Below are 288358 nucleotides of genomic sequence, written 5' to 3' on the forward strand. Positions count from 1 at the left end.
GTAGGGTACTAACTGCTGCCTGCCGCAGCTTGCTGTAAAAAATGGAAGTTGCTCTGAAATTGATGTCTTGTGCCTTAACAAGTTTATTTTTTATTTTTTTTTCATTTTAACTGCAGTGATAGAGATGGCTATGGTCGTGATCGGGACTATTCAGATCATCCAAGTGGAGGCTCCTACAGAGATTCATATGAGAGTTATGGTAAGATACTGGTTGAGGGTCTTTGAATATCACCAGCTTGAGTTTTTAGGTTCATGAGCCACTTTATTAGGCTGTGTGGTGCTTGCTTTTTAAAGGGATATTTGCTTGCTTTTAAGGGGTACCTTTATCAGCTGGGCTTTTCCTAGTTTTGTGAGGGGCTTTTGTTTTTTCTAAGTTTTTTTTTTCTTTTTGAGGCTGTTTGCTTGCTTTGGAGGGGATTTTGCTTGCTTAAATTGGCAGCCTTATGTGTTTTCCCCCAACAGTGAAAATACAGTTTAAAAATTTTATTAACAAGATCAAATGTTTACCATTGCAATATGAAGGAAAGTCTACAGTTCAAAATTGCAACTTATCACTGGAAAGTGTCTGAGTGCCTACTATAAAATAACAAGCTGTCTGGAATATCCTCTTGAAATACACACCGTCTTCAGTCTTTTCAAACAAACATTAAAACCCATCCATTTCCGTATCTCAGCAGATGAGCAAATCCCTGTTAATGGCCAGCAATGGCAGAGTTTAAAACCTCCCATTTAAGAAAGTAAACGTTTAATACAAGAATTCTGTAAATTCAGATTTAAATGTTGTATATATACAATTTATAGTGTTGCCATATTACCTGACCATTGACCCTGCAGGTAACTCACGTAGTGCTCCACCTACACGAGGGCCCCCGCCATCTTATGGTGGAAGCAGTCGCTATGATGATTACAGCAGCTCACGTGACGGATATGGTGGAAGTCGAGACAGTTACTCAAGCAGCCGAAGTGATCTCTACTCAAGTGGTCGTGATCGGGTTGGCAGACAAGAAAGAGGGCTTCCCCCTTCTATGGAAAGGGGGTACCCTCCTCCACGTGATTCCTACAGCAGTTCAAGCCGCGGAGCACCAAGAGGTGGTGGCCGTGGAGGAAGCCGATCTGATAGAGGGGGAGGCAGAAGCAGATACTAAAAACAAACAAAACTTTGGACCAAAATCCCTGTTCAAAGAAACAAACAAAAAAGTGGAACCTTTTCTGTCATAACTACCCAAGGACTACTAAAAGGAAAAATTGTGTTACCTTTTTTTAAATTTCCTGTTTAAGTTCCCCTTCCATAATTTTTATGTTCTTGTGAGGGAAAAAAAGTAAAACCTGTTTAATCTTATTTGACTTTATGACATTGCTTTCAATAAGCAAATGTTAAATGTGTTAAGACTTGACTTGTGTACTAGTGTTGTAATTTTTCAAGTTAAAAGTGTCCCTAAAGGCCACTTCCTATACCTGACTTTTCCCAGTAAGTGAGGCAAAGCAATTCTAAGACCTTCCACAAACATCTAGCCATCTAAAATGGAGAGGTGAATCCTTCTGCCTATACAAACAAGCTAGCTGTTAGAGGGTGGTCGGGGTATGCTACTCGTAGGATTTCAGAGGGTCTTCAAACTGAAATCTCAAATGTTCTCAGTATGAAAAACCTGAGATCAGATGCTTATGTAAGGAAAGTGCTATTCACCCAGTAAACCCAAAAAACCAAATGGATAATGCTGGCCATATTTTGCCTTTCTGACATTTCCTTGGGAATCTACAAGAACCTCCCCTTTCCCCTCCCCCCAATAAGACCATTTAAGTGTGTGTTAAGCAACTACAGAATACTAAATAAAAAGTTTGGCCAAAACCAACCATGAAGCTGCAAACGGTGCTTGCTCTTACTGTTTCAAATTTTTGCAACTCTGTAGTGTCTCACTTTTAAGGAACAGCTTGATTGCAAAGGAGAAAATAGATAAGCAATGAAGTTATCTCCAACTTCTCAAAGGCTTATGACTTCTAAAAAGTGAATCTATCAGCATTCCACATCAGATTTAAAGCATCAAATGCCTGTGAAACAGCAAAGATGGTAAGCAAAGCAAACTAGTTTTTCCGTCTAAGTCGAGATTGAACACTTACCTTCCTCATAGTACAGTGAGACATACTGTACCTCATGGCAATGGAAATGCTTTCTAGATTAAAAAAAAAAAACTTTTGGAAAAGCAAAGTGTTCGATAGCATATTAGAAGTCCTCCAAATTCAACACATGGATTTTTCTTTTTCTTTTTTTTTTTTTTAAAAGCATGTATGACAGTTAAAGGCCTTAATAATACAGCTGTTGTTTACCAATGGCAATCTGGGGCTCGGGAGGGGGTGTCTTTTTTTTCTTTTTTAAGTATTTTTTGATGAAGACCTTTAAACATGCTTCATACGTTTTAACATTTTTCAAAATAGCCTTTTAGTCAATATAGGAAATGGCTTAAGTTTGGGGTCCCGATCTCTGCCCCTGTAAGCCATTGCAAACTTGACATTTAGTTGGATGCCTGACTTGTTTTTAGTTCTATGGAACTACACTGTATGGAGAAAATCTATTGCAAGTGGTCTTTAAAAAGCAAAACCTGAGGCAGCATGACCCAGGTCCAGCCATGAAGTTGAAAAAGATGCTCTTGAATATAGTAAACTTGAAGACCTCCAACTAAAAATCCTTATACTGCACTTATTCCTTCAAATAAGTTTTGTCCGTTCAACTTATGGATTTAACATGGCAGTGCACCATTGGAACAGAATGAGAATCCATAAGCCATGCGACTTAACCATTTTAAGCCATTCCAGTCCATCCCAAGCCAGTGAACCTACCACCACTTTGAGAATTAGTAGAACATGAAATAAAGTTAAGCTGCAAGTCTGAACTTGCCTTTTCTTTCTGGAAAAGAGCAGTTGTAGGCAAGTTTTGAAGATTTTCCTTTAAGAGCGGTAACTAGTTACATATTTAATTTTTACAGGTTGAGGATTTTGGTCATTATGCTTGGAGTGCTGATTAATTCACACTAGATAAAGCTGGCAGCAAGAGAAATCAAATGCTAAGGTAAGTTTCAGAAGCTGTGGCCTTAGAGGTGTAAGTAATAATAGCTTTTCACTATGCATACCTGTGGTATTGTTTCTTCGTGAAGGGGCTTGTAACCCAACTTGTGGATTAGGGGGATAAAGTGCTGTAATGTGTAACCCCTTGTATGTTCATTTACCCATTAGAATGTAGGGCAAAGTTATTTTAAACAGGTGTGTTTCCGTTAGTGGCTCAGTCATGCCACTATTGATTTTTCCTATATTCTGTACTTTCCAATGGAGTTAACTTATCCTGTAACTGGAAGTTTGTACCTCTTAAGCTCCTTTATAATTAGCTTATTTTTGAATGTATAAAGCTTGCTAATGTAGTCCCCATAAGCAGTGGTTGATTGGAGCTGTACACTTTGTATGAACAAACTTGACATGCATCAGGTTTAGACTTGTTCCCGTGCATTTTTGTAAGAGGTTACCCCCTTTTTAAAGATTTTACTTATTTTATTGACAGGGAACACAAGTAGGGGGAGTGGGGGAGGGAGAAGCGGGCTTCCCGCAGAGCAGAGAGCCCAATGCGGGGCTCGATCCCAGTACCCTGGGATCATGACCCAGGCTGAAGGCAGACGCCCAATGGCTGAGCCACACAGGTGCCCAGAGGATCCCCTTTTTATTATTGGTGCGTCCTCAGCCATTGTATAACTTGACTTAAGGGGAGAACAGATGCCACTGCTTCTCAGTTCCCACTTGGAGAGTGGCGGTGTCACTGGTGTATTGATGACCTAGTAGCACTCAGTATTCCCAAACTGATAACAGGAATTATTAATGAATGTGTTTGGTTGCATTTTAGAACTTGCAGCTTAAAGCACATGTTTCGTTGCCAGTTAAAGTAGTAAAAAAGTGTATTTAGAGAATGGGTAAGAGGGGGGGAGTAATTTCCAGTGTAAAAGAGTGTCTTGTGATCTGATCACATGCTTTTCATTTTACAGAGTTGTTGAAGCAGAAGAATGCTGATTGTCGATAAGGCACAACAGTTGCATAAGCAGTACTCATCAGAATTGGTTTGGTGCAGGCAATAGATTTTTGCCTTCGAGGGTTCCTGTGGATCTAAGGAAGGAAGGAAGGCATCAGTGTTGGTTAGCACTTAACTAGGGAGTGGTAGTTACTTTAAAAAAGTAATTGGCCAGATAAAGGGGAGCAGCTAAGGAAATTGGTAAGTGGAGGTAGTAAGTTCTTGTGGTTCTTTATGTGGATTTTACAGCTTTGGTTTTCATTTTGCTAAAGTCCTGGGGACAGCTCTGCAATTTAGAACTTCTAATTATTGCTGTCAGAAAGCTGAAGTAGAAAAATGAAAGGCATGAGTGGTAACTCTTTATCCAGTAAACTGATTTTTTCAGCAAGTGGGGATATTTGATTTGGTGTAGTTCATCCAGAAGTGGGGTTCAGTCATAAAATGAAGGAAGTAGCATCTGGAAACTAACTGGAAACGTAGCTGAAATGATTGAAAGCACACTTGAAAAACTAGAAACAAATTGGGCCACTTGGCTTTTTTTAAGTGTACTATTTGTAAGTCTGCTTTACCCCACCACCTGTCTTGGAAACCAGTTGTGTTGGAGATTAAAGCCGATAGTATGTAAAGCTAATGTTCTTAAAGGGACTGGATTGGAGTTGTTGGGTTAGAAGAACTAAGTACAAAAACTTCTGATATTTTTTTTTCCATAGTAAAATCGGTGCTGTCATGTTTAGTCTTCGCAGTTGTGAGAAATAGTCCAAAAATTGTAACCCTCATTGGACAGGCTCTTCCAATCCTAGACCACAATGAGGGATTGACCAATTTTAAGTAGCTGTTGCACTTAACATAGCTGTCTTCCTTGGTCCTGTAATGTAAACTACCTGGGATTAGGTTTCTCATGACTTCTTGGCTCTGGAGATTTTATTTAGGTAAATTGAAAATAGGGTAGAACATAGAAATTAATCATAGTAAATGTGAATACTAAATTCAAATTAAGCATACCTAAATCACCATTCAGCTGTTTGGCAAATAGTTTACTGACCCAGCAGACTTATTCCCCCATTGGAAAACGAATCTGTCTTGATTCTTCCGGCTTTATACTGGTTGTAAAATGATAAAAGAATGTTTTGTTTAACAGTAGTTGAATATAGAACTTAGATATTATAGATCACTTTTCTCTTTTTGGAATGTTTTGTATTTGAAACTTAATAAAACTTAACATGCATTTTTTGTGGCCCCTGGGTTCTTTTTATTTTTTACAACAAGGACTACAGGCTTTTCAGTATTTTCTTCCTATATCTCTTCCCCCAAACTACTTCTCACATACTTCTGGCAATTCTGAGCAATTGCCACGGAACATTGTCACCAAGATGGCCTGTTCTGTGACTTGGGCTCCCTAATTAGGGGAATGAGCTTCAGGTGTAGGTATCAAGGTAATTGAGGTGTTTGCATTTCATCTTTACCCCTACATGGGTGAATGGGAGCAGTGACATCAAAGAACTAGAAGTTGAAATACCAAGGATGTACTCTTGGTTCTTCTGCTTAACTCTTGAGGGAAAACCGGTCCATTTTAGCTCAGTTCAGTAGCGAATCCCAGTTTGGGCCTTAAGCAATGCTGTTAACCCAGCGCCTGATTAACACACTTCTGTATGGGTCACGGTCTCTGCTTGTGTCCGCTGCTCTCTGTATCCCTGACTCCTGGGGGACTGTTGAAAAGTTCAGTGACCTTTGTCCTTTATCAAAGGGAGATAACCTGTGCGCTGGAGTGCAGGGCCTTGCGGAGCTTCTGCTTCCAGAGGACTTCGGGGCTTGAATGTGTTGCAGAGCTTTGGAAGAAGAGGGTGTGGAAAGGCGCGGTTTGGCTGGGCGGTCCTGTGTCCTGTGCACGGTGAAGCTGAGGTGGATTGGTTGGTGGGTGAGGTTTCCTCATCTGACCAGTCCAGATTTGTGACATGGGCCATACTACTGGGGCAGCCTCCATTTTCTGGGTCCCCATTATATGCATGAAATTCATCTGCAACTAACCCGTGTATTTGGGTTACGTAGGCAGTTGAGAAAAATCACATGGGAAAGTAATGCCTGCCAGGTTGGCAGAATAAAGCCCTAAGTATTGCCCTGTAAATAAGTTTCTTAGCTCCATGCCAGTTACTCTAGAAGAGCCAGTCCTTCCTATCAATGAAGTTGCACACATCTGTATGCTTCCCTAAAAGCGCCTCTATCCGTGAGCTGAGTTTTCAGATTTTGAAAATGAAAAACCTGTTCAAAACGCTTTTTAAGATTCTCCACGTGTGTATCCATAGTTACTTTTTGTGGTCAAGGATAAGCATATGGTACAGTTTACCTGTTGGTGGAGACCTGGGCCTTTTCTAGCTCTTGGCTGTTCTGAATAAAGTGCTGTGTGTATTCTAATACAGAAGTCTGAGTAATGAGATAAAAACACTGGAGTTGCTGGATCCTATGGTTAATACTTTCGTAGGAAGTCACAGTTTTTCCAAAGTTGTAATGTTTTACTTGCCACCCACTTGGAACAGAGGTTATTCTGTGCCCTTACCAGTATTTGGTTGTTTTATTTATTTATTTTTTATTTTAAAGATTTTTATTTATTTGATAGACAGATCACAAGTAGGCAGAGAGGCAGGCAGAGGGGGGAAGCAGGCTCCCTGCTGAGCAGAGAGCCTGATGTGGGGCTCAATCCCAGGACCCTGAGATCATGACCTGAGCTGAAGGCAGAGGCTTAAACCACTGAGCCACCCAGGCACCCCTATTTGGTGGTTTTTAAATGTAGCCATTCTGATGGGTACCTTGCATCTCATTTAATTGTATCTCTGATGAATGAGTGGCATTTCTATTTTTAAAAAAATTTTACTTGCACTGAAAAGACACAGATCGGTGTTCAGTTTGATCAGTCTTGGAAAAAGAGTTGATAACCCATTTATCAAGAGGCAGGCTATTTCTCTTTGAAAAGTTCCTTTGTGCCCCTTAACCAGTCAGTGTGTCTTCTCCCAGGCCCAGAGAAACACCACTGACCTGGTTTCTATTGTTGCAGGGTAGATGTGGCTATTTTAGGATTTCATGGGAGTTGAAGCTTACATCACTGTACTTTCTCTGTCTAGCTACGTTTGGCAGGTTTCTGAGATGCACCCATGTAGTGTTTTTGGTGTAGAGAATTCCAGTGTAGAGTTTACAGTGTAGATCGTCTGTCTCGATGGACATCTGGACTTCTAGCTTTGGGCTATTACAAACAACGTTGCTATGAATGTTGTCCAAATCTTGGGTGTACAGTTCCATTTCTTCTGGATAAAATTTGGGAGTGGAATTGAGGTAATAGGGTGGACTCTATGTGTTTAATTTTTACACATAGAAAAGTGTAAAAATGTGTCCCCAAGAGTACTGTTTTAGCAATTTGAGTGTTCTGGTTGCTTTCCAACATTGGCGGCGTTGGTCTGTTTCATTTTACCTATTTTAGTGGGGGGTGGGGTGGGGTGGTATCACACTGAGATTTTAATTTGCATTTCCCTGATGACTAATGCTGTGCACTTTAAAAAAGTGAACTTTATTTTGGGATGGTTTTAAATTTACAGAAATGTTGCAAAGATAGCATAAAGTTCCATATTTCCTACACCCAGTTTGCCCTAAGTTTAACCTCTTAACGTAGTTATGGTGTATTTGTCAAAATTAAGAGATGAACATTGGTATATGTACTGCAGGTCTGGTAGTTTTAACTTTGTTAGGTCTGTAATTCATTTTGAATTGGTTTTTTTTAAATAAGGATTTCCATTTTAGTATGTGTTGAAAACTCTGCTATTTGTTGAATTACTGCCTCGTGGAAACCGTTACTATACATTTTTATTAACATGTTTGATCTTCGTTATTGTAGCTCTGTACTGTAAGCTGTTTAAAGACTATTTTTTTATTCTTTTTTTAAAAGATTTTATTTATTTATTTATTTGACAGAGATCACAAGTAGGCAGGCAGAGAGAGAGGAGGAAGCAGGCTCCCTGCAGAGCAGAGAGCCCGATGTGGGGCTCGATCCCAGGACCCTGGGATCATGACCTGAGCCGAAGGCAGAGGCTTTAACCCACTGAGCCACTCAGGTGCCCCTATTATTTTTTCTTCTTTATAAAGATTTTATTTAAAAAAGAGTGAGCCAGGGACAGTGCACAAGCCTGAGGTAGGGGTCAGGGGGAAGCAGAGGGAGAAAGAAGCAAGAGCTCGGCAGGGAGCCTGGGATCCATGGGGTCATGACCTGAGTGGGAAATAGATGCTTAACCCAACTGACCCACCCGGGTGCCCCAGGAGATACTAATTTTTTTAAGGATATTTTTTCCCCCGTGGACTGTATTTTCCTCGGAATTATTGTTCCTGAGTTTTTATTTTACTTAAAATTACATCTTCCATATTTAGAGGCTTGCTTAAGTAGAGATTTTTGGTTTTGCGCTCATGGTTACAATAGATGAACTTGTAAGCGCTGAGGGCTCTTCACCTGAGCTCCGCTGCGGGGCTGTTTCCCTGATAACCAGTGACTTTAAGTTTCTCCTCTTGGGCTAATCAGATCCCTCAAGGGAATCTTGGCCACATTCCTGCCTTTGAGGGTCTGGGGTGTACTCACTGGTTTAAGATGTGAGGTTGGGATCTCAGGCTGTGTGAGGCGTGTGTGGTGGAGCCGATGGGCCTGGGCGCTCACACACGCACTGGGCTCCCCACTGCGGTGGCTTCCCTGCTGCCTTCATGGTACCCTTTCCTGCGGGCTTGGCACCACTGCTTTTTGTCCTAACGTGGTGATGAGGTGGAAAAGGCTTGTTCCAGAGTAATGTTGGGGGAGGCAAAAAAGGGGGTACAGTTGGACATTTCTCCGGCCTCTGTCCTGTCTGTGCTGTTTACCCCTCTTCCATTTTAGGCCGCTCTCTCCTGACCTCCATCCCTGTCCTGGACTCACCTTGTCGAGACTGTAGGTGTTGCTCAGTTTTATCTAGACGATCTTGAGTCAGATTCAACCTCTGGCATTACCAGTTGTGTGACCTGAGGTGATTGACTTAACCTCTCCTTGCTTCCTCCCGTATTAAATGGGGAGAAGGATATCTGTCTCCTAGCACTGGCTGTCTCAGAGCAGGAGGGTTAAATGAGTTAATAGTGCCTGGCGCGGTAAATGCTGCAGAAGTAGATTTCATCATCTGTCCGTTTTCCTCGTGTGTTATCTTCAGGGCTGGAATTGGGGGATGGAGCCCAGCACCTTATGTTAGAATCTTGTCAAGGACTGGAAGTCCCTATTACAAGCCAGGGTTCTTCCTTTTTTTTCCCCTGAGTCATAGTCCTCAGTTTTTTTGGAACATTATGGTGATTAATCCATACAGGGCCCCTCTTATTTCATTTTCACATTTTTAATTCTCTCTCACTCCCATTTACCATTTTCTTCTCTTCCAAAGAGCAGGAGGATGGGGGGAGAGGGAGAAGCAGGCTCCCTGCTGAGCAGAGAGCCTGACATGGGACTTCAATCCCAGGACCCTGACATCATGACCCGAGCAGAAGGCAGACGCTTAACCGAATGAGCCACCCAGGCCCCCCATCCCCTGCACGGTGGCAACCATTCGAACGCATTTAATGTATATTGTTTTACATGCACGTATTTTGAAGCTACTGAAATGCTGTATGTTGTTAACTATCTCGTCCTGTTTCTTGTAACTTCTCATCATCGTGTTTTGAGGGTTTAGCCATGTTGCCAATACATATCTAGTCCATTGTTTCTTGTTTTTTTCTTTCTTAAAGATTTTATGTATTTGACAGATCACAAGTAGGCAGGCAGCCAGAGAGAGAGGAAGGGAAGCAGGCTCCCCGCCGAGCAGAGAGAGCGCCCCATGTGGGCCCCGGGATCACAACCTGAGCCAAAGGCAGAGGCTTTAACCCACGGAGCCACTCAGGTGCTCCAAGTCTGTTGTTTCTAACTATAGTATTTAATGGGCTGCGTCCCCATACTTTGACTTTCTGCTCCGGTTTGGTGTGGAAGCTGGCTCTTCTGGGTTGTAGTGTACACCTGACTGCCTGGGGCTTGTCAAGATTTGACCCCAGTTATGGAACTCTCGTGGCAGATGGTGGGGTTTTGGTGGCCCTGAAGGAGAATAGCTCTCGCTTTCAAGGAGTGTGCCCCACGTGAGGTTATTCCAGAGTTTTTTTATTTTTATTTTTTTAAGATTTTATGTTTAAATAATTTCAGAGAGAGCAGGAGAGGGGAAAGGTCAGAGGGAGAAGCAGACCCGCAGTGAGCAGGGAGCCTGTTGTGGGACTCGATCCCAGGACTCCAGGATCATGACCTGAGGCAAGGCAGTCCAACCAACTGAACCACCCAGGTGCCCTATCTCAGGGTTTTTAAGCAGACGAAGGCTTATTTCTAGGCATTGCCAGGCAGTCTGCTTCAGCTGGTCAGGGAGATTCAGAATGACTTTTGGAGGTTAAAGTGCGTGCGTTTCATCTGGGTCCAAACAGAAGTGTCCAGCAGGGTCTAATTGCTTACCAATCCCTGCCCTTTCGTATGAGAATCTCCGTGAGCCTGTATTCAACTGGTGGTTATTCGGCACCCTGTACAGTTGATGTTCAGGACTATCAGCCCTGTGACTACAAGAGATAAGTCATGGAAGCTCTTTGAGTCTCGACTGTGGTTGGAGGAGCAGACAGTTAATGGACTTGACCCTCTGTTTTTCTTTGTAAGCATTCAAGTGAACTCAAACCACCTAACACTAGTCCTTATGGTCACCTTAACTGCTACAGGGTCAAGTACAGCAAGCTTTTGGGCTCTTAAAGCATGCACTTCTGTGAGCTCTTCCTAATTCATTTTGATGCTCCTACATGCCGTGGATTACGACCATCCTCGCTCCCATTCAGAAGAAGCACTGCACTCAAGCCCAAAGGCACGAACAAACCGATCCTTAGATGCTGCTTTTATGGGGTTCATCTCCAGTTGTCTCTCCAGGGTCTGTCTCTTGTTGGTCAATTCAGTAATTGTTTGGGTCCAGTTGGAAGAGAAACCAGTCATTTGAACAGTGAAGGTTTGATACAAAGACTTAACATACGTGGGGAAGGTAGGGATTACTAGGGAAAGAAAACTTTTAAAAGATTTTGACAGAGGACACAAGCAGGGGGAGCAGCTGGCAGAGGGAGAGAAGCGGGGCTCTCTGACACAGGGCTTGATCCCAGGACCCCAGGAGTCATGACCTGAGCCGAAGGCAGAGGCTTAACTGATTGAGCCACCCAGGCACCCCAGTAAAGAGAACTTGAATGACAGAAATAACATATAATGTATATAATAGACACTAAGAAGGCCAACATGTTGTACTCAGGAAGACACCCCTCACTCCTGCCAGGGCAGTGATAGATCCAAGGAAGGGCCCTGCCACCAGCCCAGGGCTGAAATCTAGGCATGGTTGGAGAGGTGTGGCTGTAGTTGTGGTCCCCTTCCCCTACTGGCAGAACTTAACAAGGGCTATTTTCTAGGATACTGGAGAAGGTTGTTCCTGGGGAGGGAGGTCTCACCAGAGGTATTGGGCTAATAAAGGGGACTGGGAGGCCTGGGGAGGTTGATGGCCTGGACAACCTTTAGAACGCCAGAAGTGCCTGAGGCTGGAGGAACGAGCCCTCTCTGCGGGAGGGAGGCCTGGGGGAGTTGCCCAAGCTAGAAAAGCGCATCCTGTTAGAGCCTGCCAAACAAGCGAAGCTGAACCCAGAAGCAAAACCCTTTTTCTCCCTGCAGTGTCTCTTTGATGCCCTTTATTGATAAAACCTACTGGGCTATTGTGGTAGATTAGGAAATACATCTTTCGGGTTTTCATCCCCAGCTCCTGAAACAGCTCTGGAGGAATAAGGGTTAAAGGTGCATCTTTTGTTCTGTTTGAGTTTTGTCCTCAGTTCCTGAAATAGCTCTAGAGTGATAAAGGTGAAAAGAATGTCTTTTGTTTGTTCCCAACTAGCCCCTTTCAGCCACACCCGGGTTTATGTTAATTAAATTTGCTTTGGGAAAGTCCCTAAGGATGGGGGCTGGTTGCCCTGGGAACTGACCACGTGACTGTAACTGTAGAGGATTAGAACATTCAGCCCCGCCCCCTCGACCTCTGGGAAGGGAATCACTCACCAGTGGCCAGTGATTCTATCAGTCGTGCCTACCTAATAAAACCTTCACAAAAGCACCTAACCTACGGGCTTTGGAGAGCCTCTCCTGGTGGGCGAACGCACTGCTGGGGCGGTGGTACCCCCATCCCTTCCCCAGACCTTGCCCTATGCGTCTCTTCAACTGGGCTGTTCCTGAGTTGTGTCCTGTATGATAAATGGTTAATCGTGAGTACAGCTTTTTTCCTGAGTTCTGTGACCTGTTCTCAAAAAGTATCAAGCCCAGGGAAGGGGTGGCTGGAATCTCTGGTTTATAGACAAGTAGAGGAGGCCCACCTAGTCATTGGCATCTTACATGAGGCGGTCTTGTGGGCCTGAGCCCTTGTAGATGTCAGCTCCAGGTGGGTGGAATTAAATTGCAGGCCACCCAGCTGTTGACAGAGGATACATCATTTGGGGAAAAGACCCACCTTTGGTGGCCAGAGGTATTGAAAGTAGTAGGAGATAGAAAACAAGTTTTCCTTTTATATACTGTTACACACCAGCTGGCAAAGGGAAAATGTTTTAAGGGTTTAGCTTTCTTTTCATTTTTTAAAGACTTCCTTGTTAGAGAGAGAGAGCAGGAAGAGGGACAATAGGAGAGGGAGAGAGAATCCTGAAGCCCTGGGGCTTGGTCTCAGACCTGAGCAGCAATCAGGAGTCAGACACTTACCTGACAGCCACCCAGGCGCCCCAGATTCATTTTCATAGAGAAGCAAGATGTGAATTTGGAGCTGGGAAGCAGTAAGTCGATAATTGGTATGAACAGTAATGCTGGTCTTATAAAATGAATTAAAAAATGTTTCCTTCTCTGTTTTCCAAAAAAGGGAAATGATTGGCATTGTCTTTAAATGTCTGATAGAATTCATTAATGAAATCTGGGCCTGGAATTCTGTCTATGGGAAGATTTTTTTTGTTGTTGCAAATTTTTTAAACTTATTTTAATTATGTTTGAGCATAGTTGACAGTTACTTTAGTTTCAGGGGTACGACTTAGTGATTGGACAAGTTTATACATTATGCGGTGTTTAAAGATTTTATTTATTTATTTGACAGAGATCGCAAGTAGGCAGGGGGCAGGCGGGGAAGCAGGCTCCCCACTGAGCAGAGAGCCTGATGTGGGTCTCAGTCCCAGAACTCTGGGATCCTGATTTGAGCTGAAGGCAGATGCTTAAGGACTGAGCCACCCAGGCGCCATGTTACAGTGTCACTGACTATATTCCTTAGGCTGTGTCTCTTATTCCTGTGACGTATTCATTCCAGACTGGATTCCTGTATCTCCCGCGCCTTCTCACCCATGTTACCCAGCCTCCCATCCTCCTCCCTCTCCTCTGGCAAGCATCAGTTTCTTCTCTGTGTTTATAGGTATCTTTGCTTTTTGTTTATTAACTTTTTTGTTTCAGGTTTAATTTCTTTTTTTTAAAGATTTTATTTATTCATTTGACAGAGAGCACAAGTAGGGAGAGAGGCAGGCAGAGAGAGGGGAAAGCAGGCTCCCTGCTGAGCAGAGAGCCCCATGCGGGGCTGGGTCCCAGGACTCTGGGATCATGACCTGAGCCGAATGCAGAGGCTTAACCCACTGAGCCACGCAGGCACCCCTCAGGTTTAATTTCTTGAGTAGATGTAGGTCCATTCAGGTTTCCTACTTCTTTTTGTGTCTCTGGTAAGCGGAATTCCAAAGTGGCTCCCCAGATTTCTTTCTCTAGTCCCCGGGGCTGCAAATATATGTCCTAGTCATGATTGTGTTATGTTACAAGGTAAAAGGGAGGGGTACTTGGCTGGCTCAGTCGGGAGAGCATGTGACTCTTGATCTTGGGGTTGTGAGTTCGAGTTGTGAAAAAAGTAAAAGGGGGCCGCCTGGGTGGCTCAGTGGGTTAAAGCCTCTGCCTCCAGCTCAGGTCATGATCCTGGTATCCTGGGATCAAGCCCTGGCATTGGGCTTTCTGCTCAGCGGGGAACCTGATCTCCCTGCCGCACCCCCCCCCACTTGTGATCTCTGTCAAATAAATAAATAAAATCTTAAAAAGTAAAGGGATTTTGCAGATATAATTAAGGTTACTAATCAGTTGACTTTGAGTTAATCAAAAAGGAGATTGGGTAGGTAGGCCCAGCATAATCACATGAGCTCTTTAAAAAGAAGTGATTGTGGGGGAAAGAAAAAAGGTACAGATTGGCTGACTGGTAGCAAAAGAGATGTCAGAGGTCAGAGCATGAGAAGGATTTTGTGTGCTCTTGCTTGCTTGCTTGTAGATGGAAGGGAGGCTTCTTGTCAAGGAATCAAGGTAGCGTCTAGACTCTGAGAGCAGCCCTAGGCTGATGGCCAGGGCCAGAGGGAACTAAATTCTGCCATCAGCCCCAAAGAGCTTTAAAAGCCGATTCTTCCCCAGAAGGTCCAGAGAATATCCCCAGTCCAGCCCAGCCAACAGCTTGAGTTTAGCCTGACATGTTCCGCAAAGCAGGGAACACTGGACTGGACCTACTACCTGCTGCAGATACTCGTTTGACTCACTCCCTCACCTCTTAAGTCTTGGCTCGCAGCTCGCCTGCCCCAGTGAGACCTATCCTGACTGTCCTGTTTTCATACTGCATCTGTCCGTGCCCTCTCCCCCCATTCCCAGCATGCCCGAGCCGCATTACCCTGCTCTCGCCCCCCACCCCCACAATGCTTATTATTTTTTTACATACCTTGTAATTTACCTTCTTACCATATCCATTGTTTATTTTTTGTCTTCTTCTGTTAGAGTATAATCTCCATGAGATCAGGGAACTTTGCCGGTTTTGTTTATTGTTTCCCAAAAGCCTAAGTGAGTGCCTAGCACAGTAGGAGTTCAACAGATATGTGTAGAATGAATGAATACACTTTTCTCATATTCTTTCAAAAAATGTGTCTGCCTAACACACTATTTCCCACATATACCCAAATGTATTGCTTCATGGCCTCCACAAAGAAAGCTACTCTAGAGTTTCATGAATAATTAATAAAGCTCCCAGTTGCAAAGTCTCTGAGAACTTATCTTCATATTCTCCAATATATGGGCTAAAAATGTTAAATTTATCTCCAAACGTTCTTTTTTTAAAATTACTTTTTGAAGAAGATTTTATTTATTTATTTGAGAGAGAGAGAGAGCATGAGCAGCAGAGAGGGGCAGAGGAAAGAGAAGCAGGCTTCCCTCTGAGCAAGGAGTCCAATTTGAGACTAGATCCCAGGACCCTGGGACCTTGACCTGAGCTGAAGGCAGATGTTTAATGGACTGAGCCACCCAGGTGTCTCCATTCTTTTTTTTTTTTTTTTTTTTAATTTTATTTTTAAGTAATCTCGACACCCAACATGGAGCTCGAACTCACAACCCCGAGATCTATGCTCTAGTGACTGCCCCAGCCAGGCGCCCGGTCTCCAGATACTCTATATTATTGGAAGGAAACAAGTATGATAGAGCAGGGGACATAAATCAAGTGGGATCCACAACACTTGCCCTGGTAACTGGTCACAAGATCATACTGGTATTTACAATGTTCTTCCTAAAAGATCCATTTTATATTCCCTTTTACCTCAGTTAATGATGGTAGTCACTTGGTGTTATGACCTGAACCTTTATTTTTGAGGGGTAAGCCCTTGGTGATGCTACCTGTGTGTGGTAGTAATCTTCCTTTAACTTTTTAAAAACATGAAAAATACCAAAGTATAGCGCACAGAAGAGTGAACCAAGCAACTTCCATGTCTGGTAGTGATGGAGTAATTGGTATGAAACCTGCTTTCCCACCATAAACAGTTGTAAAACTGGACAAACTAATGAAACAACTAGGAAGATCCATTTCCTTTCTCATTTGGGTTGTTGGTAGATTTCATTTCCTTGTAGGTTATGAATTTAATGTCCACGTCACCTGCATGCTGTAGACTGGGGGATATTCCCAGCTTCTAGAGGCTACCGAGTTTTTGTTTTATCCCCTTTCCTCCAACTTCAAAGTCAGAAATGGCAGGTTGAGTCTTCGTCATGTTTCATCTCTCTGACCTGTTCTGCTCCCACCTTCTATTTTTTTAAAAGATCTTATTTATTTATTTGACAGAGATCACAAGTACGCAGAGAGGCAGGTAGAGAGAGGGGGAAGCATGTTCCCTGCTGAGCAGAGAGCCCAATGCAGGGCTCGGTCCCAGGACCCTGAGATCATGACCTGAGCCAAAGGCAGAGGCTTAACCCACTGAGCCACCCGGGTGCTACCCCCCCATCTTCTATTTTTAAGAGTTCTTAAAAATGCGTGGTTTGACTGGGCCTATGTGGGTGATTCAGAATGATCTCCCTATCCTACGTAAACTGATTAGGAACTTTAATTCCCTCTTCAGCCTTAACGCTTCTCCATGTAACATAACATTCACAGGTTCTGAGGATCAAGAGTTGGACATCTTGGTGGGGAGCCATTATTCAGCCTACCACACCCAGATGTGCTCTCTAACTGGAACCAAACTAGGAATCGTTAATAAAAATGCAACAGGGAAATCAAAACATTTGGAAAGAAAACTTTAGCACTATTAAGTAATCCATGGATCAAAGAGAAAATTTCAAAGGAAATTTTTAAAATATATAGAATTGAATAACAGTACAACATACGTGGGACTCATTGAAGGCATTGCTGGAAGGGAAATTTTTTTTATATAGTAGCTTAGTTGATATGTAATTTACCCTTTTAAAGTATGCAACTCAGTGGTTTTTAGTACATTCACAGAGTTGTGCCTCCACCACCACGAATTTATTTTCATCACCCCAAAAAGAAACCCTGTAACTGTTTGCAGTTACTTCCCATTCCCCGTGTTCCTCTCTGCCTCACGGTCCTAGAAATAACTAATCTACTTTCTGTTTCTGTGGATTTGCGTATTCTTCTCACATGTAAATGTAATCTTACAATATGTGGCTTTTTGTGACCGGCTTGTTTCACTTAACATGTTTTCGAGGTTCATCCATGTTGTGGCATCTATCAGTACTTGATTCCTTTTAGTTTCCCCCAAAGATTTTATTTATTTATTTGTCAGAGAGCCAGAGCACACAAGTGGGGGAAGCTGTAGGCAGAGGGAGACGCGGGCTCCCCACTGAGCAAGGAGCCAGATGTGGGACTTGATCCCAGGGCCCTGGGATCATGATCTGAGCTGAGGGCAGCTGCTTAACTGTCTGAGCCACCCAGGCGTCCCAGTACTTCATTCCTTTTATTAATCAAGTAATACTGTGTTGTTTGTTCACCCATTCAACAACTGAGGGACAGTGGAGTAGTTCACAATTCTATTGGTTGTTGTGAATAAGGGTTCTGGGACTGGTCCTGTGCAGGTTCTTTTGTAACCATATGTGTCCAGTTCTCCTGGGTATATACACCCAGAGTCCTATAGTAACTCACTTTTGCCATTTTGAGTTAATAACAAAATTCTTTTCCAAAATGAAACCATTCTCCAATCCCATGAAAGAGAAATTTTTAAAACTAGAAAAGAGGAAAGTTCTCAAATCAGTAACTTAAGTTTCTCTCTTGAAGCAACTAGAAAACAAAAAGCAAAATGAAACCAAAGCAGAAGGAAGGAGATAATAAAAATGAGGGCAGAAATCCCCCAAATTGAGGGGTGCCTGGGTGGCTCAGTTGATGAAGCATCTGACTCTTGATTTTGGTGGTGAGATCAAGCCCTGCAGCGGGTTCCGTGCTGGGTATGGAGCCTGCTTAAGATTCTCTCTCCCCCCCTCCCCTCTCCCTGCTAGTTCTCTCTTAAAAAAAAAATCACTGAAATTGTAAACAGGAAAACAATAGAGAAAGTGAGACAATAAGTGATTGTTCTGGGCGCCTGGGTGGCTCAGTTGGTTAGATGACTGCCTTCGGCTCAGGTCATGATCCTGGAGTCCCAGGATCGAGTCCTGCATTGGGCTCCCAACTCCCTGGGGAGTCTGCTTCTCCCTCTGACCTTCTTCCCTCTCATGCTCTCTCTCTCTTTCTCTCAAATAAATAAATAAAATCTTTTTTAAAAAAGTGATTCTTCTAAAATAATAAAATTGATAAAGCTCTAGCAAGGTTGACAAAGATAAAAAGAGAAGACATAAAAAGCAATATCAGGAACCAGACTACAGATCCTGCAGATGCAGAAAGAATTAAAGAGGAGTATCAGGAACAACTTGGCACTCCTAAATTTGAAAACTTAGGAGAAAGGTGCCAATTCCTCCAAACCACAAAGTACCTGTGATGGTAAATTTTACGTGTCCTCTTGACTGGGCGAAGGGATGCCCAGATAAATAATCTAACATTATTTGTGGGAATGTCTGTGGGGGGTGTTTCATGGAGCTGCTTTGCTCGCACGTGTGGAGAGCTGGTGTTGCCTGAGTTGACGTTCCCCCTCACAAAAGCCTGTTCCTCCTCACCTGCAAGCCATGGGTGGTCTTTTCCCAATGATTGACTGATGTGGGAGCATGAAAGTTTGGTTCCTCTGGCTTAAGTAGAGACAAACTTTTGAGTCAAAATTTATGCTCAGAGTCCCCCGCGTGGATCATACTGAAGCAATCCTCCACAGGGATCTTGCCAGAAATTATGCACTTGGTTAGCTTTTTCCTGTTTCCTGTTCCGCTTCCTCCGTTCTCTTGTCGGGTTCTCCGGGGAACACTTCTTAAAGTTCGTTGCATGGATATGGGGGTGCCTGGGTGGCTCAGTTGTGTCAGTGTGTCACTTTGGCTCAGGTCATGATCTCAGGGTTGTGAAATTGAGCCCCATGTTGGGTTCTGCTCAGTGGGAAGTCTGCTGGAGATTCTCTCTGGCCCTCTCTTTCTGGCCCTCGCCCCTGTGCTCTTTCTCTCTAAAAGAAATAATCAATCAAGAAAATTTCATGTGCGTGAATTCTCATCTCAACATTTGCTTCTGGAGAACCCACCCCGAGACAAGGGGGGCTCCTTATTCTTTATTCCCCAGGTTTCGGGTAGGGGGACATTTATTAAAGTAACACTTCTTTATGTCCTTCACTCACTTTCCTCCCTGCGGGGGAGGAGTGACATGCTGAACTGTGAGTTTGGGACTAGGAATTTCATATCTGTTGATAATCAGATACTCTGTGAACCCGTAGGTAGTGGTGCCGGCTGCGGCCTTCCTTGTGGGCAGCTAAGGCAAGTCCATACTTGGCATGTGTGTCAGCCTCTGCCAGAATGAACCACTGACCTTTCCAAAGGGAAGAGGTCAAGATAAAATCATTTTGACGCCAAGTCCGTGGTTGCTGTCCTCAGGGGACGGTGTCATATTGGGGATTTATCTCTGGTCTGTGTTGCTGGAAGGTCAGATACCTGACCACAGCAATATGTCAATACATCTTGGGAAGAGGAAGGCCATGCCGCCAGACCTGTGCGTAGCCTCCGTCACATCAGCCGGCCAGTTCGTCCTGTCTTCTTGGTCATTTAGTGCTGCTGCTGCTCTCTGGTGGGTGTCGATGTGAAAAGACAAAACCCTTCGTGTTGTGCCATTCCCCTAAGTCCACCCGTGTGCCTCTTTCTCAGACGTCCTTGACCCCAGTCTTCTCATCTTTCCGTTCCAAACCCCTGACCAGCCAACCAGATCCGCTGTGGCCATGAACCAGTATGTGTCAGAACGCCAGGACACTTCTTCCACACAGAGAGGATGACCAAGTGTACCACCAAAAGCCCTCCCCGTGTCTTTTCTAGAAATCCCGGAGTGTGGCCAGAGGGAAGCAGCCGCACAGCCGACCCATCCCCGAGCCAGGTGGGAGCTCTTGCCTTTCATGGCAGCTTGTCACGAGTGGTGCACACAGTTGTCTTCCGTGTGCCCATAGCTGTGAGTAGGAGACGTAGCAGGGGTGGTAAGTCACCCACTCGTGTGTCTGGAACACCTGTTCCCGCAGCTTGCTTGTGCCCCTTGGGCCCGCCAGGGCCTCATCCTGCTGCAGGTACCACTTTTTATCTTACAATGGGTTGCTGCTGGGCCTGTGCAGCCTTATGACTGGGTAGCTCTGACAGAACCCAGCTCATGATGGCCAGTTCTGGGAATACGATGTCACTTGATGTCCCAAGGTCAATGCTCAAATCTCTTCCACAGCCCATAGCATGTCAGGAGCTCGTTTTCAAATGATAGTTCTCCGCTTCCAGAGAACTGGCATGGTCTTGCTCCAGAACCCTAAGGGTCTGCACTATACTGCTCCATTTTCAGCTTATCAGCACTTTTTTTTTTTTTTAAGATTTTATTTACTTATTTGACAGAGATCACAAGTAGGCAGAGAGGCAGGCAGAGAGAGAGGAGGAAGCAGGCTCCCTGCTCAGCAGAGAGCCTGATGCGGGGCTGGATCCCAGGACTCCAGGATCATGACCTGAGCCGAAGGCAGAGGCTTTAACCCACTGAGCCACCCAGGTGCCCCTTATCAGCACTTTTTTTTTTTCTTAGAGAGGGAGAGAGTGTGAACAAGCACATGCAAGCAGAGGGAGGGGCAGAGGGCGAGGAAGAAGGAATCCCAAGCAGATTCTGTGCTGAGCGTGGAGCCCAATCCGGGGCTGGATCCTATGACTCTGAGCTGAGATCATGACCCAAGCTGAAACCAAGAGTCAGTCGCCCAACTGACTGCTACCCAGGTGCCCCAGCACTTTTTTTTTTAATTTAACCACAGATACATTTTGGGGTGCCTGGCTGGCTCAGTTGAAAGAGCATGTGACTTTTGAGTTCAAGTCCCATGTTGGGTGTGGAGATTACAAAAAAAAAAAAAACAAAACAAAAATAAAAACCGAAAAATCCCAAACCAAACCAAAACTACATATATAAAAACAAACAAACCAACCCATAGATACCTCTAGTATTATGGAACTTTCTGGATCATCTGACCCAAGTGGCAGATTTGCATTTACTACAGCTTGAACTGGCCACAGAGCCCATTCTTGCACTGGGCCTAATTCAGAACTAGTAGCCTTCTAGTTCATCCAATAAACGGACCAGTGCGGTATTCCCAGTCTGGGAACATGTTGCTTCCAGACCTGAAGAGATCCACTTTTACACCCTTCCTTAGAGGGTGGAGGAGTTTCAAAGCTCGAAAATCACTTTGGAGCAAATGTCTTGGCCTTTCCCAGACCCCAGATTGCTAAAGCCCTCACTCGTGGGGCTCATCAGTGCGTGTTTGTAAGGTTTATCTTGGCCTCTCCAGAGCGCATATGTCCTGGACCACCCAGGGTACTTCTGCTTTTCACTCCTCAGATCTGATTAACATACCATCAATATTATGGACCCATATGATGATCTATGAAATAGCCAGATGGTTTAGGTCCCTAGGCGAGAGAACAGGAGAAAAAACATAGCCCTGGGGTGAGATTGTGAATCCGTATTGGTGTCTGTTCCATGAGAATGGAAAGTGTTTTTGATTTTTCTTCCAGATGGGCATGAAAAAATTTATTTTCCCAAATCTGTAGCCACCTGCCACCTGCCAGAGGCTGTGTTAATCTGCTCCGGTAAAGATACCACATCCAGCCCAGTAAATGTAATTGGGACTATTACTGGGCAGGAGCCAGACTAATTAAATGGGGATACGGTAGGGGACCGTGACTATTGCATCATCTAATTTTCTGAGGGTGACGCTAATTTTTGCCATCCCCGGCGCCCCTGTCGGGGGATGTGACGTTTTTTATTTACTATCTTGGTCACTAGAGGATTTTTTTGTCGAGGGGGTAGGGTTTCAGGGGCTTCCATAGTGCCTGCCTTTCCTATTACAGTAGGAAAAGGGTTGTGACTTTTCCATTGGGGCAGTTGACTGCTGTCTTCGTCTGTTTGGGCCGCTGGAGCAAGACATCGGAGACTGGGGGGCTTCTAACCTAAACATGTATCCCTCATGGTTCTGGAGGCCGGGAAATCTACGACCAAGGTGACGGCAGATTCCGGATCTGCTGGGAACCCGCTTCCTGGTTCATGGACAGCCAAGGCGTCTCTTCACTGTAACTTCACATGACAGGAGGGGTGAGGGAGCTCTCTGGGGCTTCTTCCATAAGGGCATTAACCCCAGTCATGAGGGCGCCTCCTTCATGACCTCATCACCTCCCTAAGGCCCCACCTCCAAATTCCCTCTCATTGGGGATTAAGTTTCAACATAGGAATTTTGAGGGGGATACAGCCAACTATAGCCACCTTAGACGTCTGCTTATCTAATCTTCATTGTATATAAAGCAATACCCTTGTTGTCTGTGCTATCTTGCCCCTAGGACGCCATGTTTTGTGAGTCATCTCCTTAGACACCTGTGGGTCAGGCTTGGTGACATCCGACCTTCCTGCGCTCTGTGGTAATTATGCCCACCTTGCTTCTGACGGTTACATGCTATGTCCTGGCCTCCCCACTCCAGAGTCCTAACACCCCACCTGCTCCTAGGGAGCCCAGTTTCATAAGAGCATCTCCTGTCGCCAGCCCTGCCTCATGTCCCTCATGTCCCTCCCTCCTCCTTCCTGTTCCAGCAGCATCAGAATCCAAAACCTTGTTTGCCATTGCTTAGGAAGGAGTCCGGTATTTAGGACAAAGAATTCCTCAGGGGTTTTTGACTCCCCTGTTGCTTTTTCTAATCATTTACAGGAAAACTTGGAGAAATTTGTTCCACTAGAGGGATCTGTAATTTTCAAAATGTAGATGGTTTGCTGGCAGCCCCAGAAACCGGAGAGCAATGTAATACTGATTGATGCTTTGGCTTGGTTATACTTTTTTGCTTTATAAGGGGCATAAGGCCTCACTAGACAAATTGAAGTATCACTAGCCCGAGGTAGAAGATTGAGGGCGTCTGTTGTCGCGACTACAGACAGTGACAAGCTAGGGAATCAACCCATTCTGCAGATCAAACCACTGACTAAAAAAAAACTTAAGACAGTTTTGTTTTGAGACCAGTGCGATATTGCAGACAGGGAGTGACAGTTTTCTCTGGCGAAGCAAATGCATGACAATCCTCCCGACCTTCTGGTTCGGTTTCTGGAATCTAAGGAGGGTTTGGACAACAGAAATTGATAATACCCTCTCTCCCAGTGTTGGGGATTCCAAATATTGAAAACTCTGACCTCATTTATATGATGTTCTTGTTCAGAATGCAGATGTCATAGTATTTACCCACAGCTAATGTGCTCTGCCCGGACGTGGCCAACGTCAGGCCTCCTGTGCTATGACGACTTACCGACCGACCTTGGAGGCTCACGTTTTGTCTGGAATTCAACCCGTGCATGCAGACGGTTCATACTTTTTTTTTTTTTAAAGATTTTATTCATTTATTTGACAGACAGAAATCACAAGTAGGCAGAGAGGCAGGCAGAGAGAGAGGAGGAAGCGGGCTCCCTGCTGAGCAGAGAGCCCGATGCGGGGCTTGATCCCAGAACCCTGGGATCATGACCTGAGCTGAAGGCAGAGGCTTTAACCCACTGAGCCACCCAGGCGCCCCACAGACGGTTCATACTTGTTCCTATAGCTGTAGTTCTTAGTTCTGGACTTCAAAGCAGCATATGAAATCAACTGCTAGTTAATATCTGTTTGGGTGCTGGTTGTGCAACAGCACAACTTACAAAACACTAGAGGATTTTTTCCTTTATTAAGCTAAAAAGAGGGGCACCTGGGTGGCTCAGTGGGTTGAAGCCTCTGCCTTCAACTTAGGTCATGATCCCAGGATCCTGGGATCGAGCCCCCATCAGGCTCTCTGCTTGGCGGGGAGCCTGCTTCACTTCCTCTCTCTCTCTCTGCCTGCCTCTCTGCCTACTTGTGATCTCTGTCTGTCAAATAAATAAAATCTTTTAAAAAAAAGGAAAAAAAAGCAAAAAGATTGCTCATGGACAGAATATCTCCTGGAAAACTGGTAGCTGATTCATTAGGGGCTTTACAGCAAAATGCTCAGCCCCTAGACTTTGTTCTGCCGACTACAGCTGCAGTGGGACTGTGGACACATGGTAACTCCAAGTTTAGACGCCCTCTTCTCCCCAGTAAGAAACTTTTGTTGTTAAAAAAAAAAAGTGGAAAATAAATAAATAAGGTGCTTCACCAAAGGAAATGGACCAAGGGACTGAAACAGAAGCCAAATTTGACCGGGCTATGGGAATTATCTGACACTATTTTTTTTTTTAAGATTTTATTTATTTATTTGACAGAGAGAGATCACAAGTAGGCAGAGAGGCAGGCAGAGAGAGAGGAGGAAGCAGGCTACCTGCCGAGCAGAGAGCCCAATGCGGGACTCGATCCCAGGATCCTGAGATCATGACCTGAGCCGAAGGCAGCGGCTTAACCCACTTAGCTACCCAGGCGCCCCTATCTGACACTATTTTTTATGCCCCAGTTAGTGTTGTTTCATCAACAAAACCATCTGAATAGGAGGACATTTTAAAGGTATTTTACTCTTTTTTTAAAAAAAATATTTTATTTATTTATTTATTTGAGAGAGACAGAGCCAGCGAGAGAGAGCACAAGCAGGGGGAGGGACAGAGGGAGAAGCAGACTCCCCACTGAGCAGGGAGCCCGATGCGGGACTTGATCCTAGCAGGGGAGGGGCGTACTCCCCACCCCAAGGATCATGACCTGAGCTGAAGGCGGATGCCTAACCAACTGAGCCGCCAAGGCGCCCCAACACTTGACTTTTACTATGCCTACCAAAAAATGGAATTATTCAAAATATATTAAAGAGATGCACTATTTATCAGTAGAATTCTGTACAGGCCACTCCCAAGGTGTGCCCCAGAGCATCTCCCTAACCAGTTTTACCCGGGTCCTGGAGGAAGTTGGATTTCATAAAACTAGCTAATGCTTGCAGAAGGTAAGAGATTTGTCTCGTTACGATATATATGACATTTAGAGGGCCTGAAAATTTTCCCACTTCAAAAGCTGGTGTTCAGACAGTGCTGTAAGGCTTGTTTGATGCACACAGTGTCCACTTTTGGTATACTGGAGCATACTGACTAGGACAAAGGAAGTCATTTTATTTCTTCTGTTGTCTAGGAATTATGCCAATGTTGGCAGGTTCCTGTAAGCCTCAGTCCTCTGGATATGCAGAGCAAATGAATCAAACTCCTTGGCTAAGATTCAGCAGTCTACCAGGCTAAAGTGACCTAGAGGCTTATTAAAATTTAAAGTGACCCCTGTAAGCAAGCACAGACTCTCCCTTTGAACTTAGTTTGGCAGTTCTATGAATTTGGGTCTGAGGTCAGCTCCTGTGCCTTATTTAACTGAAGTTTCTCATAGTCGTTTTCAGTATTTTATTTATTTTTAAATTTTTTTTCAGTGTTCCAAGATTCATTGTTTATGTACCACACCCAGCACTCCATGCAATACAGGCCCTCCTTAGTACCCACCACCAAGCTCACCCCACCTCCCACCCTCCTCCCCTCCAAAACCCTCAGTTTGTTTCTCAGAGTGCACAGTCTCTCATGGTTTGTCTCCCCCACTGATATCCCCCCACTCCCTTCTCCTCTCCATCTCCCCATGTCCTCCATGTTATTCCTCATGCTCCACAAATAAGCAAAACCATAATTGATTCTCTCTGCTTGACTTATTTCACTCAGCATAATCCCCTCCAGTCCCGTCCATGTTGATACAAAAGTTGGGTATTCATCCTTTCTGAAGGAGGCATAATACTCCATTGTATATATGGACCACATCTTCCTTATCCATTTGCCCATCGAAGGGCATCTTGGTTCTTTCCACAGCTTGGTGACTATGGCCATTGCTGCTATGTACATTGGGGTACAGATGGCCCTTCTTTTCATTACATCTGTATCTTTGAGGTGAATACCCAGTAGTGCAATGGAAGGGTCATAGGGAAGCTCTATTTTTAATTTCTTGAGGAATCTCCACACTGTTTTCCAAAGTGGCTGCACCAACTTGCATTCCCACCAACAGTGGAAGAGGGTTCCCCTTTCTCCACATCCTCTCCAACACACGTTGTTTCCTGTCTTGCTAATTCTGGCCATTCCGACTGGTGTAAGGTGGTATCTCAGTGTGGTTTTGATTTGACTCTCCCTCATGTTCAGTATTTTAAAGGGCTTCTTTCTTTCTTAGAAACCTGGAGACTTAAGGTCATAGGACCTGGAAGGACCTGCCTCAAGAAGTCTAACCCCTCTAACAGTTGGGAAGCTTCGTCTATGTAACTGTATTCCGGAAGAAAGATAGGCTGTCACCTAGCTGAAAGGTACACTGTCAAGTGCTGCTGATCACCCACATGGTCAGCAAAGTAAAGGAGAAACTTAGCTTTCACCACAGGAAGTCAGCACCCAAGGAAGACTGCACTGTGGTTCCTACAAAGGACCTTTCTAGAATAATGGATATTGATAGTGAACTTTAATGAAAAGAGATAGTCTAGAAAATTGATTAATGTTCTCATAGGTTACATTGGTGTCCCACTCCTGGAAGTGGTTATTACCATTACTTGAAAGAATCACAATTACTTAAAAAAAAAAAAAAGAATCACAATTACTAAGAAAACAAGTGTTGGTACACTACTCTTTCTTTCTGCACTCCAAGTAATGGTTCCCACAACCACGTATTCCGGATAGCTCTACATCAGGCTCTTGGTATGGGCATGATCTGGGTTTCCAAATCCAACATTCTGATTATTGGCACAGTGCAGGAGGGACCATCTTTATTAGTAATTTTTGACTATAACAAACTCGAAGTCGTTACTGTGCCTCTGTGTCCTCAGTCTCTCAATTTAACACAGGTATCTTTTGTTGACTGGTTTGATTGGAAGGTTGATGTAGAAAATAAAAAAGCAAAAACAATGAATTAACAAACACTAGAAATAGAAACTGCGGAAGTCAGATCTGATATCACGAGATTAACGTTGGGAGGTAAGTTCTCTCTGGTCCCAGTATAGATGGATAAACAAAATGAATGCCTGCTATGTCTGGTCAGTTGACTGTTCAAGAATATAAGCACTGATTTAGACTAATGTGAAAAATGACCCCATAGGAGCGGTGTATTCTCAAGACTTAAGACATTACACACATACAGTAAACACCAGAGGTTCTGTCCATATCTTGAACTGCTGCCTCATCATAGGACTCAAGGGGTCCCTCAGTCAGTTAAGCATCTGACTCTTGGTTTCTGCTCAGGTCATGGTCTTATGGGATGTAGGATCCAGCCCCACATCAGACTCCACGCCCAGTAGGGGATCTGCTTGAAGATTCTCTCCCTCTGCCCCTCCCCACCTCTCTCCCTCTCTCTTTCTCTCTCTGTGTCTCTCTAAAATAAACCTTTTAAAAAGTAATAAGACTTTGATACTAGATGATGGGCATGGGAATCTTTGTATTTCAAATCTGAAAAAAATTATTTGGAAAGATCGAACATTTACTGAAAGGCCTAAATTATGTGAAAATGATGTTGCTTATGTCATTGATGGACCTCGGTGAAAATTTATTGGCCTTAAAAGGAAAAAAAAATTTTAAAAGAGTGTATTTATTTCTTTGAGAGAGCGAGGGAGCAGGAGCACAAGCAGGGGGAGGGGCAGAGGGAGAGGGAAAAGCAAACTCCTCACTAAGCAGGGAGCCTGATGCAGACTCCATCCCAGGCCTCTGGCAGCTTGACCTGAGCCAAAGGTAGACGCTTAACCGACTGAGCCACCCAGGCGTCCTTCTGTCACACTTTTGAGGATTGCTTTGCTTTGTGTTTTTCTATGCATTTGCTTGATTTAGATGGTTTCATCTTCTCCAGAGAAAGGAAAAAAATGGTGATGATTAAAACATTTTCACCGTGATTATTTTATATTAATACAGGGAGGAGATTATAAGGACAAATAAACAGTTAAAATAAGGGGTTTAGGGGCATCTGAGTGGCTCAGTGGGTTAAGCGTCTGCCTTCAGCTTAGGTCATGATCTCAGGGTCCTAGGATCGAGTCCCGCGTTGGGCTCTCTGCTCAGCGGGGAGCCTGGTTCCCATTCTGTCTCTGCCTGCCTCTCTGCCTACTTGTGATCTGTGTGTCAAATAAATAAATAAAATCTTTAAAAAAATAAAGTAAGGGGTTTAATTTTCCCGTTAAAAATAAGTCATGATAGAGATGCCGGGGTGGCTCAGTTGGTTAAGCAGCTGCCTTCGGCTCAGGTCATGATCCCAGCGTCCTGGGATCAAGTCCCACATCGGGCTCCTTGCTCGGCAGGGAGCCTGCTTCTCCCTCTGCCGCTGCCTGCCATTCTGTCTGCCTGTGCTCGCTCTCTCCTCATCTCTCTCTCTGATAAATAAATAAAATCTTTAAAAAAAAATAAGTCACGATATCTCTCTCCCTTTTCTTTTCTCAAAGCATTTACCTTAGAAACTTGTAATTTTAAGCACTTCCTCATCTCTTTGAAATGTATGTAAATCTTTTTGAAGACTCCATAGACCTTTTGTCAGCTTTGGAACTCAGGAGTGTCTTTCTCAAGGACCTGGGAATATCTCTTTGATGTGAACTTCTAGAGAGATGGCATCCCTGGGGCGCCTGGGGGGCTCAGTCAGTTAAGCGTCTGACTCTTGGTTTCTGTTCAGGGTCATGAGATTAAACCCCAAGATGGGCTCTGTGCTCAGCGGGGAGTTGGCTTCTCTCCCTCTCCCTCTGCCCCTCCTGCCCCTGCTCTTGTGTGTGCAAGCGCACTTTCTCTTCCCCTCTCTCTCAAATAAATAAATGTATCTTTAAAAAAATATTTAGAGGGGCGCCTGTGTGGCTCAGTGGGTTAAGCCTCTGCCTTCTGCTCAGGTCATGATCTCAGGGTCCTGGGATCAAGCCCCACATCGGGCTCTCTGCTCAGCAGGGAGCCTGCCTCTATGCCTACTTGTGGTCTCTGTCAAATAAAAAAATAAAAAATCTTTAAAAAAAGTATTTAGAGATAGCTATGTCCCAGCTTCTGTGGGAAGGTAGGAGCCTAACTTTGGTTGGCACCTTGCTCCGAGTTGCAAAACTACTTCCTGTCATAAAGGTATGAGAATTTGGTTTTTGTTTATTGGTTTTTACGTTTTTCTTTGTGGTTTTTTTGGGGGGTGGAGGGAGAGGGGGAGAGAGAATCTTAAGTAGTTTCCATGCCCAGCATGGAGCCCATCACAAGCCTTGCCCCACAACCCTGAGATCATGACCTGAGCCGAAATTAAAAGAGTCGAATGCTTATCTGACTGAGCCACTTAGGCATCCCTGTTTTTTTTTTTTTAAGATTTTATTTTATAAATAATCTCTATACCCAGTGTGGGCTTGAACTCAACCCCAACATAAAGAGTCACATGCTCACCCAATAAGCTAGCCAGGCACCCCTGGAAAGTTGGATTTCTTAGCTCCATAAAGCCAATTAGCTAACAGATATTTACGCAGATTACAAAGTAAAGTTAGGGTTATCTATGTGTGACAAATGGCACTGTCAGGCCCTCTTCCTTAATATATATGTATCTTCAGAACGTGCATGTAGTAGGTTGTATCTGCCTGGCTGTTTCTTTTTTCTTCTTTTAAGATTTTTATTTATTTATTTATTTGACAGAGATCACAAGCAGGCAGAGAGGCAGGCAGAGAGAGAAAAGGGAAAGCAGGCTCCCTGCTGAGCAGAGAGCCCGATGCGGGGCTCGATCCCAGGATTCTGGGATCATGACCTGAGCTGAAGGCAGGGGCCTTAACCCACTGAGCTACCCAGGCGCCCCTGTCTGGATGTTTCAAAGGGTGAGATTTCTTTCTGTCTTTGCAGTCTCTTAGTAGCTCACCTGTGATGCACATCACTTTCTGGTTTAATGCTTATTCAATAATAAAAGTCTTCTCTTTCTCTACTATCATTATGGGGATGATTTCTGGGTTTGGAGACTATTTCATTTTTTTTTAAATTGTATTTCTCCAGCTTAAGCAAAATAATGAGCCCTCCCCAAGATGTCCATGTCCTAATCTTTGGGACCTGTGAATTTTTACCTGACGTTGGCAAAAGGGATTTTGCAGATGGGATTAAGGGAGATGGGGAGATGATCCCTGATTGTCCAGGTGGTTCCAGTCTAACCACATGAGCTCTTAAAAATGGAAGGGGGGGCAGAAGAGTGGGGCAGAGCTGTGATATGAGGATGCAACCTGCTGTTGCTAGTTTTGAAGATGGAGAAAGGGAGTGGAAAGCTGGGACGAGTCTATTCAGGCTGCTGTAATAAATACCCCAGATTGGGTAGTTTCTAAACTACTTCTTACACTTCTGGATGCTGGAAGGTTCAAGATCAAGATGCCAGCATGGTTGGGTGAGGTCCTTCCTCCTGGTTCAGAGCCAGTGCTTACTTTTTTTTTTTTTTAGATTTTATTTATTTATAGAGAGAGTACACAAGCAGGAGAAATGGGAGGTAGAGGGAGAAGCAGACTCCCTGCCAAGCACAGAGCCCAATGTGGGGCTCAATCCCAGGACCCCGGCATCATGACTTGACCCCAAGGCAGATGCTTAACCCACTGAGTCACCCAGGTTTCTGCCCACTGCCTTTTTTTTTTTTTTTAAGATCTTAAGTGCTTTCACACTATGTCCTCACTTGGTGAAAAGGATTGGAGAGCTCTCTGAGGCCTATTTTCTTTTTTAAGATTTTATTTATTTATTTGACAGAGATCACAAGTAGGCAGAGAGGCAGACAGAGAGAGAGGGGGAAGCAGGCTCCCTGCTGAGCAGAGAGCCCGACTCGGGGCTCAGTCCCAGGACCCTGAGATCATGACCTGAGCCGAGGGCAGAGGCTTAACCCACTGAGCCACCCAGGTGCCCCTATTTTTATATTTCTAAATAATCTCTGTACCCAACATGGGGCTTGAATTTACAAGCCCAAGATAAGATTCGCATGCTCCACCTCCTGAGCCAGCCAGGTGCTCCTCCCTGGTGGGGGGTGTCTCTTTTATAAGACACTTACTCCATTTATGAGGGCTCCACCCTCGTGACCTCCTCACTATCCCAAGGCCCCGCCTCCTACAACCATCCTATCTGAGAGTGAGGATTTCAGTAGGCAAACTTTGGGGAGGGGCCAGGCACAGACACTCAGACTGTAGCAGCAGATGGCCTCCAATGGCTAAAAAAGACAAATGGATTCTCCCCAGACTTGTCTCTAGAAAGGAGCATAGCTCTTCTGACACCTTGATTTTAGCCCTGTGAGATCTATGTTGGACTTCTGACCTGTAGAACTAGAAGTTAGCAAGTCTGTACAATTGTAGCTGTTTTGGTCCCACCCATGCCTGGGTGGCTCAGTTGTTAAGCATCCGCCTTTGGCTCAGGTCATGATCCTGGGGTCCTGGGATCAAGTCCCGCATTGGGCTCCTTGCTCAGTGGGGAGCCTGCTTCTCTCTCTCCCACTCTCCCTGCTTGTGTTCCCTCTCTTGCTGTGCCTCCTCTCTCTGGCAAATAAATAAATAAAATCTTTAAAAAAATAGATTTTAGTTAAAGAGAGAACATGAGAGAGAGCATGAATGGGGGGAGGGATAGAGAGAAAGGAGAAGCAGACTCCCCGCTGAGCAGGGAGCCTGATGCAGGACTTCATCCCAGGTCCCTGGGACCATGACGTAAGCCAAAGGCAGATGCTTAACTGACTGAGCCACCTAGGCTCCCCTATTTATTTAAAGAGTTTATTTATTTATTTATTTGTTTATTTGAGAGAGAGAGAGAGAGAGCATGAGCAGGGGGATCTGCAGAAGGAAAGGGACAAGCAGACATCCCCCTGAGCAGGGAACCTTATGTGGGGACCTCAGGATCATGACCTGAGCAGAAGGCAGACGCTTTACCAACTGAGCCACCCAGGTGCCCCCGATTGTGATTTTGTTGTCATCAACATGTATCTTCTGAACTTGTCAATATTTCCCTAAGATATATTTCTTTGAGGAAAAACTTTAAACATATAAAAGGGAAAGATTGGTATATTTAATTATCTACAAAATTTTAAACTTCTGTATAGTAGCTATTGAGAAATATACAAAAGACAAACACTAGCTAGGAAAGAATTTAAAACATATATACCAAAAGGTTAATATCCTGAAAATCTAAGGAGCCCTTATCACAACAATGAACTATATTAGGTCTCATTTGTTGCACGATATGGAACAATAATTAAAAGTAAACTAAGCCGGGGCACCTGGGTGGCTCAGTGGGTTAAGCCGCTGCCTTCGGCTCAGGTCATGATCTCAGGGTCCTGGGATCGAGTCCCACGTCGGGCTCTCTGCTCAGCAGGGAGCCTGCTTCCCTTCCTCTCTCTCTGCCTGCCTCTCCGTCTACTTGTGATTTCTCTCTGTCAAATAAATAAATAAAATCTTAAAAAAAAAAAAAAAGTAAACTAAGCCAACTTCTGCTTCTACCCATGAAAGATTATGTGGTTCGGACTTTTTCTCCTAATAGAAACAACTAGAAAACTGGACAAAGTATATGAACCCACTCTTTTTCCAGACACTGAGACAACAAGCAGTGCAGGACATTGAGCCCCAAGAGAAGGGAGACATGATGAAGAACCTTACAGTCACTCAGATTTTTTTTGCCTCAAAACAAAGTACTATGACTGTAAGGAAGGGCAACTTGATTGGATGCTGCTTTGAAAAAAAGTCTCTAAAAGACATTTTTAGGGTCAATTAGATAAATCTTACTATAGACTGAAAATTAGATGGCATTAGTGAATTATTGTTAATCTTCTTAGTTGTGATATAAATCTTTGGTTATGTTGAAAAGGTCCTTAATTTTAGGAGAGGCATATTGAAGTATTTAGAGTTAAGTAATAAGAATAGTTTATTCATAATTTTTTAAAGTAATCTCTATACCCAACATGGGGCTTGAACTCAATGACTGAGATTGAGAGTCAGATGTTCTACTGACTGAACCAACCGGGTGCCCCATTTAATTTTTAAAAATATAGCCACTGGGGGCACCTGGGTGGCTCAGTGGGTTAAAGCCTCTGCCTTCAACTCAGGTCATGATCCTGGGGTCCTGGGATTGAGCCCCACATCAGGCTTTCTGCTCAGCAGGGAGCCTGCTTTCCCCCCTCTCTCTGCCTGCCTCTCTGGCTACTTGTGATCTCTCTCTCTGTCAAACCTGGGTGGCTCGGGGGGGTTGGGACCTCTGCCTTCTGCTCAGGTCATGGTCCCTGTGTTCTGGGATCGAGCCCTGCATCGGGCTCTGGCTCGGCTGGGAGCCTGCTTCCCCACCTCTCTCTCCCTGCCTGCCTCTCTGCCTACTTGTGATCTCTGTCTGTCAAATAAATAAAATAAAATCTTTAAAAAAAATAATTGGTAACATTCTGCTATATTTCACTTGCCTACATAGGTACAGTGGCTATATATTTTTTAAAGATTTTATTTTATTTATTTGACAGACAGAGATCACAAGTAGGCAGAGAGGCAGGCAGAGAGAGAGAGGGAAGCAGGCTCCCTGCTGAGCAGAGAGCCCGATGTGGGACCTGAGCCGAAGGCAGCGGCTTAACCCACTGAGCCACCCAGGCGCCCCAAATGTTACCAATTATTAAATCTGGATGATGGGTATGAAGGAGACATCATACTATTCTTTCAATTTTTCAATATGTTATAAATTTTTCTTAGTAAACTGTGTGTGTTTGGAGGACTGTTGTTTTATTCCCCCCCTTCCTTTTTCCTGATGGCTTGGAATGAAGACTTGATGGCTGGAGCTCAAGCAGCCTTTTTCTTTTCAACTCACAACTGCCTTTTAAAAAATAACAGCTTTACAGAGACATAATTCAGGTAGTATAGATTCACCTACTTAAAGTGTATCATTCAATGGCTTCCAGTATATTCAGAATTGTGCAACCATCACCAAATCATTTTTAGGACATTTTCTTCACCTCCCCCCAAAAGAAATCCCCATGGCCATTAGCAGTCACTTCCAGTTTCCCTTCAACCTCCCCCCCCCCCCCCGTCCTAGGCAACTGCTGTTCTACTTTCTGTTTGTATGGATTTGCCTATTCTGAACATTTCATGTAAGTGGAATCATATAATGTACAATCTTTTTTTTGAAAGATTTTATTTATTTATTTGACAGAGAGAGATCACAAGTAGACAGAGAGGCAGGCAGAGAGAGAGCTAGGGAAGCAGGCTCCCTGCTGAGCAGAGAGCCCGATGCGGGACTCGATCCCAGGACCCTGAGATCATGACCTGAGCTGAAGGCAGCGGCTCAACCCACTGAGCCACCCAGGCGCCCCAATGTACAATCTTTTGTGTCTCGTTTCTTCTGGTCAGTATGTTTTCAGTGTTTATCCATGATGTGGCCTCTATCAGCACTTCATTCATTTTTATGACCAAGTAATATTTGATTGTACCACTTTATTTATCCATTCATCAGATGATGAACATTGGATTGTTTGAACTCTTTGGAGGTTATGACTAATACTGCTATGAATATTTGTGTACAAGTTTTTATGTGGACATGTATTTTTATTTCTCTTGGAGAGGAATTGCTGGACCATACTGTGACTATGTTAACATTCTGAGGCACTGCAAAACTTTTTTTATAGCAGCTGCACTATTTGACATTCCCACCAACAATGTAGGAGAGTTCCAATTTCTCCACGTAACAGCACTAGTTCTTATCTTTTTTATTTTTTTTTTAGTTAAAAAAATTTTTTTTAGTAATTTTTAAACCCAATATGGGACTCAAACTTCTGACCCTGAGATCAAAAATCACATGTTCTTGGTGCACCTGGGTCGGGCATCTGACTCTCGGTTTCAGCTCAGGTGGAGGTCTTGTAGTGAGATGGAGGCCCCTGTTGGGCTCCATGCTCAGTGCGGAATCTGCTTCAGATTCTCCGACCCTCCCTCTCTGCTTCAGCCCCCACTATGCTCTCTCTCTCTTAAAAAAAAAAAATGGCATGCTCTTCTGACTCGGTCTCTTTGATTATGGCCATCCTAATGGGTGTAAAGTGGAATCTCATTGTGGTTTTGATTTGCATTTCCCTGACCACTAATGATGCTGAGGATCTTTCCCCGAGTTTATTAGCTATTTGTATATCTTCTTTGGAGAAATGTCTATTCAGATAATTTGCCCATTTTTAGTTATTTTTACTTTTATTATTGAATTATAAGAGTTCTTTATATATTCTGGATACTAGTCCCTAATTAGAGATATGACTTGCAAATACTCTCTCTCATTTTGGGGTCATCTTTTCACTGTCTTGATGGTGTCCTTTGAAGCACAAAATTTTTAATTTTGATGAAGACCAATTTATCTGTTCTTTTGTTGTTGTTGCTTGCGGCTGTGGACTGATATCTAAGAATAATAAGAAACCATTATTGGCTAGTCCAAGTTCACATTAGTCATTTTGAAACATGAGGTGGGAAGCGAAAGATGGTTAAGTAGCAGGAGAGTAGAGTCCTGGGTTTGTTTCTTTCTTTTTTTTTTTTTTTTTAAGATTTTATTATTGGGGCGCCTGGGTGGCTCAGTGGGTTAAGCCGCTGCCTTCGGCTCAGGTCATGATCTCAGGGTCCTGGGATCGAGTCCCGCATCAGGCTCTCTGCTCAGCAGGGAGCCTGCTTCCTTCTCTCTCTCTCTCTCTGCCTGCCTCTCAGTGTACTTGTAATTTCTCTCTGTCAAATAAATAAATAAAATCTTAAAAAAAAATAAAAATAAAAGATTTTATTATTTATTTGACAGACAGAGATCACAGGTAGGCAGAGAGGCAGGCAGAGAGAGAGGAGGAAGCAGGCTCCCCGCTGAGCAGAGAGCCTGATGTGGGGCTCGATCCCAGGACCCTGGGATCATGACCTGAGCCAAAGGCAGAGGCTTTAACCCACTGAGCCACCCAGGCGCCCCTCTTTTTTTTTTTTATTTATTTATTTGAGAGAGAGAGCTCAAGTGAGTCCACAAGTAGGCAGAATGGCAGGCAGAGGGAGAGGGAGAAGCAGGCTCTCGCTGAGCCGGGAGCCTGATGTGGGGCTCGATCCCAAGGACCCTGGGATCATGACCTGAGCCGAAGGCAGATGCTTAGGACTGAGCCCCCCAGGCGCCCCAAGTCCTGGGTTTCTAATGACTATGAAGCTGCATGCTAGTCTTGGACTGCCCGATTCTGGATTTATTTTTACATGAGAGTGAAATAAAATATCTTATTTTTGAAAATCAAGAACTTCTATTTCCTGAAACACACCACATTTTACACCATGATGAAAAACAAGAGTACAAGAGGATAGTCACAAACACATTGGTTTAGTTTCCCTAATGTATTACAGACTTCTACAGATCAATAACAAAAAGACAAACAACCAGTGGAAAAGTGGGCAATGAAAATGAGCAAGTATTTCCCAGAAGAGAAAATATGTATGGCCAATTGACATATGAAAAAATGCTTTAGGGGCAGCTGGGTGGCTCAGTCGATTAAGCATCAGGCTCTTGATTTCTGCTCAGGTCATGATCTCAGGGTTGTGTGACTGAGCCCTGGTTGGGATCTGTGCTGTACGTGGAGCCTGCTGAAGATTCTTTCCGGGGTGTCTGGGTGGCTCAGTGGGTCAAAGCCTCTGTCTTCGGCTCAGGTCATGATCCCGGGGTCCTGGGATCAATCCCTGCATCGGGCTCTCTGCTCAGCAGGGAGCCTGCTTCCTCCTCTCTCTCTCTCTGCCTGCCTCTCTGCCTACTTGTGATATCTGTCTGTCAAATAAATAAAATCTTAAAAAAAAAAAAGATTCTCTCTTTCCCTCTTCTCCTCCCCCTGCCCTCTCTCTTTCCCCCTCTAAAAAAGAATTTTTTAAAAAATGCTTTAACCTTATTAGTAAGCATAGAAAAGTAAATTCTACACCTATGAAAATTAAAAAAAAATTAGAAGTCTGAAAGGTGTATTAGCTATGATGTGAAACAATGGGAGATTAGAGCCTGATTGTAGGAAAGTAAAATTCTATAATCAGTTTAGAAAACAGTACTTTGAAGATCCCTACAAGGTTAAGGGCTACTTGTCATGGGAGAAACTGAACAAGCCAGCTAGAAAGATGGTAGGTTGTGGTTAGAAAATGTAATGTTTGAATTCATGATTGAGGAAGCAGAGAGATTTGTGTGATGACAAAAAGTACAAGCTGTGACCTGGCAAGTGGTTGGCTAAAGCGGAGGAGTGTTCACTGAAGATAACAAGGCGTGTCAGTCTGGGTCCAATCAAGACAGAGAAACCACAGAGGGATTTGAGCAGGAAAAGTTTAACATAATTGTCAGCAGTGACATGGGACTGCAGTAATGAGGGATTGTCTAGTGAGAAGTAAAGAGAACTTTAAAAAGAGTATAAAAGCAGATACAGTGTGAAATAATACATACTAGTCACTCCCCTAGAGCTGTGAGAGCCTCCCCTCTCCACCGGTAGCCGAGATCCACGCCTAATTATAGAAGTTGTCATTGGGCTGAGTCAGTGGAACTTGCTGGACATCCGCCCTCTAGGACTTGCTGAAAATGTGCCCTAGGAGGGTGCTTGTTTCCCATTCACAGGGGAGGTGTCTCACCAGAGATACTTTGGTACAGAACGCCCCCCCCCCAAAGGTGGTGGCAGGGGAAGCTAGCTGCTACCCGCTATGCCCTGGTGGAAGCCAGTGCCGCGGAAGGGGAGCACCAAGAAAGCCCGGAGCTTGGCGGGAGCCTGTGGAGTGAGCACACAGGAAGCAGGAAGTAAAACCCCTTCTTCCTGCAATGTCTCTACCACCTGCTACCGATAAAACTTCATATCGTGCCAGCTGGCAAAGTAAAAATGATTTAAAGTCCCACGTCCATGTTCACAGAGCGGGCCAAAAGAGGGGCCGGAGGTAATCCATCAGTCACAAATAGGGAAGTCAAGGAACTGAGTGGTCATGACCCAGATGGTGGCAGAAATTGGGGCACGTGGGGGGCTCAGTCAGTTAAGCCTTCGGCTCAGGTCAAGATCCCAGAGTCCTGGATGGAGCCCCACATCGTGCTCGCTGCTCAGTGGGGAGTCTGCTTCTCCCTCTGCCCCTCCCGCTGTTCATGCTCTCCCTCTCAAATAAAATCTTAATAAAAAAAAGAAATTGGGGTAGAGTGGAAGATTATAAACCAAATTGTTTCTCCAAGTGTGACCTTGGTCTGTGTCAGGTTCCTTTGCCCCATAGTGAGGCAGGGGACAGGGGACTAGTACTCCCAACTCTTCATTCTTTTCTCCGCCTGCCCTCACAAGAGGTGACTATTTTGGGGCACTGTTGTTTGTAAATCATGGGTTTAGGTGATGGAGAGCCTTTGAGGGTTTTTGAGCACGAGTATTACGTGATCCAAGAGTTGTTTCTGGAAAATGAACCGGAGTGTGTTCTGCCAGAGAGTCCATTAGGATGAGAGGATGCAGGTTGGAAAGCCAGGGAGCGCAGAGGCTGGCTCAGTGGCCCAGGGTGCACACTCCTGAGGCTTGGGGGTCTGAGTGAGAAACCTTTGCTCTTTTTACTCGCGCTGTCCTGTGAAGCCTGTTGCTTCCTGTGACTAGCCTGTGACCACCAGTCTTCCAGCGGCTGCCCCTGTGCCCCCAGTTCATCAGCTCCTCTGTGTCAGCACTTGCTTCCCTAACCAGCCTCGGTTCCAGCCTCGGTTCCAGCCTCGGTTCCAGCGCTAGTCATTCAGCCCCGTGTTTGCTACAGTCCTGGGATCCCTTGCTCTCCTGACATTTACTCTCCATACCGACCCGTAGCTTCAGGTCCTCATACTAATAGAACTGCCTTGAGGAGGTGGCCTTGCTTTCTTGGTTTTTCTTTAGTACTTAATTTGCTGTAGCCATTGTCTAAAATGAGGCAAATTTTCACCCGGGCGACCTCCGCGGGCTCAAGCCTGTTTTGGGCTAGGCCGGATTCCCAAAATCACTTAGGCTTTATTCTTGATCAGAAGATATAAGCGATACCTCAATAATTCTCTCAGATTTGTTTGTCTGTGCAGTTTTTTTTTAAAGATTTTATTTATTTATTTGACAGACGGAGATCACAAATAGGCAGAGAGGCAGGCAGACAGAGAGGAGGAGAAAGCAGGCTCCCTGCTGAGCAGAGAACCCGAAGCGCAGCTCGATCCCAGGACCCTGGGATCATGACCTGAGCCGAAGGCAGAAGCTTTAACCCACCAAGCCACCCAGGCGCCCCTGTCTATGCAGTTTTGATGAGCAGTTGGGAAAATGTGTCCAAAGGACGTAGAAAAATGTGTTCAAGTAGGTCTGACTTGGGAATTTAATTGACCCACGAATGGAATTTGTATTTCTTTCTATGACATAGCTTTGACTATGGTCAAAAGTCAAGTAAAACTTTTGATTGTCTATACTTATTTTGCTTCTGAGTATAATTACATCAAACCAAACATTGGAGGTTAAATCCTTGTTAGAGCACTACTGATCGACCAGACAATGTGAATGAATGTCAAATGGTGATGTTGGTGATACAGAAGAAACCGGAGAAAGGGAAGTACCATACTGTATGTATTCAATTATATAGGATTCTAGAAAATGCAGACTAATCTACAGGGAGTAAAAGCGGATTGGAAGGGAAGGGAGGTGAAAAAGAGTTTGAAAGGGCACAAGGACATTTTTGGGGGACGATGGAAAGTTTTACCTGGATTGTGTGTGAGATTGTTTCACAGCTGTATACATATGTCAAAATTCATTAAGTTGGGCATCTTAAATATGTGCACTTTATTATATGTCAATTATCTCTCAATAAAAGTAAAAATCATGGGGTGCCTGGGTGGCTCAGTGGGTTAAAGCCTCTGCCTTCGGCTCAGGTCATGATTTCAGGGTCCTGGGATCGAGTCCCGCATTGGGCTCTCTGCTCAGCAGGGAGCCTGCTTCCCTTCCTCTCTCTCTGCCTGCCTCTCTGTCTACTTGTGAGCTCTGTCTGTCAAATAAGTAAGTAAAATCTTTTTAAAAAAAGTAAAAATCATTACTAAGGAAAGAAGTTTTGTTTTAAGTCCTAGGAGTTCATTCATTCATTCATTCATGCGTTTGTTCAGTGTTTTTTTTTTTTTAAGATTTTATTTATTTATTTAACAGAGATCACAAATAGAGAAGCAGGCAGAGAGAGAGAGGGAAGCAGGCTTCCTGCTGAGCAGGGGGCCTGGTGCGGGGCTCGATCCCAGGACCTGGGCTGAAGGCAGAGGCTTTAACCTACTGAGCCACCCAGGTGCCTTATTCAGTGTTTTTTTTTTTTTTTTTAAAGATTTTATTTATTTATTTGACAGAAAGAAATCACAAGTAGATGGAGAGGCAGGCAGAGAGAGAGAGAGGAGGAAGCAGGCTCCCTGCTGAGCAGAGAGCCCGATGCAGGACTCGATTCCAGGATCCTGAGATCATGACCTGAGCCGAAGGCAGCGGCTTAACCCACTGAGCCACCCAGGCGCCCCTTGTTCAGTGTTTTTAAAAAAGATTTTATTTATTTATTTGAGAGAGCAAGAGAGAGACCACGGACTGGGGGAGGGGAGGGGACGGGGAGAGGGGAGGGGCAGAAGGAGAGGGAGAAGCAGACTCCTCGCTGAGCAGGGACCCTGACCCTGGGCTCCATTACCAGGACCCCAGAAAGATGACCCAAGCCAAAGGCAAACACTCAACTGACTGAGCCACCCGGGTGTCCTTCATTCAGCATTTTAAAACATCTACTGTGTACTTGGAGCTGCTGGGAACAGTGTTAATTAAACAAGACGGACAAGTCCTCTGCTCTAGGGAGGTTACATTCTGGTAGAGGAGACATACCAACAAGTAATAGTAGTGAAGTGTGATAAATGTTAGGCACAGGGCAAGAAGGGGAAGCTTTGAAAACATTTAGCAGGATCATCTAAGCTGATTATTTGGTAGTAGATGTTTAAAGCTGTGTTGAGAAGGCTTCGGAAGCTTAGCCGGATCCCCCGCGTGAGGAGAGGCAGCGACCGGTGGGGAGGACCATGCCTTTGCCAGTTTAAGGCCATGCCATTCCCCATGGTCTTCTCATACCTTTCCCAACAGTATGTCTCTTTAACTGGTTGTGAAAATGTTTGAGGATAATAAGATCTCTTGTTTTAGACGAGGATTGGTTTCTTTCAGAGCAGCATTTTCAATGCAAAGTGTTTCTTGTCGGGGAAGCATCAACTTTCCAGACTGTAGTATAGACAGAGGACAAGCACTCTTTTGTTCTCAAAAGTTCTGTTTTTAAGTGTTTTGTACCCGCTCATGGGACTGTGTCTGCCCCTTTGCTAGGGGTACCACAGCTGGAGTGTGTAGTGGAACCAGGTCCAGAAAAAGGATTGCTAAAGAATGCAAGTAAACAGGATGTCAGATGTTATCCTTAGCCTGTTTCCCTAAACATAGCTTTTTTGGCTGCAAAGTAAAATACCATTCTTCTAGCTTCTGCTTCCACGCTGGGATGGCTGACGGCAGGCACGGTCTTCATTCGCTGGTTACGTTATCACCATGCAATTCAAGGTGTTCTACAAGGAATGATCCCGAGACACCATCTCTGTGAGACAGGATGTGGACATCCGGCCACTTCTTGGAAGAATTTTCTCGGCCTACCTTCCCCATGAGGCTCAGATCTGTCTGACCTAAGAGCCAGTTGGCATCTTCCTCCTGACAGAAGCCAGATTTTCACTGGGGCTAGACTATTTATTGACAGTGTTTTCCCAGACCGGCCCGTGAGTGTCTCATTTCCAAGGTTCCCTCTGTTTTCCAAGAGCACTTGCTTCCTTCTCTCTCCTCCCTCCCCAGCCTCCTCCTCATTTCCTTCCTTTACAGCTTCTTGCACGGTTGGGTTTTTTTGGGGGGGGGATGGTGTTTGTGTGTGTTTCTTCTTCTTCTTCTTTTTAAAAAAAAAAAAAACCCTAATGAATTTGTTTTGCAGGTTTGGACAAAGAAACCCAGCATTATCCAAGGATTTTTCTTCCTTCTATGTCTGCATCTTTTAAGCGCTATCTCTGTGGCTTTAAGATCCCGGCATTCGAGTGGGTTCCACGGTTATCTAAGAAAAGTTGTCAAGAGGCTTTGCTCTGCAAGCCCCAGAAGAGAACTTATAAAAACGGAAGGCAGTAGCAGATGCAAGTACGGATGTGGCTTAGTCGTTGCAGCTGCCCCACGGAGCTGTGCAGAGCATACCGTCCTCAGCGATGAACCCAGAAGAGCGAATCGTGACATGGCTTATCTCCTTGGGAGTTTTAGATTCCCCCAAAAAGACCATCTGTGATCCGGAGGAGTTCTTGAAGTCCTCGCTGAAGAATGGGGTAGTGCTGTGCAAATTGATCAACAGACTTAGGCCTGGCTCTCTAGAAAAGGTAAGGGAGATGGGCAGTCTCTTTGCCATTGCTTACCACCAGAGAGCAGTAATAATGTAACGCTTGAGACGTTCTGTTGCCTGGGGCCTCCGGACTCTCCCACTTGAATCTCTTCCTGGGAATTTGGCATTCTCTCTTGTTTCTGTAGTTCAGAAAACACAGAAAATGAAAGGTTATCCTCTAGCAGTTGGCCCCCAAATATAGCAAAACCGTGATGCACTGTTGGTGCCAGGGGACAAGGAGAAAATACCCATATCATTTGCTCTGTCATAGAGAGACATGTTCTACCTCCCAGTGTTCCAAGGGCATATTTTGAACTTGAGGTATAAATGAGTCTTTGTAATAATGGGATGATTTATGACAGATATTGATGGTGTTTATTGACAGTTTGGCTCAAATCAATGTCGATTTTCTTCTCAAAGAAAGAAAATAGCCTTTGAAACAGAGGCAACCAGGAGAAATAGTCCCAAGTGTCAGAAAGGTTTGTTTAAACAACAGAAAGCAGATACATGTGTTGAATGCAACGTGTGTTCAAAGTGAAATTAACCTCAGTCTCTTTTCAAAAGCCTAAAGTTTTATTGTTGGAAAGCTACTAGGTCGTGAGGATGGGCAATTTCTAATGTAGGCACTTTAAGTTTAAAAGTCAGATCCCACAGCTAATGTCTGCAGGTTAACAGGGGATGTGACTGTGAGCATACCATGAGTTCTTTTGCCTTCTTGAACCAGTTTGTGTTTTTATTGAGCAAATTGATTTCCTTGTAAGTTTCCTTAAACTTGAAAAAAAACAGCATACAGAACTGAAACCAAATGTAGCAAACAGGAGAACAGGATTTTAATGTCCCTCATGGGGAGGAGGGAGCCAGGTAATAGATTAAAAGCAAGAACCAAACTCAGAAAACAGTCTGGATCCAATTCGCTACCCCCACACCTCAGCAGAAGGCAAAGAAAAGGTTTGTCAGTAGAGATAGAGGGTTTGGGACTGGAAGTTTGGTGACATTTGAAACAGACCGACCGTTTAGACTTACATCACTTCCTCCAGTGGTTGTTTCTCTTCCTGGATTGATAGCAATGTGGCCCTCTGTCTTAAAAAGCCTACTTATCTAGTTATCAGAACCTGAGGGCTAGGGTGTGCTTGGCATGGGACCACAGTGTCTGAGTGACATGTGACTCTGTTTCTCTAGTACTGCTTGGAGCCCCAGACCGAAGCTGACTGCCTCAACAACATTGGTGACTTCCTGAAAGGATGTGCGACCCTTCAGGTGGAGGTAAGCCCTGGGTTGATTTTGACCATCAAACATGGGTAGCATATTGTGGAAACCATGGTTAAGACTGGTGGTCTCCAGGGGTGGCATGCTAGTTTGTCTAGCACTGAAAACCAGTGCCAAACCCAAACCAAACCAAACCAAATCAAAACTCAGAATAGGATATCTTTGAATACAGCATCCGAGCCCTGAAAGCAGGCTTCCGGTGACAGAAGTTATGTGTGGAGCTTCTCCGCTGGGGGAACTGGCTGCTCTGCAAGGGAGCGGGGTGGGGGGCGTGTGACTGTAATGCCTCTGTACTGGGGAAAGAGGAAAGTATATTGTCCCTTTTCCCCATTAACCCTTTAGAATAGAAGCCTTGAAAAGCCCAGAGAACCTGGCCCTGTGGTAGAAATTGTGTATTAAATTACATTGCCTTGTTTTATAGTATATGGATCTGTACAGTACATATGGGGGTCTTGCTGGAAAGGAGGTGATACTTTTGTCTGAGTGTCAAAGTACTTCTCTGCTCCTCTGTGTGTGTATCACATCTTTATTTGCAGAAGCAAAAACCATGGAAACAATATCAGTATCTAGCAATAGGGGAATAGTCAAATAAATTCTAGTACATTCAAATAATGCTGAAGTCTTACACATTCATTTAGAAAAGATGGTAGGTTTTTTAACTTGAAGTCTAGTTGACATATATTATGTTAGTTTCATATGTATGACATAGTGATTGGACAATTGTACACATCACACAATGCTCACCACGCTAAATGTAGCTACCATATGTCACCACATAATATTATTTTTTAAAAGATTTATTTATTTAGCGGGGGATGGACAAAGGGAGAGACAGAATCTTGAAGTAGACTCCCTGCTGAGCACAGAGCCTGGTGGGCAGGTGGGGTGGGGGGAACTTGGCTTTGGGCTTGACATGGGGCTCGATGCCAGGATCCTGAGATAATGACCTGAGCTGGAATCAAGAATTGGCCGCCTAACTGACTGAGCCCCCTCAGGTGCCCCTACAAGTTATTGACTATGTTCCCTATGCTCTGCTTGTCATCCCTGGGCCTGTCTTACTTTATAACTGGAAATCGGTGCCTCTTTGTCCCCTTCATCTCTTCTCTCTGTCCCCTCCCCTCTGGTAACCACCAGCTTATTCTCTGTATTTATGAGTCAGTTTCTGCTTTGTTTGGTTTTTGGTTTTTAGATTCCACGCATGACGGAAATCATATGATATCGGTCTCTCTTTGTCTGACTTATTTCACTTCGCATGATACCCTCTGGGTCCATCCATGGTGTCACCAATGGCAAGATTTCCTTCTTTCTGTTGAGTTGGTCAAGTGCATATATTCTACATCTGTGTCCATTCATCTCTTGATGGACCCTTGGCTGGTTTCCGTATCTTAGCTGTTGCAAATAATGCTTTGATAAGTGTGTGGTTGTGTATCTTTTTAAATTCGTGTTTTTGTTTTCTTCAGGTATTTGCCTCAGTGTTTAGATCTGTAAGATGGACACAGTAATTGCTACCTCATGGGGTTGTTTTACGGATCAAATGAGATGCTACATAATAATTTTGAGCTAAGAGCTTGGACCCAAAAAAGATCTATGAGATGATAATGTATGTACAGAGCTCATCAGGGAAACAGGGGCATTAAGAAGTGGAGACACGTTGTGACAGTAGTATTTGTGGAGAAGTATTCGTAGTGGGTTGATCATGGACTATAACCTAAATTGTTTGGGTTCAGAATATCAGTTCTCTCTCAGCTTTGTGACCTTGGGCATGTTCCTTGACTGTGCCTCGGTCTACCCATCTATAAAATGGGAATAATAACAGCACTTATCTCGTAGGATCAGTATAAGATGTCAATGCATTCATGTCCCCAGAAGAGTGCATGGCACATAGTAAGCATTTCTCCAAGTGTTAGCTATTATTAGTAGTAGTAATATAAGTCGCTTTGCCCCAGATAAACTTGGCTGGCTTCAGAATTTTTCCTAAAGTTAGCTACAGCATCAGGCTGTAGTTGTCCCAGAATATTTTATCCAGGTGTCCCTGTTGCCCACTGGGAGCTGCGTGTGTCTGCATTGGCTCGTGTATGTGTGTGTGTGTATGTGTCTTTTGAGATAGGTGTAGCCTGAGACTTTTCTATATATCTTCTAGAATAACATCTACTATTGAACAGATCATGGTATTTTCCATTTTATTTGACAAATAAAAACATGGTGAGGCTGCCAATGATTTCCGTGCTGTGAAGCTGCCAGAAGGTATCCTGAGCTTCTTTGCAGTTCTCTGAGAATACTAGATGATACGGAAACACCTCCTGGGTCTAGCACTGTGGGAGAACGAGTCGTTTCACAGAAGTAGATTTTTCTGATAGCTCATGCTTACTCGTTTAAGTACCAGTGCTTAAAATATTTTCACCCACTTTGGAGATGAATCTTTTTGAAAAATGCATATTAATTTTCATTTCTTGAATGGAAGGCACTAGGTGTATTTTTATCTCTCTTTGATCATTGAGGCTGGCCTGAACATCGCAGGGGTATTGGAATAGGGCGGTATCTGGCACGCAGGAGAAGCACGTAACTTTCTCTCTAGTTTGGCAGACTGGGGTTGGAGTCTTGGCTCGGTCAGTTACTGACTGTGGACTCCAGGCAAAGCTACTTGTCCTCTTTCTGTTTCAGGTTCCTCATCTCTATAATGGAGGCATTAACAACATGTACTGCATAGGATCGTTTTAAGGATCAAATGAGAGAATATACCCAAGGCATGAGATTGAAAGTGAAGCTGGGGGGGGGTGTCCCACAGCCAGGAATATGCACCACCCAGTCTCAAGCTTCCAGGGAGCTAGGAGACAGACCGAGACACACATAACTACAAAGTTTTGTTTGTTTTTAAAGATTTTATTTATCAATTTGACAGACAGAGACCACAAGTAGGCAGAGAGGCAGCCAGAGAGAGAGGGGCAAGCAGGCTCCCTGCTGAGCAGAGGGCCTGATGTGGGGCTCGATCCCAGGACCCGATGCTGACCCGAGCCAAAGACAGAGGCTTAACCCACTGAGCCACCCAGGTGCCCCCCTATTGCAAAGTGTTTTTCTTTTTGTTGTTGTTGTTGTGTTTTTTTAAAAAGATTTTATTTATTTATTTGACAGAGAGAGAGAGATCACGAGTAGGCAGAGAGGCAGGCAGAGAGAGAAGGGGGAAGCAGGCTCCAGCTGAGCAGAGAGGCCGATGCGGGGCTCGATCCCAGGACCCTGAGATCATGACCCGAGCCGAAGGCAGAGGCTTTAACCCACTGAGCCACCCAGGCGCCCCTATTACAAAGTTTTTTCAATTATTTTTTTCAGTTGACTATATTTGACATGTGACCTGTAACCTTAAGGTGTACAGCATGTTACATTGCTGTATCTATATATTGTAATATGATTGCCGTCATAGATTTACTTATCATATCACATAGTACTAGTATGATATTGTTGTCTATATTCAATATTACGCCAGGCATTAGACCACTGTGGCTCACTTAGTCCTTAAGCAATATCAGTGTTTATCTCCCCATCTCCCCATCCTGTGGTAACTACCATTTTACTGTCTTTTTTTCTGAGTTTAACTATTAAAAAAATTTTTTTAAAGATTTTATTTATTTATTTGACAGAGAGAAAGACACAGAGAAAGAGCGAAAGCAGAGGGAGTGGGAGAGGGAGAAGCAGTCTTCCTGTTGAGGAGAGATCCCGATGTGGGGCTCCATCCCAGGACCCGGGGATCATGACATGAGCCGAAGGCAGAGGCTTAACAACCGAGCCACCCAGGTGCCCCATAAGTTTGACTTTTTTAAGGTTTTGTTTACTTAGACTTGAGAGAGAAAGGGTGAGAGAGCGCAAGTGGGGGGAGGGGCAGTGGGAGAGGGAGAGAGAGAGAATCTCAAGCAGACTCCCTGCTGGGCATGGATTCCCTAGTTGGGGGTTTGATCTCAAGACCCTGAGGTCATGACGTGAGCTGAAATCAAGAGTCAGGGGCTTAACTGACTGAGCAACTCAGGGACCCTGAGAACACACTATTACTTAGCTAAAGAAAGAGTTCTGGCTTGAAAGGGTTAGTTGGGAAATGTAGACAAATGTAGAAACCAGAGCTGGGGCAGCACAGTGATATCTTGAGTACTGGCTGTGGGGCACAGCGGCCCCATTAAAGAGCTGCTGGCTTCTGAACCTCTGGGTGGCCGGTGGGTCTCTCCAGGGGACCTCCATCCTTGTGCTCGCAGATGGCTATAGTGTCCTAGGGCCTCTAGAAGATCACACAGCTAGTAACTGAGATCTCGGTCTGCTGAGACAGCTAAGAAACAAAGCCCTCTCTAAAGCACTTTTCCAACGTTGATATTTTGAAACATAGAAGTTTTTAAATTTTTATTATTTTTATTTATTTTTAAAGATTTTATTTATTTATTTGACATACAGAGATCACAAGTAGGCAGAGAGGCGGGCAGAGAGAGGAGGAAGCAGGCTCCCCGCTGAGCAGAGGAGCCCGATGCAGGGCTTGATCCCAGGACCCTGGGATCATGACCTGAGCCAAAGGCAGAGGCTTTAACCCACTGAGCCACCCAGGCGCCCCCCTATAGAAGTTTTTTTAAATGTGATAAAGTCAAATTGATCTGTTTTTGCTGTTGTTTGTGTTTGGGGTATCATGTATAAAAATCCCCATTGTCTAATGCTAGGTCATGAAGAGTTATACATAATGTTTTCCTGTAAGAGTATTAGAGTTTCAGCTCTTACATTTGGGTCTTTGAATCATTTTGTGTTAATTTTTGTATATGGTGTGAGGTAGGAGTCCAAATTCATTCTCTCTTTTTTAACGATTTTTTTTATTTGAGAGAGAGAGAGAGCACAAGTGGGAGGAGGGGCAGAGGGGGGAGCAGACTCCCTGCTGAGCTCAGAGCCTGATGTGGGGGTGCATCCTAGGACCCTGAGATCACGACCTGAGCCGAAGTCAGATGCTTCACCAGCTGAGCCACCCAGGCACCCCCCAAATTCATTCTTTTAAACACTATTTTTGAAAAGACTGTTCTTTTCTCCACTCAATCAATTAATGTAGCAGTGTAATACGTTTTCAAATCAGAAAGCATGAGTCTTCCAAATTTGTTCTTCATTTTCAAAATCATTTTGGCTATTCTGGATCCCTTGTATGCCCATATGGATTTTAGGATCAGCCTGTCCATTTCCACAAAAACAATAAAACAAACAAACAAACAAAAAACCCACAAAAAACTCAGCTGGCATTTTGATAGGGATTGTGTTCAACCTGTAGATGGCTTTGGGGAATATTGCCATCCTAACAATACTGAGTCTTCTGATCCGTGAACACAGGATGTCTTTCTACTTATTTGCGTCTTTTAAAATTTCATTCAACAGTGTTTTGTAGTTTCTAGTGTGTGTATCTTATACCTCCTTGGTTCCTTTTGATGCTATTGTAAATGGAATTATTTTCTTAATTTCATATTTGGATTGTTCAGTGCAAGTGTATAAAGATACAACCAATGTTTGCTTATTGCTCTTGTATCCTTCAACTTTGCTGAACTTAACTCATCAGTTTGAATGTTTTTTTGGATTCCTTGTGGATTTCTTATACAAGATCATGTCATCTGTGCATAGAGATAGTTTTACTTCTTCCTTCCAATCTAGATGCCTTTTATTTCATTTTCTTGCCTAATTTGCCTGGCTAGAACCTTCAGGTCAGTGTTGCATAGAAGTGATTAAAGTAGACATCCTAGTGTTGCTCTTAATCTTACGGGAAAGCCTTCAGTCTTTCACCATTAAGTAGGATGTTAGCTGTGGGTTTTTCATAGGTGTCCTTTATCGGACTGAAGGATTCCCTTCTATAATTGTTTTTTTTTTAAATTCTTTTCTTGTCCTAAAGGGTGCTGGATTTTGTCAAATGCTTTCTCTGTATCTGTTAAGATGACTGTTGGTTTTCATCCTTTATGATCTTGATAAGTTGTATTACTTTGATTAGTTGTCATATGTTAGATCAATCTTGTAATGCTGGGATAAATCCCAGCGGGTCATGAGGTTGTATGTGCACATAGAGATGGATTTGTATACATCTGTGATTATTCTTGAAGCTTTTTTTTTCATAGAAATGGAATTACTGTGTCAAAATTTGATAGATATTCTCAAATCCCCTTCAAAAATGCTATATGAAGCTCTACTCCCACCAGGTGAGTAGGAAGTGCCTTCTTCCTGATGTCCCTGGCAGGACTGGATATTATTTATCTTTCATATTTGCTAAAATGTTGGGTGAAAATAGTATTTTGTTTACTGCTGTAATTTGAGGTTCATGATCCTAGTGAGTTTGGGTATCTTCTGACCCCTTTATAGTTCACTTACATTTCCTTTTCTGTGAACCAGCTCTATCTTTTTTATGTGTTTCCAGAATGGAGAAGGCAGGAAGGACACTCAGGCCTCAAGAGAAAATCTTCTAGAACATATGGAAAAACCATTCTAGCAGTGTTTTGTTTTCTTCTTCTTTTTTTTTTTTGAGATTTTATTTATTTATGTGACAGACAGAGATCACAAGTAGGCAAAGAGGCAGGCAGAGAGAGAGGAGGAAGCAGGCTCCCCAGAGCGGAGAGCCCGATGCGGGGCTCGATCCCAGGACCCTGGGACCATGACTTGAGCCGAAGGCAGGGGCCCTAACCCACTGAGCCACCCAGGTGCCCTGGTAGTTTTGTTTTCATTCTGCCTTTGAACTTGGGAGGAGGAGGGACAGATACAGTTCTTCTGATCAGTGGAGAGTGGCCTGGGTGCTACCTCTTTGACTACACTGGTCTGGCTACAGCCCCCATGCTCTGCTCCCGGCTTCACCTCCAGCTGATACTCCTGCTCTGTCCCCTGCTACCTCTGCTGCCAGCCCACTACTATCTCCTGTTTTGCTCCTGGGCCAAGCCTACTTTTATAAAAAGAGTGTCTATGAATGTCTATGAGGCTCCATGAATGCTTCTCTCTATCTCTTTCTCCCTCCCTCCCTTCTTTTCTTTTCTCTCTCCTTCTCTTTTCAGTACCAGCTGGTATCAGTAGGGCTTTTCTTTGTCCCCGCCCCCTCATTGCCTCCTGTCTCCCTGAGTCACTCCATCTGCCTTGTCACTGGAACAGCATGGGTGCCATCCCCAAAGTGGGGCCTGTGGGATGGACGATCTGCTATTCCCCAGGGGCTGCTTTGCATGAAGGCCTTTCTGGAAGGGAGGCAGATCTACTAATGACCAAGAGTCACAGCTAAATCTCCTATAAGAGAGCTCCAGCTCTAGGAGAGCAGAACCATCTTGGAGGAGTGAGGCCTGAGGCCAGGTAACTAACCAGTAGCTGTAATGGGTATCAGTCAGACCCTCCTTCAAGGCCAAGTCTGCCACCTGTGTGAAGTCAGAGACCCCCCCCCCCACCCCTTCCCTAGGCCTCGGTTGATTCATCTGTGAAAGAGGAGACTAGAGTAGGGATTGGTAATGTCTAACTGTTGGGCACTTTTAACTGGCTCAATTCCAAAAGTTTCTGCTGGGCAGAGCTTTGTATATTTAGCCGCTCAGTTTGTGCTAGTGGGAAGAGTAAAGAGGCTATCGGAAGTTTTTTGTTTTTCCGGTTGAGCAAATCTGACACTCCTAATGGAATTTCCCTGAGTTCCAGGGCTCTGGCCGTCCTAATCTTTTACCGACTGCATCATATTTCTGTAAAAACTGGACTTCAAGTAAGGCAGTAAATATTCCACATCTGTCGTGAACCTTATTATGCTCCTAACAGGCCCCTTTGACCTGGGTCCTGTTACCAGAGAGCCCAGGAAGGGCATCCAGGGTAGTTGGGGAAGGGATGGGTGTTGAGGGCCGCCCGAGAGCGCTTCCTTTCTCGCCCTCCGGCTGGGCACGGGGGGGGGGGGGGGGGGGTTCCAGCTGGCGTCGGGGATCAGGAAGCGGGCCGCCAGGAAGGGCTCCTCCGCCAGGCCGGGATTCCCTCCCGAGGCCCCGGCAGTGGCCGGCGGCAGGCCAGGCGCCCGCGGCCCAGGGCTCGGTGGAGCCGGCGGCGGCAGCATGCGCAGTGTGGCCGTCGCCGTTCCACCGCGGCTTCTGCTGCTGCCACGGCTACCCGGGCGGCGGCGGCGGCTGCTCTGCCGCTGTCACTTCCAGTTCCTACTTCGGGGATCCAGGTCCGGGTCACCGCTTCCCCGCCGCTGGCCCGGTCCCTCCAGGCCGCCCTCCCTGCCGGGCTCTGGCTCCGGGCCCGGAGGGGCCAGCGCGCGCAGCCTGGCGGGGTCCCCGGGCCGCCGCTCCCGCCCTCCCGCCGCCGCCGCCGCCGCCCCGCGCGCCCTGGCCCGGCTCGCCGCCAGCGCACCCCGCGGGCGCGTCTCCCGCAGCCCGCTCGGCGCCGCGCTCCTCCGCCTGCCGAGCCGCACGGCTCTGGAAGCAAGAACTTGAGGGCAAGAATCTGGCATCCCTTTAGATTTAAAAAAAAAAAAAAAGGCATAAAGCAAATCCTTAGGCTTGAGAGGTGGCGGGCGCGGCACGGAGTTTGGAGACGGGCGCCCCCTCCTCGCCCGCGTTCGGGAGCAAAGTTGCAGCCGCCCCTCCCCGCCCGGGCGAGCCGAGCCCAGCTCTCCAGTTTCGCTCGGGTGGCGGCCGCGCTCAGGGCAGGGTCCCCTCTCCGGCTCGGTGCACGGTTCCCGCAGCCTTGGCACGGGCTCGCCCGCCCGCTCGCCGGCCCCGTGACTCGCGAGGGCGAGCCGCTTCCAGGAGTCAGCGGCGGCGGGTGCGCGGCGCGGCCGGAGCGAGCGAGCGAGCAGCGGGAGGAGCAGCGGGCAGCGGCCGAGCCAGGTGACCTGTCTGGGGGCGACGGGGTCAAGGGAAGGGGAGGACGCGAGGGCCGGGGTGGGGCCGAAGGACCCTCGTGCAAAGGAGCCGCCCTTCCTCCCCCTGCCGTGGCTCGCAGCCCCAGCCGCGAGGTCGGCTCTCGCCCGGGCCTGGCAGTGCCCTGGGATCCCGGGGGCCCGGAGGGGGAGGGGGGCGGGGGCCGAGGGCGCGGAGCGAGGACGCGCCAAACTTAGGGGCGAGTTGTCCGGCTCCGGCCTCCGGCTTTGCAGAGGACAGGGTTCCTTCTTTCCCGGGGAACCAGGGCAGTAGTCGATAGTACTGTTTTGGATACTAATTTGATGCCTGCCCTCACCGCCCCCCCCACCCCTCAGTCCCCGGCATCGCACGTTTGGGGAGATTTTCAGCATTGAGCACACAGGTCGGTCGCAGGAATGGTTTGTGGATGGGGTAGGACCTGTACTCTGCAAGGTGTACCAATGTGACTGTAGTTAATTTCGAGTTTTCATTTTCCAGTCATTTAGGAACCCAACAGGTATTTGAGCTATTTCGTTTCTTAGCTCTAGAGTGGAGAGCCCTTAAGTTTATCTCTGTCTCTTCAAAAATCTTATTTTTATTTTTGGTTTGTTATTGTTTGGGGCTGTATGGGTGACTCACATGATTTTTTTCTTCCCTTTTCTTAATGTGTAGTGGGAATACAAATGGAATAAGGGAATATATTAGCCTATGCAACTACTTATGGTTTTATGAATAAAAACGTCACGTAACCCCCGAAAAAAAAAATCACACAATAGGATAAATTTCAGTTGATGTTCTGTAAAGTATTAACAATTTTAACAGCAAGATTCTAAGGTCCAACTGCTTTTCTAACTTCTATTTGCCTGGAAAGCCCACAATTTGTCCTTGAACTTCCTATCTTAATTTTGACATTGACCATGGTAAGAGGAGCTTGGATGACATCATTTGCTCCAGCCACAGTTCTGGTGTTTTGTGACTGAGAGCACCTCTCTCCAAAATGTTAAGGCCTGGGCCTGCCCTTGGACTTCAGCTGAGGCATTTCCAAGGATTTCTCTTAAGCAGAGTATTACGCTACATGCCAGGCAGTGCTGCAGTCCCTTCTTACATAAGTGAGCTTCAGGCTGGGTGTGCTTGGAGCGGTTAATATCAGAGAGTTCTCAGTCTCCCGGGGGTGGTGGTGGTTGGAGATTGGAGTTTGGAACAGAGTAAATTTGCAGCTTCCATCGTCGTCTTGCATTTCTTTGCTGCTCATTTTTTTTTTTTCAAATGCCTTCTACGTACCTTATCTGAAACTCGCAGGGCCCTTGCAAAGCATGTAGGAAACCAAAAAGTTAGTTAACCAGTCATATACAGCTTACCAGTCACAGCATCAAAACTCCAACCTAGGTCTTCTGCTCTCAGCTCAGCACTTTTTTGTTTGGTTTGTTTTTACTGAACTATGACATTTTATACAACAGCGTTTCATTTGGCACATTTTACGGATGGTGTGTCTTCCAAGCTACTCGTTTTTCTGTTCTTTTTGCCAACTCACATCTTGGCCTTGTCTTTGCTCGCACAGGGCTGGCGCTGTTCTTAAGGATGAGGGGAGGAGAAAAGCCTTCCAAAGGAGGGTCTGTGGTTTGTATTTACGGACAGTCTGTGTCCTCTCCATTCATCTTCAGGAATAGCAGGTTTGACATCATTAGTCCAGGTATAATATTACTCCAGTCTTTACAAAGAAACTCATTCAGGAGGAGAAATTGGAGAGTGTGGGTTTTGTGCATTTGCAGCGATCTGCTCATCCCTGTGCTTAGATGCAAAGGAGGAAAAGGAATGGAATAGCTACCACTTAGCCACCACTTCTTAAGAACCTGCTGCTATATTCTAGGTACTGTGCTTGGTGCTTTACCTATATTACCTTGTTTCATCCTGCCAGCAATCCTGGGAGGGAGGTGGTGGTGTGCCCATCACACAGTGGAGGAAACTGGGGATCATCCAGACAAATGTCAGTGCAGATCAGAACATCACTGCTGATGGGTCTGGCTCCAGAACTCGTTCCCTTTGCCATGTACCAGACTGTCCCCCAAAGGAGCTATTGATAAATACAGGAACACTAAGCCCCTTGGTTTTCAGATATGGCTGTACATCAGAGCCATCTTGGGAGTTTCTATAAAATACAAATGTGAGGTTTCCCCCCCCAACTGAGCACTGAGCCTAATTGGTCTGTAAGTGGAGCCCAGGCCTGGGTATTTCCTTTCTTTTCTTTATTCTTCCTCCTTCTTCTTCTTCTTCTTCTTCTTCTTCTTTTTTTAGAGAGGGAAAGGTGTAGAAAGAGGGAGAGGGAAAGAGAGAATCCTTTTTTTTTTAAAAGATTTTATTTATTTACTTGACAGAAATCACAAGTAGGCAGAGAGAGAGGGGGAAGCAGGCTCCCTGACGAGCAGAGAGCCCAATGCGGGGCTCAATCCCAGGACCCTGGGATCATGACCGGAGCCCAAGGCAGAGGCTTTAACCCACTGAGTCACCCAGGTGCTACAAGAATCTTTTTTTTTTAAGATTTATTTTTATTTATTTGACAGAGATCACAGAGAAGCAGGCAGAGAGAGAGGAGGAAGCAGGCTCCCTGCCGAGCAGAGAGCCCAATGCGGGACTCAATCCTAGGACCCTGGGATCATGACCTGAGCCCAAGGCAGAGGCTTTAACCCACTGAGCCACCCAGGCTCCCCCACCTTTTTTAAAGATTTATTTATATATTTGAGAGAGAGAGAGAGTGCATGGGAGGGCAGAATAAGAGGGGGAGAGAATATGAAGCAGACTCCCCGCTGAGCATGGAGGCTGACATGGGACTCGATCTCCCAACCCCAAGATCATGACCTGAGCCAAAATCAAGAGTCAGGACCACCTGGGTGGCTCAGTCAGTTAATCGTCTGCCTTTGGCTTAGGTCATGATTCTAAGGTCCTGGGATCGAGGCCCATGTCAGGCTCTCTGCTCAGTGGGAAGCCTGCTTCTCCCTCTCTCTCTGCAGCTTCCCCTGCTTGTGCTCTCTCTCTCTCTGTGTCAAATAAATAAATAAAATCTTTAAAAAAAACAAAAACAAAAATCAAGAGTCAGCTACTTAACCAACTGAGCCATCCAGGGGCCCTGGTATTCCTTTTTTTTTAATGTTTGAATAAACTTCATATTGAAATATAATGTGAATTCAGAAGTCGCACAAATTCTAAGTATATGGTTTGATTGAACCTTTACAAATTGAACACATCCATATAATCAGCACACCAATTAAGAAACACAACATTCTCATCCCCTGGAAGCCACCTTCCTGCCCCTTCCCAGTCACACCCCTCACCAGTGGACCCCACTGCCCTGACTTCTAAGACAATAGAGTCACTTTTTTCTGTTTTGACATATATGAGTGGAATCATATAGTAGGTACTCATTTGTATACAGTTTCTTTTACTCAGGGTAACATTTTTACAAGTCATCCATGTCGTGGGGCCAAACGGTTCATTCTCTTTATCGCTGGTCATATCCTATCCTGTGGCTGTACCATCTTTTGTTTATCCATCCACCTGCTGGTGGCCGTCTGGGTTGTTGCCAGCTTTGGGCTGCTGTGAACAGTGCCGCTGTGCGCCGTGCGTGTCTCATGCCTGGCTTCTGGTGCTGGGTTTGTACATGGGAATGGAACTGCTGGGTCACAGGCTATGTCTGTGTTCGGCTTCGTAGGTTCTGCCCAGCAGTTTCCCAGAGTCACCATGTCCTGTAATTAGTTTGTTTCTTGGAAGGTCCCTAAGCGATCCTAATGTGCAGCCAGATGTGAGAACTACGTCCGTGGTTTATTTCGAATTCAGCCATCTAGCAACCTCCAGTGTCTGCCACCTAATTGAGAACCGTAAAGAAAGAGATACCAAGCTTCCTCCAGAATCTCGGATCTTCTAGAAAATCTTCTCTGCTGGATCCGGCAGTTATCGTCTTCATTCCCATAATCCTTTGCGCCAGGCTCTCTTAATGCTGGCGGGCCACTCCTGATAGGGATCTGTGGACACATTTATCTCTCTCCTAGTCTTGGCACTTCTCAAAGGCAGGAAGCTGAGTTTTTGATCATTCTTAAAATGCCAGCATTCAATATAATGAAGGTACTCAGTAGGTACTCAGTAAATGTTTAGTGGCTAAATGACCAATAGCAGGAGTGAGTGGTGAGGGAAGGTCTGGATTGTAGAAAAGAGCCCCCCCCCCCAATCTTTGCACCAAGGCTTTGGCACTTCATTCCCGGGAGATTGCCTCAGGATCTCACTTGAAGCCTAATGACTTTTACTTCTCTAAGCATGTTGGAATTATGGGTAATCTGGTTGCTCATCCCCAAATGGATTAGAAACAGAAAATTAGATTAGATAAGGTATGTGGAAGCACTTTGCAAATTGGAGAACAGCATGGAGATAGAAGGTTGTGATAAAAGGAGAAAGGGGGCTGCGAGGGCCTGGATGTGCCGGCAGTGGCAGAAAGAGTACATATCTATGTACAACATGGAAGAAATGAAATCAACAGCACGCTCGGAAAGGAGACAGGGAGACTCTGACAAGCAGACTCCTGAATACATAACCATCTGGGGCTTTCTGGTTCGAGGTCAGGCAGCTCAGCACATGCTCTGTGGTTGAGTGGCTCGAATTTGTGATTTTCCCTACCTTGGTCTGGGTTTGAATCCTGGTCAGGGAAACTGTGTTCTTGAGCAGTCGCATAGCAGGGCACGGCCTAAGAACCCCAGCTTTGGACTTGAACTGACCTGGGTTGGCCACTTCTTATGTGTGTGTTGACTTTGGTGGCAGTAGCGGTAGGTAATACTAGGAATGTGCTACTTCTCTGTATCAGGTATACACTACCCCTTAGCTGTAAATGAGAGAAAGCAGAGAAAGCACTTGGCACAGTGCCTGGCACTGAGCAGACTCAATGAAAGCTAGATTGTAACTGGAATTTTAATATATCCCAGTGTTCACACATGATAACATTGAGTGATCAAAAAAAAAGTTCACTTAAGTCTTTAGTTATATTAAGCAAACTCTAAGAAGTGACTCATGCTTTAGAGAGAGAGAGAGAGAGAGAGAGAGATCTTCTTTTGAAATCCTAACACTTTAAGATGTAAAGAGAGCTGGTGTATTCTGGATTTTTCAATTTATTTGAGGGAGGCTTGGATGGCTATGTATTTCCCCCTTGGGACTGCCTTTGCAGTATCCCATAGGTTTTGGACCAAAGTGTCTTCATTCTCATTGGTTTCCATGAGTTGTTTACATTCTTCTTTGATCTCCTGGTTGATCCAAGCATTCTTAAGCAAGGTGGTCTTTAGCTTCCAGGTGTTTGAGTTCCTTCCGAACTTTTTCTTGTGGTTGAGTTCTAGTTTCAAAGCACTGTGATCTGAGAATATGCAGGGGATAATCTAAGTGTTTTGGTATCAGTTGAGCCCTAATTTGTGACCTAGTATGTGGTCTCTTCTGGAGAAAGTTCCATGTGCACTCGAGAAGAATGAGTGTTCTGTTGTTTTAGGGTGGAATGTTCTGTATATATCTATGAGACCCATCTGGTCCAACGTGTCATTCAGTGCTCTTGTTTCTTTATTGATTTTCTGCTTGGATGATCTGTCTATTACTGAGAGTGGCGTGTTAAGATCCCCTACTATTAATGTATTCATAACAATATGACTCTTTATCTTGATTAAGAGTTGTTTATATAGTTGGCTGTTCCCATATTGGGAGCATAAGTATTTACAATTGTTAGATCATCTTTGTGGATAGTCCCTTTAAGAATGATGTAGTGTCCTTCTGTATCTCTGACTACAGTCTTTGGTTCAACCAACTGAGCCACCCAGGCGCAATAGTCTTTAGTTTAAAATCTAATTTATCTGATATGAAAATTGCTATCCCAGCTTTCTTTTGAGGCTTATTGGCATGAAAGATGCTTCTCCATCCCTTCATTTTCAATCTGGATGTATCCTTAGGTTCAAAATGGGTCTCTTGTAGACAGCATATGGACAGGCTCTGTTGTTTTCTCCAATCTGTAACCCTGTGTGGTTTTATGGAAACATTTAGGCTGTTCATGTTGAGAGTGATTATTGAAAGATATCTTTTTATTGACACCATGTTGACTGTGAAGTCCTTGTTTCTATTGATTGTCTCTGTAAATTTCTGTTCTGTGTCACTCTTGGGTTTTTTCTTCTTTTATAGAACCCCCCCCCCTTTATATTTCTTGTAGTGCCGGCTTAGTGGTCTTATGTCTCCATCAGAAAGGATGAATACCCAACTTTTGTATCAACATGGACGGGACTGGAGGAGATTATGCTGAGTGAAATAAGTCAAGCAGAGAGAGTCAGTTGTCATATGGTTTCACTTATTTGAGGAGCATAAGAAATAACGTGGAGGACATGGGGATATGGGGAGAAGGGAGTTGGAGGAAGTTGGAGGGGGAGATGAACCATGAGAGACTGTGGACTCTGGGAAACCAACTGAGGGTTTTGGAGGAGAAGGGGATGGAGGAATGGGTGAGCCTAGTGGTGGGTATTAAGGAGGGTGTGTATTGCATGGAGCACTGGGTGTGGTGCATAAACAATGAATCTTGGAACACTGAAAAGAAATTAAAAAAAAAAAAAAAGAAATCCTAACACTGAAAACAACTTGCCAGATGCCTCAATTGGTTAAGTGTCTGACTCTTGATCTCAGCTTAGGTCTTGATCTCAGGGTTGTGAGTTCAAGTCCCACCTTGGGCTTCATGCTGGGTGTGGAGCCTACTGAAACAAACCAACAAAAAACTTGGATACAGGGCGGAGTAAACTGTGGCCTCTGTGGGATGATGGCTTCTTCCAGGTTTCTGGGCTTTTATACCAGTTACTTGGAGAATTTAAACAGGGAGGAACCTTAAAACAGGAAAACAAAATCCGGCCATCTTGTTTCTTAGTTCCATGCTTTATTGGACAGAGACTTCTTGTTTGTGGGGGAAAAAAATCCATTTTTTTAAAAAAGTAAAGTTGAAGGTAAAATGCCCACATATTTTCTAATACTTGACACCCCTCTTCTGAAGGCAAAACCAAGCTGAGTGTTTTCTGGGAACTTTGGATGAATCGTGGTGGCGGCCTTGGCCTCTGTTCTCGTATTGACCAGCACGCATCAGGCCTTTCAACATTATTACCATCTTTCGCTCACTAATTGAAGCTCTTTTCTTTTTTTGTACTTGAAATTCTCAGTGCCTCACATCATAGAAAATAATTTGAATTTAGATTAGAGTGTACTGAAATGTGTTTAAAATTATTTATATGTCCTATTTAATTTGTTTATGTATTTTATTTGGAGGGCTCCCTAAAGACTGTTTAAATTTCAGTGGTATCATGGCTCAGTGATATCCACAGAACAGAGACTAGAACCTTTAATTATAATTTCTGTCAATTTACGTATAATCTCAAGAGTTTTATGAACCAGATATGAAAGTTCATGTTAAGGTCTCCAGCTGGTTGTCTTGCTGTTGTTCTCAATGTTTTGCGTGGCCAATTTTTAACTGCTGAAAGCAATTTGTATATGGTTTCCTTTATAAGAACTCAAGACTAGAGATGTGTGGGGCTCCAGTTCTGGAGAAGACAAAGCAACCGAATTCTTCAGAGACGATGAATTATTCAGTTGTTAGCCACAGTAACTTCTTTAGCTACCATTTTGTGTGCTAATAATAGAAACAGTTTGGATGGGTTCCTCTTGGAATTGAAAAAATCAGGAATGCTTTTTGCTCTTTTCTAGTCTATGCAGAAACTAGAAGGTGATAAAAGAATATTTTCAGTTTCTCACGTTTACTACCTGGGTGAGGTAGTTTTAATTTTTGTGTCTTCTGTTTGTTTTATTTTTAATTTTTGTGTCTTTTAAAGCAAACACGTTTGTTTTATAATTACAATAGCTTGAAACTTAAAAATATACCCCAGAGCAAGATGCTTGTTGTTTTAGTTAAATTACACAATTCAACAAATGGTTTTCTATTTTGGTGACGACTGACAAAAAACGTCTCCCCTTGCCCCCTGGGAAATAAGTAGTAAGTCTGTCAAATTGGGCATAGTGGAGGGAGAAAATCAAAGTCAGTTGCTTCTATACAAAAAAACATGTTATATAATACTTAAAAAGGAAACATGTCATTTCTGGGTTGGGTTGAATGTATATTAATAATAACAAAAGGCATGCATTTTGTTAGAAAATTGGATCAGCTGAGTCTCCCTTATCTTGTTTTAAATCTCATTCCCTCTAATTGGGTTTTCATGTTGATTCTAATCCGGACTGTTGCTGGGAGCCCCAGAGCACACAGTCTTGGCCAGCTCTCCCCTACTCCAGCCCCATTCTAATCCGGTCATATGTTACCGTTCGAGGCAGCCCCCAAGGACCAGTTGTTGCTGGCACAGCAGAAGCTGTGCCCTACCATTGGCAATGACTTTGGGGTTAGTACCAAAAGGAAGTGCAAGGTCTGGCCTTGGAACTGCAAGTAAAGAAGGGGGAGGGCACCTGTCAGTTTCATAGGGCCTTTGCTGGCCAATGTTTTAGAGGGGATGTATGCCCCCCCATTCCGAAGGTGTTCCACCTCTGTATTTCAGTAGTGAATTGCCACTTCCTCTGCTGTCATCTGGAAGAATGACTTAGGATCCCAGACATCTGTCTGATTAGCTCCAGGCTTTGTTGTTGTACCTTGGCCGACTTAGACTCTACCGCATGGAGGGGAGTCTGGGTTCAGAGAGGTGGCTCATTCGGAGGAACATAGAGCTATCCATCAGTTCTGCTTGACTTCTGGCAGAAGATTTACCTTCCTAATTAAGTTCTGCTTAAACAAATAGAGTAAAATCCCAGCTTTATACTTTCTTGGGGACCTGAATATTATTACAGAGATCAGGTGTATCAGCTAAGGGATTGAAACGGGCAACAGGGAAAAGAAAGGATTAAATTAAGGTTAGATGGAAGGCGGTGGTTTCCAGAGCGGTGAGTGACACCGTTAAATTAAGGGCTTGTCTCGCTCTAGACAATAGCAGGCAGGTTTCTCTACCTTGGGAAGCATGGACATTATTTTAAGAGGCATCTTTAAGGTATCAGGGTCTTCACATCATTTTTATGAAGAGCCTAGCCTGTGAAGCAGGCCTGAACACTTAAGGAACATTCTGTCTTACAAGTTTGTCTCTTCTTCATGGCAAGGTCTCTAGCCGACTGGGGCTGTTTACCAGTAATTTGTGAGAAACGTGTGCAAACCGAGAATGCAATATATTTTTTAAAATTTTATTTATTTGAGAGAAAGAGAGATCGCGAGCATGAGAGAGAGAGAGCATGAGAGGAGAGAGGTCAGCAGGAGAAGCAGACTCCCTGCTGAGCAGGGAGCCCGACGTGGGACTCGATCTGGCGACTCCAGGATCATGACCTGAGCCGAAGGCAGTCAGTCACCCAACCAACTGAGCCACCCAGGCGCCCAAGAATGCAGTATTTTAACACCAAGAAATGTAACTACTTCTTTGGGGGCTTACGCGTTGTGATAGCGTGACTGGACATCTTTGCTGGAGCGTGACCACGTTGCGTTCTTTGAAGACATGCTGGTGTTTGGGAGTGGGTTATGGACTGGGGAACATCTTGATTTGGGATTGCAAAAGTACCTTCCAGGACAGACAGCAGAGTGGAAAAGAGTGGTTTTGGTAAGCCCATGGGTGACTCCTTTAGTTGCCAGATTTTACACACTTTCCATTTTATTTCTCATCTTCCAACAGATTTACCTCTTGGTGCCTGGCGTATGCCAGGTCTTCAGTCAATATTTGTTAAATGAAGAATTACTGGATGACTTCTTATCTTTTTGTTCTTGTTGTTGTTTTTGAGAGCGTGTTTGGGAGCTGGAGGGGAGAGAGAATCTCAAGCGGGCTGCACGCTCAGTGGAGAGCCTTGACATGGGCCTCGATCCCACGACTGCGAGATCATGACCTGAGCTGAAACCGAGAGTTGGATGCTTAGTGCCTGAGCCACTCAGAGGCCCCAGGATGAATTTTTAAGAATGTATTTTAGATAGCTTGTATATCTAAGAGTCTACATAGATTATCAAGAGTTGACTTTCATTCATAGAAATGACTCTTCAGTGAATGAAAATAAGGATAAAAAGAAAGCTAAATACTAAATTCTACAGTATTTACTGTTTCTTTACGCCAAGCTAGAGTACCTGTTTCATTAAAAGAAAGAAAGGAAGATTAATGGTGTGTGAATTAGGTCCCATGTCATATGGAAGACCTTCTCTGCCTTTCTAGCCCTCAGCTCACTTCTTTTTTTTTTTCTTTAAGGTTTAATTTACATATTTGTCAGAGAGAGAGATTGAGAGGGGCCGGCAGGCAGAGGGAGAAACAGGCTTCCTGCTGAGCAGGGAGCCGGATGCCGGACTGGATCCCAAGACCCCGGGGATCATGACCTGAGCGGACGGCAGATGCTTAACGGACTGAGCCACACAGGCGCCCCACACTTCTTATTTCTTATGTTACCCAAACTCTCTTGATTTCATTGGATTTTCAAGGTGCGACACTTGAGCATTAGGACTCTGATACTGGGATTCTCCCAAGTGATCCCAGGCAGTACCTTCACTCCTTTTAGTGAGATAAGTGCTTCATCTGCATTCTTCGTGACTCTCAATCACAGTCTTCCAAAGAAGAATTTTACCAAGTGATGGAAAAATAGATGAGCCCTGACTGATCAAGTTTTACCAGAAAACAAACAAACAAAAAATGACCTTTCCTCTGTCTTTGCTTCCAGGGAAGGCATGCCAGAAGGACAGGTGTTTCTAGGGGAAGAAATACCTGTTTAACTTTTTAAAAAGATTTTATTTATTTATTTGAGAGAGAGAGAAAGCATGAGACGGGGGGAGGGTCAGAGGGAGAAGGGGACTCCCTGCCGAGCGGGGAGTCTGATGCAAGACTGCATCTGGGGCTCCATCCGGGGCTTGATCCGGGACTCCAGGATCAGGACCTGAGCTGAAGGGAATCGCTCAACCAACTGAGCCACCCAGGTGCCCTACCTGTTTAACTTTTAGGTGAAAAGGAAAGCACCATAGTCAGCAGGTACTCGTTCGCCATCTGGGTGCTGTGCCTGTGGCATTGTGGGAAGAGCCAGCAGGTTTATGGGAAATCGTGGAGTTTAACAGTGTGGATGGCAGCGTATGGTGAGGTATCCAAGTTAGTGGGTTAGTCTAGAGCTTAACACAGAGTTCAGAAGAAGCCTGTTGCGTACCAAGGTGTAGTGTCTGGTGCAGACCCCGTGGAGGGGGTGGTGATGTCATCTGGGCCCCAAAGGACAGCTGGGATTCAGATGGTTGAGGGCACTCTTACGTAAGGACAAGTGTGCATATTGGAGAGAGGCACAGTGAAGAAAGTGGCTTCTGGGGCATACAAGTTGACAGTGGTGAGAAATGATGGGCTTGAGAAGAAATCCGAATTCCAGCCTGAAGACTGGGGATTGGATTTCATAGGCACTTAAAGACTGTGTTCCATTAGGCCGAGCGGCGTGGAGGTTCATGGAAATTCCTCCCTTCCTGACCTGTCTGATTGGTGAGCTCCCGAATACCCACCTCGCCAGGTTTGGATTGCATCCTACGTGTAAATCTTATTTGAGATCAGATGGAGGAACCTTCATTCATTGATTGATCGATGTCTGTTGGGCATTGATGGGCATCTCTGAAAATGACATACTTTTGAAAAGGTGACTCACCCATACACATAAGCAAGGAATGCCCACGTTTGCCAGATACACTGTTGAGGGTGATCTCTAAAGAGAGAAAATGGTTGTAACTTTGGCAAAACAGCCCTCCTCCCCAGCTAAGCTGGTGTACGAGGGACTCGTGGCGTGCGGGCTATAGGCTTTCAATTTGCCTCTCACCCCCTCTTGCTTCTTCGTGAGTTCCTTCGGCGTATTTTGCCACATCCCGCTGTGCTCTGGCTGTGACTCAGAGCCTGTTTTGGTGAGTTTGGCTTTACAGTGTTTGTCCTTTAAGTGATGTGTCATGGAACAGTTCCAAAAATACGGCCAACTCCAGCAAAGCGGTAAAATCCCACAGTTCTTTTCCCACTTCCTTTCTCTGTAGTGCGGAGGTCATGGCGCCTTGTGAGGAGAATGAAAGGCCCCAGTATGACCCAGGACAGGCCAGCAACTGCAGACTTGGCCCAAATTGGGCACATAACTCCATGAAATAAATGCACAGCCTTGGAGTTGGAAGCACCTTTGGTCATCTCACAGTCGCGCAGCTTAATTTTGCTGATGAGTCTGGGCGTATTGTTAGGTGAGCTAATTGGTGTTTCCTGCAAAGTCATGTGGAAATTTGATGGTTTCTTCCTTAGTCTGATTCTTTTGAACTCTGCTGTCCTTTTGGCGATACTTTTTCTTCAGTTGTGATTAATCATCTGCTGGCAAGAGCTTCTAAACTTTCCTCATGTCATCAAATATTTATTAAGCACCTGCTTCTAGACACTCAGGATCCAGAAATGAGAAAGTTTTCAAAGAACTGGCTTCACAGGCCTTGCGTTTGAGGCCTGATTTGTGTTTAAGTTCCTCCGGCTGATCAGCCAATGAATGACTGTTTCTCGAGTCTCTCATACATCGGACATTGGTCTTGCTCTGTGGGGTGCAATTTGGGCTTCCGAGGGTCCGCCTTCTTGTTGGAAATCCAGAGCTAATCTTAACATCCACAGAATGAATAGAGAATGTGACCTTGGTAGGTGGCTGAAGGCTTGAGTGTCTGGCGTCTCTACAGACTAAGAGGCTGGGGCAGTTCCAAAGAAAGAAGCCGGAGGGTAAGGCAAGGTGGAACCTTCTGGAAGGCAGCAGATTAAGGGACAAGAGGAGCTGCTGCAGAAAGCAGCCTGCAGTGGTTCCTCTTTTCATGGTCCTCCTCCCTCGCTGATCTTTGTGGGGGGTTCATGTAACACCAGTCTCCCCCATGCGTGGACTCTGTAGTAAAGCTGTTGGTTCTGCTAGGCCTCCTGGCCTCCAGCCCTGGCTGACTCCCCGGGAAAGCCAGAGCTGCAGGAGCCCTGTCTGCCCGTGGGAGTCTCCTCCTAACTGGCCCCATGAAACAGGCGGGACTTGTCAACTGTTAAAATTTCTGAGGCTCTTCTCACCGTCTTCCTGTGTATCACTTGATTCTCTAATCCTGCGCAGTTCTAGAATAAATAGTGCTTGTAGTGGCTAGGGTAATTGTTCATCCTTCAACTTGAAAGGAGAAGGAGAAAGTATAATGGATGTGGACATGAATCTGGGACCAGGCATTCTTCAGTGTAAAACGGAGTCTTCTCCGAAATTGGATTTGTAAGTTATTGTTCGCAACACAGAAAACCTTTTCCCCCTAGAAGCCAAGTTCTACGTGCTGATTAAGATTTCCGACTGGCCCACAGCCGTCTGGTTAGTAAGTGTGGCTGAGCTATAGAATTCACACACTAAGTGGCAGACATGACTGTGTCTCTGGGAAAATGGGTTCTGCATTCCAGTTTGGAATGTCAGGAAAGAAGTCCCCTTCCTCTGGTGCCCAGATGCTGTGGCAGCTGAAGAATGACCCGTTCACCGCACCCGTCAAAACAGGCAGCCAGTGTGGCTCCCTGGAAGGTTCTAGTGACTGGCATGTGGGGACGGGGGGCAGGCCGCAATGGCGTCCGGCTGAGCAGCAGCTGTTTCTAGGCGCCCTGCTTCCAGTCCGGGGCTTGGCAAGCCCTTTTAACAAGGGAGATTTCATCTTTTCCTTCCCTTCATGCCTGCTCTCTTCTTGGTGAAGTTATCGAAACCCAGTTATTCTGTCTCTTTCTCTTTTTAAATCTGCAACGGTCCTGGCCAAGATACCTGTGTCATTCCTTGTTCATCGCTCTTTCTGGAACACATAATACTCCATTGAAGAGGGGCGTCTGGGTGGCTTGGTCAGTTAAGCATCACCCTTCTGCTCAGGTGGTGATCCCAGGGTCGGGGCACCCTGCTCAGTGGGGAGCCTGCTTCTCCCTCTCCCTCTGCCCCTCCCCACTGCTTGTGATCTCTCTCTCTCTCTCAAATAAATAAATAAAATCCTAAAAAAAAAAATCAGTTGAGGAGAACTCCCTGTTGTGGAAAAAGTGTTTTTCTCCTAAAGGAGTGCTAACAAGGAAGAACGGAAGCCATAAGGCATTGCTGATGTTGCAGTGGCCCTCAGGGACAGGGTTTGGTGATGTCGTGAGGAGGTGTGAGATGAGGCGTTACTCTCAGATCTTCACTCCTGTCGCAGAAGCTCTATGGAGCTGAACTTCCTGGCTCTGGATTCTGTAATGTCCAGGCAGTCTAGAAACCCCTATTACTTACGTAAAATGACACCATATAAACCCAGGGACAAAAGAACATCGATTGGTTAAAGCTGTCCACAGTTACAGGCCAAGTGCCACTAGATGGTGACAGCAAGATAAAGCCAGAGTTTATAAATAGGTCATTAATTAATCAATTATTTTTAATTGTTTTTATAGAGGGAAGGGGGGAGGGAATGAAGAGAGAGAGAGAGAGAATGTTTTTTTTAAAAAAAAGATTTTATTTATTTATTTGGCAGACAGAGATCACAAGTAGGCAGAGAGGCAGGCAGAGAGAGAGAGGAGGAAGCAGGCTACCCGCTGAGCAGAGAGCCCGACGTGGGGCTCAATCCCAGGACCCTTGGACTATGACCTGAGCCGAAGGCAGAGGCTTCAACCCACTGAGCCACCCAGGCGCCCTGAGAGAGAGAGAATCTTAAGCAGGCTCCATGCCTAGCACAGAGCCCGAGGGGCTCGATCTCACAACCCTGAGATCATGATCTGGGCTGAAATCAAGAGTCAGACGCTTAACGACTGAGCCACCCAGGTGCCCCAGTAGGTCATTTTCAAAAAGTCTGCTTATAAACAGGTAGTAATTACATTAGCTTGTGATACCCCAGACTCACTTTGTTTTGACTGTATACTATCCAACAAATTTCTAGTTCTGATTTGGCTTATCATGCAGATTTCTCTCTTGGGAGAGAGTAATGTTGGCTAGAAGATGGGACTATCCAATCTTATTAATGGTCTGTTTCTTGGAGCAGAAATTAGCAAATTGGCCATTTACTTGATGTGTTGGCCTTTTTTGAACTTGGTTAGAATGAGCCCATTCTCAAGAGCCATGACAATGGAAGACCAGATTCTGGACCTTGGGGACACAACCAACGTGCCTGGTCTGGCCAAAGCCATCTGTCACCTCTCCCTTTCCAGATGGGAAACACAGCTGCAAAAAAAGTGGTGTGACTTTCCCAAGGTGCTCACAACTGCTCAGCAGTGACGAATCTGGGCTTGGAATCACAGTCTCCGGACCCTCATGCTGGAGCTCTTTTCAGAGACCGATCTCATCACAGCCCCACACCCAGGTCTGATCTTGTCCCCTGAATGGCCAAAATGGGCAGATAGGAAGGAAACAAGAGAGGACCGGAGGGCAGGATTTGCTGTCTTTTAAGTGTGCTCCCTATCAAATAGGAAGTTATCATTTAAAACCAGGCACAGTACAAGTGCCATCCACCGCATTCTAGGAGGGGGAGTGAGTGCCAGTGGCTCATGGAGTGCCATGCCATGGAGTGTCACGCCTGAGCTACGGGCATGATTTGGTGCTGACGTCATGACCACTATTGGTGGGAGCTGTGTGGAAGCATCCCTGGTGTGTTCACAGAGCCACCTGGTGACGTATGACTAAGCAGCTCCGATTGGCTTGCTCTGGTGCCCCCTGTAATGACATTTCCTCCAAAGTTCAGGGGTTAACAGTGGCAGCGTGCTCAGCTGGGGGAATTGGAGAATGTGACTCAAGACGGGCTAAGTGAATTCGAGATTTTATTTAGCAGGAACAAGGGAGACATGGAATCTTCTTAAAACATTTAGAATCTGGGTTTTTTTTTTTTTTAAAGGGCCTGAAGCAGAAGCCAGGTCCATGGGGTTCCATTGCTAACAGTTGAGTGATGGAGCCTATTGTGATCACCCCAAACCCTAAATTAATTTGAACTGGAAGTCAACTGAACGGTCCCGAAGCCCTGTGAGGTTAGAGATGTTCCCCCTGTTCTGAATGAGTATGCGGTGTGGCTTCTTCCCTGAACAAGGATGTGGCCAGGGCCACCACCGGTTATCTCAAGTGGTGAGAGCAGGGTGCCAGGGAGCAGTTTAGCATGGCCCTGGAAGCATGGGCCGGACCCCCACGTGGGCGACCCCTCGCAAGGTGGAACTGGCAGCTCAGCGCAGCCCTGCCCTGCTTCTGGCATGGTGGAGATCAGAAATGTTAACATGTACGGAAACATTTAGAGATTAAATGTCTTGTGGGGGGCCTGGGTAGTGGAGTCAGTTAGGTGCCTGACTTTCGGTTGAGGCTTGGGTTGTGATCTCAGGGTTGTACGATTGAGCCCTGCGTTGGGCTCTGCACTGAGCAGAGAGTCCGCTGGAGATTCTCTCTCCCTCTTCCTTTGCCCGCCCCCCCTCCAAGGGACACACTTTCTCTGTCTCTCTCAAATAAATAAAATCTCTTTTAAAATTTTATTTTTTAAAATATTTTATTTATTGGGGGAGGAGAGAAAGAGTGAGAAAAAGAGAGAGGGACGGCATGAGCAGAGAGAGGGAGAAGCAGAGTCCCTGCTGAGCAGGGAGCCCAATGTGGGGCTCGGTCCCAGGACCCCAGGATCATGACCTGAGCCGAAGGCAGAGGCTTTAACCCACTGAGCCACCCAGGCACCCTAAATAAAATCTTTAACCAAAATAAAATGTCTTGTCTGAGTTCAGCTGCTGATGTAGAATTGGACCTTAGGTAATCTTATGTAAATTGGCCAGAAGTCTCTTGGATAACATCAACAGTTAACTCATATTTTGCACATTATATGTATTATATACTGCATTCTTAAAATGAAGTAAGCTAGAGAAGAAAATGTTAATAAGAACTCATAAGGAAGAGAAAAATACATTTATAGTACTGTGTTGTGTTTATTGAAAAAAAAACCCACGTGTCAGTGGACCTGCGCAGTTCAAACCCATATTGTTCAAGGGTCAACAGTACTTAAAGAGAAGAAAAAACAAAACCCATCTTTCATGAAGTTTCAGCTCTGTCTTTAAGATTTTATTCACTCATTTGACAGACAGATCACAAGTAGGCAGAGAGGCAGGCAGAGTGAGAGGGGGAAAGCAGGTTCCCTGCTGAGCAGAGAGCCAGATGCGGAACTCGATTCCAGGACCCTGAGATCATGACCTGAGCTGAAGGCAGAGAGGCTTAACCCACTGAGCCACCCAGGTGCCCTGTTGTTGATATCCTTGAACTCCGCCTCATCCCACTGTGGGAGCGGGACCTTAAAAGCATCTAGCAGTATAGCCTGAGAAGCAACCCTTTCTTTCTTGTCTGCATCACATTTGTGGTCAATGGAGGGAGGGAATCCTGTGGTTCATACGACCTTGGCAGATCCAACTGGAAACTAACCAGCTAATTTCTGGACCCAAATGGTAGAGAGAAAGTTCAGCTCATCTGGGACTCCGCTTCATGCCATACTAAGCAGGCTAGTGAGGCTTGCACAGAGTGGCAGAAGATGAAAAAGGACAGGCGGGGCAAATATGCAAATTTGCATTTCCTTTAACAAGCCCCAGTGCTTTGCAGATAGGAAAGGGGAATTGCTTCTCCATTTTGTATGTATAAATGGTAGGAATTCGCCCAAGGCAAATGGCCTGTCCCACAGCCTACTTCTCCTTGTTCTCCCCATGCCCACTCCACGTTGGACAATTCTGCTCCTTCCCAGCTGGGATACGATGTTCACTACCATGCAGTTTGAGGTTTGGAAGGGTGTGGTACTGTGGACAGGATTGCTGGTTATATTTGCTTTTTCCACTGCTCGCAAATCATAGCTCTTAGGCTTTGCTTTCTGTACTCCGCCCTAGAGGCCTCTTCCAGCTCCTTCTGGTGTAGCTCCTTGTGCTACAGAGCAGGCTTTTAGAGAGAACAGTGTCCCTGGGTAAACTCAAGTGTATCGGGCTTTTCCAAAAAGGAAACTCTGTATTGTTGCGGCAGCGCCCCTCCAGCAGATGCAGTGACTGACTCTTGCTGATGATGTACGTTTCATTTTCTGATCAGGTGATTTGTCCTAATTCCAGCCAAGTGCCCGAGTGAGTGAATAACGCCAGTGTTGGCACATACGGGCAGTCAGTCAGCCTGGAGAGGGAGCAACAGAAAAAGAAAGGGACAGGTTTTTTATCACTGCTTTTGCTCTCCTGCCTTATTCTGCTGATATTTATTTCTGCTTCTTATTTCGGACTCTCCCCATCTTCACGTGCACACACATATTCATGCTCCCATTAAGAATTATGGGCTAAAAATGAGTGAATATTTTGCTTTGTTAGCATTTCGGTGTGCATGGCATTAACACTTCCCCACCGATGGGCCCTAAGGGACGTTCAGTGAATCTGGAATCCTCTGGGATACTAGGTTCTTTCTCCAGGGTCTGTCATATCTTGTTCACCCAGACTTTGGCATCCTGAAACAGAATGCCTAATTATTCCTGGACAACTTTGAGGTTTATATTGGACTGCAGTGTCATTTGACTCCTGACTCTTGAGTAAAGGGCTCATCAGAGCCCTTTACTAAAAGTAGATTAGTGTGTCATTTGGTTTTTTTTTTTTTTTGAAGATTGATCGATCGATTGGTTTGAGAGAGGGAGAGCACGCGTGCGTGCATGTGAGTTGAGGGAGGGGCAGAGGAAGAGAAACTCACACGATCCTGAGATCACGACCTGAGCCCAAATCAAGAGGCGGCTGCTTAACCAACTGAGCCACCCAGGCGCCCCTAGTGTGTCATTTTTAGATGTGATTGGGCTCCTCGGTCGTATTGTTTTGACTGCAGAACATTCGTTGATTAAATGAATAGCACAGTCATGAATCCCGGAATAGGCAGACTTCTCTAGGCTCGTATTTGCATACAGTATCTAGGTTGATACTGTTTCCCAATTTGAAAAAAAATGGCTACTATATATTTTTGTTCTAGAGACAGAGTTTAAGTCTTGAAGAATATGTACACAAAGAAGAGAAAATTTTGCCTTGACGTTGTCCCAGAAAACACACAGATTAGGAATTAATTGGGCCCATTACCAATCTTGTCCCACACAAAGAGGTACATTTTATTCCCATCACTGCATCTGGGAAAAGAAGATTCAGACTTCTAGACTTCCTGGAATGAAATGTTTTTAGAAGGTGCATTTCTATCCAGGATGTGGGTTTCCCATAGATAAGTATATCTACATTATTGGTTCGCAAATTCGTGGATTGTGCCTATGTTCGAGGATGCTTCTAGTTTCAAATACATGTATATGAGACTAGAAGAATTGTCCATACATTTTAATACATTGAATACATTTATAAATCAACAATTCATTTGTATTTAAAACAACAGCTGACTGGTGTCTTCACTCGGGACAGTGGCCTATCAGAATGAAGGCAAAGTGAAATGTTGTATTTATTTCCTGTTTTGTTGCTGACAGTAGAGTACTGTTAGGCCAGAGGTCCCATCTGAAAAAGTCCCCTGAGGCCAGGAAGAGCTGGCACAGGTTCAAATCCATGAAGATAGGCTGAGAGGGGCAAGGTCAAACAGCAGAAACCAGGCACTGAGGCTGGGAACCAAAGGCAGGCCTTGGAAAAGTTTGGGTGGCATGGAGTTGGGATCCCAGGCCATTGGGACCCAGTGGGTGGCAGCGGGGAGGACGGGGAGCAGAGGAACAGGCAGTGTGGACAGTGGTCCTACTGAATCCAGTGATTAAAACGTGCACTTGGAAACGTGTCAGAAAGGTTCCGCCCCCTTCTTCGCAGACCATCAGTACGTTGTGTAGGTGACAGTTATGAACTGTAACCCATGCATTCGGGTTTTCTGGAACTGGCCTGAGGGTTGACATGCTCAGGTCGGATGAGCGCATTTGCTTGTGGGTTGTGCTTCTTAGCTTGGCTCTCGTTTCCCATCACCGCTGCGCTCTGACTCACCGATGGCCTCCCACATGTCATTAGGTGGCTCAGCTGCTGCTTTCACTTCTCCCAAAGGTGCACAGAGGTTTGGGTCTCAGCTTGTACATTTTTGTCTCCCAAGAGCCAGAGGAAGTGGCCGTTTGCTAGTTTGGTTTGCTGAGTTGAATACTTACGGTGTCTGACAGTTTCAATTTCCTTTCTCATAGGTATTCGATCCTGATGACCTTTATTCGGGGGTCAACTTCTCCAAGGTTCTGAGCACACTTTTAGCTGTCAACAAGGCAACAGAAGGTAAGCAGGCTTTGTGATTTATGAGTGGCGCGTGACATGTTTGGATCCACGGGCTTCTCATTCCCCTAGGAGCCAACTGTGGCCAGGACGGTTCGATTGGGGTACATTTCTCCTCTCCTGGCAAATAAATCCCAGTGGGGGTCACATGCTTTACTTGTCCATGGAGTAGGATTTTGACACGCCTCTCACAGATGTTACTGCGACGCCCTTCATACAAGGATAAGAACCAAGAAGCTATTTTGTTCAAAGCTGTGGAATAAGCCCCTGAGTGTTACAGGACAGAAAGGAAAAGGAAAAGACAAGTTCTCTTTTTCATAAACTTCACAGAAGATAGTTGTTACTTCCCTGTCTCCCCTACTGACATGTTTTTCTCAGATTTTTGTATGTGTTTCTCCATGTAAAGGAAGCCATCAGTAACCTTGCACTGGAAATGAAACCTCAGGCTCCTAGTGAATGAAAAAAATCCTTTTTTTAAATTATTATTTAAACCTTTAATAACCACCACATCGGAGGTACTGGATATAAATCTTAAAGAATGTAAAGAAAATGTGGATATCTTGGAGTATAACTTCACTCCTTCTGCAAGACAGCATCTTCTTACCTACAGCTGGATGGAAATCACCAGAATTAAAATGCGTTGAGAAAAAAAAAATGCATTGAGCCCTTACCATGGGTCTAAAACAATTCTAAGAGCCATCGGTGGGTTCATCTTTTTTTTTTTTTTTTTAAGATTTTATTTATTTGACAGAGAGAAATCACAAGTAGATGGAGAGGCAGGCAGAGAGAGAGAGGGAAGCAGGCTCTCCGCCGAGCAGAGAGCCCGATGCGGGACTGGATCCCAGGACTCTGAGATCATGACCTGAGCCGAAGGCAGCGGCCCAACCCACTGAGCCACCCAGGCGCCCCAGTGGGCTCATCTTTGAAACAGTTCTAGGGGTAGGTATTATTAATAGGTCCATATGACAGATAAGGGAAATCAGGCCCGCAGTTGCCCAGTTAGCAAGTGGCAGAGCCGGGATTCAGACCTGCATCAGATGGAGCCCCGACCCTTAATGCTGGAGCATGGCTCTTGGGGTTCAGACTGTTGGAAAGTCAACAGGCTGTGTGCCCAGCACTGCCAAGCGCCACAAAGGAAGTGTAAGATACAGTCCCGCCCTTGAGAAAATGTCTATTTAGGAAGGCTCCACTTCCCCACGTGAGACGATTGGCGAACAAGAGCAGACAATGTAGTCAATGCCAAAGCTATCAAGTAATTACCATTTTAGTGAAAAGAGCTGTATATAATAGCAATAAGTGTAAAAATACTTCTCTGGAGTTGTTCTTTTGCTATTTGGGAAAAAAAATGCTTTTGAGCCATTGCAAGGCGCGTAGCAGAAAGTACAGCTAATTCAAGGAACTATATTTAACACACACGACAAGCACCCAGGGCTGGGCAGGGAGGATCGTGTAATTCTAACATTATGCCATACAAATTATACGTTCTTTTGCCAAACTCTGCTAGCAGGTTTTACAGTCTCTTCCCTTGCCACAGATATTTATAAAATATAAGGAGGTGAAAGTTAAAACATCAAGGAAATTACTTGGATACTGAGCTTGTCGCCTAGGGAATGTTTGGGCTCTAGACTTTTGCAGTTTATGTCTTTTAAAAATAAATGGAGAGGAAAAGAACCCTCATTTGAATTGTCAAGAAGCTAGCTACTCTCTTTTGCACGCTGTCAGCATACGGAAAACATCCAGCTAGGGCTGGTCTGATCGGATTTCACGAGGTTTCAAGGAAGGGAAGATTCTTGAATTTGAGTTTTTCAAAGAAGGATCCTCCGTGTCAAGATTGCATCTCTCCCCGACACACGTTCTCTCTCCGATTCTCCTTCTCTGGGGCTCCCACCCCACTGACCCCACCCCCAGCCCCAGGCTGGTCACAGACGCCACACATACTGCTGCCTACGAGGACGAGAACCACCCAGTTAAGGGCCAAAACACAAAGAGAGAAGTTTGAAATATTTCAAAGTAATAAGAGCCACAAACAGCTGTTTGGTACCCAATATAGTTCTGCCTTGGATAACAGGGCGTACTGTTGCCGCTGGTTCAAGAGGGGCCAGTGGTAGGGAAATGGGTTAAGCGAAAATGTGGCTTTGTCGCTGTTTTTCATTCTACTGGACAGCGATGGCCAGTAAGGTTACGCAGGAGGAAGCTGGCCGCCGGCATGGAGGGGGAGGGTGGTACGGAATGAAATGCACTTGGCACGTCCCTAGCCGCAACCGTGCAGCCCCGGGAGCCTTTGATGATGTCCCAGGAAAGACGGCGTGCTCTGTAGCTGTGTTTCGGACAGGAGCAGTTCGCTTTATCTTGCCTTTTCTTCTTTTCACAGATCAGCTCTCAGAAAGACCATGTGGACGTTCCTCTTCTCTTAGTGCTGCTAATAGTTCTCAGACGAACCCACAGGGAGCAGTGGTTAGCGCACCTCCAGGCCCGCAAAGGCAGTCCAAGGCAGTGGTAAGTGCAGAACCCGATTCCCCTTGCCCGTTCTAAGATCCGTCAAATGAGATCCCCTGACCCGGTTTCAGCTGCCTCGGTGGTGAAACAGCTGGCCTCTGTGGTGAAACAGCTGGCCTCTGTGTTGGGGGCCTTGCCCCCAGAATGACTCTGGAACCCGGCTGCCAGTTCAGGCCTGTGGGGGTTGAAGCCCTGGAGTTCTTCCCTTTCCTCGAGCCGAGTGAATCCCTTCCTGCAGAAGGCTCTGCAAATGGAAGTCACTAGAACAACCTCCTGATGGTGGTTTCAGTCCTTGTCTCTTTCTTGCTCTCATTATCCTGATCGTCATTTTAGTTTTTCTCTTTGCATTCCTGGGGGGCCTGTGAAGATCTCCCACATTGGCTGTACCCGTTGTCTTTGCATTTGGTCTTAATGGGAGCGTTTATCGGGGAGGAACCGCCTATCTTCTGCTCGTTAGAGACTTTGTTCCCTGTCAGAAGCCACCCACTTGCTCTAAGCCATCAAGAGCTCTTGCTTCCAAAGCACTTTAACTACTTCCAAAGCGCTTAACCTTTTGAGATCACGATCCCTTTGAGGAGCTGATGAACACGACAGTTCCACAGCTCTGGGACCGTCTCAGATTGTGTGCAGAATCTCTTGCCTGTGAACTTCAGGGGGGTGTGTTTTGGGTAAAGGTCCGTTGTGCTCATCAGCTTCTCGAAGGCACCCATGACAGCTTAACGACTCCCCACTCAGGTAACGAGGGGGTATTTGGTGTTTGCCAATGACTAAATCTTAGCCACTTTAAGATATTCTTAGCCATGGGGAGGTGGGTGGCAGATTTTATGGGTAGATTAGTACCTAATCTTGGCTGTGTAATTGTGTAAGACCGTGTCTGTGTGTTGGGTAGAGGCGGCTCATTTAAATAAGTACCTTCAGATAATACAAAATACACATGCTCTTCCGAAGGGCTTATTAACCAAGCCCCCCCCCCAGCCACCTCCCACCGCATCCCACTCCTTAGCTAAAAACTCAAAACTGAGGGAGAACCTGGGGTTTCACTTTACTGGCCTCCATTCATTTAATTTCTGCCCCTGCCCCATTTAGGGGGCTGCTTAATCTGGTGTGGCTTTTGTTTCTCTAGGAGATGACGGAAAATGGAAGCCATCAGTTGATAGTAAAGGCAAGATTCAACTTTAAGCAGACAAATGAAGACGAGCTGTCGGTTTGTAAAGGGGACATCATTTATGTCACCAGAGTTGAAGAAGGAGGCTGGTGGGAAGGCACATTAAATGGCCGAACAGGCTGGTTCCCTAGTAATTATGTCCGAGAAATTAAATCCAGTGGTAAGTAGATCTTTTAAAAGCCTGTTTCAGTGTGACTCTTGTACTTTCTTATGTTCCTGCTGCGATGCTGGTCGTTTTACTGGGTTCCCAGAAACTATTTGTACTTGCACGTGCGTGCCAACAATAAGGGTGGAAGAGAACTGGGGGAGAAAAATCTGTGATTAGATATTTTGAAACAGTGTTGTATTTAGATTACATCAAGACAGCAAAAACCTAAAAAAGCCAAAGAACTCGAAGCTCAGACAACTGTTCTACCTTAACTATGTCCCCTTCTGTTTACTAATTCTAGCCGGTGGAAGACAGTGCACAGTCCTTCCTGCCGCTCCAAGACTCACCATGGTAGAACACAATAATAAGAGAGGCCATGTGCTAACTTCCTTTTTTTAGCCCTAAGCTCTTTAAGCAGACCTAAGTCTAAATGCCTCCGGGATGTGTTCGAGAAATAACAATAGTAGGACTGCAAGCTGTCTGGCTGCTTTTATTCTGAAGAAGATTTTCCTTAACTCCTTGCGTACTGTTAACTGCTTATCCTCTTTCATAATAATATCCAGAGAATGCAATCTAATAATTCTTCAGTAGTCCTTCTAGAACTTTCTTAGGTAACCTCCTTGCTTTTTTATTATTTAAGAAAGTAGGCCCTGCCTATATTACCAAAGACCCCTGATGTATAAAGATATACACAATGCAGATAACATAGTGTTCACTTATTCACGTTATTATATCTCTTTACTTCCCCAAAATATTCACCCAAGGGCTCCTTTGAGTGGTTAGCTCTTCAGTGCATTTTTTCTTTCCTAGATGTCTTGTTTTCTTAATGCCTCAAAATTAATGACTGTATTAAATGACTGTAATTATAGGCTCATTGTAAATGAATTAAGACATTACAGAGATATATAATGTAGATAATATGAATCTTCTTTGCACCCTCCCCCAGATAACCACTGCTTGGAGTTTTTTTTTTTTTTTTAAGAATTTATTATTTGACAGAGAGAGACACAGCAAGAGAGGCAACACAAGCAGGGGAAGCAGGAGAGGGAGAAGCAGGCTTCCTGCTGAGCAGGGAGCCTGAGCCCGAGGCAGGGCTGCATCCCAGGATCCTGGGATCATGACCGGAGCCAAAGGCAGCTGCCTAACTACTGAGACACCCAGGCGCCCTTGTTTGTAGTTTTTTTTTTCCCCTAAAGCATTTAAGAGAAAGTTTAGTTTTCTGTATTGTGTGTTCATTTAAGGGTGGCAGGGGTCTGGGAGAGGGCATCTCCTTTAATGGAATAAATGTCTACTAACAGATTTATAATTACATGTGTATGTGTAGACTTTTTAGCACTTATTTATTTGCTTATTTATTTATTTGACAGACAGAGATTACAAGCAGGCAGAGAGGCAGGCAGAGAGAGAGAGAGGGAGAGGCAGACTCCCCGCTGAGCAGAGAGCCCAATGCGGGGCTCCATCCCAGGACCCTAGGATCATGACCTGAGCTGAAGGCAGAGGCTTTAACACACTGAGCCACCCAGGCTCCCATTCTTAGCACATTTTAAAGATTTTGTTTTTAAGTAATGTCTGCACCCAACATGGGGCTTGAACTCAAAACCCCGAGATCAAGAGTCACAGGCTCTACTGACTCAGCCTGCTGGGCGCCCCTTATCACTTTTCATTACTCGGAATCACGACGTTTCTCCTGAGCCCTGAAATATTTTTCCGCGCCTTGCTTGGAATTTCCTTGGTTTTGATGATCCTTGCAGCTGATACTTACCTCTTGCTACAGCTTTCAGTAACTGAGCTGGTGGTCAGGGTCTCTAACTTTCCAGATTCACACTAGCTTTGTTCCTTGATTCCGTGGCTTCATCTGCAAAATTAAAAGCCACAGCACTTGCTGCCTTGCCTGGGAATCCCAAGCATTGTTGGGAGGACACAGGAAGTGGACAGACAGCATGCCTTCACCGTCACGTCCCTCACCGACACGCCTCGTAGCACAGTCTGGCTGTTGGTTCCAGGCTTTAGACCCTTCCCTTCAAGTTTCTCGTAGATTCTCTTTGGTTTGGAGCTCAGTTAAGGACTCTCACGACAAGCTCTGGCTGATCTGAGCACCTAGGTAACCCTCAGAAGCATCTTACCCACCCGTCAAGGATAGGTCTGGACAGCGGGGGCCAGCAAGCCTGCTAGTTAAATGAGACCTCACTTAAACTCAGTAACCAGAGTGATTCTTTCTAAACAGAACTTGGGTGATGGCTCCCCATCTGAAACAGAGTAGAAGCCAAGGTCATCTCACTGCTCTCCGAGGTCCTCCAGGATTTGGCTTGCTGGTGCCCCTCTGCCGTCCTCTCTGACCCTTCTCCCCCTCACTCTACTTCAGCCACACGGACACCTGCGTCCCTGGCTGTGCCTCTGCCTGGGACTCTCTCCCCAGATCTGCATGACGGGTTCCCACATCTCCTTTAGGTCTTTGCTTCCTTGTCTGCTTCACAGAAGGGCTTTCCCTGGTCATTCGAGGAAATGGAACCTTATCCCCACGGCCCCGCTCCCCTCCCCTGCTCTGCTTTTTGGTTTACTGTTTCTGCCTAATGTGGTATACATGTGCTGATTGATCTCATTCTCGGTCTATATCTTACCATTACAATGTACACGCCATGAGGACAGAGGTGTTCTGTTTTGTTTAGGCTCAGGAAATCTCCGGGAAATGAATGATTACGTGGGGCAGGCCATCACGTTGTGTTTGGCTTGGTCACTGAGGGTCAGATACTGGGTAGCCACGATGCTGTAATAGTCTGTCCTCATGGACCCTGCCTCCAAGGACCTGACAGTCTAGCGGTCAAGCTAAGTGTGGATGTAACCAACTGGAACAGGATGGCACAAGATAGGTAACACAGGCAAAGCTCTGAGTCTAGGTAAGGTGCTGTTAGAGCAGTAAAGAATTGACTCTGTTAACAATAACCTGGGGGCGGGGGAGGGGGTAGCCCTTAAACTGGGTCTTGAAGGATGCTGAGAAGCTTCTGCAGTAGAAGGCTGGAGGGCGGTTGTAAGTTAAGGAATGGAAGTCAGAGGGCACGGGGTGGGTGGTGCGGTGACTGGGGTCGAGGGGAAGGCAAGTCGAGAGAGTGGGGCCCTGGCCGGAGCCACATGAAGAAGGGTGTCAGCGAAAAGCAGGGGATCGCCTGTGGTTCCAGGGCCTGGATGGCGGAGAAGAGGTGGGGGTACTCAATGAGGGTGTGGGGGAGCCAGCCCAGGCTCTCGCTGAGAGCGAGGCAGTCCAGGTCGTGGTATGGGCCACTTTCGCGATAGTGGAGCGGAAGAAGTGGGTGGCTGCAGTAGACACTGTTAAAATCCAATCGAGAAAACTTGCTGATGACTTGTTATGAGCGAAAGGGAAGAGGTGAGTATAACTCCAAGTCTAGGGGTCCAGCTTGAGGGTGAGCTCTTTAAGGGCATGTGGCGTTCCTTGCCACGACGGGCTGTCAGGCAGAGAAATGAGACGAGTTTTGCTCTCGCGTTCCTAGTCTAGTACGGGGCAGGTGAGACCTCCTCGAATGTAGTAGGATAAGCTCGGTGATAGCGTGAAGTGCAGGGCGCTGGGGAGAGCGGTGAGCTGAAGAGGGGAGCCTGACTCACAGGACGTGCCGGGCGATGGGGTCTTACTCCTCTTTGTCAGGAGATGGTTGACTCGTGCTGAACTCCATTAATAGAGAGGAGAGGGTGAGGAGGGTGTGTGTGTGTGTGTATGTGTGTGTGTGTTTCTGTTGGGTGGGTGGTCAGCACCGAAGTAGAGGTGCCAGAGAATCCTAGTTTGGATGATTTCCAGCAGGTAGTTGTCCTTACGGATGAAGGGTCCGGGGGAGAGCGAAAGGCTAGAGTTGAAACCGACAAAAAGTGATGATGAGGTGGAAACTCCGGAGCAGATCGTCAGTGGACGGGGAGTGCGCTGTGCGTGGGGAGATCCGAAGAGGCTTCATGGAGGAGGCGGGCTTTGAGCTGAGCGCGCAAAGGCATGGAGGCTATGGGTAGGCGCAGATGAGGGGAGAGGACAAGCCAAGCCACAGTGATTGGTGGGGACAGGACAAAGGCCACACAAGTTCGATGCTGTGCTGTTTCGTGCTTGGTCTAGAAAATACCTGTCAATTTTTCATTTCTTTCCACGAAGCTCTTACTGATGTATAAGCTGAGGAAAGAAGATTTGTCTTTAAGGAGTTTTTAAAAAACGATTCAGAGGTGAAATACATCTCTCCTAGAAATGAAACTGTCCATTTCGAGTATTAAACCTGGCGGCCACACAACCTTGTGGGTCACTGATGAAGTTCAATCAGGCATGGAACTAAAGGACTCTCATGATCTCTGTCTACTTATGATTGGGTCAGACCTGTAACACTGAGGTCACTCCAATCTTCCGTAATTGTGACCAACTTATTCATGGTACCTTTGGGTACCTCCTGCTCCTTTAGACGGACTTTGTCTATTCCTTTGTGTTCTCTTAAAAACAAAAGCAACCAACCCTAGCCCCGGGCAAACCCTGGCCCTGCAGATTGCTGGGCTGTGGGAGTTCTGTGCACAGTTTCCTTCCCTTGAGCCTTTCGCCAGACAAGAGCACTTTGTGCTCTGGTAACTGCCCTCGGGGAGTGGTATTTTAAGTTTTAGAATCTGCTGTAGCTTTTGTCTAGGAGATAATTATGGTCAAAGCCCTGGGGGCAGCTTCTTCCCTCTGTTCAGGTCGAGGCTGGTTTCAGAGGTCTCGTGGAGCCACCAATCTCCCACTGTAGAAACTTTAGAAATAGCATATTTGAGTATGTCGCTCACACACACGTGTAACTCCTTTCAACGTGAGCTTGAGGCTGAAAGATAGAGTAGGTTTTTGTGACCGTGAGGTAAAAGCCTCTCACCAAGGATGATGGAACCTGGACAGTGGTGACATTATGAAGCTGTTGTTCCCAGTCCTGCTTGTGTACCTCTCAATTTCTTGTTACATGAGAAAAATAAACCCTAATGTGAACAAAAGTATTTTTTCCAAAAGATTTTGTTTCATGAAAAATACATGTATGAATAACTTAGTCATGATATAAACTACAGAAGCTTTCTTAAGGGCCTTTGCTCCTCTGTGTGGGTCAAATACATTATAAATAAGAAAATTAGCCACTGATACAATTTTCAGTCCTTTACTTAAAAATCAGCGGTGACCTATAAAGTAACACGTTATTTATACCTTAGAGAAATTTCTGCCAATGCATCAGGAACATGGTGACTTTTCTCTCTTTTTCATTTTTGTTTTTGTTACTTAGGGAAGAGCTCAGGGTTCTGTTAACTTGGTGTTAAAATTTTCCTGGCAGAGTTTCCATGCCAAGGAAGTATTGAGGCAAGTATGATCAGAACAGATATTTTAGGCAAATTCTGTCTTCTGCCACTGGTTTAGCAAAAGGGTCATTAAATCCTTCTTCTAAAACTTCTTATTAGCAGGTAAATATAGATATCAAATGCGGAGATTAGGTAGCATTCTAATTAAATTTGTATTAAGGCAGATTACGAAATGGCTCTTCCTACTGATTATAAACCAAAACTAGGATTGAGCTTTATATTTAGATTTCCTGTTGTAGTCCCCTGGGTATGTCCCATGGATGTTTTGTATCCAGAGAAACTAGTTGTCACTAGATGTCTTTTTGTTCAGTATCCACCACAGACAGTAGGATTGGGCGCCCCAGCAAGGGAGGGGAAGGAACCCGAGGTTAGTTGGAAAGGAATCTTTACATCAGAATTAGGAGGGTTTCTTAGGGCTCTGTCTGTGTGATTTGCTGCTGTTCGAGTTCTCATATGCCGGATAACCCAATTGAATTCTTCTCTATGCTCAGTGATGTCAGTGATGGGATTGGATTGAGAGAGACCACCTTGCCTCTTTCCTGACCTTAGCGGTGCATGCTCGGCCTTCTGTCTTGCGCCATTCCTCTTAAACCCTAGCTGTGGGTTTGGGGTAGATGTTCTTTATTGACTTGAAGGCGTTCCACTTCATTCCTGTTTTGGGGGACTTGGGTGGGAGGTGGGAGTTTTGTTCCCCTTGAATGAGTGTTGAGTTTTGTCAAGTGCTTTTTCCACATTGATTGATATTATTACCATGGGATGTTTCTTGTTAGAGTATTGATATTGTGGGTCACGTTGATTGATTTTTTTACTATATAGCCAACCTTGCATCCCTGGGATGAGTTCCGTGGTCTACAGTGCTTTAAAAATATTGCTGAATTTTATTTGCTAACATTTTGCTAAGGGTTTCTACATCTATATTCATGAGGGCCATTGGTCTGCAGTTTTCTATTTTTTGACTCTCTGTCTGGCTTCAGGATCAGTGTGAGAGTGACTTCATAAAATGAGTTGGAAGGTTATTGGTATTGCCTCTTCCTGAAACATTTGGTAGCATTCTCCAGTGAAACCATACAGGCCTGGAGAGTTCTTTTTCATGAGTTTTAAATTTAGAAATTCAATTTCCCTAATAGTTATAAGGTTCCTCAAATGGTCCATTTCCTATTGGGTAAGTCATGATAGTTCAATTATCTAATGTCTATGTGTAGAGTTGCTCAGAGTATGGCTTTATCATCTTTTTGATATCTCCGGGGGCTGTAGTGATCCTGTTTGATGTTGGTAATTCGTGTCTTCTCTCTCTTTTTTTTTCCCCTCTGCCAGTCTTGCTAGAGGTTAGACAATTTACTGATCTTAACCAAAGCACCAGCTCTGTCTTTGCATCATGTTCGGCCACCCAGGAATCTCCAGACCGGCCACTTCCTTTCAATTCATGTCTCTCCATTCTACTTGACATAGTTAACATTTTGTTTCAACTGCCATCACCCATTCCCATGGCCCTTCCTTCCCTCTTCTGTTTCTTGGCAGGCTCTCCATTACTGTTTACCTTCCTTTTCAGCCTGGCTTTTGGAAGGTGACCATATCTTGCTGGTATCTCCAGAAGGTCTCATTTTTATCAAGACTGGCTTACATCATCGCACAAAGTTTCTGTGCATTCTAAGTAGAATGATTATCGCTGTACTAGAGAAAACTTGCTTGATAAAAACCCCAAAAGAACCCGGTAGCAGTCACTTTTGAGTATGTCTAAGAGTACAGCACCATGGCGGACTGGAAGTGCAGTGTCTGGTTCAAGTCCTGGCTCAGCCCCCGACAGTCTCAGATAGAGGCAAGGTGCCTCCGCGTTGCTCTGCTTTGCCCAGTTAGGCCCTGTGTAGCCACCAGGTAGATCTGAGACCTTGAAATAGTGTAAAGCTCCCAGAAACTGGCTATGCCCCACTTGTCATCACTTGGCAGTGACAGAATTGGCCCAGATTGCTTCCTTTTGGTCTTATTTTCACTCTACCCAGCATGGCCCAGCTGGACGATTCACTGTCACAGGAACAGTCCTTCCTTGAGCATTGCTGTTTCTACAGCTGTGCTTCTGGAATCTTCCCTGCCTGGAGAACTCTTCTACTATTTTCTCTCCCAGTTTGAATTCTCACCACCCTCCAGGACTAGATTAAGTGCCCCCATAAGGCGCCTGGGTGGCTCAGTCAGTGAAGCCTCTGCCTTTGGCTCAGGTCATGATCCCAGGGTCCTGGAATCAATCCCTGCATCAGGCTCCCTACTCAGCGGGGAGTCTGCTTCTTACTTTCTTTTTCTCCCTCCCCCCACATGTGTTCTTTCTCTCACTTGCTCTGTCTCTCTCAGATAAATAAATAAAATCTTAAAAAAAAAAGTGCCCCCTGTCTAGCAAAGTCTTCCCTGACCATCCCAGCTCAAACTGATGGTCGCTCTGAAGTCCCATAGGAATCACTGCCAGTGCCATCAACCAAAGCCTTCAGTAGCTTTCTGTCTGGACATCATATGGGTTAGGAGTGCAGGCTGTTCTTCAAGCACATACCTGGGCTTCAGTCTTGGCTCTGCCATTCCAAGATATGTGCCCTTAGGCAACTGACTTCATCTCGCTGACCTCAGTGACCTCTTCTGCAAAATGAGAACCTCTCTGCCTGACAGGGCTGTTGTGAGAATCAAATAAAATGTCTTAAAATCTACTAAGTACCAAATAAATATAAAGGATTTAAAAAAATATTTTATTTATTTATTTGGCACAGAGAGACACAGAGAGAGAGGGAACACAAGCAGGGAGAGTGGGAGAGGGAGAAGCAGGCTTCCTGCTGAGCAGGGAGCCCGATGTGGGCCTTGATCCTAGGACCCTGGGACCATGACCTGAGCTGAAGGCAGAGGCTTAACGACTGAGCCACCTAGGTGGCCAAGGATATTTTTTAAAAAATGAGTATTCAGTTAATTAACATAGAACATATCATTTGGTTTCAAGAGGTAGAGGTCATCTTCTATAATACCCAGTATTCATTATATCACATAAAAGATATTTTTAATATAATAATAATTAAAAGCCAAGGATAGATGAAAAAATATTCATGAAATAACATTGTGCTAGATGAATTACAGAGGAGCACTTGGCTGGCTCATTTGGTAGAACGTGCAACTCTTAATCTTGGGATCTTGACTTCAAGACCCACCTTGGGAACAGAGATCGCATAAAAAAAAAAAATTAAAAAAAAAGGTTGTTAGGAGAATTACAAAACTGTAAGTAAAATAAGAAAGATCCCTGGGTGTGTGTCTGTTTATGTGTTCACAAATACATATATAAAAAGAGTAGGAGGCATATTTTATAATGTTACTCTAATGATGGTTAGCTCTGAGTGACGGGCTAATCATTGGTTTTTATTTTCTTTTCTAAAATTTGCATTTTTAGGGCGGGACTGTAATAGATTTGAAACTAGAAAGTATTTTTCAAAAAGGAATATCAAGCATGATGATATCTTATCGTTTGGTTATTTATATATACTCTGCCATGCTTCAGAAAGAGTTTAAGGCGTCATATAATACAGGAAGATAGAAATGGAACACACAGCAAAGTGAGCAAAGGAGAAAATGAGAATAGGATAGGAATGATCACCATCTTGTATTTATCTTAAGTGTTTTTTTTAATGGAAGAATGTATTAGGATGTCTCTTAGTCATGAGTTTGAAAGGTAAGAGTAACTTTGTAAAAGAAAGCATTTTATCGCTGAGTGTCATGATATTAAAATGATAAATCAAAGAATCAAGAATTTCCTGCTAGTTTTCAGTGTGTTAGAGATTCTGATTATTTTATTTTTGGCACAGTAGAGAGCCCCAACAAAGGATGGTTGCTATTCTCTATATTATATTATACTCATATAATAACTTACAAGTTGTAGGGGCACCTGGGTGGCTCAGTGGGTTAAAGCCTCTGTCTTCGGTTCGGGTCATGGTCTCGGGGTTCTGGGATCGAGTCCCACATGGGGCTCTCTGCTTAGCAGGGAGCCTGCTTCCCCCTCTCCCTCTGCCTCTCTGCCTACTTGTGATCTCTCTCTCTCTCAAATAAATAAAAATCTTTTAAAAAAAACTTACAAGTTATAAATATGTAGATTTGGTTAGCATTGGCTTTGCTTATCTGTTTTGAGTAAGTTGAGTGGAGAGACAGACTCCAGTAAATAAACATGGCCAAGTGGAGAGAAAGTCTTGCCCTGGCCCTGCCACTCATTAACTAGGCTTTTTTTTTTAATATAAATTCCATTAGCTGTCGTTAGTATTTGATATAATCGATGATTCATCAGTTGCATATACCACTCAGTGTTCATCACACCATGTGCCCTCCCCAGTGTCCATCACCCATTACCCGCCTCCCCTCCAGCAGCTCTCAGTTTGTTTCCTGGAGTCAACTCAGGGATTGAGGGGGCCTGGACAAGGTCTAACTTGGACCATCTAGAGTTTAGTAAAGTTAGAGTTTTACTTGTCGAGGAACGTACAATTCCACTCATCCTTCCATTCGACACTGTTTATAGTAGGTTAGCTGACTGACATTATAAAAGTGTTCCTCTTAGCCTTCTATGTTATTAACATCTTTAAATGTCTTTTTTACAGAGAGACCTCTGTCCCCCAAGGCTGTCAAAGGATTTGAAACGACTCCGCTTACCAAGAACTATTATACTGTGGTGAGTGTTCAGATCATAACCAAAGAGTTTCTTGGGAAACTCTTTGGAATTCTCATTGGAATTCTCTGTGGAGATTCTCTATGGAATCTTTTCACTGGCTGAGCCACTGAGGTGTTGAGGTGACATGGGAGACTGGGTAAGCTATTGCAAGGGTCTGATATCTGCTTATAGGCCTCAGACAGATGGCTAGAAGTTTTGCCTTCACTGGACGGTAAGATTCAAAGGTAGTGCAGAGATGGAGAGCAAGGTCCATTAAATAGTGCCAAAAGAGAACTTGGTTCACATGGAGGCGTTACGGGGAAGTCTGGAAGGTAGATGTAGCCTTACCAGATACTTAGAAGGTGAATTCCCAAGTTCCTCTAAGCAGTAAGCTTTAAGTGATTACATACTGTGGTTTTATTTTAGAATCAATCAATGTGTTATGATGTCCTTGGAGATATTATCAACCTTGTTTTCGAGGACAGCCTGAAGGGAAGACTGCCCTTTGGCACAGAGGGAGGAATGGAATGGCTCTGGCTTGAACACAGATATGTCAGAATCTATTAGCTATAAATAGGGCCTGTGCAGGATTCAAAATAAGTTCCCATTTGAAAAAAAATCATGTTATTCTCCTTAATCTTCTCTCTGCTTTCCTTCATGTCTACTTTCCAGACTCGGCCCAGTCACTAATGAAAAGGTCGAGCCATCCTAACCTCTAAGTTTTCCTGTCTGGTAGCTTTGTCGTCGTCTGCCAGCTCAGCTGAAATAGTGTCACTTTTCACCCAATGTTGGATGTACCTTGGGACGGCATCTTCCTTTCCTTTTGCGCGTGGATAGTTTTTAAACATCTCTGTACGTTGCTTTTCAAGACAGAATAGCGCTCTTTAGTGAGTTTGCTCCACAATGATGACATGAGCAGTAGTTGGTGTGAAAACCCAGGAAGGAGCTTGCTTCATGGGTGACATGGACAGTAATCGTAGGGGACAGTTTTATCACTATTTTTCTTCTTACATTTCTGAGGTTAAAATATGTTACCCAGCAGAGCCGGGCTCCCTTCTCCCTTCCTCTGCGACCATTTCTTTTAGCTTCCAGGTGACCTCAGTGATTTATTTTTTTTTAAAGATTTTATTTATTTATTTGAGAGAGAGAAAAAGAGAGAGAGAGTGTGTGTGAGCCAGAGGGGAGGGGCAGAGGGTGTGGGACAGGGAGAGAATCACAAGCAGACTCCCCATTGAGCACAGAGCCCAGTGGCGGGCTCTGTCCCATGACCCTGCGGTCATGACCTGAGCTGAAATCAAGAATCAGAAGCTTAACCACCTGAGCCACCCAGGCGCCCTGCCAGCCCCACCCCCCACCGCCCCAGTGATTTAATTTTTAAAGAAAGGATGCTGTCAAATATGGTGGATGAAAATATTACCATAACAGCTCCCTGCTTTGGAGCTGTCTCTGCCTCTGCTGATTCTACCAATTTAGTATTTCAAGTTTTTTATTTAAATTCCAGTTAGTGAACATACAGTGTATTATTAGTTTCAGATGTAAAATTTAGTGAAATCATACGGTATCTGCCTTTCTCTATGTCACCTAACGTAATACTGTCTAGCGCCATCCATGTTGTGAATGACAAGATTCATTCTTTTTTGTGGCTGATTAATATTCCTCTTGTGTGTGTGCATGCACCTATGCGTGTGTGTGTCTCAAAAAGTTAAAAATAGAACTACCTTATGCCTTATGACCCAACAGCCACACTACTAGGTATTTACCCAAAGAATATGGGAACACGAATTCAGCTTAACTGACTGAGCCACCCAGGTGCCCCTTACCTCTCTGATTCGTATGGACCTTCTGCAAACCTTACGTACAAATTCTGGATGCCCTGCAGTCTGTATCTCTCGCCTCCTGTTGGAGTTCATGTGCATTGCTTCTAGGTCCTTGCTGCTATAGAAACAATTCTGAAGTGAGCATTGTAGACATAAGACTTTGACAAACTATATCAAGATGTGTAGAGTGGATTCCTAGAAGTTAAATTGTCCAAAGGCCTGAGGACCAGGAGAGCCAATAATGGTGTAAGTTCTAGTCCAAGGGTAGGAGAAGACTGATGTTTCAGCTCAAGAAGTCAGGCGGAGAGAACGATTCTCCCCTTCTCTACCTTTCGGGTCTATTCCTGCGCTCAGCAGATTGGATGATGCCCAGCCGCACTGTTTTACTCCCTCTCCCAGTTGGAAGGCTCATCTTTTCTGCTTATAGGCCTCAGACAGATGGCTAGAAGTTTTGCCTTCACTGTACGGTAAGATTCAAAGGTAGTGCAAAGATGGAGAGCAAGATCCATTAAACAGTGCCAAAAGAGAACTTGGTTCACCTGGAGGCGTTACGGGGAAATCTGGAAGGTAGATGTAGCCTTACCAGATACTTAGAAGGTGAATTCCCAAGTTCCTCTAAGCACTCATAGACACATCCAGAAATAATGTTTAAGTTGGGTACCTTGTGATCCAGTGAAGTGACATGTAAAATTAACTATCACGGGGCACCTGGGTAGCTCCTGTGGTTAAGCATCTGCCTTTGGCTCAGGTTGTGACCTGTGACCTCTGGGTCCTGGGATCAAGTTGGATGTCTGGTTCATCGAGGAGTCTGCTTCTCCCTCTGCCTCTTCCCCCTGCTCGTGCACTCACTCTCTCTCTCTCTCTCTCAAATGGATAAATTAAAAAATCTCAAAAAAAATAGGGCACCTGGGTGGCTCAGTGGGTTAAGCCATTGCCTTCGGCTCAGGTCATGATCTCAGGGTCCTGGGATCGAGCCCTGCATCGGGCTCTCTGCTCAGCAGGGATCCTGCTTCCCTCTCTCTCTCTCTCTCTGCCTGCCTCTCTGCCTACTTGTGATCTCTTTCTGTCAAATAAATAAAAAATAAAAATCTTTTTAAAAAAATCTCAAAAAAAAATAAAATTAAATTAACCATACATCCTATAAACTTGGGCAGGATAGAGACTTCTTGAATTGGCAAGTCTGTGGATGTTATCTCCCCCTTTTCAAGTTTTCACAGGATCATCTGCTGATTTCTGCCCCATTCAGTCCTTGATGCAGTCTGGTGGCACCTCAGTGTGTCCGACTGTGGCTGGGCCACTCCTGGCCTGCTGTTCTGAATGGGTATTGAACTCGTGCTGCCCCTGACCTTGGTTCCTTCCATGTGCTCAAGATACACTGCCATTTGTTGAACTTTTTTCACCATTGCAAAACAGTGTATCATTTTTCTATTCATTGTGTTTCTGATAATCTTATCATGCTCCTTGGCTTTCCTTGCCCATCATAACTAAGGTTATGTGCCAGGAAGTATTTAAAAATAAAGCAACGAGAGGGGCGCCTGGGTGGCTCAGTGGTTTAAAGTCTCTGCCTTCAGCTCATGTCATGATCTCAGGGTCCTGGGATCGAGCCCCACATCGGACTCTCTGCTCAGCGGGGAGCCTGCTTTCCCGTCTCTCTCTGCCTGCCTCTCTGCCTACTTGTGATCTCTGTCTGTCAAATAAATAAATAAAATCTTTAAAAAAAAATAAAGCAATGAGAAAGGAAAATGGGAACAGTGTGTGGGGAGGGATGCTCATTTTTTAAAAAGATTTTATTTATTTATTTGACAGAGATCACAAGTAGGCAGAGAGGCAGGCAGAGAGAGAGGAGGAAGCAGGCTCCCTGCTGAGCAGAGAGCGAGATGCAGGGCTCGATCCCAGGATCTCTGGATCATGACCCCAGCCAAAGGCAGAGGCTTCAACCCACTGAGCCACCCATGTGCCCCTTGAATATTATTATATCATTAGCTCGGTTTTGGTGATCACTTTGCCGTGTGCACCTGTTATCAACCTCCAATATATATACCTTTTATTCGTCAGTTGTACCTCAGTACAACTGAAAAAATAGAGACCAGAAAAAAGGAGTCTAAGTGGCTTCACTATCAGGCTTAATTTTACACACAACCCCTAGGTCTTGGCACCCACGGCCCCGCTGGGAAGGCAGGACAGACGTGATGGTGAAAACCACATGGCAGAGAACAATGGAAATTGTCCTAAGATGGGTTTCTCAAAATGTGGTTGAGGGATCGTGCCTCCAAAGCCCCCCGGGAAGCCTGTGCAGCTGTCTGGGCCCCACACCTGACTTGCTATACCTCAGAATTTCTGGCCCCAGATCACAGGAAACCGCATTTAAACAACACCTTCAGCCCCTTCCTCGCCCCTCCCACCGCCCCACTCCCCGCCAAGTGAGTCTGAAGCTCACTAGGCTGCCGTTTAGAGAACCAGTAAAGGGAAAGGGTTCAGTGGAAGATGGGAGTCCAGCATGCCAAGACTTAGAGAAGCAGAAAGGAGCTGGAAGGGGGTTCAGGCAGGGTGGCGGGGGCACTGTCTGGGCACAGCGCCCCCCGGGCAAGAAGTGTGCACGCCTGCAGTCCTCCAGCATTTTTTTTCTCCCTGACTTTCTCCCACTGCATTATAACTTGTGGCAGATGCCTGAAGGGTGTGTCTTAAAGAACCCGCATCCGGTAGGAAAGATGGGAAGTGGGTGGCATGTTAGAGCGCAGAAAAATCCCACGAAACCTCCTGCAGTTTCTGCTCTCCCCACGCACCTGTTGCTTACTCCATTCTCTCTCTTACTCATCTGTCTGCCCACTTGTCCCCACCCTGAATTTTCTCTCCCTTTCTCTAGTGCTTACCCGCCTGCCCCCACCTTTTTAAGGCTTTATTTTATAGAGAAGTTTGGGGTTCACAGCAAAATCGAGCGGAAGGTACAGGGATTTCTCATGTACTGTCCCCCCCAGCCCCTGCCCCAGCCACACTCATGCAGTCTCGCCCTCTATTGGCATCTCCCACCAGAGGAGGGATTGGCGACAACTGAAGAATCGTTATCCTTTAATGTCCATAGTTCACATTAGGGTTCACTGGTGGTGTGGAGTGTCCCCCATATCCTGTGTACTTTTTCACCTACCCCCTTTCCTGCCTTACTCATCTGTACATAGTTGAGCCTTGAACAACTCCGGGCTTAGGGGCGCTGACCCCCTTTTGATGGTGCACCATCGAAAACCCATGTATAGCTTTTGACTCCCCAAGAACGTAATTGATAGCCTGCTGTTCACCAGAAGCCTCGCTGAGAACACGAACAGCTGATGACCACCTATTTTGTATGTCACGTGTGTTATATGCAATGCTCTCACAGTACAGTAAGCTAGAGAAAAGGAAGGTTTTTTTTTTTTAAGATTTTATTTATTTGTTTCACAGACAAAGACAGCGAGAGAGGGAACACAAGCAGGGAGAGTGGGAGAGGGAGAAGCAGACTCCCAGCCGAGCAGAGAGCCTGATGCAGGGCTCGATCCCAGGACCCTGGGATCATGACCTGAGCCAATGGTAGATGCTTAACAACTGAGCCACCCAGGCGCCCTTCGGGAAAAGGAAATATTATTAAGAAAATCATAATAAGGGAGAAAAAATACCTTTAGAGTACCTTACTGTATTCATTGAAAAGAATTCGTTTCTAAGTGGACCTGCGCGCTTCCAGCCTGTGTGGCTCGAGGGTCAGCTGTTCATCGTCCGTCTGAAGGCTGGAGGTAGAGGTGGTGACAGGATTTGCTGAGTCTGCTGAGAGGGAGCTTGTGCTGCTTGCTTCCGGGAAGCCCAGGGCCTGGAGGTGTGAAACCAGCCACGGCACTCCAGGGTGAGCAAGGAGGCGCTACTAGCATGTAAGATGGCGCCTTCTCCCTTCCCATAGGGCTTTGTCAACGTGACCTCATTTTCACAGACATCGTAATTATCTGGGAATTCCTGTAATATGATGCCTCGGCTTCGATTTAAGGTTTCCTGAGGCCACTAGAGTCCTCCTTGATCATGGGACACGTCTCTGTTTCCAGCCTTTCTTTGTGGATTTTTGCCTCTTAAAAGAATTCCTTCACACTCAATGACTCTTTCCTTTTGGAAGAAGGAGTTATAAAATGAACTCACTCTCAAGCCTTTCCAGGAAGCATGGGAAATACATTTTACTGGAAAATCAATAGCCCGGGATAGAGGTACAAAAGGCCTCCACTTCTCACCATCTGTCTTACTCCAAATTTGGTCAGAGGTTCATGGAGCAAAAGGATACTCAGTTGTCCTCGGGAAGACAGAGTCGGAGGCACAGGCAGTGTCTGGGTGTAGCCTATTTTAGTAAGTTCGAATGGATTTCATCTCAATCAAACCGTACTGCTTGGAAGCTGGTCGGCTTGCCAAACCCCTTGCCTTCTGACTCACCACTGAGGCCTTCTGTTTGGGAACACACAGCCTCCTCTGTCTGCTTCCCTTTTTATCCTTCTACAGGAGATGCCCTGTGGCCTGCAAAATAAAGAACCAGTGTCAGAAGTTCATCAGTTGGTCTTTTGAGATTGAGGAGAGCAATAAAGGCCTAAATGAATTTGGGAAAGAATCCCAGGCATCCACCCAGATGAGCATTTCTACTAATCAAATCATAGCAAGGGCAGTGCTGTTTAGTATGTTATCATTCAAAAAAAAATTTTTTTTTTGCGTTACTTAATGAAGGATTCATTGACCACCTTTGTCAGTTTAGCTCTAAAGATTTTATTTATTTATTTGACAGACAGAGATCACAAGTAGGCAGAGAGGCAGGCAGAGAGAGGAGGAAGCAGAGAGCCCGATGTGGGGCTCGATCCCAGGACCCCGGGATCATGACCTGAGCCGAAGGCAGAGGCTCAACCCACTGAGCCACCCAGGCGCCCTTTAGCGATTACTTTTAAAGGAGCCCCGGATCACAGCATTTTAAAGGAAATGGACATGAGAATGCTGTTTCGGTGGTGAGAGGGAGGTCAGATTAAAGCAGTGTTGTTTGTTTTAAAAATCACATTGTATGATGTAAATAATGTCTGACTTTCCTAATTTAAAAACTCCCTTGAGGCAGTGAATGACTGGATCGAGTTTGATTTTTTTTTTTATTTTGTTTTCCTTGTTTCCAGCAGACATTATAATTTGGGTAGGGTGACAGTTAGAGACAACAGCGCTCAGAAGGAGGGTGAGTTTGTGGGATGGCTGGTTTCCAGACATAGTCTTTTCAGAAAAATGTGAACAAAGGGAGATGATTAGATGACTTCATTCCTTCCTGAACACGAGCAGGAAGGTAGGCCACCATCCTTTTCCCCCTCCTCAATATAGATCCTATAGGCAAATAATGCTGTTAATAAAGCAGTCTGCATATGTTTTAGCACCTCCTTAATAATAGAAGGCGATACTGCTGCATTCTGGTACGGTTCTCCCATTTTCTTAGAATACAGACGAAGATCAGTGCTGAGCATGAATGTACACCTGCATGAGCTGAGGCATGGCAGTGAGCCGCGGCCCAGCTGGGCAGGGAGCCCTGTGATGGACAGATTCAAGGTTGGAAGGTTTCTCTCCTGGATGAGGACTTGGAGGCCAAGACAAAAACAGAGTTATGTGACAAACACCACAGTCTGGTTTTACAATATATTTTTAAAAGATTTTATTTATTTATTTAGCAGACAGAGGTCACAAGTAGGCAGGGAGGCAGGCAGAGAGAGGAGGAAGCAGGCTCCCCGCCGAGCAGAGACCCCGATGCGGGGCTCAATCCCAGGACCTGGAGACCATGACCTAAGCCGAAGGCAGAGGCTTTAAACCCATTGAGCCACCCAGGAGCCCCCCACCCTTTTAAAAAAGATTTTATTTATCTATTTGACAGATGGAGATCACAAGTAGGCATTTAAAATATTTTGATCACCTGATCACCTCAGTAAGAAACCCTGTACCCAGAGCAGCAATGTTCATAATAGCCAACCTATGGAAAGAGCTCAGATGTCCATCAACAGATGGATGGACAAAGAAAAGGGGATATTATATGTATTATATATACATAATATTATATATATTATGTATAATATTATATATATTCCCATATATAGAATATATTTAATCATACTTCCAATGGAATACTACTCAGCCATCAAAAAGAATTGAAATCTTGCCATTTGCAATGGCTGATGGAACTAGAGTGTATTACGCTAAGCAAAATAAGTCAGCAAGAGAAAGACAAATACCATATGATTTCACTCATATGTGGAACTTAAGAAACAAAACAGGTGAACATAGGGTAAGGGAAGGAAAAATAAAATAAGACAAAATTAGAGAGGGAGACAAACCAAAAGAGACTCTTAACTCTAGGAAAAAATTAGGGTTGCTGGAAGGGAGGTGGGTTGGGGGATGGGGTAACTGGGCGATGGGTGTTAAGGAGGACACTTGAGGGGCGCCTGGGTGGCTCAGTGGGTTAAAGCCTCTGCCTTAGGCTCAGGTCATGATCCCGGGGTTTGGGGATCGAGCCCCGCGTCGGGCTCTCTGCTCCGCGGGGAGCCTGCTTCCTCCTTTCTGCCTGCTTCTTTGCCTGCTTGTGGTCTCTGTTTGTCAAATGAATGAATGAAATCTTAAAAAAAAAAAAAAAGGACACTTGATGGAATGAGCACTGGGTGTTATAGGCAACTGATGAATCACTAAAGTCTGTCTCTAAAGCTAATAGTACAATATATGTTAACTAAATTGAATTTAAATAAATTTTTTTTTAAATTTTATTTATCAGAGAGAGAGCACAGGCAGACAGAATGGCAGGCAGAGGCAGAGGGAGAAGCAGGCTCCCTGCTGAGCAAAGAGCCCGATGTGGGACTCGATCCCAGGACGCTGGGATCATGACCTGAGCCGAAGGCAGCTGCTTAACCAACTGAGCCACCTAGGCGTCCCTAAATAAAATTTTTAAAAAAGAAGAAACCCTGTACCCATTAGCAATCACTTCCTCCAGGCCTTGATAGCCACGAATCTACTTTCTGTTTCTATGGATTTTGCCAATTGTGGACATGTCATGTAAACTGAATCATACATAATTTTTCCTCTGTGTCTGGTTTCTTTCAGTTAGCATTTTATTTTCATCGTTTGTTCATGTTATAGAATGTACCAGTACTTTCCTTTTTATGGCTAAGATTCTCTTGTGTAGATGTACTAGGTTATGTCTATCCATTCATCAGTTGGTGGACCTTTGGACTGTATCCGCTTTTTGGTGGTTATTAATAATGCTCTGTGAAGGTTCATGTGCAGGTTTTTGTGTGGACGTATGTTTTCATTTCTCTAGGAATTGAACTGCTGGGTCACATGGTGAAACTCTATGGCTGTTCAAATTCTTAGCCAACTTTCAAGTAATTATTTTTACTGTTGAGATTTTAGAGTTCTTTATATATTCTGGATACTAGGCCTTTGCCAGATATATGACTTGTAAGTATTTCTCCCAATCTGTGGCTTGTCTTTTCACTTTCTTGATAATCTCCTTTGACACACAAAGTTTTAAATTTTTATAAATTCTAGTTTACTTATTTTTTTTTTTTCTTGTTGCTTGTGCTTGGTTTTTCTTTTATTGCTTGGTGTCAGATCCATCGTCGTGAGGATTTCCTCTTTGATTCTCTTCTAAGGGTTCGGTTATTTTAACTCTTGAGCCATGTTGAATTAATTTTTGTGTATGTTATAGAGTTGGAGTACACCCAGTCGTCCTCGCCATTTGTTGAAAAGATAGTTCTTTCCCTATTGAAATGTCTTGGTACACTTGTCAAAAATCAGTTGACGGTGGGTTCATTTCTAGACTCTGAATTCTCCTCTACTGATACATCTATCCTATACCTGTACTAAACTGTCTGGTTACTGTAGCTTTGTGATACATTTTGGAATTGGGAGGTGTACCCTCTACTCTGTTCTTTTCCAGGATTTTAAGAGTTTGTGAAGGGGACGCCTGGGTGGCTCAGTTGGTTGGACAACTGCCTTCGGCTCAGGTCATGATCTCGGAATCCCAGGATCGAGTCCCGCATTGGGCGCCCAGCTCCATGGGGAGTCTGCTTCTCCCTCTGACTTTCTCCTCACTCATGCTCTTTCTCACTGTCTCTCTCTCAAATAAATTAAAAAAAAAAGAGTTTGTTAAGGACTGATATAAATTCCTTCAACTTGTAGAATCAACCAGTAAGGTCTTCTCATCCTGGGCTTTAACTTAGGGGAATTGTTTTGAATGCTTATTCAATGTCTTGTTATATTGTTGAGACTTTCTGTTTCTTTTGTGAGTCAGTTTTGGTAGTTTTGTATCTTTCTATAATTTTCTTTTTACTTTGAGAAGTTGACCTAGAGTTTGCAATGTATATTTAGAACTAGTGCAAAAGGAGCACTCTACTGCTTTACAGGTAGCATGAGTACCTTATAATAACAGAGGACTCGTAATTCCTCCCTCCCATCCCTCATATCCTTGCTGTCATTCATTTCATTTATACATGAGCATTATATATATGCCTATCTATGAGCATATCTATCTATCTATATGCTTTTTAAGATTTATTTATTTGAGAGAGAGAATGAGAGAGACAGAGCACGAGGTGGGGAAGGTCAGAGGGAGAAGCAGAGTCTCCGCCCAGCAGGGAGCCCGATGCTGGACTTGATCCTGGGACTCTAGGATCATGACCTGAGCGAAAGCAGTCTCCCAACCAACTGAGCCACCCAGGCGTCCCTATATGTGCTTTTTTATAAGCATATATATATACATACTTATCTTAATTATATATATATATAAATATATATATAATTGAATACATTGTGGTTTTTTAAAAAAGATTTTATTTATTTATTTGACAGACAGAGATCACAAGCAGGCAGAGAGGCAGGCAGAGAGAGAGGGGGGGAAGCAGACTCCCTGCCAAGCAGAGAGCCCAATGTGGGGCTCAATCCTAGGACCCTGGGATCATGACCTGAGCAGAAGGCAGAGGCTTAACCCACTGAGCCACCCAGGCGCTCCAACCTTCTTCTCCTTCTGATATTCTCTTTAAACATGTGTTATCCCACAGTTCGTAGGTATTCTGTAAACTCTTTTCTTTATGCTTGCTTTTTAGTTTCAAAATCTTCTATCGATATACCCACAAGTTCATTTCTGTTACAGTGTTTTAGATTACTACCATTTCATTTTCATTCTAAGTATTTCTGTCTTTCTGCTTACAATACCCATCCGTTCTTGTATGTTGTCTACTTTCATCAGAGCTCTTAGCATATCACTCACAGTCCTATTAAAATCCTGGTCTGATAATTCCAGTATTCATGCCATACTTGACTGTGGTTCCAGTGTTTTCTCTGTCTCTTCAGACTGTGTTTTTTGCCTTTTAGTATGCCAACTTTTTGTTGGAGGCCATACATGACATACTAAGTAAAAGGAGCTGCAGTAAGGAGGCCTTTAGTAATACGGTGGTGAGGTGTGGGGGCAGGGGAGGGATTCTGAAGCCCAACGATTAGGTCTCCGTCTTTTGGTGAGTTTATGTCTCTCGCTTGTGAACTTCACCATTGCTTCTCAGGTTGTTTTCCTCCTTCACGCGGGATAGGAAGGCTCGAGGGAGCTGAGGTAGGGTATTTCCCTTCCCCTAGCTAGGTTAGGCCCTGGTAAAAACCTGATAGGTTAGGCTCTGGTAAAATAATTTCTCTCTTGAGGGCAGACCTTGTTAGGATGGACAGAATGCCCTGGTGTATTTCAAAATGGCTTCCTTTCCTTTCCTGCTTCTGAAGCAGGAGAGAAATTTCCCTCCTCTCTTCTTTGTGACAGCCTGGGAGAGCTGCCAGAGGTACCACAAAAGGTGGGTGTGCTGCCCTGTGACTGGGCCCCCTGGGAGTTTGAACTCTCAGACTCGTCCACACTGTGCCCCCAGTAATCCAGTTACAGCTCAGGTTTTCCTGCCCTGCACCTGATCTCCATGGAGGCCTCTGCTCGTGGGTTTCTGCTCCAGCAAGGTTTGATTTTCTGTATCTGCCTGACTGTCTCTCCACTCGTGGGGGTAGCACCCCCCGCCCCCGCCCCGTGGCCTCAATTCCCTGACAGATATAAGGAAAGTCAGGCAGGTGTTTTTTTCCAGTTAGTTCAGCTATCGACTTACTGTTAGGATGGAGTAATGACCGCCACGCTGCTTAAAGGCTGGACCAGAGACCGGAAGTCCTCTTTCTTCTTTTTTGATATGGACATTTACAGCTGTATGTTCGTCTGCTTTAACAGCATCCCAGTTTTTAAATTTTTTTAATTTAAAAAAATTTTAAAGACTTTATTTATTTGTCAGAGAGAAAGAGAGAGTGCACAGAAGCAGGGGAAATGGGAGAGGGAGAAGCAGGCTTCCCTGTTGAGCAGGGAGCCGGATGCGGGACTCGATCCCAGGACCCTGGGATTATGACCTGAGCTGAAGGCAGACGCTTAACAACTGAGCCACCCAGGCGTCCCCCATGAGTTTTTCATGTTGTGTTTTCTTTTTTGTTCATCTCAAGACAGTGACCCATTTCCTTTGTGGTGCTTCAGCTTTCTGTGGGGGTGGGGATCATTTCTGTTCTGTCACTGGATTAGTTTCAGAGAGCATTAGTGCCTGCAGGTCCCAGGATTTATTGATATTTTCACCTTTTGAGAGTAGTTTCTGAGGAATAGAGGAACTGAAAGGAGACATGAGTGGCTGGGGAGGAGGGGATATGACTTAAGCCTTTGCTTTTGAAGCCACGCTGTGGCCTGTGGCCCCTAAACCAGGGATTCTCAGCTGGGGTGCTACCGTCCTTCAGGTGGCGTTCGGCAGTGTCTGGACGCGTGTTCGGTTGCCCTATGGCTGGGGGGGGGGTGCAGCGGGCATGTAGTGGGCCACGGACACTACTCAATATCCCATAATGCACAGGGCGGCCCTCACAGCCAAGAGTTGTCTGGTCGGAAGTGTCAGCGCTGCCCTGGAGAAACCTTTTTTAGCCCCTTCCACTGGTGGGCCTGTTTCCCACTCACTCAACACCTACCTGTCCAGTATCTCAGTCCCTCTTCACAATGGTCCCTGAGGTAGGTGAAATGTCACAATCTGGGGTGAGGCGAGTGAAGCCTTAAAACTGTGGCCACCTGTCCATCAGTAGCAGAGCCTGGACGACCCCTCCCCAAGTCTGGTGGTTCCCCCCAAAGCCCACAGTGACCGAGGCCTCCGCTCGCTTTGTCCACTCCACCTTTCCAAAAGCGGACCATCATGCATTGTCCTGTGAGTCTCTTTTTGGAACTCTGGTTGCCTGAGGGACTCCTCGCAGCCGAGAATGCTTCGCACTGTCCTGTGGTTCCCTATTTAACGCCCCCCTCTGCAAACAGAGTGGAAACTCCCCACAGGCCGCGTGCCATTGGGCATGGAGAGAAAATACACCGAAATGTTAGCTTGGCGAGCTCTAGGAGCTTGAAATGTAGGTTGTAGCTACTTCCAGAAGAGTTTGGGGAATGGGGCAGGCCCCCAAGACTGGTTGGGCAAGAGACATTATGTTCTGTACGTTGGTGGTTTTGCCTAGAGGGATTTAATTTGGTTATTTTTCAGAATATCAGTAGTCATTATTCCACTATTAAATTTCTCCCACTGGGGCGGGGCACCTGTGTGGCTCAGTGGGTTAAAGCCTCTGCCTTTGGCTCGGGTCATGATCTCAGGGTCCTGGGATCGAGCCCCCGCATCGGGCTCTCTGCTCAGCGGGGACCCTGCTTCCCCCGTCCCCCCCGCCTGCCTCTCTGCCTACTTGTGATCTCTGTCAAATAAATAAATAAAATCTTAAACAAAATTAAATTCCTCCCACTTCAGCTTCCTCTTCTCTTTGAATTGTTCATACTGGCACTTTTTACTTTTCCTAAAAGACTGGTTCTAACTCTATGTAATGATTCACTGTGGCCTCGGGTTCTGTCCCCTAAAGCTCTTATCGAAACATAACTTAAACAAAAATCTTTTGTGGTATTGGACCTGTTATTACCCTGATATCGAATCTGTATGTCTTAAGGTAGCTGGTCTCAATGTCTCATCCGTAAAATGGGAAAATATGATCCTTTGTTAGCTGAGACCTTTCCCTGAGGATAAATGATTTAAAGCCCATGAAAGCATTCCCAGCAGTGCTGTGTAAATGGCCAGGTCCTTCCGGTTATGAGTAACTGTGAGAAACTATATTCATAGGAATTATGCAATATCACCAGGAGTCGTGCAATTATTCATTTGCTGGAATGAATTTCGTTGTTAGTTTGCATTCAGATTTTGTGCTTCTTTTACCTACTGGGGTGCTAGCCTAGTAATTTGGTTGAAACATCTAAAGCTCTATCTTCCCTCTGGTTCTCCTGATGAATACAAGATCTTGACCTTGACCTTTGTTTCTCTACAGGTGTTACAGAACATTTTGGACACTGAAAAGGATTATGCTAAAGAACTTCAGTCTCTGCTTGTCACTTACTTAAGACCCCTGCAGTCCAATAACAAGTAAGATTTGCATTTTCAGCCCCTTGCTAAATAAAGCCAGATAACGTCAGCAGCTGGAGTCATTGCTCTCATGTCACTGAATAATTGATTTTGCCCTTTAGAAGAATTTCCACAGATCACAGGTTGCCAAGAACATGGTCAAGGCAACGGAAATTACACAGGAGGTTGCTGCTGGAGAGCTTGGCTTTCTGTCTTCTCTGGCCGTGGAAGGAATGAGCACGTTTGCATGTCTGTCTGTCTGGCATTTTGTGAATGTTTGCAGGGGCACTTAGAACTCGAACTCGCGTTTCCCCCAGGCCGAAGAGAATGTTAAGAGCTGTTCACGTGTTTTGTCTTGTCTTAAATAAAATACTCAAACTTTATTCAGGTCTTAGAAGTGACTGAGGTTTGAGTTGAAAACTTTGTTTTCATGCAAGCAAAATATGGACCGTGGTGTGTGTGTTTGTAGGCGTGGCCTGTTTAATAACTATTGGCTAATGGCATTTGTTTGCGTTTTTATTTTAATTGATTACACTTAACTAGGGATTATAATCTAGAAGGCGAATAGAAAATTGAGCTGCGGGTACACATACTAGAGGACAAAAGCCTCCCGTTTTCCCTCAGGAAGAGCTTACTTTTGCTGAACAGCTGCCTCAACTCTTGGACTTCAGGCTTAAATACGTTTAACAGATTTTGCGATCCCTCCCCCTGCTTTTTTGCCAAATCGTGGTTGCTAAGGCAGAAGGTCTTGCTCAATTTCCCATGGCGCTGTGGGAATCTCACTTCGGTATGAAAGGATTTTGTATTCCCAAGTTTTCTAAGAGTCGAAATGCGATCAACAACAAAGTGTCTTTTGTTGTTATTATGTAAAACGCAAAGTGAACCCTGTGAATCATACTTCTAGAGCTGAGTGGAAGGAACCTCAGTGAATCACTGGGTCTAGTCCCCACTGAACAAATGAGAAAAGTGAAGTCCAGAGAGGTTTACCGCCGGCCATGCCCGCCACACAGCCAGTCCGTGGCCAGACTCGACCCAGACGCCACCTGCTGCATCTCCTGCCTCCCACTGAAACGCGCCTTCCATTTTGTGAAGGTGACAGGCAGAGACAGGAAACCGGGGTGGTGGCCCTGCGAGGAGCGAGGAGCGATGATAAGATTTCAAATGCAAGAGGCGAGGAGCCTGACTCAGAACTCCCCTGATGCCGCATAAATTCAGAAGGCGGTCAGGGTCACTTTCCGCCAGGCTGTCTGGAGCCAACCAGACTGTTCACCGTCTGATCCTGGGCAGGCCGAGAAAGCCCCATCCCCGATCAGGTTCACGCCGGCCTGCCCGTCAGCTTCTGGGGGCCATGAGAGAGGGAAGTCAGGGAAGCCGGCCGGCTGAAACTTTCGCTTTTGTCCCCCACGCTGGGGGGGTTTCCCAGCTTGTGGTTCAGAAGGGCACGATGCAGAGGAACTGGGCGCTTCTGGTGCTCGAGGGGTTACTGGAAATGTTCGTGTGGGGCTTCCTTTGCTTTGTCAGCAAAAATTACTCTCTTGGAAACACTCCTCTTGTATTATTACATGAAGAAGCAAGAAGACGTGGCCACCCCTGGCCTTTTAAATCTTCAGGAAAGGTGTGTGAGAGCATGGACTCTGGAGCTAGAATGTTGTGGTTTAAATCCTGGCTTCACCCTTCCCAGGCTTTGTGATGTTGGGTGATTTGCTTAACCCCTCTGTGCCCAGGTCTCCTTATGGGTAAGATGGGACACAACAGCACCTACCTCATGACCTTGTCGTCAGGCTCAACTGAGTTATTTGGGAAATGCCTGCAGAGGTGTTGAGTGCTGGGTGAGTGGTGTTGGCGGTTTGTTATCTCCTACCATTTGGGAGGGGAAGAATGGAGGAAATTCATCGTACAGGGGCTCTCCATAAAACCATGGTTTTGTTTGTTTGTTTGTTTTTTTAAAGATTTTATTTATTTATTTGACAGAGAGAAATCACAAGTAGATGGAGAGGCAGGCAGAGAGAGAGAGAGGGAAGCAGGCTCTCTGCTGAGCAGAGAGCCCGATGCGGGACTCGATCCCAGGACGCTGGAATCATGACCCGAGCCGAAGGCAGCGGCTTAACCCACTGAGCCACCCAGGCGCCCATAAAACCATGGTTTTATCAGCTGGCCTTTATTTACTCCATTCCTTTCCACAAACAAACAAATCAGTACTATTTTCTTCTCCTCTTCTTCTTCTGTTAAAGATTTCCTTTTGTTGATTTATGAGCATTTTAAATCGGGAGAAACTGGATTTTGTGGTTTTCCCCTGTGCCGTCTATGAGCCTATATAATACCTTTCAATTATTCTCCCGGTTCCTCTAGAAGAGAATACTCCAAATTGTTTACATTTATCCCCTGCTGTGATGGATTTTGCCTGTTGAGGTACTTAGATATTACACACTTGTTACTTGTCCACTCGCCGCTTGTAAAACACCTAAATGTCTTTAATAAACACTTATTTGCTCTAGATCATTATTCTTATTGTAGAAAAAGGAAATCAAGGAAAGACACTTTGTTTTTTAAAGATTTTATTTATTTGTTTGTCAGAGAGAAATCACAAGTAGGCCGAGAGGCAGGCAGAGAGAGGAGGAAGCAGGCTCCTCGCTGAGCAGAGAGCCCGATGTGGGGCTCGATCCCAGGACCTCGAGATCACAACCGGAGCCGAAGGCAGCAGCTTAACCCACTGAGCCACCCAGGCGCCCCTAGGAAAGACACTTTTAAATGTTGTTTAAAACCACAGAGCTGGTGTAAATTAAAAAGCAAAAGTTAAAATGTAGGGATTGCTTCCCTCGTGCCATTGGTCAATTTTTTAGCAGGTTATCAGCTCACCAGACTAGCGATGATGGGTAACAGGAATCCTCCTGAAGTTCTATCCACTGACACTGTGTATTTTTTTTTTTTTTCAGTCTGAGTACTGTGGAGTTTACATCTTTATTGGGGAACTTTGAGGAAATATGCTTGTTTCAGCAGACGCTCTGTCAAGCCTTGGAAGAATGTTCCAAGTAAGTATTGCCCATTGCCCTTAGGCTGGCTAGCCACACCATTTCTTTGGCGTGTTTTCTTTTCCTGCTGGCTGCTGTCTTAGATAGGGATACTTTTTATCTACTCACTTGTTACAGCGTTGATAAACTGTCCCAGTACAGAGAAAGGGCACCAGGGAGAGCCAAACCCCTCGTTGTATATCAGGGCTCTACAAGCAGTAAACCATTTCTGACTTTATTTAAAAATCATTATCGATTTACTGCTCCTGGTCAGTATGAGAGACAAATCAGGTCTCCATCCACCGGGGATGATGCCTGTGACCTTGATTCGATATCTCCTTTTGTACATTGCTAATTACTTGGGAAAGTTAGTCAGGTGATTCATTCAGTTGCATAAGCTGCTTTTTCTCTTTCAATCACACCTGGTAGCTTGTTAACACCTGAAATACACAAAAAGTTGAGGAAGGGAAGTATATCTTGATGAGAACCACAGTACATGTCGGGTGGTCAGCTTGGTGGTTGAGGTGTTCAGCCCCATACTGCAGAATGGACTGCAGTGATCATCAGGCCATATAGTTCTGTAGCAAGATGAGTTTTCCAAGCACTGTATCTCAGAGAAGTTGGCAACTTTCATCATCTCCAGGGAAATGTGGGTGACTGCCTGTTTCTCGAGCTTTCTGGGACACAGGCGGTCATCCAGGAAGAAAGATGGTTAAGGCCTGAGGAACCATCCTAAATGCTGTTAGGGATCCAGCTTATTGACGTGGAAAGATAAGTGACTATGTGAGAAGAACCGATTACAAGCTAGGTTTGTAATCTTTGTTTTCCATTTCATCAAGAAACATGTAGAAGGAAGACCAAGGAATATGCCAGAATTATCCTAATAGCTATCTCTGAATGGTGGAATGCTGAGTAATTTTTCTTTCTTGCACGTCTCTGATTTGCCTACAAATGAAAACAGGTGGCTTTTAACTCAAAAAGATTAAAGTCATGAAGCCATCCTGCCTGGCAACCCCCAAACCACCGAGACTACATAATACTCCTTTGTGGTGTGTCAGTTTGGGGTTTGATTACTTTTGTCTGTACTTGAACTTCATATAAATTGCCAAGAGTATTTTGTGTGTGTGTGCCTGGCTAAAATTTTGAATATTGTAGTTTGAACAAATGTCTTTAAAAAACACTATCTGGTCCTTTCAAGTAAGTATCCGGCCTTTGTGTATGGGCATCACGTTTGGTGGCTTGAGTTTGGCGTGGTGGTCCAGTACCCCATCAAAAAAAATAATAATAAAGTAGCGGTCAAGAACTTGCATTCCATGGCAGAAGTGTTATAGTTTCTCTCTTCACTTTGGCAAAAGAATTCAAAAGGTTTGCGTGTTGCCAGGTTTGACTGGAAACCTCTTCCTTTATCCCCTGCTTCTTATTTTACATTCTGGGTTTCAATCTGTTTTACCTGCAGGTTTCCAGAAAACCAACACAGAGTCGGAGGTTGTCTGTTGAACCTCATGCCTCATTTTAAATCTATGTACCTGGCTTACTGTGCAAATCATCCATCAGCTGTCAGTGTGCTTACACAGCACAGGTAAGTTGTTAGCATTTCCCCAAAGAAGCGGTTCCACAGTGCGATCCTTTCCTAGGACCGCTTTGTTTGGCAATCCAAGGTCTCCAGTGGAACTTCTGATCATCCCCCTTCACCACTGCAGGAATTAATCCGTCGTTACACGGATTGCATATCTGCTCAATGGGGAGTTTACTAAGCATCTGCTATGTGCACGGTCATGTACTAGCTGATGGGGCTACAGTAGTCCATAAAGAAGAGGCAGTCCCTCCCCTCCTGGAGCACAGAAGCTTGAGAGAGATACGGACATGAAATTAAAAGTCATAAACATGTGGTTTTACAAAAGGGTAGTTAAGAAGATGCTGTGAGACTTTGCAATATGGTAGCAGCTTTGTGTGGGGCGAGGGAAGGATCAAGGAAGGCTTTCCTGAAGCCTAATTCTGTTTACATTCAGTGTTTTAGCCTTCCCCTGCCCCAGCGAATGGTTTGTCTGAGTTGCTGGCAGATAGCTAGAGTGCCTGGGTTCATCTCTTCGTCACTTTCCCTGTGGCTGGTGGGGGAAGTTTCCAAGCAGTGCTGTGGCTCAAAGGCAGATACTCGGGAACTTGGAAAGGTGGAGGGAAACTAGCAGTGTGGACTGTCTGGCAAGCAGTTTAAGCAATGGGCTGTGATAATTGTGCATGGAAATGGTTTCTGATTCATGGGGAACAACAAAACGGTATCTCCTTTAAGAGTCCTTGCAGGGGCCCAAGACAGGTTCGTATCTCTCCCACCCTTCGTTACTGCCTGGTTGCCCATCCCTGACGCGTTCACTGATGCATTCATCTGTGCCAGAACCCCAGGTGATAGGCTTCAAGATGCAGGGTTTTTTTTTTAAATAATTTTGGTGGTTTTTTTTTTTAAAGATTTTATTTATTTATTTGACAGACAGAGTCACAAGTAGGCAGAGAGGCAGGCAGAGAGGAAGAAGCAGCCTCCCTGCCGAGCAGAGAGCCCGATGCAGGACTCGATCCTGGGACCTTGGGATCATGACCTGAGCCGAGACTCAGAGCTTTATTGACTTAGGCCCGTGGGTGGCTCAGTTGTTGGAGCATCTGCCTTCAGCTCAGGTCATGATTCCAGGGTCCTGGGATGGAGCCCCGCATCGGACTCCCTGCTCAACGGGGAGCCTGCTTCTCCCTCTCCCCCTCCCCTTTGCCCATGTACTTTCTGTCTCCCTCAAATAAATAAACAAATCTTTTAAAAAGGAGCTTTATTGACTTTATAGAACCATTAAGTAAGGACATTTTAAAGGTAGAATTCAGTGAGTCCTGCTTGAAGGTCCATTTTACCCTGATCGAAGTCATGAATTTTTGTGGAATAGCAGATACGGAAATTGGAGTTTAAGGAAAGAGAGGCCATGGTTCTGAGTTACTTAGGCAAGTGGCTCAACTCCTTAGAGCTACTATTGGCTAATAATAGCGCTGACAGCATTCCAGGCACATGACCTAAAAGCCTATGAGGGAATTACTATGACCACTGTCCCTGCTTTACAGATAAGACATTGGAAGGTCCACTAGTCTGCCAGAGAGCTCATAGCTCTTAAGTGGTTGAGCCACAATTAGCATCCGGGTCTGTCAGCCTTCTAAAAACAGTATTTTTATTAAGATCTCTGTTTTACCTGCAGAGCATAATTTAAATGCGAATTTAAAGAATTAATAAAATGAACACCCATGAACACACACCACCCAGCTTAGGAAGGAAAACATTACCAAAAAGGCGAAAGAAAGACTCACCATTTCCTTTTTTATCTACTAGCCTTATTGAATTCTACTCCGCATACCGCACGATTCACCTATTTGAGGTGCACAGTTGAATTATTTTGAGAATATTCAGAGCTATGCGTGCATCACCACAGTCAGTTGGAGAGCATTTTCCTCACTCCCCAAACAAGCCCATGCTCATTAGCAAGCACCCTCCATTGCCAGGCCAAGGCAGCCACGGAAGACTTTTACATCGCTCTGGCTTTGCTCCTTCTGGACATTTCATTTAAGGGGAGTCACACAGCATTAGGGCCTTTTGTGTTTGGCTCTCTTTACCTGTCATGTTTCCAAGCTGCATCCATGCTGTAGCACTTACTAGTACTTTGTTTTTTATTTTTCAAAAATTTTTATTTATATGAGAGAGTGAGAGAGAGAGAGAGAGCACACGGGTGAACACACGTGTGTGGCGGGCGTGCAGAGGAAGAAGCCACACGGAGCAGGGAGCCCGATGTGGGGCTCGATCCCAGCATTGTGGGATCATGACCTGAGGGAAAGGCAGATCCTTAACCAACTGAGCCACCCAGGCGCTCCTAGTACCTCACTTAAAAAAAAAAATCACCACAGAAGATTCCATTATTTAAATACTGCATATCGTTCTTCCATTCACTAGTTTGCAGACATACAGACTGTAAATAATCCGCTGCTCTGTGTGGACATATGTTTTCATTTCACTTGGGTAGATTCCTAGGAGTGACATGGCAAGGTCATAGGATAACTCTTCCGTTTTTGCCTTCAGAGCGACTGTCAAGACTGTTTTCCAAAATGGCTGCACCAGGTGGTGTTCCTGCCATCAGTGTACGAGGGCCCCATTTCCCCCACCATTTGTTATTATGAGTCCGTTTGATTATAGCCATCCTTATGGGTGTAAAGTGATCTCTCACTGTGATTTGATTTGCAATTCCCTAATGAATAGTGATGGTAAATGTTTTTCATGGACTTATTGGCCATTTGTACATCTTCATTGGGGGAAACGTCTGTTTGGCTCCTTCCCCTATTTTAAAATTGGATTATTTGTTTTATTGTTGAGAAATTATCTACATACCATAAATTCACCATTTTTAAAGATTTATTTATCTCCGTTAAAGAGAGGGTGAGAGCACATGGGCGCACGCACGAGCTGGGGAGGGGGCAGAGGAAAAGGGAGAGAAATCCTAAAGCAGACTCCCCGCTGAGTGTAGAGCCCCACCTGGGACTCAGTCCCAGGACCCTGAGATCATGACCTCAGCCAAAATAAGAGCTGACTCAGCCACCCAGGCAGCCCATAAAGTCACCCATTTTAAAGTGTATAATATTGGCCACGTTGGGCAACCATCACCACCATCCAGTTTCAAAACATTTTCATCTCCCCCAAGCAACCTTATAGGCAGTAACAGTCACTCCCCTTCTTTCCAGTGGCTAATGATGTTGAACACAGTTGCATGTGCTTGTTGGCTCTTACAATAATCTTCTTTGAAAATATGTGTTTAAATCTTGCCCATTGTCTAGTTGGGATTTTCATCTTTTCATTGTTGAGTTACAACACGTCTTTATATAATCTTTTTTACATTCCTCTTATACATGATTTGCAAAAACTTCCTCTCACTTTGTGAGTTGTCTTTTCACTTTGTTGATGGTGTCCTTTGAAGCACAGAAGTCTTAATTCACGTTTAATTTTGATGATATCCAATATATCTGTTTTCCTGCTGTTGCTTGTGCTTTTGATGTTATAGCTAAAACACTGTTACTAATCCAGGTCATGAGGATTTGTGCCTATTTAAACATTTTATACTGTTATCTCTTACTTACATTTAGCTCTTTAACCTATTTTTGAGTTAATTTTTGCATACGGTATGAGGTAGGGGTCCAACTTCATTCATTTGCGTATGTCTAATGTCCCAGCACCCTTTGTTGATTTCTAGCCTTACAAATTTGTTAAATTGTTTTATGTCTCAGAATTGGGTCTATCTTGGTGAATGTTCCATGTGAGCTTGAGAAGAATATATATTTTGCTGTAATTAGATGAAGTATTCTGTAAATGTAAATTAGATTACGAGATTGACAGTGCTGTCTGGTTCAGCTGTATCTTTACTAATTTTCCATCTGCTGGATCTGTTGATTACTGATAGGGGGATGTTGAGGTCTCTAACCACAATAGTGGATTTATCTACTTCTCCTTTCACTTCTATTAATGTTTGCCTCATGTATTTTGATGTTCCGTTGTTAGGTGTATTCATGTTAAGGATTGTTTTGTCGGAGAATTGGCCCTTTTATCTTTACGTAATGCTCCCTCGTTTTTAATTATTTTTTTAAGATTTTATTTATTTATTTGACAGAGATCACAAGTAGGCAGAGAGGCAGGCAGAGAGTGAGAGGGGGAAGCAGGCTCACCACTGAGCAGGGAGCCTGATGTGGGGCTCAATCCCAGGACCCCAGGACCATGACCTGAGCCGAAGGCAGAGGCTTCAACCCTCTGAGCCACCCAGGTGCCCCTGCTCCCTCTTTTTAAAAATTTTTTTATTTTTTATTAACATATAATGTATTATTAGCCCCAGGGGTACAGGTCTGTGAATCGCCAGGTTTACACATTTCACAGCACTCACCATAGCACATACCCTCCCCAATGTCCATAATCCCACCACCCTCTCCCTATGCCCCTCCCCCTGGCAACCCTCAGTTTGTTTTGTGAGGTTTAGAGTCTCTTATAGTTTGTCTCCCTCCCAATCCCATCGTGTTTCATTTATTCCTTTCCTACCCCCCAAACCCCTCACATTGGCTCTCAACTTCCTCAAATCAGGGAGATCATATGATAGTTGTCTTTCTCTGACTGACTTAAGAGAAATTAACTTTTAAAAATACAATTAGCTTTATAACAAAATCCCCCTTAGGCATTAAACTTCCATAAAACACATCCTTTGCCCCTCATGAGTTATGCTCTTGCTTCAAAAAAGTGAAAAAAAAAACTTAAAAATTTGTTGAAAATTTGTTGAAGATTAGTTGACCGTGGAGTTAAGGGTCCATTTCTGAGCTCTCTATTCTGTTGCATTGATTTATGTGTCTGTTTTTGTGCCAGTACCATACTGTATTGATGATTATAGCTTTGTAATAGAGCTTGAAGTCTGGAATTGTGATGACACCAACTTTGGCTCTCTTTTTCAACATTCCTTTGGCTATTCCGGCAGGTCTTTTCTGGTTCCATATAAATTTTAGGATTATTTGTTCCATTTCTTTGAAAAAAAAAAAAAAAAGATGGGATTTTGATAGGGATTGCATTAAAAGTGTAGATTGATTTAGGTAGTATAGACATTTTCACAATATTTGCTCTTCCAATCCAAGAGCCTGGAACATAATGCTCCCTCTTTATCCCTGATAATTTTCCTTATTCTGATGTCAGGTTTTTCTGAAATTAATATAGCTAATCCAGCTATTTTTAAATGTATCTTTTGTATCCTTTTCCTTTTACTCATTCTATCAATATCTTACATACAATCTACAGTTGAGTCTTGTTTTTTAATCCACTCTGACGGTCTCTGTCTTTTAATTGGCATATCGAGACCATTTATGTTTAAAGTGGTTATTGATATAGTTGCATTCATGTTTACCATGTTTATAACTGTTTTTTGTTTTCATTGTACTTGTTCTTTGTTTCTTTACTACGCCCCTTTCACTGACTTCTCTGGTTTTAGTTAAATATTTTATATGATTTCATTTTATCTTCTCTCTTAGCATATTATACTTCTGGAAAAACTTTAGTGGGTTCCCTAGAGTTTATAATAACCATTTATAACTAATCTAACAGCACTTTTACATTAACACTTTCATTCCATAGGTAGCCTAGGTACCTTAGAACAGTATTCTCAATTCCCCCTTACCTCTTAAAACATTTTTCTCATTCATTTAATTTATCCATAAGGTAAACTAACCCAATATATTGTCTATTACTTTGAACAGTTATCTCTTAGATCCATTAAGACTCAGAAAAAAGAAAGGTTTTCTTTCACTTGTATGTAGTATTCTCTGACACTCTTCCTTTTTTATGTAGATCTAAGTTTCCTTTTCTCTGAAGAACTTCTTTTAACAATTTTTGCAGAGGTGGTCTACTAGTGAAAATTTCCCTCAGTTTTTGTTTGCCTGAGGAAGTATTATTTCTCCCTCCACTTTTTTCTTTCTTTTAAGTCGGCTGCAGTCTGGGCATGAAGCCCAGTGTGGGGCTTCAACTCATGACCCTGAGATCAAGACCCAAGCTGAGATCAAGAGTCAGACTCAATAACCCACTGAGCCACCCAGGTGTCCCTCTCCTCCACTTTAGAAGAATTTTCCCTTTTATTTTTATTGTGGCAAAAAATATAAATAGCTTGAGATCTACCCTCCTAAACAAATTTTAAGTATAAGAAAAGTACGCAAGGGGATTTTTCTCGATTTTCACCAGGAGAACTTGAGTGGGCTTGTGGATGCAAAACCCACAAAAGTATTGAGATCCCAAGACTGGGTCACTGGGAGTTTTTAACTGTCTAGCTAGTCCACACTTAGACTCTTAAAATTCATCAAAATTAGCATTTGAGTGTTGCTACTAGTTACTGGCTCCAGTGGCTTCTCTTTCAAGAAAGCGGATCTCTGTTTTTTTTTTTTAAAGATTTTATTTATTTATTTGACAGAGAGAAATCACAAGTAGATGGAGAGGCAGGCAGAGAGAGAGAGAGGGAAGCAGGCTCTCCGCCGAGCAGAGAGCCCGATGCAGGACTCGATCCCAGGACTCTGAGATCATGACCTGAGCTGAAGGCAGCGGCTCAACCCACTGAGCCACCCAGGCGCCCCCGGATCTCTGTTTTAATTCTCAATATTTACTGGTTCTTCCAGATTTGGGGGGGGGGCATTGTTTTCCCTGTGATCTCAGTTCCCAGTGGATCTAAGGAAAGTCATTGATTTTCAGATAGTTCAGTGTTTTTTCTTGTGAGAATAGTAATGATGCCCTCCAAACTCTTTACATGTTAGAGCTGAAACCAGAAGTCTTTCAGTGATTTTTTTTAAATTCGTTTTTTGGCAATTGCAATGAGACTTTCCATATATGTATGTGTGTGTGTGTGTGTGTGTGTATCTATATCTATATACATACATACACATATATATAAAATATATGGAAGATATATAAGATATATATATCTTATCAGCATCTCCTTTATATTCACACTAACTTAATTCTAGTGAGATATACTAATGTTACTGCTAGTGTAGCTTTGTATCCTCTTCCCTTTTTGGGGCTACTATTATATGTATTACATCTCTATGCTACAAACCCAGTAATGTTGCTATAAATATTATTTTACATAATTTTATGTGTATTAATGAAACTGAGAAAGGTGAACAAGGATCTGTTCCATTAACATTCTTACTTACTATGTGTTTATCTTTCTTTTTTAAAAAAAGATTTTATTTATTTATTTCACAGATAGAGATCACAAGTAGGCAGAGAGGCAGGCAGAGACAGAGGAGGAAGCAGGCTCCCCACTGAGCAGAGAGCCGATGCGGGGCTCGGTCCCAGGTCCCTGGGATCATGACCTGAGCTGAAGGCAGAAGCTTAAGCCACTGAGCCACCCAGGTGCCCCTATCTTTATTTCTTCCCGAGGATTTGAGTTACTCTCTGATAACATATCTTTCCTCCAATAGAGCTTTCCACCCACCTCCACTGTGCTATGGTTGTGAAATATATCACATTTCTCTATGTTACAGGCTCCATAATATGGGTATATAATATTGCTTTATATGTTTGTTTTTTATATTAGGTAAGACAAAAAAGAGAAACAGGTATTTGTACTGTCTTTCATAATTGCATGATTACCTTTGCTGGTTCTCTGTTTTCTGTGTGGTTTTGAATTTACATCTGCATTAACTTGATTTTATCATCTAATTTTCATATTTCTTGTAAGGTGGGTCTTCCAGCAAAGAATTCTCTGTTTTTGTTTATTGGGGAATGTTTTTTTCCCACCTACATTTTTGAAAGATAGTTTGGATGAATATAGAATTCTTGGTGGGCAGTTTTGTTTCTTTACCTTGAATATGTCATTTCACTACCTCTGCACCCTTATTAACTCTGAGGAGATATTAGTGGTTATAATCTTCTTCAGGTTCCCTAGCCCACGATGAGCTGTTTTTCTCATTCTCATTTTCAGATTTTCTTTTTGTTTTTGTCTCTCAGCATCTTTACTATAATTTGTACATGAATCTTCTTGTATCTCTCCTACCTGGCATTCATTGAGCTTTTTGGTTATGTACATTAGCATTTTCCTCAAGTTTAGGAAGTTTTCAGTCTGAAATGGATTCATTTTTCTTTATTCATCTCCCCCCCCCTCTGTTTTCTCAGATTACATTAGCTCTATGACTCTATCATTAAAGTCACTGATTCTTTTGCCAGTTCACACCTACTCTACCAGCAAATTTTAAAATTTCAGTTATTGTACTTTTTATCCCTGGAATTTCCATTTGGTTCTTTTTTTTTTTTTTTTCTCCTGTAATTTCTCTACTAATACTCTCTGGTGAGACTATCATTGTAGCTTCCATTAATTCTTTAGGCATAGTTTTCTTTTGTTATTTTTTAAAAAGATTTTATTTATTTATTTGACAGAGAAGGATCACAAGTAGGCAGAGAGAGAGGAGGAAGCAGGCTCCCTGCTGAGCAGAGAGCCTGATGCAGGGATTGATCCCAGGACGCCGAGATCATGACCTGAGCTGAAGGCAGAGGCTTAACCCACTGAGCCACTCAGGCGCCCCAAACAATCCCTTTTACATCTCTTGGCCCATGTTTCCCCGAGTTTCCTGCTGAGCTGTCTGCGCCAATTCCGCGTATCCTCCCACTGCCGGCTCTGCTAATTTCCAGCTGATTGCGCTCATGTTTCTGACCATTCCCTAGGGGCATAAATGATCTGTCATCTGACCCAATGACGTTCAGGCAGGTGTAGTTTTTTTTTTTTTAAGATTTTATTTATTTATTTGACAGAGAGAGACACGGTGAGAGAGGGAACACAAGCAGGGGGAGTGGGAGAGGGAGAAGCAGGCTCCCCCATGAGCAGGGAGCCCGATGCGGGGCTTGATCCCAGGACCCGCCGAAGGCAGACGCTTAATGACTGCGCCACCAAGGCGTCCCTGGGCAGGGGTAGTTTTTGAGACCGGTCTTCGATGCTTGTTTTGACCCTTCTTGGCTGTCTCTTTGGGTCTCTCTCACCACCTAACTGGCCCAGGATTTAGATTCCTGCTCTTAATTAAGAGGAACTGCCAGCAACCTCTCATTTACTCACCACCAAAATCTTCCTTGTTCTTGCAAGAGCCTTTAGGTTTGGGTTTCCCCCACATTTTTTTTCTTTTTTCCTTTTTTTTTTTTTTTAAATAGGCTCTACCCCCAATGTGGGGCTCAAGCTCCTGACCCGCCCCCCTCCCCTCCCATCAAGAGTCACATGATCTACCCATGGAGCCAGCCAGGTATCCCTCCCCACACTCTTTCTCAACTAAAACCAGTTCCTCTGGGGGAGAGCTTCAGAACTCTCTGGTCCTATAGGCTGCCTTCCTCCCTGGGCAAAATCTTTGTGCCGGCTGGCCTCTAGTCTTCTCTGCTTGCCTCTCCCAGCACAGAAGCTCTGCCCAACAAGTGAGTGGGGTGAGAGTATTGGGCCCCAGTGTTTCCAGCCTGCCTGGGGTTGAGCCTCCTCCCTATGTGTGTGTAGGGGGTTGGGGTGCTGAGTAGAGAAGGGAGCCTCCGACCTCTCAGCCACACTGGCCAGGAATTGGCTTCTTCAGGTGTAGGAATTAAATGAGATAATGTGTACAGAGGAACCAGCAGCTAGCACAAGGTAGTTGTTAACACTCCTTATTTCTACCTTTATTCATGGGCTTCCAGCTCCTAGTTGCTCTTTAGGAGAAAGGTATGCGGTATTTCCAGCAGACAAAAAACAGATAAAATCAGGTCCCCCCAGGTGGCCACCAATCAGCGTAAGAAACAAAGTCGGCTGCAGTTGGAGACCCGTGTGTGCTCTCCTAGTTCCTGCTCCTCCCTCCCATGCCACAGGGAACCGCAGTCCTGAATTTGGTTTTATCATTTCTAGGAATCTTTTCATCCTTTACTACTTACTTCAGTAAAGAAGCAGAAAAGATCCAGAAGCATTCTTCTGTGGCGGATACGTAAACATCCTGTGTGTATGAAAGCAAATTTCTTAGTAACAATATAAAGAGATTTCCCCCTCTTATCCTTTTAATCTGAGAACAATTCCAGAAAGAAATGGTGTGCCTCCAGGAGCAGACTTGTGTAGTGTTCAGAGAAGTTTCTGTTTTAACTCTGCGCGTCCAAACGTCACTGATTATATTTTCCCACGTTAGGAATTTAATTTTATAAGTAACAGTTCAGATTCCTTCAAACGTTATGATTTCAAGTTAATCTAGAGGTTCTCGACTTTGGGGGAGATTATCATATCATTTATCATATCATTATCATATCATTTTGGTTAGTGATGTTTTTTGAGAGTCTTACAGTATCCCTTGAGATGATAGAACTGAATTTTGGTCTCACCTTTAATTTGCCTGTAAGGGGTAAAAATTAAATTGAAGTGCTTGGGGGTTTCCCCCAGATGTGCTTCTAATATAATCTCAACTCTGTTACAGCCGTCTTGTGATTCATGCCGCCTAGTAGAGACAAGGCATAGTCGAATGAAATTTACAGAAATTTCAGTCTAAAGTCCTGTTTTATTATCTTTTTTAAAAAATATTGATTTACTTGGAGAGAGAGAAGGTGAGTGGGGGATGAAGGGCAGAGGGAGTGAGAAAGAGAGAGAGAAACAAACTTTAGCACTCACGGCTGAGCGTGAAGCCCAATGTGGGCCTCCATCTCATGACCTGAGCCGAAATCAAGTCGTACACTTAACCGACTGAGCCCCCAGGCACCCTTAGATTCCCGTTTTTGATCAAGGTGTCAGCTGAAACAAGGACACGAGTGGATTTCTGTTCTTTCCCGGCCACATCCGTTGGTGATTAGACACTGGAAAATCACTCCCGGCAGAGCAGGCCAGTCAGTTGAACTTCTCCCCTGCAGCCTGCAGGTGGCAGTATCATACCAGTGATGCGCCTGCCATTCGGCCAAGAGCTACAGCTTTAAAATTCATGGCGTGTGTTGGCACCTTGTTAAAAATGCAGTAACATATTATCTGAATATGGGTATAGAAGCAGACCCCAACTTTGATGTGTCCCCATATTTACATATATTTGAATGACGGCCCCAGTCTTTTGTTAACCCCTGGCTGAGGTCTTTTGGGATTTCCCCTCTCTCTCCCCTTCAGGCTTCTTACTTTAGCTCTTGTTTCTTCCTGGGAATAAGCTCTCCCTTACAAAAATACCCACTTCTCTCCTGTGCTTTGGTGTGGCTCCTCTCCTTTTCATGAGGGAAAGGGACCCGGATTGAAAGAGAGAGCGAGAGAGGGGAGAGTGAGCCCTCAGACAGGTCTGAACTGTACTTCTGTCTCCATTGCAATGACAGACACCACTGTGTCACCACTGTGCCCTTTTCCTCTTGTTAGCTGTCACTCTGTTTACCCTGTTGTCAGCAATGAAGACTTCGAGAAAAACCCAGAGTTGTGTTATGTACTTGCTTCGGGGACTAGGAGCCTAGGGAACATTCTGAGACTGGGTTCGGTTCTGTCTGTGCCTTTGAGGAACCAGGGAAGGGAGTGAGTGAAACCGATCACAAATAAAAAGTGATGGCAATGAAAGAGTCTCTTCCCAGGGAGCAGGGACTAGGTGAGTGAAAAAGCTCCTTGGGCCTCACTTCCCCCTTTCCAGTGATTTCCATGAAAGGGGGGTGAGCAGGAGGGTGTGGGTGTGTTGTGGGGGAATATCTGATCCTTTTCCAGCTGTTCTCATCATTCAGAGTAGAAATCTAGGCAGAGGTTCCACAGAAACACTCTTATATGATATGGTTATGAGCTCTGTAGAGATATCAGAAGGTAAGATAGTTTTCTGGGGCCTTCCAGCCTAAGCCAGAGCATCCCAGAGCCCCATTCACTCTGCGTTCTGTGAGATCAAGGTTTTGTTGAGTCTAAGACAACACTGATACATTGACAACTGCTTCTCTTGTGTCACATCACTCGTACAGAACATGTGAAGCTTGAAAAACAAGCCTCAACCCATTGACATTTCCAACAGGCTGTGTAGAACTAAAAACCACGTTTAGCTTGTTCTTCGGTACAATATAAATTTGAGTCTTTTTTTTTAAGATTTTATTTATTTATTTGACAGAGAGAGACTACAAGTAGACAGAGAGGCAGGCAGAGAGAGAGAAAGAGAGGGAAGCAGGCTCCCTGCTGAGCAGAGAGCCCCATGCGGGACTCGATCCCAGGACCCTGAGATCATGACCTGAGCCGAAGGCAGCGGCTTAACCCACTGAGCTACCCAGGCGCCCATAAATTTGAGTCTTAACATTTTTGTATAATGACATTAATTTGTGGACTAAGTTTATTTGGCTTAGTAAAATGAGTCTTGCAGGATCTAGTTATTGTAATGGGCAGCAGCTTTTTAAAGACAGTTTTATTCTTCTGTTGCACAGTAAAATGTTCATTTCCTCCCAGTAGCCGATGAACTCATATTAAATTGAAAAATTAAAAGAAAAGCCTCTTTCATAATATTCAGCAAGCCTAAAAGTTAAAATGCTGCATGGAAAGTAATAACAGAGTACATGTTAGTATTTGCTTTTAATTGTCACAAGCCTTTTATCAATTAGAGGAGAACATTGAGGACAGGGGACTTATTTAGTCATGAAAAGAAAAAATAAGACTTGTTTACCAAATTGAAAAGAAATTAGGAAAGTGATTTTCTCTAAATTACATTTCTACTCAAATGCACTCTCCAAATTCAAGTTATTTTCCTAATTATATTTTATATGCAATGAATTTTTAAACCTCTTTGTGCACTTTATGCTCCTGGTTGGAAATTTAACATCAATTGAGTTTCCATTAAGCTGGAAATCACAGCTTAATGGTAGTTTCTAAAGATGTGATTTTAGCAAGGTATTTGCCTTGGCACAGTAATATAGTAATACAAATGCATTTACAAACTACTTTAAAGTTTACAAAATACTTTTCTAACACAGGGGCATGTGGTGTCATGGAAAGACCGGAGGGTTTGACTTCAGACCGGGGCTTGAACCCCAACTCAGCCATTTACTTCCGATTACTCACTCTTCCTGAGTCTCAGCTTTTTCATCTGTAAAATGAGGATAACACCTGGGTTGAAGGGCTGTTGCGCATATTAAAGAGGATTAAATGCATGTGAAAACCTCACGCTCACCGTGAAACAGACCCCAATGGTGAATCTTCAGAATCTTAGTGGGAAGTAGGTTTAATTTCTGTTTTACAGATGAGTCAGCTGACGCCAGGTAACGAACATGATCCAGGGTCCCCAGCCCTGTTTTATGACTCCAGGTCCAGGGCACTCCATCCTCCCAGGAGCTTCTGGGGCAAGTTGGCAAAAATGGATACAACCCCCCGCGTGGCTTTTCAGGCTTGACCATTCAGAGGTGACCCTGCTTCCGTGAAGGCAGTGATTCCCAGCCCGTTTTCCCTCTGACATACATGACCCTGCGTGGCTCCGGGTCCCCGGGGCATTAGCTGAAACCCATCCCTTCTTCTCCCACTCTCAAAAGCCCAAGGAGGTCGTGTGTCCACGAAGAGGGGTAACGCAATCCACCCCATCCCCACGCCCACCCCACCCCCCAGTGTTTTACTGCGACCCGTGGGAGGCTAGAAAGCACAGGCTCGAGTTTGCGGGAAGTCGGGGGTTCCTGAGCAGAAAGTGACAGGGTCAGAGCAGCGGTCTGCAGGACGGCTGGGAAGCCAGAAGAAGCCGGGGATCTGGATCAGTCTCAAGTTTATCCCTTTCCATTCGCTGATGGGACGTGCACGCGCAAGCAAGGAGGCAGAAGGGGCCAAGTCAGAAGCCAAAGTTTCAGAACATGCTGTCCCGTAGGCGGGGGTCCTTATTTAGTTTTATTTTGCACAAATGAATATTAAAATGATCTTACAGCCCCAGGACTCAGTATCACGTCGCTGTAAAGGAGACCATCCAGATGGTGCAAAAAGGCAGAAAGAAAAAGCTCACGCTTACAGGGCAGAGTTCGTAACATACAAATAGTCTTTTTCTTTTAACCAAGTTGCCGCCTTCTGGGACTGTCTGTATAGCCTGCTGCACTGGTTTCAGATCCCAGGCTAAGTGACTTGGTGATTAGTCACACACACGTGCAGCTATCTGAGTTTTGAACTTGATTCTGAACATTACAAGTGGGTGCCCGGTGATAGGGGGTGTGCAGTGAGTTCTGGCCTTGGCAACTGACCAGCCAATAAGTAGAATGTTTGAAGTGACTAAAACCATACGTTGACACCATCTGATAGACTGTATGTCCCATGTCCGTGGGGGCAGACTCCTTAGGGGCAGGGGTTTTGTTTTGTTCATGGCTGTATCCCCAGCTGTACCCCTGTTACTTAGTAGCTGTCAGTAAGTGATTGTTGGGTGAGCAGAGTGGCTCACGGCAGGAGCCCCAGTGCTAGGCTGAGTAAAGGTTTACTGAATGGAGTTGAGGTGAATCAGACACTATTTGGATTAATGAAACTTGATTTCTCTTTGGATTCATATTGTGCGAAACACAGGAAAACAGTGTTTGGTTGCTAGTTCTGTACTTGGAACACGAAGCAGTTAACGAGACCATGGTCATTCTTTTGCTAGTGATGATCTGGAACAGTTCATGGAAAGCCAAGGTGCATCCAGCCCAGGGATCCTCATTTTAACAACCAGCCTCAGCAAACCGTTCATGCGACTGGAAAAGTACGTTACTCTCTTACAGGAGTTGGAACGGCACATGGAGGTAAGGCAAGGCAAGGTATGGGCCTCTGCTCCGAAGGAAGCAGCCAGTCTTCCTCCAGACTAACCTCACTTAGGAATTCAGGAAAAGCCTTGGTTTCCCATTTTCCTCCTGCTGGGCATCTAGCTTCCTCCTTAATGCAGGGAAGTAAAAAGGGGACCTTCTTTCCCTGCCCCCCCCCGAAGGTTTTCTTATTTTTACTTCTTTTTTTTTTAATTTTTAAAGAAAATTTTATTTCTTTTCATTATTATTTTTACTTCTTTATTTTTTCCACTTTTATTCGGGTATAAATAAAAACTGCATATGTGTAGGTTGTACAATGTGGTTTTTTTAAGTGTACAGTGGGGTGGCTTAATATACGTAGAGATTATGAGATCATTATCACGAGCAAGTTAATTTGCACCTCCATCACCTTACGGAGTCATTAATTTTTTTTTATGATGAGATCACTTCAGATATACTGTCAGTGAATTTCAAGTACAATACGGCACTATAGACTAGAACCACCGTGCTGCATGTTAGAGCCCCAGAATTTATTCATCTTGCAACCGAAAGGTCCTCGTCCTTCACTACTAAATGTTCATGATCATTCTCCCTCCCAGCCTCGGTGCTACTGCTTCTCTCAAGTTGACTTGGGTTTTCCTCCTCTGTAGATGGTGGTTCAGTCAAAATTGACCAAGATAGTCTGCTGTTCTGGTATATGAACCACCTGATCTGGGGAGATAAACAAAGCAAAACACCAGAAAATATAAATACCACTTTCACTATAGACAGGGATAAATATCTCAATCATTGAGCTTTCTGACTCTGGATTATGCTGGAACATTCTGGAATTTCCTTAAAGATTCGAAAATGGGTCCAGGATTAGTTTATCTGTCTGTGTATCCTTAGACCAGCATCAACGTTCCCTCACATTTGTGTTTATCAACTTAAGAGTTGATTGGCAACAGCTGTGGCATAGCTGTAATCTTTTCTGAATACTAAGATTTGCAGTGAGGCCTGATCATGGAATACTGTTTCAGCAAGAGGCCAGATCCTTTCATTAAAAACCAAGCAACAAGGATAGGTTCTAGAATCATCCTCACGCCATCGAGCATGGGTGTTTGAGGTGTGGGTAGGAGAGGAGGGCTCTCTGAGGGAGGCTGCATTTACCCTAGTTGCTCTTCCTGTGTCTGGGGAAAGGTTTTGAGGTTTTAAAGGGTTTGATTATCTTTAAAGAGAAAGGTTGCACGCTGCCGGTCTTGTCAGCATTTGGAAGGATTGAAAGCAAAACCACATTCTCAGGTTATTTGACCTGCCGGAAAGCTAGAGGCAGTGGGGAGCTAGTGAGTAAAGCCTGCCGGCATGAAATTTCAGTTAGGGCTTGGGAAGGTGTTGACCTCTGGATGCCTTTCCAAAAGCTAAAGCAGTTTGCCGGACCGTTTGAGGTTTGCCCCTCCTTGCTTATCGCAAAAATCCAGAAACCAGTGGCCTCCGTTTCTGTTACTGCTCAATGCTGGAGTACTAATGCACCCTCAGTTTGAGGCGAAGAATCCCCAGCACCCCCCCCCTGCCGGCCCACTGCCTGGGTCCTCTGTCTTGGGCTTCCTTGAGTTGCTGCTGCTCACCTGCCTTTGGCTGCCTTCTGCTTCCCACCATCAGCTAACTCTCAGTCTCCGCGCCGGCTCGCCACCCGGTGAGATGCTCTCTCCGGACCTGGGGCTGTTGGCTCTGTGTTTTCTTACTGAAGGCCAGTGGAGCAGCAGATTTTGTCCTTCCATTATCCCAGCTGAATCCCAGAGGTGAGGTGGACATCTGGCCCCACGTCAGGTCTGTAGCCTCCCCAGAAATCTCCCCTTTCCCTTCAGGAGCAGTCCTCAAAGCCGCTCTTGAACCTGCCCACTTGCCAGGGTCGTTAGCACCACGGGACCGCGGACCGTAGATAGCACAGTGGTACGAGACCTGCCATTTCGATCCCGTCTGCCGTGCTGAGCCTGCTGAGGGAGAGTGCCGGCATTTTAGGAAACGAGATGGGATTGATTTTTCTCTACGCACCACTCGGTTCCCACCTCTTACCATGTATTAACAACATGGCCTGATGATGCCTCCCCTGCGCCCGGCTGCTGATTAGTTATTATCTAAAGTCTCCGGAACCACATGAACGATGTCGTTGCCAAGTCCTTGATGTGCCATCAGCTGTCTTTGTTTCTTGGTCACCTGGTCATTGGAGGCGCTGAGATGCCAAGTGCTCAAGTGATATTTAAATTAGCCTCCAGTAAAATGGGCTTCCTTCCTTTGGCTTTTATCACGCGTGTAGATTCCTGTTACCATTTGCTGTCTCCCGGCGGCCACACCCTCCTGCCACCCCTGACCCCTGACCACGGCTGATCTGTTCTCCTTTAATACTGATTTTACAATGTATTCCTTTACTAGGACACACATCCGGATCACCAGGATATTCTGAAAGCAATCATAGCCTTCAAAACGCTCATGGTAGGCGATGCTCTCACATTCTCATTCTCCATTTTGTATGCTTTGTTCCTAAAAAAGTGACTTGGGTGGAACGTTTATTTCCTCATGCAAAGGTCTGTAGAGTGGAAACAATAAGCTTCAGTGACAGTATCGCAGTGATTGCTTCATTTAATTTTGTCTTCCAAAAAATCAGGCTCACCTATGAAAGGTTGCCAGGCTGAGGGCATAAAGAGCTCACATTTGAAGTCTCTGCCACATTAAGCATTGCTGTGTAGGTGGGGGGTTTCCTTTTGTCTCTTTGTCTTTACCCCCATGTCGTTCACCTTATGTCTGTGTAGCTTGTCATTCGCTGATCGGCGTCAGTACTGGATTCATCTATCTAAGCCGAAAGGTGTGAGTTTATTCTTTGCATATGAAAAAGAAATCCTGCATCAAATATAAAAGGAGAAAACCTACTAAGATCCAGTTGCTTTATAGAGATTGCTATCAGAGCTCCCTGTAATCTTACATCTTGAGCCTGATGGTTAATGTCTCCTTGAACCCACTGATGTAAAACCACTTGGTGGCATTTTAGGAGAAGAGATGGAGTTTACTGGGCGATTGATTGATAGGGTTTAGCTTCATTTTTTTAAAGATCTTTTTATTTGTTTGAGAGTGAGCAAGCACAGGCGGGAGGGGCAGAGGGAAGATGAGAGAGAACCTCAAGCAGACCGCACTGAGCATGAAGCCAGATGCGGGACTCGATCTCACGACCCTGAGATCATGACCTGAGCCAAAACCCAGAGCTGGATGCTTAACCAACTGTGCCACCCAGGCATCCCAAGTTGAGCTTTATTGTAGACATTTCCATGGCATTCCAAGTGGTTGGGATCCGTGGTTAGTTAGGATTCTTGCTATAAGCTTGTGATGCGACATTCACCGTCGCCTCATTTTTATTGCTGTCGCAAGATCAGTGCCTGGCGTGACCACAGGTAAACAGCAAGTCGAAAACCAGAATAAGGTATTAGGTTAAAATTGCTATGGTCAGGGCACCTACGGAACTTAGTTCAGTCTTAAGCGTCTGCCTTGGGGGCTCAGGTCACAATGCTGGGGTCCTGGGATCGAGCCCCACATCGGGCTCCCTGCTCAGCAGGAAGCCTGCTTCTCCCTCTCCCACTCCCCCTGCTTGTGTTCTCTTTCTTGATGTCTCTCTCTCTGTGTCAAATAAACAAAAAGTCTTTGAAAATATTTTTTAAAAAATTGCTGTTGCCACAGGTCGGAAACAGTTACATGACTCGACTGAAACGAACAGCCCACTGAAACCTTTGGCATTTACCACTCTTTGTGTCCCCTTTATTTTGTCCTATAGCGAATGTAACATTCCTTTTTGAACGAATACTCTTTCTTTCTGACCAGTTCCCCAGTACAGATGCTTCAGAAATGTGTGCAGAGTGAACCGATGTCTTCCAGTTTCCACGTAGCTGAAAGGGACAGCAGAGATTTTATAGAAAACACACCCCCCAAAACGATGACATTTATTTGGAAACAGTAACATAACTAACCATATGCTCATTTTCATATTCAACTTGGAATGATACCCTAAGAAATAACTTCACATGTATTCATATCCCACATATTGTTTCCGGGCTTGTATTTCCAGTTTGTATGTGTAAAATTCAGTTGTATCTCTTTTTCACAGTTCTCTTAGGAATGAAAATTAACTTAGTATGTTACCCCCACCCCAGTCTCCTGCTAGTCCCTAAAGTATAGGGCTGTGCCACAGTAAATGAAATCGCTCGTACATGAGATAAATGCATGGCCCCTGCTACCACACTATCTTCATCTTTTGGCAAAAGTAGCTCTTTCTCACAAAACATTTGGTTAGAGAGTTAGGATAGTGGATCTTTCTGTCCAGCTGAGGAATAGGGACTCGGTGGAAATCTGGAAGTCCAAAGCTTCATCTCACTTTGGTCTGGATTTTGGTCTGTTTTGTGGGAGTTCCTGTTCCATTGTGTTCTCCTTTGGTTCCGTAGGGGCAGTGCCAAGATCTAAGAAAGAGAAAACAGCTGGAGTTGCAAATACTTTCTGAGCCTATCCAGGCCTGGGAAGGAGAGAGTATTAAAACCTTGGGAAATGTGCTGTTTATGTCCCAAGTAATGGTGCAGTATGGAACATGCGAGGTAAGACATCTCAAACCCCAATGCCCTTGCTTCCACCTTTCTTTTTTTTTCCCCCTTTGATTTGGCCTTCCATCAAGGTCAAGTGCTTGAACGTTCCAAGAAACTGAGCAGTCCTTCCTTGCCCGGCACTCTGGTAGGTAGAGAAGGTGCGATGATCCTTGCCTTTAAGGAATGTCTTGGAAACAGGTGGACGGGCGCTGCGGCTAGCGACCAGACCCAGGGCGTCAGCGTAGGGTGTGCGGTCTTCACGGTGCATTGCACAGACGTTCAGAGGGGGGGAGAGCGAGCAGACCTTCCGGAGCTAGCACCGGAGGAGGGGGGCCATGAAGGCAAAAGGCGGGGATCCCATGAAGGAGAGGCCGTTCTTAGCTCAGGAGAGAACAGGAGCGTGGCCTTGTGCCGAGGTAGGTAAGCAGCAGAGGAGGCATGCTGGGAGAAGGAAGGAGTTGGGGTGAGACGAGAGGCGGCTTTTGAGAGCCCCAGGCGGCGGGGAGTAGCCATTCAGGTCCACCCAGTGGGCCGTGGAGGGGGCGGGGCCTGCTAGAGGGTCAAGTTGTATAGAAATGCCACGAAGGGGGTGTCGATGATACATAATCCAGAGGGGAGGGGGCTGGCCACAGAAGGACCAGCTGGGCTGCGAAGTGAGAAGGACCCCCGTCCACCCCGCGAAGGGCAGAGAGGGAGCAGGGACCCGTGGGCTGGAGATGACAGAGGTCCTCTTAGACGCGTTCACCTGCAGGTAACCAGCTGTAGGTCCCCGGGCGGGGGTGGTCTTGTAGGCGGCTGTTACAGCAGCAGAGGAAGGTGGGTGGGTGGGCAGAGCTGGAGGCAGAGGCTTGGATGTCCCTGACAGATGTGCCTTCCTGGGAAGCAAGCACCCAGAGAGAAGCACGGGAGGCTGAAGATGGATTACGTCTTTTAGGAAGGGGGCAGAGTAGGGGAGGAAGGTTGCTTGTGTCACCTGGTATGATTTATCGGGTGTTAGAATTGCTGTTCTTGTCCCAAAACATGTCCCTATAGCCCCTGACAGGTCTCTGTCAGAGATTCATGACTGGGGGTTAACAAGCAATCTCATTCAAGACGCACATACCCTGGGGAGGGCTGATGGGACCCGGAGTCCAACTGTTAGTCTTTCACACCTTGGGGATGAGCCTCTAGGTTGAAGGGAGGAGGAAGGGCCGGCCGGAGGGGACTGGGGGACTGTGTTGTCATGGAAACCCCGGGAGGGAAGGGCGGTGGAAGGCGGTCAGCCCGCTGAGTGTGGCCGAAGGTTCAGAGGTCAAGGAGTGTGGAGACCAAGAAGAAGCCAATGGATTTCACCAGAAGGCAGTTATTGATGACTTCGAGAGGGCAGTGGGGCCCCAGTCAGGGAGGAATCAATGGGGAGAAAAATAAGGCAGCAAGTAATTTGGCAAGAGAATGTCGAGGCACAGGGCCCTGGCGTACTTGGGAGGTGCTGGAGGTCCGCTTCCAGAGCCCCGCCACGAAGCCGGCAGTTCAGCGAAGTGAGTCCCATCAAGGTGTCAGTCCCTCGGTGCGTATGAAAGTTGCTTTTATGCCGTCCTGTAGTTTATTAAGTGTGCAACGGGGTCATGTCTAAACACAGCCTGTAGCTTCATCAGAAACACTCTGTGGCTACAAAAGGGCTCATCATCCTCGGAGCCTTCCGTGAGTCCTGATCATTGATCACCAGAATAGGCTCGAAATGTGACAAGAATTACCGGAACGTGACAGAGACACGAAGTGAGCATACGCTGTGGGGGAAAATGGTGCTCGTAGACTTGGTCCACGCGGGGTTGGCCCAGACCCTCAGTCGTAAAAACCACAGCGTCTGTGAATAGCACGAGGCGGGCCTGTGTGATGAAGAAGGAGCCTCGGGGGCCCGTGGAGGCCCGTCAGGTCAGGAGGTGGGCGGATGGTAAAGGCAAAAGGGAAGAAACAGATAAGCAGGAGAGGCTGCGAGAAGGAGAAGGAAGAAATGAAGTGTCTATAGAAGGAAACCAGGCAATAGAAAGATGTGAGAGGCTGCAGAGAACTTACTAGAAGAGTGAGCCCCGAAGGACTGCCCTTCTCAAGTGCAAGGAAGGAGATGGAGAGAGGCATAAGGATCATTAGAGCAAACCGGCTGGTGTTTTTGCACCTGCTAATCGCCTCTCTGTTTAAGGGGTTCGGAGAAGCCCTCCTGTGTGAAATTTCGTTTTGTGCTGTTTTCAGAAAGTATTTACTTTTTCACGTTACATGGGTATGATAGTTCTCTTGTTCTTACCGGTTAAAAGTAATTTTATGAATAAGAATTTGAGACACATGCTAGAGCATAGGAAACTTCCTGTCACCTGGAAACCCCTTCTGTTTTGCTCCTTTTCAAAGTAAAATCGTTTTCATTTTGTGACCCCAGAGCCTCGTGCCTTGGCATGAACCACGTGACAACTTGGGTGCGTATACTCGGGAAACCAGCATGGTTTTTCGTATCTCACTGTTACGTAGAGGCAGAAGAGAGATACACCACGGGCTTGTATTCCTTTCAAAGCAAAATCCAACCAGTTTGGTGCCTTGAGGTTGGGTATCTTTTTTAAAAGGTCACCGTTCATGTTTCATTGCCTCCCACAAGCTCTGTGTTACACATTAGGGACGCCTGAAATTCTTAACAAATAAAATGCCCAACTTCTGTTCTCCGCTTAGCGTGTTTCATTTCACTTTAGGAAAAAGAGGAGCGGTACCTTCTGTTATTCTCCAGTGTCCTGATAATGTTATCGGCAAGTCCTCGGATGAGTGGCTTTATCTACCAGGTTAGTAGATTTCATATAAAGCACATAGCAGGATCCAGAATGAAAACAGGTTTCCATCCAGATGCAGTATTTCCACTGTGACGTAAAAAGGTCCAGCCAGAGAACACAGAATGTTCTGACCCTTTGTTGTAATTAAACAGCTTATAAGATCAGATGTTCTTTAGATCAGAAACCTTTATATTGCTGTAATGAGTTTATCTTCAATGTCCACTGCTCTGGTTATGAGCATGACCTATGCATGTTCAAAAAGAACTCTTAAGTGTGCAACCGGATAAATTCGCAGCCAAGTTTCATGGGCTCGTCTCACATCATTACTGCTGAGAAACTATAAAGCGGATTCGGGGTTCTGAAGTACAAGTCGTGAAGAAACTCCTTAGGAAGTTAAACTTCCTTCAACCTGCTCCCCAAATATGGAGGGGGCCGTGAGTTACGGTTGCCTGTTTTTAATCTGTCGTAGCAATTACTAATTTTCATAGAAAAATTTTTTTATTTTTATTTATTTATTTTTTGGGAATCTTTACTTTGTTGACAGATTCTCCTGCAAATGTGTCAGAAAAAAGTGAGCTGTTTCTAAATCCCCACCATATGGTTTAGGGCGTTTTAGCAAAACACAACCCATTCAGCAGTGATTCTTGAGAGGGTCACAAAAATCTAATAGACATAAGCAGAGATGCATATAACCACAGACTTAATGGGAATGTTCTTTTCTTGATAGGGAAAAATACCAGTAGCGGGAATGGCGGTGACTAGATTAGATGAAGTCGAAGGAAATGACAACACATTGGAAATCACAGGTAATTTTCTCTTTTTTCAAGTAGCTACTTGAAATCCTTTTTGGGACGAAATGGAATTTGAGTAAATTAATGTCATTATTTTCTGTGATAAGCCTCTGAGTGAGTTTTACCTGGGCAAGGCAGAGTGTAATTAGGGCCCAGCGATGGAACACAGTCTCCTGGTCATTTGGAAACCTCGGCTTTGCCATTAGTTTCAATCTCTTCTTTCATAAGAGCTGCTTGTTAGAACTCAGAAATAACAAAATGGACTGACATAAAAGCACAAACTGAAGAAAATGCCAAGCCTGACCTTTTGGCCTGTGGTGCCTTTTTGCCAGGACTGTGTGATTTCCATGTGACAGTGGTATTTTTTTTTTGTATGGACTTGGCACGGTGGCTGACACTGGGATAATGGCCCCAGGCCTTACCTACTTCTTTCCCAGGAGGGAGCCTGAGATTAGATGTTGGTCCGTTTCAACTTTGAATAGTTCGGTGAGGCAGTCCAGAATTCTCCCGGCGGGCTGAGATGGGCCCTGGCCTTCAATTTTTGCCCTGTGAGTTTGTTTGAAGTTTTACACTCCTTTCCTCTGATTCTGTAAGCAGTAGAAGTCAGGGACAGTGTTAGAAATCAGATACAGATACTTAATTTCCTGACCTCATGAGCTGTTCCTCCTGACATAGAAGCTTCCACAGGGTTATTCTCTAGGTGCGAGTCTTAGTTGCGTTGAGTCTGTGTATGGAGGAGGTGAGCTCAGGCTTCTCGTCTCTCATTACCAAATGCTCCCCGTCGGACGATGCAGGTAACATAGAGAGAATCGTCATCCACTGCAACAGCAGTCAGGACTTCCAGGAGTGGCTGGAGCAGCTGTGCCGACTCATCCGGGGACCCGCCTCCTGCAGCTCGTTATCCAAAACGTCATCGTCATCTTGCAGCGCCCATTCCGTAAGTGGCCCACTCGTGCTGTATGGGGGTTGTTGAGGCTCTCGTCAGACCTGCCTGCAGAGGACTTACGAGAAGTAGCGAGCATGCCCTAAGACTTCGGCTTGTCTATGTCTGTAGGTTTCGAAGTACAGTAAAACCTCATGAATTCCGATGGCTGGTTTTGGACAAGGGTCCACCCAAGTTAAGACAGAGGTGTGCACTTCTTTTGATGGTCCTAAGGGTCTCCCCACCCCTCCAAATCTCATTTATGCCACCACATTCATTAGGTCACCTTCAAGGGTAAACTTCCAGCGTTGCCTTCTTCCAAGTTAGCATGAATTTGGACTTCCTGGAATTGGAATCGATGAGATTTTACCGTACTTGTTAAGTGAGAGCGAAGATTGCCGTGTTCTCTGTTAACACTCATACCAGCCATGCCAAAACTCCAGTCTCGAGCAGGGCGTGTTGCAGTGCGAAGAACGAGGGCTTTGGCATTGGACCTGAGTTCAAATCTTGGCTTTGTCAGTCGCCAGCTAGTTTCTTTGCTTTGCTGATGTTCGTCTTCAGTTGTTCTGGTGAAATAACCTCTTTTGGCACCTAGTTGAGCGCCCAACACGTGACTGAACCCATTCGAGGTTAACTCTGCTTTCCTCTCTTCTAAAGGAAAGCCACCCCTGGCTTGAGTGAAATTCCAGCAGAGAGAGGGAAGACAGGATCATAGGATGTTGAGTCAGTGGGGTGCTGTTGCTCAGAGACCCCTGTAAGCTGGACTGAAAAGTGCTAGTTCTCAAACGGGATGCTTTTGTGTTCCCACCTTTTCCTTCCTGTGGCTGGCTTTGCTGATCCAATGACACTGCGCTGTTCTCTCGCCGTGTTGGCCCAAGGTCGGGTTCAGATGGCAGATTGCCAACATCTCATCAGACATTTTCCCAGTCTTTTAGCTCTACTGGACAGCCCCGAGGACCCCTGGAGCCTCCTCAGATTATAAAGCCGTGGAGTTTAAGTTGTCTGCGACCTGCACCTCCACTTAGACCGTCAGCAGCACTAGGTTATAAAGAGGTAATTTTTGCTACCTATGGTATAAAATGCTTCTGACAAGCTCATTCCCTAGCTCATTACAAAGAGTCCTGTGGGAATGTGCTAGAATTATGCTATGGCATACACATCAATCACTTGGGAATTGTCAGACTCGGGGATTTCTTATTTATCAACTATCCGCAGGGTTTGTGTGCACTGCCTGAGCTCCCGGGTGCCCTCCCAGAGTGCCTCTGGTTCACCTTTCTCGTGGTCCGGCGTGTATACCCAAGGGCCACTTCACTGGACTTGAATTTCCACCCAAGCAGACCCAGTTGTGCATTTGGGATCATTCTGGTCTGTTAAGCCAAACTGGGAAAGTCTTACAGGACCAGGCCCTGGGTCTGAACTATGAGGGGCTGGACTTTTTGCTACAGTTGGGAGGGGAAAAGAATTCAATGAAAAGAATGTCCTTTAAGCAGAAGCTTCTAGGCAATAACCTTAGAGGGCATTGGATATTTGGGTACTGTGGGGACTTCAAGGTTCTATGTTTTCCTGAAAGTTGCAGTCAGGAAGTATCAGTCACTGGCCTCTGTGGACATGTGGACTATTACTTTTCCCCCCAAGCTGTTTCTCATCATTCCAGCTTTCAGTGAAGAGCCTCGTTTATTAGGAACTGTTCTTTACCCAGGTCTTACCGAGTGAAGGTGTAAGTCTGTGAGGGTTATGAGGTGCGTCTTGGAATTAGGGGGCAACGCGACACAGATTCAGCTCAATTTTAAGTTTGTCTCCATCTCAAACACCGTGCTGCTATTTCGATGAATTGTTGCCTCCAACCCTGAGTGCAGTAAAAATAAAACGATCTTTGGACACTGGAGGATTTTTTGATCATTTCAGTTGGGCACGACAGGAGAAAGCTAAATCCTTATTACCTACCTCTGTTCAGAATTGGGTGAGGAAACAGTCCCACAGGTTTGCTTTGGAATTTGGCCCGTGATACCCGCAAGCATCCAGTTTTCTTCTCCGATTACATGAGCCAGGAGGGCCACTTCATAGTTACGTGGGTCCCCTTTTTAACGATGGCTATTTTGTAATTGTCAGTCACTAAGTTCAAGTGCCGGTGAGCCTTGAAGGGTTAAGTTGACTTAATCCTTCCCAGAACTAATCCTAAGGCATGATCATGTCGTTTCCACTGGGCGAAGAGAGTTATTAATATGTCCTTACTATGTAGTGTGTATTTCGGTTACTTTCAGTATTTGTTACTCTGCACGGAACTGTATTCCTTGGGCTTTTTGCATGGTGATATTTGCATTTGAGACTAATGTGGGAAACGTAATGATATTCACTCTGTGTAACTGATGATGACACTAACATTTCAAATGTTGTTTTAGAATTGTTGATAAATGGATTTGGTCATTATAACCATCGACCTCTCACGCTCATCTTCTCTTTCTTTACATATTCACTTTAGAGGATGTCTTATATCTTAAAGGTAAGGGTAGAACTATATCTTTGGCTTACAGTGACGTTATAATGCTGTGCCATAACCTTTGATGAATGAAGCTTTCCTTTATGCTTGTTTTGTCCCTTGTTCTGATTGGTGGCTAAAATATGAAGATGCAAATCTGACATGTAAGTACTTTCTTCAAAAAAGCAGGCTCTTGGGAAATACGTTTGAAAACGACGTCTTAGACGCCCTAAAAAGGCCTGTTTTCCTTGTGTGGCTGTATGTGTTTTAATGCTCTTTTTCCTGTTATTTTTGTCATATGTGAGTTTTCCATGGCTGTCTGTTTTTAAGCCTAAGTGGGTCATTGTGGCTGAGTGGAAAAAATTAGATTCTTTGTTCCATATATTTTAAGGTACCAATGATTATCCACACATCACGTAGATGCATCGCATGGGAGATTGGGAGAATGGTCGCCATTCTAATCCATTTACTTGGTTACGGGCACTGGTTATTCAGACGGCAAAGGCAAACTCAATAATTCGTGGCTCTGTCATCTCCTAATTAAAAATATGGCTTTAGGGGTGCCTGGGTGGCTCAGTGGGTTAAAGCCTCTGCCTTTGGCTCAGGTCATGATCTCAGGGTCCCGGGATCGAGCCCCACATCGGGCTCTCTGCTCAGCGGGGAGCCTGCTTCCTCCTCTCTCTCTGCCTGCCTCTCTGCCTACTTGTGATCTCTGTCTGTCAAATAAATAAATAAAAATCTTAAAAAAAAAAATAAACTACGGCTTCAGATATGTATGTCTAAGCTTGGGTCTGCACCTGTGACTGCCGACCCGGAGTTATTTATGCAGAGAGCACTCATTTGGCTTTTCTCTCCAACTTCAGGGAAAGGATTCAGTCCCTCTGCCTTGATTTTCCCATCTGACAAATGGAAATTAATATTCTTCTTTGGGGGACTGTTGCTAGGGAAAATGTATTTATACCACTTTGAAGCTCTTTGAAAAGCAGTGTGTACTATAGTTGTTATTTAATTCCCTTAAAACTGTAGCAGTGAGGACCCTAAACCAAATTAGGAATACGGTTATTTCCCTAGGATTGACACCCACTACTTTCTCTACAGATGGGCACATGTCCCTCTGGCAATTGAGAGGAGAGTGTCATTGCCTCTGTTTTATGTTACCTTTTAGAGCTTATTGGAGCCATTTATTGTGTGCATTATTAAATTTAGATGCACTCTGGAGACCGTCAAAATAAGAGAGAGCCATTTGGTTTAATTTCATTTGCTCTTTTTCATTTGTTTTCGGGGGGAGAATTCTAATTCATAAAGAAACCTCCGTCCTTACAGGAGTCTAGTAAAAGCCCCAAAACGATGAAGAAGTTTCTTCACAAAAGAAAGACGGAAAGAAAGCCGTCGGAGGAGGAATACGTGATTCGGAAAAGTACGTGTTTTATACCTTTTGACAGTCGGTTACAGATGAGCTAGTAGAAGAATTTTGTTGAAGGCAGATGATCAGAGCAGTTTGTCCTCTGGTATCACCTGTTACAGAAAACTGTGCACGCTCTCAGGTTCTGTCACCTCTAAGCTTTCTGAACGAGCTGCCTCCCGTTGCATTTCATTGATCTGAGCCAGACGGCTGCCCTATGACCTTCACCTTGGACATTTCATCCCGCCTGGTTGGGAACCACTAAAGGGCCCCATATGCTATGGATACATTGCCCCCCGCCTTATTTTCTGATGCCCAAGATGTTTTCCCCTGCCGAGACACACTAAATAGACCTGAAGGCCGAAACCCTTCTGGAAGTTAAATGCTCAGTGACGTTCCCAGTTCGCCAAGGAATCAGCCTGCTGCCGTGTAGAAGCAGCTTGATTCTGAGGCAGACTGCACTGTCGGTCGACCGGTCCCTATGTGCGCCTTTGCCTCGATCGCGGGGACCGAGGTACTCTGGGGCACGGGTAAAGGAGTAAGTGATGCATTGCAAAGGGTGTCTCAGCCAAAAATACACTCTGGAGAACTCTTTGCCACACTCCAGCTTCTGCATGGCCCAGCCTGCCCCCCGCGGAGTACGCATCAGTCCTCTGGCAGGGTTCTGTGCCACCCCCCCACCCCCCCCCAAGTCCCTTCAAGAAGATTTTGGCAAGGGGAGGGAGAATCAATGACTCTGCTGGCTGGTTGGAAAAAGTGGGCGAGTTCTGTGCGGGAAAGCTTCCTAGAGAAGGGAAGCCTGGCAGTGTGGAGGAGGGGCAGTTTGTGGTGTGTGTCAGGGGAGAACCGAGGCTGGGGCCATGCCCAGTGCTGCCATCGTGGCTCCTAGGAGTCTAGTAAAAGCCCCCAATGATGAAGAAGTCTCCTCAGAAGAGAAAAATGGAAAGAGAGCCACCAGAGGAGGCTTTCCGGGCAGGGGGAGGGGGGAGCCGGTCCCCAGCAGCCGAGCGCGTGGCATCCTTTTGAGGTTCTAGAGACGGATCTCTCTCTGCCAAGTCTTTACCCCTTAAATCCCCCAGGTACCGCCGCTCTGGAAGAAGATGCGCAGATCCTGAGGGTGATCGAAGCCTATTGCGCCAGTGCGAACTTGCAGCCAGGCCACGGCTCAAGTAGGTCCCCCCACCCCCCGCAACCACTTTCTCGTCTGACTGTTCAGCGCCTCTTTGCAAAAAAAAAAAAAAAAAGTGAAAAGCAGGTGACCTGGTGCAGAATTGCATCTTTCCGATAAGGTGCTTTGAGCTGCCAGGCGGTTTGTTTACCCGCTGCTTCTTTTCACCCAGAGAGAAAGACAGATGCAAGAGTAAAAAAGTTGGAGGTGATAGAAATGAAAAAAAAAATTTTTTTTTTCAAAAAGTCCTTCTCCTTTGAAGTACACAGATACCTTCAGCAGCACTAGTTAGGAATTAAAGAGCCCAGAGAGTTCCTGTGTCTGTGAACTGATGCTAATCTCTTCTCATAGGCAGATTTGGAAAGGAAGTCAGAATACTATCTTTGATCAGTTGCATATTTAAGCGAACTGAACAGCACTTCACCCAGCTCGGGTTTCACAGTTGCTCTGAAAATCTGGAAATGTAGCTGCGTGGAGCAGGGGGGCTGTTGGGAATGTCCACAGTTTACAGGGAGCTGTCAGGGAAGCGTACAAGGGTACCGCCCCCCAGCCTCCCAGCACCTTTCAGGCTACATGCTGAGAGCGAGATGAGGTTTCCTGATTGATCCTTGAACTTGATCCTTGAACCGCTTCGGGTCTGTCTTGTCTTCCGTGATTATAGACATTCAGGAGACCTGGTGTGAGGTGTTTTGATCTGCAGAAGTGAGTTCTCTCCCTGTTGGACAGCTACTGACCAATCACTTGAGTGGGGGTGGGGATGGCTTGGGTGATGGACTTGACCCATGCCTTTGAAGTAATGTGTCCCCCAGGGCTGGCGGGAGAACATTTGATGTCACACTTTGACATGTTTGACCATGAGGAGAGGAGTGCCCTATGTTCCCCTTCACAGACAGATCCTGGCTGTGGCTTTAGGCACACCCAGCTCTGAGAACAAGTTTCGAGGAGGCAGGAAGGGACAGAGAGCAGTTTGGGCTGTGAAAACTAGGAGGGAGCGGGTGCCAGGGAGACAGCAGAAGAAGCATCCCTCATATAAAACATGACCTCATCTGCTCCCCGAACCTGCACTCTTCACGTTGACAGCGTCCGCCAATCTGTAGGAGGCACAGGCAGGTGTTCTGGTCTCAAGAGTCCCATTTCCGCCCCTCCTGCCCAGCCTTCCCCTGAGACTTGGCCATGTCTAGCATCATGGCGGCCTCCCATCCCCCTCCCTCTCCAGCTGGAAGTCCTGTTTCCCAGGAACTCACTGCTGTTACTTCCCACCACGTTTAACCAGTCAGTCAGTCAGCCAGTCTGCTGCCTACTTGGTAAGCACCTGTGGAGTGCCAGACCCTGTGGAAAGCAGAGACACCACCACCTCAGCGAGGGGGAGGCAATGAGCACACACAACGCAAAGGCTGAAGGTTAAGGGCTCGAGCTCCAAAAGGAAGGCTCCAGAAGCGAGGGGGAGGTTGGAGGTGCAGGAGAGCTCTTTGGTCCGGTCCCTTGTCTGTTCTGTCACCTCTTCCATCTCTAGACCCATAAAGATGCCCACATCTTTGTGCGATGTGGTAACGCGCACCCCCGCACTGCCCTTCACCAAAATGGACTTCACTCACAAAATAGCCCCCACCCTGGCCAAAATCAAGTCATTTATTTGTCTGTTTTCTCATGTCAGGAAGATTTTAGTCAGCAAGTGTTGGATGACTGCTCTGTGGGTACAAGGCAGCAACGTGCCATCGACAAAGACCCCTCAGCGACAATAGCAGAAGGGCCAACACCTAGAGTAGTCTCTTTTTCCCTCTCGCAACCCTTGTCTTCGTAGGTGCTCGCAAAGATTCACTCCCACAAGTCTTACTCCCTGAGGAGGAGAAACTCATCATTGAAGAAACCAGGAGCAATGGCCAGACTATCATTGAAGAAAAGTGAGTAGAGCAGGCTACATTTTCTGATTTGTCTGGGGGCTGGAAAGAAGGTTCTGGCAGGGTAGTGCGTCTGTTGCAAAGCCCGCACTGAAGGACAGTGCCTCCTTGTCCAGGCGTATAGCCCTTTTTGCTCTCACGCCGCTGGGAACTATGGGAGGGCAGCCCCCCAACAAGGGGAAGGAGGAATGGGAAGCAGAGTGGGTGGAACTTTCTGGGGCCAGCTCCCCCGTACAGTAAAGTGCTTCAGAGTATTCAAGAATAGCACTCCAGGGTCCAGATGGTTCTGGGGAAGGCTACAGCACTACTTCTCCTGGCCAGAGGGTTGCTTCTCCCATTTACTGAGTCAAACCCTGGACATTCACATACTTGAATATTTAGAATCCTCCAGAAACCCAGTGAGACAAGCATTACTTTCACCACTTCTATTGAGGTTGAGGCACAGGGAAATGATGTTCCCAGTCTACCTTTGCACATTAGTGAGGGTGACCTAATGGGGGAAAATCAGGTTAAGTACCTTTGGGCTCATAAAATAAACAAAGTAGCCAAATAATTCATTTCTTTAAACTTGAGTCATTTCTGAAGTCAGGCCTAAATTTGCATAGGACAGCATATTTCAAAGTGCTTGACATCGTCAATGTGTTTTTCCATCTGGTATATGAAGTGATGTGGCAAAATGGTAAAGCACTTGGGCTCAAGAGAACAGCCCTGGTTCAAGTCCAAATTCTGCATCACATTAGCTGTGTGACCTGGGGCCAGCCTCTTTAACTGCTTCATGCCTCGGTTTCTGCATCCATGAATGGGTATGATGGTAATACTTGAATTTAAGGTTTGTTGTGGGGCTAAATGGAAGAAGAAGTATAAAGGCTGGCCCATGGTCATCACTCAATAAATGATAACGGTTGTAATAACATTGTTATGAGAGCTATATTAATCCCCACAGCAACTTTGTGTGGCTTGCGGGAAATGTGGTATTATCCTCATTTTGTATGCAAAGAAAGTAAGACAAGGAGAGGAGGAGAAAGAAACTGGTTACCCAGGGCTGGAGGACTGGTAAGTGGTAGGATCAGAACTGGAACCCAGATCTCCAGAGTTCTTGTCCAGGGAGAGACTTGACTCAGCCAGGGCAGTTCATCCTCTTTTAAGACAGGTGGGATCTTCCAGAAATAATGCCCCCGACTTTGTGTCATGCAGGGTCATGTAGAGTCGGAGAGGTGAGAACAGCAGTGCCATCACACAGATATCGTAAGATAGGCAGGGTCTCAACACCCCTAATATGTTAGGTGATGTTCATTCCTGCCCCAAAGAAAGAATCAGAACCTTATGACGAGCCCTGGTCTCTCTTTCTTTGTACTCCCTCAAGCTGGGAAGCAAGCGGCCAAGGAAGAGAGCAAAATAGGAAAGGTGCCAAGACATGGCATTCGAATGACCATGCATGCTGGCAGTTGTTTGCCCATAAAAATGGCGACCATGAGGATGGTTCGTAGCAGTCTCTCTCTCTCCTGACCAGCTAGAAAGTCCACTGCTTTTCAGGATCTGTAGTTCTCGAAAGCTGCTTTTATGGTTGAGTTTTCCTTAACAGCATTTCAGTGCCAGCTCTTAATCTCTGAACTTTATGTTGTAGGAGTCTGGTTGACACTGTGTATGCCTTGAAGGATGAGGTCAAAGAACTGAAACAGGTAATGAAATAGAGTAGTCATTTTCTCGGGTCATATAACAGGAACAAGGTGGTGAGGTGGGGATTTTTCTTGTGTCTTCAAGGTAGGTTTTGTTGATTTTACTGCATGGTCTTGGCTTCAGATTTCTCAGGATTGCTCATATACCTACTTAGCGGTTTGCAATAGGGTCCCATACTTAGTGATGGCTTTCCTGTGCTCTGACATCTGTAAGCAGAACGTTAACAAAGATAAGACACTTGTGAGTGCGTGAGTATAAGGAGAACCGAGTATAAGGATTGAAGATGAAGCTTCTTACATGGGTCTCTGGTTTGATGGGGTGGTTCCCTTCATGGAGATCCGGAGCCACAGGAGGAAGAGAAGGTTGGGGTGACTGTAGAGATAGAGTTCACTTTAGGACATAATGAGTTTGAGGTACTTGTATATACCAAGTTGATACTGGGGGACTGTGGACCTAGTGCTTGTGAGATGAGATGAGGTCAAGTGTGTAAGAGACGTGCACGGCCTCTGAGTTGAGCTGCAGGAGATGAGACACTAAGTGAAAAGAGAGCTAAGCCGGAAGAGGGCCTGGGCCAGAGCCACCGTGGATGCTTACGCCACAGGCCCAAAGAATGCGAAAGCTCTGCCCGAGAGGGGTCAGAGAAGCAGGGGCCTGTCCTGCCTTAGAAGCTGAGAGAAAGGAGCCCGAGGAAGGCATGTACAGTCAGTGGTGAAGGCTGCTAAGAAGATGAGCAGGAGGAGCCCTGGGAAGGGCGCCCTTGGTTGGGGAATTAACCAGTCTTTTGCCATCATAGGAAAATAAAAGAATGAAGCAGTGCCTGGAAGAAGAATTGAAATCAAGAAGGGACCTAGAAAAGCTGGTGCGGAGGCTGTTGAAGCAGACTGATGAGTGTATTCGGGCCGAGTCCAGTAGCAAGACCTCCGTTCTTCCGTAACCGTCACTGTGCAACTGGGCACACGTGCCTCCGGGGCATCTAGAAATGTCCAGCTGAATGATTTGTTTGCTCACTTCCTTGGTTTTTATTTTGTATCTGAGTCAGTCTCTCTCTCTCTCTCTCTCTCTCTCTCGCTCTCTCTGTTTGCTTGAGTGTTCGTTGTCGTTTGGTTATTGGTTGGTTATTTTCTTTTTGACCGGGGTAAAAGCGAGACATGGTGGTGGAACTCTCCCCCGAGTCTTTTCCACTCAATAAGAAAAGGAAAACGAGGATTTAAAATGGATTTTAGATGATTTAAATGGTCTTCATATGGCCTTCAATTTATAGTGCCTCTTCACCAGCCATTACTCGCCCCCACACCCCGCTCTGTCACTCTTTTGGGGCTGCCGTATCAAAGTGGCCGGCCGTGGCTTAGTAAATGTGAACTTGACTTTTTCTTTCATGCTTTCTTGTATCTGGAAGCCCCTCAGTACCCAATTTAAGGAGGGCAAAGCTCCTTGAGCTATGACAAGGGTAGGGTCATTTGCCCAGTGACCCAGCCATCCTGCCCCGACTATCATGTGCCACCCTCAATGCACACTTTTTTTTTTTTTAAATTACTGCCCTGTGTTGTCTATAAGGCCAAGAAAACAGTAGCATCCTTATTCCTTTTGTGTGGGTTTACATTTTAACTCTATGGGGCAGAAGCCCCGGTCACCCTTGCCAACACCAGACCCATTAGCAAGTTGCAGTAGACAATCTTGCCCATCTGCCGCAGAGTTGACCATGCCCGCCCAGTGCATGATAGTTTTTGCCCGTCACTGTCTGCCTCGTGTGTAAGTTTTCTACTTCCCCAGTGCTTTTCAGCCAACCGTGTAAAGCGGTATGTAAACTCGTACGTGTGCACTTTGCCTACTTTTGGAAATATAGACCGTGAGCAGTCACTTCATCTACATGGCATATTTCAACTTGTGAACCTCTCCTTCAAAACAATCCGCATTGAGGAGATAGCGTGCCCTAGTAGACTGCTTTAATTCACTTTATCACTCTTCCAGGTATGCAGTGCGAAGCTGTAATATTCATCAACCTCTTTGAGTAGGACTTGAAGCATTATTTGCAGAAATGTGCTGTTGGTCGAGTTTGCATATCCAGAAAGAAAGGACCCCCCCCCCCGCCCATCCCCCTACTCCTGGCAGTGGTCGTGTGCTGGTTCCTGGTGAAGCTCCGTGTTTGGAACTTGTCTACTAACATTGCTCGTTGACTCCAACAGTCCCCTTTGTGAGTGTCTCCAAGTTTAAAACAGTGGTAAACCAGGTTTAGAAGAGGGTCCCAGAAGAGCAGAACACATCCAAACAGGCACAAATGGAAGTCGGCACGAGGCTGCAGGACAGAGCAGTGCAACCCACTGCCCCCTCTCCCCAAGACAGGTGCAGTCAGGCAGGTGGGGCTGATCACTGGAAAGAGCGGCAAAGGGCCAATGGACTGGTCAAGGTCGCCTTCCAGATATATTTGATGGGTCCCTCTAAATGTGGGTTTTGCCAATGGCGTTTAGAAACCACACTTGAAGTTTGAATCCCCCAGCTCGCTAAGCTCTTTTTTTTTGTAGTACTCGGGGGGCCTCAAGTTCCCGTAGCTCCACGGTACAGGGCTATTGACTGCTTGCCACACGGCAGAAATGACACCATCCGCAGGAAGGGGACGGTTCTGGAAGACCGCCATCAGCCAACCGCATGCAGCCATCTTTGGAATGAAGAGTGAAGATTTCTAGAAGTGGCTCCTGTTCTGTTTTTAAGCCCAGCAGCTTAGATACACCATCCTCCACCTAAAAATGAACAACCACCACACAGACCTGAGCATCTGCCCCACCTGTGGTTAATGAATGGCTTGCAGTAAATGCGCCAGCTATATCCGTAGGGAACATTTTTGTGATTATAAAATACTTTAGCTGATAAGGCATAGGATTGCTTACAATATTGAAAGGTCTTTATTTTAAAGTGATGTGTACATATGCATGTTTCTGGAACTGGGCCTTTTGGAAGAGAGGCCCTTGGTACTGTGGGTAGTGAAGCAGTCCTACACAGGAAACGAAGCCATGTTCACCCGAGACCAGTGTCTCCATAGGTGTGTTGTTTACAATCCTCTGTAAGTGGGTTCCTGTCACCCTGTAATTAAACCGCTGCCCTTAGAGGCTTTTTAGTTCCTCTTCCGTCATGTCCCTTCTTACACAAGCTCAGATTTTCTAACTTGTTTTTATTTTGAAGACTTTTAAAATGGACATTTTCAATAAATAAGAATAACAGTGCTTTATAAACCAAGTCCTGTGTTTTTCTTCTCTTCTTTTTCTCTTCTCTTCTCCTCACAGGGTGGCAGCTTCCTCCCCCATGTACTCCTGAGCTGTCCGCTGTCACCGGGTCCCCTGGCAGGTGCACTTGCTCCCCACTTCACAGAGATAACTCATGTCATAAGACAGAACCTTCCTTAACTTCGCCACCCCTCTCCTTCTGGTCCCAACCTACGAACTGTTCGCACACCATTTTCCGTCCACAATCAGGATTTTATCAGCCAGTGATAGCCTACATTCTGACCACAGTTGGAATGCTGGTGTCAGCCGTCAAGATGAAAATATTTGCTCCGGGGCGCCTGGGTGGCTCAGTGGGTTAAGCCGCTGCCTTCGGCTCAGGTCATGATCACAGGGTCCTGGGATCGAGTCCCACATCGGGCTCTCTGCTCAGCAGGGAGACTGCTTCCCTCTCTCTTCTCTCTGCCTGCCTCTCCATCTACTTGTGATTTCTCTCTGTCAAATAAATAAATAAAATCTTTAAAAAAAAATATTTGCTCCACCTCGAGACAGATGTGCTGGATATTATCTGTTTCGCTGCTCAGCACCCTTCCTACCCCTTTTGTGTCTCTCCCTGGAAGACTTAAACAAAACAAAACAAAACAAAACCCTCAGACTCCCTTGCAGCTAGGGTATGGAGATACAATGTGCATCTCTGATACATTTTCAGTTCTGTCAATGAAACACCTTTGCACGATGTTTGGAAGGCTTACATTAGCTAGAGGCCATCGTCCTGGGGCTTCGCGGCTGGAGGGCCATCCCGGAGATGTGTTTGTGGCTTCTATACTCTAGCTTCCAGTGTGTCCACTCACAGCTTGTGCGTGGGAGACGGTCATGGCAGTGATCATGACGGAGCGAGAGCAGAAGCTTCCTGAACTAGATTTGGATCATAATTACAATACAATGACCTTGAAACCATGAGTCCAGTGTTAGTCCCCTGACTTCAGCTTCTGTCACCAATGATTTTGTAGGCACCAAATATTACCTCTCTGCTTGGGTTGCCTTTCGTGGTTGATGTTTCTTGCTCTGAAGCAGTCGATGTAATATCACACCTCTGTGGGCTGGGCTCTCCCAAGTGTTTTTATACGGTTGGGCTTAGGAAACCCTCGCAACCACTCTGTGAGCTATTGGCCATCCCCATCTGACGAAGGAACAGAAGCACAGATGTTGAACAAGATGCTAGTAGCTGTGGAGCTGGGATTCGAAACCCTGGTCTGTCCGCTTCCGGGATCCGTACTCTTTCTCCTTTGTGCTTGGCACCTGCTAAGTAGGCTACTACCTCAGCCACCTACTCTTGGGAAGTCACTCATAAGCTCTCAATCGAACAATCCAGGGAACACTTTTCAGTTGCTAGCTTGTTATTTGACCCTTGCCTCCTTGATAAATCTCTCCTTCCTTGGCTTTCCTGATCCCAAGGTTTCTGGCATTCATTCAGCCTTTCTGACCACCCCTGTCGTCTCTGCTGGCTCTGTCTCCTTTGCCTGTCCCTTGGACATTTGCTGATCCTCGTCACTTTTCTTCTTGCCTTCCTTTCTATGACCTCTTCCTGGACAACCTTGTCTACTCCAATAACTTCATTGATTAAAATGCAGGTGACTCCCATATCCATATTTTTCCATCCCAATGTTTCTCCTGAGCTCCAGAACAATGGGTGCAGCTACTTCCTGAACAGTCCAGCTTAGATGTCCTACACAGCTCAAACTCAACATGTCCAAAGCTGGACTCCTCCTTTCTATTCCCAGATCTGCTCCTCCGGTGTTTCCCATTCCACTGAACAGCCCTTCTGGCCACTTAGTTGCCCCAGTCAGGACAATGGGCATTATCCTCTGCTCCATCCTCTCCCTCAACCCTGTATCAATTTATACATTAACGCTTTATAAGTCTAGTCATCCAATCTTACCATTATTAACTCTGTTGTATCTCCTGAACTCGTCTCCATCCTCCTGACCATCACTTGTTTTTGGCACTTGTCATCTCTCCCTCGGACTGATGCATCTCCTTGCCTCTTGTTGCCTTCTCTAGTCTGTCCTCTTTGGTGCCAGTAGTCAATGTCATTCATCTGTTTAAAAATACAATCTCTTGCTACTCCCCACCACACAGTAAAATATAATCTCCATGAATTCCTCTGAAGTTTTGTAATATGCCTTTTGCCCTGCCTAAAATCACTTTCCCATCCCTGTCCATTGAGCAAATTCTTTCCTTTCCATTTAGAGTCAGCTCAAGTATCAATGTGAACTCGTGATTTCTAAAATGCATGTATATATGTGTGTCTCTGCATGTTTATGTGTACATTTATATTTATGTACTATGTATGTTTCTATGTGTTAGGATTGCCAGATAAAATACCACGATGCTTAGTTAAATTTGAATTTCAGCTGGGGTGCCTGAATGGCTCCATCAGTAGAACATGCAACTCTTGCTTTTGGGGTCTCCAGTTCAAACCCTACGTTGGGTATAGAGCTTACCTAAAACAGCTGAATTTCAGCGATGCAACAAATACTGTTTTGATACAGATCATGTCCCAAATATTGCATGGGATATATTTATACTGTGTTTTTCACTCTTTACCTGAAATTCAAATATAAATGGGTATCCAGAATTTTTATTTGCTAACTCTGACAGCTTTTGTGTGTCTGTGTATAAATATATGTATTTATAGTTATTAGTATATGTTTATATATGTTATATTCCATATATATATATATCCATATATACATACACATACATATCTCACATACACACACACACACACACACACACACACACACACACACACACACTCTCTCTCTCTCTCTCTATCTCTCTCATACATATTTCCTAGGAGCAGGAACTGTGTTCTCAGGAACACAGTTAGTACCCAGAACTTGGTTTCTAAACACAGTCTGTACTGAAAGGAACTAGAGCTCCTTAGAGAAATGGCTGATCCTATGGCTGAAACAGGGAAGGTATAAGATGAGCCTAGAACATCTTGTTGTGCCAGAAAGTAACGGAATGCTAAGAAAAGAAGCTGACAGGCTCACATCTCAAGGACAAGGGCCAACTTGAAGAGGTTCCACTGGCCATATAAAGGTAAATTTGAGCACCAAAATAAGGATAGTAATGATTTAGAAAACATTGAAAAAAGTAGACATCTATGAGTCCATGCTGAGAAAGAAATAAGAGGGGAGAAAGGGTAAGTTTGTGTCTGCATGACCGTGCTGAGTGTTGAGTGGTAAATGTGGAAGGAACCACATTTGTGTGATTTCCCAGAGTTGGGAAATCCTTGTTTTGCAGCCGCCATACTAAAGACTGATGCAGGCAAAAATGACTCTCAGATGCTAAATAAAGGGGAAAATGTTGATGATGAGAAAGATATTTGCATGCTCTCGAAGTGTTTCCCCCAAGACTGCTTACTTGTTAGAAAGGGGAGACTGGTGATTAGAGATGCAAAAACCAGACAGCACCTTCCTTCACTGGGTGATCGGAACCCACATCAGCGAGGAGAGGCAAATGGCCATCATACGCCTCCAGATGTAAGATGCTGAAAGGAACACAACGTCATGTATGTGGTTTGCCATCCAGGGAAAGCATCACTTGGACTTGACCATGAGGAAGCATCAGACAAACCCAAAATAAGGAACATTCTTATTTATTTATTTATTTATTTTTAAGGAGGGGAGATGATTATTTGAGGCAAAAATGTCCATGTGTTAAATACAAAGAAAGGCTGAAGAGACGTTCTAGATGAAAAGGGACTAAAGAGATCTAACAACTACATTCAGTACCTGCTCCCCAGACTGGATCCTATAATGGAAGGGCAAAGTGATAAAAAAAAGATATTAACAGTTAACATATAGTTTGTACATTCTCTGTGTCCTATGCTGCATTCTTACAATAAAGTAAGCCAAAGGAAAGAAAATGTTATTAAGAAAATCTTAAGGAAGAGCAAATATATTTATAGTACTTTATTCTATTTATTGGAAAAAATCCAAACCCTGTGTTACTGGGGAATCATCTGTGCTGTGGTTATAAAGAAGAATATCTTTATTCTTAGGAAATGCACCCTGAGGTCATTAAGTCCACGACCTTAAATGGTTCAGGAAAAAAAAAAGGTACACTGTTATTTTTATGATTTTTTTTGAACTTCTCTAACTTTGAAATAATTTCTAAAATTAAAAAAAAAAAAAAGTGAGCTCTAGTCTTGCCTCCTCCGGGAATCCAGACTCCAACAGCCCTTATCCTGTCATCGCACTGTGCTTCCCCTGCCTGGGTCACCTCCTACACGAGGAGATCGTACCTACTCAATGAATATTTGTTGAACGAGCAAATGTTCCAAATAATGTGAATGGGAAACCTGTGAAAACTTGCCTCAGTGTCTACAGCAGAAGCCAACTGGAGGCCCACGCTGTCCGCGGCCTCCAAGCCTGCAGGGTCTGGCCTGTGGCCCAGCCTCCCGGCCACCTTCTCACAACTTGCCCCGTGGGCCATGTGGAGCCAGCCCCTCTGGGAAAGCAGGCCCGAGGGTAGTTTCTCGCTGCCAAATGAGCTCGGGGCCTCTTCCTAGACTGGGCTTCCTCAGGAGCTGTGTGGCCGGCCATACACCAAGACCGGTTCCCACGCAAGGCCCTCCGCGGGGCCTCCCTGAACCCTATGCTTTTGTGTGTTCTGCGCTCGCCCTCGGGGGCTCCTTTCCTCCCCGCAGCATCCTCAGTCTGGGCCACCACTCCCAGAAAGCCTTTCCTGACACCTGCCTTCCCCTGCTCGTCGGAGTTTGTGTCCTTGGCATGTAACACGTGCAACACGGGTCCCTAACCCCTGGGGCAGCATGGACCCCAGGCTTTAAACGTTCGCAGCCCTGTTATGCAGAAGACTGTAAGCTCCTTGAGGGGAGGGACTGGATCGCATTTGTCTCGTGTTTAGCACAGAGCACATAACGTCCATCAGTGTTGGATGGCTGTGTGGATGGATTTTAAAAAAAACAAACACCTAGTAATGAGAAATGTGAATCAAATCTGAGTTAAAGGGGCACCTGGGTGGCTCAGTTGTGGAAGCATCTGCCTTCGGTCCAGATCACAGTCACAGGGTCCTGGGATCGAGCCCTGAGTCGGGCTGCCTGCTCAGCCAGGAGCCTGCTTCTCCCTTTCCTCCCAGCTTGTGCTCGCTCGCTCGCTCTCTCTTTCTCTCTGCCACTATCTCCGTCTCTCTCTCTCACAAATAAACAAAAATCAAATCTCGGAAAAAAAAATCTGAGTTAAAGGTTGCACGTTGGCCTTCAAAGAGGTTTATAGCAGAGAAGTACAGAAGATAGGAATAGAGTTTGTGACAGAAAAATTATTGGACTTTAAGTGCGGTTACATTAGCAGAAAAGTGGGAAGGATAATTCAATGTAACTCCAGGAGTGGGGCACCCACTGGTGTTCATGAGAGTTGCCGAGTCGCGTGCGGCGTTACTCAGAGGAGTGTAACATGGAAGAAGTACATTTGTGTGCGGGTGTCCTTCAGATCGGGAAGCAATGATCACAGTCCTTTTTAAAAGAAACCTTCTATATATATATCCTTATATATATACATATATGGATAAAGAAGATATATATACATACATATATGTATGTATATATATATATACACCTCACATCTTCTTTATCCATATATGTGTGTGTGTATATATATAGAAGGTTTCTATATATATATATATAAGATGTGAAGTGTATATATATACATATATGTATGTACGTATATATACATATATATGTATATACGTATGTACATATATATACATATATGTATATATACATAGGTATATATGTATATACGTATACACACATGCATATATGTATATGCACACACATATATATGTACACACATCTATACATACATGTGTGTATATGTATGCGTATATACATACGTATATGTATATATATGTGTGTATGTATATATATATACACACCTCACATCTTTATCCATTCATCTGTTGATGAACATCTGGGCTCGTTCCATAGCTTGGCTATTGTGGACACTGCTGCTATAAACATTCGGGTGCATGTGCCCCTTCCGATCACCATGTTTGTATCCTTTGAATAAATACCTAGTAGGGGAATTGCTGGGTCATAGAGTAGCTCTGTTTTTAACTTTTTGAGGAAACTCCATGCTGTTTTCCAGAGTGGCTCCACCAGTTTGCATTCCCACCAATAATAAGGAATTTAAGAAACAAAACAACAGGGAAAGGGAAGGAAAAATGAAATAAGATGAAAACTGAGAGGGAAGCAAACCAGAAGAGATGCTGAACTCCAGAAAACTGAGGGTTGCTGCAGGGGAGGGGGTGGGGGGGAGGAGTCATTGGGGGATGGGCACTAAGGAGGGCACGTGATGGAATGAGCACTGGGGGTTATAGGCAGCTGATGAATCACTGACCTCTACCCCTGAAATGAAAAAAAAAAGGAGAAGAAGAAGAAGAAGAAAGAAACCTTCCTAAATATGCTAAATGTGGAACTGCTCAAGACAACCAAAATACTCGGCAACCCCAAGCCTTCAATGTGTTCAATGTTTTTGACAATGAAACTGTAAGAAAGAGTCTTTGCTCCACACAAATCTACTGTAATGTTAGGTATGTGATCTTACCCTGGCTTTTTTTTTCTTTTACTTTTCTTCAAATTGAGTGTGGTCTTTGGTCTGCTACAGTGGGCAAGTCCTATTTTCCTCGGTCGCAGGTGTCCCAACCATTTTAAGATGGCTTCCTGTTCCAGAGAGCAGGCTCTGCTGCGGACTTCCTGTGAATGATCTCGTTAAACCCTCACAAACCTGGCCAAACAGGCATTCTTATCATCCCTGCTTTCCAGACGAGGACACTGAAGCTCAGAGGAGGAGAAATTATTTGCCATGGTTTTAAAGTTCGTAAAATGGCAGAGGCTATGTCAGGAAGGTGTCTGTCTGACTCCAGATGCGACCACTACACTACAATGACTACTTCTGGGGGTTTTGTTTATTTTTAAAGATTTTATGTATTTATTTGACAAAGAGAGAGACAGGCAGAAGGAGAGGGAGAAGCAAGCTTCCCTCAGGACAGGGAGCCCCATGTGGGGCTCTATCCGAGGACCCTGGGATCATGACCTGAGCCACCCAGGCTCCCTTTTCTGGGTTTAAAAAAATTTTTTTTAATCTATCTGTCTGTCTATTTATCTATCTAAAAAGTCAGCTCTGTGTCTGGCATGGAGCCCAATATGGGGCCTGAACTCACGACCCTGAGATTAAGACCCGAGCTGAGATCAAGAGTCAGATGCTTAATTGACTGAGCCACCCAGGTGCCCCTGGTTTTGTTTTTTTTAACTGGAGATGTGTTTCACAGAGAAAAATAAATTCTACTTAGCTTCAAGTCCCGGGTTTCTGCGTCTGTTACTTCAGACAGCAGTGTAGCCTGCAACACGGTAGTATCAGGAGATGTGGAAATAGTCAAATTCAGTGCCAGATAGGTTCCCTCCTGGAGCCCGGGGTGGGGGTGTCTATATGCTGTTTTCCTTTAACTGGCGTGCCCCGTACTGACAACTTTGCCTTTTTTAGACATTTGCTCCCTACCAAGTAACAGTGGCGGTAATATTTCATACTTCATTCATTTTCTCTGTCTGGAAATAAAAATCATTGGTCATTTCAAGCTTCCCCTCCCCCCAACCCTTAGATGGAAGGTAAAAGTACTATGTCTATAAAAATGGGATGAAATTAGATAACTTACGATTAAAATATTATAGGTACTCAAGTCCCCATTACTTACTAGAACAACTTTAAAAACGTTCAAGTGAAGTTTGGACCAACTTCATGTACTGTTTTACAAACTATCACGAACCATATAATGAAAATAGATGATTTATTTTTTAAAGATTTTATTTTTAATACAGTTTTTTAAAAGATTTTATTTATTTATTTGACAGAAAGAGATCACAAGTAGGCAGAGAGGCAGGCAGAGAGAGAGGAGGAAACAGGCTCTCCACGGAACAGAGAGCCGGATATGGGGCTCAATCCCAGGACCCTGGGATCATGACCCGAGCCGAAGGCAGAGGCTTTAACCCACTGAGCCACCCAGGCGCCCCTTAAAGATTTTATTTTTAAGTTACTTCCACACCCATCATAGGGCTCGAACTCATGACCCCGAGCTCAAGCATCACACGCTCCACTGACCAAGCCGGCCAGGTGCTCCAGGAAAACAACTCATTTATTTTTATCTACAGTATAATTTATACATTCTCTATTCCTTGAGTACAGTTTTATCATATACATGTTGTTGACATAAAATATTTTTCCAGTATTGCAAACTTATGCTTTAACCAATGCACAGAATTATTTTATGAACTACTTAAACGAGTTGCAAGCAGAGACATTTATTCATTCATTTTTTTCTTCATACAATGAATCAAGGACCAATTGATTCATACAATGAATCAAGGCTCTGTGGCAGGCACTGGAGTCACCACAAACAGGTGAACAGGACAAGGTCTTCTTGCTCTAAAAGCTCACAGCATAGTCGGAAAAACCTCAACTTTGGCGAGTGCTGTGACACTCAGTGCAGGGTACAGTGGGGGAAGGGGACGGGGGTTCCAAGCAAAGAGAGAGAGCATGCTCGCCTGGGGCCCACGGCAGGAGAGCATGAGTAGCCTTGCTCAGCGGAACTGAGGGTTGGAACTTAAGACATTGAGAGAGGTATTAGCAGGAGATGATGAAGCAGGGCAGTGGAAAAATCAGACTTGTATTTACTTTTTTAAAAGATTTTATTTATTTGAGATAGAGCAAGAACAAGTGAGAGAGAGAAAGAGAGAGAGTGTGCATGTGTGTGTGTGTGTTTGTGTGTGTGTGTGTGTGTGTGTGTGTGTGTGTGTACAGCAGGGCGGGGGGAGAGAGATAGGGAGGGGGAGGAGTAGGCTCCCCACTGAGCAAGAAACCTGACTCAAGCCTTGATCCTAGGACCCCGGGATGATGACCTCAGCCGAAGACAGATGCCCAACTAACTGAGCCACCCAGGCACCCCAAATCAGACATTTATTTAAGATTTCATTTGGTGAATGAGAGGGAGCAGGAGTAGAGGCAGGCGGGCTAGGAGGCTGCCGGAAGAAAGATGATGGTAGTGTGGATTAGGAGAGTGGCAGCAGAGATAGAAAGAAGTAGATTAATTCAAGGACTATTTAAGAAATAGGGGTGATGTATTTACGCTGGTAGGATTGGACACGAGAGTGAGGGCAGCGAGAAGTCAGGCCAGATTTCTGTTTTGGGAAGTAGGGCAGAAGAGGCTGGAACTCTCTGGAATGGGAAACACTGAAAGCGGACCTCGTTGTGTTGGGGGGAAAGATTAGGAGTTCCATTTGAATGTTTCAGGTTTGAGGGGACGAGCTCCAGGAGGCAGGTCAGGACTAAAGGCAGGAAGGTGGTCGTTGAACCCATGAGCGGGCAGGGTCGGGGCGACAGCACGCTGTAAGCATGTAGATCAGGAAGAGAAGAGGGTGAAGGATGGGACTGAAGTTCTTAGAAAGGGCAAGGTGACCTCATGAGGAAGTAATCTGAGAGGTTGAAGGCAGTTGGCTAGGTGAGGCTGACATGCAGGGAAAGTTCTGGACGGGAGCTACGGGAGAGGTGTCTTAGCGAGCAGTAGGAAGCATGAGCGCAGAAGCAATAGACTGGAAAAGGCAGTTTTTGTATCTGTAGCATTCATTGTGATAACGGACATCGTTAGCAACTTGGTTGCCAGAGGCAGAGATAATTGGGCGATGCAGTGTCCGAAGAAGGAGGAGGGCGAAGTACAAGGGCAATGTTTAAATCAGAGCGTGGGGGTATACGAAGGCTGTACAAGTTTTGTGCAGGCTCGACACGGATTCCCTTCTCAGGAACCCTAAAAGGGGTAATGCCTCTTGCCTACCCCCACCCCCGTGTCTCACCAGGGCGAGCTGGGCAAGTCCAGCTGTCCCCCCAAAGTGGGCACTCATCTACCGTGAGGGAGGGGCTTCTCAGCCAGACCTGGGGTCCTGACCTTCCTAAGGGAGCCCCAATACCTATGGGAATCTCATGACCCATGTCTCCTGGCTGCCATGGCCGCTGTCCCACTTCCTTCAAGCATCCCGTGCAGAGGACAAGGCTGTAGAAGAATCTTCGCTCCGGAGGACAAGACAGCACTGAGGACAACATATCCATGGGTCCCTGAATCACCCAGTGTCACCTCTACTCGTACCAAAATCCTCCCACTGAAGATGGTATGCAGCCGAGTGAGTTCAACTAGCATGATTTCAGCCTTGTGTTAGAAATTCATGCTGGAACGTGCTCAAAGGAACTCAGCCCAGAAGGGACTGTGTGGTCCTCCCACAGCGGACCACTCCATTCCCCTTCCTTATTTCTACAGTGATATTTTTCTGCTTGAACCTGTGGGGTTTGCTTTAAGCAACGCACCCTACCGATAGGATGAACAAATTACTCTGGGTTTCTTGGAGGTGACCAAGAATAGCTCTGTTGGCTTCCGTGGAAGAACGTGGGAACCAGTTTGTCCCAGCTCCACTTCCTCTTGCCCGAGGTAGAACCACCTAGACAGCTCTGAAAAAGATAAGCAACTGCTTCTCACTGAAGCCCTCCCTCCCGCCTGGCTCAGCAGCGATGAATCAAGAACAAAAAGTCTCTTTTGCTCCCCTGCAGCCTTTCCAGAACACGCTGGAAAGAAGGACCCACGTTGATTTTCACCGAGCAAACTTCACGTCATCCACCGAAGCCTATGGCAAACTGCCAGGGAGGGGACTGTCGCCAAAATATTTTGTGGTCCAAGAAGTTTGAGAACCACGTTTGGAACCCATCACAAAGGTGAGATCCCTCTGAACGATTCCTCCCCCCTCCCCCGCCCCCACCTGGCCCAGGGCTTTCGGTGCTAGATGACAACAATAACGTTAAGGGCACTTTATTATTCAAAAAATAAATAACAAGATCATCCCAAGTTCACGCTGGAAACAATGGAGACTGCAGGTAGAGACGAGAGATTTCCTTTAAATACAGTCATTTCAGGAGGAGTGGGCAGCCTCGGAGCCTCCGCCTCTGCTCCCTCCTCCCGCCTACAGTGGTGGAGACCGGACAGGGTTGAAATAAGATAACGGATTAGCAACAGCCTGAGTGTCGGGGTGGCTGGTGGGGGCAGGGTTTTCCAGTTCTCTGCTGCACCAGACTTTCTAGAGCCTGCCCCCTCCATCGGGGCCACGGGGACCCGGGCTCAACCAGGACTGACCGCGAGCTGAGGCTCCCCGTGGCCCTTCTGCATCTTCACTGGAAAATCAAATGCATTATCCGCTGAAAGACACTGCATGCAAAGAAACGAAATGAAACTTGACTCATGATCTGCCATTTACTCAGAATTCAGTCTGCGCGGAATGGTCTCGTCTTTTCACGGGACTCTCTGGGTGTCTGCATGCGTGGAGCCGCTGTTTCCAGAACAGAAACCTTAGGGAACGGGGCCTGCTGGGGCTTCACCGGCCCCGGCGTTCCCTCACCGCAGCCCTACCTGCCTGGGGGTGTATAATAAATAGCTCTCCACGAGGAGGATCCTAGGGTTATAAATAGGCAGTTCAACAGGGGGGTGGTCTTAACTGCTTTGCTGTTTGGCAGCCCGCGAGGGGCCACCGCTCAGAGTTTGAGTAAGCCAAAAGACGTGAAGCCCGTCCCGTGGCTCACTTGGCTTGGATCAGTCACGTTGACGAACACCGAAGCACCGGGATGTAATTCAAATACGCCCCCCAAGTGGACGGACTGCTGCCCACAAGGCTTGGAGGAGCTGCGGGCGTTTGCAGCCCTGAGCAAGACCCGCTCCGATCCGCTTGGGGAATTCAGGCAGAGGCTGGCTACAAACGGAGCTTGACTCGAAGTGTCCCGATTGGAGCAGAAGGTGACTTGGGCGTAGATGTAATAGAGTCCTTGTCTTTTCACGGCCAGCTGTTTCCCGTTTTCGAGGGTTACCAGGTTGCTGCTTAGGGTGTAGTATCCTTTCGGGGCCCACTGCAGAACTGCAACAGACAGGGGGCGCGCATGGTGAGGCGAAGCGTGCATGGTTCCCACTCCACCAGAACAGAGTTCAATGTTCCATCCTGGCTTCCCATACACGCGGAAGCCGGGGCTGCCAGGGATGCTTACGGAGCCCTCCCGCCCTCAGTCTCTGACCGATCGGCGGGGGCTTCACAGTCGGATGGAGCTGAGTTCCCACCCAGACTTTAGTCACGCTCACGCCCTGACACTTAATCTCCCTGAGCTTTTATTTCCTCATCTGTAACACGGGGCTAGTATTACAGTGTCTCTCAGAGACTTGTTCTGAAGATTAAAGAGAGCAACCGGGCGCAGTGAGTTTCCTTCTTCCTTTTAAAGCATTTAAAGCCAATTTACCCTTGAACTTCAGATGCGCGTTTTAAAATTGCACGTCCTAAACTACACACACCTACAAGACATTCGGACAAAATCCTTGCTAATATGAACACTGTTATCTCACCAGCCTTGGATTTTACAAAGTCAAAGACTTGCCCGGCTGTGTAGCTCAGCCTCAGCTGACAAAAGGAAAGACCCCATTTCTTCCTACCTGCTCATGCTGTCGCAAACCCAACCTGCCTCCCACAGCAAGGACTAAAATTAGGCAAGGAAGTATGAAAATGAACCTGTCATTTCACTGTGTGTTTTGATCTTCCATTGTAGTGGGCGCTACCAACTTGAAAGTACCTGTGTTCTTGTGGCTAAACTTGAGTACCCACCAACGGTCTGCCATTTTCTCGGCGGAGATGTTGAGTGGGTTCAAAGGTAGTGTGTGCACCCGATTTCAAATCTCAGCTCCCACAGCGAGCTAGACTGCTGGGTGTGGGGGTTGGGGAGAAGTGAAAGTATCGATCATTTGCTTCCTAGAGCCCTTTTCTAAAATTCCTACTTGGCCATCGGGCACGGTGTGAGAGTCAAGCTGTTGAGACTCATCCTTTAGCAACAGGAAAGGCATCCTGAAACCTCTAACATTTCTTGGCCCTCCAGACCACTCCAGAAAAGACACTTCCTTATGATGATTTCACTTGCAGACCATTTGAGAAGCCAAGGGGAGGTTCTCTGTCTTTTAGTCCACTAGGGTTGTCTTCGTAAGTCCTTACCTAATCTTTGTCCTTGCTGTGGGATGCAGGTCAAGCTTGTGGCAGCGTGACCAGCCAGGAGTGGGGCGTTTGCGACTGGGTCGTCTGTGAGGCAGACCGAAATACGCTGGGATCATATCGATCTTGGGCACTTTGGCAGAATCTGAGCGCCATGAAATCTACCCAAGGGCAAGGGTTTCCTTGCTGGTGGCTAAACCCCGGCAGAAAGCTACTCTTCTAAGTGGTGTCTCTGTTGCTGTCATGCAATCTGCGTATGCAAGTGTCATGCGGACTGCCACCCTGGCCACACCACCCCAGCTGGAACGTTCTCCCATAACTGTATTTTCTGAGAACGGCTACCTGGCAGGATTATTAAATATGGTATTAACTAAGGGCTTTCTGTGACTCTTCTGACATCCAAACTACCATAAAGGAAGCAAAGTAATAGTACCTTACATTTGTCTGACCCGTGATAACATAACCTTCTTCCACATTAGCTGACTGGACGATGAGAGCCACCCTCGGAAGTAAGTCAAGCGTGACACGGCAGCAAAGGGACTTGCCCACGGTCACCTAGCAAGTGGTAATTCATGGTTCCAGAATCTCAGTTCAAAGACTTCCTATCCAGTGCTCTTCCTTCCGTATCACCATCCGTGACAACCACGTATGTGTTACACCCCGTGAGAAGCCCAAGCTGCCTCAGAGATGAGGGGGTATGTCTCTCCTCTTCTCTCTGTCTCTGTCTCTGTCTATCTCTCTCGTTGTGTGTGTGTTTCACTCTCTTACACACACACACACACACACACACACACACACACAGTTTAGAACTCCTTTCTGGAGCACTGTGCTAAGTTTTTCTAAGACTGCTCTGATGCCCTCAGACTGCATTTATCTAACAAGGGGGGTTTTGTGCTTGCGGGCGTGTTTCCATCCATTTATCAGATGCGACGCATTCTCGGGCACCAACTCTCTCAAGGTACAGGTTTGGGAAAAAAGATCTAAGAGCTAGAATGATGGCAGAACGTATATGGAAATAAACTCGTTCAGAGTTGAAAAGATGACAGTATGTTGTCTGTTGTTACTTCATTGGAAAATCTAACGTCCTGGAGCCTATTGATCTTTGCAGAATGATTTTACCTTTAATTTCCCTGAGGTTGGCCCCCGCGAGGCTGGGGTTAATCATACAGGGATTGACAGATGGCAGGAAGTACCCCCTGAGGCCCATTTACACACAGCGAAGAGGGGTTAGCATGAGGAATGCTCCCAGCCAGGAGGTCACTACCTGCCATCTCTTCTGTGTTCTCAGAATAATGGTCCCTCCACCCAGCAATTCATCATTTAGAATCGGCCATTGGGCAAGAACGTAATGAGAACATCGGGATTGCTTCCCATCTCCTTTTGTCCCTTCAAGTCCCTTCTGTGCCTCTGAGCTCGCTTTGAAGACAAAGCTCAGCCTATGAGAGGTGTAGGGGTGGGTTGGTAAATTGGGCCCCAGAGGAAGAGAGGAGCCTGATCATTAGGCCGCCCTGCTTCTGCATCTCAGCCTTCCTGCCGGGGTGACCAGCTCAGATGCTTTCGACTTACCAGACGCTGTGTTACTACTGGCCTCACTTATGACATGGGCTGCAATTTGAGGATCCTGATCACCTGGAATTAAACCAAAAGCCAACTGTCAGGCCAAAGCAACACAACACTGCCCACAGAACGATCTGGTCTAGTTCTACAGCTCTGTCACAGAGACCCGGCTTAAGTAGGTTACACAACAGGAAAAGTGCAACGGTCCGAAATCTCTGTCCCCGGGGAAAGCTGGTTTCTAGAATCTGAACAACCGAATTGGCTATTTGCACTGACCCCATTCTTCTAATGGGCGTTCAGTACCCAACTCCACTTTACCTAGATTGACACAGGCTAACACTCTGGGTCTTCGTGAAACACACTTTGAATCTTGCCATCAGAAACAGCTCCCATCCACTGAGCCCCCAAGGTGATGTCAGCACACTTCCCTATATGATGCCAACAGCATCTGATGTGGTCAAGCAACTGGCTAAACTACTGTGCCTAGCTTGGGTTGTTTCTCATGTAAAAGCCTTGCTCTTTAATTAGATGTGCTGATACTCTGTGTTCAGAGACTGTGTGGAAGGTCCCCCCCACCCCAGGAATGAGCTTGCTGTCAGACACTTGGCAGGTGCCCTATAAATATTGAATCAAATTGCATGACCTAGATAACCAGTTGTGTTGAGTTGGTCCTTTTCCTGAAGATGGCTAGGCAACACCCACTTGCACCCATTTCCTCATATTTCACTGTAAGTCACACACAACATGGCACCATTCAGCATATTTTACAATCTGAAGATGAAAATGTCCTGGAGATAGGATGACCTTTGTATCCAGAGCAACAGTTAAAGCGAGCTCTGAGTATGCTCCTGGCCTCCAAAAATGATATCTGTATCTCTGTATGTATATATTTCTTTGTGTGTATTAGTTTGCACAAGCCATACATCATTTTCATGGACATTGTGAATAACACTCATCTGCTACTCCAGGCATTGTTATTGTGTTTGGGGTGCTGAATTCTAAGAGGAATAGGGAGACGAAAAACCCCAGAAAGCGTCATAGGATGCACAGTGGAAGACACTGGGGAGGTTTAGCCTGGAGAAGAAAAGGCTCAGCGGCCATGATGGCTATTTTCAACATCTGGACAGCTGCTATCTAGAAGAATTCTACTTTACTTAGTATGGCCCCGAAGAGCAGGACTGGGTCCAGTGAGTGGAGATTTTAGGAATAAACTTCAACTCCAGAGGAGGGAAGACTTCTCTCTGAGTAGTGTAGCAATCTTACTATAATTACTAGAATCGTTCAAAGTTGGACCAGGATGACTAATGGGCTAGGAGGTGCCCAGGCATGTTGGATTGGAAACCGGATGGTTGTGAAGATTTGTGCTCTGTGGGTGGCACTGCGTTTGAGAACCTTGCCTTCCAGTCAAGATCCCATCCAACCCTGAGATGTTTGACATGTTCTGACATCAAGAACGGGGCAAAGAATGGAACATTGTCACATAGAACCATTCCTTGATCTCAGATCCTCCGCTGGCATGGTTCTCTGCCAAAAACTATTATCATTGAGCAATGAATGCCAGCGATGACTTTCTTGTCATCTTATCCTCTGTGGGGGGCACCAGGACATATGGTGCTTTGAAGAAGATATTGAAAAGGGTGACATTTCTTCATACTTGGTACTGTCAGCCTCAAAGGAACACAGCCTTCCCCATACATGGGTCCATACTAAGCCTTTCCAAATCACAGGTTCTAGAGAAGGTGTCAATCTGGCCATTGTAGTCCTGTTTTATTCCCAGGACTCCAAGTTCCCTAATTCTAACAACAGGGTTGTTCAGCATGATCAGCCCAAAGCTTCCTTTTAGGTGTTAAGTGCTCACAAAAATGGATAAATAGCAACCTACCTTTTTGCATCGCAACGCTTTTTTCTTGCTTCGCTTCTTTGTTTAGCATTATGTCCTAAAATGAGAATCAGTGCTAAAGGTCATTTTGACAGGAAACCTGGTGTGGGGTTTTGGAGGTATCATTCATTTGGCATCTGTCATGACTCTAGTGCCTGTTCCTGGTGAGGATTATCATATGGACTTAGATCCTGTCATTAATTCCATCATAGCGATTGGGAACCCATGGCACTGACAGATGAGCTGACAGCCCAGAAAGCCCAAGGGGTGAGCCTGGAGGCAAGATCAGGGCCCTATTATCTGCACTGCAGGGCTCTCCCCAGACTGGAGGCTGTGATGCTGACCCTTCCTATGACCCCAGCCTCCCTGCCTTTGATGGGTATTGACAGATAATGCTGAATGGGGAGATGTTTCTACCTTGGGAACCAGTATATGGAATATTATTAAACATAAAGCAGGGGATGTATCTATTAGAATAAAATTGGTCTGAAATCTCTTAGGAAAGGGTAATAGTACGTTTGATCTTGGGAAGAAATTCCAGACTACAAACAGACCTTCAGGCATTTTTTATTGTCTTGTCCCTGTCCACGGGATGAGGGAGATTCTCTTGCAGTTGGCTGCCTTGTGTGGCCTGTATATATTTAGAATAATCAGCATATAGGAAACCCAGGTAGTCTCCCGATGATGCTGGTGTTCAAAGGCAAATGCAACACTCCCTAAGTGGTTTCTTTACACTTAGCAACCAGGGAAGTTCACAGGCACGGCCATCGGCACAAGCAGGAAGGGAGTCAGGGATTCGGCTGCCATTTTGAAGATCACGCAAGGTCACACAAGGAGTCTGAGGCTGAAGCCAAGAGCAGGAACTCTGAGATCACGTTCAGAGGTCGACCTAACTCACGCCATCACTTTGGACTCTAAATACAAGGGCCAAGCACAGTAGTATTTTCCCTTCTGATAATCAAAGTCTTACCCGCTTTCCCATTCCTGGACTCCAAGTTTTCTACAATGCCCCCCCCCTTTCCGTCCTTCCCCAGATGGAATTAGTGTCGGGACTGTTGAGCGCCCCGGGGGAGGCTCAGCTTGGTTGCCAAATGTGAGGGTGTAAGTCTCGGAGCCCCACCAGGGAGCCTCGAAATGCCACAGGGGCCACAGGCCTTCAAGTTTCCACTTGAGCTGAGAAAGTGCGGCGACAGGAAGATGTTTGTGAGACACCCAGTAAACAAATGAGTATTTAGTGTCTCCTCAAAAATGGAGTGTGATGATCGAGGTTGAGATACTTTTCGACTATGTGGTTGTGCTGGTGTCAGGGTTTGGCCAAAATGAAAACATGAAGTCAGCAAAGTTTGTCTTTTATGTGCCCAGCCCTGTCTTCCTGAAAGCTTGCCCTCAGCCACACTTCCCCAGAGCCTTTTTTTCCCTCCCTTCCTCACTCCCCGCCTCGACTGAAAGACTTTTCAAAGTTGACGTTCAGAAAATCTCAGATTAGTGATTTCTTTCTTACTGGGGAGTCTATGTGGGCAGGTATGGATGGGTTGGCCTCTACCTTCAAAAGGAAATGCGTCGACCCCCATCAAAGGCATCTCAGTCCTTGAGGGGGCAGACAAGCCTGAAACTGACTAGTCTAGTGGGATGGCGTCACTAGAGCTGTGCAAACAGACCTTGATGACCACTTGATAGGGACCGTAGAGAGAAGACTGAGGCCCTGGGTTGATCATTGGATCTGGTGACTTCTAAGACCCCTTCAAGACCTATGATTTGGAACCCCCAAATTCAAACCTTTTGGTTGTTCTGGCCCAGTCAGACAGTGAAGCCCAGAAAGAAAGCCTGTTAACACTCACTGAGAATACTAAAATCCACTTTGGGGTTATTCTACAGGGGACCAGTTGGATTTTTTAAAAAAGCCCAAAATATGGTTTAGAATGAGAAATTTGGGAGAACGGATATTGGAAAGGGGGTCAGTCAGTCTTCACGGGAGGACTCTGTGACACGTGGCACTCATTAGGATCCCGCCCTGGGGAGCAGTAGAGGTGAGGGGCTTCCTCTGCCTTACGTCAGGAGCCCTGGTTGACATGTCTAAGAAGGTATGCCTTTCTAGAATATGAAACTTGGGAGCTGTCACTTTGCTCATTCAAGCATAAAGCAGAGAGGCAAGCCCAAGGAGCCCTTGCTGCTATCCTGGGTAGCTGATTTGGGAAGTTTTATATGTCTGACCTGAAATAGAACCATTGGAAACTGGCCATTGAATGATAAGACTGTCAGTAAGACAGAGTTCTCTCATTTATAGATGAGAAAACGGGCCCGGAGAGGGGAAGCCATTTGCCTGAGGTCGCAAGGCTGAGCACATTAAATATCTAATAAATATTTGAATTATTAACTGCTATTCTGAATGTAGCTTTCTTCATATTTAAATTTGTAACCCCTCCAAGTACCCTATGGTACTGGCCAGAGTCCTCGGACAACCAGAGAAGCTCAACTCATTTCCAGTGAGTTGGCCAATGAAGAGGAGTCTTCATCTAAAACCTAGATTAGTGTAAAGAATGTGAAAGCCCACAGCAGATTTGGGCTGCCTTCTGATTCCCGTTAGGGGACCCAGGAAGAGGTTATTAGCGTCTTTACCGTTGGAGGACAAGAATAAACTCAGAAATAAGATCTTAAGTCCTTTACTCCTGGGTTAAATGATAGATTATTTATATGGGAGAAATAACTGCTGTTGGTTTATCCAGATTACCCCCGACACCCCATAGCTTGGCACAGAGCTGCTGCCTTCAATGTGGAGAGCTGCCTCTTACTGATGACCCCAAAGTGAGCTGAGGGCCCGGGGGATTCTACTCAGTGTTCTGAGAGGGGAAACAAGCAGAAAGGCTGTTTGATATTCTGCTTCAGGAGAAAGAACATTCTAGACTCCTTGTACATGATGATGGAATTCATGTCGTAAGTGCATCCTCAGTTAATCCTCTAAGGCTTGTTTGCTCTACCTATTACCGGCCCCGGTGACTACAGGGACTCCTTGCTGGGGCCTCTGTCTGCCTCAGGGCTTGGCCAGCAGTCCTACACTAGACTGACTTCATGAGCAAGTGGTGTTCCGTGGAGTCTGGTTTGAGCAGCACAGAGAAAGTCCATCCTCCTTTCCCCATAGCTCTCCTCACAAGAAAAGGGAAAGATCTCACTTTCATGGCACTTGAAATTCTGTCATGAGAGAAGTGTTTGTTCCCCAGCCTTCAGGAATCCTTACTGCCCTCAGTAAAGGCAGGTCTTGACCCTGGGGCCATCCGGTGATCCTCGCTCCCCTGGGAAATGGGGACCAACCACGGGTCCGTAGGGACAAGGCAGCAAGGTTTGGATGGAAAGGTAAGAAAATACCAAGAGCCAAACTCGGTGTGCTTCATAAATGTTCACAGGGTAGTATCCCCAAGAGAGACTCCTTTTGTTCCTCTCGAGAACATTCTTATGAATGTGCACACTTCCAGTTTTCCTTTCCCTTTCACGTAGGATTTTGGCTTCATTTTTCCTTTTTTTTAATTGGATACATATACCCATGTGTGTATATACGCACATATGTACGTATGTCTACAAAATGTCTATGTTGTCAGCGTTTATTTCCCGACCAGCAAAAGCAATAAACAGTTTCAACAGCCCTTTAATCAACAGCTGAGCTCCTTACCTTGAGAAAGGCTTCAAACCGGCTTTTAATTTCCTCACAGTTCAGTAAGGACAAGGACCCCTCTCCTTTGTTGCATTTCTGTAACGTTTTCATGAATACAAAATCTTCGTAAAGATTCCTTTCATCTTCTATCTATTTGTGAAATAACAGGGACGTGAGAAACATAACTCTGGAGAAGGTGGCTGATAATGTCTCCCTCCACAATCACGTCCATGGCATCAATAACAGAAGGAGGATTTTGCAGATATAAATGCGGAATAAAAGTTATTATACTGGATTATTGTTATTTGGTATCAGCCATTAAAAAAATCAACAAAAGCCAGCAATTAAAATGTCCTACTACCCAAAACTCTAGGTAGAAATCACAGCTATTCTAACAAAATTTTATTACGAAATGTACATTTCGTCCACGTACTATAGCGGCAATGTTCGAGAATGATCGACATTGCTCTGTAAGGATCGGTCATTGTGAACCCAGTGTATAAACTCGTTTTCCACTGAGCTCATTTGCCTAGTTCACTTTAGCTGGTGCTGCAGTGTTTTATAAAAAGCAGTTAATTTGCAGTGTGTGTCAATTAAGTTGAGTTCTAATTACATCTCTCTCTTTTTAGCTTTAGTATTTGTGGAAAACATTTACATTTTTAAGGAAACCATCTTTCATTCCCAAAGTTAACGAGTTAAATGTATGGAATTCACTTGTGTAATAAACTGATTTGGGGCCATTTTCTTGTTTTAAAATGAAATTTTTAGATTCAAAACAAAAGCTACTTAGCCAGCGGCTTCCACTGTCCCTAAGAACACACCTCAAGGCTTTGGGAGACGTGGTCGCTGCTTCTCCCCATAGAGGCTTGGGTCCAGGCATTTGATTAACAGAGCCTACCAGGCCAAACACAAGCCAACAACCAGACCCCGAATCCTGCTCTTTACTCAACTACAAATCTGAGTAGCCCAGTGCATTGCCTCAACCTTCACTGCCCCTCCTTATCCTGATGAAAATAATGGTGCTAATTCTAGCATGGGATCCCAACAGACGGCATCGAAACATCCCTGGGAAAATGCAGTCTCCAGATGCTGTGCATCGACAACCCCTTTACCCAGATGTATAGCAACAGCCAGATAATTCGTCAAATCTCTCCTTTTCATGTACGAATGATGTTCTTTTGGTACAGCCAATAATGCCGCTCAGTGGAAGTGGGTAAACACACTGAAATGGGATGAATCCTAACAGTTATTTTCTCCTGACAACACCCAGCTACCTCCTAAGTTACTCTACTGTTTTGTTCCTGTATAAGTCCAGCCACTTAAGCGTGTAAACATCTCAGAGGGAAATGGAGCAGCTTGCAACAGTCAGTGTTTGAAGAGGTATAGAGACAATGCGACTTGTACTCTAAGCCTGTAAATTCCAGACTTACCCGTGTCTGTGCTAATCTGAAACACTAGGAAGTTTCAGATCAAATTCCTACTCTCCTTCTTTAGTTAACAATTTAAAGAAAAAAAAAAAGGTGTCTCCATCAGAAAAACAAGTTTACTTTTTAAGCAAGACTTTAGCAAATAATTATAGCTAATGCCCACCTAGTGCTCCCTCTCCACTGGTTATGGTCTAAGCTGGCTACAAGGCTAAATTCATTTAATCTACGAGGTGGGTACTATTATCTTCCCCGTTTCTAAGATGTGGAAACTGAGGCACGCAAAGATAAAATAACTTGCCCAGGATTGCAGAGCTAAGAGGGGGCAGAGTCAAGATTTGAACCCACCCAGTCTGATTCCAGAACCCAAGCTCTCAACCAGAGACAAGAAGAGAAGACCTTACGAACTAGATGACAAACATAATGCCGCGAGACCATTTCAGCTATATGGGTTCCCACCACGGTCCATCATCTGGGCAGACCTAAAACCATTCAACCCACAAATCAGTAAGGACCCCCCGCTTGAGTTAACCAGGGCACCTGGTTCAGCTTACCTTGTCCAGTCTTCTGTGAAGATACACAGCAAAAAGTGCTGACCCAATCATCTGGGTGATGAGAAAACCAGTAAGTAAATACATAAAAATTTTCATACTGACGGGTGGTCCGGTGGCCACAGATCGGGGAGCAGTTTGGCTATATGTTTCGATCATGCTGTGTTAGAGTTGAAATGATATCTTCAGACCGAGAAGGTGGCAGGGGCAGCATGAGAACACTGTCAAAGTGGCCACCTTACTCAGGATTAGTTAAGAGCGCACAATCGTTACAGCCCACACTTCCTGGAAAATGTGCTTCGTAGTCTTCTCTCCCAGCTAAAAAGTTACGTAAAGGTTTTTTTTTTTTTTTTTTAATTATACCCATATCATTCACTTCCAGGCTTTCCCTTTTGTTAGTAAAGAAGAAACAAGCCTCTTCTTCCATACATTCATTCTTGCCTTGAAATGTCATAGACTTCTTAACAGACAATGGCAGTATTTTCCTATCGCTAACTTTCTGGGTTCACCAGTTTCAAGGAAAGTGACAAATGTGTCCACCAGCAACAGACTTATTTCAATTTCAGTCTTACTAATACAAACTGGGAACCTGGCATATGGGGAAAGAAACAAATGTCAACAAAAGTTTGGATTGATTTTATGACTGGTATACCCCTGGCTTATTGCTTCTCGAGACTTCTTTCATCTTCAAACCCAGTGAAATCCCAGCAGCTTTTCAAGTCTACGTGGCACGAAGCAAAAAGGAGTGCTGACAGTTATTTTTTTAAATTTTAGCTGGACTGGTAATTCAAGAAAAAATAAATTCCTCAAGGGCCAGGAGGAGTAGGGTCTTGAAGGAAATGGTTCCCAAACTCCGGGATCAAGGTTAAAGTCGGAATCTTCGATTGATTTGGCCAAATTGCTTGTCTATACTGTTCCCATCTGTCAGATAATTGCTGATGCTGATGAATGGCTTGGAATAGAGAAAACGGGCTCCAGTTAAGAGAGCTCAATTCTAGTCCTTCCTCTACTAACAAATGGCTATGGACCTCCAGCAAATTACTTTACCTCTCCAGGGCTCTGTTTCCCCAAATCCGAAGGGGGTAGTAGCACCCGCCTTGCCTATCCCACAGGCTTTGGCCAAGATCAGATAAAAATGTGCATGGAAGATCTTTGACACATGTTAAGCAATAGACCAACAACTTATCCTGAATTGGGGGGGGGGTCTGTTTAGCCAAAGATAATGAGTTTTCCAAATAATGGCCACCTCCTGACATACTCGTAAAAAAAAACAAAAAACAACAGCAACATCAAAAACACCCCAAGTTTTGGCAATGAACTGAATCATTGAGGCATGTAGGATTATGCATTTCTCAATGGCTTTTGTGTCCTCTTATCAGATCGCCTTTGAAACAAAAGCAGCCATGGAAATCCCTACCCCACTGTCCAACCTGGTCTAGAAACCATGATAAGATCACTTTGGTGATTCCTATAAAATTGTTTTGAGAGACAAATAGGAAATGTAACAAAATGCTCGGTATTGTTAGCACCTGCTCTCTTCCCTCCCACGCGCCTGCATCCTGTCCTGGGCCCAGAGCTGGGGAGCTTTTCACTACATCTGCCAAGTAGGTGGCTTCAATGCACGTGATAAACTTTCATCAGTCAGGTCAGAAGCTTCAGTTCTTAGACAAGTAACCTGAGTACCACTGAAGGAAAATGATCACGAGAGCTAAAATGGGCTGGAGGACTTCCCTAAAGCCTGTTTCCTACAATTACAGAGGACGCTGAAGGGACCACCACAGAGAAGCAGACAATGTCAGTACTTGTTCACGTGACCACCTTCCAGAAAGAGTTCTCGTCCATTCTCCCTGCCTCCCAGCCTCCTGCAGGCTAACTTCCGCCCCCCACATTCCCCAAAATGGTTTCCATCATGATTAGCTCAATAGATTGGGCTGAATACTTTTTAGGGTTCATTTCTAGTGACCTTTCTATTTGTCTGTTACCCTATGATTCTGTTGTCCCCCTTCTGAAAGCTTTCTCCCCTCGCCTCTTAGAATACTTCTTTGTGTGATTCCTCTTTTCCTTTGTTCCCCTTAAAACTTTGGTATTCCTGGAGCACCCGGGTGGCCCAATGGATTAAGCCTCTGCCTTCGGCTCAGGTCATGATCTCAGGGACTCTGGATCGAGCCCTGCATCAGGCTCTCTGCTCAGCAGGGAGCGTGCTTCTCCCTCTCCCTCTGCCTGCCTCTCTGCCCACTTGTGATCTCTCTCTCGCTGTCAAATAAATAAATAAATCTTTAAAAAAAAACAACAAACTTTGGTGTTCCTTCTCCTCATCCTCACTTCCCCTCCCCCACCCCTTCTCCGCTCCTCATTCTACATGTTTTCCTCAGGAGAGTCCCATCGCTCTCATGGTTTTCACTATCGTCTTTGTTGTGATAAATCCCAGATCTGTAACTACAACATTGAACTTCAGATTTGTAAGTACAGCCACCTCTGAACATCTCCACTTGGATAGCCCAAAGCCGCCTCACATTTGCTTGCCCTACACTTAATTCAGCTTCCATCCCAGACCTGTTGTCCCTCGAGCTTCTTCCTATCTCGGAGTACGATGTTCCTATACCTAACTAATCATCCTGGAAGCCATCCATGACTCCTCCCTCTCTCTTGCCCAGATTCCTCCCCAATCCCAATGGCTTCTTCTTCCCCAAAGCTTCTTGACGCCACCACTTTTTTCGTGCCGACATCAGAGTCCAGGCCCACATCCCCTCTCTGCTAGATTGCTGACTTGTATTCTCCTAATTTCTCTCTTTAATTCCCTTCCTGCCCTACCCCATCTAACCTTCATACCACCAGAAGAATGTTAACTCTTATAATTAAGAATTATTATAACATATAATTCTTATGGTAAATCTTATAAGTGACCTTATCTAATCTGCCTTGATCCCCTAAGACTCTGCCCCAGACGCAGGGAAACAGAACAACAGAGTGCCCTGGCATGTTCAACAGGAATGGGATTAGCTCCAGAATAGTCAGCTTGAACTTCAGTCTTTGAAACCTTATCTTTCTTCTGTCCTTCTTCTGCCTCGTCTTCTACAACTATTGGCTATCTTTCCAGCTTCAAACTTGGGCTCTATTTTCTGATTTCTGATTCTCAAACAAACAAGCTTTGGGTCAGGATGACCCATACCTGTCTCTCCTCCAAGAAGGAGTGTCCTTGCCCCTGGTGTTGGGCTCCCTTTGAAAATCTTCAGCTGCTTAAGGCATCTGGAAGTCATTCTTGACCTTAGTTGCCGAGAAATCTGTAGATCTATGGAGTGCACAAAAATGCCTGCATCCAAAGTCAAATGTTGACCATCTTTTTCTTCATTAACAGAAAGAAGGAAGTTAATGCATTGAATTGTTTCAGTTTTTAGTTTTTCTTATGCAAAATTTTCTGAAATCTCTGTCCCCCCCCCCCTTTTTTTTACTACTGCTTTCCTGCAAGCTAGTGATTGAAATACAGCAAATAAGTATCAAGGGAAAAGTTCAAAAAACAATGGATCAAACTTCAATGGTTTGTTTTTGGTGTGACTATGCTTGTGGTTGTGATTTTATATTGATAACCTAGAACACAGTCATAGTTTCTGCTAGGAAAATTATTTCCAGTACATACGAAAGAGTTAAATATATCACCATTTTGTTTGTTCTACAAATGGCCTAGTGGAGACTCTTTTCCCTGAACGTGTCTAGGAAACCATAGCCTAGAGCACAGCACCCAATTATTAGCACAGAACATGATTTGTTCCCTGTCCACCTTTCTGTCTTCATCTCTCATAACTTGGTCCTGCTCAACCCTGAGCATCAGCCATATCAATCTAGGCTTATTCCCCTAAATGTACTGTGCTTGGTTAAGCTGTTCGCTGTGCATGCCCCCCCCACCTTTATCCATTATGGTTGATGAAGAGACATCCCCTCCCAGCAGACAAGCATTTGCCACATTACCTCATAATTGACTTGTTCGATTTCCCTACCATTAGCTCGTAGTGGAAAGAGACAATTAGAAAAAATCGCAGAATCTTTGCTTCCTGACACATGGGAAAGAATTAGTAAAATCTCTGCCAATTTACTGAATTTTCTTTTAAGGAGATCAAAAGGGGAGCTGTACAACATTCTAATCTGATGGAGTAGCCCTAGCAAGCCTCTGTGACACAAATCAGAATATATTTAAGTTTTCTTCTGGTCTTCTAGTTATCTTTCTCTCCTCTGGCATCAGTTCCCTTTGTTTATTTTGGTCCTTCTCTTTCATGTTGATCGTTTCCCTCAAATGTCTGATGACCCTTTGTTGTCTGGTCATATTTATGTATGAAAAACCAAGTTTATTTTTATGGGTAGATAGCATGGGTTTCCTCTGCAATTGTACTGATCTGTTTCCCCCCACAAAGCTTTCTCCGGAATGGGAGGGCTGACTGCGGGTTCTCTTTCAGTGGGTAGAGTCTGTCAACAGGCGGGCTTCCCTTTAGGTTATGTGGGTGGAGAGGCAGGAAGGCCAGGGACCCCCACAACTGATAAAGCAAGGAGGGCTTTTCTCTGGGGGTGAAGCCCTTTAGAGGGTTTCACTCTTGACTGATGCTGGTTTTCCTTTTGTTTTCTTTTTCCTGTCTTTTGCAGAGGTCTTAACATCCTCCCTAGAGCCCTCCTCAGGCACTTCAGCCTGAGGGCAAAGGCCAAATACTCCTGCTAACAAAGGGTTCCTGGGGGAAGGGAGAGAGAGAGAGAAAAGAGCCCACCTGTCCCAGCTGATTCCACTGCAACTCATCAAGAGTCACCATAATGATTACCTCTCAGCCTACCCCTGCTCTTTGCATTCATTGTCGCTGGGATTGGTGTTTCCTTGGGAAAACCCACTCTTACCTCTGAGTTCTGAATTGCAATATTCTCTGCTCTGATTTCTCTTCTAGTCCAAGTTCATTGCCTTTCTTACTTGTTGGTACCACTCAAAATTTGTTTCACACTGATGTCACATTTTCTTGTTTCCCCATGGTTGCAATTTCATTTTTTTTTACATTATTTTTGGCCAAATAATACAGTCACATGGTTAAAAAGGTAAATGATATGAAAAACTGTGCAGTGTAAAATCATCCTTCCACCTCTTTCTCCCAGTCCTCCATGGTCAACTAGTGTTGTCAGTTTCTTCTGTATCTCCCAGAGATGATTTTCTTCTCATTCAAGAAAGTTCATATTCTCTTCACCCTTTTTACACACAGTAGTATACAACACACTGTTGTGCATCTTTGCTTTTCCATTTAACAGTTTATTTTGGAGATTATTCCATGTCAGCAAAGTGCTTTACACTCTCTCTCCCTCTTTTTACAACTGCCTAGTATTCCACTGTATAATGACATACCACAATGTATTTAACTAGTTCCCTATTGATAAACATTTAGGTTGTTCCCAGTCATACAGTATTGAACAATGCTGCAACAGGGGCACCTGGGTGGCTCAGTTGATTGAGCATCTGTCTCTTGGTTTCCACTTGGGTCATGATCTCATGGGCTGGGAGATTGAGCCCCCAGCCCCACTCTGAGCTCAGGGGGATGTCTGCTTGAAGATTCTCTCTCTCTCACTGCCCCTTCCCCCTTTGTTCTCTCTTCATCTTTCTCTCTCTCAAGTAAATAACTAAATCTTTTAAAAGCATAATAATGCTGCAACAAAAAGCTTGGTACTTATTCATTTTATTTAAAGTTGCTTTTCAGACATTTCTATGAGATCTGGAAGGCAAAAAAAATCACATTTTTTTTAAAACACTGAACAGTCAACATGTTAACCTAAACACATCACACTCAAAGGAAGAGACTTTAAAAGTCATTGTTTATTTTCTGTTAGTCAACAGAAAATGAAAGTTTCCATTATCAATGCACAGTAAATTATTTGTGTTATATATCCTCTTCAAAGCCAGGTATTGCATTTTAAATCTTCCAACACAAAGTTCTATCTGGCCTTGAGAATTTTTGTTGCCCCATGTGGGATTCTCCATGTAGAATTGCAGCAAAGAGCCAGAGATGATATGATGTGCTCTCTGGTGCCTCCATCTCAGATGCTGTCCTTGTTGGCTAGATTGATAAGAAACAATTACAGGAGACATTCCTTTCAAGTGGTTCATTTGCTCAAATCAACAATCACTGAATGCCTACTGTGGGCCAGGTGCTAAATTGCATGCTGGGAATACAAAGATAAAGACAACAGTCCCTACCTTGCCAGGAGCTCCCAGTTCAGAGCAGCCAACCAATACATGAGCCGACAAACATAAAACAGTGTGAGAAGTGCCACAGTAGAGAGGAACACAGACTGCTGTGGGAACATTAAGAAGGAGAACCTAGCAGGTGGCTGGGGTAAAAAAAATATCAGGGAAGTTTCCCTAGGAGAAGAGATACTTGTCATAACATTGAATCCTGGCTTCTAGCACTCTACCAACAAATTCCAACATTCAGTGTCCATCTACTTTGGCTTTTCTAGTCCAGAATCTTCCAACTCTTTTCATTCTGCAGTAATCTTCTCATTGACTGTATTGACTCTGACACTCCAAAGTCTCAGGAGGAGTGAGGTAGGAGGGGGTTGGGGATAATCATCTCCAGCATAGATGAATGATGTTGGCGACAGGGATGTTTGGAATATTGGCCTGGTTTTAGGTATTAGTTTTGCTAGTGTGACCAGAATCCTCAATCTCTGCTAACTACAAGTCACCTATCTCCATCCCAGATCCCCAAAGTGAATTTTGTTGACAAATGCTCACTCCTTGTTTCTGACTTGTAGGTACTCTGTCTCCACTCCCCATTTGTATAAGAAAAATAAAGCTATATTTATCCGTATGCTTAGATGGACAAGAAACACAGGTAACACTGATTACCACTGGGAAGTATGAAGCGGGAGGTGGGGAGGCAGCTTTTGCTCTTTGCTCTATACCCTCTGTACTTTTTGCATTATTTTTTACAATGAACATATTTTACATTAATAAGAATTTTTAAAAAGATTTTATTTATTTATTTGACAGACAGAGATCACAAGTAGGCAGAGAGGCAGGCAGAGAAAGAAGAAGAAGCAGGCTCCCTGCGAAGCAGAGAGCCCAATGTGGGGCTTGATCCCAGGACCCTGGGATCATGACCTGAGCCGAAGGCAGAGGCTTTAACCCACTGAGCCACCCAGGCACCCCTAAGAATTTATTTTTAATAAACTTTTATTGAGGTAAAACTTTACATACAGAAAAATGCACAGATCATAAGCTTAATGGATTTTCATGAAGTAAACATACCCATTGTAATCATCACCCAGATGTAGACCTTTACACTCCTGCTGAAACCTCCCTCTTGTCTTCTCTCAGTTACCTCTAGTTCTCACAAAGCTAACCACTATTCTGCTCTCATCACCAAAGATAGTTCTCACTGGGAGTTCCAGTTGCTTCTTATCTTTACTAGCACTTGGTATCATCTGTATTATTTATCTTAGCCATTTTAACAGGTCTATAATATTATTTCATTATAATTTTGATTTGTGTTTCCCTAAAGGTTAATGATGTTGCACATCTTTGCCTGGGCTTCTTTGATACCCACATGTCCTCTTTGTTGCTAACATTTTTCAAAAATATAGAACACAATCATCTAAAACAATTACTTGAAAATAATAATGCCATTAACTTGACTACAGAAGAGTCCTTGGGTGTCACAATCCTAATGAGAGGCAGATGAGGGTGATGGAAATAGCCAGAACTTGGTAGCAGATATTTCAGTCTGTTCTTGCTGTGGGTTCTTAGCTGAACTATTTAATCTTTTTGTGCCTTGGTTGCCTTGTCTATAAACCAGAGGTGACAACAGTTCTGCTTCATAGGGTTGTCCTCAGAATTAGATGAGAAAATTACATAAGGCAATCTGCTCCAAATGTTCATCAGTGTTCTCTCTACCTGTCTGGCCAAGCCTGGAAAGAGGCCAAGGGAGAGAAGTTCATCTTGAGGTAGTCGGCAGCTTAGTATATGACAGAGAATGGGTAAGTAATTCCTCTTTTTCTGGATCTAAGGATTAAAAACCCTAGAATTGTATTCTAGCTGCAAGATTCTGTCCCCTCACTCCCTTCTGTGCTCAACCCCAAAGAACAGGAACAGCCTGCTTTGAGGAAAATTCTAGAAGAAATTTCTAGTCATAACTGGGCTCTTGGATGCTGTTGAACCCCTTGGATGAGTTTGACACCTCCTTCCTACTGTATGTCTAGCAGAAAGACACAAGTCCCATGACATCTTTTGGTATAATTTCCAAGGGTTTCCCCATTGTCTTCTGTGGCAGGACTTCTTGAGGTGTCTTGTGGCTGACACCAAGTAGGCAAGATCCATGTAGCATCTATTTGCCCAGCAGTTAGGAAGCACTAGTCTCTCTGATAGGTCTGGGGAGCCAAAATGAAAAAGAAAGAACTAATAGTTTAGGAGATAGGAAGGCAAGGAGTCAACTGGGGAGGCATCACAAAAGGGCAAGTAGATGGGGTTTTAGGAACATGCAGGATGAGTGAGGGTGAAGTGTTAGAGGATCAGAGAAGGTTCCTGGAAGAAGTAATGTTAGAGCCCGGAGGGAATTTTGGATCATGTTGGATCAAAACCCTGCTCTGGGCTCTGTACTGCACCCCAGTGTCTTCCAATGGACCCTTAAGGTAGAACACAGAATATTAAGACTTTATAGTAAAAAAAAAAAAAAATAGCCTTTGTTCCAGAGTGAAGGGTCTCTGGGATCAAGTGCTCTATGGGTGAGTATATTATCAGCACCCATTTTCCTTCAGAGATCAGCCTGATATGAGTGAACATCTAAGGCTTATCTCTGTGGTTGTAGCCCATTTTTAACTTCCCTCATTCCAAACTTAGCCAGCCTTCTGCATCTCCCCTGGAGCTACAGAACTCTGGCAGGCTGGCCCCTAGGTCCAATGCTTCAAGACCCCACCACACAGCCTTCCCTTGGGCCTCTCTTACTTACTCCTACCCAATCCCTCTTCTTGACTTCACAGGTTCAGGGTCCTCTCCTGTCTCTCCCCAACTTATAACTACAATTCTCCGGGATGTCCTCTTTAGTTCTGACCCTAGGGTTGAGCAGTCCCTCTCTGATTCCTCCCTGTGGTTCATTCCTGGGGCTGTTTCTGAAATAGTGCTTCTGCTCCTAACCCATTTCCTCCATAACCCCACAGGAGACTGTCTTCTTAGCAGGACCTCACTCAGAGGACCTCTAGTTCTCCTGCAGGGTCTCCTAGGGCCTGCAGCATGTTTTCCTAAGTGGGGAAACTGAGGCTCAGAGAAAGGGGATGACTTACCAAAGTCATGCAGCAAGTTAGTAGCAGAGTAGAGACTAGCCCGGGCCTCCACACTTCCAGCCAATGCTCTTTATCGGGAATCAGGCTGCCCCTCACAAGGCTCAGGGCTTCTAGGCACCATCAGCTCCCACCCACTGAGTGCAGTGCACCATCTCCGTTAGCACTTCCTTCCTGAGTCAGTTCATTAAGACTGCAGCTGGCCCGTCCAGGCTTCTGACTCAGCAGCCCACCAAAGAACATCCAACCATGTCTGCATATAATTAAGGAAATACCTGGGGCAGGAAGCATTTTTTTTCCTGGCAGAGTGGGGGTGCAAAAGGAGGTGAAGAGATTCAATTAAATGGTAAGATGTCAGGGATCATGATGAAGGTGGGGTGAGGAGCAGAAGGGTTGTGTCAAAGGGTTTAGGATTAGTGGTTTAACAAATTTTGGTTCAGAAGTATATTTACTGGCTTAAAAGGACCCTTGGGATACACTGTTAGTGCAAATATCATGACAAAAATAGACTGCTTCCATAGTTCCACTTGTGTAAGTTGAGAGTGTTCCCAAAGCACCTATGAATACTAATTACAAATGAGCTATATGCAAGGGAAACAGTCAACAAAACCAAAAGACAACTGACAGAATGGGAGAAGATATTTACAAATGTCTTATCAGATAAAGGTCTAGTATCCATAGTCCACAAAGAACTTATCAAACTCAACACCCAAAGAACAAATAGCCGAATCAAGAAATGGGCAGAAGACACGAACAGACACTTCTGTAAAGAAAACATCCAATGGCCAATACACATGAAAAAGTGCTAACATCACTCGGTATCAGGGGAATACAAATTGAAACCACAGTCAGATACCACCTCACACCAGTTAGAATGGCTAAAATAAACAAGTCAGGAAACAACAGGTGTTGGTGAGGATGCAGAGAAAGGGGAACACTCCTCCACTGTTGGTGGGAATGCAAGCTGGTGCAGCCACTCTGGAAAACAGGATGGAGGTTCCTCAAAAAGTTGAAAATAAAGATACCCTATGACCCAGCAATTGCACTACTGGGTATTTATGCTAAAGATAAAAATGTAGCGATCTGAAGGGGCACATGCACCCGGATGTTTATAGCAGCAATGTCCACAATAGCCAAACTATGGAAAGAGCACAGATGTCCATCGACAGATGAATGGATAAAGAAGATGTGATATATATATATATATATATATATATATATATATATATATGAATACTATGCAACCATCAGAAAACCTAAATCTTGCCATTTGCAATGGATGGAACTAGAGGGTATTATGCTGAGCAAAATAAATCAATCAGAGAAAGACAATTATCATATGATCTCACTGATATGAGGAATTTGAGAAACAAGACAGAGGATCATAGGGGAAGGGAAGGAAAAATGAAACAAGATGAAACCAGAGAGGGAAACAAACCATAAGAGACTCTTAATCTCAGGAAACCAACTGAGGGTTGCTGGAGTGGAGGGGGGTGGGAGGATGGGGTGGCTGGGGGATGGGCATTGGGGAGGGCATGTGCTATGGGGACCTCTGTGAATTGTGTAAGACTGATGATTCACATACCTGTACCCCTGAAACAAGTAATACATTATATGTTAGTTTTAAAAAAGAAATGAGCTGTATGCTCCCTTCTGTCCTCTGCACCCTTGTTAATTTTTGCCCACAAGTTAATAATTGGAAATGATTACCACACTTTTGAGAGTGGCTGTGACTCAAGGTTCACCTGCAAATACATGGAGTTGAGAACTTTTCTCCTTCACAATGTTCCCTGGTGACTGTTGCCATCTTGCTAAGTGTAGACTTAGAATAGCTCCCACCAGAGCACATCTATGTCTCATCCAGCATCTAATCCAATCAAGGATTTTTAACAAGTCATCTCTACTCCCAACATGGGGCTTGAACTCACAACCCTGAGATCAAGAGCCATGTGCTCTACCAACTGAGCCAGCCAGGTGCTCCTCCAATCAAGGATTTTGACACCAAGATGTTTTTTGCCTTAGAGGAGCAGGAAGCCCTGGGTATTGTGACAGGGTCATAGATACCCTGAGACTGCTCTCATGACACTGAAGAACCAACCACATCTGAGGCATGTTCAGATAAACAATGGGGTTGACACTTGTGCTGGGTCCAATAGCATCCCCCCCAAAATTCTTGTCCACCTGGAATCGATGAATGTGACCCTATTTGGAAACAGAAGCTTTGCAGATAGTAGTTGAGTTCAGATGAGGTCATCCTGAATGAGGCTGGGCCTTATCCAATGACTGGTGTCCTTATAAGAAAAGGATAATTTGGTCACAGACACACACCGAAGGAAGATGGCAATGTGACAGAGGCAGGCACTGAAGTGACACTGCCACTAGCCAAGTAGCGTCAAGGATGGTTGGCAACCAGCAGAGGCCAGAAGAGGCAAGAAAAGATTCTTCCTTTAGAGCCTTCAGAGGGAACAGGGACCTGTTGATGCCCTTGAACTTCTGGCCTCCAGAAATGTGAGAGAATAAATATCTGTTGTTTTAAGCGACCTGATTCGTGGTAGCTTATGTGTGGAGTGCGCAAGCTTGCTGTAGGGTTATGGAAGCCATTGGAAACGAATACAACTCCTGTATGGAAAAAGTTGGCCCCATCTTGGGAAATGCTATGCCAGTCGTGACATGAAGAAAAAGACGCTCACCAACAGAGGACATACTCTCAAGAATAAGGACTGTGTGACCCCTCGGATTATGCTCTACATTGGTCTGCACATGCAGAAAGAAACAAGCCTGGAAGGTCCCACCAGACACGTCTCAGAGCAATAAATCCTGGAAGGTTTTTATCTACTTGCTTTAACTTGTCTGTATTTTCTAAGTGCCCCACAATGAATATGCATTACGTGGGTAAAAGATATGTGTCTCTATCTACCTGTCATCTATTTATTCACCTACCTATCTTGGATTGCTAGTACTCTCATGCACTCACAGAATCCTTCTAAGAGAAATAGTCCCAGGGTACCTTCATTTCTCATAGGCCTGAATTTAAGAATCACTCCCTAAAATTCCCACAGGAATGAAGGTAGACAAAAATGAAATAATATATATATATTTTTTAAAGATTTTATTTATTTATTTGACAGAGAGATCATAAGTAGGCAGAGAGGCAGGCAGAGAGAGAGGAAGGGAAGCAGGCTCCCTGCTGAGCAGAGAGCCTGATGCGGGGCTCGATCCCAGGACCCTGAGATCATGACCTGAGCCAAAGGCAGAGGCTTTAACCCACTGAGCCACCCAGGCACCCCGAAATCATATATTTATATGGTATTTGATACTACTGGCAGGGCATACTTTCATATCCATCCACCCACTCAACCTCAATCCCCTCTGACTGGTAAGAATTCTCAGGCTCAGAAAGCTGTTAAAGACCTTGTCCAAGGTCTCATGGCTAATAACTCATGGGACTATGACTGCACTCAGGGTCCTAACACATTTTTCAGTAGCAGGTTCTAGAATGTAAGGGACAATTAAGTCCTTGTCCATAGGGACAGCACTTGCTTCCTGTCATGTTCCCTGAACACTAATATCTCCAACCTTGAGAATGGTGCGTGGCATAGAGTAGGTGATCAGTACATTTTCCTTGAATGAATATGACAAATGAAAGCTGCCTCCTAGAAGCATTTTCTGCTACTAGGAACATTTTTGTTCAAGCCAAGCCTCTGTGCCCTGCAGAAGACCACAGCATTGCTGAAGGGATCCTTGCTTTTTTCTCAATCTCTGTCCCTCCACAGTCTGCTCCTCCACCCACACCCCTACCCCCAGGCAAAGAATAGCTACTAGGGATGACTTCTCATATCACCTACAAGAGGGCATCTATATATTCCAATGCAAGGTGAGTCTACAAAGAGCTCCTTGGGGCACCTGGCTGGTTCAATCAGTAGAGTGTATGACTCTTGATCTCGGGGTTGTGGCTTCAAGTCCCACGTTGGGTGTAGTGATTACTTAAAAATGAAAGCTTTAAAATAAATAGATAGATAAATAATACAAAGAGCTCCTTGTCAAAAACAGTACCACCCAGCAGAAAGATCCAGGACCAAGGGGAGGGCAGGCTCTGCAGATGGGTGGGCTTCTCAGTTGCAGATTGATCAGTTCAAGAAACGCCAAGACACAGAGATAGACAGAGAGAGGAAATGGCAGCCAAGTGGTTACCAAAGGGTCTCGGTTCAGGAACAGAAAAAGAGATGTGCTGAAAATGTCCAAAAGGAAGTCAAAAGGGAAGACTGGTTGAAACACATAGGAAAAAGGAAGTGAGGTAGGGCAGACAGAAGACACTTCCATCCCTGGCTGTCCCTCTAGCCCAGCCCAGTTCTCCTGCCTTCTTCTAAGTATATCCCCCTCGGCCTCCACACAGCTGATACCTTCCCACCATTCCCACAGGCCTTGTTGGGAGGAAGGTGCTCCCAGAGGGGAAGCTTTGTATCCAGGTTTTCTTTTTCAAGGACAAAGTCCCAGGAAGCTTTAAAGCTACAAGCTGCCCCGTCCGGGGAGGGGTGGGGGGTGGCGGGTAATGTGGTTAGTCTCAGTGCCAAGAACTGGGTCTCTGGAAGCTGGGAAGCTAGCCAAGAAGTTGGAGAAGGGGAGGAAGGAGGGTCAGGGGTCTCTGAGCACTGGGGTTGGGAGCAGAGCTCTGGGGACCCTGTAGGATTTCACAACTCTTCTCTTTCCTGGCCTCTTTCACACACACCGGGACAGGAAGGGGAAGCTGAAGGAGGATTATGAGGCAATTAATTGTAGGTAAGGAAGTTGCTTTAAAAAGGAAAGCTCGAATCACTATCTTAATTAAGGACCATTCCTGGCTAATTTGCTAGACAGGGAGAAGGTGCAGTTTTGATAGCAAAAGATTTTGAGAGATCATTTCTGTGTCCAGGCAGAGCCAGGTGTATCCTGGGGAAGGAAGTCTTCCAGGCCTTTGAGCTATATGGGAGGGGAGTTGGGAGAGAGTTTCCTTCTTTTCCAACACCGCATACTTCTGCCCCAGCATTGCAGGATTCACAGCATTAGGAGCCTCTAGATACAAAATGTCAACCCAGGATATCACTCATGTGGCTAAGCCCAGGAATTAATGCATTCTGTCGATTGCCAATGTTCTTATTTTCATAATTCTTTTTTTAAAAAAGATTTATTTATTTATTTATTTGAGAGAGAGAGAGAGAGAGAGAGAGAGAGAGTGCACAAGTAGGGTAGAGGGAGAAGCAGACACCTCACTGAGCAGGGAGCCCGATGTGGGGTTTGATCTCAGGACCCTGGAATCATGACCTGGACTAAAGGCAGATGCTTAACTGACAGAGCCACCCAGGCACGCCTTATTTTCATAATTCTTAACAAAGACTTATCTCAAAATCTACTCCCACCTAGGAGCAAAATGTTCATTTACAGCTCAGGACTCAAGAGAACTTTCTATCAGTGGGGTGGGTTTGGGGAGTATCCTTCACAAAGTCGGTGAACAATGAAAATTACTGCCTCTTCAGAGTTAGCTCCTCTGAAACCGGAAATGTGAACAGAGCTGACTTAGTACTAATACTTTCTCTTACTCCTGTAAGAAAGAGGAAAGACGGTGCTCAAAGTAGCAATGATGTGCGAAAACCACAGTAGAGGTTTTGTAAAGAAGAGCAATTGTGGCTTTTGCACAAGTTATTCCTAAACCGAGGCTGGCAACAGCATATGACACTTTTCAAAGTAGCTGCTGGACTGGTATTTCACTGAAATGAAGACAATCTTTGAGCAAGACCGGAAGCCAAAAATCTACATTTCATGACCTCTGCAGGAAAGTAATAGTTGCATTATGGAACATTCTAGAACGGCAGGCTCAAACCATGGCCCGGAAGAAATGTTGGCCTTTTTAGGTAGGAGGGGGGAGGCAGGAAAAATCTAATTCCCAAAGAAGGTTTCTGATAGTTTTCCACTCTCTCCCCACCCCCTCACCTGGTTCCGTGGCTCTTCTTTAACCATCTCTTCTAGCACAGGAGATCTGATTCAATAGATGGGGAAAAGGAAGTAGAGGAGACAGAGAAGAAAAATTAATTTCAGTTTCAGGAAGTCCAGAACATTTTTTTAAAAGATTTTATTTATTTATTTGACAGAGGGAGAGGGAGAAGCAGGCTTCCTTCTGAGCCCTTAAGGAGCCTGATGCAGGGACCGATCCCAGGATTCTGGGATCATGACCTGAGCTGAAGGCAGATGCCCAACCGTCAGAGTCACTTTGGTGCCCTGTGTCCAGGATATTTTTAACTCAAAGGTTGCCTGAAAATGTTAGCAGAAAGGAGGAAATGACAAAGATTAGAGAAGAAATAAATGAAATAGAAAATCAATAGAAAAAAATCAACAAAACTAAGCTGATTTTTTGGAAAAGATAAAATTGATGAACGCCTTGCTATACTAAAAAAAGGAGCGTGCAAAGACTTAAATAAATAAATCAGAAATGAAAGAAGGGACATTACAACAGATGCCATGGAAATAAGAAGGATGATAAGAGACTAATATAGGAAGAATTATACACTGACTAACTGGATAAACTGAAAGAAATGGACAAATTCCTAGAAACATACAAGCTACTAAGAATGAATCATGAAAAAAAAAAAAACAGAAAATCTGAACAGACCAATTTGAGTAAGGAGATTGAATCAATAATCAAAAACCTCCCAAGACAGTAAAGCCCAGAACCAGATGGCTTTACAGGTAAATTCTACCAAACATTAAAGAAGAATCAATTCATTCTCCAACTTTTGCAACAAGTTGAGAAGGGAGCACTTCCAAACTCATTTTATGATGTCAACACAATGATATCTGATACCATAAGGAGATGATAGGTCATTTAATGACTATAGAAGCAAAAATCCTCAACAAAATACCAGCAAACTGAGTTCAACAGCCATTAAAAGTCTTAACTACCATGACCAAGTGGGATTTGTCCCTAGGATACAAAGATGGCTGACTATACACAAATCAACCTATATGATATTTCACATGAGTAGAATAAAGGATAAAAATCACACGATCATCTCAATGGATGCAGAAAAAGCATTTGACAAAATTCAGTATCTTTTAATGATAAAAACTCTAAATAAACTATGAATGGAAGGAAAGTACCTCAACCAAAAAAAGGGCATATACAACAAGCCCACAGCTACCATCATACTCAATGATGGAAAGCTGAAAGCTTTTCCTCTAAGATCAGGAACAAGGCAGCGATGCCCACTCTTGCCACTTCTATTTGCCATAGAACTGGATATTCTAGCCAGAGTAATCAGTCAAGAAAAAGAAATCAAAGGCATCCAAATCAGATAAGACAAAGTAAAATCAACCCTGTCTGTAGATGACATATCTTATATATAGATTTAAAGATTCTTTTTAAAAAACTGTTAAAACTAATAAGCAAATTCAGTAAAGTTGTAGGATACAGAATCAATATACAAAAACTACTTGCATTTCTATATGCTAGCAATGAACTCTCTCAAAAGGAAATTAGGAAAACAAATCCATTTATAATAGCACAAAAAAGAGTAAAATACTGAGAAATAAATAAAAGGCTTGTCTGCTGGAAACTACAAACCACTGATGAAAAAATTACGCAAGATACAAACAAATGGAAAGACTACATTGCATGTTCAAGGACTGAAAGACTTTATAATGTAAAAATGCCTATACTACCCAAAGCAATCTACAGATGCAATGATGCTCTGACAAAATTCCAATGGAATTATTTACAGAAATAGAAAAAAAAAATCCTAAATACCATGTGGAACAATGAAGCACCCTGAATACCTGAAACAATCTTGAGAAAGAACAAAGCCGGAAGCCTCATATTTTCTGTTTGAAAATATATTACAAAGCTACAGTAATCAAAACAGCAAGACACTGGAGTAAAGACAGTCCTATAGATCACTGAAAGTGAATAGAGATCCTAGAAGTAAATCCACATATATACTGTCAACTGATATTCGATAAGGATTCCAAGAATCCACAATAGGAAAGGGATAGTCTCTGTTACAAATGATGTTAGGAAAACTGGCTCTCCACATGCAAAAGAATGAAATTGGACCTTAACATACACAGAAATCAACTTAAAATGAACTTAAGACTTAAATGTAAGACCCCAAACCATAGAACTCTTTAGAAGAACACATACAAGAAAAGCCTCATGGTATTGGTCGTGGTAAGGATTTCATAGTATGACACCAAAAGCACAGGCAACAAAACCAAAAATAAACAAGTGGGACTACATAAAACTAAAAAGCTTCTGAATAGCAAGGGAAACAATCAAGAGAGCGAGAAGGCAACCTACAGAAAGGGAGAAAACATTGGCAAACCTTATACCTAATAAAGGGTTAGTCTCTGAAATATATAAGGAAATTTTATAACTCATAGTAAAAAACAAACAAATAAAAACAACTAACAAGTCTATTTAAGAATGGGCTAAGCTCTCAAATAGACACTTGTCCAAGGAAGACATAAATGGCCAACAGGTATATATAAAAAAAAATGCTCAATGTTGGGGCGCCTGGGTGGCTCAGTGGGTTAAGCCGCTGCCTTCGGCTCAGGTCATGATCTCAGGGTCCTGGGATCGAGTCCCGCATCGGGCTCTCCGCTCAGCAGGGAGCCTGCTTCCTCCTCTCTCTCTGCCTGCCTCTCTGCCTACTTGTGATCTCTGTCAAATAAATAAATAAAATCTTTAAAAAAAAATGCTCAATGTCACTCATCATCAGGGAAATGCAAATCAAAACCACAATGAGACATCACCTCACACCTATCATGATTGCTACTGTTAGAAAAAAAGGTGACAAGTGTTGATGAGAACATAGAGAGACTGGAACCCTTGCGCGTGTTGCAAAACGGTGCAATGCTATAGAACACCGCATGGACATTCCTCACAAAATTAAGACTAGAACTACCATGTGATCCTGCAGTCTCACTTCTGGGTATTTATCCAAAAGAATTGAAATTAGTATCTTGAATAGATATTAGCACTTCTGTGTCCATTGCAGGAATAGCCAAGATGTGGGAACAACTTAAGTATCTACTGAAAGATACATACACACAGTGGAATACTATTCAGCCTTAAAAAAAGAAGGATGGCTGAACCCTGAGGAAATTATGCTGATGGAAATAAGTCAGTCACAAAAAGACAAACACTGCATGATTCCATTTATATAAGGTACCTAAAATCGTCAAACTCAGGGGCGTCTGGGTGGCATAGTTTATTTCGGCTCAAGTGATCTCAGGGTCATGAGATCAAGCCCCGCTTCAGGCTCCCTGCTGATTAAGACTTTCTCTCCCTTTGTCCCTCCCCGTCCCTGCTCTCTCTCACACTTTCTAAAAGAAATAAGTAAATCTTTTCAAAAATAATGAAATAAAATAGTCAAATTCATAGAATCAAAGACTGGAATGGTGTTTGCCAGGGGCTGGGATGGGGGAAACGGGGAGTTACTAATCAATGGACATAAATGACCAGTTTGATCAAGATGAATAAGCTCAATAGATCTGTTGTGCGCCTGGGTGGCTCACTCATTAAACGTCTACCTTCGGCTCAGGTCATGATCCCAGGGTCCTGGGATGGAGCTCTGCATTGGGCTCTCTACAGGGCGGGAAGCCTGCTTCTCCCTCTCCCACTCCCTCTGCTTGTGTTCCCTCTCTTGCTGTGTCTCTTTCTGTCATATAAATAAATAAATAATCTTTAAAAACATTTTTTTGTTGTTGTTAAGAATAGGGGCTCCTGGTGGCTCAGTGGGTTAAGCCTCTGCCTTCAACTCAGGTCATGATCTCAGGGACCTGGGATCAAGCCCCACATCAGGCTCCCTGCTCAGTGGACAGCTTGCTTCTCCCTCTCCCTCTCTGCTTTCTCTCGCTCTCAAATAAATGAAGTCTTTAAGAAAAATTGCTAAGAAGATAAATATCAGGTGTTCATACAATGATAAAATAAAATGTAGGGGTTCCTGGGTGGCTCACTGGATTAAGCTGCTGCCTTCAGCTCAGGTCATGATCTCAGGGTCCTGGGATCGAGCCCCACATCGGGCTCTCTGCTCCGCAGGAAGCCTGCTTCCCTCTCTCTCTCTCTCTCTCTCTCTCTGCCTGCCTCTCTGCCTACTTGTGATCTCTGTCTGTCAAATAAATAAATAAAATCTTTAAAAAAAAATATATATATATACCTTCACCAAGAAGGACCCATTCAAGGAATGCAAGAATGTTTTAATATTAGAAAATCTGTTAATCAAGTTCATATTAATAACAGAACAAAGAAAAAATACTATTGTAATCAATCCATGGTGGAAAAGCCAAAAATTCACCATCAATTCCTGACAATGCTTTTAGAACAGGAAGAACATTGACATTCTTCATTCATTAGGTACATGTATCTTCCAATCTTATTATCTCTATGACCTTGGGCATCTGGCATCACCTTTGTGCCTCAGTTTCCAAATATTTTCAACAAATCACAGGACACAAACTGAGGATTGCTGGAGGGAGAGGGGGTAATTGGGTGATGGACATTAAGGAGAGCATGTGATGTAATGAGCACTGGGGGTTATATAAGACTGATGAATCACTGACCTCTACCTCTGAAATCAATAATACATTATATGCTAATTAATCAAACTAATTTATTAATATAATTACATTTATAAATATAATATAAATTATATTTTATATAAATATTATTTATATAATTAACATAATTCAATTAATTAATTGAAACAAGGATAATAGTATCAGCCTCTAAGTGTTATGAGGATTCGGCAGTGTATATGGAAAGTACTATCACACGGTGCCATTTCTTCCCACCCCCTTACTTGTTTTATTTTCTCATGTGTCTATCACTCATTAACACTGTGTGGAGTGCCCTAAGGGAAGTGATATACTGTCATTTTTCTGTTCTCCTGATTTCTTTTGTTTGCACCAGTGGATGTACGATGTTTTTATTGCTGTCCTAGCTTGTGTTTACTCAGGCATGGTCATGTCAACCAAGTAACCCTCTTCATGCCCACCCTTCCATGCCAACTCCTAGACCCCCTTAAAGGAAGATTGTACTAATTGGCTTTACTGGTATTAAGCCAATGGTTCCCAGCCCTGGCTACCCATTAGAATCACCTGAGCAGCTTTGTCACGTGGTCCTACCGGGGGTAGCTCGACTTCCAAGCGGGTGCAGTTCCGACACATTCACTCCTTTTAAGCATTGACCTGTACGCCACCTAATTTTGAAATTAGTTTTGATTCATTGCTCCAAAGTGACTGACTGATTCCGTAATCCCATAAAAGACCATTCGTTAGAGTAGGTGCACTTGCAGAAAGGAAGGGGACAGTAAAAAGTGGGCAGAGAGGAAGTAACCAAACCTTAGGAGAATCTCAAAATTAGGTAAAAGAAAAAAGAGAAGTAAGGAGGGGGTCGAAAGGGAATGGGGACTGGGTGGTACCATAGAAACCCAAGAGGGGAAAAGATGCAAGAACTAAACTCGTCCTTCTTGTCTTCCCAGAAGCAGCGTCCACTCTGCCTAGCTTCCCAGTTCCAAGCACACAACATCAGGCAAGTTAGTAAATTCATTACGTCTTCATCTCATCACCTACAAAATGGAGACAATGGTCTCTGCTCCTAGGGCTTTTGCAAGGCCTACGCAAGGCACCAGGAACAGCACCTGGAAAGAGTATACATTGTGTCGCGTATTAGCTATCATTTTATATATCTATATTATTTTATATGTAACATATTAATCTATAGTATATATTTTACAATATGTTTATATATTTATAATGTATAAGGTTAAATGAATATGTAATTATATATAAATATATATAGTTAAATAGCCCCATTATAGACCTTTTTAGCACTCTACATTCCCCCTCTGTAATGTTTATCCCAATTGTCATCTGACAATTTCTTCTGCTGATTAAGTCAGCTCCACCAGAAGAATCTCCCTTTTGAGGACCCCAAAGCCAACTGATCTGAGACCTTCATTATAGCTGCAGAACCCTTCCCCTTCACCATACAGGGTAACATAATGACAGGTTTAATAGCCCATCATACTCCTAGGTCCCGCCCACATGCATGTGGAGGGGATTATACAAGGCACGAACCTCAGAGGGTAGGAATCTCCAGGACCATCTTAGAATTGTGCCTACCAGAGTGATTCTCTCCCACTAGATCATAAAGTCCACAATGGGGGAGGCCAATTCTGTTTTCTGGAATGAATGAACAAATGAACAAAAGACGAATGAAGGAGAACTAAGGGAAAACAGTGGTGGATATCTGTGTTTTGATTCATAGAAAGCCTTACCACTGTGTTCAAGAAGTTGACGGACCCCTCAACTTCTTCACAGAAGGTTCTGGAAAGCTATAGAGCATATAAACCGGGTAAGCATCGGAGCTGAACCCCTCTTTGGTGCTTGTCGTGCTATCAGAGGCAATGGGGGTATTGCCTGAGCCGTTCCCAAAGCACAGGGTCTCCACACACCCAGCTAGCTCTTGCCCGGCACCCAGAACCTAACACCTGGCACTCCTACCATCTGATCTCGAGTGTTTATAAAGAGATCAAGGGCATTCTGCGTGAGGGAAGGAGGGGGGAGAAATGGCATCTAAGGCCAAACCGAAGAACTTCAGAGAATGAATTTGAGACCTCGCCTTAAAGGAACCCAGGTGTTTTTGCTTGGTGTGTATGAAGTTTTGCAGCTGATAAATAGTTTTGCCTGTGCAGCATTCTAGTGTCCGGCCGTTCCCTTGCCTCATTCCTCTCCGGGCAACAGGGCCCCTGTTCTGGACCAGGACAGGATGGGCCCCAGTGGCTTCAGTACTTTTTTTAAAACTTTATTTATTTATTAGAAAGAAAGGGAGAGGAGGTGGGGAGGGGCGGTGGGAGAGGCAGAGAATCTCCAGCAGACTCCACACTGAGTGCAGAGCCCAACATGGGGCTCGACCCCAGGACCCTGAGATGGTGACCTGAGCTAAAATCAGAACTCAACACTCAACCAGCTGAGCGACCCAGGCACCCCGCCTCATTACTTTTTGTAACACCTTTAACAGGATACAAATCCCATACCGTATAATGCCCCCATTTAAAGTGTACAGTTCAGGGGTGCCTGGGTGGCTGAGTCCACTGGGCAGCTGACTCTTGATTTCAGCCCAGGTCATGATCTCAGGGCTATGAGATCGAGCCCCACATCAGGCTCCACATTCAGCGGGGACTCTGCTTGAGGGTTCTCTCTTCCTCTCCCTCTGCCCCTCCTCCCATGCATGTTCTGTCTCTCAAATAAATAAATCTTTAAAAAATAAAGTGTACAGTTCAATGGTTTTTTTTAGTATATTCACAGAGTTGTGCAACCAATGCCCACTCTTCAATTCTAGAACATCCCCTTTTGCACTCATGCCCCACTCCCTCCTCCCATCACCACTCAGTTCCAACAAAGGCACGATTCCTGACCCCCAGGCTCTCCCAGTCTTGTGCCACATCACTGGGCTCTGGGTGGGGCAGAAGGCCAAAGTTCAAAGTTCAAAGTCCTGGCTGTGCTGTTGACCAGCTGTGCCACTGTGCGGCCTTCCCCGTTTGGGTGTCAGGGTTTTTTTAGATGTAAAATGAGGGGATTGGGCCTCAAAATTTCCCCTGAGGGACTCTGCTGTTTTTATATTCTACTCACAAACTACTGCTGTACGCAAGGTATGACTTCAAGCCAACAGCCCAGCCTCCATTATGCCTCCACTTGCATTCACCTCCCCTGCAATATCTTCCTCTCTTTCCACCCACCCCCCCAACTCCTCTCACCAAGACTCAACCCTAGCTTTACCTCCTCCAGGAAGCCCCCTAGGTTTCTCTCTTTTCTCTAAGCTCCTGTGGCAGCTAAACCATCTACTGCCCCAATTGGCCTTTCCTTTTAGAGAGAAAGTCTGTGCTTCTGGTATGGATGGCTAGGGATGGATCAAATATTTGCACCGCATCCCACATTACCATGCCCTTTCTTCCTACCCAATGCCTTGTGTTACTGTTTTTGTGATTCTTTCCTGTGTGACCTCTGGCAAGATACTGCAATACTCCAGAACTTGGGATGACAGTGGGAATAAAACAGGATGGGACTAGCATAGCTGGCGTATTTTTGATATGCCCAGTCCATGCCAAGGATTTCATATGCTTTATCTCACCGGAGGCAGCTTGTGGGGTAGCACTGAAGCTGGGAAGGGTCAAGTTACTTGGCCAAGTTAGTAAGCAGCACCGAGTGGATGAAAATCCAAATTTGATTCCTGTGTTTGTGCTTTTAACCTCTGTGCTATGACAGCTTTCACTACATTAGGAAATGCAGGAGGAGGCATGGTCTGAAAAAATCCGAATTCCTCCTATAGCTAATGGGGGCTGAACTCTCTTGCAACAGAAAGAGCGACCTGTGCAGCCCCATCACACCCAGTGCAATGCTGGGCATGCCATAGGCTCTCAGCTCCTGCCTGCTCAGGCCCTGGGTGATTGGTCAAGACATTAGGGCAAGTTTGGGAGGGGGGCGGTGGCTGCGCCACTAGATCTCATCGGAAAAAGTTTACCTGAAAAAGCCTGAATTTCTGTGAAGAATTCATTTTCAATTAGCCAGAGATGTCTTTAAAATTGTTCTTAAACCCATTGTATTATTTTCACGTAGGGTTCTTCATGTTAGAATGCTTCACCGACTGATGCCTGATGGAGCTCTAGTTTTCTGATGACAAAACAGATAAGTGCTCATTGTGGGAAACTTTAAAATGCAGAAAAATATAAAGAAGGAAACAAAAAGCACCCGCAACCCCAAGATAACCACTGATAACATTTTGGAGTATTTCCTTCTAGGCTCACAGGCTTACATGCACTCTCTCTAAAGAAAGAAAGAAATACACATGCCTTTTGCATCACTGGATTCGTAGCGGGCATATAACTTCATACCACTTTGCCCTGAACATTGGGTGGGGTGAGTGTTTTTCTATTTAAGTCGTTCTCAAACATGTTCCTATTAGGAACTGATTTTGTAAATGAAGAAAATGATTTTAGCACTGTCTCTCAGAAGCACGTTCTGGGGGCACCTGGGTGGCTCAGTGCGTTGAGCCTCTGCCTTTGGCTCAGGTCATGATCTCAGGGTCCTGGGATCGAGCTCCGCATCAGGCTCTCTGCTCAACAGGGACCCTGCTTACCCCTTTCTCTCTGCCTGCCTCTCTGCCTACTTGTGATCCCTCTCTGTCAAATAAAAAAAAATGTTCCATAACTATTAAATACCAAATCTTAATCCAGAGCCCAGAGTGTAGCAGAGTACTTTGGAGGCTGTCCTGGTAACCTCAGAGTGCTGTTCCATTCATATGACCCTTAATTTCATAGCACCAGGCACTGGCACCTAACTGGTCTTAACACACGCTAGGTATTAAACTTCTTTGGTGCCTTGACCCCTTACTCTCTACATTTAAAAAAAATTGTAGGATCAACTCAAATGTACTTTTGAAATTGTGTGTGTGTGTGTGTGTGTGTGTGTGTGTAGGTAAAAGCAGCCCTCCCAAAAAGATTTTGGTGAACCTGGTGATTCACTTGATGATCTGTGGGGACAGGAAAGGTTCTAAGTGGCAAGCCTAGCCACAAAGGTCATCTTCCTTCCCAGGAAGAGGAGGCACTTTTTTTTTTTTTTTTTTTTTTTTACCCAGCATGCTCCATTGTCATCTCCTTATTTCTGGCCCATCCACGATGAGCCCAGATCAGGGACTTCCAATGACTCTTTATCCTCCCTGAGTCTCAGCTTTTTGTAACCCAGCTGGCAGGCACACAGAAGCATGGGTTGTACCTGGCCTCTGTTTAAAAGGATAGATAGGAATGAGGCTGCTGGACCTTGTTTCTGGGATGACTCAGTTTCTCCAGGTCTACTCACTGAAGCCAACGGCCCAGCTGAGCCCCTCTCCCAGGCAACCTCTTTAGAATGAAGATCTGCTCATTCCACTGAGATTCTCAGTTTCTGGAAGATTGGGTTAGACAAGGGAAAAAAAATCGACTCATGCTTTCAGCTTGGAAACTGAACTTTGTAATAACCAGACAAAAACCCCTCTTTTATCCAAAAAAGTATTATTTCGTGATATTGTCAAAAAAAAAAAGAGAAAAGGAACAAAATTACTCATAAACCTACCTTCCTAGCCTAACCATTATTGTCATATTTCCTTCTAGTCTTTCCTTCACATTAAATTTGTCATACTTGTGATTATAGAATCTATATAATCACTACAGGGTGCTTTTTTCACTTAGCTTTTCTTAAGCTTCATTGGGGTGTAATTGACAAATAAAATAATAAGATATGTAAAGTGTGCTTTGTGATGATTTGATGTATGCACACTGTGGAAGGATGCCCCCATCGAGTTAATTACCACATCTGTCACCTCACGCTGTTGTGTCCACTTAGCATTTTCTACTAAACATCTGACGTTGTTTCACGTTCTAATAACCACAGATTTTTTAAAAAGATTTATTTATTTATTTTAGAGGGGGGCCAGGCAGAGGGAGAGAGAGAGAGAACCTCAAGCGGACTCCCCACTGAGCACGGAGCCCAATGTGGGGCTTGATTCCACAACCCTGAGCTAATGATCTGAACTGAAACCGAGAGCTTGACACTTAACCAACTGAGCCACCCTGGTGCCCCCTAACCACCATTTTAAAAGGCAACTTAACAGAATGCTTTCTTTTTAATAACATCACATCACTGTGAGATTGTGGTTTTTCTCCTACTCGCTTGCAAAAGGCACAGGGTTAGGAGATTGGAGACATGGCAACTGCTCTCAAAGAGCTTTTATTTTACCTGGTGAAGACACTCATTTGTTCCAAGACCCTTAAGTTGGAGCCCCCAACCATGAATATCATCAAAGTCGGGACTGTCTAAACAGATACCCCTCCATGAGCAATGGAGTACATATGGGTGTAAATAGATAAGCCATTTTCAGTGGCTCAAGTTTACCACCCTCAAACTCAGATTCTATATTGGTGCCTCTATCACTTACTCCTAGCTAAAGAGATGTTTCAGGGGCCTTGATGTGGAGTCTGTATGTGTGGAAGCCCCTCCCACACCCTTTTAATCTGGCTGGTTGGTTTGATGCAGAGTGTACCCTGATGAGTTTACACCTTACTCCGTGGTAACCTAGTGAGAAGATTCTAGCATCTTGGAGGGCATCAAATGAAACCCTAAGGTGAGCAGCAGACTCTTTCTGACTTTAAGTGGCTCAGCTGATGAAGGTGTTACCCAGACTCTATAGTCCTGATAAGCGTTACTGCATTTTGTCACGTTGCTGAAAACTTCTAACCCTAAGGTTTTATTTAGAGACTGGTAAATGTTTGGAAATTTTTGCAATCTGTAACTTGTCTTTGTTGGTTTGCACAACAGTATCAATCGAAATCATTTGCATTGTGAGCTTCTTTTAGAGGTAGAGACCCTCATTATTATTGTGGATTCCATGGAAAAAAAAAAGTATGATCTTGATACAAGAAAATCTTCCTCATTGGCTGCCAATGGTCAGGAAATAACAAAGCTACCAGCACCAGTGTATTCTCAAATGAAAAGAGCCATTTGAACATTTGGTGGTCTTAGAAGTCAAAATGGCTGTGGACAAAAGTACTAAACTGACTTCTAAACAGGGTACCACTCCTTTAGCTAACACTCAGTTTTGCTGAGGATGAGTTTTCTTTTCTATCTCCATAGCATGTATTTATACTGAGTCCAAGATCACGTGTGTTTGTCAACTTACTATTGACTTTGATTAATAGTATCTGGCACTAGTTGAAATAAGCCTTTCCCTAAGGCACAAACCCAGATCATCTAGAAATGAAGGTTTAAATATTGAGTTATAGAAAGAGCATAGAAACAGATGTTACAGAAGGGCCCAGGATATCATCCTTCAATGCCATTCCCTACAGCCTGTGATAGTCTCGAATATTCATATTTTCTCTTCTTCTTTAAAACTATCTTTCTTGTATCTCCCTGATAAAACACGGCAGATTGTATCCCACCTTGGCAAACAAACAAACAAACAAACAAACACATTTTCCCATTTGAACTGCCTATTTGACTTCCTCAATAAAATATTTTAGTGCTTTTGTCCACAGCCATTAGTCTTCCTCTAATTGCTCTGACTCAAATGGAGATTGACTTTGTGGTTGGAAATTTTGTGACATTACCAAGAAAGCTCAGTCAGTACCAGGACTCTTCTCAAACTCCTGTTTGCAAACCCAAGGAAAGACCTTTAAGCAGGAAAGGCCAAAATACTGATATGCAAAACAATTATGTGATGTTTGGTAGAACTTAAATGATTAGTGAACCCTTCTCTCCATTGTTTTTTTTGTTTTGTTTTGTTTTTTTTGGTCAAAGGAACCCATTCAAGGAAATTTTTAGTGAGGCTACCCATGATTATTTGTGTCCATGAGGGCCAAACAAGTTCTGGAGAATTCAAAGCCAGACAATATCAAAAGTTTATGTTAAGTCAGTAGTCTCAAACTTATTCCCCACCAAACCTTTATTTTTGCTTTTCTCCTTACTTAAAAATACAAATATGGCTTATAAGCTAAAAACCCTTGAGGACATCACCAGCTACACTAAGTAGTAAGCAAACTAGTTAGCAAACTAGTAGCTAAGAGTAGCAAGGGGTCCAAGCAAGAAAATTATCCTACTTCTAAGCAGATAAGGGGGATAGGCAGAGTGGATAATAGGTCAAAGACTTGTGAGATGTTGAGTTTTAGAGACCTTGGGGGCACCTGCATGGCTCAGTAGGTTAACCGGTTAAGCATCTGACTCTTGGTTTCGGCTCAGGTCATGATCTCACGGGTTGTGGGATGGAGCCCGGTGTCAGGCTCCATGCTCAGCAGGGAGACTGCTTGAAGATCCGCTCCCTCTGCCCCTCCCCCATTCTCTCTCTCTCTCTCAAATAAATAAATCTTTAAAAAAATTAAAAGACCCTGGAAGGACAGAGTTTGTTAAGATGCAGATTCCAGGGGCGCCTGGGTGGCTCAGTGGGTTAAGCCGCTGCCTTCGGCTCAGGTCATGATCTCAGGGTCCTGGGATCGAGCCCCGCATCGGGCTCTCTGCTCAGCAGGGAGCCTGCTTCCCTCTCTCTCTCTGCCTGCCTCTCCATCTACTTGTGATTTCTCTAAAAAAAAAAAAAAAAAAAAAGATGCAGATTCCAAGGCCCCAAAATAGGAGATTCTGATTCAGTGGGTCTGGGGTTTGGCCCAGGAATTTACTGGAAACAAATGTCCCAGATGATTGTGTTACAGCTGGTTCATACCAATTCCACCCCGAGAATCTCTGTCTTAGCAGGAAGGGGGTACAGGTATGAATGAAGAAGCCCTGAGAGGCTAGGTAATTCGTTCAAGGTTCTTGAGAAGAAGATTAAGAAGTTAGGTTTCTCAACCCAAGGCCTTTCTCTTTCTGCTGTGGCTCTAGAGTGGGTTTTTTTTCCTTCTTCTGTGCTCATTACCTGAGCCTATGCCAGTGGCCAAGGCGGTCAGGCCTATCTTTTCCAAATTGGGGCTGGTACCTCTTCACGGTAGGCCTCAGACTATGTGGGCTGTGATCTCAGGAGAGGGGCATCCGGAAAGTGGATGTGGCCCCTTAGCTTTGTTGTTCCCCAGAAACAATGCCAGAATGCTGGATTGTAAGGACAAAGGGCTTAGGTCTATAGTCACTAATTGGTTAAGCCAACCAGCTATCGCACCTTGGTGACGCTGACCTCTGGAATATATCTGTGCCATTGAAGACTTGTCCCAGGATACCTGGCCCCTCAGCATATACAGGTTATTAAAAATTTGGGTCCTTGATCACCTTACCTGTCCAAAAAGAATAATATTAATTGCCCATACATGTAGTGTATTAGTTTGCTATGACTGATTTAACAAAAGACCACCCACCATACTGGGTGGCTTAAACAATAGAAATTTAATGCCTAATGGTTCTGGAGCCTAGAAGTCCAAGGACTTTAAAGACCCTGTCTCCAAATACAGCCCTATTCTGAGGTACCAGGGCTAGGATTTCAACACCTGAGTTTTGAAGGACACAACTCAACCCATAGCAGGCTGTCTTTCTTTGTTTCTACAATAAATAGGGCTGAGCAACTGACGGTGGAAGTGGGATGAGTAGGGAGGAGGGAGTGGCGAGGAGCGGAAGGGTGGAAAGAAATCTGAGCACAGGGCTGCCTAGTGAAGGGAAAGTGTTAAGTAAGAGAAGTCAGATATCAGGGAGGCAACACCACCAACTCGATACTAAAAGCATGTACCATATACTTCTCTTTGCGCAAAATACGACATTTCATAAGGACAGATGAATGTTTCATGAAAACTCTTCATATGCATGCATTGGTCTTATAGTTTACTGATAAAATGTGCTCTTCTGAATAAAAATATAAACCAACAATGCCTTTAATCTTTTGGAGTTTTCTATACATATGAATTTCCCCAATCTCTCTTTTTTAAAGATTTTATTTTTAAGTAATCTCTACACCCAGGGTTGAACTCACAACCCCAAGATCAAGAGTCATATGCTCTACCAGCTGAGCCAGCCAGGCACCCCTTCCCCAAATCTCTTAACCGTTAAAGAAAAATAGTTAATAGATTACCTCAGAAATTTATTTATTTATTTTTAAAAAGATTTTATTTATTTTATTTGACAGAGAGAGAGATCACAAGTAGGCAGAGAGGCAGGCAGAGACAGAGGGGGAAACAGGCTCCCTACTGAGCAGAGAGCCCGATCCCAGGACACTGAGATCATGACCTGAGCCGAAGGCAGCGGCTTAATCCATTGAGCCAGCCAGGCGTCCCTTCCCCAAATCTCTTAACCGTTAAAGAAAAATAGTTAACAGATTACCTCAGAAATTTAAAAAAAAAAAAGATACAAAGGCATCCAACATTTCCAACTGAGACCATAAGCAGGGATGTTACAGTCCTATTCAGATGCTCCTACGATGTGGTTTGCTATGGCTGACTTGGAAAAAAAAGAGAGGTCATGGCTATCAGGGGTGGCCTGGAAAGAGGAAGGGGTGGAAAAACACAAATCTTGGCTCAGTCCTGCAGATCACTAATAAAGATTAGGGAGCTATTGTAGGAGGAGTTGATGTGCTTTGTGAATGAGAGCTTAAAGCAACTTGACCCCAGCCGAGGTAGGCTCGGCTCCATCAGAATCCCAGAATGGAAAGGCCTGTAGCCTGAGCGATGTCTCTGCCAGGAGCCCCGCCCAGCCAGGTTCCTATACCAAGGACCCTGAGTGCCAGGGAGATTGGAGGAGGGAGACTCTGAAGGAGTGAGAGGGGCTGCCCTGTTATACGGGGCTGTGGTTTGGGCTAGCCTCAGGCTTCAGTGCTAAGGGGGAATTAAAGCGAGTGCTGAGTCACCCCAGCAGAGTTGCTAGAAGACAGAGGTGGGCACTTCTGAGTTTTGGTGGTCACACAGTGTGGCTTCTGGTGGGCCACAATCCATCTACACTGGAGCTCATCTGAGTTTTGGTGGTCACACAGTGTGGCTTCTGGTGGGCCACAATCTGTCTACACTGGAGCTCACCAACAAACAGTGGAAAGAGGAAAGAGAACTACTCGATGCCGGAAGTTGTACCTTCCAGGCTTAACCTTCAACTTACTGCCTCTGCTTTGTCTATTGGGTGCCCTATACACGAGCCAGGCTGTCATCACAGGGTCATTTCTTACTGCAAGCAGCATAATAACTTGTGCAGGGGCTACTACATGCCATCTTCTGTTTTAAGGGCTTCACGAATAAGAACTCATTTAATCTACGCAGCAGGTGAGGAAATGGAGGGCACAGAGATGAAGTATGGGCCTAAAAGTATAGTGCTCAAAAGTGGCAGAGCCAAGATTACAACCACAGCTGCCTGATGTGAGAGACTACCCTCACCATCCCTGCAACTGACTGCGGCCTCGTCCCTGTGTATAAGGGAGGACAGTGGAGGCAAGTGAGCCCGGCGATCAAGAACCGACGGAGTGGAGAGGGGGTGGGGATTCTTCCACAGAAGCTCATTTTCCATATAACTGAAGGTCAGCCCTTTATGTGTGTGGGAACGTACCAGTGACAGTGTAGTTGGATAGAGATCTTTCTAAAATTTACTTTCCAATAGAAGACTCTAAACATGTGGTCACCCTTTCTGAAAGTCAAATGGCTTCATTGCCAGCATTATTCACACATTCCCCACACACTTACTGATTGCTCGTGCTGTTGATGCCAGTGGCGATTGCGTGGGACCTGGGCTGAATGAGCTTTCTACTCTGTATGGGACGACAGAGCCCTAGTGCTCTAGCAAGATGCTGTAGTAGGCTGCTGGGTATGTCCTCAGCTGGAAACAAATGCCTTAAGGTTCCCTCCAGAAAGAGGTAGACTCAGCTGATTCCCATTTAAGTGGTCCTGCCACCTATTTGCTTTGTGAACTTGAGCAAGTCATTGAGCTTTTGTAAAGCTCTGTAAAAGGGGGATAAAGAGACTTCCTACCTCAAGCGTTAGGAGAACCCAAGGAGATAATGCAAGGGAGACACAGAGCCTGACTCCAGAATGAGCCCTGTGATCATGAACTGGTCAGAAGGTCCCTTTCATTCTATACAGGAAACCCACCGCGAGTAAGCACCAGGTGTTATCACAGGGGCTCTGGCCTTCCCACCTCTGTTCATCTGTGGCTGTGTGCTCAACTGCAGCCTCTAGGCCATCACAGAAGCCTTTCCCAGTCCGGAGCTAGGCCCATCTGACTGAGAAAAAGAACATAGGCGATTGGTTGACACAGCTCGAGAGTTATGCCCATACTAAGTAGGCACTCAGCGAGTGGCAACTGGAATGGAATACACAGTAGGCCACCTCGCTGGTTCAACTCACCCACCTTGGCTGTGTTTCACTTTCTCCACCTGCACATAGATCTAATAATACTTGCCACCTACGCACCTTACTGTTGTTGTCGGGGAGCAAAAATTCCTATCCCCTTCAAGGGTCCTTCCAGCTAGACTAAGAAGCCACTGACTTGAGACAGACTGATAGGAGAAAATCACATTTAATGGCATACCTACAGGGAATCCACACAGATGTGGAAATTCTGAAGACAGACAAACGGAGGTCTGTGTGTCATCCTAAACTAAGGAGAAGGGAGTAGAGGTCTGAGACTTCAGAGGAACGGAAAGTACTTCACAGGGCGATGAGAAGAGCAGATACTGGTAATTCGATGTTTGTTCTGCTATCCAGATGGGTCACTCAGATAAAATGTATCTCTGCTAATAACCCTTATTCTGGAAAGACCTTCCAGTTTAGATTCTTCTGGGTAGTTAAGGGAGGAGCAAAAGTTTCTCTTGAGCCTGCAGGGTCCTGATTGCCATGGGCTCAAAATAATCCAATAACCCTTATTCTAGAAAGACCTTCCAGTTTAGATTCTTCTGGGTAGTTAAGGGAGGAGCAAAAGTTTCTCTTGAGCCTGCAGGGTCTTGATTGCCATTGGCTCAAAATAATCCACATGCCAGAGTGGCACATTCTGGGGGGGGGAGGGGACTGTTCCAACCCCTTCACTGTTGTGAGGGTTATTGTAGACAAATGCCGTGGAGAGCGGGGAGTCATTAGAAGATGGACATCTAACAAAGTAGAAACCTTTGAGCTTTCGGAGCTATGGGGTTGTCATGTGGAGACCTGCTCTCTTCATCTTTCAAATTCCTCTTCAGCATTTCAGTTACGTTAGAAGTGAAGTGCTTCCATCTGGGCCCCAAGCTGGTGTACACGTATCTAGGAAAGTGCTCTGGCCTCTGGCAGCCCAAATTCCAGCTTAGCTCTTGCCAAAAGTCCTTTGAGTGACAAAATAACTTCTTATTACTGCCACAGCCCTGTGCTATTTAATGTACAGGGAGCACAGGACAGTCTTATTCGCTCTGTTAAAAAAAAAATTACGAGGTCTGAACTGTCAAAGACTATGTGAGGAGATGAACAATTTCCTTCCAGGAAGACTTGCTACAAAAGCACTTCAGTTCATTATTCCTTTATTTACTTCACAAGTGTTTATGGAGCACCTATTATATGAAAGACCCTGTTCTGGGCCCTAAAGGATTTAGGAGTGGACAAACCAGACAAAGTCCCTGTCCTCATGTATAGTACATTCTTCAAAGGGTAGACAGACAATAATCAAATAAATAGATCCATTAACAAGATGATTTCAGATAGTGATAAGGATTATGAAGAAAATGAGAGGGGGTAATTGGTTAGAGGTTGACTATGGCGGGAGAAGCAGTTTAATTGGGATACTTAAGAAAAGTCTTCTCCAAACCCGTTCATCTTACTCTGACTAGAAGTCCCAGGGCTCAGGTGTCCACCACTAGAGATTTGTCACTCTACCAGGGATTCCCTTCAAATCGTAAACCCTACTACCCAAAGGGGTCACACTTACAACCGCTAACACCTTAAAGTGGATTTGGTGTCAAATCCTTTCCTCCCCATCCTGAGCAATGAAGCCCTTGGGGGCCACGGGACGGAGCGGAGCGTAGGATGGGGTGGGGGTAGAGGGGAGCCCTTTGCAGTTTCTGCGTCATCATTTCCGCCTTCTCATCAAGGTGCTTTACCCCTCAGGAAAAATCTTTAGATGACGAGTGACTAGAAATCGGTTTGAGAGGTTTCCAAAGCTGTAGATCTTGTGATCACTGTTGCCATACCTGCATTCTTCCCTTCCTATCAACAAACACTGGAAAAGCTCTGATTCATGGCGTCGGGCTTGCCATGCGGGCTTCTTGTTCTGAGTCAGAGTGGAAGAGCTCAGAGGCCTTCGGTTGGTAGGGCTTAGTAATGAGGAAGGAAACGGTTACTAGGAAATGAAGAGTTGCACTCATCAAAGTGATCGGTAACCAAAGAACGGTGACTTGGTTCTTTGTTACATGGTGGAATAGAAAAGAGTAGGTGTGTGACAGAACCAGGCCCAGATGACCCCGCACTGCTCAAAGGGCCAATGCCAGCTTCCTATGAAGCCGCCTAGGAAGTAGGTGGGGACGGCCCCAGTGGTACCTCCATATTGTTTGTTTTTGCTTTTCCCGAAATAAGCAATTTCAATCTTTCATTTCCATGTGGGAACACTCCCACTTTCCCCTGTCCCCCATATGTGGGTGTGTAAAGAAACTAGACTTTGCGGGCACTGATCAATGACCTGAATCTGGAAGTTTTCCTCAGAGCAGCTCTCCTCTCACCCACCTTTGAAGTGCCCTGTCCTTAATGACTGCTCAGTAAACTGGCATAACACCTGAGGTCAGTAGAACATTCTAGAAACATTTAGAACTCAGAAACAATTGGGATGCCTGGGTGGCTCAGAGGGTTAAGCATCTGCCTTCAGCTCAGGTCATGATCCCGGGGTCCTGGGATAGAGTTCCACATTGGGCTCTTTGCTCAGCGGGGAGCCTGCTTCTCCCTCTGCCTCTGCCCCTCCCCCTGCTTGTGCTCTCTCTCTCTCTCTCTCTCTCTCTCTCTGTGTGTGTCAAATAAATAAACAAAAACTTAAAAAACCCTCAGAAACAATAATATATAGCACTTAGCACGTGCCTAGGAGATGTGCTGTTACAGTTTTCTTTTTTAAAAAAGATTTATTTATTTTAGAGAGAGAGAGCGCACGCATGCTTGAGAGCGCAGAGCAGGTTGAGGGGAAGAGGGAGAGGGAGAATCCTGGAGCACATTCCCTGCTGAGCACCAAGCCAAGGACACAGGGTTCCATCCCAGGTCACTTGAGATCATGACCTTGGTCAAAATCAGGAGTGGGCCACTTAACTGACGGAGCCCTCCAGGCATCCCTATAATTTTCTATCTAATTACACACTTCCTCTTGCAGTAACTCCATGGGGTACCTATCCTGTTATCATCTCCTTTTTCCCGATTAGGAGACTGAGGCCTGAGGAGATGAACTAAGTTGCCTGCCGTGGAACGGCATGGCAGGATCTAAATGAAGACAGCCCTCTTCCTCTGCCTGTCGCGTAATCATTATGCTATTCCCGTTTGTTCCATGGTCTGCGACAAGTGTTACCCAGCTCTCGGTGTTCCTGGCTGCTCTGTGGGTTTGAGTAAACTCTGTCTCTGTTGCTCACTCCACATATTATCTCCTTCCTAACTCCTTCCAGAAAAGATCAGAGGTGGTCACTTAGCCCCTAAGGGATTCAACCCCCTTAGAATAGTTCACCAAATGTTTCCCAGCTGACTTATAATTATTTGTTCCCCACCCACACATTTCCCCCCAAATGTTTTTCATACCTGCTCCTTCCTCAGAGAATCAGGGCTCCGAACTGCTGAAGCCCAAATGAGCACCATATAGCATTTTCTGGAAACTATGAGTTGGGAGGCCCCATGCCCAGAGATGGCTTTGGCAGATATTCTGCTTTCAGAAATGACTGATTTCATTTACAGACACTGAGCCAAGGCAAAATTTGGCCGAACACTTATGAGGACCCAGAGTTTGGTTACTATATATGTTGGGGGCCCTCAGGGAGAGCAGTTGGATCGAGGGCTTGATGGGCTTAGCTGTGCCCGGTTAGCGGGTCTTAGCAGTGTGCTTCTGATGAGCGCGCCATGAGTTTGTGTCTTGCCCCTCCAGACCTGCGCTGAGGGGGAAAATCTGAAATCTTCCAACCAAAGATCCATGCACATTCCCTGAGGAATGGGACAACACGGTTTCAGGAAGGAAGGTGCCAAACGTGTACTCATTCACCATGATCTGCAGGTCCATTTCAAGATGTCTCCTACAGAAGACAACAGTGCAGCCCTAGATTCTCCCACTGCTCAGGCCATATGGCAGTTTTCTCTCCCTTTTCAACCACACTTTTCTTCTCAAACCCTTTCTTAAAATTCACTGATTCCATGCTAATAACCCATTAAAAGGGTTTTTACCTAGGGGAGGATTAAAAGCTTGCCTTCTTTTCCACAGGAAGAACAAGAGGACATAAGCTCACAGTTAAGCAAAGGGGATTTGTCTGATTACCACAGACTCGCTCCCAACATCCCCTCCGCTCATTAATTAGGTATTACTTGAGCACCTGAATCACTGATTTCCAGTTTATTACTTGGTACGTAGCCGTTCGTTGCTTCAAGATGGCCGTGTCTGATTTTTGTTTGCTTGAATGTTTGCTGTTCCTGACAAAGTCTTCAAAGGGCTTCTTGCAAACTTAGGTCACATTTGAAATATTCAAAAAGGTTGAATGACATGAAACAAAAACCTAGAGGCATTGTTCTCCAGTTTAAAAGGGCAAACGTTACACATTCCCATCTGGGACAGAGTCGTGCCTGGTTTGTGGTAGTGGTGGTTCCCCGGGCCTATGGCGGCCTTGCAGTGAGCCCTTTACACCACCGTGTGCTCTAAAAGCACTGAGAAGAGTCTAGAAAGCTTGAGCCAACTGAGGGCCGGCACTCTCTAAAGACGCTAGTCTTCACTGCGTAAGAACCACCCCCCTCACTGAACACTGGAGGGGAAGGCCCTTCATCTGAGCACTCCAGGAAGTCAAATGAGAGAGGAAAATGGTCTCCATTTACTGAGCACTTGCTGTGTTCAAAGAAGTTCACATGCATTATCTTTTTTCATTGTCACAGCAGCTCTGTGAGGTAGAAAATGTTAGGAACGGGGCACCTGGGTGGCGCAGTCGGTTAAACCTCTGACTCTTGGTTTTGACTTGGGTCCTGACCTCAGGGTCATGGGATCAAGCCCCACGTTGGGCTCTGCGCTCAGCAAGAAGTCTGCTTCTCTCCCTCTCGGTACCAATACCCCCACCCCCGCTCACACGCCCATGCACACTTTCCCTCTCTCTAAAATAAATAAAAGCTTAAAAAAAACTGTTGTGATCATCCTCATCTTACAGGAAACCAAGGATCAGAGGAATTTGAAAACTCTCCTGAGCTCATTCAGCTTGTAAGTGGGATAGCTGTGACTCAAAGTGAGGTCATGAGAGGCCACTGCCTGTGCATTTTGTCACGGCCCTATTCTGTCCCTCGCAGGACCCAGTGCAAGAAGGTGGGACTGAAATTGGACTGTAGGGATGGTTTAAGCACCCCTTGGGTTTCCTCAATTTTAAGATCCCATTGGGTATCTAAGAGGCACCACTCATTTAGAGATAGCCTTGGGAAAGAACACAAATGCAATGGTTTTGGTAAATTGGACGCCAGTGTCACGGTCAAGATCATGGCTATGACCACCTCTGCCTCTTTATGGATGCCTCAGTCTCCTCAACTCTCAAAGAGGGGATAATAACTGAACCTAACTCACAGGGTCATAAACAAGTTCATACAGATAAGGTACTTAGAAGAACACCTGGCACATTCAGTTGTGTATAAGTGTTAGCCGTTATCATTACATCATCATTATTATTATTTTAGCTGCATCACCACCATCATAATTATACATTCTGATTTCAGAAATAATCCAATGTGGAAAATGTCCTTTTTGAAAGTGAGGAAATACAGTGAAGAAATGCCGTGACTGCTGGCATGGGTTACGTGGATTGTCTGACAGTATCATTATCGATGTGACCCAAGCCTTAGCCACTTGTGTCACCCCAGGAGTGTCTCTCTCTCTCTCTCTCTCTCTCTCAAATCCTGGGGATTTTACATTTACCCCTCAGTCAGGCGTTCACTGGGCAGCGAGATGTGTGTGGTTCTATCCCCTGTCCGGGGGCCGATCTCAGCCATTCTTCCCTATGGGCCACTGCTCACGGCTGAACTTGGCCATGGGCATCAGCTCCAAGCTGAACAAGGAGCAGGCTCTCCTCCCCTTGTAGCCTTTGCAAATTCCACCTCACAGAGTTCTGTAGGAGTATCCAACTTCAGCGGAGGGCTGGGGCTAAGGGTAACTGGAGAGATTTCAACGAGGGACGGACGATGTGAACTATACATTAAACGTACTTTTTGCTTTTGTGTTGTGCAGCAGAGAAGCATGAAAGAATTATCTCCCACAAGGGTCTTTTGTGGACGCATTGGGTTCCCGGCCTTGCTCTCCCCTACTAAAGGCTGTGCACTTCTCAATAAGGCTTCCATTTCCAAGGTGGGGATGACTGCCTTCCTATTGGGAAATCCCACCCCAGAATAGTAAACTTTAAGCACTGTAAGCTCCTTGTCAGTATTAACTACTGCACTTCATAGATTAGGACATGTGCACATGTCTTTTTTAAATTTTTAAATTTTTAAAATTTTTTAAATTTTTTGGAAATGTGCACATTTCATATTTTAACATTTACGAAAGCAGGGTGTCTCAAAATCAAGGTGTTCAAGATGTGTAGAGTTTAAGGGGTAACCTGCCTTTTCTTTTTGAGTGGTACATAAATTAATGGTCTATCTTACAACCGATGATGTCTTAGGGTCAATGAGATATAACAATTTAATCCTCACGACTCCATCATGGTGGAACCTTTTTTTTGAGATTTAATTTTTAATTTTTTTTAGCTCCAGCATGGAGCCCAATGTAGGGCTTGAGCTCATGACCCTGAGATCAAGACCTGAGCAAAGATGAAGAGTTAAACCCTCAACCTACTGAACCACCCAAGTGCCCCACTGAAGATTTTATTTTTTTTTAAGATTTAATTTATTTATTTGACCCAGAAAGAGAGATCACAAGTAGGCAGAGAGGCAGGCAGAGAGAAAGGGGGAAGCAGGCTCCCTGCGGAGCAGAGAGCCTGATGCGGGGCTCGATCCCAGGACCCTGAGATCATGACCTGAGCTGAAGGCAGAGGCTTAACCCACTGAGCCACCCAGACGCCCCTGAAGATTTTTTTAAATAATCTCTACACCCAATATGGGACTTGAACTCACAACCCAGAAATCAAAAGTCACGTGCACCACCGACTGAGCCCACCAGGCGCTCACCGGGGACTATTTTTATCAACATTTGACAGATGATGTATTTGAGGCTCTGAGAGGTTACGCAGCTTGTAACCTTAAGGTTACTCAAAGCCCCACAGTTGGTAAATGGTTAATGTGAACGTGGGCAGGCTGACTCAAAAGCCCATACCCTTAGAAGGTGATCAAATCCACAGGGATCAACATGTCTCCCATGGGGCCCCATTATTTATTAAGGACCATCCAGTCCAATTCAAAGTGAGAAATAGAAACACTTTCCAAAGGGTCACAAAACCTGCCAGGTTCTCCCTGCCAAGTAATATTGTTAACACAAAGCAAGTGCTGGTGTTTTCTTTCTCCTGCATTCAGACTGTGTTCCAGAGGCAAAGAAGTAAACCGACCACAGAGCCACCTACCCCAAGAGTTGGCAGAAGCTTTGAAGTGGAAAATTTCTTGCTTTCTTTTGGAGGCTAGGTCAGCTTCAATCTCTGCAAAGGGAAGCTGGGCGAGGATTTACTAATTCTGCGCTAACACCATCTCTGGGGTGAAGAGGTGAGGAAATGGGCCGTGGTTGTCTTTCTGGTTCCACAGCTTTGTGACACCGTTATTTTTCTTGTCTTGTCTATTCAACAGGTGTATTTCGACCACTCGTTTCCTATGAGCTCGTGACAGAAAGGAAGAAGTTTGACACCAGAAACAGAGATTGATGTCTTCAATCTGTGTCTGCATCGAACGAGCAAGAAGCCAAAACACTTCAAAGTGAGGGTGGCCCAGCCCTGCCCCACTTCGAAAACTCAGAGGAAAACAGCGTTAGAAGGTCAAATAATGCACGAGTCTTAGAGGAGTGTGTTCTAAGAGTTTCCAAATGCCGCCAGTTGTGCGGTGTGCATTCTTCCCTTTGGGACACAGGCCTTTGTAAAACAGGATTTTCTTATCATCGGGTAGCCAAAAGCAAGTTAGGAAATAATACAAACAAAAAAAGAAATAAACTTCATACTATATCTGACATGGAGATCAGGAAACGTCATTCCTCGTATCAAGTGCATGTTGCGGGGGAGTTTTGTTTGTTTGTTTGTTTTTAAGAATGCTTCACTGTTCTCATTTCCACATGTTTTGTGATACATGTCATATTTTATACAAAAACTTAAATATGAGAGTGCCTGTGTGGCTCAGTCGGTGAAGTGTCTGCCTTCCCCTCAAGTCACAGTCCTGGGGTCCTGTGATCAAGCCCTGCATCGGGCTCACTGCTCGGCGGGAAGCCTGCTTCTCCCTCTCCCTCTCCCCCTGCTTGTCATCTCAATAGACGCATAAAAAAGTGACAAAATTCACCAATTTCTTGATAAAAACACTCAATATTCCATGAATAGAGGGAATTTCCTCATCCTGATAAAAGGAGTCTATGAAAGACTTACAGCTAATATTATAAATAATGACAAAAGACTAAATACATTTCCCTTGAAATAAGGAACAAGACAAGGATGTCCGGTCTCACTGTTTATGCTCAGCTTCGTACTGTAGGTTCTAGCCAGGGCAATCAGGAAAGGAAGAAAGGAAGAAAGGAAGAAAGGAAGAAAGGAAGAAAGGAAGAAAGGAAGAAAGAAAGAAAGAAAGAAAGAAAGAAAGAAAGAAAGAAAGAAAGAGGAAGGGAGGGAGGAAGAAAAGACATTTAGGGGCGCCTGGGTGGCTCAGTGGGTTAAGCCTCTGCCTTCGGCTGGGGTGATGATCTCAGGGTCTTGGGATCGAGCCCCGCATTGGGCTCCTTGCTCAGAGCAGAGTCTGCTTCTTCTTCTGCCTGCCCCTTCCTCACTTATACACGTGCACATTCCCTCTCTGACAAATAAATTAATAAAATCTTTTTTAAAAGCCCATAAATATGAATTGCTTTACCTTGTTCTCTGTTGTAATTTTCAGTGTCAATTAAAGTGATTCAATCTCCCTGTTTTAAAATTGTGTAATAAAGGCTATGACTCACATCTTGGTTGTTTGTTTGCTATTTGTTTATTTAGCACCAACTAAAGGTAGAAACCGTGTTTTGCTCTTTGCTATTTGTATGAGCTCTCTGTGAGCCCGTGTTGTGTGATAGCGATAGGTTCTCATTTTATTTTATTATTATTTTTTTTTTATTATGTTATGTTAGTACAAGATATATAATAGTTAAACACATTTAAAAACTTCTAACAGGGGCACCTAGGTGGCTCAGTGGGTTAAAGCCTCTGCCTTCAGCTCAGGTCATGATCCCAGGGTCCTGGGATGGAGCCCCACATCAGGCTTTCTGCGCAGCGGGGAGCCTGCTTCCTCCTCTCTCTCTCTCTCTGCCTGCCTTTCTGCCTACTTGTGATCTCTCTCTGTCAAATAAATAAATAAATAATCTAAAAAAAAAAAACTTATTAACAGAGGGTGCCTGGGTGGCTCAGTTGGCTAAGCAACTGCCTTCGGCTCAGTTCATGATCCTGGAGTCCCAGGATCGAGTCCTGAATTGGGCTCCCAGCTTCCCAGGCAGGTCACAGGGAGGTCTGCTTCCTCTGACCTTCTTCCCTCTCGTGCTCTCTCTCACTGTCTCTCTCTCAAATAGATAAATAAAATCTTTTAAAAAATGTTTAAAAAATAAGTAAAAAATAAAAACTGCTAACAGAGACGCCAGACTTCTAAATTGAGAGCTAAGGAACACAGACTGACCTTTCAGAAGGTCAGACTCGGCAAAGCTCTCCCCACAGTTGGTTGTGCCCCCCGTGATCCGCCCTGTCTGTCCTGCTCTTTTCCTTCTATTTCTTTTCTGCTATTAGTTTTGGAAGCACAGCGCTGCTCTGCTTATCTTTAAAATTACTTGGAGATAATATCCTGAAGTGCGACAAGTGCAGCTATGGTTTGGAAAATCACTCGTTGGTCATTCCAATGAGTTGGGCCATTTTCCACTTTCTGAAAGAAATTCTGCCCTCCTGGCCACCGTCTGTCCCACGTCTACAGGCAACACTTCCCACGGGTAGAAGCAATCGTTCTGTTCACTGTAACCACTCTTTGGGAAGGACTAATGCTGTCTCCCACACGCCTATCCCCTCATGCTTTTATTCTTAAAAGTAGTGGCAGAGAATTGTGCGCTCCGGGGTGGAGTTTCACTACCATGCTTGACCACCTCTGTTGGGATTTGTGTCTCCGTGTGTGTCATGACTCATCTCATGATGAGACAACACTAATTGGAAGTTCAAGTGTCTAATATTTCTCCTTCGCTTGAACGATTTCTCACCGGTCCGAGAAAAGGGATGTTCGCAGTTCTGCCCTGTTGAGTTCTGGGGAGATGTGAATTTTAGTGTGTTCAGAGAGAGGTGCAACCGTCGCCAGAGTTCATTTTAGAAATGTGGGATTTTCATAACCTCCAAAAGAAACTCCATGCCCTTTAGCTCTCACTTCCCTTCCCCCACTCCCCACCACCCATCTTAAGCTTAACCACCAGTGTTCTCCCTGTCTCTACAGATGTCTCTCTCCTGGGCTTCCACACGAATGGAATCACAGAGTGTGTGGTTTTTTGTGACTGGCTTCTTTACCTTAGCACGTTTTCAAGGTTCCTCTCCGTTACAACATGTTCGGTAGTTCCTTCCTTTGCATGGCTGAACACATCATGAATTTACATTTTCTTTTAGTGATGGGACTGAGTGGAGACCAGTGAGCAGGGGCTAAGACAAGGTGTCAGTGGGCAGAATAAACCTTTGGACCTGACGATTCTGGGATTCTCTGAGAATAGATGGGACACATGGATATTATGTAGGATTTGTAAGTCCTTATCAGTGGACAGAGCCCTTTGGTCTGGGTTCGCATCAGACCGCAGTTTCCAGGCTTGCTGTACTAGACATGCTAATAATTTGCCTGCTTTTCCACAGAGAATCTGCATGTTGCTTCTGTGAGCCTAAATGTCTGTGGGACCCAGCCCTTCCCTATGTTGTCTGATCACAGCAGGATCGGTGGGCATTGGACCAAGGATGGCCGTTTCATAGGAAGGTCAATGCTCTCTGTGGAACTCCGTGGCCTGGTTTCAGAAGATAAACTTGAGCAATCAGATTCCTTTCTCGGGCATAGGGTAGAGGGCCGCGGAGACTCTGAGCCACCATCTGAGACTGAAAGGCTCTAAGAAAGACGCGGGATGGGGTCAAAGGTGAGGGACCATGTATGAGCAAAAGTGAGGAGAAAATCAGTCAACGGAAAGAAGTGAATGGAGCAGATAGTCAGAGCAGACCAGAGACTGGGAGAGATCCTGAGCTTCCTGTCCAGGGCTAAACGTGTGTGTGTGTCCACGTGCATGCACACACATGTGTGTCTGTGTGTGGTAGGTGTGGGTGCATTGTGGGGGGACACTAACAACAAAATCTTCACCCCAAGGTCAGATGCATATGTAGATCCTGGAGACCAAGTGGCATGAGGGATGGTCAGGCTCAGTGGGCAGTGGGAGTACTCCAACCCCAGCCCTGTAAAGCTGTGCCTTTCATTAATCATTGGTTTTCTGTTTTTGAAATGCCTGTTGGGGAAAGCAGCTGTTATCAAGCAGAAAGAAACTTGGGGAGGTGGGTAAGAGAAAAGGGACTGATAAAACTATTTTTCTGGATTTTCTTCTTTCAGTATGCATCTATAGAGACCCATACGGACTACAGTCATGAACTTATTGAAGTCTCAAAACAGTGACTCCAAACTCCTTGTGATCCCACAGCCTACTGACATGGGTAAGGCTGAATGTCCAGTTTCTTTACCCAAAGTTAGCTGAAAGCATTTCCCTTGAGGCTCGCACAGGGAGGGAACTTCTGAAGTCTGAACCCCAGGGTAGCCTCCTGCTTGGCGGGGGGCGGGGTGGAAAGCAAGATTTGATACCTTTTAAAATGTTCTTTTCCAAAGGTAAAATGCTTTTCTCTTCCTTAGTCCACACATACTACATGTTCATGCTGGAAAAGAAATCAAAATATACACAAAAGTGCACAGAAGATTGAAAAACTATCTGCAGTAACCCCACATCCAGATATGCCACTGATCACATGGCGCTGTGTGTTCATTGAAGCCTTGCTTGCTCTGTTCACATCACGGTCCCTGGCATTCCACCAGCACAAGCCAGCGTGCCTGTGGGCTCCGAAGCACACCAGCATGGCAGAGCCAAGCACAAGTTGAATCAACCCTGCCACCTGCTGCCCAACCTAATCTCCTAAGCAGCTTTTTGGCCCTTGAAAGCTCATTTTCTTTTCAAAATCCCTATTATTTCTATTTTTGTAATCCAAGGTTAATGTATGTTTGCTAGACAAATTCAAACAGTAGAGAAGCTGACGTCAAAAATGAAAGTCCCCTTTCCATAATCACACCCCCCAGAGGTACCCCTATGACCAATTTAGTGCATATCCATCTTGATCTTGGCATTTACATGCCTATATACAGGTCATTCATTCATTTATTCAAAAAACTTTTTTTAGGGTCTCCTGTGTGCCATGCTAGACACCAGGGCTGGAGCTGTGGGAAAGAAAAAAAAAACTCTTCCTTTTCAAGTGCCTGGGTGGCTGAGTTGGTTAAGCATCTGCCTTTGTCTGGGGTCGTGATCCTAGGGTCCTGGGATGGAGCTCCCTGCTCAGCGGGGAGCCTGCTTTTCCGTCTCCCTCTGCCTGCCACTCCCCCTCCTTGTGCTTTCTCTATCTCTGTCATATAAATAAAGTATTTTTTAAAAAAAAGAAAATATTTTTTAAAAATCTCTTCTTTTTTGGAGCTTACATGTTAGTGTAGGGAGACAGGTAGTAAAGAAACAATGGCTCCATAATACGCTAGGTAATGAAATGGAGAAAATAGGATGGAGTGAGAGAGCTGGGGAGTGCCCCGCAGGGTGTAGACAGGGTTGCTATTTTATAGAAAAGGAAAGACTCTCAGGGAAGGTGACATTTGGGCAGGGTCCTTTAAAAAGTGAGGCAATAATCAATGTGGGTATCTGGGCCAAAACCAAAGGGCTGAGGCAGAAATAGACCTGAGAAACATCAAGGAGGCTTGCTGGCTGGAATAGAGTGACTCCAGGGGTAGGACAATAAGAGACAAGGTCACAGAAGTAACAGTGTTGAGGTAGGGGGAAGTGACTCCTTGGCGTAAAGGTGCAAGGGGAGAAAAGAACAGTCCAGAAGCCCTATGAGAACTGAACTCTGGAGGAGGGACCCTGTGACTGCAGACACTGGAAAGTTTTGAGGAGAGAAGAGAGGCAGGATCTAACCTAAGAGTTTTAAAGGATCACTCTGACTGCTGTGTTGAGAATAGACTAAAGAAGTTAGAATAGTAACAGGAAAGTCAGTCAAGGTAGACAGCAGAAGTTGAATCTGGGGCACACCAATGTGCAGAAAGAGAAAAGGAATTGAAGGGGCCCAGAAATCTGTATTTTTTTTTAAAACACTATCACAGGTAATTCTGATGCAGGTGCCTATTCCTGCCACTTTTATTCAACACAGTGCTGGCAGTCTTAGCCAGAACAGTCAAGCAAGAAAAAGAGGTAAGAGGCATCTGAAGAAGCAGTAAGAAGCAAAATTGTAAGTGAAGAAAAAAAATTGTGTATATTTGTAGACAACATGATATTAAACATCGAAAACCCTAAGGACCATAGTCAAAAAAACTGTCAGAAATAATAAAGAAGTTTAGTAAGGTAGGATACAAAGTCAACATATAAAAGCCAGTTGTTTTTTTTTCAAGATTTCTTTATTTATTTTAGGGAGAGAGTGAGAGTGCGGCAGGCAGAGGGAGAGAGAAACTTCAGCAGACTCCCCACTGAGCGCAGAGCCTGGTGCGAGGTGGGGTTCCATCTTACAAACCTGAGATCATGACCTGAGACAATATCAGAGAGAGAAATTAAGACGACAATACCATGGTGCTCCCTTCGGCAGCACTTATGCTTAAATTAGAACAATACAGAGAAGATTAGCATGAACCCTGTGCAAAGATGACATGTAAATTCATGAAGCAGTCTGTATATTTTTTAAAAATATTTTATTTATTTGTTTGACAGAGAGAGACACAGTGAAAGATGGAACAGAAGTAGGGGGAGTGGGAGAGGGGGAAGCAGGTTTCCCGATGTGGGGCTCAATCCCAGGACCCCAGGACCATGTCCTGAGCTGAAGGCAGACGCTTAACGACTGAGTCACCCAGGATCCCGCATTCTCTATATATTTTTTAAAGATTGTATTTATTTATTTGACACACAGAGATCACAAGTCGGCAGAGAGGCAGACAGTGGGGGGGGGGCAGGCTCCCTGCTGAGCAGAGACCCCGATGCGGGGTTTGATTCCAGGACGCTGAGATCATGACCTGAGCTGAAGACAGAGGCTTAACCCACTGAGCCACCCAGGTGCCCCTCTATATTTTTTTAAAATAGAAAAATAATAAAGCATTCTAAAATACCTCAAAAAATAAAACAATACCATTTATAACATCAAAAAGAATAAAATACAGGGATGCCTGGGTGGCTAAGTTGGTTAAGCAGCTGCCTTCGGCTCAGGTCATGATCCCGGCGTCCTGGGATCGAGTCCCACATCGGGCTCCTTGCTCAGGAGGGAGCCTGCTTCTCCCTCTGCCTCTGTCTGCCATTCTGTCTGCCTGTGCTCGCTCTCTCCCTCTCTCTCTCTGATAAATAAATAAAATCTTAAAAATAAAATAAAATAAAATAAAAAATTTAAAAAAAGAATAAAATACATAGGAATAAATGTAACCAAAGAGGTAAAAGATCTGTACACGGAGAACAGTAAGACACTGATGAAAGAAAATAAAGAAGACACAAATAAATGGAAAGATGTTCTGTGCTCATGGATTAGAAGACTTAATATTGTTCCAATGTCTATACCATCCAAAGCAATCTACAGAGTCAGTGTAATTCTTATCAAGATTCCAATGGTATTTTTCACAAAACCAGAACAAATGATCCTCAAATTTGTATGAAACCACAAAAGACTCTGAATAGCTAAAGCAATTTTTAGAAAAAAGAGGAAAGCTGGAAACAGCACACTTCCTGATTTCAAACTGTATTACAAAGCTTTAGTAGTCAAAAGCATATGGTCCTGGCATAGAAACAGCCACGTAGTTCGATAGAACAGAATGCAGAGTGCAGAAATAAACCCATGCATCTATGGTCAATTAATTTTTAATTAACAATTAATTAACAAAGGAGTTAAGACTATGCAATGGGGAAAAGGACAGATTCCTCAGTAAATTGTGTTGGGAAAACTAGACAGCTACATGCAAAAGAATGGAACTCGACCCCCGTCTTAGAGCACACACAAAAACCAACTCAAAATGGGTTAAAGACTTGGCCATAAGATCTGAAACCATAAAACCCCAAGAAGAAAACATAGGAGAATAAGCTCCTTGACATTGGTCTTGGAAAAAAAATTTTTTTTTTTACAGCAAAAGCAAAAATAAACAAATGGGACTACATCAAACTAAAAAGCTTTTGCACAGCAAAGGAGACATTCAACAGGATGAAAAGGCAACCTACAGAATGGGAGATAATATTGTCAAACCACATACCTGATAAAGGGTTAATACCCAAAATACACAAGGAACACATACAACCCAGTAACAGAAACAAAAACGAAAAAAACATATAACCCAATTTAAAAATGGAAAAGGACTTGAATAGGCATTTTTCCAAAGAAGACATCCAGATGGCCAACAGGCACATGAAAAGATGCTCAACATCACTCATCATCAGGGAAATGAAAATCCAAACAACAGTGAGATTCTAACTCTAACACTGGTTAGGATGCTTATTATCAAAGAGACCAAAAAACCCCACAAAAACCCCACAAATACTGGAGAGGTTATGGAGAAAAAAATGATCCTCATGCACTGTTGGTGGGAATGCAAATTGGTACAACCACTGTGGGAAACAAGATGGAGTCTCCTCAAAAAGTTAATAGAACTACGATGTGATCCAGCGATCCTTCTTACCAAGTACATATCCAAAGGAAATGAAACCATTATCTAGAGGAGATATCTGTACTCCCATGTTCATTGCAGCATTATTTACAATAACCAAGGTGTGGAAACAAGTACCTGTTGATAGATGAAGGCGTAAGAAAACGTGGTATATGTACAGATAAAATGGAATTTGATTCAGTCTTTAAAAAGAAGGAAATTGTGTCATTTACAACATGGATAAATATTACAGGATATCGCTAATATGTGAAGTCTAAAATGAAGAAAGAAAAAGAAAAAAAGTCAAATTCATAGGAACAGAGAGTAGAACTGGGGGTTGCCAGGAGCTGGGAAGTGGGGAAATTGAAAGGGGCTAGGAAAGGGATACAAACTTCCAGTTATAAGATGAAGTAGTTCTAAAAAAAAAAAAAGAAAGAAGGAAAACAGTTCTGAAGATCTAATGTATAACATGCTACCTAGCTGATAATACTGTATTGTATCACTGAAATTTGCTGAGAGTAAAACTTAAGCATTCTTGCAAAAAAAAAAAAAAATCACTGTGAGGTGATGAATGCATTAATTAATCTGATAGTGAGACTCCTTTCACAGTGTATCCAACCTCCATGTTGTACACTATTTTTTTAAGATTTTATTTATTTATTTAGGAGGGGGAGGACAGGGAAAGGGATAAAGGGAGAAGCAGACACCCCACTGAGCGGGGGGCCCCATGCAGGACTCCATCCCAGGACCCCGGGGATCATGACCTGAGCCAAAGGCAGATGCTTAACTAACTGAGCCACCCAAGACCCCTACACTTTAAATATACTACAATTTAATTGTCAATTATGCTTCCATAAAGATGAAAAAAAAAAAAACAAGCAAGCGAACACACCTGCACACATCATTAGACATTTGTATTGTTTTGTAAGCTCACACTTTGTAGGAAAAAGTGTTTCACGAAGCTACATTTCCCCCATACAGCAAATGACAGAAAAAAACGTTTTCCAAAGTGGAAGGGTAGTAAACACATGTGTTTATTTAAAGACCAATGAAAAGGGTTGGAGTAAGCCACACCCATGCTGCCTTGACTTCCATCATTATGTTTATCATGTATACTCGTGCTTTAGAAACAGAGTAGGTCAATCTGAGTCCTGCCAGGGGCTTCTTTATGAGTTCTCTTGTTGTTTGAGGCACACAGTTGAGGTAGGGGTGCAGAATGGGGATATTTGGATTTGTGTCACAACAAAAAAAAATGTCTTTCCAGTTGCCAAACTATGGAAAGAACCAAGATGTCCTTCAATGGACGAATGGATAAGGAAAATGTGGTCCATATACACTATGGAGTATTATTCCTCCATCAGGAAGGATGAATACCCAACTTTTGTAGCAACATGGACCGGACTGGAAGAGATTATGCTGAGTGAAATAAGTCAAGCAGAGAGAGTCAAGTATCATATGGTTTCACTTATTTGTGGAGCATAACAAATAGCATGGAGGACATGGGGAGTTAGAGAGGAGAAGGGAGTTGGGGTAAATTGGAAGGGGAGGTGAACCATGAGAGACTATGGACTCTGAAAAACAATCTGAGGGGTTTGAAGTGGCAGGGGGTGGGAGGTTGGGGTACCGGGTGGTGGGTATTGGAGAGGGCACGGATTGCATGGAGCACTGGATGTGGTGAAAAAATAATGAATACTGTTATCCTGAAAATAAATTAATTAATAAAAAAATAAAATTTTAAAAACTGTCTTTCCATTCAATGACATAAATAATTATAAACCAACAACAAATAACCTTCTGAAGTTCTTTCTGATTGGCTTATTTTTGCACAAAATGATGTGTTAGGTGACAGGGATGAAATAGATTTGAAATATCGGTCAATGCAAATCTTTCCCCAGGAATTACTAGTAAGCTCTTATTTGGTGAAGGATTTATCTGATTGGTAAATTTGTGAAGAACAGACCGGACATGCTTAATTTTTAAAAATATGGCTGATAGGCAATAGAATTTTCCCTCCACACCAGAACTTGAGCAAACATGAGGATTTCAACAGTTCCTTGCATCTCATTCAGCCTTGTCCTTGGGATACGGTGAGAGGCTTTTATGTTACCGTGAAGGGAACAAAACAGATAATCCTGAGCAGAAAGAAGAAAGCTCTCCAGATGATCTTGAAGTTTCCATTTCAAAGATGAAAGTAATGGTAACGGTAAGAAGTCTTTGCTCCTTGAGAAGCAGAGCTGGGCTGTCTTTGTCAACTCTGCAGTGGGCAAGCTTCACTGTGAATGAGGCCCCCTTCTGAGGAGTCACAGAATGGGAAAGCCCTGGAATTTGTAGCCTGTTCAGAGAATCCAGATCTGCTGGTTTCAATCTGTAGCATTTCTAACAGTCCTAACCAATGGCCATGTGAATAAGATGGTCACAAATTGTGTTGATAATGGGTAATATTATGATTATTTGATTCAATAATTGAACAGTGTCATGGTATTTGCTTCCAAGAGTCTTTGCCCAAGTTGACAAGATCATCTATGTTTTCTTTGAAATTACAATGATTACCCAGCTGATGTTGCTGGAAGCTGGTTGGTATGTTAATATGTGGTTTGGTAGAAAGGCAAAAGGTTGGGAGGTGGGCAACACCAAGATGTCTTGAGAATGGACTAGTTGACTCCAGTAAGAATCAGAGACCAATCACTCACACCATCTATTAATGGGGAGCTGTGAACACATTTTCCACTTCTGTGTTTTCCAAGAAAGGGGGAGCTTAAAACATAGCACCCAGGCACCTGGGTGGCTCAGTAGGTTAAGCTGCTGCCTTCGGCTCAGGTCATGATCCCAGGGTCCTGCATCAGACCTCTGCTCAGTGGGGAGCCTGCTTCCCCCTCTCTCTCTCTCTGCCTACTTGTGATCTCTGTCAAATAAATAAGTAATAAAATCTAAAAAACAAACAAACAAAAACCAAAAACAAAATAGCACCCAAAAACATTCCATTCAGATTCTGCTATTGCATACATTCCCTTTAAAACTGGAGTTTTGTTTTTCTTTGTTTTCCCCTAGGAAGAAAAAGTTACAGAAGAGACTGGTCGTCCTATCAAGCACCCACTATAGTTCTGCTAGTACTAAATCCTACTACAAGGTATATTGGGTTAAATAGCGTCGCCCTCAAAATTCGTGCCCTCTCAGATTGTGGCCTTGTTTGGAAATAGGGTATTTGCAGAAATAGTTAAATTAAAATGAGGTCGGGGTGCCTGGGTGGCTCAGTGGGTTAAAGCCTCTGCCTTCGACTCGGGTGTGATCCCAGGGTCCCGGGATCCAGCCCCCCACCAGGATCTCTGCTCAGCAGGGAGCCTGCTTCCTCCTCCTCTCTCTCTCTGCCTGCCTCTCTGCCTACTTGTGATCTCTCTGTCAAACAAATAAATAAAATCTTTAAAAATAATTAAGATGAGGTCATAGTGGATTGGGGGGATGCCTAAAGCCCATGAGTGGCATCTTTATAAGAAGGTCATGTGAAGACACAGACCCACACGGAAGACAGACATGCAATAATGGAGGCAAAAATTGAATCCATTTCTGTGGTTTCAAGCCACTATTTTGTGGTAATTTGTTGTGGCAATCCTAGGAAACTAACACATATGATCAGGGGAGGCTGGGGGGGCAGATACTGAGGTCTGATGAATGAGCCTCTTTAACTTTTCCCCTGATCTCATTTCTGCACTCATCCGATGTTTGACCTTTCATGGTACGTCCACAGAGCAGCCGGCATCCAGCCTCCACTGAGGAGCCTCCCATGCAGGCAACTTTATTTTCAAATTTCTATTGAGTTTAGTCTTTCAGGTTTTCTCATGGGGATTCTGCTGTCAAGGATTCCAAGGGGACGGCCACACTCCCTTGATGTTCTGAGCGTCACATGGACTCAGGACCAACAAGTAGAACAAGGTCAAGAGACCCTGCCTTCTTGGGGTGTCTGGGTGGCTCAGCCAGTTGGGTGGCAGACTCGATTTCAGCTCAGGTCATGATTTCACGGTCGTGGGATCTAGGCCCATGTCGGGCTCCAAGCTCAGCTCAGAGTCGGCTTGAGACTCTTTCTCCCTCTCCCTCTGCCCTTTCCCCTCCCTGATAAAAATAAAAAATCTTTGCAAAAAAAGAAGCCCCGCATTCTTGTTGCAGCATTTTTGTTGCACATGTTTCTGGGTGAACAAAAACATGGGTGCATCTGGACCCTCGGTGTCATCTTCTGCTCTGCCTTCATACTGCTGAACAGTAGCAAGGGGAGATGTAATATTGGATTTAAGAGATGAGCTTTGTAGCACTATTAGGCTTTGTTGATTAATTTATTAGTGGAGAGGCGCCTGAGTGGCCCAGTTGTTAAACATCTGCCTCTGGTTCAGGTCATGATCCCAGGGGCCTGGGATCAAGCCCCGCATTGGGCTCCCTGCTCAACAGGATGCCTGCTTCTCCCTCTCCCACTCCCCCTGCTTGTGTTCCCTCTCTCACTGTCTCTCTATATATATCAAATAAATAAATAAAATCTTTAAAAAAATTTGTTAGAGGATATCGTCAAAAGATGAAAGAGGAAGAGTTAAAAAAAAAAAAGACCTTGACCTTCCTTAACCAGGTGGCCTGAGAATATAGCGATATATCATCAGACATAAGCTGTATGACAGGGACATCAACTTGTAGGGAAGGACCAGGGATGTGACCCGAATATCCTGCTTTTAGATTAAGCATGTATTTTATAATAGCCTCCATTCTTCCAATCATTTGATTTCAAACATCTAAGGAGACTGTTTTCAAAATAACTTTTCAAATCTGTAAGAAATTTCGCATGAATTTTTTGGACGCTTCAGATCCAGGCTAGGCAATACGTATCTGTAGAATTGATTTCATTAGAACTGCTAAGTTTGTGAATTCCAGATTTCTGCTTTTAAGTGAATATATCAATAACGGACAATGTGGTCCTTGCTGCGAGAAACAGCGTGGTTGGAGGTAGCGACCCTAACTTAGGTGGGCAGTGTAGGGTAGAGGCTTCTGAATCAAACAGATCTGTCTTCAAAACCCAGCTGTGCCAAGTGCCTACATTACTGAACTTTTCCTAGCCTCCCTTCCCCATATGTAAAGTGGAGAGGATGGATTACCGACCTTATAGAATCCTTACGAGTATTTCATGTGATAATGATAGCTCCAACCTTCTGAAATTCTCATTTCTGTAGGTTAAAAAAAAAATTAAATACTAGCATTTTGCATCTTTTAACCTCTACACATCAAACATTACAAACGATTATTCCAGTGATCCGGGCTGCAATTGAGCTCCCGGGATCACTGGAGGATGTTAATTTTGCCCAGCACAGGGTGGGTATGAACTTCTGGAGGGCAGAGAACTTTGTGTTCTTTGTTGCTGTTTCCTCAGTGCACGGAAGGGTCGGCGCCTGGCACACAGGAAGGGTCCAGCTACTGATTGTGACTGAGCGAATGAAAGCACAGTCAAGGCCAGATAAAGGGGTAACTTGGTCCTAACTCACATACTTTTTGGCCTTTCCTCTTTCCAAGGCTGTCGAGACCAAGGTGGGGTAAATTGCTCCAGAGTGACTATCCACAGTGAGGATGGATCGGACTCACAAGGTAATTGCTTACTCCCTCTTCACTTCATTTTACTCAAAGAAATAGTTGGGGTGCTTGCTCAGAAGAGTCAGACACTTGGGGCACCTGGGGGGCTCAGTGGGTTAAAGCCTCTGCCTTCAGTTCAGGTCATGATATCAGGGTCCTGGGATAGAGCCCCACATTGGGTCTCTGCTCAGCGGGGAGCCTGCTTCCCCCTCTCTCGGCCTGCTTCTCTGTCTACTTGTGATCTCTGTCTGTCAAATAAATAAAATCTTTAATAAAAAAGAAGAGTCAGACACTCCATATTTTTCCCCAGTTCAAGAAGCAATTAAAAGGACTAGAGAAAAAGGTCGAAATGACCGAATCACTATCATTGGAGAGGTAAAAAGGGTCTGCTATAAGCCTTTTGAAAAAACCTGTGGAAAAACAAGAACATTTCCCGTAAAGAAAGGAAAGGAAATTTTCTACATCGTGGGAAGAAAGATAGTGTTATCAAGAATCTGAGTTACAGTGCAAATAACAGTTTTTGCGGCACCGCAATTTTAGAAAGGCTATATTTTGACAAGTATTCAGTTTCAGCATTTCCCCGGGGTAAGAGGCTGATGGTAAAATCCTGAATACAAAATAATAAATGAGAATTCTTACCATAGTGCACATCCCTTAACCATTCTGGGGAGGTGTTTAAAGTCACTAAGCTGTTACAAGATTTAATCTGACAGTCACTTTTAAAGAAAATGTGACAACTGCTGATCTTTTTTTAGCACAATACAAAATGTGGTAGAAAAATTTTCTTTTGGGATAGACCTGTGGTCAAATAAAATGCACTTAGAAAGCAAGCAGAAAACCGATTTCTTCTGGGTCTATCCATTATGCTACTGCAGTGGACAATTTCACTGTATTTTCTTTCTTCCTTTTCTCTTTCTCCCTTTTTCCTTCCTTCTTCCCACCCCTTCCTTCCTTCCTTCCTTCCTTCTCTTTCGACAGGACTAGTTCCTATACCTAGATTGATGGTATCAGATGTTAGGATGATAGGGTCGGGGGACGAGGGAGTCCAAGGAAGGACAAGGTCCTATCTATCCGCTCCCGCCCCTAGGATGACCATCTTCACAAACCAGTTTAAAAGGAATTTCCAGTGCAACTTTGGTGGGGAAAAAGGACTTATAGGAGATCAGTGTAGTTTGAGGGATAGAGAAAGAACTTGAGTGGACAGTGCATATGTTCATTGGTGTGTTTTTATCTGTCTCAGGTTGGGGGGGGGTGTTTTTTTAACTGCACTAGAGCCTTCTCCTCCATCTCATTGAGAGGTGGCCCAGAGCAATTTTCTCACTGGTTGAAAAGGCAATGGAGGGCCATGTCAGACCATGTTGGCTACTGCTCATTGGCCTTCCTACCTCTAGGTCTTTCTTGACAGCAGAACCCTGACTCTCAGGCCTTCAAGCCAAGAGCTCTTGATCTCACGGAAGGTGTCCCTGGCCACTGTCATTACTGCTCCAAGCCAAGCATGGTGATCCCACTTCTCTTGCCACCTTTATGGCTGGTCATGTGGCCTAGATCGGTCAGTGACACAAAGGAGAAGTCCACTGACGGGTTTGGAGGGAGGCTTCTGAGAAAGGTTTTCCTCTCTGATCAAAGAAAGAAGCATACAGAAAGTCTCCTCCTCCCACTCACTTCCTGCTTCTGGAAGTTGCTTGTGTGATGTGTGGAGCTGCTTTGTACAGCGCTGGATGGAAGACTTTGCTTTCCCACTGAAGGTGACAGAGTGGAAAGAGAGAACTGAGGGCTTGAGCTGCAGTCCCTTCTCTAGAACCACCTGTTTCCAAAATTATTATTATATGAGAAAATTAAATGTATTGTTTAAACGGGTGTTAGTTACTCTACTATATGAAGCCAGAGGCAACCTAAGCAACAACACAGATAAACGAAATGACATGTTCAAGAGCACTGAAGTCATAGCGGGCAGTGCAACGGTCAGGTGTGGAGTGAGTATGCTGTTTGAAATTAAATAGACCCATGTTCAAATCTCTGCTTCCCCGTGTGCTCTAGAACAAGGTCTGCCCTGTTGCTGGGCCTGTTTTCTCCCCAGCAACATGGGGATAACATGGGCAATGGGAGGGTTAAGCGAGACTGTATCATGTGACTGATAGTCAATAACAGCTTTTCTTCTTCTCTTTCCTCCCTGATGCTGCATCCAGCGCCATCTTTTTTTGTTTTGTTTTGTTTAAAAGACGGACGTATTTTAGGAAAATCAATGTTAAGAATTTTAATGCAGTGACAATGTTTAAATTCATCTTATTATTATTATTTTTTACAAAATGCATTTGAAAGAGTGCGATCTTTGGACCGCCTTATCTTTCCTCTAGAACTATATGAGCCGTTGGATGTTTGTGATGAAATAGTACTTGTGTTCCATCTCAAAGTGCCTGAAGGACTAACGTCCCTTCATTGTGAACATTTCTGTGTATTGACAGTGTGTCTCTTCTCTCAAAGTCCCCCAGACACTAGAGTACTTGGTTACATGAGGGAATTGTTGCTGAAGATCTGGCTCTCTTGTTCTGAAAAAATGTTCGGCTGCTGGGAATGCAGTGTATCATCTTGAAAATCTTTAAGTGCTTTTTAGAAAGTATCCTTAAGTCTATTTTTGTACTGCTATTTCAGACCCTCATGACAAAAAGCAGATGAAAATGAGTGACTCAGTTGTTCCTACCTGTGATTATTGGAAAGGAAATGACATCTAATGACATCTAATGACATCTAAATAACAGGGATTTGGTAGCAGGCCATGGTGTCTCTTCAACACGGATGTGGACAACTTCACCCTCGAGCGGACGCTCTGTGCTCCATTTTTTTCCGGGTGGCATCTTACTAAACGGTGCCAACAGCTTTGGGGTAGATTCTATCCTTCTGTTATCCCCATCCAAGGACAAGAACACTGAAATCTGGGGTACCTGGGTGGCTCAGTGGGTTAAAGCCTCTGCCTTCGGCTCAGGTCATAATCTCAGGGTCCTGGGATCGAGTCCCACATCGGGCTCTCTGCTCAGTGGGGAGCCTGCTTCCTCTTTTCTCTCTCTCTGCCTGCCTCTCTGCCTACTTGTGATCTCTCTCTCTCTCTCTGTCAAATAAATAAATAAGATCTTAAAAAAAAAATAACGCTGAGATCTGAGGAGTTTAGTGGTCTGTCCAAGGTCACATAGCCAGTGAGAGAGGTATGGCGGGGACTGAACCCCAATTCTGGCAGACTCAGGAGCTCATGCTCTTGATTGCTACACTGTACTGCCTGTTTTCCTGAGTTGTCACACTTCCGTGAACAACTGGACACAAACACGTATCATTCTTCGTAATACCCATTAGAATTTATTGAGTACTTACTATATGCCAAGTCAATGGTCGTTTCATCATCAGAACAACCCTGAAGGGTAGGTATAATTGCTAGACTAATAAATTCTTTCTTATAATAAATACCAACATCAATATCAGTTAATGTTAATATTAATTATTAATGTTAATATTAGTAACAATACTGATTAATAATATTAGCCTTGATTAATGATGTTAAGTTAAATACTAATTGACAGCATGAATTATTTGCTATTAATTAAAATGCTAATGGTACTTATCAATAACATGATTAATACATATATTATTAATTACAATAACTTTACAGATGAAGAGAATGAGGGACAGCGGTGGGCTGCAACTTGTCCAGGTTTGCACAGTTGGTGAAGTTATTTCAATTCCACCACCACTTGATTCCAAAGCCTGGGTTCTTTCCAGTCTATGGTGTAGCTCCCTATTGTAAGAAGAGCCAGCCACCATGGGAAAGCTCCTGCATGTTTACAATGGAAAACATATTGGGGCGCCTGGGTGGTACAGTGGGTTAAACATCTGACTCTTGGTTTGGTCTCAGATCATGATCTCAGGGTCGTGAAATTGAGCCCTGTGTAGAGCCCCAGCCCACGTCGGGCTCACACGCTCAGCACCAAGTCTACTTGATCCTTCCCTCTTCCTCTGCCCCTCCCCCTACAACATAAATAAATAAACCTTAAAAGAATAGAACAGGAAACATATCTACAGAAATGTATTTTAAGGGTCTCAGAGGCCTTACTTGTTTTATTCCACAACTTGAGCAACACTGGGTACCTACTAGGCACTCAGTGATTGATTGATTGATTGGCCAACGAACTGATGGATAACAAGCAATAGCTTACTTGCACACATTTCCCTCTGAAGAATTATTTAAGGGCCTGACAATGATGTGAATCTCATCATCATTTGCAAAATACCTATTGTGCTTTCTTTTTTTAAAAAAGAATTTTACTTATTTATTTGACAGACAGAGATCACAAGTAGGCAGAGAGGGGCAGGGGAAACAGGCTCCCTGCTGAGCAGAGAGCCCACTGTGGGGCCCTATCCCAGGACCCTGAGATCATGACCTGAGTTGAAGGCAGGCACTCAACAACCGAGCCACCCACGCGCCCCCTATTATACTTTCTTAATGGCTGCAGGAAACTTCCACAGCCATAACAATTTCATCAGTTTGTGGAAGTCTTGAGGATGCAATTATCAAAATGAAAGCTAGTTGCATCATTCTTTTAAAGGCCAAATACAGCAGAAGTTTTGTAAGAGGAAACATAAAAAGGCTAAGGACCTCATCTTTCATTAGACTTTCATGCTGAAGCTGAGAATTGAATATGAGTCAAAGTAGTTTGCAGAGCTAAAATTTTAAGTGTCATGGCCATTCTCTCCAGCAGGTACATCAACTGAAATTCCTGACATTTTCTGAAATCATTAACTTGAAAGGACAGAATGAGTGGGAGCAGAGGTTGATGTATACTCTGTGAAGAAAACAAAGTGTGGTATTTTTTTTTTTAAAATGCCCTGCAATTTCCTTTATATAATTTCACATTGGGGAACCGATGGAAAACTAATGAGTTAGAAGAAATGAACAAGACCAGAATCTAGTTCTGGCTATGTTGCTGGTTTACTGTGTGACTTTGGGAACATCATCTCATCCCCTCTCTGGAGCCCCATTTCCCCAACTGTGCAATGAGGGCTTGACCATGTGATCTGTAAAGCCCTTTTCATGTGCAAGTCAGCTCCTTCTCTTTCCTTTTACACCCTCCCCAACCTCTTTTATTGCCATGGGAGAAGGAGTGGATGTTCTTGAGTTTAGAGCAAAGTCCCTTGAGTAGTAAATGCCTTGTCTCATGAACCTGGAAAGCACTATGGAAAGTGAAAAAAAGCCAGACACACAGAAGGACAAATGCTATATGATCCCACTTAAATGAGGAATCTAAAATAGTCAAACTCTTAGAAGCAGAGAGCAGAATGTTGGTTGCCAGGAGCTGGGGGCTGGTGAAACAGGGAGATATTAGTCAAAGGGTACTAAGTTTCAGTTGTAAGATGTGTAAGTCCTAGAGATCTATGGTCCAGCATGGTGCTTATAGTTAACAATGCTGTATTGTACACTGAAATTTTGGCTAAGAGGATAGATCTTGTGTTTAAGTGTTCTTATCACAAAATAATGATGATGATGGTGGTGGTGATGATGGTGATCATGATAAAAATAAAGAGGGTAGGAGGAGCCTTTGAAGGCGATGGATATGTTTATGTCAAAGATTATAAAGGGCGTCTCGCTGGCTCAGTTGGAAGAGCATGTGATTCTTGATCTCCGGGTCATGAGTTTGAGCCCCACATTGAGTGTAGAGATGACTTAAATAAGCTTACAAAAAGATTATGATGCTTGTTTCACAGGTGTATACTTATCTCCAAACTCATCAAGTTTTATATGTTGATATTTAAAGTATAGCTCTTCATATGTGAATCATACCTCAGTAAAGTGGTTTGAAAAGGAAAATACCTTGTCTTGAGCAGAAGGTACGTGAAGGCTTAAGGCTCTTCACTCATTTCCAGAGCTAGTAGGGTGTTCCATGTGTATATTAACTCAAGATTCTTGCGGTTGCCAGTGACCTAACCCCAGCTGGAATTTTGCTTATACAAAAAAGAGAGACCTACTCATTCACATAATCAAGCCATGGGAAGGGCAGATACAACTGGAACGAAGGACCCAAATAACTGACAGGATTCGCTCTCTTGCCCTTTGCCTCCCCCTTTCTTTTTCTGACTGCCATCTCTGCCTCTCTGACAGTCAGCTTCATTCTCAGAAAATTTCTTCCACAGTGCTGGACATAGGGAAGCTGGCCACTTCTGTGCTCATACCTCCCAGAGTTTCTGCAAGAGAAGAATTTCTTCTCCCTCTTTCTAATGGCAAGTATTAAAAGATCCTAGGAAGGATCGGCCTACCTTGGATCAGGTGCCCGTGTCTGTCTACATCAATCCCTGTGTCCAGGTAACAGAGTTCTCTAACAATGTAGCTGTAGTCCTTCCGGCGCATGGCTGGAGCAGAGAAGAGAGCATTTCCCAGAAGGGGAGCACTGTTCTGAGTAGACAGAGCCCAGATAGCCACTGTGGTGAGGCTCCACTGTCTGGGATGGAAGTCTACTGAGTACAGCCCACAGTAGCACAGAAAGGTTCTATGGCAGTTTCATAATCAGGAGATGCTACAGACTGAATGTGCGTGTGTCCCCCTCAGAATGCATATGTTGGAATCCTAACCCTCAATGTGATTGTATTAGAAGATAAGACCTTTGGGAGGAGGGTAGGTCATGAGCTGCAGCCCTCGGGAATGGGATCTATGTCTTTATCACACACCCCCGGAGAGCCCCCTCAGCCTTTAGCCATGGAAGGACATAGCCAGAAGATGGCCATTTATGAAGCAGGAAGTGGGATCTCACCAGACACCAACTCTTCCAGTGCCTTAATCTTGGACTTCCCAGTCTCCAGAACTGTAAAGAGTAAGTTTCTGTTGTTTATAAGTCACCTAGTCCATGGTAATTTGTCACAACAGCCGGAATAGACTAAGACAGGAGAGTCTTGGAAAAGCAAATATGTTGCATGTTGAATTCAAAGGATCGACGGACTGAATATGCTTTATCAGTCTCTTTTCTCCAATGCACACATGCAAGAGACAACCATTTTTTATAGTGTCACTCAAGGAGTGAGCAATAGAAACTTCATCCATTTTTTTATTATTCATAACACTACTTGATACTTACACAGATGGCATTTTCATCAAAGGATTTCAGAACATAAAATTAGCAAGTATTAGTCAGTTTTCAGATGGGAAGTCAGAGGTGCTGAGAAGACAAAGCCAGGCACTGTGAGTCTGCCTGGGATGGTGAACTTCTGGAAAGTACCTTTTCTTTCTTTTAAAGATTTTATTTATTTATTTGACAGACAGAGATCACAAGTAGGCAGAGAGGCAGGCAGAGAGAGAGAGAGGAGGAAGCAGGCTCCCCAGTGAGCAGAGAGCCCGATGCGGGGCTTGATCCCAGGACTCTGGGACCATGACCTGAGCCAAAGGCAGAGGCTTTAACCCACTGAGCCACCCAGGCGCCCTGGAAAGTACCTTTCCTAACCCTGGCCCAGTCAGTCAGTTCAAAGGTGACTTTTCATCCAATTCATAAGCCCTATTCCAGTCAGAAGGTAATTAAAGATGAAGGTCAAGCTTTCAGGGAATCAGAAACTCTCAGATTTGGAAGAGAACTTGGCAGCCAGATGCAGGCCAACCTCTCATCTCTTTCTAGAATATCCTCTTTCTAGAGTGGCCATGCAGTGTCTAGGGGCAAAACACTACTTAGTTTACTAAGCAACACATTTTATTGTTACAGCAAGAAACTTATTCTTTAAGTTGGAACCTGTCTTCCTCAGGGAAGTCATTCTTTTTTTTTTTTTAATTCATCCTTCAAGGCCTATTCTGTGAATGACACTCACCGAGTGTAGGGATTCAGAGGTAAGAGCTGGTCCTCATTCTCCAGGATTTCAGCGCCCAGTGGAAGACACAGACAGTTTTGTATATGGTCTATTCTTTACTGAAGTTGTGAACATGGAATCCCAAAAGGAGAAATGCTTATCTCTCTCCAGAGAGGTCAAAGTTCTCCTGGAGGAGCTAACCCCACAGCTGATTTTTTAAAAGAACAGTATGAATCTGCCAGATGAACTAGAATGGATTCTGCATCAGACAGAGGTGATATCAACATATACAAAGGCTCAGAGACGAGCAAGGGAATGGCCCATGAAGGGAAACCAAGGTCTGTTCTGTGTGACTGGAGATAGGGTGTTGGAGGCATAAAAGGTCAGGCTGTAGAGTTAGGTGGAGCCAAATGATGGGCTCCCATATCACAGCAAAGCCGTGCTTGCCCTATAAACTTGTGGGTCTTAGCACTTGTAGGACCACAAATTACTGGGGCTCTGATGGAAGGTTAGCGACCCAGTCTCCAGAGAAACACATGGGCACAGAGGCACATGTGCACAAGTGTCACACTCATACACACACACCATATTTATTTTTATTATTTTTAGTTTCAGAGGTAGAGCTCAGTGATTCATTAGTCTTATATAACACCCAGTGCTCATTACATCACATGCCCTCCTTAAAGTCCAGCACCCAGTTACCCCGCCTCTCCACCCCCCTCCCCTCCAGCAACTCTAATTTGTTTCCTATGATTAAGAGACTCTTAATCTTACAAAAGAAACTGAGGACTACCAAGGGGAGGGGGGGTGTGGAGAGAGTGGTTGGGTTATGGACATTGGGGAGGGTATGCGCTATGCTGTGAAATTTATAAGTCTGACGATTCACAGACCTGCACCGCTGGGGCAAAGAATACATTATATATTAATAAAAATTATCAATTCTTTTAAAAAGGAAAAAAAAAGTCTCTCATGGTTTATCTCCCTCTCTGATTTCATTTCTTGTTTCATTTTTCCCTCTCTTTCCCTATGATCTTGTTTTTTTTTCTCAAATTCCGCATATGAATGAGATCATATGATAATTATCTCTCTCTGATTGATTTATTTCACTTAGCATAATACCCTCTAGTTCCATCCACGTCATTGCAAATGGCAAGACTTCATTTTTTTGATGGCTGAGTAGTATTCCATTGTGTATATATACTACATCTTCTTTATCCATTCATCTGTCGATGGACATCTGGGCTCTTTCCATAGTGTGGCTATTGTGGACATTGCCGCTATAAACATATGGGTGCACATTCCCCTTCAGATCACTACATTTATATCTTTGGGGTAAATACCCAGTAGTGTGATTGCTAGATCATAGGGTAGCTCTACTTTCAATCTTTTGAGGAACCTCCATACTGTTTCCCAAAGTGGTTGCGCCAGCTTGCATTCCCACCACAGTGTAAGAAGGTTCCTCTTTCTCTGCATCCTCGCCAGCATCTGTCATTTCCTGACTTGTTGATTTTAGCCATTCTGACTGATGTGAGGTGGGTGGTATCTCATTGTGGTTTTGATTTGTGTCTCCCTGATGCCAAGTGATGTGGACCACTTTTTTTTATGTGTCTGTTGGTCATTTGTATGTCTTCTTTGGAGAAATGTCTGTTCCTATCTTCTGCCCATTTCTTGACTGGATAATTTGTTTTTGGGTGTTGAGTTTGATAAATTCTTTGTAGATCTTGGATACTAACCCTTTATCTGATAAGATATTTGCAAATATCTTCTCCCATTCTGTCAGTTGTCTTTTGGTTTTGTTGACTGTTTCCTTTGCTGTGCAAAAGCTTTTGATCTTGATGAAGCTCCAATAGTTCATTTTTGCCCTTGCTTCCCTTGCCTTTGGAGATGTGTCTAGCAAGAAGTTGCAGCGACTGAGATCACAGAGGTTGCTTCCTGTGTTCTCCTCAAGGATTTTGATGGATTCCTGTCTCACATTGAGGTCTTCCATCCATTTTGAATCTATTTTTTTGCATGGTGTAAGGAAATGGTCCATTTTCATTCTTCTGCATGTGGGAGTCCAATTTTCCCAGCACCATTTGTTGAAAAGAAAATGTCAGGCGCCTGGGTGGCTCAATGGGTTAAAGCCTCTGCCTTCAGCTCAGGTCATGATCCCAGGGTCCTAGGATCGAGTCCCACATCAGGCTCTCTGCTCAGCAGGGAGCCTGCTTCCTCTTCTCTCTCTCTCTCTGCCTGCCTTTCTGCCTGCTTGTGATCTCTGCCTGTCAAATAAATAAATAAATAAAATCTTTTTTAAAAAAGATACTTTGACCATACTCCTGCTATCCCTACTACCTCAGAATGTAACCTTGGAAATAGGGTCTTTAAAGAGGTGATAGTTAAGATTAACTCATTAGGGTGGTCCTAATCCAACATGAGGAGTGTCCTTATAAAAAGGGGAACTTTGGACACAGAGACAAGTACACTGGGAGAACACCATGTGAACATGAAGGCAGAGATCTGTATGATGCCTCTATGAGTTAAGGAACGCCAAAGGTGGCAGTAAACCACCAGAAACTAAGCAAGAGGCCTGGAACAGATTTCTTCCTCACAGCCCTCAGAAGGAACCAACACCACCCACGCATGATCTCTGACTTCTAGTCTCCAGAACTGTGAGACAATAAACTTTTGATGTTTGAGCTACCCAGTTTGTGGTACCTTGTAACAGTAGGCTTAGAAACATAACACAAGCAGCGAACAAGGAAAACCTAGATGCTGTCCTCATGGAGCTTATACTTTCATGAGAAAGAGAGATAATGAAACAGATACAAAAATGTATGCCACACACTGTGAGAGCGAGAGCACAGGGATTTATGGGAATACATAGAGGGGGACCTAACTTAATACAGGTGGTCAGAGAAAACAACCTAGAAGAAGTGTCCTAAAGGATGAGTAGAAGTAAGTCATGTCAGAAGGGTGATGAGGTGAGAAGTGAGTCATGAAAAGAGAGAACACCCGTGTACAAAGGTTCAGAGGTAAGAAAAACACGAGGATGAATTCCAGAAACAGAAAGAATGTCAGTATGGCTACAGTCTAATGTGTAAAGGGGAGAAAGGTCAGGGATGAGGATGTAGAATTAGGATCAGATCTTGGAGAGTCTTATAGGCCAAGTTAAGGAACTCAGACTATATAGTAAGAGCAATGAGGAATCACTGAAGAGCTTTAAGTAGGGGAATTGAGATCAGATTAACAGTTTAGGAAGATCACTCTGGCTGCATTTGAGAACACCAAGAGTGGCCACAGAGAGACCAGGTTAGGAGGCTTTTACGAGGGTCCAGTGAGCAATGCTGATGGCTTGGGCCACAGCCACAGCAAGTGGAGGTGGAGCACACTGAATGGATTTGGGATAAAATTTTGAGTTACAGCCAATAGCACCTTCAGGCAGAGCTATCCTGCATGTAGTTTGAAATATCTGTGGGGATCCCTTCTTTAATTCATCACCAATTTCTCTCTTTCTACTGCGTCAAAGCCATGAGCATACAAACATACTCTAATAATTCCAATCTTAAAAAAATATACCCTTTGATTCTATATGCCCCTTCAGCTTTTCCCTCTCAAAGCAAAATTTTTGCAAAGAATTTTTGCAAAAAAAAATAGTCTATCTTCTCTTTTTTCATTTCTCATTCACTCTTTTTTTTTTAAAAAAGCTTTATTAAAGATATAATTCACATTTCATACAATTCATCTATTTTAAGGGTACCTTTCAATGGTTTTTTATTATACTCATAGAGCTGGAGCATTTTCATCTTCAAAAATATTTCTGTATCCTTTACTATCACCCTTTACCTACCAAGCCCTAAGCAACCATTAGTGTACTTTCTGTTTCTGTAGAATTGCCTAGTCTGGACACTTCACATAAATGAAACTATATAATATGTGATATCTTGTGACTAGCTTCTTTCACTTAGCATAATGTCTCAAATGTAGCATGGATCAATATTTCATGGCTGAATAATACTCCATTTTACAGATATGCCACATTTTGTTTAACCACTAATCAGTTGACCTATCCACTCTTCAATACTGTCTAATTGGGCTTTCATCTCCACCACTCCACTGCAAACACATCTGTCAAAGTCATTAATGACGTCTACATTGCTTGATTCAATAGTCACTTTGCTATTCTCATATTATGCAAACTCTTAAGCATTCAACATGATTGAACATTCTTTCTTTTTTTGAAATAATTACTTCTCCTGATTTCAGTGACACCATAATTTCCTACCCAAATTGCTTGGTTCCTTCAGTTTTGTTGCTGTTTTTTCCCTTTAATTTCATCTATAAATGTTGGTGTGTTCTAGAATTTTACCTTGAACTCTTTGATTTACCGAGGCTTTCTAAGTGGTTTCATCCAATCCCATAGCTTTATGTATTGTCTATGTATGTTAATGACTCCAAAGTTTTTATCTTCAGTCCAGACCTCTTCTCTGAGCTCCACATTCATATATACTATCTCCTGCTTAACCACTTCTTTAGATGTATAATAGATATCTCAAATTTAACATGGCCAAATAACACTTGATTCCCTATCTTCTACCCCATCCTCACAAACCTGATCCTCTCACAACCTTCCGCATCTCATTGAATGGCACCATAGTCCAATAGTCATTCAAGCAAAAACCCCAAGAGTCATTCTTGATTCTTTACTTTCTCTTCATCCTTTATATCCACACCCTCAAAAATTCCAATGGACCATGTCTAAAAAGTATTCCAAAATTTTATGACTTCTCATGACCTTCATCATTACCCACCCCCCTAGTTTAAATATGGTTCAAAGAAACTGGCCATCCTTGCTTGGATCACTGTAATGGCATCTTCATTGGTCTCCCTGATTCTATTCTTGGCTTTGTTCCAAATCTCTAAATCACAGCTAGAGTGATCATTCTAAAATGTGAATCAGATCATGTCTTTCAAACTCCTTTTCAAGTCCTCCAATGCCTTGCTACCCATCTGAGTGAAATCACTTAGAATTAAATCCAAAGTCCTGATGATGGTCTATAGGATCTTCTAGGACTAACTCTTATTATTCTCTCAGATCCCATCTCTTACAACTTGCCCCATGGCTCATGCTGCTGCACCCACACTGATTGTTTTGTTGTTCCTCAAACACACTTAGCATGTTCCCATCTCAGAGCCTTTGCACTTCTGTTTCCTTTGTCTTGTTATTCCCCCTAGCTCCGTTCTCATTGTGTCATCTCAATTCAAATGTTACCTTCTTTAGAGATGGCATTCCTTGACTAGTTTGTCTAAAATTGCACCTACTATTTTGTTTATGATGGAAGGCAAAGTAATTTTTAAACATGAGAATCTAGGGGCGCCTGGGTGGCTCAGTGGGTTAAAGCCTCTGTCTTCAGCTCAGGTAATGATCCCAGGGTCCTGGGATCGAGCCCCATGTTGGGCTCTCTGCTCAGCAGGGAGCCTGCTTCTTCATCTCCTGTTCCTCTTGCTTATGTGCTCTCTTTCTCTCTCCCTCTGTCAGATAAATAAATAAATAAAATATTTTTAAGAGTTCTAAAAATTATAAAACATGAGAGTGTAGAAAATTTGTATATTATTACTCTTCTTAGTCCAGCAGAAAAAAATATCTTTGAAAATTCTTGGTTGAAGTTAAAATGTATTTCTTTACAATAAATATATTTTTAAAAGATTTTATTTATTCATTTGACAGAAAGAGACATATAAAGAGAGGGGACACAAGCAGGGGGAGTGGGAGAGGGAGAAGCAGGCCTCCTGCCAAGCAGGGAGCCCGATGCGGGGCTCGATCCCAGGATGAGATTATGACCTGAGCTGAAAGCAGATGCTTAATTGCTGAGTCACCCAAGTGCCCCTATGAAAGATATTTAAGACGAATTGCCATCTTTTCATGAAGCTGACAGAAGAAAAACTGTTTCAGGGTTAATTCTGTAAGAAAATCTGCTAATAAGGAAAAATATGTGCATGACATTTAGGAAGGTATAATTTTCAGCATAGGCCAACTTTAAATAGAGTGGACAAAAAGATCAAAATTACTGTGAGAAAAACCTCTGCGGTTAACATAATTTAAAAAAATACTGGCAGCTGTATTAGCAGAACAGTGGGCTTTGAGCTATATTTCTATGGTCTTGGAAAATTCTAGTTGAATAGAAACCCCTTGGACTTCATAGAAGCTTGGAACACTGAAATCAGTTTTCTTTGGGATTTTCTAAAATCTTGAGAGATGGCCTAAACCCAGAATAGACACCCACAGGGTGATGGTTCCCAAAGGCTCAGAAAACTAACTTTTCATTGGCACTAGAGTCCACACATGTAGACCAGGACCTACACGCTAACCTAAGCAGGGCAACTACATGATAAGATAGAAGATTTAAATAAAATTAAGAGTGTCTTAACATAATAATCAAAATGTACAGGATACAATAAAAAATTACCTAAGAATCACCTGTCATACCAAATCCAAGAAAATGAAAATCTGAGTGAAATAGAAATCACAATCAACTGAGACAATTCATATGTTGGAATTACCTGACAAAGACTTTAAAACAGATGCCATAAAGATGCTTTAACAATCTATGAAAATTCTCTTGAATTTACAAGAGAAACACATAAAACATCTTTATTATAAAGAGTCCCAAGAAGAGAAGATAGACAGGGACCGAAAAAACATTCAAAGTAGTAATAGATGAAAACTCCCCCATTTTGACAAAAGATTAACTTATGGATTCAAGAAGCCAAGGAAATGTCAGTTAGGATAAATCCACACACACCCCAATTCAAACCAGGACACAGCATCATGAAACTTCCAAAAAGTGAAGACAAAGGAAAAAGTCTTGAAAGCAGCCAAAGAGAACCACAAAATTGTAGATAATTCTATAGAGAACATCCCATTATAATGGGTTTCTCATAGGCCATCCTGGAGGCCAAAAGCAAGTGGCACAACAGTTTTGAGGTACTGAAAGAAAAGACCCGTGAAGCACAAATTGTGTATCCATTGAAGCTGTCCTTCGTGAATGGAGAGAAATCAAAACATTCTCCGATTATGGAGAACTAAGAGAATTTGTCCCTAGCGAAACTTCCCTGACAGAATAGCTAAAGGAAGATCTCTAAAGAGGGAAAAAATGGTAACAGGAGAAGGCTGCAACCTCCAGAAAGGGTAAACCTTACAGACTAGCCTTCACCTCATGAGTTTCTTTAATAATATTTTATAGCTAAAGCAAATGATATAACACTAGCTGATACGGGGCACATAGAGAAAATATTGAAGACAATTATATCTGAAAAGTAGGGAAGGTAAAGGGACCTAAATGGAATTCAGGTTTCCATACTTCACTCAAAGTAGTAAAATGTCAACATCAGTAATCTGTGATAATATACTTATGTATGTGGTAATGCTCGCAGCAGCTATCAAGAAAGCTATACAAAGCAAGTTGCTCAAAAGCATTATAAATAAATAAAATGGAACCCTAAAAATGTTTTTTTTTTAAGATTTTTATTTACTTGAGAGAGAGAGCAAGCACGAGAGGGGGTGGTGGGGAGGGGCAGGGGCAGAGGGAGAAGCAGACTCCCCACTGAGCAGGGAGCCCAATGCAGGACTCAATCCCAGGACCCTGGGATTATGACCTGAGCTAAAGGCAGATGCTTAACCCACGGAGCCACCCGGGTGTCCCAGAATACACATTGTTTTTCAAGCACTTTTGGGACAGTCATCAAGATAACTGTATCCCTGTTCATTGAAAAAAACTTAACAAATTTAAAAGAATTGAGATACAGAGTATGTTCTTTGAACAAAATCAAACTAGAAAGCAGTAGCAGAAAGATAAAACAGTAATCCTTGAACACTTGGAAACTAGGCAACATGCCTAATAATCCATGAGTCAAAGAGGCAGTCTCAAAAGAAACTTGAAAATACACAGAACTGAATAAAATGAAAATATAACATATCAATATGTGTGAGATGCATCTGAAGCAGTACACAAAGGGAAATTTATAGCACTAAATGCTTATATTAGAAAAGGAAAAAACTCTCAAATCCATCATCTAACCTTCTTAAGAACCTGGAAAAGGAGAGCAAGATAAACACAAAGAAAGCAGAAGGCAGGAAAGAACAACAGAGATCACTGACATTGAAAACAAGGAACCAAGAGAGAAAATTAAAGAAACAAAGAGCTGGTTCTTTAAAAAAAAAAAAAAAAAAAAAAAAAAAAGGAAAACAAAAAAAACACCTCAACAAAATTGATAAACCACTAGCCGTTTTGAAAAAGTAAAAAAAGAGAAGATACAAATCACCAACCTCAGGACCGAAATAAGGATATCACAGCAGACGCTGCAGCCATCAGAAAAATGAAGGAATGCTACAAACGTCATGGTTCTAAATTCTCGTGCAAGAACTTGTACACAAACGTTGATAGCATCTTGATTCGTAAGAGCCCAAACGGGAAAGTACCCAAATGTCCTACAGGGGGTGACTGGTTACACACACTGGGGATGGGTGAGGGGGTGGGGTGGGGAGGTCATCCCCGCTACGAGTACTGTGCGGCGATACAAAGGAATGCGGTCCTGAGAAATCCATCAACTTGAGTGAGTTTCAAAGGACTCATGCTTAAGGAGAAAAAAACAATCTCAAAAGAGTGCCTACTGAGGAAGTCCATTTATATAACCTTCTCAGAATGGCAAAAATAGAATGATGACCAGCCTGGTGGTTGCCAGGGATGAGGGGAGGGAATGGGCCTAGCTCTGGTGTAAAACAAGAGAGTTTGCGGATGGTATAGTCGAGTCTCTTGATTGTGGTGGTTTTACAAATCTTCACACGTGACTAAACGGCACAGAGACACACACACACAAACACACACGTGCAAGCACACACACACACTAGAGTGCCTGGGTATGTGTATAACGGGTAGGATTTGAACAAGTTCTGTGGATTTTACTAATGTCAATTTCTTGACTTTGATATTGTACTGGGGTTGTATCAGATATCAACATTAGGGAAAGCTAGGGGAAGGCTGCTTCAGACTTCTCTGTGCATTTCTTTGCAACCTCCTGGGGATTTATTATTTCATCATAAAACGTTATCAAAAAACTTCTGGAGACCAAGTGAGAGACTCCATATATGAAGTCCTTCATCAACTGAGGTCTGCATATATGTTCTTTATTAGTGCTTATTGTTACTCACCTCCCTTCCTGATCCGAACCCGTGCCCATGTATAAGAGCTCCAAATAGTATGGCCACAGAGAGTGGCTTTGCCCAGTGTGGTCAATCCAAGGAAAACCAAGATTCTTTTTTCAACCTGGCTAAAGAATGGGGTCCTCTATGCCTTAGCCAGGTTAAAAGGTGGACAAAAACCTACATTTTTTTCAAGTTTTCAATGATTTTTCTAAGTATAATTTGCTTATGTTCAAAATATGTTTCTGCTGGGAGTACATGATCATACAGTAAATATTTATACCATCATGAATAAGCAGTGTCTATGTGCCATTTGATAATAAAACAATGGTACTGACAATGATATTCACTCAAGACCTGCCTTTTGATGCTTTTAAAAATTGCTATTGCAGGGGCGCCTGGGTGGCTCAGTGGGTTAAGCCGCTGCCTTCGGCTCAGGTCATGATCTCAGGGTCCTGGGATCGAGTCCCGCATCGGGCTCTCTGCTCAGCAGGGAGCCTGCTTCCCTCTCTCTCTCTCTGCCTGCCTCTCTGACTACTTGTGATTTCTCTCTGTCAAATAAATAAATAAAATCTTTAAAAAAAAAAAAATTGCTATTGCATGTAGCCCAGGATGTTATATGTAAATAATGAATCTTGGAATACAACATTAAAAACTAATGATGTAATGTATAGTGACTGACATAACATAATAAAAAAAGAAAAAATTGCTAATTATAATATGGTCTTTAATGCTGGTTTTTTTAAATTTATTTTCAGCTTAACAGTATTCATTGTTTTTGCACCACACCCAGTGCTCCATGCAATCCGTGCCCTCCCTAACACCCACCACCTGGTTCCTCCAACCTCCCACCCCCCGCCCCTTCAAAACCCTCAGATAGTTTTTCAGAGTCCATAGTCTCTCATGATTCACCTCCCCCTCCAATTTCCCCCAACTCCCTTCTCCTCTCTAACTCCCCATGTCCTACATTTTTTAAAGATTTTATCTGTTTATTTGTCAGAGAGAGAGCACAAGCAGTGAGAGCAGCAGATAGAGGGAGAAGCAGGCTTCCCCCCACCCCGAGCAGGGAGCTTGATGCAGGACAGGATCCCAGGACCCTGGGATCACGACCTGAGCCAAAGGCAGACACTTAACCAACTGATCCCCCCAGATATCCCAAAACACACTTTTATTAACCCAGTAAGAAGCACTTGCATAAAGGTGAACTTCATGTCTCATCAGAACAAGAATTAACAAGAGCACCAGTGTCCTAAACTTTAGAAAACATATATGTATATATAATTGTATATATAAGAAGTGTGATATTTGTCATTATTTCTAGGAATCCAGACATAATGGCACTCTGATCTTTTGCTTTGGAAATGAGCTTAGGATGAGTTCAACTATTTCCCACTCTACCTGACCTGGGTTAGAACACAGTCACTGTCAAGGTTAACGTGTCCAAATCCCATCTCTGACACCCACAGGCTATGAGAATGTGAGCCATTTGTGTTGAATTCTGTAAGCCCCATTTCCTCATCTATAAAGTGGGGCCACAATCATAACTACCCCAGATGGTTGCTTGCATGAGCCAATGAGAGTTAAAAAAAAAAATGCTTAACATCACAGCTCCTGGCATCCTGTAAAAGCCCAACGCACAGTGGTGCTACTCGTAGTCATCATTGTGATTGTTATTAGTAGTATTGTTATAATTATTTACCACCCTCCTCCAGTGGTAGCCAAGCCCGTAGAAGCCAGGGTTTGAGAATGCAGTCCTTATTGTAAATCTGAGTAAGGCTGGTCCTTTCTGTCTGCACCCCCCGAAAACTTTTGAGAAAATCTTCAGGTTTCAAGCAAACCTTTACTTCTTTGGGGTCAACACCATGGTTTTGACTGAGTTTCACTCTGATACTTGGGTTTAGCCAAAGGTAGAATTCAAAGTGAAATGTAAAGAGGAAAGGCTCTTTTATGCAAATGTAACTGAAAAAAAAATTCTGCAAAATGGAAAGTGCTGAGGTTTACACAAACCTTGGGTCAGTTGGCTTTCCTACGTTAGACAATTCTGTTGTCTACACCACAAGAGCCGCATGGCTAAGAGAGAGAACTAGCTGGGGGAAGAGAAGAGGCCCCCTTCCCTACCCAGGAGTTGTCTTGGTGAGGGGGTGACAGACAGATGCTGGTGAGAACGGTGCAAATAGGATCCTGTCCGGTGACTCAGTGTTTGCTGATTGATGTATCCAGGCACTTATAGCTGCTTCTGTTCACCGCTCTCAGTCAGAGGCAACTTTGATGAGGCCATAGTGGGTGGGCGTCAGAGCAAATGCCTCCTCTCCCACTTCTCAGATGGGAAGTAACTATGGAAACACAGCAGTGCTCTCGAAAGCACATGACACCTGCTCTGTGAAGTATGAAACACAAATCAACAGTGTTATTAATTTCAGGAAAACAAATCACTCTTGCAATAGACTGAGTGCGTATCCCCCAAATTTATATGTTGAAACCTGCCCCCCAAAAGGTGATGGTATTACGAAAGGAAGCCTTTGAGAGATGATGAGGTCATGAGGGGGAGTGTTCATGGATGGGGTCAGTTCCCTTCTGAAAGGGACCCTGGAGGGCTGCGTTGCCTCTCCCACCACGTGACGACCCAGCAATGCAACACCATCTATCAACCAGGAAAAGGGCTCTCACCAGACGCTGAATCTGCTGGAGCTTTGATTTTGGACTTGCCAGTCTCCAGAACCATGAGAAATACATTTCTGTGCTGCGGTGTAAGGTGTTCTGTTAATACAACTTGAATAAAATAAGATAGTTGCTGGGGAAGCCAAAGAAGTACAATTTTAAAACCCAATAATGTCCCGTTTAAAGCATCTGCACTCCCAACAGCCTTTGGGTCCTGTCATTCCCATGGCTAAGGCCATTCCTTCACCAGTGAAAACTCCTTTCTGGGCTGCCGGCTGGGTATAGCGCTGTCGATGCACAGATCTGAAATGCCATATTGGACGGCATTCTGTCACGAATAGCCAAGAAATAATGTCCTGGGTGAAATGAAAGATCTGGGAGCGTAACCGAGCATTCTGATTGGAGGATCCTGCAAGAATAAAATAGATTTGGAGAAATAAAATCTTTTTTTTTTTTTTTTAGATTTTATTTATTGGGGCGCCTGGGTGGCTCAGTTGTTAAGCATCTGTCTTCAGCGCAAGTCATGATCCCAGAGTCCTGGGATCGAGCCCTGCATCAGGCTCCCTGCTCAGTGGGAAGCCTGCTTCTCCCTCTCCCACTCCCCCTGCTTGTGTTCCCTCTCTTGCTGTCTCTCTCTCTTTCTGTCAAATAAATAAATAAAATCTTTTATCTTTTTTAAAAAGATTTATTTATTTATCAGTGAGAGAGAGTGACACAGAGAGAGAGCGAGCGAGCACACAAGCAAAGGGAGCAGCAGGCAGAGGGAGAAGCAGGCTCCCTGTTATCAAGGAACCAGATTCAGAACTCTATCCCAGGACCCCTGGGATCATGACCTGAGCAGAAGGCAGATGCTTAATGGACTGAGCCACCCAGATGTCCCTAAATAAAATCTTTAAAAAGCTGGGGGTGGGGTACCTAGATGGCTCAGTTGGTTAAGCGTCTGCCTTCAGCTCAGGCCATGACGCCAAGGTCCTGGGCTAGAACCCCTTCTCCCTCTCCCTCTGCCCCTCCCCCCATTGGTGCGCTCGCTCTCTCTCTCTCTCTCTGTCAAATAAATAAATAAAATCTTAAAATAAATAAAATAGATCTGGAAGATTATATTTCTACATTGTTTCTGAGTTTTAATTTTCCAGTTTTCATGCTCATTTTGGACTAGATGTGCCACCTTTATCCCAGCTAAAAGCAAACTCCTCTCTTAAGTGTCTCCAAATATCACTTTTATTTTAAGTTGGAGTGCAGTCACCATGTAATATTATGTTGGTTTCAGGGGTTCACCATAATGATGCAACATGTATATACATTATGAAGTGATAAATGTCACTTCTTTAGGGAATCTTTCTCTCTTTTTTTTTTAAAAAAGGATTTTATTTGTGTATTTGACAAAGAAAGACACAGAAAGAGAGAGAACACAGGCAGGGGAGTAGCAGCGGGAGAGGGAGAAGCAGGCTTCCAGCTCAGCAGGGAGCCCCATGAGGGGCTGATCCCAGGACCCTGGGACCATGACCTGAGCTGAAGGCAGATGCTTAACGACTGAGCCACCCAGGTGCCCCTAGGTGGCTTTTTTTGACCCTTCCTCCAGTAGCACTAGGTTGGGATCCTACAGGATCTCCATCTCTGGTTCCTTTCCCTCAGAGGGCACATCATGCTTACGGTTCCACGGCAAAGTGTGCCATGGTGGGTCTGGTGTGTGTGTGTGTTTTTTTTTTCTTCTAGACAGTGCACTTTCTGAGGACAGGGGCTGTGTCCACCTCAGTCACTGCTTATCGGGGACTCCTGGCGCAGAACCCGGCACCCAGTGGGTTTCTTTCCAAGAGTGTAACACGGCAGGGCGAGCATTTCACGTCCGGGTGCTTGGATAACTTGATCGATCCGCCTCCTCTCCGCAGAGACGCAAATGGTTACACCACTCTGCCTCGCCTCCATTCGAGTTTCATTTTTAGGTTGCTAATCTGACCTTTAGTTGTTGTTTTTTTTTTTTTTTAAGGCCCCAAATGCAAAGAGAGAGTAGGTATTTTCCCCAAGTGTTATTACCAAAACGAGACAACATCATTTCTTAGATTCTCTGTAGGTAAGGACAAGCTCCCAGTTCAAAGGGCCTGATCTGCATGAGTATGCCAGAATGTTCCCGGAGCCAGTTCTTCTGGGATAAGTTAAGCCTTGGTGCTTATAAGAATGTATAGTATTGGGGGGGTGGGAGGTTGGGGTACCAGGTGGTGGGTATTATAGAGGGCACGGATTGCATGGAGCACTGAGTGTGGTGCAAAAATAATGAATACTGTTTTTTCTGAAAATAAATAAATTTTTTTAAAAAAGAATGTATAGTATTGGGAAGACAATGGTGTGGTCTATGCATTGCCCATGATATGCAAACACCAGACCTCTGAATATAGAATTTAGTAATTACTCCCCCAAACAAGGGATTTGGTCCCATTTAGGTCAGAATCGAACAAATGCGCCCACTTTCTCCACTGCCACCACCACCACGCCCATATTCAGGCAGAAGTCGGAAGCCCTTGGTCAGGACTGATTTAAAGCAAAGCCCCACATCGAGTGGGAGGATAATTATTACTCTTTTATGAAAAATATACTGGGTAACATATTTTAATATGTAAGAAGACATTACTTTTCTGCCTCTGTTTCCAAGAGAGATGGCCTCTCCTAATTATCTTTTGATCTCAGCTTACGTTACCATACCCTGGAGGTAGCTGGCTGGGCTCAGTCATAAAAACATGTGCCTTTTTTTTTCCCCAAAATTTTATTTTTCAGTCATGTCCACACCCGATGTGGGCCTCAAACTTACAACTCCAAGAACAGGAGTTACATGTTCTGCAGCGGGAGCCAGCCAGGTGCCCCAGATATGCAATCCCCGCCCCAGGGTTGTGAGCTGGAGCCTGAACTTGGGTGTAGAGAGTCCATAAATAAATAAATACATACATACATACATACATACATACATAAACAAGCTTTACAAAATAGTTCAGCAAGAATTAAAGAAATCATTAAAAAATATATCATGTCACCTCCTCCAGGAAACCTCTGTGCTTCCAGAGCATCCAGCCTTCCCCACCCACAGTCCCCAGCAGGGCACCTGACCCTACATTTTCTTACACCTGTTTCTTCATCAGTCTCTCTCACTGCACAGAGATGCCCCAAGGGCAAGGAACACATCATTTCTGCCCAGTCTTGCTTCTGGGCCTTGGCTCCTAAGGATCCTTCAGGGGCTTGCTTAAGCACTGGTTTCTCTCTGGAGCCTTCGGGGACACTTCCTCACACTCCCCCGCAGCCTACACTGAAATCACATAGCTGTGGGGCCCGTCGGATTGACCGTAATCACCTATGTGCTAGTCTGTCTCTGGTGCGGCTCTGGTGAATGTTTAATAACTAGTTTTCTGGAAGAAAAAAAGATCCTACGTTCTAACGATGGCTGATTTCCACAATGTTAGTACTCCTGCCATGGCCCATCTTGGGCGACCAATGTGAGGTCCCTCAACACTGAGCTGGGAAGAAATGTCAGCCGCACAACATTATAGGAGATCATATTTTTATATTCTATACCATATACATATTATTATATTCTATACTGCACATATTATTTTCACTATGGAGATCCAAGAGCCATAGATTACCTCAAGAACAGAGAGAATAATAAAAGCAAGGGGGAAAAAAAGGTTAGGAAGTGATAAACCTTGAGTCCTTGTTACCTTTGTTTTAATTCTATTTTATTTAATGGTAAGTTTATATAATTCAATTTATGACACTGGTGTGTTTCACAGTTGGTCTGCAATATTCCCGAACACTTATTAACCCTCCTGAGCCAGTAGGGGCTGGCGGCAGCTTGTCACCGTCTGTGTCCCCACCTAGACCATGAATCTCAGGAGGTCTTCAGCTGTGACCCTCCAGCCCTCGGCACCGAGGACACACACGACCATTCACTGCAGCCAGCCGGCGAATCCATTTTGTCATCCCTCTGAAAAAGTTAAGAGAGAGCTCAGGGTGCTGCGGAACCACAAAGGCCACTTGGCAAAGGCTCTAGAGGAAGCGAACCTGACCTCAGCTAAGAACAAGGTCAAAGCTCTGTTATATATAGCACTTCAAGACCGACTTCCTGCACACAGCGCTAATATGCCACTCCCTGTTGACAGACAGCACAAGGCTTAGGCTTGCCTTAGGGGTGCCTCCCAGCTTGTTTCCTTAACATCCAGTTATTTCAAGACCCGTTACAGTTTGCTGAATTCCAGCCCACTAAGAGAACTAAGACATCTCCCTGAGGGTTCTTGTCATGGTTTTGACTAAGCCAGCACACCAGGCCGGCCACCAGCAGGATAGAACTTTGGGAACGGTCACCGTGTGTCTGAGGCCAAGTCAGCCATCAGTGGCACCCTATGGAAATAAACATCTATTAATCAGAGCAATAGCTGACGTGCCGTGGGGGCTTCCTACCTTGGTGCCAAGCCCCATAAGAGGATATCCTCACAGACTCATTAATGAAATGTCCCATGATGTCCTCCACCAGGCACATCCTCATGAAGACTGTCCCCCTCCTGGAGCTGTCGCCCATCCAGTAAGATCGGAGGGCGGTTGGGACCAACAGGTTCTGCTCTGTTATCTCAATGACTCTTTTCTTTTTGGCCAAAGGTGCCATGGGGCTTCCTCAGTAAGTGCATTTGAGTCACCTTGAAGCACTCCACTGAGAAAGAAGCATGGCAGGAAGAGGTCCCACAGACTCACTTTTGCCCCTCGCTGACATCCGTTCAGAGTTGAAATCCGTTGGCTTTTCAGGGCACTGGATGACACTACCCACGGTCCCCCCCGGATCTCAATAGGTTGACATTTTACATCATTTGAATAAATCAAAGTAACAGGGGCGCACGAAGTTGCTGAGCTGGGGAGATGATCACAGAGAAGTGAAAAAGACATTTTCATGTTCTCGCTGATGAGCAAAATAAGTCAATTGTGCGAGGAGCCTTCTCAGGGACAGAGCAGCAATGCCACCTCTGTGTTGGCCGGTAATAAACAGGTGGGGAAACGCTTCAACTCCATCCATTGGGTGCCCCCCCCAAACCCACCATGTAGCATCCACACTCTCCCGGAAAAAAAGACAGCCCTGATTTGGTAGAGTCCTGCCCTTGGAACACAAACTCAGTGTCACGTGGAAAACAGAATCTCATTTCCCTCAACTGAAGCTTCAACTTTGGACGCCATGGCTGTTGATCTCGGTCTTTTCCTCCAAAAGGAAAAAGCAGTTTTTCTACCTGTGGTGGAAACGCGAACTTGAACTTGGGCGCTCTTCTGTGTGTGCGCTGAAACGGGCTAACTGCTTTCAAGCTGCATTGTTCCGAATGTGCTTCAAGGATTTGGCAAGTGAAAAGAAAAAGCCAGCAAGCCAGCAAGCAAACAACAACCCTAAATTGTCTGGCACTTTGGGTCAGAAGTTGAAAAACCCAATTGTGAGGACTCATTCAGGAAGGAAGATCTTTTTTCATGCTAATCAACTACTAATTATAAAATAGGTGATAGCTGGCGAGTGAGGAACTACAAAGGAGGGGGTGTGGGCGGTGCAAGTTCATAATTTAGTCACCCTTGATTGGAAAGTGGGCGTTGTAAGATTTTTGGCACCAGACCCCAGCGAGTCACTCCGCAGTGTGGGTTTCTCTCACTTTGGGCTTTCAGTTTGGACACAGGAAAGAGCCAGCCAGAAAGTAAAGCCAGAAGGGAGGATTTTTAAGAGGCGAAGCTGCAAAGAAGAGTGGCTTTGGGGGGCTTTTTTGCACATCGAGGTGGACTAATGGGAATAAACTCTTATTAAAGGCCCAAGGGGAAGAAAACCCATGGAGGTGGCCCCCTACTGGGTCCAAATAATGCCCTTGGAGTAGCCTCTATGATAGATCCCGGGCTTAAGAGGAAGTCCTGGGCCAGGGGCCTAAAGCCATTCTAGGACCGAGTCAGAGTCACGACAGTGGCAAGGTCAGCTGGCTGGGGCTTTCTGTGTGAGGCCCGGAGGAGGGGTAAGAGATACAGATGAAGAGGGGGTCGGGAGTCAGGGGGTGAAGAATTTGGATGCTATCCTCTGAGCAACAGGGAGCCACAAAAGCAACGTTTCTCTTATTTGGCTACATATTGGAATCACCCAGAGAGCTTGATGCCTGGATTCCCAACCCCCGAGATTACGATTTCATCAGCCTCGGGTGTAACTCGGGAGTCAGGATATTAGAAATCTGTCCAGGCAGGGCGCCTGGGTGGCTCAGTGGTTTAAGCATCTGCCTTCAGCTCAGTGTCCGGGGATCCACCCGAGTCAGGCTCCCGGCTTCTCCCTCTCCCTCTGCCTTTCCCCCTCCTTATGCTTTCTCTCTCTCTCTGTGTCAAATAAATAAAATCTTAAAAAAAGAAATATGTCCAGGTGACTCTGATACAGCTAGAGTTAAGAGGCACTGTAGGGTTTCAAGCACTTACTGGGTTTCAAGCACAAGTAGGGCAAGGATGCGGTCAAGTGCCTGTCTTTTCCTCTGTTTTTTTTTTTTTTGTTTGTTTGTTTGTTTGTTTTGTTTTGTTTTGTTTTGTTTATTTATTTGACACAGAGAGGGAGAGAGAGAAGCAGGCTCCCTGATGAGCAGACAGCCTGATAGGGGACTTAATCCCAGGACTCTGGGATCATGACCTGAGCCAAGGCAGTCGTTTAACCCACTGAGCTACCCAGGCACCCCAAAAGTGCCTGTTTTAAAGAGCCCATTGTGACAGCGAGTGGAGGACAGAATTGCAATGGTCCAGATGAGAGATAATCTGGGAAGCAGTAGTAGCAAGACCGGAGCAGAAGGCACGGTTTGGAGACATGTTGGATTTGTTCAACTGGCAGGACTTGGGTGATTAATTAGCTGCATGTGAACTCAGGGAGAGGGAAGAATCAAGATTGACTTTCCAAGAAATCTGACCCTTATACAAGGCTGGTGGGCGTACTACAGTGCATTCATTTTAGAAAATGATTTAGCAGTTTCTCAAAAACCTAAACATAGATTACCACATGATCCAGAAATTCCATTTCTAGGCATGCACCCAAGAGAACCGAAAATATTGTTTTTGCAAAAATTTGTAGATGAATGTTCACAGCGGCCAAAGTTTGGAAACAGTCCAAAGGGCCCTCAGCTGATGAATGGATAAATAAACTGCGGTATATCCATACAACGGAATTGTGTTCGTCCATAAACCAGAATGAAATTCTGATCCTTGCAAAAACATTACACTAAGTGAGAGAAGCCAGTCACAAAAGACCACACACTGTAGGATCCCATTTATATGAAAAACCCAGAATAGGCATAATCCAAAGAGACAGAAAACAGTCTTATTGTTTTCAAGGGTAGGAAGAGCGGGAAATGGGTAAAGACTGCTAGTGGGTAAGTGGGATCTTTTGGGGGGGGTGTTGAAGAAATGTTCTAAAACTAGATTGTGGGGCCAGTTGCACAGCTGTGAATTTTCTAAAAAGTACTGAATTGAACCCTGTAAATGGGTGACTATGCAGATTACATCTCATAATCAGTTTTTTAAAGAGAATGACTTCCAAGTTCTTAACCTTGACTGGCTAGGTTAAGGATGGCTTCACTAAATGATGCAGAGAAAACAGGTGAGGGAACACATTTGGGAGGGGTTGGTATCTGTGGGACTTCTGGGTACCAGTGTCCAGAAGACAGGTGGGTGATGAGTCTGGAGCTCCCGGGAGAAGTCTTGGCAGGGGATAGGGATTCTGGAGCAATCTTCTCGGCCATCTGTGGTCACTGATGTTATGGGAAACAATGCGCTTAGGAAGAGGGATTGTCATGGCTTCCAGAGCACTGAGACAGAAGATGCCATTTCAGTGCTACTGTAGAATTAAGTTCTTGCCCACATTTCCAGGACCAACCCCTACTGACCTTGTTTTGCAGATATGGGTAAGATGAATTTTGTCCGATGATAAATTCTCTGTGGTTTAAAAAATTCTCTTGAGAATTTTCTCAAATTTTTTAAAATTCTTTTTTCCCTTCCCTTTAGCTACAAAATGCATTTACCTCCAGCCAGATAAAATCCTCCAACTGCGTATGTGTGGACGCATTATAAGGATCTTCTTTGACACATGGGCTGTTAGTCAGAGCCAATTCTAATTATTAAAATGTATACCAGGCATTTTTGTCTCTTAAAATAGAATTGAAGCAGACTGCTAACATGTAAGCCCTAAGTCTGGTCATTGACATAAATGTCAGGCGGTTCTTCACCAATGAGTCTGGAGCGACAGGTTTCCCCCATCCCGGTTCAGATAGTTTTTAACAAGAATATTTTACAGCTCTCTCTTATAAGTCCTGATCCTTCTGGCGGTTTCCCCCTGCCCCGGGAGAGGCCGATGTCACCTCTCTAGGGCAGAGTTAGTTCCTCCAGCCTCTGTAGCTCTGTTCTTTCTGCAGGAACTCTTGGAAACAAGAGGGAAAGGTGTCATCCCCCAAAGACTGAAAACTGAGCTGTTTTTCTTCGCATTGAAAAGATGGCGGGAAAGCGGCAAAGAGAAGTAGTTCTCCAGGCTACACAGCTAGAGAGCGGTAGGACTCCAGAGCACTTGGCCTTCACTGTTACCCCTTGGGAGCGGTCAGTAAGCAGCATAAAGCTGTGTGCTGCGGCGAAGGAGTGGGTTCGAAGTCACAGTCAAGGGCAAGCTCTGTAACCCGACAGCTGCCCGCGTTCCACCTGGCAACACGCGCCACCTGTCTGAGCCTCACTTGCCTAATCTATATAATGGGGCTACTCCTATTTGCTCCGTAGCCCTCACTGCTTTGTCGTGATGCTCCAAGGAGATGTGTACTCAGAGGAGGGCTACAACAATAAAACGCCGTGCACGGACGCTCACTCGGAGGCTGACACAGAGCAGGGGCTCAGTACCGCGGCTCGAAAGAGCTCAGAGATCCTGTTCCACACGAAACGCACTTGATTCTAATTCTCTGTTTGGGAAGCTGTCTTCCCCACGGGACTGAGTCTGCCAAGGACAAAGACCAGAACTTGCCATCTCTGCCTCCACGGCACCTCGCCCCGTACCTGGCATCGAGAGAGCACCTGCAAACCGGCAGAGCTGGAGGGAGTGAGAGTGCTCCCGGCCCAGCCGGGGCAGCCCCAGCGGGAGCACCGGGCCCGAGTGCCGGCCGCGGCGCCGACAGCACCCGCCTGCGGCCAGCAGAGAGCAGCAGAGACCCCGAGTCCGGCCCCCTCCGCCCACAAGCCTCCCGCACCCCCCACGCCGCGTGCATCCGGACCGGGCCTCCTTCCATCGCTAACCTTGCGCCGCACTTGGCCTCTCTCCAAAGGGGTGGAAATCGGGCCCGGTTTGACTAAAATGTTTCCCCGAACCTAAGCAGTTTGCAAATTTCGGCCTGAAACTAGGGCAACGGGAGCAGTTTTAGTCAGCAAGGCCATTCCCAGTGTGAACTTAGACGCGGCATCCTTGAGGTCTGAAACTGCGGGGCAGGACAGCTTCCCACTTCAATGCATTTGACAAAAGGTCTTGCAGAATCTGGAAAGAACTCCCGGCTTTAGAAGATTGGAAACTGGAAAGTTCTGCTTTTTTGTTGTTGTTAAATAGCGCTTTCAAATGTCCCCTCGAGAGGGCTGCCTATCTACATATAATTTGATGTTCTACAGTGAAGTAGAGAGCCAGATGAAAGCCGCCCAGGCCCAGGTTGGGAGTCATTAAAGTGGCTGAATGAATGGTAATTATTTTAGCTGGCGGTGGGAAGAAGGGCCCAGCACACTGGTAAAGTGCATTGCCGGCTTCTGCTAACTGATGGGCCGACCTTATTATCTTTCTCGCTTGACACCGAAAGGCCGCTGGAACTAATGGCCTTTCAAGGGAAAGCAAAAGCTTTCTATTTATTTACTTTATTCTCTGGCTTTTACAGGGTTCCATTTTAATGCTCCTTAATTATGCTACAGCAGTTGAGTGTAGGGGTTAAGAGTATGGGCTTTGGAGTCAGACAAAACCAGGACCCCCATCCCACCTCCGCAGCTTCCCAGCTGCGTGGGCCGGGTCCCTCGCTTGAGCACTCCGAGTTTCATTTTCTTTTATCTGCAAAAGAGTGACTCTAATTCATGACTCGTAGGCTTATTGTGATGATTCAATGAGCTGATGCGTCTAAGGCACTTAGGCCGGAGCCCGTGCATGGTTAAGTACGCAGGAAATCGGAGCCCTTGCTACTCAAATAGTTGAACAATTGTGCACACATGCACACTCCCACACACTTGACGCATTCACCTGGAGAGTGGGCTGTGGCAGTGGTGATAAGATGCGCTGACAAAGAAACAAGGCTCCGAAGAATGAAGTCAGTGGCCAAAGCTGGTCATAAAGCCCTGGAGACGGACCTCAACCCCTGTGTGTCTGAAGCCAATGGCTAGAACGAAATCTCCCCCATCAACTTTGTTCTAGAGGGTTAGAGTGATCTCTCAGAGCCTGGGTGTCCCGGAATGGCCTGTGCCCCCTCAGGGGGTCAGCTGCGGGTAGGGGCACAGGTGGGGGTCCAAGAAGGATCTGTAAAGTTCATTTGTTGTCCTCGTTGGCCAAGAGTAATAGCATTTTCATTCATTTACTTATTGGACAAAAATTTACTGAACGAAAAAAAAATATTTACTGAACGAGGTCCCTATGGCAGGCACCGTGCTAGGCATGCTAAAACAGAAATGACTCAGACATGAGGACTGTCCTTCTGAAAGCTGGTTCTTTTCTTTAGGAAGTAGGAGCAGTGATGCTTTTCAGTTTATTCAGAATGATCAAATCGATCATTGTGGTAACATAACATAAGAACTAAGACGGAAGTTGCCATGGTTGGGTTTCTGCCTGGCTTTAACATCCATTGATTATTTGTTCTTTCTACATCACAAAACACATTGGTTTGCAAGTAGGAAAGTGTACCTGAATTTCCAGAACCTGCCGGCATGGTTGTACCTTATGGTATTAGCTAATGAAGTCTCGAAGACTGACCTTCAGCTTTTGAGGTCAAGCCATGTTAACACCGAGGTTTGTTTTTTTGTTTGTTTGTTTCATTTTTCAATTCTAGACTTACGCCTTTTAGAACTTTGACATTTTACACCATAAGTTTGTTCTGCCTGGCTTTTTTTTTTTTTTTAAATATTTTATTTATTTATTTGACAGAGATCACAAGCAGAGAGGCAGGCAGAGGGAGAGGAGGAAGCAGGCTCCCTGCCGAGTAGAGAGCCCGATGCGGGGCTCATTCCCAGAACCCTGAGATCATGACCTGAGCCGAAAGCAGAGCCTTAACCCACTTAGCCACCCAGGTGCCCCTGGCTTTTGTTTTTAAATTGTGTATAATTTCATAATTACAATAATTCTAGAAGCTCCTGGGGATAAGCCAGTCGAATGGACATCTCACCATCGCAATTAGGATTGGACACACAAAACCCCAGCCAAAGAGTTGGAAAATTTTGAAAATGGATCCCAACCACTTTCCCCCAAAGTGCTTTTTGTCATTAGCTAGAGGAAAGCAAGCTAACAGAGAACGGGTTTCGAGTGCCTCCAACCACATACGCTGCTGTTGCCTTCACAACATGAGCAAATCATTACCAGAAATCTGGGTTTTTTGTACCATCTAGTGGTACGTCCCAATACAACGGATACGTAAATGCTTTTTTAAGTTCACGGTTCTTTAAGAGACTCACTCTCTGAGGGCTCGGGTCAGGAGACTGTTTCATATAGAGGTTGTTGGGGGCAAGCAGACGGTCAGCTTTCTCTCCCCGCTGTTATTCTGAGCTTTGTGGCTGGATTCCTCACCTGTCCTGAGCAGGAGAGCTTCAGGTGTACAATGTAACAGATCCTAGGTGTGCACTAACCGCAAGAGTAAGGACAAGGGGCACACTTAACGCGGTGAGAGCAAAGAACAAAATGCGTTCACCACCACCTCGCTCTTCTTCCCTGGACGTTGTTTAAGGGCTCCCAGAACTAAGGGGCTTTTAAAACAATTTTTTAAAAAATGTAGCCCAAAGCATATAACATAAAATTGACTGTCTTAGCCATTTCTCAGTGCACAGTTCAGTAGTATCAAGTACATTCACCAGTGCGGTGCAACAGACCTCTAGAACTATTCATCTCGCAAAATGGAAAGTCTTTCTGGGGAACCACAGCTCCCGATTTACCCAGCTCCACTAACCGCGTTTACCAATGGATCGCTTGCAGGCAGATACTCCTCTAAGGGCCGGTGTTTTTACCGTGCTTATTAAATTACAATACAGAAATATGTGAATAATGGATAACTGTCATGAAAAAACAGTCATTATCACAAAAACAAATGGCTCTCCGCGCCCCCCCCACCCACCCAGGGGCCACTACCTCGGGAACAAAAGGATGATTTTGGCAGTCCTGGTGCCTTATCTTTTGTTAACCAAATTTCTGAGCTGAGTTCCTGTTTGCCAAGTGCCCTTGCTCCCGATGCCTAGGAGCTGGAGTTTGTAGATCTTTAGACGCAGGTATCTGTGAAAAGAAAAAGTTAAAATTATTATTTTTTAATTGCAGGATTATATCAAAGGAATTCCAGGCTCACCAGGGAAAAGGTGATCCTGGGGGCTAATGGAGGGAAAGTTTCCCTCTGGGTACCTGCTATAGGCTGCAGGTTTTGTCCACCTCTCCCCCTCCCCCACCCAGGCCCAGCCAACTTCTAGGTTTTAACCTAATCCCTGAGTATTTCCTGATGGTATTTGGAGGTGGGACTTTTGGGAGGTGGTTAGGTCCTGAAGATGGAGGCTTCACGAATGGGAACTGTTCCCTTATGTAAGGGACCCAGAGCAACCTTGCCTCTCCCCCCTCCCCCCCAGTGAGGACGCAGCAAAAAGGTGACCATCTATGAGAGAGGAAGCAGGCTCTCACAAGCCTGTGCAGACTTGGACTTGCAGCCTCCAGAACTGTGAGAAATAAATTTCTGTGGCTCATAAGCCACCCAGTCTGTGCTAATTCATTATGGCAACTCTAATGGAGAGAGACAGGGGCCTTGAGGGAAATTATTGAACCGCTGACAGCCTCAATTCCTCATCTGTTGGATGGGAATAACAACACCTACCTGTCATAAAGATAAACTGAAGTAAATTATATACTGTAACCAGCACATAGGAGGTGATCATTAAACACTCATTCCCTTCCCTCTCCTATTTATGGCAATATGTATACATACCTCCCAGAGCGTCAGTTTTTAAGTCTGTCAATTGCGTGGGTCACTGTGAGGTTCAAAATGCAGCAATGCATGTGAAAGTTACTTCGTAACAGACAATAGATGTTCTTTTAACAAATTCATTTTTATGGGGGCGCCTGGGTGGCTCAGTGGGTTAAAGTCTCTGCCTTCAGCTCAGGTCATGATCCCAGGGTCCTGGGATCGAGCCCCCGCATTGAGCGCTCTGCTCAGCGGGGAGCCTGCTTCCCCCTCTCTCTCTGCCTGCCTCTCTGCCTGCTTGTGATCTCTGTCTGTCAAATAAATAAATAAAATCTTTTTTTTTTTAATTCATTTTTATGTCTATAGAGTTGTAACTTATCAAGAAAGAAAATAATCATTGAATACAGGTAATTAGTATTTCCCAAAGAAGGTTATTAATATTGTCCTGATAAGCAAAGATTTGTCTTGAATCACTTAGATAATGCATGCGTCTGAAGGCAGGGCCCTGGCCTGGCCTGGGTCATCTCTGAAGGCTGTTTCTGACCCGGGGAGTGTATCACTCTCTTCCAGTCTCACAAAAAGAACAGGACTCAAAAAGAGAATGGCTCTGGGTTATCAGGGAAGCTTTGGAAGAACAAAACAGATTTTGCTGCTTCCCAATGATCACACCACTCAGGGAGAACCACTGTTGATTTTCTAAGAATTTTCTGCGTAAAACACGTATGAAAATTTTCTCATGAAAATAACACATGCTTGTAAAAAGTGCCAGCGGGGGCACCTGGGTGGATCAGTTGTTAAGCTTCTGCCTCCCACTAGGGTCATGATCCCGGGGTCCTGGGATCGAGCCCCACATGGGGCTCGGTGCTCATAGGGGAGCCTGCTTCTCTCTCTCAGCTCTGCCATTCCCTCCACATGTGCTATCTGGCTCTGTCTATCTCTCTGTCAAATAAATAAATAAAATTTTTTTTAAAAATCCGAACTCTTAAAAAAAAAAAAAAGCCCCAACAGCACAAAAGGGTATAACGTGAAAAGTAAAATGTCCCTGACCAACACCACCACACACAAATACACACTACACACACATCAGCTCCCCAAACCCACTCCACAAAGGAATTCACTGGTGACAGATTCTCTGAGATTCTCCCAGTAAATACCCACACATGTTCTTCCCATGTACAAACACACATATACTGGCTACACATATACATACACACATACACATGCTTGCATATGTTTTTCAGAGTCTTAGTCATATAAAAGATCATGATAAGGGCACCCAGGTGGCTCAGTCGGTTAAGCGTCTGCCTTCCCACTTGGGTCATGATTCCAGAGTCCTGGGATGGAGCCCCACATGGGGCTCCTTGCTCAGGGGAAGCCTGCTTCTCTCTCTGCCTGCAGGTCCCCCTGCTTGTGTGCTCTCACTCTCCCTCAAATAAATAAAATCTTAAAAAAAAAAAAAGATCATGATAAGGGGCATCTGGGCGGCTTGTCATTAAGCGTCTGCCTTCGGCTCAGGTCAAGATCCCAGTGTCCTGGAATCAAACTCATCATCGTTATCGGGCTCCCTGCTCAGTGGGAAGCCTGCTTCTCTCTCTTCTACTCCCTCTGCTTGCATTCCTTCCCTCCTGCCTCTCTCACTGTGTCTCTGTCAAATAAATAAATAAAACCCTGTTTTAAAACAAAGAAGATCATGATAAATGTGAATGATACCCATGAAATTGTGTTAACACTGTGCAAAGCAACAACTTCCGCCTGCCCTGCACACACACACTAACATCTCCTTTTCCAAAAACACACAAAGGGATAACACCAAACTGCCGTTTTGTAGCTTGCATTTCTCAATTAATGATAATTGCTTTCCATTTCGGCGTAGAGAAATCCACCTCTCTGTACCTCTCCCCCGTGTTTGACTGTATAGATGTATTATTTATTTAGCCGATTTGTTTTTGACAGAAACTGGGGCCACTTCCAGGTTTCTTGCTACTATTAATACTGTAATAAATAATTACACCACTTCGAATCATATGCATACATTTTACAATGAGCCTTAAGCCCCTGTGTGTGTGCAGTGCATGTATGGACAGTTTGTGTACTTAATAATATGCATTTTCATGACTAAAGATCTGCAGCATCATTTTTTAAAAAGATTTTATTTATTTATTTGACAGAGAGAGGGAGATCACAAGTAGGCAGAGAGAGAGGGGGAAGCAGGCTCCCCACTGAGCAGAGAGCCCGATGCGGGGCTCCATCCCAGGACTCTGAGATCATGACCAGAGCCAAAGGCAGAGGCGTAACCCACTGAGCCACCCAGGTGCCCCAGCAGCATCATTTTTTAAAGGTAGGCTGGTTGGGGTGTCTGGGGGCTCAGTGGGTTAAGCCTCTGCCTTTCACTCAGGTCATGATCTCAGGGTCCTGGGATGGAGCCCCGCATCGGGCTCTCAGGGAGACTGCTCCCTCCCCGCCGCCTGCCTCTTTGCCTACTTGTCATTTCTGTCTGTCAAATAAATAAATAAAATCTTAAAAAAAAATAAAGGTAGGTTTGTTTATTTATTTACTTATTTATGTCATCCCTTCACTCCATATGGGGCTCTAACTCACAACCCCGAAATTGGCATACTCCACTCACTGAGCCCGCCAGCCGTCCCTATAGCATCATTTTTAAAGGCTGTACATTATATGTATTGGATGGATGAAAGATAATCTCTTTAGCAAATGCCCTGCAGTTGGGGGTTTATGCTGTGCCTGATTTTTCATGATCATGAACAATGCAGCGTTGAACACCTATATACTGCGATCTTGGTGCTTTCATCAAATTCTTTTCCTCGGATACATTCCTAGAGGTGAGGTTGTCAGGCCGAGGGGTATGCCTATGTGGAAGAGCGGTCACTTCATTTCAGGTGGTGGTCCCCGGGGCCTGGGATCGAGCCCCACTAGATTCGACTAGACTTGGGCTCCCTGCTCAGCGGGAAGTCTGCTTCTCTCCCACTCCCCCTGCTTGTGTTCCTGCTCTGCCTGTCTCTCCCTCTGTCAGATAAATAAATAAAATCCAAGAAAGAAAGAAAAGGGAGAAAAGAAAGAAAGGAAGAAAAAAGAAAGAAAGAAAAGGGAGAAAAGAAAGAAAAAGAAACAAAGAAAGAAAAACGTCCAATTCTGTTCTGAGGATGTGCTACACAGAGTCCTCTCATAGGACAGCCTGGGCAGGGGCTTGGGGTTCTTTATATCAGATAGGTAGGCAGTTTCCAGCTCTCCTGTGGCTGCGAAGGTTAATAGTCCCAGGGAGTTCCAAGTTCTAACCCCAGGACTCTGTGAGTATCTTCAGCAACACGGCCAAGGGGAACTAAGGGTGCAGATGGCATTAAGGTTGCCAATCAGGCTCACTTAAAACAGGGGGATTATCCTGATTATCCCGGTGCCCAAGGGAATCACAAGGATCCCTGACAGTGGAAGAGGAAGCAGGCACTAGAGTTAGGGGTGCGAGCTTCTGGGGGGCTTCAACCTGTGAAAGGCATAAGCAGGGAGGAAGCAGAGGGGAACAGAGACTGGGGGACCAGGCACTCAGCGAACCGCGCTTCCCGCACCAGCGTGGCACATCTGCCCCCTCCCCCCACCCCCACTCCTGTTCTTCCTACAGCTCCTCGGTTGTTCCGACCCTGGCCTCTTCTTCGAGCCCGGGTATGGCAACTGTTGCTAAGCCTGGTTGTAAATACATTTGTTTCAAAACGTAGCCGTCAGCAACGGAAATGACTTTCGGGATCATCTCATTTTCCACATAGAGAAACAGAGACCTGGCAGGGTGGGGGCCTCAATCAAGAGGACAGCGAGCGAGCTGCAGAGTCTGAGCTGCAGAGTCCGGACTGGAATGCAGGGGTGGGGGTTGGGGGTTGCGGGAGGGGGTGGGTCCTCGCTCGGGGTTTGCAGCAGCCTTAGGAGAAGGCTGCCCGGGGGTGCCTGAGTGGCTCAGAGCCTTACGGGTCTGACTCTTGGTTTCCACTAGGGTCAGGATCTCAGAATATTCCGTCTTAGGAGACGGAAACCCTTGTCCCCTTGTCGGGCTCCCTGCTCAGCGGGGAGTCTGCTTCCCACCCCTCCCCCCGCGCGCGCGCACACACACACACACACACACACTCTCTCTCTCTCTCTCTCTCTCCCTAAAATAAATATATTTTTTAAAAGATTTTATTTATTTATTTGACAGAGAAAGACAGCGAAGAGAGGGAACACAAGCAGGGGGCCTGGGAGAGAGAAGCAGGCTTCCCACTGAGCAGCGAGCCTTAAGTGGGGCTTGATCCCAGCACGCTGGGATCATAACCTGAGCAGAAGGCCAACGCTTAACGACGGAGACACCCAGGAGCCCCAAAATATTAAAAAAAAAAAAAGAGGGGCCCCTGCGTGACTCAGTCGGTTTAAGTGTCTGACTTCAGCTCAGGTCATGATCTCAGGGTCCTGGAACTGGGCCCCAGGTCAGACTCCCTGCTCAGCAGGGAGCCTGCTTCTCCCTGTCCCCCTGCGCCTCCCCCATGAGTGCTCGCCCTCCCTCCCTCTCTTTCTAATAAATAAAATCTTAGCCCCCCACCCCAAAAAGTCTGCTCATTTGGAACGATTAGTGGAGGGTCACCGTTTTCACCAAAAAAGTAACCATCACTGCTATAAATAGACTCGACTTGCCTCAAAGCCTAATCATTAAAAGGGGAAAAAAACCACAAAAAAAACCCACAAAAAACAAAACCAGACTGCTCTTTGAGGCTTAATTTAATCTTAATTAAATTTATTTAAAAATAACGATAAAACTGTAAGCCTTATAAAAATGCGTGAGCCCACTTCATTCCCACTAATGTGTAAAAATTCACAGCGACGTACAGTTTTAAAGTCTTACACAGTAAAGGCATTGAGATGGGCCATTGCATTATTAACTGCACATGTGGAAGATACAAATGGTTTACTAAATTGTTTTCAATTCATTATATCAAGCTAGGGAAACCATTATGGAAAGGGCAGAAATCGTGTTTGTGGGGAAGAGAGAATGATATTCTAGTTAGCATTTATTTGTGGAGATGACTTTATTTCCAGTACTACCCACGATGCTCATTTGTACAACGGAAGAGTGCTCCAGCACCACTCTCAACTGGATATGCAAACATTCTTACTTGGAACGCTTTTTTTTTTTTTTAAAGACTTTATTATTTTTTTAAGTAATCTCTACACCCAACATGGAGCTCCAACTCACAACCTTGAGATGAAGAGTCACAGGCTTTCCGACTGAGCCAGCCACGTACCCCTCTTACTTGGAATCCTTAAGATGGTCTTTGCTACTAGAAAAAGGAAGTTGTCACCTTTTTCTTGTTTGTTTGGGGCAGCAGCTGAAGAGTCAGTCAACCATGTCACTTGCCCATTCCCCAAAATTGTAGAGAAAGAACCCATCTGCTAATTCTACACCCCTCACCCCCAAACTAGCATCTCACAAGATTATCAACGAGGAGTGTAGATGAACCCCCCAGACAACACACAGGGCCAGCCACCCCAACTTTGCATGCTAATTTTTAATTCCAAGAGTAAAATGCCAAAAGTGAGTCAAAGAAATGCTTTGCGAGTCAACTTTTTGCAAGTGAGGTGGGACTTAAGTCCAGGCTTAAGCAGGAGTTGATCTGGGTGGGGAGTGACTGGTGTATGCTGGCAGGGCAGGGGTCTCTCAGAGGCAGGAGACCTTGCTTCCCTCTTTATTACTGTGGGGAAACGAATTTCAACTTCATCCAAGAGAGCTTCGGAATCTGCAAGGAAGTGTTATCAGATTTTACCAGGCTGCGGAAGATGCCAACCTTCTTGGAATCATTTCTTCTTTTTCCCCAAATAGCATATTAAGAGTTCAATCCTGATGGTACATATTATCTTTGAGTGCAGATGAATCTTTCCAGCAGCAGCCAAGAGAAGCGCACACTTGTATAATTACACATCACAAGCGCTAGGACCAGCCCCCACCCTGAATTTCTCCAACCAGCACCTAAAAAAGAACATGGCTTTTGAAGGTAAATAACTCTGAAAGAAACTGTATTAGCCAAGTATCTTTTCTCTCACTAAATCTAGGAAACATATGTACCACATTGGGAAAAAACGTAGTCTCGAGACAGTTACTGTATTACACTGCCAAGGTCACACATTCACTCATGCAAGATCTGTGGTCTTTATTTACACAGCAGATGGGAGGAAAAAGATCCAAGAGTCACATTGGCGTTAACCCTCAATAAGTAGTATGATAGGGAGAACTGGTCCCTGACACTGAAAGAGCTAAGGGGAAGGTTTCATTGTTTGTGCAAGCCAGGTGGGCCCCTGGGGGTGGCTGGGAGGGGTCACCAGGGTCCAGCTTAACACCTGCGGTGGTCCCCAGAGTCCCCAGCCTCAAAGTGAGGGCAGAAAGAAACTCAGGGAACTGCAATTAAGAAATGCTCTTGGCACGGAACTTAGTCGAGGCCCAGTCTGGAACGGGGCAGTCTGCTAACTAATTTCCAATACGTTCATTCTCAGGTTTCTCAACAACTCCATTTGGAATTACTTTTTTTTTTAGAACGGAGGTATCAAAAATTCCAAGCAAAAGAACTTCATTCACCAGAGACTTCCCAAACCTTCTCAGCTTCCTTCTAGACTCTGAGGATGCAGGCAATGCCTAGCCTCAACTTCCTCAATGGGTCTAGCCCACCCCGTTTTCATTCTGCCTTTGGCAGAGGCAGGAGTGCGGCTGGCCAGGGTCTGGATTAAGGCTAGAAAGCTGCCGGCCGTTCCTCGTATCTCCTCTGTTCACTGGGCAAATTGGGACCATACCCCACAGGACCCCCCAGGGTCAGTCTTGGTTTGAAAACCCCTGCTGGTAGAGGGTAAGGGGACTGATTTCTAAGTAGGAGGGTTAGTACAGGGAAGGTGGGAGAGGCAGGCAGGGGTCCGCTACGGTTCTCATCCCTGAACCGCTCTTTTCACGGTTCCCTGTGTTGGTGAGTCACTAAAGTGTGAAAACTCCCACCACAGGACGTAGGTGCCAAAGAAGAGAAGATCGGATTTTAAGGGGAACAGCACCGTTCTTGGCTCGATGCTCTTTAGTGATGGAAAGAAAAAAGGACGCTGCCATCTCTAGACTCTGGATTCACAGTAGAAAATCATGAGCAGGTTTGGGAATAGGAGTTCTCTTCTTCGGACTGAGGTTCAATAGAAGAACACATTTCTTCGCTCTGGCGACTGGCTTTCTGGAAAACAGGATAAGCACGATGAGGAAGCAGCCATCTGAATCCCGACCCCACCGCTGCCTCGTTGTGTGACCTTAGGCGAGTTCCCTAGTCTCTCTGAGCCCCACATTCTCACCTGTTAAACGAGGCCGCTAATACCCCTCCCAAGATTCTGGGAAGGAGCAAGTGAATTAAACACACGGAAAGCCCTTCAAACAGGGCCTGGCACATATACGCTCAACCAATGTTAGCTACTATTTTATTAAAGAGGCAGGGTCTTCAGGGCACCTGGGTGGCTCAGTCGGTTAAGCCTCCAACACTTGGTTTCGGCTCAGGTCCTGATTTTGGGGTTGGGAGAGGAAGCCCAGTGCTTATAGGGAGTCTGCTTGAGATTCTCTCTCTCCCTCTCCTGCTGCCCCTTCCCCCAACATGTACACGGGCTATCTCTTTCTCTCTCTCAAATAAATAAAATCTTTATATAGACTTAAAAAAGAGGCACTGTCATTTTATGTAGTAGAGTAGAATTGGCATCGTAGGGAAGACCAAGGACTTGGAGGTCAGAGAAAGTGGACTCTGGTACTCACTGACCTTGACGTTGGGCTAATTATTTAACCTCCCTAAACCTCAATTTTCCTGTCCTGTGAATCAGGATAAATATAGCACCTACCTCATAGGTAGCTACTGGTTCTTCTTTTGCTTCACGTCAGTGAATCTTACCGTTCTCATCTCAAATGACCTTTTACTTCCTTCTACCCCAGCCAGCCATTCCTACGGCAGGACGCTAGACTCTGTCATTGCCCAAACACGTGGCACGTGTTTTCAATTTCAAACATCTACTCTCCACCTCCCACTTCCCATGTCATTGGCATATTTAGTCTTAGCGCTACCTGTTTCCATAACCTAATCCTCCAGTCCTACAACCTCCACTACCCCTTTGGCTCAGGTCACGATCCCAGGCTCCTGGGATCGAGCCCCACGTCAGGCTCCGTGCTTGGCAGGGAAGCGTGCTTCTCCCTTTCCTGTTTCCCTGCTTGTGTTCTGCGTCTCGCGGTCTCTGCCTCTCTTGTCAAATAAATAAAATAAATAAATAAAACCTTTAATTTAAAAAAGGGGGCTCTGATATTTGCCTTCTATCTGTATGATAATGGGAATGATCAAACAAAGATGAAGAGATCAAATGATGACTGGCGAGGATGAGGATAGCCCCATGGGGAAGGTCACCGAGAGCAGAGAAGGACCACATGGCAGCACGGACACTGTCTGGGAGGAGGGAACACGGTAACATTGAACGGGTCCAAAAGGAGAATGAGGACACAGGTGCACGTCGATTGGCAGGTGTGTTTGTGGGGAGTCAGAAGAGTCCTAATCAGATGACCTCTGTTTTCTCCATCAACTCTGCGGCAAGAGCATCAGCTGAGGGTGCGAATCTGGGGTTGAAAAGTGGGCAGGTATGGCAGTCGTCAGTTTCCTGAGGGCCCAGCTGAAGTCTGAGGTCAGGAGTCGCAAGTACAAACAGCTGGGCAGGGTGATCTTCCCAAGGGCTGTTTGGTTGACGTGAGGCACAGAAGGGAGCCAGCGAGGTTCATGCGGGATGGAGGCTTTGGCAGGTGAAGGCAGTGGTTGCGGGGTGGGGTGGGGGGAGGTGTGGAGAAAAGTTGCTCAGGGAGGTTTAGGGAGGTTAAGTAACTTGCCTCGGCTAGCAGGAGGGGACTGGGCACATATCGGTGGGGGACGAGGAGACTCGACCTTCCTTCCTTTGACCAATCTCTCAGATGACCTCTGGTGCCTCACACCAGATCTTTCAGAACTACTGATTCCTACTGAAAGTCATCCAGTTCACTCTAGATCCAGTTCACTGGTTATCCAGTTCACTGATAAAGACTCATAAAAAATATACAAAGAATCAAACGTCTAGAGGCAATGGAGCTCTGTGCCAAATCTACCAGAAGTGCGTACACGGAATCTGTGCCTTTCCCAAGCTCTCCCGTGGTGCTCACCATCAGCCAAGATCTGGGAACTTGAAGAGTAGGGGCTTTGCTGGGGCGCCCAGAAGTGGCCGCCTTCCCAGTCCCCGTGCCCTGCTGCCTCCCTCTGCCCAAGGCCACAGGGGCCGGACAGCTGACTTGGGACGGTTGGCATAACCAAGTACCCACTCCCCATCTCCCTTCAACTGATCTCTGCTCCATAAATCCATCCCCTTGACCTTCGCCCAAGGTACTGTTGTTCATGTGCCCGCTTTCCCAGCATTCCCTCCCCTTATTCTAGGACAGTGTCCCGGCCACAGATAGTCAGGGAACCCATAGGCAGTGAAACGATCTTACCAGTTGCCAACTCTCACTGTGGTACACTTGATTGAACTTGGAATTGTTTTTTAGGATTTATGTGTACTGTCATTTATGACTGAAGATGGCTTTAAGATGGAGAGCAAAGAAGCAGCCACCTGCTGCTGTGTGATCTTAGGGCAAGTCCTGTCACCTGTTTGAAACTCTGTCTTCTCATCTACAAAATGAGAATATTCATTCAATCCTTATTCCCCGAAGACCTGTTGTGTAAGACACCAAAGATAGGCACATACACAATTCGCCAGGGCACTGTGGGCACGGAGCAGGACGGCGGGTGTGGGATCCGGCCCACAGGCCACACCCATACGTGTTGTTGCTGCTATTTTTGGCCTAGGAACAATTTTAGGCATCAAGTTTTCAGTAATTCTAAGGCTTAACATTGAAAAACGTACAACCTATTCACAAGTACTTAGAGGAGACTTTATAATCCTGACTTTAATTAATTAATTAATTAATCTCAGGTAGAGATTGTTGTGAAGCGTGACTCAGTCACGCTAAAACTCTTGAACCAGCCCTAAATCCAACTCTTCTCTTGGCCATGGCCAATTAATCACCGACGGTGACTTATGGCTTGTCCGCTAGTCTGTCTTACCCAAGGGCTTCAAACAAAATAATCTGTACCGTGTCAAAGATGTATTTTTACTATTTCCTTCTTCAACGTTCTGTTGTTTCCAGCACTCTCTCAAATACGTATTCCCCTCTGTGCCGGGCTCTGTTGCAGATGCTGGGATGTGGGTACACACCTCTCAGTGCCCTGGCTCTTAAGAAGCTAACATTCTAGTGAGATCTACTACTATGGGCTCCTCACGCCCATAGCCCAGAGCAGCCTGAGGCATACAAGATACCCTCCTCCCCAACGTCACTTTTTTTTTTTATTTGACAGACAGAGATCACAAGTAGGCAGAGAGGCAGGTAGAGAGAGAGGGAGGAAGCAGGATCCCTGCCGAGCAGAGAGCCCGATGCGGGGCTCAATCCCAGGACCCTGAGATCATGACCTGAGCCGAAGGCAGAGGCTTTAACCCACTGAGCCACCCAGGCACCCCTCCAATGTCACTTTTTGATGGCTTACTGCGTGCCAGTCTTACTCTGTGTTCTTGGTGGCTTACTTTTAATGGCATACTGTGGCTAATTAACACTGGAATATAGATCCTAAGCATTTACACGGGGGCACACTATCTTAATCCTCATTTTACAAATAAGCCAGCCGAGGAACGGAGAGGTTAAAGAAACGTGCCCAAGTTTCTGAGACTAGTACATCATGAACCCAGATTAGAACCACATTCCCATTTGGAAGTTCCTACTAACACCACTTTCAAATTGAATGTGGAGCCCAGAGTCCTGGCTTTTAGCCTCAGATGGTATTTTCCTGGGCTGCGGAGTTCCGGGGTGGCCCTCTGTGCTGGGCTGAAAACTCAACATCTGGGGCAAGCAAACTAATCTGCATGAATTCGTTCATTTCGCTGAGTCATCTGGGTTAAATCCTGCCCAGGTAAAAACTCCATAGAGCTGCTCAGATTGCAAAATGAGAAAATGGTAAAGAAAAAAAAAAAAAGGTCAAGACATTTTGCAAGGCACCAAGTACATGGGCTCTTTGAGACTAAGATGAAACAAACTGCAACTATGAAAATACTAAGTAATAGAAATCGGGGTCATACCAGTTGAAGAGCCTGGTTTTCACACTATGAGCTTCTCCTCAAGTTGTGTTCCCAAGCTATAGGGACAAAGTATCAAAGGTAGAACCCCACACCCACTTGCACTTGCAAAGCTGGCATTGCCGGGTCCACCATCTGGGGGAAAATAGGTTTTCTTTTCTAGAAAGGAGGAACGCGATTCGAAATCTCCAGGGACTCCAAATGCCTGATCCTCAGTTTATTTCTAAAGATTATTTATTTTTTATTTGAGAGAAAGAGAGAGCGGGAATATGAGCAGGGGCAGGGGTAGAGAGGGAGAAGCAGACTCCCCGCTGAGCAAGGAGGCCTATGCGGGACTCGATCTCAGGACCCTGGATTGACTGAGCCACCACCCAGGTGCCCCCCACCCCTCAGCTGATAGACACGGGGCATATTTCCTCTCATCAGATGTTACAAAAACAGAGAAGTTTCTGGTTTTAAGGTACCTTGGGGTCTCATTCCCATCTCGTTCCCAGGCAGCATTCCTGACTTCCCCAACAGATCCTAGACCATCCAGCCCATGAATACAACTAATGTCAGTGTTAGTAGGAGAGCGTGAAGTTCTCGGTAGTCAGACTTGGTGATAAACATTTCAGAATGTGTCTAGAAGTTTCAGAAATAGGATCACGCCTGCTTCATAATTTTGCCATAATGTGCCTGGCGTATAGTAGATGTTCACTAAATATTTGCTGCATCGGGTTTGAACTGTATAGTCATTATGTTTGGGAGGTGAGGATTTGAGCCATCTGTGTTCTAACCAACTGTTGAAACAGGGCTCTGCTGTGTGTATGCACAGACATATATGGAAACACGGCTGGCCTAAGTTTTCCTCTGAATCCAGTAGGAACAGATTTTTGAGAAAGAGTACAGGGGTGGGAATTGTCATGGGTTTCCCAAGCATGACATTTTTATGATTTACTCTTGAAGCCCATTCCGAATCAAACTCTGGAAATGACAAGAGTGGTATTTTAATGGGAAGTTTGTTTTTGACATTAGGCCGGAACACGGTGCCTGACTTCAGTAGGCTATGCTGAACAGGCCCTTTATGTACTATATATTTAGTTCCGCATAAAGGCAACTTCTAGCAATTTCTTTCAGGCATGGAACACTACAACTACAGACACGTGTGAAAATTCGTGCAGAGTTCGGAATGCCAGAGGATGCGGACTTGGCCCCGTGAAACCATCAAATATATATTATTACAAATATTTCTATAGGAAAGGCAAATTTTGTAGATTGGGTTGTTCTGTTGGTGAAAGTGTACTTCAGGCCAGTTGTCCCTCAGCCTTTTACAAAGAAGGGAGTCTTGTTTTTTGGGTAGGCATTTGGCATCTAGTAAGCGATGATTAAACATTGGTTGGGTAAGTGAGTGAATGAAGAAGTGAATGAGCCTTAAGGGGGTGGGGGTTAGTTCAGCGGGAGGGGTGGTGCCAGGGCACAGGCGCCCGAGGGAGACCGAGCAGGAGGGGCCCAGGGCACAGGCATGAGCCACAGCCAGCCAGGCACGGCGGCGTCTCCAGGCACCCATGGGACCGCCTCTACGGTGGCTTTGAATTTTAATGCTTGGAGCAGATGGCTGGTATAGATTGCCCTTGTTTCTGCCCAGGAAATAGTCATCACGGCCAGTTGCCAACCTGTCTAGAGGATAGAGTTTGAGCCTGTAGGTATGTCAGAGAATTCTGTTTCCCAAGCAGATTATTTGGTGGCTGATGGCGAGGTGGAGGCAGGATCCTAGGATTTTAGGCAACAGCCTAAATCCTTTTTCTAGACTAAGTCCAAGTCCACAGACTGGGGTGACTATTCGGGGCCAACTAACCCTGAATCATTAGTCTACGGAACACTGCAGCAGAACATTCCATCCCTCCGAAGCCCCATGTCTGAAGAGGGAGCAATTAGCCTTGGCACCCCACCTCGTGGCCAACTCGCTCTTGACGACAGCCAATCGAAGGCGGTCCTCCGAGTATCTGGAGGCAATTTCCTTACCGTGGGCTGAGCTGGGAGGCAAGTCGCAGAGTGATCCGGGGCCTCCGGCTACCTGGGCAGAGCTGTAGTCCTCCCACACGGCAGATTCCTGAGGATGGGCGAGGTGTTGGTCTTGCTGGAGGAGACTTAGAAAGGGCTCATATTTCCCATCGGGCTGGGGTTCTAGAACCATGTGCTCACTGGAGTAGGCGTGAGAGTAGCCAGGCTCTGAGCAGCTGGGGCTGCCCAGGAAGGGGTACTGCCACGGCTCGTCAGACGGATCAGAGGGGCTCCCCGCCAGGGGCACTGGGTACTGATCCGGCATCGGGACACTGGGCCCATTCAAGCTGCAGTTGGTGGCACCATAAGCAAAAGATGCTTCTGACTCTGGCTTTGTCCACTGGGAAGAGAAACGCCACTGATTTGGAGGCATGTCACTATCTGGGAAGGAAAGATTTATAAGACATGTTAGGGGCTTATTGTTTTCAAAATGGAAATAGCAGCATTTTTTCTGGTTACTACAGACTCTTTTTTAATGTGAAGAAAATATAGAAAAAGTAAAAAAAAAAAAAAGAGAGAGAGAGAGAGAGAGAGAGAAAGACCCCCCGAAAACAAAAAAGAAAACAAGCCCCTCTCTTGACTGCAATACCCAGAGACCACCATTGTCTCCCTTTAGGCATACTTCTTTCTGGGATTTGCTTCTATTTAGGTCCACATGGTTTTTTGGGTTTTTTTTAAAGATTTTTTTTTTAAAGATTTTATTTATTCATCTGTCAGAGAGAGTGAGCACAGGCAGAGGCAGAAGCAGGCTCCCTGCTGAGCAAGGAGCCCGATGTGGGACTCGATCCCCGGATGCTGGGATCATGACCCGAGCCGAAGGCAGCTGCCCAACCAACTGAGCCACCCAGGTGTCCCTTTTTTAAAGATTTTATTTATTTATTTGACGGAGAGAGATCACAAGTAGGCAGAGAGGCAGGCAGAGAGAGAGAGGGAAGCAGGCTCCCCGCCAAGCAGAGAGCCCAATGTGGGACTCGATCCCAGGACCCTGAGATTATGACCTGAGCCGAAGGCAGCGGCTTAACCACTGAGCCACCCAGGTGCCCCGGTCCACATGGTTTTCACATCACATAGGATTTTTAAGGCTGCTTTGGCATCATTAAAATATCACAAATATCCGCCCACGGCAACGAGTAGAGCCCGCAGCAGCACAGTGTTTAGTTAGATTAACAAGACTGTGATGAACATCTTTGCACCCATGTCCAACAAGCCCCTCAAGGAAACTTCTATAAGTAAAATCGCTTGATTAAAAAGGTGATTTGGCGGGGCGCCTGGGTGGCTCAGTGAGTTAAGCCACTGCCTTCGGCTCAGGTCATGATCTCAGAGTCCTGGGATCGAGCCCCACATCGGGCTCTCTGCTCAGCAGGGAGCCTGCTTCCTCCTCTCTCTCTGCCTGCCTCTCTGCCTGCTTGTGACCTCTGTCTGTCAAATAAATAAATAAAATCTTAAAAAAAAAAAAAAAAAAAAAAAAGGTGATTTGGAAAGGAAGGAAGGAAGGAAGGGAGGGAGGGAAAGAAAAGGAAAGGTGTTTGTGTTTGGTTGTTGCTGGTTGGTTTGATTTTATAGCTCGTGGTTGGAATACACCAACTAGAACTTTATAAAGGGTTTAACGCTTGCCCTTGTATAACTCACTCATACAAGTCTAGGGGTCAAAACCCCATTTTCTAGAGGGACCAGGGGCATGGACCAAATTAGCAAAGCAGATTAGTCAGGGTAAGGAAGTGAGTGCTTTGACCTCTTCCTGCAAAAGCAAAATGCTCGAGGTCAAAGTAGTGACTCAGTTTCTTCTTGCAAGGTTCTTGCGCACTAGCAAGGGGGCATGGAGTCTCTTCTGGTCTCAGAGATACTATTCTCATTGTGCCTAGGGTAGCAGCTGAAACCGAGTTTTCACAAAGTCTAGGGCAGCTCATGACATGGATGGATGTTTTCCCCATTCGCAACACCCACTCGGGCAAGAAGGGAGGGGGACGGAGCGCTGGCAGATGGTGCTTAAAGCCTAGAGCCTCTCATCTATGGAAGATAATGAAGGGGGGCGTGGGCGTGGAGACAAAGGAAGACTGGAGGGCTGGAGAGACTGTCTGGTTCCCTTCCCCCCACCCTCCACCCCACGTGCGCCTCTCCCAGCTCCCCCAGTGTTCCACTTCCCTTGATTTCGTACAAGATAAACGCATCTTGAGTGATCTGCAGTGACACTGAAGCACCTCCCCCCACACACACACCTGCCCTCCCATCATAGCTTGTCGTGTAATCCAGATGAGAGCAAAAGAAGTCCTAACCTACATGACATGGACATTCTACCCAGCGTTTCACATCACTCGCGATGAGTAAGGAGCGATGGTTGGCCTCTCTTGATGAAACCAAGGGCAGAGAAACATCTTAAGATTTGTTCTTTGGTGATGAATGCTACTTTTGAAAATTGGTATCTGCAGAGCGGTAGCCACTGTGCAGCACAAAATGAGCGGTTAAGCTGACTTAGTATAATCACTAGGCATGCTTCACGTTGAGTGAGATAACTGTGCATGCTCTGAGCACAAGTTAGAAACAATGTGTAGCCCCACAAGCGGGCAGTTGCCATCCAAACTGGCCTTACAGATTTCAGATATACGACCTAGAGGCTGAATGCTTGAAATGGACAAGGCAGGGTGCCAGTGGCTTTTGAATATTTAACTGCTTCCTTTCCAGAATTTTCTTTTTTCTTTTCTTTTTTTTAAGCCTTCCAGAATTTTCCGATCAAAACGTTCAGGGGAGTGGGTAGTGTGCCACTGTCCAAGGTTCCACTGGTCACTGCGTGCACCAGAGCACAGCTGGGATGGCGACAGGAAGGAGGCAGCGTCTCACATCCCAAGTTCACAGCAACCGCATGGTGGGCCTTGGATGACTTGAGGAAAGTCATTTTTCCAGAGGAGACTTGGATGTTGGTGCCTTATGGAGTGGAGGCCCTGAATTTTGGGTGGGGGGGGCACTCTTCCCGGCAGCCGTGCTCCCCTACCCTGTGAACTGTGAAAGCATTCTAAGCCACAGCTCTGACTGGCTCAAGGTGGCTGCAGCCGCTGCTAGAAGTGACCTTGGAGACACTTTCTTAACCAAGGTCCCCCCGCTCTTAGTTACCTCCAGAGAAAAGAGGGAGGGAGCCCCAGGGAAGACGGCTGCTTTATCAAACCCCAAACTACATGAATGAATGGAGACCAGTCCAGGAACATTTCAGTTCTGGGACACTCAGAGCAGCCTGGATTTTCCTTTCACGTGGAATAAAAAAGGCTTCCATCCCCAACGCTCCCAGCTCTGAGCATCTAGACCATGCCTCCCAGTCCCATCCTAGCCTCGAGAGAGGGTTGGGGAGGGGCGCCGGGGTAGCTCAGTGGGTTAAAGCCTCTGCTTTCGGCTCAGGTCACGATCTCAGGGTCTTGGGACAGGGAGCCTGCTTCCCCCTCTCTCTCTGCTGGCCTCTCTGTCTACTTGTGATCTCTCTCACTGTCAAAATCTTTAAAAAAAAAAAGAGAGAGAGAGAGAGTGCTGGGGAAGGGGAGAGTCCAGGGCTGAGCGTAAGAGCCCACAGCCACAGCAGCCCTTGAAGGCTGATGTGGAGGGTTGATGGCATGGAAGAGAATTTTCAGAAGCCACTGCTCAGTGTGTGTCCATTTCCAGGAAATGATACACCAGAGGTGGGTAAGAGCGATTGCAAATCCACAAGAATTTTGTTTACTGAGCACTTATCTTGGGCAGGCACTTGGCTCAGTGCTCTGCCCACCTGAGCTCACGTGATCCTCACAGCAACCCAGCTGACAAAATAAAGACTTGGAGTGGCTAAGGTGACTTGCCCAAGGCCACGCAACGCAGCCAGCAAACGCTCTGCCTGCCTGATTCCAAAACTCATGCCCTTAGCAGCTCTGTCTCCCCAGTATTGCAAAGAAGGCAGTGCGCGCGCCACGTGCTCTCACACACTCCTGCGTCTGGACTGTTTCTGGGGGCAACTGATATGCACCCTTTGATCCAATCATTTCCCTTACAACGATTTAGGGATGTAATCAAGGATGTGTGCAAAAATGTAGCTATGAGGATATTCAAAAGGATATTTGTAATATAGTGACAAATTGGTAATAATCTGATGTCCAAAAATTATAATAGATTTGGTACATCTATAAAAGATACCCTGGAGCCATTAAAATGATGTTGTAGGAGTGCCTGGGGGGACTCAGTCAGTTAAGCAGCTGCCTTCGGCTCAGATCATGATCTCTGTGTCCTGGGATATTTACATGTATATATACAAGTGTGTATATGTATATATATACACACACACATGACTTATGTACAAAATGATGTCATGGTATAAAACTTAGCATGTATGCATAAGCACCGGTGCTTCTGTCCTGAATGCTTGTCTTTGTTTTCTAATTTTCAAAAAAATAACAGTACTTTTGTGATTAAAACATTTTTTTAAATAAAAACTGAGGAAGCCCCTTGACTCATTAGATCAGAGTCACGGTTGTAAAAGACCAATCCGTAACGGCCAGCTTTCCTTCCACCCATCCTTCCTTCTCGTCCTCCTCCCCTTCCTCTTTCTCTGCCTTTAATACAAATCCTGCTTTATGATGAAGGGAAAACCTAGCACCCTGAGAACACTCCCTTCTTGCACCATGACAGTCCAACCTTCGGCTCGTCTGATCTGTACGCACTGACTCTCCCTTCTCTGCCTTCCTGGCTAGTGGCACCGGCCTCTTATTCATTCACCCCAGAAACAAAGAGGATATTGTTTGTATTAGCTGAGGTTGAAACAACACCAGGGACAGAAGGACAGCTTACAGGACACGGTCCTGTGCCGGGGTGCTAGGGCGCCCTGCTGGGTCCCACTCCCTCCTTTATATCGCCTTCCCGGGGTACCCAGTCGTTTGCTGATTATCCAGAGCCTTTTCCTGGGTGGAAATGAAGACGAAACACAGAACACGGGCAGTTTTTGAGAGTGGCTGAGAGCTCAGGATGGGAGTTGAACTGGCTAGCCTCACTTTTCTTCCCAAGATAATGGGCACAATGGAAGTTAAGCAATAGCTGGTGTGAGGATTCAATGAGCGCATCCATGTGGGAGCCCCCAGCAAAGCGCCCCGCACACAAGACGTGCTCCGTAATTGTTACCCTTCGCGAAAGTCCTTCTAGGTGCTTAGGAACACACTCATCCACCTTCTCACAGCAGCCCTTTCCTGAGGCTGGAAGACCCTGTCCTCCGCCTTTTGAAGCTTCTCTGGTTACCTACTCTGAAATCCTCCATGTCCTTTTCAAAGGCAGATAATTCAAAAATGCCTTCAGCCTGCGTTTTCCAAAGTCCAGCCAGTGTGAAATATACATAAATAAATTAAAAAATAATTTGGATTTGGGGAAAACAGTCAGGAAATTCGATGGCATTTCCTAGCCACATGGGCCCCTGTATTTGGGCTCCACATATTTGGCTTGACAGAGCGCCCTTAGAAAGTGGCCGAGTCGTAACGGGAGCCTGTGAATGGGGGCCTGTTCTGTTGGGCACACGGTTCAGCCAGGGCTTGGCGGCCTGGGGCCGGCCTGCAGGGACTGAGAGGCTGCTAACGGTCAGTAATGAAAGGCCACTTCATGGATTTCCCACCATTTCCGAAGCTGTGGGGCTCTCACAGAACCCGTCTTGTGGGAACCCCTGGGGGATGGGCCTTCTTTCACGGGGCCTCCCGTGTGGCAAGAGAACTTACGAGATTGACTCTTAACCGTGCTGAGAGGCCTCGAGGAAGACAGGCCTTCCTCTACCCAGTCAGCGGGACCAAACTTTGCCCCACCTGCCCCGCACTCCGTGAGCAAGACATCTTCACCGTCAAGGGAGCCGGGAGATTTTCACAGGGTGAATGCAACCCGGAGAGTAAGTGGAGAAGATGGCTGCCTGTCTGTTCGGCCTGGGAAGGTTGGCTTGGGCAAGAAGCAGGGCCACGTCCAAGTTCCCTTCACGCACGGGAACATCACAGAAGAGAATGAAATCAGAAGGCATAGGAAACCATATAGCCGCCACATGGCACAAGACCCTAGAAAATGCGTAGGTGTCCAGGAGGGGCCTGTTGCTCTGCGATCTTAGTGCTTTGAATGCAGGCCCCCCTATCGCTCTAGCCACTCAAAAACACATCAAGATTTCCTACGAGCACACAACCAGAACGAACACGTACATAGCACTATGTGCCAGTGGACACGCACGATCTCATGGACCCCTCCTACAGTTCAATAATACTCCGCTGTAGAGAGCAGGCAGTGGAGGTATGGACAGAGGAAGGGGTGTGCCCTGAGATCACGTCGTTAATAAATGGTGGAGCTGGTTCTAAAGCCACACGCCCCACTCTCCTCAGTGACTCCATCTACAGCAGACATCTGAATCACGATCTCATTCATTCAGACGATATTTACCGCGCACCTTCCATGTGTCTTGGGAAGTAGCAATTAACGCAGAGGCCCTGCAGGTGATTCAGAGTTTAGACGATGGGAGGAGACAAGAAAGAAAACACGTAAATGGATAATATACTAAAATAAAATAAAATAAAAATAGTGTAAGAAGACAGAGGGTGATGGGGGGAGGGTGTTTCTATTTTTTGAACAGATCGTGCAGAGAGGGCCTGGCTGGAGAGGTGACATTCCGATGGAGAGCTGCATGGAGAAAAGGGGAAAGTCATGCAGTTATCTAGGGAAAGAGCATTTCAGGGAAAGGGATGGGGAGCTCCAAAGATCCTGCGGCAGGACTGTACTTGGCATGTTCTACAAATAGTAGGAGACTAGATTGGATGAGATGAGGAGGGGGTGGCTGGATATGAAATCAGAATGAAAACAGGGCCCCATGCAAGACTTTGGATTTGATTCCGGGTGAGACAGGAAGCTACTGGAAGGTTCTGAACAGAAGAGATACAGGATGAGACTTTCCTTTTAGTGATACCATTCTGACTATCTTGAGAACAGACAGAAGGGGAGCAAAGATGCAAGCAAGGAGACCAGTCAGGAAGCTACTATAAAAATCCAGGGGTGAGGGCGCCTGGGTGGCTCAGAGGGTTAAAGCTGCTGCCTTCGGCTCAGGTCATGATCTCAGGGTCCTGGGATCGAGCCCCGAGTTGGGCTCTCTGCTCAGCAGGGAGGCTGCTTCCCCCTCTTTCTCTCTGTCTGCCTCTCTGCCTACTTGTGATCTCTGTCAAATAAATAAATAAAATCTTAAAAAATATCCAGGGGTGAGATGGCAGCTTCCTGGACCAACATGATAGCAGCAGAGGGGGCAGGCATGGTCAGAGCATGGGTATATTTTGAAGGTAAAACTGACAGAATTTTTCAAAGGACTGAGCATGGCGTAGGGGACGAAGAGAGGAGTTAACCATGACTCCCAGTTTACCGGAAGGATGCAGCTGCCATGTTATGGAGATGGGGAGACAGTGGACAGAACAGGTCAAGGAGCATAAGAGCTCAATCTGAGCCTCGCTGTTGGTGATTCCTAGTAGACATGTGAAGGGATCAAATACGCAGCTGCATAGACAGGACTGAAATGCAGTCTGGGCTGAAGGTAATGCATTTGGAATGGATACAGATGGTACTTAAGACCAAGAGAGAGAAGAGATCCCTTAGGGAGTGAGTGTGGATAGAGAAATTGTCTGCAACCCGAACCCTCGGGTCTCCAAATATTTAGAAGCCGAAGAGAAGAGGGCATCCAGTCAAGAAGACTGAAGAGTAGTAACCTGGACGGAAGGAGGAAAACCAAGAGAATGTGATGTTACAAGATCCAAGTGAGGGAGGTATTTCTTTTTTTTTTCTTTTAAGATTTTATTTATTTATTTGAGAGACAAAGCAAGAGAGAGCATGAGAGAGTAGAAGGTCAGAGGAAGAAGCAGACTCCCTGCAGAGCTGGGAGCCCGATGCAGGACTCAATCCCAGGACTCTGGGATCATGACCCGAGCCGAAGGCAGCCACTTAACCCACTGAGCCATGCAGGTGCCCAAGGGAGGCATTTCTAAGAGGGAGGAGCCACTCACTGCAGCCAATGTTGCCGACGGATCAAAAAACAAGATGGAGACGGGGAAAGACCACTGATTTGGCAACTGGAGGTCACTGGCTAACCTCAATGAGAGTGGTTAAAGAGTCATAAGGACGAAAGCCTGAGTGGAGTGAGTTCCAAAGACCAAGAGAGGAAGAGGACAGAGTGCGCGTGGGTGCCATTTTTGAGTCTCACTACCAAATGGGGCAAGAGGCCAAGAGTTGGTTTTATTTCAGGCTGGGGTTTTTCAGGCAAGCGGGACAGAGGACGTGAGGGACTATAGGTAGATGGCACTTACAAGGGAGCGATTATAATGAATCCAAGCCAGTGTGTTCAGAACTCAGTGAAAGCCATATAACCAAAGTCCATGCCTGTGAAGAGCTTGGGATTCTGAATCTTCCAAGGAGTGGATTAGATCCTCCGAAATCCACTTATCCCGTTTATCAGCTGTTACTACACGTTAATTCCCCCACATGACTCAGTCAGTCGTTGCTGCTCCTGCTCTGAAGTACTCACTACCCTCTTGGACATCACCCCCCACCCTCCAGCCACCCCCATTGTGCCCGTTGCAACTGCAAACTCTACATCATTTCCTTTAGTGGCCGCTGCTACCACGCCACCTTCCATGTGTTTGCTCAACTCACAAGAGTCTCAGAAAATCATGTCACCTAACGGGAAAAATAATTTCTAGGACACAAGTAAATTCTACAAAGGCGAATATATCGGATATACACACCAACTCCCCATTCAGGCCCAAAGAGTGAAGCTGGAGTGATGGCTCCTGAAAAGAGGTAAGATCATCCCCCACAGGCAGATGCCCCCCACTTGGCATCTTTGTATAAAGCGAACACCCATTTGGAGGCATGTACATACTCTGGTGGCAGCCGGGCATTCAACACGGGTGCTGGGCAACTACAACCGAGAGTTCTTGAAATCAACCAGACCCCGGTCTATTGCACATTTCAAAATGGTGGATGGACTCCCATCCATCTCGCAGGGTGACTTCTCCATGAGGCACAGCAGGTTCAGTACCTAGGGCCCACGGATACTTTAGGAGCCCATGAAATGTTCTAACATCTTTTAAAATTAGAAGAAAAATGAATATAACAAAACAATGAATACATAAAACGAATCCAGCCTGAATTAAAGTTGTTTTTATACCACTGCGGTCACAATGTGTCTTTTTTCATAATTGTACTGAGGAAGAGGCCCTACTACAGCCCTGCCAGCTTAATTTTATAGTTTTCTGCAACCCTGGGTATTGTGATGAGCACTCCTGGACTCATCTTTCTTGAAATAATTGTTTGGAGATGGAAGAATGCTTATTTATTCATTTATTTTAGAGAGAGAAAGTGTGCACAAGTGGAGCAGGGCAGAGGGAGAGCGAGAGAGTCTTAAGCCAACTCCCCGCAGGGCACAGAGCCTGACTTGGGGCTCGTTCTCACGACCCTGAGATCATAATCTGAGCCAAAACGAGGAGTGGGACACTTAACCAACTGAACTACCTAGGTGCCCCGAGAATGCTTATTCTTTATTTTTAAATTACCAAACAGTGTGTGCAGTTGACGTCCTAATGCTATTAAGGGCGGGGAGAGAGGTGCTCCCCGAGACTCTTCTTAGACCCTCTGGAGCCCCGCCCTCGCTCACTAGGTCATCTGCTATTAGTTGAAGGGAGGCTGGGTGCACCTACAGGGGACATGTGGTAGCAATCATGTCCAGTTGTAGCATTCAGGCCAGTTGTAGCAATCATAATAATACATAACAAAGGCTGGGACACCTGGGTGGCTCAGTCAGTTAAGCGTCTTCAACTCAGGTCATGATCCTGGGGTCCTGGGATCGAGCCTGCCATCCGGCTCGTGCAGGTGGGGAGCCTGCTTTGCCCCCTGCCTGCTGCTCCCCCTGCTCATGCTTGCATACTCTCTCTCTCAATCTCTGACAAATAAATACATAAATAAAGATCTTTTAAATAAATAAATAAATGATGAAGGCTGATAATAGCAAACAGTCATGGCTCTCTTATTATGTACTAAGCAGTGAACCCAGCATTGAACGCAATTAAGGAAATCATGAAACAGGTGACCTAGTTGGATTATGGTGTTGATTTTCACACTAAACCTCCAAGAAAGGAGTGCAGTTTCTCACTCACAGTGTGACTTGCCTTCCCAAATACACACACGTCTCAGCGCATCAAAGGCAGGGGAGAATTGGTCTTTCTGTGGTAGCCTTGACCGAGAATTCCAGCCTCCTCCCTCCCAACATGCTCACCATTCCTCAGCATCACGTCTGGGCTCTGGGTTGAGGGGCTCAAGCCCTCGGGGCTCCTGACATTGCGCAGAGCTCTGGAGAAGTGCTCATCCACCACACTGCCGATGTCCCCTTGGAAATAGGTGAAGAGGACACACCGGGGATTCCACTCTGTCTTTATAGGTCTCTGCAGCTGAATACCAGTCTTCTCCATCTCTTCCATGGTGAGCAACACAGGTAGGCGAGGGACAGCTGCGGATCAAACACAAAACGTCACTGGCACAATTTTTTCCAAGGGGCTTGGCTGTGGTTGGGATGAGAGGCACTTTGGGGGCACTGCCGTGCCATGCGGCACTGGCCTGGGGACCAGGTGTGGAGCCTTGTCTGACCCGCATTCCAGAACAGGACAGAGCTCTACAAAGCGCCGAAGGGACTCTCAAGAGCCACGCGGGAGAATTACGTGGCCACTCAGGTAGAAGAACAGTGGGATGATTAAAAAAAAAAAAAAGGCCATTGAAGACAAAAGAGCAACTTGCCTTTTGGGGAAATGCCTTTCTCCTCTAAAACCAAATGAGCCAAGATTGACCCAGAACTGCATGTAGATGCCCCTGGACAAAGGCCTGCAACCCCCCACCCCGCGCCTACCCGCCCCCCACTCTGAGAACTTGACTAAGCAATCCAGTGGGTACTTCACTTTTCATAATAAACACTGCTCTCCATGCCATCCTGACCTTTTGCGGGCGAGAGAATAAAACCCATCAAATTCCCGCACTCATTTGTTGGCTAACCCCCTCCCACCACCCCGCCCCACACTAAAAACGGGCAATGGCCAACGACACCAGTCCTCAGGCCTCCAGACAGATTCTGAACCAAATTCAGATCTCAAAGACATTCTCTGTGCTAACATATAGGGCGATATTGGTGAAAAGTTCCTGAACGATTGTCAGATCGCCAACCCCGCTGACTGCCACAGCCTCCGCATCTAGAACAGTGCCTGAGACAGAGTGCATGCACGACAGCTGTTTGCCCAGTTGCCTTAAACTTGGCTTCCAATACAGAACCCTAACGGCAGGCTCCTTTGGAGCAGAGTGGGCATTCAAGAGGAGTAGCCTGTCCAGAGGTTTCTTTACCTTTGGCCATCCAACCAGACTTGGCAGTGTGCTCTGGCTTAAGGCACCCTAATTCATTCTTGGGAATCTAATGCAACTGTTAAGAGGTTCATAGTCTCTGCTCCTCTCTAGGTCTTGAGGGTGGGGGCCATTTCTTATTCACTTCTCTACCCCTAGCACCTAGCATAAGTCGGTCAGTAAACAATGGCTGAATGCCTGAGTTTCCGTGTCATGCAGAGAAAGCACAATGCAAGGTTTTCCCCAGCTGTGTGATTCTGGGGGAAACACGTAGCCTCTCTGGGATTCAGATTCCTCTTGGGTAAAATTAGGAGGTTGGAGAAAGATGAATTCTGCAGCTCAGTCTTTCATGGTCCTGCTAGAAACGTCGGGAAGGAATCTGGCAGCGAGCAGAGGACCCCTCAGAAAAGGTCTCCTTTCAGACTCATTCTGGCCCCAGCCATAGCTGGGTTCTGCTGCTGTCCAGAGAAGCTTCTGCTGAGCACATCACCCTGTTTCCCCCAGTTGACAGCCATGCTAAGCGTAACCAGGCACTACCTGAAAAACAAATCCACTGTATCCTTATTCCAAAAAGCATGCAAACAACAACTCTGTTGGGCAGGTTCTTATCAAGTGAAACACATGCTTATTATACGGCCCAGAAATGCTGCTTTTAGGCATATACAACCAAGAGAAACAAAAACATATGTCCGCACAAAGCCTCATTACGTGTGGTTCCCAGCAGCTATTTAAAATAGCCAAAAAAGTGGAAGCAAGCCAAATGCCCATCATCTAGAAGATGAATACACTAGCTATGACATTGTCATATAATAGACTGTCAGTCAGCAATAAAAAGGAACAAACTACCAATCTACACAACAGCAGGGAGAAATCACAAAGACATTATGTTGGATCGCGGGGTGGGGGAAGCCACACACAAAAGACCACATATTACAGGATTCCACTTACGTGGGACAGGCACAAATAACCTGTGGGGACAGAGATCAGAACAGTGGCTGGCTGTGAGGTGGAGATGGGGAAGGGGCGTGAGGAACTCCCCGCGGTGTTGGAAATGCCCTACACCTTGAGGAGGGTGAAAGTTATACATGAATGGACACCTCTGTCCAAACTCATCAAGTTGTACGCTCAAGATCTGTGCATTTCACAGAAGGTAAGTGATTCCCCGATGTGAAAAAAACAACATACACACACGCTATCTGTTCTGATTTTTGGAGCTGTAGAAATAAAAGCAAAGGTGTTATCCTTGAACACAGTCAAAAATCTGCATAACTACGTATACCCTACTGTTGACCGACAACATAAATAGTCATTTGACAGATATTTTGTCTGTCTATGTTTTATACATTGTATTCTTACAACAACGCAAGCTAGAGAAAAGAAACGCAAAGAAAATCCTAAGGTAGAAAACATGCATTTACAGCACGACAGTGTAAAAAAATTCACATAAGTGGACCCATGTAGTTCAAACGTCCGGTCAACCGTACTTTATAATATCACTTAAGAGCGGACTTTACTGTAGCACAGTCCTCCAACTTGCAAAAAGACTAGGACTAAATTATTCCAGCTTTTAAAAAGAAAGGGTAATTATGCGAGGTGATGGGATGCTAATTATCACCATAATGGCAACCATGTTACAATATATAAATTTATCAAATTAGCATGTAACACCTTAAATTTACACAGTCGAATGTCAAATCTATTTCCCAAACATAGTCAAAACAGAAAAAAGAAAGTGGGGGTGTTACAAATTATAAAGTCATGATAAATGTTGGAGCCAGCCTTTCTCCTACGGCTATGGTTTATAAAATCCCGCCTCTGTGCCAGAATCTCTATTTTTTCCAATCTTTACAACTGTCAACCCAGATACTATTATCCCCATTTTAGAGAGGAGCAAATCGGGGACCAGAAAGTTAAATGAACTGCCCATGCCTCACAGCTAGGGCTCTCTGGCTTCGATGTCTGTCCCTTCCCTGCCATTGCTATCTACCGGTGGGATTCCAAGAAGCCCTCTATGACCTTCAGTGTCCCCATGTCTCAAATGTGAAGGCTTGACTTCTGATCTCTAGGGAACCCTGCACCAGCCCATAAGCCAGCCATCAGGCTTGTGGTTGGTTTTCTTCAGGGAAAGCAGACAGAACACCCGTTCAGGCTTAGCACCTCTGTCAGACTCATGGTTTTACTCCTAGAGATGCCAGTGGCCAGTGCTGCAGGCTCAGGCTTGAAATGGCTTGCAAATCTATCTTGGTGGAGTCTCCCTGAAGCTACAAGGAAAGCAGCCGGCCGGACCCTTGGGACATCAGGACCATGGAGCATGCCCTAGCCTCCTTGGGTAAGGACAACAGAGACCAGGACACTGGCCACAGCCAGGAAAGGGATCAGACCTTAGGCAACCGGGATCCTGATTAGGGTACAAATGCTACCTCTCCCCAAACACAAAGACACACCTCCCAAAGGAGAACCATGGCTTACTTCTCTGGATCTTGCTCACAAGCAATTCTCCAGGCTGCACTGAGACCTCAGCGGAGAGGATATGTCTCTCGGGGATCCTGAGATTCTGAGAACCGTTATTGGCTACAGCCTTTGCAGAAGTGCGTCTCCCCAAACCTCTGCAGAAACGTGGACAGTTCCATCCCCAAGTGAGCCTTCTGCGAGGGGCCTCGCAATGCAGGCGTGAATTGGCTGGGGTCTGGCTTAGGAGAAGGGGTGCTGCAAAGCTGGAACCGGGGGGAGGGGGGAGATAGCCGCGAGGCAGAGCAGGGGTGGGAGGGAGACTTTCCGGGAGAAAGTGATCATGTCCCAGTCCCTGGCTGATAGGGAAAGCCTCTTGGCACACAAAACCCTCAGGTCAAGGTTTGCCAGTTGCCAGCTGTGCAGTTAGAATAGCACAATTCCACGAGTGCCCCGCAGCTTGCAACCTTTCCCCAACGCGCAAACATTAAGGACACCTAGCACTCCAATTCGACCTCAAAATGATGCCCCAACTTCTGCACAAATATTCTAACATGGAATCCGGTGTCAGCAGTCTGGCCTCAACTCTACCACAGTCTGCCTGCAAGGACACGGTGACCGCCTCGGGCGTGGGGTGGGGTGTGGGAGAGGTGGCCACAGCGATCACTTGGAACGAAAGCCCCAAGGGACCAGATTGTATCTCGGTGAGCAAAGCATCCCCTTGCCCTGATTCCTGCCCAGCTGACTCCCAATCCCTCCCCGGCCCCCCAGAAATAGCCAGTTTCTCCTACCTTAATTCCCGACCATCGATGGAGACAGCAAGATGCGACAGCTGAGCAAAAGTGAGTAGTGGTAATCGGAGTTGCCTGGACCCCCTAGGAGCAGCTCAGTGCTTACGGAACTAGGGCTGGGGATTTTGTACCCTCCCCTCGCTACTTTCTACCCTTCCAGCCTGGGCTATAGGAGGCATTTCCTGCTGGCTATCTATTAAGAATGCAGAAAATGCGCTCCAACAAGCCATTCGGGTTGGGCACCTGGAGGAATGAGGAAAATAGGTAGCTCTTTTTTATTTCTTTCTTTTTGCATTAAAAAAAAGCACTTAGTGATATTGTCTCTTAAAGTAGGCAGTCAGTTGTTTGCCAGGAACCACACACAGAGTCAATAACGTCTGAAACATCGGTTATGGGACCAGCCTCAGATTGATGACACCTTTACTCTCTCGGGAACCGGACCAGTCTGGCTAATCACAACTTTCTCCCTCTCTCCCCAGGGGAAGAGAAAGGGATCCCGGACTCCTACAATTCTGGACGTGTCGCGGGCTTCCGTGGGCGCCAGAGGGAGAGTGTGCATCTCTGAATCTGGGACAGAACGAAGCAGTTCAGGGATCACAGCTCGGAGGCTTGGAGCAGGAGGTCCTGACGCTCACCTTGAAAAATCTTCCAGATGACCTCAGGCCGTCCGAGACCCTGGAGCCGTTCTTTGCTTCATTCGTCTCTCCGTTTCAACAACAGTTCCCGAACTTTTAGGAAACATCTACTGTGGGCCCGGCACTGTTCTGGGAGTTCTGTTCTATAGTGAGTGAAACAGACCAAGCCTCTGCCTTCGCGGAAGAAACGTGCACACCGCTTATATGCCTGGGCGGTCGGGGTATGTACAGGTCAGATGGTAGGTACAACAAAGAGAAACTGACCGGGAAAATGAGGCAGGGAAGGGGAACATACAGGACCCTCGAGAAAGGCCTTTCTGACAGCGTGACATTTGAGCAAACCTTGTTGATATCTGCTTTCCTGGTAGCCAAAGGAATACCAAAAGCAGGCGGGGGCGCGCACTTGGTCTGTTCTCAGAAGGGCGAGGAGGCCAACACGGCCAAAGAGGAGGGAGGGAGGGACGGGTCTCACGGGGCCCTGCTGAGACTTTTTAATTTTAAGATTTTATTTATTTATTTGACAGAGATCACAAGTAGACAGAGAGGCAGGCAGAGATGGGGAAGCAGGCTCCCCGCGGAGCAGAGAGCCCGATGCGGGGCTCGATCCCAGGACCCTGGGACCATGACCTGAGCCGAAAGCAGAGGCTTTAACCCACTGAGCCACCCAGGCGCCCCTCTGCTGAGAATTCTGATTTTTGCTCGCGGTGAAACGGAAACCCACCGGAGGGTCTGGAGAAACCCATCAACAAATCAAAATGCATTCCAGCCTGTGCTTTCTCGCCACCTCCCCCAGGCTCACCTGAGTCTGGGCGCCTAACAGGGCTCCCTGCTTCAGTCCATTCACCTCAAGACAGCACCAGGGATCGTTTTAGAAGACGCACAGAATCCAGTCATTCCCAACAACTTCTCTTCCCACGTCTGGGCTACAAGGCCCCAAGGGAATGACCTGGCCCCCACTCCATCCGGACTGCACCAGCCTCCCCTTCACTCCTCCACTCCAGCCCCACAGGGCTCCTGGCCGTTCCTCGAATAGGGTCAACAACCTCCTGTCTTCCCCCTCCCATTTCCTCTCCCTGGGATGCCCATCCCCCACACGCCCTCTCCTCGCATTTACATCTCCGCTGAGCCGGCTGGTCCCAGAGGCCTTCTCCAACTGTCCCACCCAAGTCAGCAGACTCCTGTAGTCCCCGCCCTATTACCCCACTTCCCGATTCTTTGCAGCACTTTTCACTGCTTGACGTCATCTTGTGTGTTTCTTTCTTTCCAGTGTGTCTCCCCTTCTAAAATAATGCCTGGTATACAGTAGAGGGCTCAGTAAACACTTGTCGAATGGAAAGAATGAATGAGTGGCCGGGGAGAGAAATTATTCAATCACACAATTAAACGTACACCGGCAAGGCTACTAAGTCCGTGTCTGGTACTAGAAGAGACTCTGATAAGAAGCCCTGACTTCATCAGGGAAGACTGGCTTCCCTGTGGGAATAATGCTGGGCCTGAGGCCTGAGAGGCTGAGAAAGGGTTAACCACACAAAGAGGGGAAATAGCTAGTGCAAAGGCCCTGTGGTGGGAGGGGCCTGGCAAATAGAGTGCTGGGGGAAAGGAAGCGGTGCTGGCGTTGGAGACAGCAGAGGGAGCACTATGTGAGAAATGAGCTAGAAAGTGAGCAGGGGCCAGAGCCAGCCAGGCTTTGCAGGCCATATCCAGGAATTTTGTCTTTCTCCTAAGAATAAAAAGAACCCACTAAAGGGCTTGCTGGAGGTCTGCATGGAGGGGGCGTGGGAAAGGGAAGGGGGAGGCAAGTGACCTAAGCAGATGTGTGCTGATGTCATCAGTCTGGTTGTGGTATACAGAAAGGATTGGGGGATCCAATCTCACCCTGGTCTAGGGGAGAGCTGAAGGGAGCAGCATTGGGCGTTGGGGAAGGAAGGGGGTGGGTATAGAGAGAAGTTTCGGTGCTGAATCCAATCTAGGGGATGAGGGGTACCAAGGTTAATGCTGGTTTGAGGGTTGCATAACTTGATCGATTAGTGCGTCTTTCACCGAGCTATGAAACATTGTGAGAGAGTTCCTTCTTCAGGAGAGAGTGTTGATTTCAAGGCATCCTTGAGCCATCTAAGAAGACATGACAGCAGTCAGTGACTGGAGAGAGAGGTCTGAGTTGGAGATCTAAATTCGGGGGCTGACAGTATATAGATGGCTATCAAAGCCTTGGGCTCTAACTCACCTAGGGAGTACAGAGAGTGAGCCATAAAGAACTAAGCTACTTTTAAAAATGAAGATAAAGAGAAACAAGACCAAGCCTTGTGTGACCACCACATTGACTGGCCAGGTAGACGGGGCGAGCCAGCAAACACTACTGAGAAGGAATGGCCAAGGAGGTGGCATAAAAGAGGGGAGGGCGTTGGTGTCCCCAAACCCAAAGAACAGCTTGCACGAGGGCAGAGCTGGTCACCTGCGTCCTTTGCTGCTGAGAATTGGGAGAACCTGGTGCCTGAAAATGTTCTGTTGGACTGAGTGGCACGGGGGTCACATGTGATCTTTTTTTTTTTTTTAAGATTTTATTTATTTATTTGACAGAGAGAGATCACAAGCAGGCAGAGAGGCAGGCAGCAAGAGAGGAGGAAACAGGCTCCCTGCTGAGCAGAGAGTCCGAAGCGGGGCTCCATCCCAGGACCCTGAGTCATGACCTGAGCCGAAGGCATCGGCTTAACCCACCGAGCCACCCAGGCGCCCCTCACACGTGATCTTAATGAGGGAAGTGTGCTGGAGCGATGAGGCTGGAAGCAGATGCAAGTGCGGAGGCGGGGGCGGGGGGGGGGGGAGCACAATGGGGAGGGTACTTTGCAGGACTTTGGAGGCAAAAAGGAGTAGAAAGATGGAGCAGAGTCTGGGGGTAGAGGAAGGAGCCCAATAGGTCTGTTGCTCTTTTTCCTTTCCTTAAAACATGTTTTTGAAGTAATCTCTGCACCCCAGTGTGGGCTCGAACTTACAACCCCAAGATCAAGAGATGAAGAGTCGCATGCTCCGCCCACTGAGCCAGCCAGGCACCTCTGTTGTTCCTTTTTCTTTTTTTTCTTTTTAAAGATTTTATTTATTTATAGAGAGAGGGGGGGAGAGAGCGAGCACAGGCAGACAGAATGGCAGGCAGAGGCAGAGGGAGAAGCAGGCTCCCTGCCGAGCAAGGAGCCCGATGTGGGACTCGATCCCAGGACGCTGGGATCATGACCTGCCCGATGTGGGACTTGATCCCAGGACGCTGGGATCATGACCTGAGCCGAAGGCAGCTGCTTAACCAACCGAGCCACCCAGGCGTCCCTGTTGTTCCTTTTTCTTAAAGGGATAGATTCCGATATGTTTAAAGGAACTAGTTAAACGCAAGAGGTTGAATATGCTACAAATAAGGTGTTACTAATAACAGAAAACACCGAAGAAAGCAGGAGAGGTTGGGGGTGACAGTCCTGGGGAAAGGATTGGCTTTAGATAGAAGGAGGGACTGTTCTGTTGTAAGGGGAGGAAAGGGCACAAGATGGACATACGGAGTTTATCACCTTGGCACTTCTGGTAGATAGTTATTTACTTATTTTTAGTGGTAGGGACATTGGACTGGGAAGCAAGGATCTGTCCCTCGAAATAGATCTGCAACCTTGGGGAAGGTATTTCTCATTTCTTTGCTCCTTTAAAGAGAGAGTACTCTATTAGGTGGTCTCCAAGGTTTAAGTAAACCAAGAATGTGAAACTCAAAATGGTAGAAAATTTACCACCTGGAGTGCTTATTTTTGCAGTTTTCAAAGACAAGTGCTCAGGTTCAGTTCAAGGTGATGGAGAGAGTTAATGGATTTCATCTCATCTTCCTTCCAAAATGCCACTAAAATGCCAGAATAAGTATAAAAGGAACAAATTCAGAGCAGTGCCGGGACACCAGAAAAGGTGTCACTAGCAGACCAGAGAAATGTAAGGGCTGATAGTTATTCAGTGTTTCCAATGGGCCCCCCACAGCACTCAGCAATTTACATGTATTAAGCCATTTAAATAAGTCTACAAAATAGATAGTATTATTATCCAAATTGAAAGATGAGTAAACAGAGGGGGTGGGCGGAAAGGGGAAGGGGATTAAAAGATACAAACTTCCAGTAATAAAATAAGTAAGTCGCCCAGGCAATATAGTTAATAATATTGAAACGACACTCTGTGGTGACAGACCATAGCTAGATTTATCACAGTGATCACAGCATAAGGTATATAAATGTTGTGTCACTATGTTGTACACCTGAAACTAATATATTTTTATGTCAATTACACTTCGACCAAAAAAAAAAAAAAAGAAAAGAAAGAAAAAAAATGTTTGCTGATGCCAGGGTTAGCCCAATGAGGCAATATCAACAAAATAAAATTTAACACCGTAAAAACAATTAGTAAACAGAGCCACGGAGAGGATGAGTGTTGTTGTCCAAACGCTGTTAATATGGCCTTTCGAAAACAATAAGAAAGTTCTGGAAATCCTAATGCAGGACCCACACCCTGCTAGTGCAAGAATAAGAGAAGGATATGGGAGAAATGATTATGAATCTTCCAAATAGAGCCCCAGAAAAAAGCTCTGCGTTAGTAGGGGCTAGAGTGAGTCATGGAGCAGAAAAGCAGAGACGTTAGTTAAAGGTCTGCCAAGGCAAATGGGCCTTTCTCCAACTCGGTGCACAGTGTCTTGCTGTAGTTTTCACCCCTGGCTACTGCCAGTGAGAACAGCTTTCTAAATAAAGCACTTCTTGTGCCCAGAGAGGGGACCCAGCATGGACTCTGTCATTGGAAAGAGGAGGGAGTGCCCAGGTAACTGGGGGGCGGGTCGGAAGAATGTCGAGACAAAAGGCATCTTGGCAGAACAGTGAAATCCCCTGAAGCTCTTATGCGTCTGGTAAGACCCTGCAACCTGTTCCCTACCCGTGCTTCATAAACGGGAAGCCTCGGGTGGGCACGACCCCAACCACTGTCCTGCGTAGCTATGCCCCATTCCAGAAATAAAAACTGCCAGGTGAACAGTGACCTTCACAACTGCAGAGGACCCTGAACCAGCCAACAGCGTGGCAGAGAAAAACTAAGACAAAGGAGCAAAACCATTGAATTTTCAGGGAAAAGCTAATGTGGAAAGCATTTTAAAAATTCAAATCAGTGTCTTCAGAGAGGTCCAAGAGAATATTGCATTCATAGAACAAAGTCAGTGGGCTATGAAAAAGAAGTAGCCAAGAGAGTGAGACGGAGTTTTTAAAATTGGTAACATAATTGCTGAAATACGATTAGCAATGGACATAACCTTCAGTCTGTCTTAGTAACTTGGAAGCCCAAGTCCTGGAGATCGGTGAAACAATCTGTATTATAAAGTACACAGGGGTGGGGGGTTGGGGGTGCTCCTGGGTGGCTCAGTGGGTTAAGCCTCTGCCTTTGGCTCAGGTCATGATCTCAGGGTCCTGGAATCAAGCCCCAAATCGGGCTCTCTGCTCAGCGGGGAACCTGCTTCCCTTCCTCTCTCTCTGCCTGCCTCTCTGCAGACTTGTGATTGCTCTCTCTGTGTCAAATAAATAAATTTTTTAAAAAAAGTACACAGGGGAAAGGTTCTTTATTATTTATTTATTTATATTTCTCTTTTAGAGAGAGAGGGAGCAGGGTAGAAGGGGCAGAGGGAGAAGGAGAGAGAGAATCTCAACCAGGCTCCGTGCCCAGCACAGACCCCAACTCCAGGCTTGATCTCACAACCCTGAGATCACGACCCGAGCCAAAACCAAAAGAGTCAGGTGCTTAATCAACCACCCAGGCGCCCTGAAAAGTTCATATTTTTAAGTTCAAATCAGTAGAGAACAGATTGATTCATCAATCAATGGCATTGAGACAATTGCCAATTCACTTGGAGATGAATCAAGTTAGAGGCTTATCCTAAACCTCCATTATCCCCTTTCTCTTCTGCTTCTACTTCTCCATCATCCTACAAATATGCCCACGTATCTCTGCATTCCTCTGTTCCCCTTCAGCAACAGCCAGGCATCCCAAAGACAGATTTCAGATTTATAACAAGACAATCCCAAGGCAACTGCAAGGTTTCTCCGTGATGAACACTGTTCATCTGCACAAACCTCCAGAGAGACTGATAACACTGTTGGTCTTTGCTTAATTTAAAACAAGACCAAAAAAAATAAAAATAAAAACAAGACAAAAAAACCAAACCAAAACAAGACAAAATTAGAGGCGTCTGGGTGGTTCAGTGGGTTAAACATCTCCCTTTTTGGCTCAGGTTGTGATCCCAGGGTCCTAGGATCCAGTGGGAGCCTGCTTCTCCCTCTCCCTGCCACTTCCCCTGCTTGTGCTCTCTCTCTCTCTGTGTCAAATAAATAAATAGAATCCTTAAAAAAAACACACACACACAAGATAAAATTAAACCAAACTAAAGAATGTCCATCGATAGGGAGGTATAGCAAAACTCTCTTCATCTGATGGGCAGGGCCTATGGCTATTAAGGAAAGTTTTTCTGGAGGAGGTGAAGTGGATATTTATCTAAAGTATTTATTAAAATAAATAAAATTTTATAAACGAGTTAGGGAGCACCTGGCTGGCTCAGTGGGAAAAGCATGAGGCTCTTGATTCCACGATCGTTAAGTTCAAGCCCCGTGTTGGGTGCAGAGATTACTTAAAAAAATATATTCTTTGGGGCTCCTGGGTGGCTCAGTCCATTAAGTGCTTGACTTGGGTATGATCCCAGGGTCCTGGGATGGAGTCCAACATTGGGCTCGCTGTTCAGTGGGGAGTCTGCTTCTCCCTCTCCCTCGGTCCCCAAATCATGTTTGCTCTCTCTCAAATAAATAAATAAAATATTTAAACATAAAGTAATAATAAAATAAAAATAATTTTAAAATAAAGCAAAAAAAATACATTTAAAAAGAAGCGTTACAAATGAATTAGGATTCCCATAATCTAAATTCACAATTCAGAAATAACCAAATCTTCACTCACCATATTTACTTACTACAACTAACACATCCATTAAGATTGCCAAAAAAAAAAAAAAAAAAGATTACATTACCTGAAATCAGTATTTCCTTGGAATGGTGGCCAGCACCATGGATGCGTTCATTACATTTATGTTAATAGCCAGTGTCCGTTGCCACATGACCAACTTAGTTTTAGCTGCCAAGACCACGAAAGAAACGTCCTTCAACTGCTCCTGGGTTTGGCATGCCCCAAACTTATACATTGTTGCGGTTCACATACCTCTCCAGTGAAGCTTTTCCTGACCTCCTCCCCAGAGAAGGGATCTGCGCTTCTTTAGGTCCCACTGGTCTCAGCTCAGACTCCTAGCAAGACCAGCAGCAGGAGTTGCACCTGGGAGCTTGTCAGAAATGCGGAATCTCAGACTCTGACCCAGACCAACTGAATCACAGTCTCTGGGGAGTGAGTCTACTGTTCCCTAGTCCTTTGGGTTTTACATGCTAATGCTTAAGAAGCACCGACCTGAGAGCACTTCACCAGAGCCTCGACAGTCTCTGAGCACAAATGAGGTCATGTTGACATTAGTGCTCAAAGAATCTGAGCTCCCTCTATTTGCAGGACTCCCAGGTCCTTTCCAGGTCTGCTTCTTCCCCAACCCCCAGTGTCTCTGGGAGTCCCGAGGGTGTGCTCCTCCATGCACTAGAAGCGATGGGAGGCTGCTTCTCGCCTCTGTAGGGCCAGATCTCCACGGCTATTCAGCGCACGACTTTTAAGCAGACAGTTCTGCACAATCCACTTAAAAGCTAGTTTGGTCCCCAACGTGAGCGAATGTACAAAATGTGTTTTGGCCTGGTAGGGTGAGATGAGAGAACTGCTGGACATGAGGCCGGGCTCTATGTGATGTTGGCCACCGGACAGCCCGCATCGATCCACGGAAGTGGCCAGCCAAAGGCTGCTTGATTGCATCCCTCCCACTGAAATAGCCTACCCTAGGGCTTCAGCTCCGCGATTATTCTCTTCTCCCGCACCTTCCTTCCTCCCTTCTGCAGCATCCCAGCAGCATACAATGTGATTTAATATAACCCACTTAAAAAAAAAAAATTTTCCCGTGCTGGTCTGGCAAGTAAAAAGCTTGGAGCCACCACTCTTTCCTAACAGCAAGCAAAGAGCTGAACCAACTGAAAAATTAACAACTCTTCTTAGAGATTCAGTAGAGAAGGGAGGTCACAGAGCACACTGCTGCTCTGAAAACTAGAGAGACGGGCAGACAAATACAGAGAGTCACAACTTACTGGAGCAGATAGCTCCAAGGGAAGCAGCGCTGGGCAGGAAACCCTGCCGTGTAATTGACACATGGCATAATTGACACATGAGTGGAGGCTGGAGGTGAGGGAAACCAAAAACTCCAGGGGAACCCAGTCATCGGCGGAACCCCACAATTCTGTGAGGTGTAGCTCTTGGAGCTTGATCAGGTTCTCACACTGCATATCCGAGAAAAATCCCACCTCCTGCCTCTGGCAGGGGGAGGGGGGGACTAACCACTTTGAACACATCAGAGCGTCCTGGGTTCTTTGTTTGCTTTCTGCTTTTTCTTAACAAGGTCTGCCCTCCAGAGAAGCAAGTTATTAGTGTTTTCATCGGAGCCTAACCGACCTGGGGGAAGGGAAAGTTGACTCTTGAACAACGTGGGTTGGAACCACACAGGTCCACTTACACATGGATTTTTTTTTTTTTTTCACGAAATACTACATTACTGGAACTGTGTTTTTGCTTCCTTATGACTTTCTTTTTTTTTCTTATGATTTTCTTAGCAACACTTCCCCCTCTCTAGCTGTACTTTATTGAAAGAATACAGTTTATAATACACATTTTATAATTTTAATATTTTAACTTTTTTAAAAAGATTTTATTTATTTACTTATTTGACAGACAGAGATCACAAGTAGGCAGAGAAGCAGGCAGAGAGAGTGAGAAGAGGAAGCAGGCTCCCTGCGATCAGGACCCTGAGATCATGACCTGAGCCCAAGGCAGCAGCCCAACCCACTGAGCCACCCAGGCGCCCCTATTTTAACATTTTATTTATTTATTTATTTTTTAAAGATCCCATTTAGTTATCAGAGTGGGGGAGGAGAGAGCGAGCACAGGCAGACAGAATGGCAGGCAGAGGGAGAAGCAGGCTCCCTGCTGAGCAAGGAGCCTGATGCGGGACTCGATCCCAGGACCCTGGGATCATGACCTGAGCCGAAGGCAGCTGTTTAACCAACTGAACCACCCAGTTTATAATACACCATACAAAATGTGTGTTAATTGACTTCATTTTGTTGGTAAGGCTTTCAGTCAACAGGAGGCTACTAATAGTTAAGTTTTGGGGGAATGAGGAGTGCATGGCCGGCTCAGTCAGTGGAGCACGTGACTCTTGATCTCGGGGCTGTGGGTTTGAGCCCCACGTTGGGTGTGGAGATGACTTAAAAGAACATGAAATCTTTTTAAAAAGAAAAGACAAGAAGAAATTACAAGACATATTAAAAGGCACAAGGCAGTTGGAAGAGACAGGGCGAACAGACCCAGAGTCAGATGTGGAAGGAATGTTGCAAGGCTGAAGACTCCCTACCCAGGCGCTTGGCTTTAAATATCATCTCTATGCTGAAGTCACCAAATTGAAATCTCCAGCTCTGACTTCAACCCGGAGCTTTAAAGGCGTATCAGATTGCCTGTTTGGCATCTCCTACCGATGTCATATAGACATCTCACACCATGTGGCTGGGACGGAAGCCCTCGGTCCTCCTCTCCGCGAACCCAGCCCTTTCCCAGTCTTCCCTCCTATAGCCAGGAGCACCAGCAGTCACTCACTTGGCCAGGACAAAATCCTAGAAAGTCATCTTGATTCTTCTCTTGCTCTCAATCCCCACACCCACTCCATCAGCGAGTGCAGTCACCTCTACCTCCAAACTATCTGCAGAATGAACGCAATAGCTTCTCGCCGTCTCTGCTGCTAGCTATCTCGTCTGAACTACCATCACTGGTCACCCAGACCCCTGTCCTCTCCTCCATTGTTCTCCCTCTTTCCATTCGCAGTGATTTTATTTTATTTTATTTTATTTATTTTTTTAAGTAATGTCTACACCCAATGTGGGGCTTGAACTCATGAGCCCAAGCGCCAGAGATGCACGCCCTACCAACTGAGCCGGCCAGGTGCTCTACAATGATCTTTCTGAAGTATAAACCAGATCACGTTGCTCATGTGCCTAAAAGCACAAAAGCCTTTCTCTTGTACAGTCTGTTTGCTATGGTGTGTGTTTCTTTGGTGGGAATTACGGAATAAGCAAATAAGCGATAGGGGACGGATGTTGTTGGAACACGGAAACTGTGTTGGTTCACATGCTGTTTTTCTAGCGTGGCAACATTCAAGGCAATCTGTGGCAAATTTCCTCACCATTTTTATTTATTTATTTATTTATTTGACAGGCAGAGAGGCAGGCAGAGAGAGAGGAGGAAGCAGGGTTTGATCCCAGG

The 288358-nt window shown here is 45.0% G+C and overlaps 4 protein-coding genes and 1 long non-coding RNA gene across 16 annotated transcripts in view; 2 read left to right on the forward strand and 3 right to left on the reverse strand.

Moving 5' to 3' along the window:
* Positions 1 to 5267, forward strand: part of RBMX (RNA binding motif protein X-linked) — a 9228-nt gene extending 3961 nt beyond the window's left edge. Inside the window, exons 8-11 of the mRNA XM_082717622.1 lie at positions 117 to 199; positions 835 to 2065; positions 2979 to 3061; positions 4020 to 5267. Coding sequence (XP_082573748.1) covers positions 117 to 199; positions 835 to 1145 — 394 coding nt within the window. The 3' untranslated portion in view covers positions 1146 to 2065; positions 2979 to 3061; positions 4020 to 5267. The remainder of the gene's footprint in view (positions 1 to 116; positions 200 to 834; positions 2066 to 2978; positions 3062 to 4019) is intronic.
* Positions 5268 to 12228: 6961 nt separating this feature from the next.
* ARHGEF6 (Rac/Cdc42 guanine nucleotide exchange factor 6) lies at positions 12229 to 140859 on the forward strand. 10 transcript variants are annotated; one of them, XM_082717606.1, is made up of 24 exons: positions 12229 to 12361; positions 41351 to 41637; positions 41844 to 42270; positions 43452 to 43535; positions 72531 to 72615; positions 74984 to 75108; positions 76232 to 76433; positions 86369 to 86439; positions 100620 to 100714; positions 103627 to 103722; positions 105158 to 105280; positions 119782 to 119920; positions 122330 to 122389; positions 124381 to 124527; positions 127227 to 127313; positions 128029 to 128107; positions 128887 to 129029; positions 129942 to 130067; positions 131494 to 131514; positions 132814 to 132907; positions 133972 to 134061; positions 135862 to 135961; positions 137583 to 137637; positions 138429 to 140859. In XM_082717606.1, exons 3-24 carry the CDS (start codon positions 42106 to 42108, stop codon positions 138567 to 138569), a joined length of 2328 nt encoding a protein of 775 aa, XP_082573732.1. In that variant the 5' UTR covers positions 12229 to 12361; positions 41351 to 41637; positions 41844 to 42105; the 3' UTR covers positions 138570 to 140859. The 10 variants fall into 10 exon arrangements, with proteins under 10 accessions (XP_082573732.1, XP_082573738.1, XP_082573735.1 ...); XM_082717609.1 differs by lacking the exons at positions 12229 to 12361; positions 129942 to 130067 and having other exon boundaries at positions 41353 to 41637; XM_082717608.1 differs by lacking the exons at positions 12229 to 12361; positions 131494 to 131514 and having other exon boundaries at positions 41354 to 41637.
* Positions 140860 to 149046: 8187 nt separating this feature from the next.
* Positions 149047 to 163666, reverse strand: CD40LG (CD40 ligand). Its single transcript, XM_082717636.1, has 5 exons — positions 163037 to 163666; positions 161077 to 161208; positions 157419 to 157473; positions 155546 to 155608; positions 149047 to 152869 (listed from the first exon to the last, which is right to left on the reverse strand). The coding sequence occupies exons 1-5, from the start codon at positions 163190 to 163192 to the stop codon at positions 152493 to 152495; spliced, it is 783 nt and encodes a 260-aa protein (XP_082573762.1). The 5' UTR covers positions 163193 to 163666; the 3' UTR covers positions 149047 to 152492.
* A 76278-nt stretch (positions 163667 to 239944) lies between these two features.
* LOC309855954 lies at positions 239945 to 240944 on the reverse strand. Its single transcript, XR_014307015.1, has 2 exons — positions 240683 to 240944; positions 239945 to 240209 (listed from the first exon to the last, which is right to left on the reverse strand). It is a non-coding gene; the product is annotated as an uncharacterized lncRNA (long non-coding RNA).
* Positions 240945 to 254911: 13967 nt separating this feature from the next.
* Positions 254912 to 279339, reverse strand: VGLL1 (vestigial like family member 1). Of its 3 annotated transcripts, none has more exons than XM_082717639.1 (4): positions 278679 to 279339; positions 272900 to 273130; positions 262594 to 263013; positions 254912 to 256619 (listed from the first exon to the last, which is right to left on the reverse strand). In XM_082717639.1, the coding sequence occupies exons 2-4, from the start codon at positions 273099 to 273101 to the stop codon at positions 256579 to 256581; spliced, it is 663 nt and encodes a 220-aa protein (XP_082573765.1). In that variant the 5' UTR covers positions 273102 to 273130; positions 278679 to 279339; the 3' UTR covers positions 254912 to 256578. The 3 variants fall into 3 exon arrangements, with proteins under 3 accessions (XP_082573765.1, XP_082573764.1, XP_082573763.1); XM_082717638.1 differs by lacking the exon at positions 278679 to 279339 and adding an exon at positions 277880 to 277970; XM_082717637.1 differs by lacking the exon at positions 278679 to 279339 and adding an exon at positions 277245 to 277428.
* Between the last annotated feature and the right edge of the window lie 9019 nt (positions 279340 to 288358).

This window comes from Mustela nivalis (genome assembly GCF_964662115.1).
Source record: "Mustela nivalis genome assembly, chromosome: X".
Classification (NCBI taxonomy): Eukaryota; Metazoa; Chordata; class Mammalia; order Carnivora; family Mustelidae; genus Mustela; species Mustela nivalis.

Bases quoted from the DNA above. Each gene is read 5' to 3' on its own strand.
- VGLL1 (XM_082717639.1), bottom strand. From the start codon at position 273,101: ATGGAAGAGATGGAGAAGACTGGTATTCAGCTGCAGAGACCTATAAAG. The intron at 263,014-272,899 runs GTGAGCATGTTG...TTTCCTTCCCAG, and splicing joins AGACGTGATGCTGAGGAATG to ATAGTGACATGCCTCCAAAT. The intron at 256,620-262,593 runs GTAAGGAAATTG...CCTGTTTTCCAG, and splicing joins GCCTCCCAGCTCAGCCCACG to AAAGCCAGTCGCCAGAGCGA.
- CD40LG (XM_082717636.1), bottom strand. From the start codon at position 163,192: ATGATCGAAACATATAGCCAAACTGCTCCCCGATCTGTGGCCACCGGA. The intron at 161,209-163,036 runs GTAAGCTGAACC...TTTCACAAATAG, and splicing joins TTCACAGAAGACTGGACAAG to ATAGAAGATGAAAGGAATCT. The intron at 157,474-161,076 runs GTAAGGAGCTCA...TTCTCATTTTAG, and splicing joins GGTTTGAAGCCTTTCTCAAG to GACATAATGCTAAACAAAGA.
- ARHGEF6 (XM_082717606.1), top strand. From the start codon at position 42,106: ATGAACCCAGAAGAGCGAATCGTGACATGGCTTATCTCCTTGGGAGTT. The intron at 119,921-122,329 runs GTAAGGCAAGGC...TTCCTTTACTAG, and splicing joins AGTTGGAACGGCACATGGAG to GACACACATCCGGATCACCA. The intron at 129,030-129,941 runs GTAAGTGGCCCA...ACATTTTCCCAG, and splicing joins CATCTTGCAGCGCCCATTCC to TCTTTTAGCTCTACTGGACA.